General features: G+C 49.6%; 1 protein-coding gene across 2 annotated transcripts; it reads right to left on the reverse strand.

Moving 5' to 3' along the window:
* Nucleotides 1-26,259: 26,259 nt before the first annotated feature.
* PREX1 (phosphatidylinositol-3,4,5-trisphosphate dependent Rac exchange factor 1) lies at nt 26,260-230,685 on the reverse strand. 2 transcript variants are annotated; one of them, XM_016938084.4, is made up of 40 exons: nt 230,317-230,685; nt 149,299-149,370; nt 146,531-146,653; nt 136,100-136,204; nt 127,871-127,972; nt 109,846-110,007; nt 102,351-102,484; nt 94,259-94,377; nt 92,544-92,693; nt 90,271-90,418; nt 82,847-82,947; nt 81,263-81,366; nt 80,972-81,021; nt 77,799-77,874; nt 67,903-67,975; nt 61,977-62,119; nt 60,206-60,298; nt 59,110-59,258; nt 57,358-57,443; nt 55,429-55,565; nt 54,649-54,769; nt 53,462-53,649; nt 52,956-53,117; nt 52,058-52,268; nt 51,362-51,638; nt 47,902-48,108; nt 46,459-46,547; nt 44,474-44,556; nt 44,235-44,325; nt 41,860-41,988; nt 39,830-39,871; nt 38,582-38,802; nt 36,798-36,897; nt 34,519-34,662; nt 34,300-34,414; nt 32,752-32,818; nt 31,476-31,648; nt 29,877-29,979; nt 29,564-29,631; nt 26,260-27,942 (listed from the first exon to the last, which is right to left on the reverse strand). In XM_016938084.4, the coding sequence occupies exons 1-40, from the start codon at nt 230,533-230,535 to the stop codon at nt 27,900-27,902; spliced, it is 4,980 nt and encodes a 1,659-aa protein (XP_016793573.2). In that variant the 5' UTR covers nt 230,536-230,685; the 3' UTR covers nt 26,260-27,899. The 2 variants fall into 2 exon arrangements, with proteins under 2 accessions (XP_016793573.2, XP_016793574.2); XM_016938085.4 differs by lacking the exon at nt 39,830-39,871 and having other exon boundaries at nt 230,317-230,668.
* Between the last annotated feature and the right edge of the window lie 57,673 nt (nt 230,686-288,358).

Here is a 288,358-nt window from a genome sequence, read left to right on the forward strand (position 1 = left end):
CCCCCCACAGCCTGGGGCCCAACAGCTGCTGGGTAATTCCTCAGCCCCTGGCATGTATCTGCCGAGACTCCATAATCCCCAGACCTCCATGGGCTCAAGTGTCTGTTGTGCCTGATCAGAGAAGGAGGGAGGAGGAGGGGCGGAGTGATGCAGAGGAGGAGACAAGGGAAGGGAAATACTTGGTGGCCCTGGGAAATCCACCCCTGCAGCAGCTGTGAGGGCTCATGGTGCACCAAGATTGGCCTCCCCACCAAATCCACAGGTATTTATGGAGGGCCCACCGCAGGGGTCACAACTGGACGTCCCAGACTCAAATGCAGCCCACGGGCGTGTGCAAGGGCCGGGCATGTTCAACACACCCAACACTCAGTAAGTCAGGACAGACACCAGCAATGCCCGGTGGGTGCTCACTGTGTAAATAGGTGCCCTGGGCATGTGCCCTGTGGCTGTGCCCTGTGGTCCTGCCCTCATTTGCCTGCTGCAGATCCTGGCACCCACGTGCTATGATTGATGAGGCTTTTGTCAGAGCCACTTGAGGAGGCCTGTGTGCACCCACCAGCCAGGACATCCAGGAAGCCAGTCACAGCCCTAGTTCTAAAAGCCCAATTCTGGCCTTCCAGGAAGCTTCAGCCGACATAGTATTGATCAGCCCATTGGTTGATAGGAGCCTTGAGCTGCCCAGGTTCCTGCAAGATTCGGTGATCCTCGGTTCCAGGAGCCCGTCCTCCCAGGGCGGGGAAAAGCATCCCGGGGCTTCTGCAGGAGGCAGGAGAGCGGGCTTCAGGGCACACACAGGGCACACACATTTATACCCCAGGACAAGTCAGGACCCAGGGCTGTGCTCTGCCACCATCTTGGCCCTAAAGTAGGCATTCTTACTTTCCACCCTTATTACAGGTAATGAACAGGACCAGCCCTTTAGTCTCCCTGACGTACAAATACCTGGAGGCCGTGTAGGGCTCTGGCCTCAATTTCAGCCCTGCTCTTGCCATGGACCCCCAACAGCCTCCACTGATGGCAACTCTGTACCCACCCTGCACCCAGCTCTCAGCTCACAGTGCCCTCTTCTTCTTCCCAGCGTCTCCCCAGGGCACCGTCCCCACTTTAAGGACCACAGGCCCAGGTGCAGTAACTCACGTGTCCTGGACCTCCTGCTGCTGAGGGTGCCACCACACGGGACGGGGTCACTCCCCACTGCCTGATCCCCCATTTGCAGCCCCCTAAACTCTCCAGGCCACACCCACCCAGGCTTGGCCTTGCTGTTCCCTGTGCTGGAGCCCCCTGTCCCCACCCATTCTACCCCCGATTCTTCCGGGCTCCCCCATCTCCTCCAGGTCTCAGGCTTCCTTCTGCAGCAGTCCCCTGGGACCTCCCTTGTTGACCCAGCACCTGAGACTCTCAGTCCATCCCTCCCTCCCTCCATTGTTTCTTCCTAAGACTTATCCCAATCTGACATTATAGTTTATACTTAACCATTCGCCTCTTCAATGTCTGTCTCCTGTCTTGAAATATCAACTCCAGGAGGGCAGAAATTTGTGGCATTTTTTCCACTGCTATGTTCTCAGGGTGCCTGGACACGGCACCAGGAACTTTCAAGTACTCATGGATGAGTGTTGGGGAAACAGATGGAAAGAAAAGGCCTGGAGAGGGAGGCACGGGCTGACAGGCAGCGCTGGCCTTGGGACACTCAGGGAACCTTATGGCAAAGTCACCGCCCCCAGGGCTCCATGTCTTGTGCCTTCATTCATTCACCACCCATTCATTCATTTATTATTTCATCCAAGCAGGCCTTTGCTGAACACCTGCCCTGTGCCAGCAGCTACTATGGGTTCTGTGAGTAAAGCAATGAGCAAAACAAACCAAAATTCCTTCAAAGACTTTAAAGTTCCATAGTGGAAGGTGTTTACCTTGCCCCTATCACCTCAATTGGGAGGGGTGAGGAGAGAAGGTCCCAGGAGGAAGGGGTTTCCTTCCTAGGCAGCTGTCACAGGTCCCGGCGAGCTGTCATGGCAGACACAGTCCAGGACACCCCCAGAACCAGTGTGACAAGGGCCCTGGTAAGACAGGGAAGAGAAAAGTTTGATGGTGACAGAAGCCAGCAAGAGGACAGAGGGACAGAGGGGATGGAAGTTGCGGGGTCCGGGTCTGGGACTTTAAATGGGGTCACCAAGGATGGCCTCACTGAGAAGCAACATCTGGGTCATGACCAGAAGGAGGACACCAAATCCTCCCTGTGAGGGGCACGATCATCATCCTTATTTTCCACGGGAGGCTCAGAGGAGTTCAGTAACTTCCCTGAGGCCACACAGCTGCTGCATGGCAAAGCCTGGTTTCAACTTGAAATCAGGCTCTTGACAGGCTATAACTCTGCTCCTCCACGTCTTGCCAGGGCTCTTGGTCACTCTGGGTCTGAGTGTCCTGGGCTGTGTCTGCCATGAGAGCTCACCCGGGGGCCTGTGACAGCCGCCTGAGAAGGACGCCCCTCCTCCCAGGGCCTTCTCTCCTCACCCCTCCCGATGTTCTAATGAGCAGGGAGAAAAGATATCATACAGCACAGCTAGAATTCATTTCAATATTAATTCTGAAACCTCATTTTCAGCGGATAATTAAATTACTTTTTAATTACAAACAGAATATCTGTACATTCCCTCTGAGTGAGCACAGGCGGGTGGGGAGGGGGAAAAATGGTGCCGCCTGGCATTTCCTGCTCTGTCCCCAGCACACAGCACCCCTGCAAATGGTCCCCTTCTTGTCACATCTGAAGGCTGGGAGCACGTGTCCAGATGACCCACCTGCCCAGTCACCGGACAAATCCCACCAATGAAGCCGTGTTCTCTGCTGCATGCAGGCAGCGCATGAAGCCCCCGCACTGCCGCCAATAGCCACCTCCTCCCCAGCCCCTAAAAGCGCTCAAAGGGAGGACACCAGGTTTCCACTAAAAAAGGAAAAGGATCCCCTCGAAGTGAGCCTTGGACAGCAGAGACCACATTGCCTCAGATGGGCTGCAGAGAGGGGTCTGCGGTGAAGGCAGATGTGAGCTGTCCTGACCCAGGCACTTCTGCAACCCAGCAGAGAGCCCGGGCCAGGGCACGGTGTCACTGCAGAAAGCGACAGTGGATGGCAGCCTCTTCCCTTCGTGGAGACACATGTCTGCAGCTACAGGGTCACAGCAGTGTCCCCTCCTGCTCTCTCCCCAGAGAGCCCCTCCTGCACCCTCTGGGCTGCCTCTGGCTGGAGTGTCCAGGCTGTCCAGGCCTGGGCAGGTGAATGACAGAGGAGGCTCCTAGAGGTGCAGCCTCTTGACCACTGACCAGGTGCAGCCTGGGGATCATCCCCAGGCCCTGGTCACCAAGTTTTTGGGGCAGGGTGGCCTGGTGGCCACAGACTTTGGGGACAGAGGAGCTGGGTCAGCTCCTGGCTCCACGGCTGAGCAGCTGAGAAGGGGTGAGTGCCTGCTGCCAGCCACAGCTGCGCCCTGGGTGAGGAGGGGGCCCACCTGAGCTGGAGGAGCCCAGAGCTGCCTGGGCAGGGATGAGCATAGATGGTGACGGCCACCCACAGCAGCCCTGTCCATCAGAATCCACCCTCTGCATGACCAGCCCTGAAAGCCACCTTCTGTTGGCTTCTTCCTTCTCCTTGACCTCTGCCTGGCCCATCCTTGCAGCCCCCGTCAGGGGGACACATGGCTGTCAGCACAGTGCAGACCCCGGGAGCAGATGGCAGCGTCCAGTCCCCATGTCCTGCCCCACCTGCCTTTCACATGAAAATGGGAGAGACAGCCAGGCAGATGTCCACAAAGCCAGGTGCACTGGGCAGTGTGGACGCAAGGCCATGTCCACACCAGGTGGCTGGAGTAGCCGCTTGACAAATGGCCTCTGCTGGTGCCTGTCACTCCTGCAGCCTCTGTCCCTGGAGCCCTGTCCATCCTCTGCACAGAAATCACACCTGTTATCTCCCCTCCCCCAGCACTCTGCGACCACAGGATGGGAACAGCCAGCCCAGCCTCTGAATGTCCCACGGCCTGGTGAGCACGAGCGGTCCGTTTATTTTATAGTGACACCCAGATCCCCAGGGTGAGGAGCAGAGCTGAACCTTGCTGCTAGGACGAAAACGAAACAGCCCCAAAAGGGAACAGCTGCCACTGAGCTTCCCGGCCCCTCCTCTGCACCTCACAAGGCCGCCCGGGGTCTCGGAACAGAAGTGAACTGGCATTTCACCCAACTGCTTCTTCATTTATTTCTTCCTTCCTTCATTCAGCAAATGCTGACAGGGTCTCCCCACTCAGAAAGGAGGGGATGACGACAGCCCGCTCAAATGTTGTTGGAGGGCCGTGGCTCATGCCTGTAATCCCAGCACTTTGGGAGGCCAAAGCAGGCGGATCACTTTAGGCCAGGAGTTTGAGACCAGCCTGGCTTTTTGGCCAACATGATGAAATCTTATCTCTACTAAAAATACAAAAATTTGCTGGGTGTTGTGGTGGGCACCTGTAATCCCAGTTACTGGAGGCTGAGGCAGGAGAATCACTAGAGCCCACGAGGCGGGGGTTGCAGTCAGCCGAGATTGCACCACGGCACTCCAGCCTGGGCGACAGGGCAAGACTCTGTCTCAAACAAAAAACAAACAAACAAACAAAAATGTTGCTGAAGGACTAACACAGCTTTTCGTGGGAGTGCCTGGCACGGCCTGCTGGTAGGAGACGCCGTAGGATGCTTCCTGTCTCAGAACCTCCCCAGAGCCTCGTGCTGGCCTCATTAAAAATGAGTTAAATTTACTGCCCTAAATTTCCAGAATCAATGGGGAGAGGCCAAAAAGCAGAAACCAGGATCCCTGGCCCTAAGGAGCCTCCGTTTTCTCATCTGAAAAAGGGGACTGGGGGAAGACAAGAGTTACCTGAGAGGATTCTGCCTGCATCGTGCGCCTGGAGCCCAGTGGGGATTGGATTTCCCAGACACCTTCTCTTCCACGTCTCTCTCTCATGCCTCCTGATCGCTCTCTGAAATTACCTTATTTATTTGATTATTTGCTTATTCTCTGTTTTCCCAGCAGACTGTGACTCGAGTAAGCAGAGAGGACTTCCTAGAAGAGGGGACTTGAGTGGGGACAATGGGATTAAGAGAGGCAGAAAGTTGGTGGGAGTAAATTCCAGGGAGCATAAGGGATTCAAAACCCAGGGCCCAGAGCAGGGATATCACAGGCGCAGTCTTGACTTTTGTTCCCTCCCAGAGGCTCAGACTTCTGCCATTGGAGAACGGGTCTTTGAAAATTAATTCAATGTTTTATTCATCCTTAAATGCTTTAAAGCTACAAATCAAACAGTCACTGGGTGCTTTGCTAACCATGTCCTGGGCTCCTGTGTTGCCAATAACTGTGCTCTTTCACATACCAACCTGACCTTTCTCTGTCCCAGGCAAATGAATTTCTCCCGGTGTTCATTGCTCTAATTGCATCCACAGTGAGGCAGAACAAACATCATCTCCTCCTGGCTTGCATTATGCAAAACCTTAATCTCCCCAGGTTTCCTAAAGCACTGTGTGATTCGCAGCCTCCCAGTCCAGGAAATGCACTGTTTGATCTGCCAGTCCATATACATTAGATTTACTGGGGCAAATAAAGAGCCTTGATACTATAAACTATTGGGAAATAATGAACGCCCCCCCACTACCAGCCCAAGCATGGACATCCCATATATTTGCCTCTTAGGAAAAAAAATACATAAGGTTGCTGATCACAAACATATTGTCAGATTTATATCCTGTGTGCAATCAACAAAATGAAGAGGAGAGCGGATTTCTGTCTCAGGCAAACTCTTGGGCTGTCTGGGGCTGGGGCTGGCCCATCCTGATCTCGGGCTAAATTGGCCTAAAGAAAGACCCCTGGAAGGCAAGGCAGGAAGGCAGCATGCTCAGGGTTGTAGCAAGAACACACTAAGAGAGAGCTGGCTTTGAAGCCTGGCTATGCACCTTCATTGCTTTGTGACATTGAGTGGGAAGGTGGCTCAACCCTTCTGGGCTTCAGTTTCCTCACCTGTCACCAAACCAGACAGCCAAGGGTTAAATGCAGTCCTGGATGGAATCTTTGTTAGGCAGCTTCTGTGCCTGCCAGGCCCTGGCCTGGGGTCTGGGTAAATAGTGGAGACCATGATAGGCAGGACCTTGACCTCAGGGTGCCCAGAGAGAACAGGCCAGGGAAGAAAGCTGTTGACTGGGTAACCTCAGACTATGACAAGGCTTATGAGAGTGACTGGGGAGAGGACAGTAACATTTACCAGATAACAGAGACTCAACACTATGACAATGGCTGTTGATGAGCACAGCCCTCTCATACCCTGACCTGACCGTGTAACAGAAACTACGAACAGAAACTAGGGTAACGGAAACTGTTACCGTAGAATAGTATATCTGGTGAAAATACCCTTCAAACATGAGGGAGAAATACTTTCCCAGACAAACAAAAGCTAGGGGATGTCATCAACACCAGACCTGTCCAAAAGAAATGCAAAAGAGAGTTCTTCAATCTGAAAGAAAATAATGATAATGAGCAATAAGACATCATCTGAAGGTACAAAATTCACTGGCAATAGTAAGTACACTGAAAAACACAGAATATTATAACACTATAACTGTGATGTGTAAACACTCTTAAGTAGAAAGATTAAAAGATGAACCAATCAAAAATAATAACTACAACGTTTCAAGACATACGCAGTAAACATTCCACCATCCTTCTCTTTTTCTCTTTCTCTCCCTCCCTCCCTTCCTTTCTGTCTTTTTCTCTCTCTCTCTTTCTTTCTTTCTTTCGTGGAGCCAGTTAGAGCCATAAATCCATGCCAATTTGATAACCAGCAGCCACCAGCCATGGGCATGCTGGGTTTTGATGCTGGGTGTCAGGACTGAATGCAGCCAAATAAATGCATTCATTAACAGATGTATTATTAGTACCATTACTGTTATTCTTTACGTTACCATTTTATAGATGCAGAAACTCTCTCCTACCATGGAATCAGTCATCAGCAAGACATCTCTCTTTGATATGCATCCTGTCTTCCTTCTCTAAACTCCTTTGCCTGGAGTTAAGTAGGAAAGGTATGTCTTGTTCCTTTGAGTTCTTAAGCTACTGTCTCTCAGCCAAAAACCCACTCTCCTCCAAGCTGCTTGGTGATATTGGGGCAGTGACTGACCCTGCAAATGACATTTTGACTTTGCTAGTGACTTCCTGTTGGGCTTTGCCAGTGGGGGCACTAGAGGAAGACTTAGAGGCTGGAGAAGAAAGAGAGGACTTGCTCTTTCGTGTATACTTTCTGTTCTGATTTTGCTTCTTCTTCTTCTTGTTTGTTTCCCTGTCAGTGTCACTGTAGTACCCTCAAACACACCAGCGTTGTTAATTAGCCAGTGCTAGATAATTTTCAGCCCCATCTTCTCACTCTGCAAGGTCCCAGTTGCTACCTCTGTGATACCTCAGTGCAGGGGTTGGTTTTTTTTTAAAAGGGCCACATAGTAAATATTTTAGTCTTGTAAGCCCTATGATCTTTGTTGCAACTATGCGTCTCTGGTCTCGTAGTCATAAACAATATATAGACAAATGGGCATGGCTGTGTTCCAATAAAACTTTATTTACAAAAACAGCTCACCCCTGCCTTAGTGTTCTCTGTTTGCATTTCAATTCTTCAATACCTAGTTAACGTTTACACACACACACACACACACAATTTTTGTTAAAATAACTAGTATGGTTCAGAAACCATAGTATGAAATTTACAAAGCACCAGACTAACCATCTTATCATTGGAACCTCACTCCCCGTGATGTGTGGATTGTGATGACAACAATAAAATCCCCTGACCGGACCCTCACTCAGAAATCAGAATCACAATTATGGTTCACATCTGTCTTACTGAATAAGTCATTTAATGTACTTGCTACTTTTTGTTCTTCAGGTCCAAAGAGCAAAGTGTCATTAATGTAGTGGACCAGTGCAAGTTTTGTACAATGAAAAGATCATCAAGAATCTCCAAAGACTATACTGTGGCCAAAAGCAGAAGAGGTAGCATAGCCTTGAGGCAAGGCTGTGAATGTGTACTGTTGGCTCTCATAGGTAAAAGCAAACCGCTTCTTATAGTCCTTACAAATTGATCTAGAAAAAATAAAGTATCTGCCAGGTCAATAGCTGCATTTGAGGTGTCAGAGAGTTTGTTGATTTGCTTAAGCAAAGATAGCATGTCAAGAATAGGGGCTGCAATTCACTTCACCACCTGATTAGGTTTATAGTAATCCACAGCCATTCTCCAAGAACCATCTGCCTCTACATGGCCAAACAGGAAAATTAAATGGGAGATCATTGTATTTACCACCTCTGCATCTTTCAAGTCTTTGAGGATGGCACTCATCTCTGCAAGGCACCTAAAAATGCTATCCTGGCTAGGAGGGAAATTATCCGGGGATTCCACTTGGGCCTTACTACTATAATAGATTTTACTCCATGAGTCTTTCCCATTGCCCAGAAACTTGGAAAACAGCTATAGAGTGTGTCTGCAGGTCTATGGGGTCCACTGTGATTTGAAGTTGGGTCAAAATTCCACTTATTATTTGACTTCTGTAAAGAAATCAGGCAAGAGGCTATGACTCCATAGTGATAGTTTGTGGCCATCAGATCTGGAGTTTTTCTATTACGTAGGTAGATCAAATAATGTTTTGATACATTGCCCATCTATTTCATGTCTGAGGACATCATAATGAATAAGCCATTGCTAAAGATTCCCTGAAAGTCAAAACATTGTAATTACCACTTCTTTTCTTCTGGAAAACATGGTAAATATGCCCATCTTGTCTTCAGGGGATAAATGCTGTCATATGTCCTCATCCTCACTGATATCTCCCATCTGGCATCTCCCCCCGCATCTCCACCGCCCTGCCTGGCCCATTCAGAGCAGCCACCACGGAGATTTTTAAGGATGCAGGTGCTCCCTCCTTAGCATATTTCTCGATGCCTAAGTGAACAGAGTGTCTGTCAGCCCCTCTGAGGGCATGTAATGGGCTGGGGGAGTGATGGTGCATGTCATCCATGGTAAAGCCACTCCAACATTCCTATCTCCCAAACCCTTTGGATATTTTCCCTTACATTGTGCAATGAGCATTCTCCTATCCCACTCTTATTAAATGAGGGCTGCCACTGGGACCAAGTGTAGTTATCAACCAAGTAATCGGAGCCACTTCCAGCCTTAACGAACTTACTGTGAAATTCAGAATTCCTAGTAAGTGCACCCATATCAATACCTTTACCATGAGGCAGTGTTATATGCTGACCTCTTTAGTCTAACACTCTTATCATCTATTCATACACATATTCTGCAGGTTTCTGCTAATGTAAATTAGCAAGATCTTTCCAATGTTTTGGTGTATATGCTATTTCCTCTTAGGGGGACTTTGTGCTGGTCCCCCTGCAATAGGCTGACATCTGACCCTAGATTAGTAGCAGCAAAGGTGGAGTCTAGGTAGCTTCTTTCAAGGCAGCCTTCTAATGACCTTGTAAGGAGACATGGGAGGGAGGCTGCTTCTACTTGGTTCCTTTTCCATTAAAAAAAAATGTGGTTTTCAATCCCCACTATGAAGGCAGATACTTAGTAGGTTTATAATAGATACTTTTTAAATGAATGAATAAACAACATTTTTTTTCTTTGAGATGGAGTCTCACTCTGTCGCCCAGGCTGGAGGGCAGTGGTGCAATCTCGACTCACCGCAAGCTCTGCCATTCTCCTGCCTCAGCCTCCCGAGTAGCTGGGACGACAGGCATCCACCACCACGCTCGGCTAATTTTTTTGTATTTTTAGTAGAGTCAGGGTTTCACCATGTTAGCCAGGATGGTCTCGATAAGGATAAGGGCCAAGCATTTGAAATTCTATTTTTTAATTTATAATAAAGTAACTTCCAAAATTCAGTCTTTCCCTCCAGTTAAACCTCATTTAAACAGAACACCTGTCTACCTCCTAAGAAGCTCCTACTCTGGCTCAGTGGGAAGCCCCTACAGACCAGACTGGGGGCTGATCCCCCCAAGTCTCCACATCTGGAAACATGATCCCTTGTACCTATTAGGTGCTCAGTAGATGTCGGCTGAGTGAATGGATGTGGGGATTTTGCCTCCAGAGGGCTTTTCCAGAGCTACCTGTATCAGCTGGGCACTGGTCACACTTCACCTTCCTTCTCTGGGTTGTACTCAAAGAGATAAACTGATCTTACTTTCCTGGTGAAAATCCTCTTCCGCTCATAAACTGATACCATTCTAGTGACCAACAGCTAGCCGACCATGAGTGTGGTGGGTTCCCGCTGTCAGATCTCAGGGCTGAATGCAAACCCAGCCTTGCCTCAATGGCCCTCTTGGTACCCTCATCCTCTCCAGGGAAGCAGCTCCTTCCCAGGCACCCTCTATAACCAGTGACAGCATAGATGATTGGTTGAGGCCTTAGCACGGGTAATACAGTCAACATCACTGGTGCCAACCTGAGAGTCCCTCCTCGCCTTCCAACCTGACTCAACCCCTGTGTGGTCCAAGTACTTGGGAGCCACGAGTTTCAGAACACAGGCTCTGCCCCAGCCCCCGGACATGAATCTTGATGGATCCAAGCCAGAGTTCTCAACTTCGTCAGACCCATGACCTCTTCCAAAGAAGAATTGTGCTTAATGTCTCTTTACTGCCCTGAAATGAAAGTCATAAATAATTAACCTATAACATCATACACCTACTTAAAAACTCATTACAATGCCCTAAGTGGACTATAAAAAGAAATAAAAGGACAATAATTTTTAATGAAATAATAACTTGTAATAAATTAAATCATATTTCAATAGGCAAATGAACAGACACAGACACAGGCACACACAGAGATATAACCAATAGTTAGATCCTAGCCAACATCTACAGAAGAAGTTTGGATGGAAGAGAAGATCAGGAGTTGCGCTACAACAGAAGGGCAGAAAAATAAAGACACTTGAATATAAATATTATATTCAGTGTAGGGTAAAATCTTACAAAAATATCTTGTTTTGATATTAAATTGATGTCGGTTCTAGGCTAAGATGATTAAATGGCTCTTCACACAAGAGCGACCAGAGGGGAACTGAAATTCGTGTGGGAAACAGGACGGTCTGTCTTATGTGGACTGTCCTGCACCTTGGAGGCATCCAGCATTCCCAGCCCCACCCAGCTGAATGCCAGCAATATTACCAGTCATTGAGCCAAGCCACCCCCGCATTTCCATACAACCTCAGAGGCCGTACCTCTCTGGTGAAAAAGCACTGGCCAAACCATGATAATTCCACTTCCTCTGCCAGCACCAGGCCTAACAATGCGCTTGGGATGCAATTTTGGCCAAAGTTATAGGCGATCCAATCTGCTGGGGGCTTCTGGAAAAGGGTTCCAGTCTCTTATAAAGAGGCACTAGGAAGAGACGCGTTCTTTCTTTTGCTTTCACCTCTTGCACGAGGGTGGGACGCCTGGAGCAGTGGCGCAATCCTACGAGCTTCAGAGTGCAAGCCTGAGGGTCAGGCCAATGTGGAGAGCACAGTGGGAAGTTGAAAAGAATCAGGGTCCCTGGTGATCCCCACCTCTGCACCAGCCAAACCAGAAGTGCTTGGAAGTCCACTGGATTTCTTGATTCATGGAGACATAAGATATTGTCCCTATGATGTAAGAACAATAGGATACTTATCGTGGATTTCTCTGCTGCTTGAAGCCAAAAGCATCCCACCTGTGACAGGTAGAGTCTTTTTGCTTATTACCATAATCCCTTCTACTTGATGAGCAAAACCTTTGAAATGTGCAAAGCGCCAGACTAACCATCTTATCATTGGAACCTCACTCCCTGTGAGTTGTGGATTATGATCGCCATGTACAGACAGGAGCACTGAGACCAAGGAGGAGGGGAAGTGATTTGCCCAGCGCCAGGCCCTGTGTTGCCCCAGGGCAGTGCTCCTCCTCTCCCCCACTGCACCCAGGAAGCCTTTGCTATTCTGTGATCTGATGCCTCTTTGGGGCTCCATGCTCTAAATATCTACCCCACCCTCATCACCATTTCACATTCTCATTCTTGGGGTGGCGTCCCTGGATTGAAGAACTGTGACTCTCGGCATTTCCTACTAAAATATGCATATCTCATCTTAAAAGAATACATATTCATTAGCAAAAATAAATTAGTCATTAGTTCTCAGATATGGCAGGCTTTGAAAGAAATAAGACATGAGACGGGTGACTTTTGAGCTGAGTTCATTCATCGTGCCAGGGTGAGCTTTCATTTACTCATTCACTCAATGAATATTTAGGAGGCACATCCTATGTGCTGGACACTGGGCTATGTCCTGGAGCCACAGCCTCCTACTCTCCATGGTTCCTGCCCTCATGGAGCTGGCCTTCTAGTGGGACGGCACAGTCAAAACCATGAGCAAGATAATCGCAGATTCGATAAACCCCAAGGAGGAACTTGTACAGCCTGATGGAATCAAATGTGACTCCACAGGAGACAGGGACTCCCTTAGTCAGGGCAGTCAGTGAGGGTCCCCTGGTGGAGGAGAAATATGAGCTAAGACCCAGAGGATGAGTAAGCCAGCCATGACAAGATCTGGAGGGAGAGCATTTTAGGCCCGGCAAGTGCAAAGTCCCTGAGGTGGGCATGTGCTTGATGCCAAGTGAGCAGGGGAGGGAGGTGTCCAGTGAAGGTAGGGACCAGATCACATAGGATCTTGGATTTTATTTCAAGAGCAATGGGAAGTCATTGAAGATTGTAGATGACAGAGTGGCATCATCTCTCTTGCACTTTATAATGCTCGCTCTGGTGGCTGGAAGAATGGATCATGGAGGCAGGCACAGATCGAGGAGGCCCCATAGGAGGCTGTCTCAGTCCAGCAGCTTGGATTAGGAGGTCATGGACAAGGTGTGAGCCGTGGATGGAACTTGGAGGGCGTGCTGTCCATGGGCTGGGGTCCAGGATACAAGGTACAAGCTGCACTGCACAGGACTGTCTTGTGGATGTAGGCATCGGGACTGGGAAGGCCCACAGTGGGACAGGCCCTGCTCCCACTGTAGCGTGGGCCTGTGAGTATGGCCCATTGTGCCTGGGGAGCCTGGCATGAGGGAAGAGTCACAGCATGCAGAGCGGGCAGCAGGATCAAAAGAGGCCAGAGAGAAACCCTGAATCCTTACTCTGTGGAGGACTGGAAACTCAGGAGGGCACTGTCAGATCAGGCAGAGGACCCGATGACCCAGGGCCAGACCGGACTGTGTGCCCTGGAATGTTCTGTGCCCTGATGCCACTTCCTGGATGTGCAGGATGGACACTCAAGAGTTCACTCAAAAGCAACAGGACTAAGGAACATTCCTCCACCCAGGCTCTGTGAACACCTCTGCTCTCAGGGCAGATCCTGGGTCCTGGATTCTGTGCCCAGTTTGTGGGTTTTGTTTTTTTTTTAGACAGAGTCTTGCCAGGCTGGAGTGCAGCGGCGCGATCTTGGCTCATTGCAACCTCCGCCTCCCAGGTTTAAGCAATTCTCATGCCTCAGCCACCCAAGTAGCTGGGATTACAGGTGTGTGCCACCACTGCCGGCTAATTTTTATATTTTTAGTAGAGATGGGGTTTCACCATGTTGGCCAGGCTAGTCTCGAATGCCTCATCTCAAGTGATCCACCTGCCTCAGCCTCCCAAGGTGCTGGGATTACAGGTGTGAGCCATCACACCCGGCCATACGATGCATAATCTATATGATGACTATGTGTGTGTTTACTCTCCAGTTAAGAGGGGAGGAAATAATAATAACAGTTGGCACTCACTGTGCATTTACAATGCTGGAGGCATTTGCTAAGCACTTGAACCAGCTGATTGCTCCAAGTCCCACGATGACCCTGGGAGGGAGGTGCTTTCATTTACTCCCCTTTGACAGGTGAGAAAACTGAGGCTCAGAGTGGTCACGTCCAAGAACACACAGCCAGCAAGTGGCAGAGCTGGAATCTGAGCCGAGGCCCGTCTGGCGGCTCCTCATTCTGGGATCAGGCTGAAGCCACTGTGGGGCATCAGTGGTGACACTGAGGGCTGGGGCAGGTGTGCATGGAGCAGTGGCCCAGCAGCTGTAGGCTCTGCGCCCTCTGCCACATCCAGCCCTCAGAGCGCCCATTCAGGGTCAGAACCCAGCATAGACTTTAATCCCGCAGTTCTGGCAGCTGGAGGGGAGGGGATGCCCGTGGGCAGAGGTTCTGTGGAATTGGCAGAACCCTTCCCCACCCCACACTCAGCCACAGGCTTCATCCTCTCATCTCCCAGCTTTGTCTGGAATGGTCTCCTCTTTTGAGTAAACCCTACTGATTCTGCCTAATTAGCTCTTCATATGAAATCCCCAGTTACTCTGGGAGCAGCCTCCGTGCCGGGTCTCCCTGGAGCACGGAGGTGGAGATGCAGGCAAACACACCTCTCTGTAAACTGAATGGATGCAATTGGTCCCCAGGGCCTGAGCCTAACATGGGCCCTGGGCCTCACTTTCCCAGAAGGCCTGGATTCCTAAATGTGGGAGTCACCTTCAAATGAGGCTGCGTCTAGAGTCTCAGAGAAACGAGGGCTGTGAGGACCCAGTAGCCCCCTTGGGGCAGTCACCCACAGCCTGGCGCTGATCAAAGGCTTTGCCTGCCCCTACAACCCCGACACCAGGAACACGTGGTTAGGAGCCCATGCTGCAGATGGGGAAACTGAGACACAGACGAGTCAAGTGACTTGCCCAGGAATCCAAACCCAGGAATCCGGACCCAGGGAGTCCGGCCACAAAGCTCAGGCACTGACCCACGAGCCCTAATTCCCATCTTCACAGCCCCCTCCTTCCCGTCCTCACACCCAGATGCACCTGGGATGAACGTAATTTTACAAAGTCAATGTAGTTCTTATTTTCTGAACAGCACCACGATAAAGAGTTCGTTTGTTCCTTCAACATTTCAGCCAGCCCACGGTTTCCATAGCCCTCTCTTGGCATTCCTTCACTTTTAATACACTGGAAGCCCCAAGAGGGAAGCCCCCTGGGTCTTTCCTTGGTGACCTGCTTCTGCCAGCAGCGAGTGGGGCTGCGGGTGGGGACCGAGGACCTGGGACAGGACAAATCCCGGCTCAGAGGCTCCTTGACTGTGTGCCCCTCGGGGAGCGCCTTCCCCCTTCAGCTCCTTCAGCTCCACAGTGGGAGGACAGCGACAACCATGGTGCCCCCCTAGGGCTCTCGTGAGGATTCAGTGAGGTGATGTGCACAGCCTGTGACACACAGTAGGGGTTCAATCAGCACCAAGCATCAGTGTCCCTGCAGTCTCTATGGGGCATGGGGATCTGCCTCACCTGTTAATCAAGAGGAGGAAGGCGAGTCTTTCCTTTTCTTTTTGGAGTCAGGGTCTCACTCCAACACCCAGGCTGGAGTGGAGCAGTGGTTTGATCACGGTTCACTGCAGCCTCGACCTCCCTAGGCTCGGGTGATCCTCCCACCTCAGCCTGGGACCACAGGCTTGCACCACCAGCCCAAGCTAATTTTTTTTGTTTATTTTTAATAGAGACAGGGTCTCACTATGTTACCCAGGCTGGTCTCAAACTCCTGCGCTCAAGAAATCCTCCAGCCTCAGCCTCCCAAAGTGCTGGGATGACAGGCGTGAGTCAGGGCACCTGGCTCTAGACTTTCATCGACGCCCTTTCTGGCTCAGACATTCTGAGCCTCCACCATCGGGTAGGGTCAGACCTTCTGAGCCTCTGCCATCCAGACAGACCCAGATGGATCAGAGGAGGGTGCGAGGGTGAGGGTGAGGCAGAGTGTTCCCAGTCCCTTTTTATGGCCAAGACTCTGCAAACAGGACATGGATCTGGCTTGAACAGGACACAGATGTGACAGCCCTCATGTCTCCCCAGCCTCAGTGCCCCAGGACCCCCTGCCCTCTTCCTGACAGCAGGGGGTGTGAGGGATGGACGGCAGCCCTGCATCCCACACCCAGGCCCCCTCCCCTCCCCTGATACCCAGCAGCCACGGGTCCATCGTCTTCCAATGTCAGCCACGCACCATGAAAACAGGTACCACCCACCGGGGCCATTCCTGTGCTCTTTTTCAAAGAGCTGTTTGGGCCAAAAGCCAGCAATGCAAGTCTGTGTGCCCTGCAGGGCTGGCCCTCCTCCAGCTCTTCATCTCTGAACCTCCTGTCCCTGGAGCAGCTCATCTCAGCCCTGCCAGTGTCTGGAAAGTGCCCGTCATCACCTACAGCTCTAGGAGGGCTCTGGCGAAGCACAAATCAGGACCTGAGAGCATCTCCCGTTACCCATCAGCCCCGTGGCGGTGACATGTGTCCAGCAGGCAGCAGAGCCACTGGGAGGGGCACAGGGTGGGTTGGCTGTGATTGGAGCGGACATGGCAAGAAGGATCTGGAGGTGGAAGCCAGGGCAGCAGGGCCAGCTGCAGGGTGGGGGTGCTTAGGCAGCCCAGCATGGGGAACTGGGGCCTGGAAAGTGCTGGAAGGGAAACATTGCAGGAAGCAGGAGGACAGGGAAGCACCCACCCCACATGCTGGGCAGAGGCTGGCTAGGGACCCGCCCTGGGAGTGGATGGACTTGAATCCTGGGCCCCTCTGCTGAGACCCTCAGGACTTCGGGATGGGAAAACAGAACAGCACAGGGCCGCTGCAGTGACCCAGGGAGAGGAGCTGAGCCAAGCCACCCTCACGCACCCAAGGACCACACCCCAGACAGAGCCCCGGGCTCAGGGTCTGGAGCCACACGGCCTGGGCTCAAATCCAGCCACTGTCCTTGTGAGCAAACTTTGGCTGCAATAATGGGAGATGCAGCTGGTGAAGGCGCTGGCAACAGAGGCAATTCCTTAGCCCCTTAGGAGAACTGTGGAGGTGGAAGGGCCATGGCCGGGCAGGGGCTCCACAGAGTCACCACCCCACTGTCCAGGCTCCTCTGGCTCTTCCCTAGAAGAGCCATGTGGTCACCAAAGCATCCCTCATGGTCACACGTTGTCACCGCCACCGTGTCCATTCATTCACTTGTTCAGTCATTATTTATTTGAGGACAACCAGGTGACCAGCACTGCCCCAGACCCCGAGTGGAGGCCCATGAGGGAGACAAAGCCACCATAGAGCTGCCGTTCTGGTTGGGCAAGAGGAACAGCAAACCAAATAGCTCGGTGCACCAGGCAGTGTATCAGAGAAACTCAACCAGGAAGAGGTGGGGGCCCAGGGCATGGGGAAGGTTGCATTTTAGACATGGGTGTCAGGGAAGGCCTAGTGGAGATGGAGACTTATGAACAGAGACCTGGGGGACAGAGGGATCCATGGGGGTTTCTGGGGTAGATCATTCCCTCCACAGGGAGCAGCTTGTGCAGAGGCCTGAGATGGAGCTGCCCGGGCAGGTTGAGGGCCCACGAGGAGACCAGAGTGGCTGGGACAGTGAGTGGAGGGGAGAGACGCAGGGGAGGGGGCGGGGAGGGGCAGGGGTCAGTGGGGTCCTGTGGGGCATGATGGGGTCTTGGCCTTTGACTCAGTGTGAGATGGAAAGTCCCTGGAGGGCTCCGAGCAGAGGAGGGACATGGCCTGACCTGGATTCAAGCAGGACCCTTGGGCTGCATGTCAGAGTGAGGGTGGGCCTGGGATACCAGGGAGAAGACCAGAATATTCCAGGCAAACGAGCACACGATGCTGTGTTTGGATTGGGGTGGTGGCAGTGGAGGTGGGGAGGAGGGGGTCAGGTGACAATGCCCAGGGCAGGAGGGGATGAGGCTCGGGGAGAAAACATGCTCCTCATGAGCCCCCTCTTTTTACAGAGAAAAGATTTTCCCAGAATCCCCTAAGCACATCCCTTGCACCTCATTGGTCAGAAGTGTGTCAGCATCACCAATCACAGGCAGAAGGGCGGGATCACACGATTGGCTTCCATCACCGCCCAAGAACCTTCATAATTTGTGGACCCCCCTTGTCAAAAATTATTACGAATTTCAAGATGGCAACAGCAGAACCTTAAGCCAAGCCGGGGGCCCTTATGAGTACAGCTGCCTGTACGCACACCCAAGAGGCCAGCCCTCTCTCCCTCACTCATGTCCTGAGTTGGGCAGGTGGCTACCCAGGAAGAATGGGGCATCAGGCAACAGGGGGAAGGCCCAGGCAGCAGGGGGAAGGCCCAGGCAATGGTGAAGGGACCCCTGCCCCGTGTGGCCACAGCCTTGGCAGCATGAGATCCAGGGTACATGAGTGACACACCTGGATTTGCCAATCCCTGCAATGGGGATGATGCCCCAGGGAGTTGTTGGAAAGTTGTGGACCAGGCACATCAAATGCTTAGCTCATTATTACCTCTAGGACCGAGGTCCACCTCCTTCCCAGCCTATTGGTGCCACACAGTTGTTACCCCAGGATTCCAGCAGAATTTCTCTTCCCCTCCCACACACTGACCAGTTCAAGTGCCTAAAACTCCCCCCATCAGTCACTTGCTTTCTCTCCAAAGCACCCTGAAGCCCCCACTTTGGAGTTCATCAGAGGCTGCTGCGGAGAATAGACAGAAATATAATTATATGTCATCATAATGCTACACATTTCATAAAAGACAATAGGAAAAGCACAACATACGATAGAAATAAAACGTTTTCAATTCCACTTTGCCTCCGGAGAGTGCTTCCAGCTTATTTTTGAAAGCAGTTGAATGGCAGGCTGGTGGGCAGGGGCGACGGTGGCTGTGGTTCACAGATGAGAAAGCTGCTTGTCCTTTGCTCCGAACCACCAATGGCTTCTGGACATAAAATCCAGGGTGCACCCATCGCCTCAGTGTCCTGGTCCCCACCCCTCCAATGTACCTTCCCTGCCCCCCTCACTCCTCTGCCAACTCACCAGGTAAGATCCCACCTCAGGGTCTTTGCACCTGCTGTGTGTTCTGACTGGAACCAGGCATCTCCGTGGATCCCTCCTCCTTAGGTCCAGTCAAGGGTCTTTCCCAGAAAGGCCTTCTGTGACCATTGATTAAAATAGCTCGTATGTCTGTCCCCGTCCTCTCACCTGCTGGATTTTCCTGATTGGCTCTTACACTATCTGACATATTACACACTCATATGTTTATTGGCTTCTTTGCCTGCCTCCTTCCAGCAGATCTTAAGCTCCACAAGGACTTCACACATGCTACTCTGGGCCTAGAACAGAGCCTGGCACATAGTAGGCCCTCTGTAAATATGTGTTACATGATGCAAGTGGGCCCACGTGGCCTGCTGGACCAGACCTAGAATCGCGTTTGGGTTTCTGCAAACCTCTTGCCGGCAGGATGCTGGGTGGGGACACATTCTGGACAGGGTGGGTGTCCTCAGCCCCCGGTGGCCTGCCCCATTGGCTGTGCTCTCCTTCCCAATTAGACCCAGCCTCCAGTGACTCAGACCCAGCCCAACGGAAGAACATTCTCTTGGGGAAAATTCGGCTCCGTCCTGACTTCCTGTAAGGGGTCTGAGGCTCCGAGGAGGGTGGTGGCTCAGCTTTCGGTCACCAGTGATGGAAACAAATAGAGCAGAAAGGCTTCCAGGGAGGCTGGGTCAGGGCCAGGTCTGTCCCATCCAGGGAAGGCAGAGAGACAGGATCACAGGCTTTCCAAAACCTGAAGATTCCACCAACGTGAACACCTGACACGAAGGGGAGCTGCTTCGTGATCAGGATCCTTCTGCCTTGGCCACGCATTTGCTGATTCAGTTCACTAAAGTCACCAAGGGTTGACTGAGCACCTCGTCCTGTGTTTCAGCTGCTGTGCTAAGAGCTGGGGACACAGCTGTGAACAGGCAGGCCCTGCCCCTGCTCTCACGGAACCTGCAGCCTGACCGGAGTAGATCAGCCCTACATGAGTTAACAAACACAAAAGAAAACCAGATACAGACTGGGATCTGTGCCTCGGCAGAAGGAAAGAGCATGCAGTGTTACAGAGTCAACAGTGATGCCATCTTCACCCTATCAGGAAGGCCTCTTGGAGGAGGCGGCGTTCCAGCCGAGACATGAATGAAATGACAGGAAGTCGCGGGGCAGGAAGAGGGCTCCAGGCAGAGGAAACAGCAGGCGCAAGTGCAGAGATCCTGAGATGGGAGCAGGGCACCAGCGTAGAGAGCAGAGGAGCAGAACGGCGGACCTGGAGGCTGGCAGGCAGCGAGTGAAGGAGGCAGGTGTGGGGGGAGGATTGAAAAGGCCAGAACCTCCACGTGGCTGTCCCACTCAGCACCCAAGGCTCACCCAGAAGGCCACTGTGGCATTGAAACTACTGGGGCGCTGCAGTCAGACGAGCTGGGTTCAAACCTCAAGGCTACCAGCCCCAAGGCGCCATTATTTCAAGCAGGTCATTCTATTCGTGCGTTTTCACACTGCTATAAACAACTGCCCAACACGGGGTAGTTTGTTAAAAAATTTATAAAGGAAAGAGGTTTAATTGACTCACAGTTCTTCATGGCTCAGGAAACTTAATGGCAGAAGGCAAAGGGGAAACAAGCCGCCTTCCTCATAGGGTGACAGGAAACGGAATGAACGCAGCAGATATTACCACTTATAAAACCATCAGATCTCGTGAGAACTCCCTCACTATCACGAGAACAGCATGGGGGAAACCGCCCCCATGATTCAATTACCTCCACCTGGTCTCCCTTTTGGGTGGGAACACAGCAAAACCATATCAGTCACTTAACTCAGCCTCTGTTTTCTCATCTGTAAAATGGCACAAATAGCTGTGTCTTTCTCTTGAAGCTGCCATGGGGATGAGTAAAGGTGAATCATTGGAATTCTCTCCAGCGGGGCTGAGCCATCCTACTTGCCACAGCCACTCGCTCATTCATTGATTCTTCCCACTGAAGGCAGCAAGTATTGATAGAGCACCTACACAAACATCAGGAATTCCAAGATGTGATTAGGTTCTGATCACTACATTCTACAAAGAGTGAGAACCTCAACAAATGCTGATTGAGCAACACACTAACATGCCCAGTGTGGCACCCGGCACCAGCAGGTGTTCATGGCACACAGCAGGTGCTCCCACCACACAATAGGTGCTCCTGGCATACAGCAGAGTCTCACCACACACAGCAGGTGTCGCGGCACATAGCAGGTGCTCACCGTACACAGCAGGTGTCACCACACACAGCAGGTGCTCCCGTACACAGCAGGTGCTCCCAGCACACAATAGGTGCTCCCGGCACACAGCAGGTGCTCACCATACACAGCAGGTGTCACCACACACAGCAGGTACTCCCATACAAAGCAGGTGCTCCCAGAACATGGCAGGTGCTCACCACACAGGCAAGTGTTCAGGGCACATGGCAGGTGCTCACAGCACATGGCAGGCATTCGTGGCACACGGAAGGTGCTCACAGCACAGCTGCTGCTGTGTTTGCTCCCCCTGCACAGGGGGCACCTTCCTTCCTACACATCTGAGGCCACTAGGCCTCAAGGATTTGCCTCTCCCATCCCTTGGCAACATGGCAACAGGTGTGCTGTTCCAGACATGCAGTGGGTGCAACCCAGAACCAGGGTGGCTCTCAGCATTGAGGTCACCAGTCCCCTTCCAGTGCCTGTAGCCTCCATGTCTACAGGGAAGACTGGGGACCCAGGGACCCAGGAGGCTGCCCTGTCATGAGAGGGCCCTTCTCACTGTATTCCGATAATGGGGATGGTCACTACTAAACGAGATGGGCACAAACCCCTGCCCTGGTGGCGCCTCACTGGTGGTGCAGGGTACAAACAATGGACAAGAAGCAGATGAGGCACCCTGCTGGGCAGTGGGAAATGCTACGAAGAAAAGTAAAATCATTCCTGGAGCTTATGGAAAGGAAAAAGTTTTTTTTTAATTTAAAAATGTTTAAAGAAAAGTAAAATAGGGTAAGGGAGAGAGAGTGTAACAGGAATAGATGAGTGACATGGTGACATTGAGCAGACCCAAGTAAAATGAAGGAGGAAGGCAGGAAGCCGTATGGGAGAAGAGTGTCTCAGGAAAAGCACGTGCAAAGGCCCTGGGGCAGCTCCTGCGGCAAGAAGGCAGCAAAGCACCTTTCTGCTTTCCCGCTGGAGCCTGTGGTCCTTTCTGTGGACCTCTTCCACCCCTCTCCTCTCCTGCTCCCATTTCTTCCAGGTTCTGAGACCGAAGCCAGATTCTCCCATGGGGCCTCAGGGCAGAGGGTCCCCATGATCCTGGGGCTGCTCTATGTCCCACCACATCACGTTGCTACTGCAGACCTGGAACTGCATCCGGGGCTGGTATTTCTGAGCTGCTCGACTGCCAGCTGTGTGACCCTGGGTAAGTCACTTCAACTCTCTGAGCTCATTTCCTCCTCTGTAAGGAGGCGCCTTTAGCACCTACCTTGAGGGGTTTGCGAGAGGATTGCATGAGACGATGCCTGCAAGCCACCCACCTAGCAAAGGGCCTAGGAGACCCTAAGCGTTCTGTGCATGTGATTCTGAACGCCGCTGCTGGTCTTGAAGGACATCAGGGAGAGGGCCAGGCTGGCCAGAGGACGAGAAGTCCCTTTGGAGGAATTCAGTTGCATGTCCTCATCGTAAGTGGGGAAGCTGAGGTGCGTGGAGGGGCAAGGAACCTCCCTGAGGTCACACAGCATGTCAGGAGATGCTAACTTGGGCCCTGCATCCCTCTCCTAACCACCCCTGCCCCACTCCAGCCCTCCAGGGAACGCTACCAGTGCCCGGAGGGAGGCAGCTTCAGGCTTGGCTTTCGGCCTCCCCTGCCTGCAAACCCCGAGCTCCAGGCTTGCAGTGGGAGCCTCCCAGGAGCTCTGGGCAGGAGGCCCGCAAGGCTAGGCGGGGCGCCCTGGTCCACAGCGCCACCTAGTGGCCGTCACTTCCACAAAGGTGCACCAGTGACTGTGGGTTTCTGGTCACAAGCTTCGTAAGCACCCCGCTTTACAGTGCATAAGGGCCTTTCATATCCTTCTCCTCCAATCAGAAGAGAGGACGGGAAAAAAGAGAAAAGAGAGAAGGGAAAGATCCCCGAAAGGAAAGAATTGAAAAATCGAGTCAAGCTCACAGACATATGTTATGGGACAAAGACAAATATAGAAAAGCTTAGAAAGAGAGAAAGAAAATGAGGGGGACGAAAGTAAGAAAGAGACAAATTTTAAAAAGTTTTTAAAAAGAGAGAAAAAAAGAGAAAATATTCACGGCAAGCCCAGCCCAGGAGAGGGATAGGGCCAGTGCCCATTGTCCAGACGATTCCAGGCCCCGCCTCCAGGCTGGCTCTGTCCCAAATACCTGCACCCAGGAGCCAGCCTTCGGTCTGAGTGCCGGAGCCCGGGGAACCGCAGCCTCTGGGCACTACGCGGTCCCCAGCACCACCTGCTGGACAGACAGGGAACTACACTTATCCCGGGAAGTTCCACTTTGGGGCCCTGGAGGAGACTCCTGGTACCCCCGCAAGGCAGCCAGGTGGGCGTAAAGTCTCCATTTCTCAAAGAAGGAAGCTGAGGGTCCCAGAAAGACAGAGAATCTCAGATATGGCCACTCAGCAAGTATCAGGTGTTGACAGATTCAGGAGCAGGCGAGGGTGTCTGACTTCAAAGGTCCTAGTCCAGCCCCCCATGAATGAACCCACGTGGCAGACACAGAGGTTAGAGGGGCCCGCTTGGCCACAGATGGGTGTGGCTTGCGCCCCCCGCTCTGATCACTGTGCTGACCCTGCTTTCTTCTATTAATATTTAGCCGTGATTCACCACTGCTTGGCCCTGGGCTATAGCATGGAAGGGGTGTGGTTCCTGCTCTTACTGCTTGGGGGAAGGTGGACCACCTGGGCCCTGCCCTCATCCTGGAGGAGCAGAGAAGGAGAGGCTCCGAGAGACGCCAATGCGGGGCTGCGCCTGCCCCTTGATTCTCCATTGGACAGCACAGTGACTCCGGGTCACCAGGTCCTCCCCGAGCTGACATCGCCATGGCAAGTCCAGAGCTAAGGATCTGGCCGTCAGCGTGAGCAGGCCGGATAAATGAGTGCTCGGACCACATGGCTCCAGGGAGCTGGAGAGCTGGCACCCTCCTCAAGAAGACAGCCGCTCCTCATCTCCAGCTGACATGTAGCCAGGTGGGAATGTGGACCAGTGTGACCAGAGCTTCTGATTTTTTCTTTAATCTTTTTTTTAAGAGGCAGGACCACACTACGTTGCCCAGGCTGGAGTGCAGTTGGCTATTCACAGGTGTGATCAAAGCGCACGACAGCCTTGAACTCCTGGTCTCAAGCAATCCTCCCACCTCTGCCTCCAAGTAGCTGGGACCACAGGTGCGCACCACCACACCCAGCTCAGAGCTTCTGATTTTTGAGACAAACTAAAAATCAGAATTCAGAGATGAAATCTGCTGGTTCATAAATATAATTCATTTTTTTTAAAACACCGTATCAGGAAGGAAGTAAAAAAAAACCCACATTTAGTTCCAAGTTTCAGCCTGGAGCCATCAGTTTGAGACCTCTTGTCTCCTGCAAAAATGTCCACTTGCTCTGAGAGGCCCTTCGTGCTTAGTTTTATACTTGGAGAAACACATCTCGGAGAGGCAGGTGGGCCCGGCTCTCCCTCCCAACTCTGCAAGCACAGCTCTGAGCCTGTGAAGTATGCAACTTGCTCAAGGCCACAGAGAGCCGGCTGGAAACCCAAGCTGCTCCTGCCTACGGCCCCAGGAGAATGTATGTTCCTTCTGCGGGCCCCCAGGGTGGAGGAGAGGCTGAAATCAATGCTTTCTAGAAACGTGTCTGCCTGAAGGAAGACGTCAAATCCTCCCTGTTGACCTCAAATATAGATTGAGGTAACAGGTCTTCCCTCGAAGTGATTTTCCCTGGATCCAAACACTGGCCTCAGATAATTCTAAATAATCAATCCATGACTGTGCCTGAAACCCCACCAGGATTCCCTCTTGCCTGTTACAGTATTGAGTCCTTTGAAACCTGTAACTGAGAGACGCGAGGCTCTCTCTCTGGGAGGGATCCAATCTGGGCCTTCAGAGAATGTAATCTGCAACAGGTTAGTTTGGAAGGAAAAGAGACTGAAAGAGAAGGGGCTCGAGTGTGAAATGGCAGGGCTGGGTGCAGCACCATGGTACAGGGGAGTCCCAAGGGTGGCCATGACCCAAAGGAAACTGTCATTGATTTCAGCATTTTCCAAAGGATTGGAAATCGGGAAAAGATGGAATAAAGAAGAGGCCATACGCAACATACCGAAACCCGGTCTCTATAAAAATTTTTAAAAATTAGCCAGGCATGGTGGTGTGTGCCTGTAGTCCAGGCTACTTGGTAGGCAGCATACTGAAACCTGGTCTCCACAAAAAAATTAACAAATTAGCCAGGCGTGGTGGCACGTGCCTGTAGTTGCAGTTACTTGGGATGCTGAGGTGGGAGGATAAATTGAGCCCAGGAGGTCGAAGCTTAAGTGAGTCATGATCGCGCCACTGCACTCTACCCTGGGTGATAAGAGCAAAAGACCCTGTCTCAAAAAAAAAAAAAAAAAAAAAAAAAAGGACGAGGGGGCACAGGGCTGGCACAGCAGAACAGGTCTGCAGCCCAGGGAATGAGGTTTCTCTGACTGGGCAAACAAACCCAGGCAGCTTCATAAAGATCACCTGGGCCCAGGCAGGTGGAGAACCTGCTGACAGCCTAGGATGCAGCCACCAGGCCCAGGTGTGCACGCAGACTCTCTGTTCTCATTGGTGCATTTCACGTCTGCCCAATAGGCCTGTTTGTGGCCAGCGTAAGTTCTGGCTGACTGGGGGCCCGGCACGACCATGTTGTGGGTATTTTGAACTCCACTCCCGCCCGGATCCAACAGGCCTTGCAGGTTGGAGCGAGGAGGATTCTATGGCACCCCTTGGATCCACACTGTCCCCTCAGCACAAGTAAGCCACCCAGGAGGAGGTGTGGAATTCCTGGGAAAACAGTCACTTTTTCCTACCTTCACAGTGAAATGGGAGCTCAGAATCCAGGGGGGAAAAAAGCTGAAATATCAAATAAGGCCTGTTATTTTCCTGTATACCTGGGTTGCAGGCAATCCGTGCAACCTCGGGTCGTCCTCAGCAATCACCCCACGAGAGAAGCTGCATCGCCCCATTATCAAGGAGGAAACTGAGGCACAGAGTGAAAACGTCACTGACTTCGGGGTCGCTGGTTCAAGGCCCCAATGCAGAGATCAGCACTGTCCTCCATGAGGCTTTTAAAGCGCGAGCTCATCCCCTAGTGCCCCCGGCCACACCCACCCCCCAAGCCACCCACCGCAGATGAAGCAGATCACAGCCTCGTTCTTTGTATTATAAACTGACTTTTAATAATAATAAAAAATCTATCAAGAATTTAACGAGAAGAATCTGTACATTTTAAAGTAAACCAGTGCACAATGCGCTGGCCCTGGGCCCTCCCCCATTTCCCGCAGCAGGGCTAAAGCGGGTCCTCCTTTGTCTCTGATGCAAGATACAGTGACAAGGCCACTGCCTGCCCTCGTGTATGCTGTGGCAAGAGAGGGAAGCGCACCCTGGAGGGCGGGAGGCTTGGATGCCAGATGCTGGGAGGGCTTCAAGCTCCTAGGCCTGGGGGCAGCAGGGAGCCCCCACCTGAACTCACCACCTGCCAGGGGTGACAGGCGTCCCCCCGCTTCCTCCCCAGCTGTGATCTTTCCCTGAAGGCATACCGAAGCTGGGGGGACAAACTGCTGAGGGGGCTTGTGTGGGTCCCTCCTCCCCGGCAGGCAGGGTGGCTTCCTGTGCTCTGGCTGGTGATGTCCCAATCGCCCTGCTCTGAGAAGTTACCATCAAGAAAATAAATCACAGAAGCCACCGCCCGGTGTTTCCCAGTGACCCTCTAACCCGTGTGACACGGCACCTCAGGTGGGGCTCCATCCCCTCCAACTCCAACCCTGGCCGGCCACCTCTCAGGCCCTTGTAGCCAGTCACTCAAAGAGAGCGAGTTCTAACACCGGCCAACCGCTGGAGAATGGAGGGTGGGGGAAGGAATCACAGTCGATACCTCAAAACGACACCTTACAACCCTAATATTAACAAACAGGAAACAATGACTTTTTTTTAATTTTTCAATAATTTAGTTTTTCTTTTGTGCTCTTTTTTTTTAGTAGAAGCGGGAACAGTTGTCAATACTACCTTCTGTTGGTCCCCTGTTAGACAACATACCATTCTTTGAAATGTAAAATGTCAAATATATAAATCACACAACTTTAGAAAACACAAACTTTGACAACACCAACAACAACAAAAAATCCCAAAATAAACCAGAGATTTCACGCCATATAAATAAAGTCAGAGCAAATCTCGTGCCCAGGGCTGGTGGCCCCAGTTCCAGGGGCGGTGATGTCCAGAGCTGGTGTGGCTCTCGGGGATCCTCTGGTAACAGGCGTGATGGAGGCCCCGTCTCTCCTTTCGCGACAGAGCCAAGTCTTTTCCAAGTCCACCAAGCAGGTTAGTACAGGGTTAGGGTGAACCTGGAAGCTAAGATGAGGAGGAGGAGACACGTGTGGTCACCTGGAATGTGGACGTTGAAGGAAACCGGGGTTTCAAAAGTGCAGGCGGAGCCATCCCGAGGGAGCCGGGTGGCCCCATGTGGCCTCCATGACGTTCCCTTGGGTTCTGGGGATGCAGGAGCCGAAGGCCAGGCACCAGCTGCTCCCATCAGCTCTATGGGTCTCCAGCACCCCTCCAGCTTCTGGCAGGCGTGTGAAGAATGGGCCGGCCCAGGGCCAATCAGCCAGCTCGTCATCACAGAGAGGGTGACCAGGCTTGTCCCGGAAGGAGGTGGGGAGGACGCTGGGCAGGTCCCGGAACAGGCGGCCGCGGAAGCCTTGGGCCATCCCTGGAGAAGGCCGGCGCTGCCTGCTGTGTCCTCCCAAATCCCAGCTCCAAAGGCTGCGGCCCAGCGTGGGGCATTTGGGCGTTCAGAGGTCCCCATCCACCGGCGGCTGGCAGAGGCGGTAGAGGCTGGGGATGGAGGCAAAGAGAATGAGGAGAGGCCGGGGCGGGCCAGGACCTATTTGTATTATTTCCATTTTTACCTGAACATGTAATTCATGCCCAGAAACCCAAACTCACAGGTATATAAAAGATGCAGAGAAAAATATCTATGCTGTCCATGCCTTCTGCTGACTGCCAGGCCCCTCCCCACAGGCAGTCTCTGCCCACTCAGAGACTGGCATTTACAAATGAAGACGTGTCTACAGGTGCACGTGTGCGTTCAGCCACGTGGGGGTGGGGCGCACATTCCACACTAGTGGGGGCCAGATGGCCACAGCACTCTGCCCCTTACGCAGTTTCACTTGCTCTATCCTGGGAAACTCTATATGCAGAGATGGTTTTGGAGCCGGGGGACCAGACAGGAGGCTGCGTGGTGTCCAGGGCAAGCAGACTGCAATGCTGCACGTGTGGTCTGATGTGGTCAGCGCTCGGACTCCACGCCCAGACTGCCTGGGTTCAGAATCCCAGCTTTGCCATTTACTAGCTGTGTGACTTTGGACAAGATACTTAACCTCTCTGTGCCTCAGCGTCCCCACCTGCCAAGTGGGGATGACAGCCGGACTTGGCTCACAGGGTGGCTGTTTGGATTAATGAGTCCACAGAGGGGAAGCAATTGGACAGTGCCTGGCACAGGGCAAAGGCCGTGAAGGTATTGAAAGGAACCACGTGCCACTCGTGAGACACAAACAAGGCATGTGTGGAGCCCCCAGCGCCACAGCACGCACAGTGACTCTCGTCACCACTGGCAGCAGGTGTTGCCGGCGCTCTGTGGTTACGTAAGACTTTGCTGCTGGGGGGAAGCTGTCTGAAGGGTCCATGGAACTGTGGACTATTTTTACAACTTCTTGGGAGTCACATTATTTCAAAACAAGAGTTATTTAAAACTTGTGGGCAGATGACGACAGCAAACTAGGGCTGTGGAGATGGAGAGAGGATCAGACGGAAACAACGTCATGATCCTAAAGGGCCTACATGTGGCACCAAGAGGAAGAATGAAAACCACATGAAGAGAGGACAGGGTGGGAGGACAGGAGGAAACAGCACTCCCCATGCCAAAGACGGCAGGAACAGAGAGCATTCCTGCAAATCAGGCATCGCAGGCCTGGGCCCAGGCTGCTGTTCAGTTCACATTTCTGTAAATGGCTAAAAGGTTAGCTTAGGTTGGATCAGCTAAAATCACAGAATTCTTAATTCCACCCCAGGTTAAAGCGAGCCACTCAGGGGTCAGGGACTCAGGGTAGGGGGCACGGGGTGGGGGGCACACGGCATGGGACACAGGGTGGAGGGCACGGGGCGGGGGCTCAGGGCTGAGAGGGCATGGGGCTGAGGGCACAGTGTAGTGAGGTGGGAGGATCTCATAGAGTCACCGCCTCATGGCACACCTGGGGGCTCATCTTCCCGGTGGGAGCAGGAGCTCCTTTGGGAGGTGACAAAGTTGTGTCTGTTGCTCCTCAAAGAGGTTCCCCATAAATGAGGGGAAGCCCCATCTGAGCATTAAGGGTTAGGCCAGGAGCATGATGCCAAAGCCAGGCCTGGGTCCTGGCCAGCTGGGAGTGGACAGGAAGGGGCAGACGAGGCAGCCACTCACCGCGGAGCACCCTGGGGCATCTGGTCCTTGACTCGCAGGTTTTTGGCCAGTATCTCCACCCTTGGGCCCTGGAAGAAGGAACCATCAGGCAGGGGCCTCTGCAGGTTCAGGGCACATGAGGAAGCACACTGGGGGGTGGGGGTGGGGCCCAGAAACCCAAGGACCCAGAAGCTAAGATCCTTGCTCCCCTCCAGATTCAGAGAAGGCTCAGGTCTGGGGCTGGTGGCTACCAGCCGCTCATCCCACCCTGGCTGCAAGCATGCCACGCCCTCAGCCCAGGGTGCTGGAGGACCCTGTGGCCAAGCGGCCTCACCTGCTTACGCATGATGTCCGTGGCCTGCATGATGCACTTGGGCAGCAACCCGTGGCTCCGTGCCAAGATGGCCGCCTGCTCCAGGGACACGCTCAGGGTGCTCCTGCAGCAGGGGAGGGAGGACAGCGGGTGGGCGGTGGGGGGACAGGGGTGGGGGGGGACAGCGGGAGTCAGAGGACAGTGGGTGAGAGCTGGGGCGACTTCCTATCCCTCTGAGGCCTCCCAGACCCAGTCCTGACCATCACGGCAACGCCTCCTCCTGCTGTCCCTCCCCGCTTGCTCCTCTTCCTCCAGGCAGCCACCACCCTCACTGGCAGGCACTCTGGTGCTTCCCCGTCTGCAGAAGCCCTGTTGAGTTCCCTGTGACATTCCCAGTGCCTCGCTCAGAGGAGGACTCGGTAAATATCTGCTGAGTTAGTGGGGGACTCCCTGGGAGCCTCACGACTTGTCGGCTCCGTGGGGTTTGAGATGGACACATCGATTCACACCTCTCTGGGTTTCTCAACAGTTCTAGAACGTGGATTCTGCAGCGAGACCTCTAGGATTCCAATCCTGTCCCTCCATGTAACTCCTCTGTGACCCTGGGTAGCTGAGTTGACCTCAGACTCCCTATACTATTAACTATGAAACAGGGAGCATGGTGGTGCACAGAGGACCCTGGCCCAGCTGGAGGGGCTGTCCTGGGAACCACAGGAAGCTGAGCAGCATCCTGGCCTCTACCCACTAAAGGCCAGGAGCTCCTCCCTCCCCTAAGTTGTGACAACCAAAAATGTGTCCAGACATTGCCAAATGTTCCCCGGGGATAAAACTGCCCCTAGGTGAGATCCCCTAAAATAGGCCCCACTACTGCACTGGTAGAGAAAGATGGAAAGGAGTTAATCTGCATGGAACATCAATGACCTAGGAGGCAGAGAGCACTGGCCCCATGAAACATTTATTCAGCAAATGTTTCTTGAGCACCTGTCTCAGGCCAGGCACTGCTCTAGCCTCTGGGTAACAGCAGAGAACAAAAGGGGCCCCTGCCCTCTCAGATCCGGCCCTGCCCTGAGGGAGCCAAGGAGGAAATAAATACCCCAATAAAGGCTGTCTGGGGAGTGGGGGTGAGGGCTGCGGAGGAAGAGAGGGTTGGGAGGGCACTGAGTGGGGAGAGTGGGCACGGTTTGTAACGGAAGGTCAGGAAGCACTCTGGAGAAGGTGACCTCTTCCTCCCTGGGATGAGCACTGGGGACAAAGGATGGAGGTAGGAGGCAGGGGAGCCTCCAGTGAGGTCAGGAGGCCCCATAAACCAGCCATTGCTATGGTTAATGTTGAAGGAGGCTTCCGGCGGAACTACAGGGCACAGCTCTCACACACACTCACTACAGCGTTAGAGAAGCAGGTGGCTCCACAGCCCTGCTAGGACCACCTGCTGCTGCCATCCCATTTCACAGACAGACTAACTGAGGTGCAGACAGAGCCAAGGCCTTGTGGGGGCTCTACAGGCAATGGCAGAACCAGGATTGGAACCCAGCCTTCCTGCCTCCTTGCCACAGGCCCCCAAACTGACCAGAAGCTAGGCCAGCCCCTCCCCACACCCCGACTCAGCGGGCAGCAGCTCACCTCTGCATGCCTGTGCCACACATGACCATCTGGCAGGCCCCCAGGCGGTAGCAGAGCTCCGAGGAGATGGGGATGAGGCCGGCGCCCACGCTCCCAGCAGCACCAGGCTTTGGGTGGACAAAGGACTTCATGAGGCGGCAGAGCTCATCCAGGGCATTGATGGGGCGGATCAGCTGTGGGGGGTACCACACATACTCGGGGAGTTGGAGGAGGTCCTCACAGCCCCTCAGCCCCCATCTGGCCCTCCTCCCCCACCATATCCTTCTAATCCAGCTGTTCCTGCAGCTGCCTCCCAGCTCACCCCTCTGGGGATAACAATGCAATTCAATCTTCTATAACCTCTGCTCAAGAACCCTCTGTGGCTCCCCACTGCCCTACAAGCTGGCAGTCAGTGTTGACCATATATTTCAGGTCTAACCTTCCAACCTAATTCTCTTCACCTGCCCAGGTGTGTCCCCAGTGAAGCCTGAAGAAAGTGCCCTCTCCCAGCCCGTCAAGACCAACACAAGCGCCCCCTCTCCAGAAAAAGCCTTCCCTTCTGCCCCCAGCATTCCCTGACCCCCACGTGGAGGTGCAAGGGGTGGTTCACTAACAAGCTGTGCTGTGGGGACATTCTGCCAGCCAGAGTGGAAAGTCCCAAACGGCTGTGCCCACCCTCCTCCCGGAGCCCCCAGCTCACAGCCCCAAGACAGCACCCCAAAATCACCAGCACATTCAAGGCCTGCCTGACCCTAGAAAACCCAGAGGCCAAAAGACACGTGTTGAGGGTCAGAGGCAAGGAGCCCAAGGAGCCGAACTATCGAGGCCCCTCAGAGGGAGCTGCTCCCAGCTCGGGGCAACGGGGACATGTGGCAACATGGTCCCCAACAGCCAGATCTTCCCATTCCTCCAGAAAAGCTGGAAGCCTCTGTTTTTACGGGAAATCTTTTGATTTCTAAAGGTTGACAGCAAATTTGAAACACATAAACAAAAAGAATACCATACAGGTTACATCTGTCATGAGGTCCAGGCTCCAACCTCAGAGAAATGCTGTGGTTAATAAGGCGGATTGGAGTGGCAGAGATGGGCGGCTGCCAGCGAAAATAAATCATCCCAGAAAGTTGGGAATGGGGAGGAAGCTATCATGGGAGACTTCCTGGAGGAGGAGAGACTGCAGGGTCTCAAGGGCTTTGGGGCTAGAATCTGCTGGGGCACAACCCTGGGCCTGTCTGAGTCCTGACTCCTGAGCGCCCCACCCTGCCCAAGCTCCCTGCAGCAGGAGGGCACGTGGACATACCTGGTCTATCTTTACCGCCGTGGTGCTGGCATCCGTGGGCAGGTTAGACCGCTCCAGGTAAAATGCCCTGCGAGAGAAAGATGGGAATGAGGCGGGGGCCACCACACCCACCATCCTCCTGCCCCTACCCCGGTCTCAACTCCTGCAGCCACCGTGACTCCACCCTCTGCCGACTCTCAGAATGAAATCCCTGAGAGCGCCTGCAGGCTGTGCTCACCCGCAGGCACCTGTTCCTACAACAGCCGGGGGGAAAGAGGGGCCTCCTGAGCACTCCTCCAATGCCACCCCTCCCTGCCTGCCCGTCCACAGCAGCCCCCAGCCCTCTGCTCCCCAGGCCCTGGTCCTGCTTTTTCTCTCTTCTGAGCACTTCTCACCACTTAGTGTCTCATGGCTCTAGGCTTACTGGTTTACTGTTCGTCTCCCCCTCCAGAACAGGGGTCAGCGAACTTCTTCTGTGAAGAGCCCAACGGTAAACATTTTATGCTTTGTGCACTGGAGAGTCTCGATCGCGGCCACTCAGCTCTGCCATTGCAGCACAAAAGCAGCCACAGAGGATGTGAAAATGAGTGAATGCAGGTGTGCTAATAAAACTTTATTTACAAAACAGGGAGACAAGGAGGGCCAGATTTTGACAACCCCTGCTCTAGAATATATGCTCCATGAAGAACAGGACTTTGTTTTGCTCACTGTGCATTCCCAAACAAGCACCCAGAACAGTGCCCAGCCCGCAGAAGGCCTCAACATGTGTGAATGAAGGGATGAATGAATCATCAGACAGGCAGGACTCAGAATATTCCACAGATGGCGCAGAACAGACTGATGACAGCCCTGATCAATCCAAACAGATGCCAGTTTTCAGTAACTGGGCTGGATGCTTTCTCTGAGCAAACGAATGAAGCCTCATTCTCTCATTTCCAAATGATGAAGCCCAGACCCGTACTCATCTCCCTGGGCTCTTAATTCTCGGCCTGCCTCTGTCACAGAGGGAGGTGGTGAGACACACGCAAGAAGGGCTGTGGGGGAGGGTGGTAGGAGTGGGAGCTGCAGAACTTAGAAGCTGCCTCCCAGAACCTGTGGTTCCTCCTGGTGATACCTGGCTCCTGCTCTCACCCCTCCTCCCCTGGGGTTCTCTTCTGAGCAGCCAAGGCCCTGGGAGCCGCACCCCTCACTCATAGGCCCAAGAGTCCCAAGGTCCCCTGTCCTAGCTCCCACCCTCTGCAGAATGAAGCCGGCTCCTCTCAGTAGGAAAGACCCACTTTGAAACCAAACAGACCCCAGTTCAAAGCTCAGCCACTGCCTGGCTGTGTGACCTTGGGCAAGTGTGTACACTTTCTGGGCCTCAGTCGCCTCCTCTGTAAAGTGGGATCCATGGCCTACTGCCATTGAGAATCTCACGCAGGCAATAGTCCTGTCACACAGAAGGTGCTCAAGAAAGGGTGTGCGGCCCATTGCCCATGCTGGGGGTCCGCCTGGCACCTTCCATGCTAATGCCCACTCCACGTGGAGGTTTCCTGACTCCTGCCCCCAACGGGGACCCCAGGCGGATACCTGAGTTTGCGGTAATACTGCTGAACTTTCTCCAGGGACTGCGCGTTGATGTCCTGCTGCAAATCCTCCGCGGCCTGGCTGCCTGGAGAAGGCAGCCCCTCCACGTTCTCCAGCACTGGGAGGGGAGATGTCGGGGGCGGGCAGGCGGTTGGGAGCCGGTGTGCTTGGTGGCCTTGGCCCGGCCCCCGTGGTCCTCCCTGCCCCAGGCCTGAAGCTCACCTTTCGTGAACAGCGCTGTGTGCAGCCTCAGGCTGGCCCCACCCTCCAGGCGGGAGGGCAGCTTGGAGAAGTGGTAGCTGTCGAGGTAGAAGACGACCTTCAGCGCCTGCCGGCTGCCCTCAATGTGGTAGAAGACGTTGGTGTCTGCGGAAGGACACGGGGCAGGGTGACTCACCACCGAGGCCAAGGCCAGGGGAAGCCCTGGCACACCTCTCCAGAACAGCTGGCACCTCCCTGCCCCCAGGTCCAGGGGGGCACCCTGGGACCTCCCTGTTCTCCCGACTCTACAGGGGTAGCCTCAGACCTCCCTGCCCTCCTGCCCTCTAGGGACAGCCTCCAGCAGCCCTTCCCTCTCACTCTCCGAAGAACTGCAGCTGACACCTCCCTTTCGCCTGCTTCATCAGCTCCTAGTTCCGCTGCTTAATTCTTGAACCTGATGCGGACTCTGCCTACTTAGGGGGTCCACAGCATTTGGGGTCAGAGCTTCCCCGGCACTCCTTGTACCCTCACCCGGTAGCCCATGGCCCCTGCCTGGGAAAAGCTGCCCTCAAACAGGGCATGCATCTGATTCATAGCCAGAAGGAAGCGCTTAGGGCAGGGGGTGCAAAATATGGCACCCAGACCCCATCCTGCACCCATGGCAGACATCACTCATCGATCAAAGCTCTGCCCGAGCCAATCTCAGCCTGCAGACAGGCAGCTGCTGCTGCCTATCAATTCCAATTGCTACTCAAAGAGAACCTGCCCTTCATCTAGACTCTAGTCCATGCATTTTCAGCAGGAGAGACACTGTCCCCAAGGAGGTGAAAACTGGCTCGTGGGAAGGAGAATGAAAACACTTTCCTCTTTTAATGTATAATAAGCACAGATGCACAGATAAACAGACATAGGGTATACCCGTAGTATTATAATTTCATGGGGGTGCAGCAATTAGGAAAAATTGACTAAAAAGGTTTTTTATGAAATTAAATAAAATCTAATGAAATGAAAAAACTGAGAAACACTAATCCAGTGCCTGGTTCCTAATTAAACCCACATGCCTCAGAAGCCCCTGGAGGGCTTTCAGCATACAGGCCTCTGGGCTCCACCTCCAGAGTTTCTGAGGCCGTAGTTCTGGCTGGGCCGGAGAATATGCCTTTCTATCAAGCCCCCAGGTGCTGCTGGTCCAGGGGCCATGCTCTGAGAACCCCTGCTCTCAGAAGCAAGCCCAGAAGTTCCCAGCCCTGGCTGCACATCCAGACTATCCAGCACCCAGACCCCACCCCACAAACCGATCAGAATCGCTAGGGCCCAGGGCCCTGGGATCATTGCAAAGTTCCCTCAATGATTCCAGAGTGCAAGCAGGGCTGAGACACACTGGTCTAGACTATGAGCTCCAGGAGGGTAGGAATGAGGACCATGTTACATGGCCCAAAACGCAGCCTGACATATACTATGTGCTCAAAATTATGGACATGTAAATAGATGGATGGATGGACAGATGGATGATGGTTGGATGGATGGATGGATGGATGGATGGATGGACAGATGTTTGGATGGATCGATGGATGAATGGATGCATGGATGGATGGATAAGTGGGATGGATGGATGGATGGATGGACGGACGGATGGATGGATGGATGGATGCCTGGATGGATGGATGCATGGACACATGGGTGGGTGGATGGGTGGATGGGTAGATGGGTGGATGGATGGATGGATGGATGGATGGACAGACGGATGATTGGATGCATGGATGGATGGATGGATGGATGCATGGATGCATGGATGGATGGATGGATGCATGGATGGATGGATGGATAAATAAATGGGTGGGCAGGTGGAAGGATGGGTGGAAAATAGAAACAGAGAGAAAGACAGAAAGAAAAAGGGAGAAAGGGGAGAAAGCGTGGAGGAAGGAGAGGTGAGGACAAGAGCAAGGGAGGAAGGGAGGATGGAACTTAATTATGGTACTTATTTAAGCCCTTTAAAAATCTTAACAAGTTTTCACATCTCTAGGGAATAATTTTATGAAGAATTGGGTACCAGTGTCATTCTCTTTTAAGAACTGTTGGAAATAGCTGGGTTCATACAAAAAGAAACCCCTCTTTTTCCATGTGTGCCCCAAAGTTCGGCTCTCACACTCATGTTGGAGGCATGAGGTTTGACAGCACTGAGTACTAAGCCCACCTTGGGCAGCTGGCCCAGAGGCAGGGGAAGGACAGGGTGACCCCAGAGAGCTGTCCCTTCCACCCCAGGACCCCACCTCTCACAGTGGGGGATGGGAGAAATCACTCACTGGCCACATAGTTCTCGTCCAGCTGCTTAAAGGAGAAGGTGACATTGTCCAGCTCTGACAGCGTCACCCAGATGTCCTCCAGCATGGTCCGTTCCTCCTTCTGCAGGAAGAAGACAGCGCGGAGGAGTCTCAGATGCCAACCCTGCCCCAGGGTTTCCTATCAAGATGCTGAATTCAACTCTAGTCGGCACTCCACACTGTGGGCCCCCTGGGTGCCAGGTCCTGAGCGTGACTCTCCAGAGTGGATGTGAAATCATGGTGTGCTCTGTGGCTTGTCCTGCACTTTCAAGGGTCATAGAACCCATCTCTGCCTTAATTCACTGAGTGATCCTAGTAAAGTCACTGCCTCTCTTGCCTGGATCACCAACTAGGCTTCTAACTTAACCTTTTCGAGCCTAACACACTCAAATAAAAGTCCCCAATTCCTTCCTCAACCTCCCCCAGTCGGTCCCATGTCAGCAAATAGCACCAGCATTCATTCGGTCATCCAAGATCCAAACCTTTGACTTCTCAGTTTCTCTCCCGCTCACCCTGGGCCTGGTCCATCACCAAGTCTGATGGGGTGACACTAAAACATCCTCCGGACCCACCCATCTCCCTCCAGCTTCCTGGCCACCACCAAGGTTCAAGGGTCCACCGTCTCTCGTCAAGATGACACCAGGTTTCCCTTCTGCCACTCTCTGCCCCCAAACAATACATCCTACAAGTCAAGTTTTGAAAACTTAACCCAAATTATATCACTCACCCAGCTCCAAGCCTCTGAACCCTCCGCTGCTTCCAGATTAAAGTCTCAGGCCCTACAGATCTGGTCCCCACATCTCCCTAGCCCCTGCCGCTCCCCTCTGGCCACACCAGCCACTCTTCAGGGCCTTTGTACATGCTGGTCCCTCTACCCCGCACACTCTTCCTCACACTGTCTGCCTGGCTGGCTGAGGTCTCAGCTCAAGCGTCACCACCTCACACAGCCTGTCTCTGACAGAGAAGCTGCAGTGCCTGCCAAGCTTCCTGTAGAGACTGCCTTCTCCCCACCTTCCTTCCCTCCTCTGTCCTTTCTTCTTCTCAAGCTGCTTCCCCCAACTAGGAAGTCAGCTTCAGGCCCCCAGCTCCCAGCTCAGGGCCTGGCACATCGTGGTGTTTGGAGAATGAAGGAACTTGGCCCAGCATCCCCATGTGAGAAGAGGAAGGGGACGGCTGAGTGTTCCCTGCTTCCTCCCTGAGCCCCAGGTCGTGCATTCTGAGAATCAAGTGATGGCCAATCTCGTGCCAGGCAGGCGTCTTGTGCAGCAGCAGCCAGCAGAGGGCGCTCCAAGGCCAGGCCTCCCCACCAGCCAGCAGCAGGGGCTCCAGGAGCCAACCTCAGAGGCACTGGTGACTCTCAGGTCCTGGCCGGATGTCCAGCAGCATCCCTGGCTTCCACCACCCCACTCCCACCTCAGGCCCTCAGTTGTCACAACCAAAAACGTCTCCAGACATTACCAAGTGTCCCCTAGTGGGGAAACTGCCCTGGACTGAGAGCCGCTGGTCTGTAGCATGGATTCTATTATCTCTGTGTGTGTGCCTCCCTCCCTCCCACTGGGACAGAAGATCCCTGGGTACAGGGACTCTGTTTTGTTCACTGCTGGACCTTCAGTGCCTATAAAACAGCACACAGGTGCTCAACAAATCGCTGCTGCGGGAATGACGAAGCCCGGGGGAGCCTGAATGGGCAAGGGCTCCCTCGACCCGGCCTGGGCGGGCACCAGTAGGTGGGCCAGCGGGGCCGCCCTCCCGCCCCACTCACTCACCACGGTGGCTGGCGAGAGCAGGGACTGGCAGTGCAGCAGGACGCCCGTGGCCGCCACCTGCTCCAGCCACTTGCGGCTGGCGTCGCGGCTGCTCTCCTCGTACTCGCCATTGTTGTTGTAGCGGTAGCCCAGGGCCGCCAGCAGCTGCTCGGAGAAGGTGCACACGGCGGCCACCAGGGCCTGGCAGAAGATCGCGTCTCTGCGCAGCTGCAGCTCTGTGTCTGGGGGCAGAGGGCAGGAGGCCTTGCTGGAGGGGTGCTCCCGTGCCACCAGGAGGCCCACACCCCAAAACCCTGGGTCCAGGACCCCTCATGGAACCCCCAGCAAAGGGCTAACATCAGGCCAGAAATTACTTTTTGGTGGACATCCCAGCCACCAAAAGCCAATTCCACAAAAATCAATTCTACAAAAAGCAAGCCCATTTGCCAAAACTGTTCTCTCAGTGATTCATCTGCCTGCTTTGAAAACCAAACAAACAAACAAACACCTTGTGATTTTCCTAAGGGTTTCCCAAGACCCTCACCCTCAGCCATTTCTCCTCTCATTATGGGATTCCTTGGCCTTGGCTAGTAGAATGCCAATGGTGCTAAGCTCTTCTGCCAAGCTGCACATGTTCAGAAATGCAGTTTAGCATTTTCTCTATTTTGGAGAACTATGCTTTCTTCCTTCCCCCACCTCTGCCCTTGCCCCTGTCCTTGACCTTGGCATGGTCTGAAGAACTGGACAGTTTCAAGCAATTGGTCTCTCAGGGTCCCAATCTTCTGGAAGGAATTATTTCCAATGGCCGGCTTCTGGCCAATGAGTTTTTTAGTGACCAAATTTGACCCAGATCCTGCAGTAGCACCCCCTTGGCTAATTTCTAGAAAGAAGGCAGGGATAGAGAAGGTCTCCAAGGTTCTCCCGCTACCTCCTCCCCCTTCCTCTTCCCCACTCTCTGCCGGGTGGAAGCCCCCAGGCTGGGGCTGAAGGCTCTACCGGCACAAGGCCCCCTAACATCGTCCTCTATCCCGGGGCCCCGTCAACATCCACCCAGGCCTGGGCAGTGGCACAGGACAGGGCTCCTGGCTCCAGTGCCCTGAGACTTGTCCCTTGGACACAAGAGGAAGAAGCAAGTTTCAAGTAGCTCTTGGAGGGGCTCCAGGCCAAAGCGTTGCCTCCCCCCGTCCAGGCCCTGAGGGCATGGATGGTCGGCCTTGGGTGGTGGAAGAGGCCGGGTATGTGCCCCCCACACACCTTTAAAGGCCTCACCTGTGCACTTCAGCAAGGCCAGGAGCAGCTGGTTCTTCCCATCTGGAAGGAGAAGGGAGACAGAAAGGGGGACGGGCTGGGAGGGGGCAGCAAGAGGTGAGGGCAGAACCGGGCCCCTCCCCATGGCACCTCCCACAGTGCTCTGACCCTTCACAGCAAAGCCCTGGCACCCAAGGCTGTGCTCAAGGAGGTTTTATTGATTGTCAGGTAAACTCCAGGAACCCCTGACCTCAGGCAGTGGAACCCCAACTGTGAGCCCCATCTGTACGTGCAAGCCTGGGACACAGATGGAACCAGCCCCTTTAATCCCTGGGCCACAGCCCCTGCCCCACACCTTGTTCACGTAAGTATGGTCACACACACATACAACCTAGATACACACGTATCCATACACACACACACACACACATCAACAGACACCCAAGTGCATGCCACACACAGAGACACACATATATACTCATACGTAGACTCACATATGTACACACGCAGGTACACATGCACCCACACAAGCACACAGCAGACACACAAGTGCACACCACACACGTGCACTCATCTGCAGACTCACATATGTACACACACAGGTACACACACATCCACACAGACACACAACAGACACACGAGTGCACACATAAGACATAGACACACACTCCTAACAGCCTCACATACATATTCTCATCCTACATGGGCACGGCCCTACACACGCCCTGTCCTGCAAAAAAAGCTCAATTCTTCCAGGCCCAACATCCTGTTCTCTTTCCTTAAAAAAGATGCTCCTCGGCCCACAAAAGGGCTTAGAAAGATGTGGAAGGGCTTTGGATTTGGTTTATTAGGTGCCTTCTTCCCCAGGGAGGACTGCAGGACTCAGGGCTGGGCAGGGTAAGAACGAGAGCAGCTGCAGTGGTGCGCGCTTGTCAGGACTCACCACGCCAGGCAGCCAGGCCAGAACTCACCACACCAGGAAGCCAGGCCAGGAGTCACCACGCCAGGCAGCCAGGGCACTGAGCGCATGACCTATGCTGACTCATTTAATCCTCCCGACCACACGGGAAGGAGGCAGCACTGTGGGCCCATTTGACACAGGAAGAGGCTAAGGCCAGAGGCGTCAAGGAACTCGCCATGATCACACAGCCAGTAAGTGGGTGAGCTGGGATTCAAGCCCTGGTGGTCTGGACCCAGAGTCGATGCTCCTCACTGGTTACACTTTTGGAGAACAGGACAGATCAGAAGCAGCAGAGACTCCGACTCAGAGGCTGCCATTCCCCGAGGGAACAGCCCAGAGTCCTCTAATCTCCCACTGTCCTGGTCAAACATCTCCCTCGTCCGGATCCTTCTAACCCAGGAGTCTCAGACGCAAATGCCGGCAAGGGCCAGGCAGGTGATGTAAGATGCGTGGAGCAGACGCCAAGCCACAGGGAGTGGTGGAGACTGGGGTGAACTGGAAAGCACCTCGGCCCCACGTACACAGAGCGGCCGCCACTCCTCTCCACCAAGGGAGGATGGGAGACTGGGCCTAGAGTCACCAGATCTTCGTGTTGTTCAAGAGCAGCCAGAAATCCAAGTTTCTATGTGAGAACCTTTGTCAAGCTGGAAGCAGAGTCACAGTTTTTGCTGCTGCAGCATCGAAACCTATCTGTGGGCCTGAATCTGGTCAGTGGGCTGCCAGCCGGTGTCCCTCATACCCTGATAATAACAGGAACTCACACATCCAATGCTTTGGAAGCTGAGAAAGAACAGGTTCAGCCTTTTCAACCTCCAAAGTCAGGGCTTTGTTTTGTTTTGTTTTGTTTCTGATTTTTGTTTTGATAGAGACAGGGTCTCACTATGTTGCCCAGGTCTCAAACTCCTGGGCTCAAGTCACGTCCTGCCCAGGGCAGGACACTCAGCTGAGAGAGGGCATCACTTCTCTTGTCCTCTCCCTGGGCATGGAGAAACAGGGGTCACAGAACTGGATCCATTCCTGATTCTCTCAGGTTCCACACCAAAAGCCATGGCCCCCTCCCCACCATGATGCACCCTCCCTGCCCACCGACCTTCCACATATCTCTGAATGTTGTCCACCAGGGTCTTGATGGAGTTGGGGAGGTTCCAGGGGTCCTCCTGGATGCTAATCTGGATCAGGCTCCGGCCACGGATTGTACACTCTTCTTTCTGTTTAAACTCTGGGGCAGGAAAGTGGCATGAGGGCCAGGGAAGGGACGGAGGTAGCGTTGGAGAACGGTGGCACAAAGGCCTATGTCCCATCACAGATCCCAGAGCTCATAATCCTAGATCAAGGGAGCTGGCAGGACTCCTGGGCATTATCGGGTCCACAGAGGGTAAGTGTGCTATTTCATGGTACCACACCCATGGCAGGCATTATTCATCAATCTCAGCACTCCTTCCTGCTGCTCTGAGACCAAGACTCCCCACAGCTGTAGCCAATCCAGTGCAGACCTCACAAATCAATCACGGCTTTCCTTTCGTGTAAGCCTGGATGTTGTAGCCACAGAAGGATTCTCAGGAACTACCTCCTCATAGCCACAACCAACTGAGATGGCACATGAGTTCTATCCCTTTCCCTACACAGAGGAGGAAGCCCACACACAGAGTGGGAAAGTGACATGCCTTAAGTCATGCAACTGGGCAGTGACAGCGCTGGGACTTACCTCTGGCCCCACCATTCAGAGGCCAGGAAGAAAAAGGCCCCTGCAAAAGACAAAGGCTCTTTCCTCCTGCAAGGTCCCAGTTTCTGAGATATTTGTGGGTTTGCTGTTTCTGCTTTCTGAAGTCCATCCCTGAAAGCTGATCCTGAGACAGCAGGATGTGCAGCTGAGCTGGGGAGCCCCAAGTCCTCACCACTTCCCACCCTCTCTTGGTGGCAACTGCCCATCTGCATTTCTATCTCCTACAATCTACAATGAGCTCCCTGAGGTCAGGGCAGTATCAAATTCATCTCAGGGTCTCCAGTGCCCAGTACAAGGCCTGGCACAAGCTGGTTCTGGGAAATTATTTACTGGATGTACAGAAGCATGAATGGACAGGTGGATGGATGAATGAATGGGTAGAAGGGTGAAAGAGTGGGCACACAGATGGAAGGAGGGAAGGATGGATGGATGGACAGACAAGAAGATGGATGGATGGATGGGTAGGTGGGTAGATGGATGGATGGGTGGGTGGGTGGGTGGGTGGATGGATAGATGGTAAGTGGGTAGTTGGGTGGAGGGGTGGATGGACGGATGGATCGACGGGTGCATGGGTGGCTGAGTGGGTGAATGGATGGATAGCTAGATGATAAATGGATGAGTGGATGGATAGATGGGTGGATAGATGGATAGACAGTCGGAGGGTAGATGGGTGGATGCACGGATAGTAGGTTGGGTGGATGAGTAGGGTGGGTAGGTGGATAAATGGGAGGAGAGGTAGGTGGGAGAACATAAGAAATTTCAATTCCTTTTCTCTCAATCATTTCAAGAAGAAAGCCTCAATTTGGTGTTGGTAAGCGCTTAACACTTCTTTAATTCACAAATCCCTCTCTTAAATGAAGAACAAAGAGCCCTTGGTAGGCAACAGTGCCTAACTGCGGTATAATGATATTTCGTTGCCGTTGTTTGCATTTAATTTATCATTATCATTATGGTTTATCATCAAATTTTGGCATATTATGCTGGCTTTTCATATATAGGGAGTTCAATAAGGTCCTTTCAAAATTAAATTTTTTAAAAGTGATACTTTTTAAAAAGTGATGTCAATAATAAGAAAAAAATGAGTATGGTTTAAAAGACATGAAGGAAGGCTGGGCACAGTGGCTCACACCTGGAATCCCAGCACTTTGGGAGGCCAAGGCAGGAGGACCACTTGAGCCCAGGAGTTCAAAACCAGCCGTGGCTACAAGGCAAACCATGTCTCTACCAAAAAAAAAAAAAAAAATCCAAAATTAGCCAGGAGAAGTGGCGTGCACCTGTAGTCCCAGCTACTTAGGAGGCTGAGTTGTGAGGATAACTTGAGCCTGGGAGGTCAAGGCTGCAGTGAGCTGTGATCATACCACTGTACTCCAGCCTGAGTGATAGAGTGAGACCCTTTCTCCAAAAAACAAGAAAGAAAGAAAGAAAGAGAGAGAGAGAGGAAGGAAGGAAGGAAGGAAGGAAGGAAGGAAGGAAGGAAGGAAGGAAAAGAAACAGGAGGGGAGGGAAGGGGAGGGGAGGGGAAGGGGGAAGGTCAAAAGAAAAAGAAAAAGAACCATTCTTGGCTCAGAGCCTACAAAAACAGGCCATGGGCTGCATGTGGCCCATGGGCTAAAATCGCTGTCCTGATGATCCTACAGTCGTTCAGCAGTAGGGGGCAGAGCTGAGCATTAGCCCGGGTATGCCGCCCTGTCTAACACCCTTCCCCATCGCAGGCTGTCACCTTGGACTGGCTATCCCCTCACCTTGTAAGCTGTGGTTCATGGGGAAATGCTTGGTCTCTTCGAAAGCCCGGCTCATGACTGGCCCCTTGAGGAGAGCATTGATGGAGTCCACCTGGGTGGCAAGAAGCCTGGGGTTGGTTTGGGCCCCGTGGCCCTACACACTGCAGACATCTGGGACCCACAGCCCCCGGGTCATGGGCCCTCCCCAGGTGTGACAGGAGGAACCCAAAGTTGCGCCAGGAGTGGGGCAAAGGTCCTACCTGGTTAAAGAGGTGCTCCAGGCAGCCATGAAGCTTGTCCTGCTTGTCAGATGGGATCCGCATGTCACAGGGCAGCTCATCTCCTGGCGGGAGGTAGAAGCAGCAGCCATCAGTCATTCCTGCCCCACCTCACACCATCCCCAGCACTTTCCTAAGAGGGGGATACAGCTACAGAACTCTAAACCCACAAGGGATGTGGAGTCTGAAGACCAGGTCCTGGCTGTGAGCCACAGGGCAAATCACCTGACCTCTCTGAGCCTCAGTTTCTTCATCTGCAAAATGGACAACAGGCACTAACGCATGACAAGATTGTAAAGCACTGCTACTGTTTCCATTCTGCAAATGAGGGACTGAGGAACAGAGAAAAGGACCTGGAGGCCACGTCTCCTGATTCCTCACCCAGCTGTCACACCCAACTCCTTCCTAGAGCCACCTGGGGACAGTTTGTGCAGTTGACTATCTTATGTGATGAAATATGTATCTAAAGTTCAGCAATTTCTTCCATTTTACTTGAGCTTCTTTTTCTTCTGTTAATTGAAGTATAATTAAAATTAAATTTTTATGCACAGACTATCTCTGAAAAGACACACAAGACTGTAGTGACAGTGGGAACAGCAGTGACAGCCTGAGAACCAAGGGTGGGGGGGAGACTTGTCACCATGCACCCTCCGGGGCCTTCTGAATTATGCACCATGTGGATACACAACCCACTTGCAAAATGAACTGCTTTAAAGTCTGAAGTAAACAAGACTAAAATAAAAAACAATTTCAGGCTTTCAGTAACGCCTTTAATCCCAGCAATTTGGGAGGCCAGGGCAGGCGGATCACAAGGTCAAGAGATCAAGACCATCCTGGCCAACATGGTGAAACCCTATGTCTACTAAAAATACAAAAATTATCTGAATGTGGTGGCGGGCGCCTGTAATCCCAGCTACTCAGGAGCCTGAGGCAGGAAAATCGCTTGAACCCGGGAGGTGGAGGTTGCAGTGAGCTGAGATCGTGCCACTGCACTCCAGCCTGACAATAGAGTGAGACTCTGTCTCAAAAAAAAATTAAAAAAAAAAAAGCTGTAAGTAGAGTATGATCTAATTTATAAAATATTGTCTATGTCTGTCTATCCATCCATCCACCCACCTGCCCATCCATGCATTCACAGGCCCCACCAATGAGCTCCAAATGCTGGCGAGGGTCATTTCTGGGGGAGATGATAAGACTCTCACTCATTTTTATGGACTTCTTTTTGTTGTTTGTTTGTTTGCTTGTTTCTTGAGATGGAGTCTCACTCTGTCACCCAGGCTGGAGTGCAGTGGCATGATCTGAGTCCACTGCAACCTCCCCCTCACAAGTTCAAGTGATTCTCCTGCCTCAGCCTCCCAAATAGCTGGGATTACAGGTGCGTGCACCACCACACCCAGCTAATTTTTTGTATTTTTAGTAGAGATGGGGTTTCACCATGTTGGCCAGGCTGGTCTCAAACTCCTGACCTAAAGTGATCCGTCTGCCTTGGCCTCCCAAAGTGCTGGGATTACAGGCGTGAGCCACCACGCCCAGCCATGGGTACTTCTTTGAACTGCTCTGTGTCATTTGGATTTTCGGTTTGCACATGTATCGTTTTTACATAAACCATGAGGTCATCCTGTTTAGTTGTCAGCACATGCATCACAACATTCATCAAACATGAAGCACACAGAATTGCACCGTGCATGCTTCCATTTGCTCCATCTCCATGACATTCACGGAGAACATCAGCTCTAAGAGGGCGGAGATGTTTGTTTCTTTCGCTGCCGCATTCCCAGTGCCCAGCACATAATATGGGCTCAAGAAATACTTCTTGAATGACTGAATGGAAGGAAATCAAGTACAGGACCATGCAATAAAATACAAAACAATATAACGCAGAGGAAAGTATAATAAAATAAACTAAAACTAAATCTCATGGGGAGGAGCCTCTCTCCCCGAGCACAGGCCGCTGCCGCTCCACTCACCAGACCCCATCTCGTCGCTGCCCAAGTAGGAGCTGTTACTTCTCACGCTGGTGTAGGACAGGACCGAGTCCCGATTGCTGTTACACTCGCTGCAAAGGGGCCCAGAGAAGGGGCTGAGTCACCCTGAGCTCAGGCCATCTGGTCCTGGCACCCAAAACCCACTTTCTACAGTGCAGACAAAACCCCTGGGCCCTCAGGTGGGCGTGCAGCCCAGAGAGGGCACCAAGCACCGGTCCTGGGTCCCAAAGGCAGGGAAGGCCGGGCCTGGTGGGTTTTCCACGCCTGAGGGCTGGGAAACGTTTCTAGGCTCTAGCACAGAAACACAGAAATAGGAGGAAGACGGTGAATCATTTTCACGCAGGTGTCACTCTGTCCAGTGTCCCCAGGGGACAGCCTTGCCCTGAGACACCTGCCCATTCCACAGGGCTCTGTCTTCCGTCTCCCCAGGCCCCAGCCTGGCTGGAAACCTCATGAGGACAGGGACTGGATTGGATTCCCTACGGCCCAGGAACTCGGAAGGTGTGGGAGATCAAAACCCAGGATCCTGACATTTTTTCCTTCACCTTTTTGAAAATTAAAGGAAAAACTGGAGGACCCAAAAATGTAAGAATGAAATCCCAGAGAGAGGGCAAAATCTGAGACTATGGACATGAGGCTCTGGGGGCACAAAGTGCCGCAGCAGCCAGATACAGACGCCAGGCGAGCAGGCAATGGGAGATCAGGCAGATCCCTTGACGACTGGAAGAACATTCACGCTGCAAGGACGGGGGGGAAGGTCTGCCTTCTCAAACTGTATCAGTTCTGATTTTTGCCCACAAACAGTTGAAGCACCCTCTAAGATTCCACTGTAACCACCATGGGCAAATGTGATGTCACCTTTCACTGGGACCACAGTGCTGGTTTATCTGCAGTAAGGAATTAAACTTACCCATTATATGGCTTATTACAGGAAACTGAGTTTTAGTCTATTTAACCAACTAGTTAGGACCTCACTGATCTTGTTATAATTAACCAGTAGAAAATTTAGATCTTCTCAGGTTAGGAGGGGAAAAAACTGCACTCTTCCTCCTTGGACCAAATAAACATAAATAGTGCTTGTTTCAGAAACCATATGTCTTACACTGAGTTTGCAAACACACCACAGAATCTTGCCCTTGTGCCTGACAACATCGTGTCAGCATGTGTGGGGTGACACCGAGGCAGAACAGATGGGTCCACGTGGGGATGACCCTAAAATGTCAGCTTTGCAACTGGGGAGCCTAAGTGGGTTTTCCAGGCTCAGGGGGCTCAGATAATCCCCCAGAACCATGCTATCAGCAACAGCACCCTGAGCCCATTGCACCCTGAGAAGTGTCCACTGATTCTGATGTTGCCACGGGTCCGTGGCCTCACCTGTCCAGGGCCATCCTCATCTAACCTCAGCCCCCTGACAGTGACACCCACCTGTAGGAGTCACGATAACTCATGGTGTCGTGGCCTGAGTCTTCCTGGTCCTCCTCGGCCACCTTGAAGCACACCTTCTTGATGCCCCCATGGTCACTCCTGTCCATCTCGCTCTCTTCACTGACCAGGGGCAGGGAGGAGGCCTCCTCAGCCAAGGACGCGTCGCAGGACCCACCCGAGGTGGGCTCTGTGATGGTGGACAGCAGCCTACGGAAGCAAAGACCTTGAAGTCAAAGATACAGGCCTGGCCCTTTATGTCCCTTCCCTGAAAATCCCACCAGCAGCTGCAGGTGTGAGCACTGGCCCTCCTGTTGCGGGTGGGAGACTCGCAAGTTCTTTCACGGCCAAGCTACACAAGGCTCTACCAGAAGGTGAGGCAGGAAGCCTTTCCTGTGAAGACCCTGAGAGCAAATCCTTCCACCTCGATAGGCTGTAGGGTCTCAGTGACAACCATTCAACCTGCTGTTGCAGTGGGAAAGACCTGGACAGTGTGGAAGCAAATGGGCGTGGCTGTGTTCCAATGACACCTTGTTTAAAAATGAAAACAATCAGCTGGGTGCAGCGGCTCACGCCTATAATCCCGGTACTTTGGGAGGCTGAGGTGGGCTGATCACCTGAGGTCAGGAGTTTGAGACCAGCCTGGCCAACACGGCGAAACCCTGTCTCTACTAACAAACAAAAATTAGCTGGGTGTGGTGGCGGGCGCCTGTAATCCCAGCTACCCGGGAGGCTCGTATGAGAATCGCTTGAACCTGGGAGGCGGAGGTTGAAGTGAGCCAAGATCGCACCACTGCACAGAGCAAGAGAACCCATCTCAAAAAAAAAAAAGAAAGAAAGAAAGAAAAGAAAAGAAAAGAAAAAGAAAACAACAGGCTGAAGTCTGGACTGGGCCCCTAGGCCATAGCTCATCAATCCCCACTGTAGGGTGTGACAGTTAAGAGCACAGGTTTTGAAGCTAGCTAAACCCCAGATTCAAATCCCAATCCCAGTATTGCCATTCCTCAAGCTAAGTATTTAAACTCTTGGAGACTCGGTTTCCTCATATGTAAAATGGGATCATATCAGTATCTATATCTTAGGCTTCTGTGACAATTAAGGGAGTTAAAATGTGTAAACAGGCTAGGCCCAGTGGTTCACGCCTGTAATCCCAACACTTTAGGAGGCTGAGGCAGGAGGATCTCTTTAGCTCAAGACTTCAAGACCAGCCGTGAGACCGCATCTCTGTAACAAATACAAAAATTAGCCAGGCATGGTGGCACGTGCCTGTAGTCCTAGTCACTTGGGAGGCTGAGGCAGGAGGATCACTTGAGCCCAGGAGTTCGAGGCTGTGGCAACCTATGATCACACCATCACACTCTAGCCTGGTGACAGTTGGATAAAGTGCTCAGAACAGTGTCTCTGCTGGGCGTGGTGGCTCATATCTGTAATCCCTGCATTTTGGGAGGCCGAGGCGGGCGGGTCACGAGATCAAGAGATCTAGACCATCCTGGCCAACATGGTGAAACCCCATCTCTACTAAAAATACAAAAATTAGCTGGGGGTGATGGCGTGTGCCTATAGTCCCAGCTACTTGGGAGGCTGAGGCAGGAGAATTGGTTGAACCCAGGAGGCGGAGGTTGCAGTGAGCAGAGATCACACCACTGCATTGCAGCCTGGTGACACAGTGAGACAACATCTCAAAAAAAAAGAACAGTGTCTCGTGCCTTCTAAGTGAGCAGTGATGAATACGCCCAGCTAGATGCAATCCCACCACATCTCCACAGTCAGTAGCATGATTAGCCCCATTTGACAAACGAGGAAACCAAGGCTCAGAGTGGTTAAGTGACTTGCCTAAGTTTGCACAGTGGATAAGTAGCAGGGCCAGGATTTGAACCCAGGCCTCCTGGCTCTAGAGTCTACATTCTTTTTTTCCCTTATCATGGAATATTTCCATCATACACAAAAGTAGAGAGAACATCATGAACCCAGGTATCCAACAGGCAGCTTCAACAACAGCCACTCAGGGTCCACCTTGTTTCCCCCATTATCCCCATCGCTTTTTATTTCCCTGGAGCATTTTGTTTTGTTTTGAGACAGGGTCTCGTTCTTTCACCCAGGCTGGAGCGCAGTGGTGCAATCATGGCTCACTGCAGCCTCGATCTTCTGGGCTCAAGTCATCCTGCCTCAGCACACTGAGGAGCTGGGACAACAGGTGTATGCCATCACGCCTGGCTAATTTTAGGATTTTTTTTTTTATAGAGATAGGGTTTCACTACGTTGCCCAGGCTGTTCTCAAAGTCCTGGGCTCAAGGAATCCCTCCAACTCAGCCTCCCAAAGTGCTGAAATTACAGGCATGAGCCACTGTACCCAGCCCACTGGAATATTTAAAACAAGTCCAAGATAGCACGTAATTCCACCACACCTACTTCCACAGGTGTCTCTAATACATACAGACTTTCTTTTAAACATGTGGTTCTCAATTGGGGGCAATTTTGCCCCCTAGGAAATCTTTAGCTATGTCCAAAGACACTGCTACTTGTTTTAACTGAAGAGGGATTTTGCTACCAGCATCTCGTAGGTAGAGACCCCAGATGCTGCTGAACATCCTCCGATGCCCAGGACAGCTCCCCAACAAGGAATAATCCAGCCCCAAATGTCACCAGTGTCAAGGGTGAGAGACACTGCTTTACACAGGACCACACTGCTCGACTGTGCCCAACAGAAGGAAGGAGTCCTCAATACCACCAAGCACCCAGTCTGTGGACAAACACCCCTGATTGTCTCAAAATGCCTCCCCACATGGACGTGCTAGAAACCTGCTAAGCAGGTTCAGAGGCTGCATCTGGCAGGTCCGTCTCTTGAGTCTCTTTAATCTCCAGCAGTTCCTCTTCCCCACACCTGCTTCCCCATCATTCGCTGATGATTTGGCCGGATGCCTCCCCAAGGTGCCATTGAACCACCCTCTGCCCCACATCCTAGAGCTGAGTAAGGAGACCTTGAACCTTCAGGAGATAACAGCTCTGTATCTGCTGGCAAGAGCCTCGTGGGCGGGGCTGCATGTGTGTCCTGTTGTATTACAGCAAAAGGACAGCTTGTACAGCTGCCTCACTTTCTGTGATGTTAAAATTATAAAGTTCTCTCCAGAATCTTTCAGCAGATAGTTTTAGCCTCACTGATGAGCGCTGCTATATCCATAATATTTCATTACACCAGTGGTTCTCAGTCAGGGATGATTTTCCTTGCAGGGGATATTTAGCAATGTCTGAAGACATTTTTGGTTGTCACAATCAGGTGAGGGGGTGCCACTGGCAGCTAGTGGATAGACGAAAAAGATACTGCTAAATAGCCTATAATGTCCAGGACAGCCCCCCCCCCCCCCCCCCCGCCACTACAAAGAATGATGCTACCCACGATGTCAGTAAGGCCAGGATTGAGAACACCTGCCCCTGCTCACGCCGGACACCCCCGGCCAGCGCTCACCTGTTGATCTGGGTGACATATTGCTTCATCTCCTTCAGGGCCACATCCAGCTTGGTGAAGAGCTGCAGGTAGGCATCCTGGATCTCACGGTCCTCCTGTTTGAGTAGGAAGCTGAGGCCCCGGTCTTCCTGACCAAGGGTCCCACTGGCTGGCCCGAAGCTGCCATCATGGAGACCCTGGCCTTGGGGATCACCCTCTGCAGCAGGCAAGCACTTCCAGGAGGGAGCAGCCATGGTGGTGATGCAGTGCTGGGTGTACGACATGGGGTTCAGGTGGCCTGCAGTGGAGGAAGAGAGAGCTCACTGGAAAACAGCCCCCAGCATCCACCGGGCCTTTGGGCGGAACAATACAAACCCATTTCAAGGATCCCAATGAAGGAGGAAAATGTCCCTTCTAAATACTCTTAATTCATTCAGTTACTTCAAGAAGACTGTTCCAGTCTGGTGCTAACATGCTTTTAACTACTGTGATCTTTTCCTGCCTGCAATGCAGACATGATGGCTGGTACCCCAGCAGATATCATCCACAAGGCATAAAGCCACATCTAGAGATGCTGCCCCATAAAGAGAGAAGGTCATCCCTGATGACCATGGAGCCGCCATTCCAGCCCTGGACGGCTGACCTTCAGACAAGTTTTGGTTTAAGTATCTGGAGTGCAACATCTGAACACAGTTTCTAATAGACACACACAGGTACCTTGCTCCGGGTCAAGGCCGATGAGGGAGGGTTTGCGTCCAAAGCGGATGCTGAAGGACCTGCCCACTGAGGGGGTGGTCTTGGGGTAGGACACTTCCATGAGGTTGATGTGGCAATTGGTGGGGCAGAAGTCCAGGCCACACAGCGGGTGGGGCTCCAGGGGGGCTTGTTTGAAGGGTGGGCTGACCCTGCTCTTCAGTTGGGCTGCAAACTGAGAAAGTGGAGGCCGTAAGGTCGTGAATGACAGGGCAGGGTCTGGAAATATTGGCCCATACCCAGTACCCACTTTATCCTGGCCTAGGCCAGATGCCCCACAGTTGGACAAAATGCCAGTAGCTCCAAATGAGAAGGGGAACCCCTGGACTGTGTTTCACGGCTCAGGACTGCAGGGAAGGCCTGGAGGAACCCAAGGCCTCGGGGTGCCCACCCCATGCATGGCTCCATTTTGGCTGCCCCTGAACCATCCTTGAGGTGTTGTCTCTGCCCCACCCTCAGTTCATGAGGTTCAGGGTCAACGTGCCTCTCCATCCCTATGGCGACTGGAACCAGGTGAGGCAAGTGACCTAAGCCAAGCCCACCAGAACTCCCTTGGAGTTAATTTTCTCCTGGGCTTGCTGAGGCTAGAGCTATCAAGGGCCAACGTGTCCCCACCACATGAGAAGGGTTTGCCTGAGAGTGAACCCAGCGCTAAGGAAAACGAAGCCAGGAGATGCGGAGAAGCCACACTGCTATGATGTGATAAGTTCACCTCCATCCTTTTCAGTAATACACACCATACATTCTCCTGTTTGTTTCAGCTGAGTTGGGATGGGCTTTGTCATTTACAACCCAAATATCCCAGGCTGAGATGCAATGTCTGGGACCTGTGGCAGAGACCCCGGAGGGAGCAGGCAGGCACCTCCTGGTAGCAGGCAATCCTCTGGCCAATGCTCTCCAGCTTGGTGTCGCAGATGTTGCGGAACTCAAAGTGGGGCATGGTCACGATGGCGCTGCTCAGGGCCATGAGCCGCCCGCAGTTCTCCACGAAGACGCTGTCATTGGCAGCAAAGGCCTCGAGGATCTGCAGAAATGTCAACAGCTACTGAGCACTCCCTGTGTGCCGGGAAGATTTTAAGCGGTTCACCCACAGTGACTCCTGTACTACTCGTAATACCCCCCGGGAAGTCAGGTGTGTTGCCGGCCCATATTGCACGGGAGTAAACTGAGGCTAAAGGGACAAGCCATTCTCCACAGTCCCACGCTACCTAGTGGTGGGACAAGGACCAGAATTCAGGACTCCAGGCTAAGCCTGAGGAAATGGGATTCGGGTGTCCCACCCAACTCCTTCTCCCAACCTTTGATAAGAGAAACTGGCTTCAATCCCCCAGGGTAGGGCAGGGCCAGGCAGTGCCCAAGGAGACAGACCTTGGCGGTGAGGCCGAAGCAGCCGCGGGGCTCCACGATCTTCTCCAGCACATGGCACCTGACGCCTGCCGTGCTCACATACTCATACACCACGCCGTGTTCCAGGTGCACGTTGTCCACAGTCAGGGTGACCATGGGGCTGTCCTCACACAGGCTCAGCTGGGGACCCAGGGACAGCAGTGGGAAGGCTGGAAGCCAAAAGAGGTGACATCTGAGCAGAGATCGGAGGGAGGGAGGAAGGCGAGGCGAGGAGGATTCTGGAGGAAGCCTTCCAGGCAGTGGGAACAGCAAGTGCAAAGGCCCCAGGGCAGGAGTACATTCCGCCAGAGTAGACAGGCGAGTGCAGAAGTGATGGAAGGTGTTGGAGAGCCAGTCTGGACAAGGTCACACAAGCCATCCAAGGCCTGGCCCTGAGGACAGAGGGAGCCATCGGAAGGTTCTCTTCTCATCTGGGGGAATAGCCCCTGGGAGGAGAGGAAGGCAGAACAGGGAGAGCCATGAGCAGGCTACTGCCACCGTCCTGGTAAGAAATGATAGTGGCTTGGACCAGGGAGCTGAAACGGGCAAGGAAACAGATTCTCCCCGAGAGCCCAAGGAGGACCACAGCCCTGTGGACACCATGATTTCAGCCCAGTGGGACTCGGACTTCTGACCTCCAAAATTTAAGTAGTAACTGTGTGTTGTTTAAGCTGCTGGGTTTGGGGCACTTTGCTATAGCAGCCATCAGAAACTGACATAACATCGCGGGCATCGCGGCCGTGCGCAGTGGTGCACACCTGTAATCGCAGCACTCTGCGAGGCCGAGGCAAGAAGATTGCTTCAGCCCAGGAGTTAAGAGACCAGCCTGGGCAACATAGGGAGACCTCATCTCTAAAAAAAAAACTCTAAAATTTAAAAAATTAGCCAGGTGTGGTGGTGCACGCCTGTGATCCTAGCTACTCCGGAGGCTGAGGTGGATCACTTGAACCAGGGAGGTTGGGGCTGCAGTGAGCTGTGGTCACACTACACTCCAGCCTGGGTGACAGAGCCAGAACCTGTCTCCAAAAAGGAAAAAAAAAACAAACCTGCTGGCACAGAGGTGGACTGGCTGGGAGGAGGGGAGGGGAGGGGACAACAGGAGAGGACCCAGCCCCTCCGGAGTCTCAGTCCCTCTGGAAGCTCCTGTCATGCCATGCCCCGTCTATTACCTGAATCAGCCTGGTCTTCCTCCTGGGCCTGCTCACCACTGGGGTCCTCAGTGGAGGCCTCCTGACTGGCTCGTGCTTCCTGGGCATCCTCATGGGTGTGGTAGATCCACTGGTACAGGCCCTGCCAGAAGCCAGAGTAAGGGGACAGCCATGGTGCCGGCAGGTAGGGAGGAGGGGACAGGGCCGAGGTGTGAACTGCCCCTGGGTTCCAGAGCTCTGGAAACTCACTGACCACCAGTCACACTCAGCCCTCACCGTGCACAGTCTATGCTCCATACAGAAGCCAGGGGATGTGAAAATGTGAGGCAGGGACATGGGTGCAGACACGTTGTCTCTCCTGTGTCCCCAGGGTCTACAAACGTGCCTGGTGCACAGCAGGTGCCCAACACACACACACACTGAGTGAACCAGTGAATCAATCAATGAGGGAATCTTGCCCTCCACCAGAACCCTGGCCCCCAACCAAATGGAGTATCCACTTTCGCAACCCACTTGACTATGTGCCCAACATGCCTATGTGGTGAGGAGAGAGGGTCTGGTCACACCCATTTCACAGCTGTGAAAACCGAGACCCCCGGGTATCATGGCTCAGCAACTCTGGTTTAAGGATGCAGTGGGAGCACAAAGCTCAGGCCCAGCTCCCTCTTGTTGGGTCAGCAGCTCCACCCTACTCACAACCAGTGGCACATGCAGGCTTTTCTCTAAAGAGAGGACAGCCCTCAGCCACCCGCCCCGACTCAGCAGGACTTCTTTGACGGCCCCGGTTTCTGGTAAACTTACCAGGGCCTCTTCGCGCCGACTCCGGAATGCCTGGAAGTGCTCCAGGACCTCAGGGGCACCATCGTTCATCACGTTGCTGCCATTGACCTTCAGAATGCACTGACCAGCACAGAGCCCTGCAGCCATGGCCTCAGAGCCTAAGGGGAACAGGAGCACATGAGGCTGGATGCCAGGCAAGTACAAGCAGCCCGCTGAACACTGTCCCCCACCACCCACCACTGCAACCCCAGACATGCGCAAAGACTCCACCTCCACCCCTCCCACCCCAGAGCCGCCCTCTGACACTCCAGTGCAAAGAATGGATTGATGTTCCCATTTTGCAGAAGAAACTAAGGTTCAGAGAAGTAGTAGCTGGCCCAAGGTCACGCAGCAAGGCAAACGGGATCCGATTCAGGCCCGTTTCACTCTAGAACCTCGTCTCCTTTAAAGTCCTGCAGCCGCCTTGTGCTACTGGGCCGCATTTGGCAGAAAGCGTGATGGGCTCAGAGAGGCAAAGCCATGCTCTCTAGGCCGAATGGCCAGAAGCCAGGATTCAAACCAGGCCTATGAGACTCCAAGGGCAAGGTTTTTCAGCTATTCCACAATCCCCAAACCGTAGGTCTTGAACCCAGGGTTTTTTTTGTAGTTCATGTGAAAGGTCTGGAAATGCAAACAAATGCCAAGCTTTGCCCAGACATGGGGCAATACCAGGCCTGAATGGTGTGGTGGTGCCAAGTACAGCCCCTGGGGACTTGCATGGCTTCAAACCCTGGCTCTGCCATAGACCGACCCTGGAACCTTCGGCAAGTCCCTTCACTCTCTGGAGGTTGGCTTCCTCATCTGTGAAATGAGAACGCTCATAATCCCTACCCTGAGGGTCCCGGCGAGATCTGACGAGCTAATACATGTGCAGCATTTAGCATCATGCCTGGCACTCAGTAAGTGCTCAAGAAATAGCAGCTGTTTTATTCTTTTTACCGTCTTTGCCTATGAACACCTATTACTACCTATTATCAGTATCTCTGCAGATGTTCTGAGGCAGGATTTCTCACCAAGGCACTGCTGACATTTTGGGCCAGATAATTCTGTGTGGTTCTCTGGGGCTGTCCTGTGCACTGTGGCACGTTTAGCAGGATCCCTGGTCTACCCACTAACCGCCAGAAACACCCCCTCCCCAGTTATGACAAACAAAAATGTCTCCGGGCAGGGCCGATGATCTCTGGAGAGGAGACTAAGTTGTCCCAAGGTGAGAATCACTGCTTTAGGACAAAATGAAAACCTACTTTAAAATATTATCAAATTCTCAGTAACCTTCTGTCATGGTATGCGTTTTCTTAATGAACACCTAGTAAACACACAACTATGACCACACAAGTGAAAAATTTATGTTTAAACTTTAAAAGGAGGGGCACTTAGATGCAAAAAAAGTTTGGGGGCCCAGTATCATAGACCTACTTGGTTCCATCTCCAAGACATAGTGACAACTTTAATAGCACACAAGGAATAGGCAATGCAGAAAGCAGAGGTCTTGAACTGGTGGCCTATCGGCTGGATCCAGCCATAGAAGTATTGCGGCAGAGCCCCCAAATTTGCATTGGTGGCTTCTCTTAGAAAATCAAGTCTGGTGAGAGTGGACCCACATTCCTGTCTGGCAATAAGGAGCTCCAGCTGAAGAGCCACTGCTCCTTCCAGAGTGAACATGTATTTTTTCACCTTGCCATAGTCCTCACCACTACCCACTGTCTTCCACTGGGATGGCTACCCACTTGTAGCCTGCCTGACCCCAACAGGCATTTGTGTTTGCAAGTCTTGGCATCAGGCAAAGAAAATAAGTGCTGATGGTACATTGTCTGGCAGAAGCCTAGAGTTTAGAAGGCTCTGAACTCCTGCCACACAGACAGATCCACCATCTTCTGCACCTTTCCCCTCTCTCCCAAGGCTCCCACTCACCTCTCCCCACAGCACAGACGTATGGTGGGGCAGCTCCACGAATCTGGAAGCACAGTGTGTCCGGCTGGTCGGGGATTTTGATGATCCTGCACCAGGTAGAAGAGGCAGGGGAAAAGGCCATGAGGAAAACCAGCATCACTCTCAATAACCCCGGGGCCAACCCAGAGACTTTCTGCCTTGGAAACACTGGGAGAATTCAGCCCAAAATAGTAGTAGCAACACCAGGCTTTCCAGCTCCCAAATACAGACAGAAATGTCAATCAGGCAGAGCCCATGCCACCAGGATCTTTGATTAAGCACAACCCACTGGCCTGCCCTTGGAGCTTCTGTCCTCGCACAGAAATTCCAGACCATCCTCCCACACCTCCATCATTCCCCTGTCCTAAGACCCTTGGAGGTGAGACCAGCACTCCAACCAGTCAATAGTTTAACAATCGCAGGTGGGAGGGTGAGAAGTAATCTGCTGGTACATCTCGGTGCTGACCCTAGAAAAACACCCACACAAGTCCCCTAGGAAGGCAGGTCTGGGCCATTCTGTGGGTCGATCCCCAAAGCAGAGAGGCAGCACCTGCCAGGGAGGGCAATGGGTGTCACTGCTCCTGGAGCATCAGTACCCTGCCCACATCCCCGTCTAAGGCAGGTCTCCAACCCTATGCTGCACAATTGTCCCTCCCATTCCCCCCTGCAGATAAAGCCGAGCTGGAAGCCTGCTCTCAAACCAGGTGTTTCCACAGCTTTCAGCAGACACATTCCACCTTGGTGCTTTCTGCCACTTCCACATACCAACCCATCGATCAACCACATTTTTCCCTAAGTCAGCTCGCCTTTTTACTGAAATAATCATATTTAAAACTTTCCACCCCTCCTGTCAAGAGAAGATCTGTGTTAAATAAAAGGGAAAAGTGAAAAACCAGATGCATAATTTTTCAAAGAGAAAATGCTTTGCTTCCCGGTACCTACCCCTAGCACGGGTCTGCTCCTCCCACCCCTGCTCTCGCACTCTGCTGAGCCACCACCTCCTCAGCTCCCCCGAGAGCCACCTTTGCCCCTGACAATCTGAGCTCCACTTGCAGCCACAGGACTTCGATCAGAAGCTTCCAGTGGCTCCTCATGGGTCCTTGCCAGGGGCCTCCAGGGCCTGGACCCCGTTACCCCACAGACCTCACTACCCAGCCCTCCCTCTCACTCACTGCTCCAGCCCCATCAGCTTCCTTCTGCTCTTCCAATGCGCCAGACACGGTCCCACTTCAGGGCCTCTGCCCTAGCTGCTTCCCCTGCCTGGAGCCCTCTTCCTCCAGAAATCCCCTTGACTCCCCCCTCATCTGCTTTGGGTCTTCACCCCGACTCGCAGTGACGTCTCCCTGACGGCCATCCCTCTGCACACTCTGGCCCCTTTCCCGGGTTTATAGAAACTTATCTGTGCCACGCTCACCAGCACAGGCTCAGTGTCTTACTTCTGTATCTGCACATTGTCTGTCTCCTGCCTCCTCCCCCAACTAGATCTGAGATCTATGAATGGCAGGAACTGCATGCATCCCCACGTGGCTGGATTCCCAGGGCCCAAACTGCCACCAAGCACAGAGTGGCACTCTGTAAACATCTGCCGAATGAATGAAGGTCCAGCTTGTGTTGTGTGCCTCCAACAATGGGTCCCAGCCACGGGGGACCAGGACAGTTCATGCCACCCCAGCCCTCAGCCACCACTCAGCCTGAGAGGCAGGGCTGCTGGACACCCCGCCCTGGGACACTCACTCTTTGGCCTTGGTGGCCACCAGGAGGCGCAGAGGGCGGCGGGAGCAGAAGGACTGGTTGAGGATGGACTCCACCTCGGAAAACGGCCGCAGGAACACCAGGTCCTCATTGATGGAGTAGATCTTCCTCCCCACCTGCAGGCCAGCCATCTGGGCAGGGACGGCGGAGGACAGACGTGCACACCGGTTACTAAGCTCCTTCCCTCCTCACCAAGGAAGCTCAAATGTGTTCAGCAGAAGGGTGCTGGCCCAAGGGATCCAGCAGGACTGGGTGACTGCGTGCTGTCTGTGGTAAGCAGTTGAGGGGCACAAGGGACCTGGTTCTGCCTCATGAGCCACAAAGGGAAGCTCATGGGAGGGCAGCTGGGAAAGGTATTCCTCCTGAGGGGAAACTCTGCTGGGGCCTGACCCTGTTGTGTGGGGACACGAGGGTCACACCGGGGTGGCCATCTTATGTCTGTTAGGGCCTGGCGAAGAAAGATGAAGACCTGCTGACCTGAACCAAGATTCACAACTGCCTCCTTCCAACCGCTCACATCACTGGCAAGGTCAACCTAGCCGCTCTGGCCATGGGTATGTCGCTCCTTGCAGCCCAAAGCATTCCTAATTGCCACAGGGGCAAGCTGGGCTCCAGCCAGCACGGCAGGTGCATCTCCCCCACCCACCTGCACACGCCCCAGGCAAAGCTGGAAGGCCCCAGGGCTGAATCCTCGGCCAGCCACACCCTCACTCTCCTAACCTATCCTCCTGTAGGCTTTGCATCAGACAGCAATGAGCTTATCTTATTCAAGCCACTGTGACTGGTTGCAGAAAACTGAGACACCTGCTTTTTTCTTGTACCTCCCCACAATGTTCAGCAGAGGGCAGTGGTGGAACACACCAGGAGCACAGCGCCGGGACTCTGCACTCACTCCCAGCTACTGCAGCCACTGCAGACAGTGGGTCCTGGACTCAGTTTCTCCACGTGAGCAATGAGAGAAGAGGAGTCAGCGATCATTCCAGAATCTCCTGGGCTGGGCTGCCTCAAGGAGGGTGAAGAGAGACACCCCGCTCTGCCACCTGCACACGGTCCCTGCCAGCTCCCCCGAGGGCCTCACCTCAGCCAGCGAGCCCCTCTGGACAGACTTCACCACCACAGCCTTGTTCTTCTCCTCGATGTCGAAGCCATAGTCCTCCTCCTGGGGCAGGATCTGGGGGCCCAGGGCAGAAGGAACCCGGTCAGGGAGCGAGGTGGGCCTACGGCCAGCCCCACCGCGGCCCCCACAGGACCATGACCTCGTCCCAGGTCTAGTAGGGAAGTGGCCAGATCCAGGTGGGCGAGACAGAGCAAAACGCAAACAGCACCTGGCAGAGCCAGTGCTCACTCTGTGCCTGCCACTGGCTTAACGAATCACACGGATCCAAAGGTGTCCAGCCACCAAGAATGTGGAGTCAGGGAGTTTAGGGAGGAGCGGTCCCACCCCAGGGCAGGATGGCAGGCATGCTAGAAACAGGTCTGGGGGTTACCCAGTGCGGGGGATACAGGGAAAGGCACTCATTCAGTCAACAGACATTGATTGAGATGCTGCCCATCACACGGGCCAGGCAGTTCTCATGGATGCTGGAGACACCATCTAGAACAAGACAAACAAGCTCAGCCCTGCTTAGTGCAGGAGGCCAACTATAAACGAATAAACAAAAGAAATACAGGATGTGATGCAGGGAGTGTACGTAGTTGGAATTAAAGCACTTAATGGGATAGGGCACGGCAAGGGGGCAGAGAAGGTGCTATCGGAGCTGAGGCCTGAACGAAATGAAAAACAAAACTTCATAAAGAGTGGAGGAACATGCTCCAGGCAGCAGGCACAGCACGTACAAAGGTCCTGAGGGAGGCCCCAAGGCACTGGAGGATAAGAAAAGAGATCAGGAGGTCAGGCGCAATGGCTCACGCTTGTAATCCCAGCACTTTGGGAGGCCGAGACGGGTTGATCGCTTGATCCCAGGAGTTCAAGACCAGCCTGGGCAACATAGCAAAACCCTGTCTTTATAAAAAATACAAAAATTAGCTGGGTGTGGTGGCGCAGGTCTGTTGTCCTAGCCACTGGGGAGGCAGAGGAGAGGAGAGAGGAGAGAGGGGAGGGGAGAAAGGGGAAGGGAGGGGAGAGAGGGGAATGGAGGGGAGGGGAGGGAAGAAAGAAAGGGGAGGAGAGAAAGAAAAGGAAGAAAGGAAGGAAGGACGGGCACAAGAGAGAGAAAGAAGAAAAGAAAACAAGAAAAGAGAAAAGAAAGAAGAGAGAGGAAGGAAGGAGGAAGGGAGGGAAAGAGGAAAGAGGGAAGGGGAGGGGAGGGGAGTGAGAGGTTTAATTTTATCCTAAGTGTGACGGGAAGCATTAGGGGACTTTACAGTGAGAGGAATGAAATCAGAGGGAACAGCAGTCCCTGCAGTACTATGGGAGAGAAGTTAATGGAGCCGTCTTCATATGAGTCAGGCTTCAGCTCCAACCCTGGCAGTGACCAGAAACCTAACCTCTGAGCCTCTGTCTTGACTGCCTGCTGCAGGCCACGCGTTAAGATGGGGGCTGCTGTGGGGTATGCAGGATAAGTTGCTTCAGGAGGCCAACCTCTCTATACAGTGTACGGGGAGGGGACAGGAGAGGCAAGGGAACAGAAAGGGAGACCTGCAAGCCCAATCTCTTTTGTTAGGAGGGTAGTCTCAGCCAGTGATGCAGCCTGGCTTCTTGGCAGAGTTGCCCCCTACCACCTAGAATCCACCTATTCTGGTACTCCAAGCTGAGCCCCCTTCTCTGTGCATAGCCAGAAGGTCGCCCAGCTCCCATGCCTGCAGGGGGCTCTGGCAAGGAAGGGACAGCTGCTCAGCTGTGCTCCTACCAGCAGGCGCTTGGCCAGAATGTTCTCCACCAGCTTGAAGTCGTTGCGAAGCTGTTTGTTCTTGCTGCTGGTCCCCTCCATCTCCTCGTCAGCATGAAAGCGGAAGTACTGGGACTCATCCCTGAACTCGCTCTTCTCCAGCACTGCAGATCCACAGATGTGCACTCAGTGGTCAGATTCACATGGGAAAGTTTCAGCCATGTTTGCCAACTGGCAGGCACAGGCTGGAACTAGGCCATGGACACATTTGGTTTGGCAAACACTATTCTATTAAAATGGAATCATATGCCAACACTAACATATTAGGATATTTCAAAAAGCGATCTGGCTTTCTGACTTCTCTTGAAAAGTCTGAACTTGCCTCACCTGCTATAAAAAGACATTAATATTTTACAAAGCCATAGTAACACACAGTGTGGAAATGCAGTAGAAACAGATCAATAACCAGCAGAAGGGAATAGAAGTCACATAAGAGGACTAAGTGTTTGCAGGAACTTAGTCTATGATGATGATATATGATCATAGAGTATTCTGCAGATGGTGCATGGAAAACTGACTTGCCCAGGGGGGAGAAAAATTGAATCCCTACCTCACACCATATGCAACAATAAACTAATGGATTAAAGACCTACGTATGAACAGTAAAACCAAAGCTAACAAAACTAAATATAGGATGACATCTTTGTCCTAGAGAAGAAAAGGAGTCTGTGTATAAGACCCTCATGTACTAGACTAAAATTAAGGACCTCCATTCGATAACAACTCCATAGGTAGATGGCAGATGTGAAGGTAACTATAGTGTCCAAAACCAACAGGAATAAATATCTAGAATATAAAAACCTCTAACAAATCAACTAGAAAAAGCTCAGAAGCTCACAGATAAATGGGCAAAGGATATGAACAGTCAACATAAGCAAACTCCAATGAGCAGTAATTTGTGAAAAGGCGCTCAGACCTCTCAGAGGGAAATGATGCTGAGACACTTTAGACCAAAAGTTGGCAAACTCAGTCCCCGCAGGCCAAATCTGCTCCACTACCTGACCTTATGAATAAAGTTTTATTGGCACACAGCTACAGCCATTTGTATTTGTACTTGTATTATCTGTGGCTGCTTTTGAGCCACAAGGACAAAGTTGGATACTGTGACAAGCTGTACGGCCCACAAAGCCTAAATTGTTACTAAGTGGCCCTTTACATAAAAAAAATACTGACGCCGGCCAGAGGCGGTGGCTCCGCCTGTAATCCCAGCACTTTGAGAGGTCGAGGCAGGCAGATTACCCAAGGTGGGGAGTCCCAGACCAGCCTGAGACACCATGGAGAAACCCTGTCTCCACTAAAAATACAAAATTAGCTGGGCATGGTGGCGCATGCCTGTAATCCCAGCTACTCGCAAGGCTGAGGCAGGAGAACTGCTTGAACCCGGGAGGTGGAGGTTGCAGTGAGCTGAGATCACGCCATTGCACTCCAGCATGGGCAACAAGAGCGAAACTCCATCTCAAAAAAAAAAAATATATATATATATATATATATATAATATAATATATAGTATGTATATAACATATATAATATATATAGTCTGTGTGTGTATGTGTGTATATATATATACACACACACACACACACTGACCCCTTTCTAGGACAAACCAGGAAAATGAATAAAAATAACCAGTATCAACCAATTGGTGATCTGATCCCTGTAACTTACAACTTAACTGGGCACCTCCCAGTGCCAGGCACACTGGGGAGGCATGCTAAGTTCATCTGCTCCTTGGATAAGGATTTGCTGTGCCCCTTTCATAGACAGGGAGACTAAGACTCAGGCCCCTAGGTCACACAGCCAGCAGCCAGCAGGCAGCAGAAGGGCCCTCATCGAGCCTCCTTCCTCTGCTCCTCCTCTCCCCACACTGTCCAGGCAGGCCTGTTAGATGAGGCAGGGCTGAGTATAAACAGTGGACAAAGGTGGAAATCAAGGCTCGGAGAGGTAAAGGCAGCTGTCGGAGGCCAGTGGGTGCCTGAAACAAGGGAAACCAGCTGCCTTAGCCACAAGACATCCCCCTTGTCCCTGAAGACAGAGGCTTTTTCTGGATGTGGTGACTCAGTGGAAAGCAGCCGGGGGCATTTCTTTCTGTCTCCTTAGTTTTCCAGGACATTTCACCTGGAACTCTACCTGTTTGTGAGCCCCTTTCTCAGGCCACCCCTGTTACCTTTTTGAGAAAACAGACACACAAATTGCCACTTTCCCCAGAGCTGGGGAGCCAGGCCCCAGGGGGCCGCTGGCTTCGACTCCACTATAAACATTAAGTTAGAAGATTCCAGGAGTGGGAGGAAGAATTGCAATGTTGCATATTGGCCAAAATATTTGTGGAAAACAGCGTGGAATCCCTCAAGTCCACGAGCTCAGCCAAGCGAGCTACCGACCTCAATACCTTTCCCTCGAGGCTGCTGGTCCGGCTTTATAGGATAATCCAGATCTGGGTTCAAATCCCTGCTCAGCCCCTTCCTGACTTCATGCCCTTTAGCCTCTCTGAGCCTCAGTTTCCTTGTCTACAAGAATAACAACAGGACCAACATGCTGGGGTGGCTGTGGGGATTAAATGGCAAGCCTCAGTTTCCCCATATGTGCCTAAAGCAAGAGGGCCGGACCCCTGGTCAGCCCTAAGGTGGGAATACCTTAGTGTCTGCAGGCTCAGTTCGGCCCCAGTTCGAGGCGCCTCAAAAGGTGCCACAGAGGCCCCTCCCAATCGCCCATCCTGCACCTCACCCTGTATTTTGCTGCAGCCACAACCCTGGAATTGGCCCTTTCCTATTTTAGCCTATTTTTGAGTTCGTGGCAGGGAACAGAGGAGCAGGGTCACGCCCTGCAATTTCTCTCCCTGAAAGCCCTTGAGGACATCAGGATTGCCTGGGAGTCACCACCCAGCAGAATGTCCACAGCCAGCAGCCTTCCCGGAATAGCAGCTGGGGAGGACCCCTAATTACCCTCACCCACAAATGAGAGGTTGTGCCCAGCTGACTGGCGGGAGGCTCGGGGCTGTCAGAGGGCCCCGAGGCAAACAGAGCAGCTTCTGGGAATGAAGGACTTTGGTAAGATGAGGTAGACACGTGAAAATGCCCTCAGCCGTCCAGACTGGTCCTTACCTGCCCACCTCAGCTGGGGAAACTGGAAGCTAAAGAGTGAGTCCTATTCCCACAGAACTCTGGGCATGCTGAGCGCACAGGAGGGGAATGCAAGGCCTCCAGTGGAAAACTGGAGAAACTGAGGCCCAGAGAGGCGTATGGGCCTATTGGGAGTCAGCTGAGTCAGGGACCTGCTGGCCACAAGGCAGGGGATAGATCCAAAGGCCTCTCAGGTCTCCAGCACGTGGCTCACTCTGCCAAGAGAACCGCAAATCCAGCAGGTCGACCAGGGCTCAACAAACTATGGCCCGGCTGGGTGTGGTGGCGCATGCCTGTAATCCTAGCTACTCAGGAGGCTGAGGCAGGAGAATCACTTGAACCTGGGAGGCGGAGGTTGTGGTGAGCCAAGATCACACCATTGCACTCCAGCCTGGGTGACAAGAGTGAGACTTTGTCTCAAAAAAGAAACTATGGCTCACCACCTGCTTTTCTAAATAAAGTTTTATTGGCACACAACCATGCCCATTTGTTTACATACTCTCTGTAGCTGCTTTTGTGCTACAAAGGCAGAGTTAGAGTTAAGCAGCTGTGACGGAGTTTGCAGATCTCTGAGTTAGAACTAAAAAAGCCAATATCAGAAAGGAGAAATAGCCAAAAGGCCTTCCTGTGGCTCAGGGTTTTCTGAATCTGACCACTTCTAACCCCTTGCAACCACCAGGTCCCAGCCATATCCTCCTTCCCCTGGACTATCATGACCACCTCCTTGCTGGCATCCCTGTTTCCTTCCCCTGCACACACCACATGCACATGTGTGCACACACATACAAGTGTGTGTGCACACACACACACACGGGACTGTTATCTGTCCTGGTCATCACTCTGCTCCCAGAACCTGGCACGGTGCCTGGAACACCAAAGACACCACACGTGATGTCAGAATGAACAAAGAAAGGAGTGATGGGATCTGCCTAACAGGGAGAGAACAGGCCCTTAAAAAAAAGAGAATCTGGTCGGGCGCGGTGGCTCACGCCTGTAATCCCAGCACTTTGGGAAGCCAAGGCGGGCAGATCACGAGGTCAGGAGATCAAGACCATCCTGGCTAACACGGTGAAATGCCATCTCTACTAAAAAATACAAAAAATTAGCCGGGTGTGGTGGCGGGTGCCTGCGGTCCCAGCTACTCGGGAGGCTGAGGCAGGAGAATGGCGCGAACCCAGGAGGTGGAGCTTGCAGTGAGCCGAGATCCTGCGACTGCACTCCAGCCTGGGCGACAGAGCAAGACTCCGTCTGAAAAAAAAAAAAAAAAAAGAGAGAATCCGAGCTGGGAGCAGAGTGATGACGGGGAGGAGCTATTTTAGCTGGGGTTGTGGGGAGGCCCTCACTGGGGAGGGGTCAACTGAGCAGAAACACTGTGTTACCTGCAGGGATGAGGCAGGCAGGGCACCCTGGCAAGGGAAACTGCAAGTGCAAAGGCTCTGAGGAATGTTCTAGAAACAGGAAAATGGCACCTTGGCGGGGGTTAAAGGTTTACCTGTCCTGCTGAAAGGACAGGAAACTCAGGGATCCCCCAGGGCCTTCAAGGGGAGAGGCTACATAGCACAGTAGTTGAGTGTGCAGCCTCTAAACCCACACGACCTGAATTCTAATCCCAGCTCCAGACGGCCTGAATTCCAATCCCGACTCCAGACGGCCTGAATTCTAATCCTGCCCCAGACGGCCTGAATTCTAATCCTGCCCCAGACGGCCTGAATTCTAATCCCGGCTCCCGACGGCCTGAATTCTAATCCCGGCTCCCGACGGCCTGAATTCTAATCCCGGCTCCAGACGGCCTGAATTCTAATCCCGCCCCAGATGGCCTGAATTCTAATCCCGGCTCCAGACGGCCTGAATTCTAATCCCGGCTCCCGACGGCCTGAATTCTAATCCCGCCCCAGACGGCCTGAATTGTAATCCTGGCTCCAGATGGCCTGAATTGTAATCCCAGCTCCAGACGGCCTGAATTATAATCCCAACTCCAGACGGCCTGAATTCTAATCCCGGCTCCAGATGGCCTGCGTTCTAATCCCGACTTCTACTTGCCATGTAACCTTGAGAAAGTTTCTTAACTATCTGAGCTTCTATACCCTCATCTATAAAATGGGGCTGATGTTAATACCCACATCAAAGGGCTGCTGTATTAAACTCATAAATATATGTGAAGTGTCCAGAAAGAGCCCAGGCACACAGAACACTAACTTTTGTTGTAATTTAAACCGGTGTCCATGGAGCCACTTCGTCCTCCTTCTTGCCATCTTCCTGCCTCAGGAACATCTCAGAACTCACCCCCCAATACCTGCCTCTCTCCCAGTGGAAAGAAAAGTCACTTATCTGAGGGAGGAGGCCGGGGAAAGAGGCAGACATCCCAGGAAGGACTTCATGCCTCTCACATTCACAACCCACCTGCCCACTGTCCCACAGGGCACAGCTCCTCCTTCCCCACGGAGGCCTTTGGGCCAGGCCTGCCTCATCTGGCCTCGCTGCCTACCCTGGAAGGCCACATCCCCCCCAGGAAGAAGGGCACAGGAAACTCATGGGTTGGACTTCAAATCTAGCCCATGTCCTTCCAGCCATTTTGGTCCCCAGTGGACACCAGAAGCCATTTCTCGATCGGTTCAGAACAGGAAGGGGAGGGAGGTGGGATTCGTGAGCCACCCCAAACCCCCGGGGGTCTAGAGAGCCACAGACCTGGCTTCAGTCCTCCCATACTCCCCCAAACCATCAGCTCCAGGGAGCAAGGTCCCAGGGGCTGGGCTGCAGGTGGGGGTGGTTACCGTGGTGCATGAAGCCATTGTTGCACAGACCCACGCCAAGCGCCACTGCCTCCTCCCGAGTCTGGCAGTCTCCCTGGAATGGAACAAGAAGGGGAGGGTGTTAGGTGGCAGCATCCGAGAGGCCATGCATGGCCAGCGAGAAGCCCACAACCACCCAAGAAGGTAGGCTCCACGAGGGCCAGGGGTTGTCTGTTTTGTTTACTGCAGTAACCCCAAAACGGGTTTGTGATTATTATTTTTTATTATTATTATTTTTTTTTTGAGACAGAGTCTCACTCTATCGCCCAGGCTGGAGTGCAGTGGCACGATCTCAGCTCACTGCAAGCTCCACCTCCTGGGTTCAAGCCATTCTCCTGCCTCAGCCTCCCAAGTAGCTGGGACTACAGGCGCCTGCCACCACACCCGGCTAATTTTTTGTATTTTTAGTAGAGACAGGGTTTCACTGTGTTAGCCAGGATGGTCTCAATCTCCTGACCTCGTGATCCGTCCGTCTTGGCCTCCCAAAGTGCTGGAATTACAGGCGTGAGCCACCACGCCTGGCCCCATTTGTGATTATTATTAATAAACTCCAAACAAGACTATTTTATTGTACTGTGATCAATACCGCAAAGAAAAAATGGAGATTTTAAGCGGCAGACAATGTTGGTTACCTAGCAACACCTTTCCCATTCCTCCCTGGGTCAAGAAGCCCTCATCCATCTCCAGCCTCCCTTGCAGCTACAGGTGGCCAATGAGCTATAAGCAGAAATCACTGGTGGGATGCTCTGGCAAAACCCCTTGTCCCTGGCCCTTTCTTTCTCTTCCTCCTGCCTGGAACAAAGATGTGATGGCTGGAACTCTTGCAGTCACTTTAGACTACAAGGTGCCCTCATGGCTGGAAATGCACTAAGGAAGGCAGAGCAGAAAGACACAGAGAGTGTGGTCCCCAAAGATATCAGGAGACACTCTAGCAGCTCTGAACCACCCACCTCTGGACTTCTCTCATGCTACAGAAACACAAACCCTAATTTGGCTCAGCTTCCATAATTGTGTCTCTAATACTAGAAATCAAGTTCAATTGCTAACTGACCAAGCACCAGCTACTAAGATGACTGGGGAAGCCTACCAGGGGCTTCTGAAAAACACCTTCCCCTCCAGGTAAAAGGGAAAAGCAGCACCACTCCTCCCTGCCTGGGATAAAGTCATGTGAGGAAGTGATGCTCAGGATGGTGGGGTGAAGAATGGAAGATTCTTCTGTCTGCTACTGAGCCCACAAACCAGCCCTGGAACCACCTAGCTCCATGCTTCTTGATAGGTGGCATCTCTGTAAGCCACTGTTCAGTTGGGTTTGTTATCCTGGCAAATGAAAATATTCCAAACTGATACAATTTGAACCAAGGCAATGTGACTCATCTCAGGACTTCCCCAAGGAAGTGACATCCAACCCGAAACGTGAAGAATGAGGCACGGCTCGTGTGCTGGACCCTGCAGGTTTGGCCTTTGGGGCCAACTCTCCCAGGTGGGATGTCATCTTGGTGGGGCAGTTGATCAAGGTTTGCAGCCCTCCTAGGCCAGGCTGAGGCCAAACGGATGCTCCCTGCCCCAAGAACATGACACTTGAGTGGAGGACCCCAAGGACAAGGAAAAGCAGCGCTGATTGTCCCCCACAGCGGTGTGCTGGACAGAGCCTCCAAGTGCTAGCTTCTCAGCATTTCCCGGTGCCAGTTCTTCCTAAGGCCTCCTAGGCCTGCCCTGACTTTCTGAGTGCCCCACCTCCCTTCAATGAGTCATCCTTTTTTATTCCCCCTTCAATTAGCCAGGGCCTGTTTCTGTTGCTTGCAACCCAAATACACTCAATACGTCCAGGCCAAGTGTGTGACACGTGTGTGTGTGTGCACGTGCATGTGCAGGTAGGAGGGACTGTCAAGCAGAGGAAACAGCAGGGGCAGAGGTCTGGAGATGGGCAGCAGCTTGGAGCGCAGAGGAACCAGAAGGCAGCACGGCCGGCCAGAGGAGGACAAGCTGAGTCAGGCCCGCGGGGGCCAGGAGCCGGCACTGCTATGTCCCCGCTCAATCCTAAGTGCTGGGAACGGGGCTGACCTAGAGTCCCTGCTCAATAGCTGTCTGCTGATTTAATAAAGGAGTGGTCAGCAGGGGCCAGATTGTATAGGAGCTTGCAGCCAGGTCAATGAGCTTGAACTCCAAAGAGACAGCCACAGGCACCACCTCGTCTCACTGAAACACCTCCCAGAATGAGGAGCCCTGAGAGGCCCCGCCTTTCCCCTCCCATCCACAGCCAGAGGGGATTTTCCAACCAGAGGAGACAGGGGTGCTATTCAGAGGCAGCAGGACTCAGCCCTGGGCAGAAGGCCTGGGGCAGAGCCTCTGGCCTTGACATTTCACCACACTGCCTGCCCTGGCTGACTCCATAAAGACACATTTCTCCCACAGGACCCCAAGCCAGTAGCTGGAGGGCCTGCGGGTTGGGAACCCTGCCAGGGGAGGTGGCTATGAGAGGCCATATCCAAAGCAGCCACCCCCACGCCGTGAGGGGCCGGCGGTGGGGAGGCCAGCAGGGCCCAATGGCGGCAGGCCCTAGCTCTGCAGATGGGAGGCCCGGCAGGCAGCTGGAGCCACCTGGCCTTCTGAGGCGCTCACAGTCCCAGCCTCCCCACAGGGTCTTGGAGCTCCTAAAGCTAGGCCAGCAGGGACTCTCAGGTCAACAGTGATACAGAAGGCCCCGATGTGCCACCTGAACAGGAAGCCCTGCCACCTCCCTGCAGCCCTCTGGGAAGGATGCAATTTCTCCTCTCCCAGAGGAAGCCGCTGCACACGAGACCCCTGCAACCTCCCCCACCATGCTTCCCTGCCTTGACCCCAACACCCGCCTGCCCACCCCCAGGTGCCCTCTGCACACCTCAAGGCCTTTGCACTCATCCTTTCCTGCACACCTGGAATGCCCTGCCCCGGCTTTGCAGGTCTCAGGGCCGTACCACCTCCTCAGAGAGTCCCATCCTTAACTACCTGAAAGTAGCCCCCCAAACATTCCTCCACCCGTCCTCTCAATAAACGCTCACCAGTCACACACACTCAGTACCCTGCAAGGCATCTGGGAAATTAACTCACCCATGTATACATTTTGCTTAAGGTCTGTTGCCCACCGGGTGTAAGCTCCATGCGGGCAGGGACACTGCCTGCCATGTTCACCTCATCATCCCACATCAAAATTCAAAGTCTCCTACTTGGTGGGGCACAAAAAGTGGAAGGAAGGGAAGAAAAGGGATGTGATGGGAGAGGGGAGGAGGGACAGAAAGAAGGGAGAAGAGAGGACCTAGTTTGGAAACTGATTCTGAACTCACCTCCCTGTCTCGGTCTCTGTCTATAGTGGTGGGGAGAGTGTCTCCATCCCACCAAGTTCTCGTGAGGATTGAATGAGACACTCTGTGCAAGACCCTCGGCCCAAAGCCTGGCACACAGGCAGCATTTGATAAATGTCAGCTGTTCCTGATTAGTTATTTTTTCACTGGAGAGAACCACTGAGGAATGAAGATGGAAGAGGCAAAGTGGGGTGGAGAGACAGAGTAATGGGGGAAAGAGGTGTGAGTTACATAGGACCCCAGACAGCCTCTTTACCCATGAATTCCGAGACCCCATAAAGATGCCCGAGGATGCCTCTCACCGACCCACCATGTACAAGGAGCTGCAGGATTTCACTCAGACTGTATGGTTGACCTGGAGACAATCACTCTTATTAACCCCACTCGACAGAGGAGGAAACACAGGCACAGACAGACTTGGCAGTTGCTCAAGCTTACACAGTAACAATGGAGACTGCTCAGAGCTGGACACCCCCCGCCACCATGCCATGGAGAGGGGAAGTGAGGCTGAGAGGGGAGGTTAGTTGCCTAGGGTTGCAGCCAAGTTTCCTGTTCCCATTTCTCCTGCGTCTCTTCTCCCAGTAGTACCTCAAGCTGCCAGCCTGACCCCCGCCTCTCCTACCCCGACCCCTCTCTGCCCCTGCCCCTGCCCCTGCCCCTGCTGAGAACCCTGCTACCATCAGTACCTGCCATCTGCCTGGCCGTGGGAGCCCACATGGCGGGCATTCCAGGTGCATTTCTGCAGAGCCAGCATGGGAGCATGCAGATCTGTGCCCGCCCCACACCTGGCTCCTTGGCCTGGCCTCTGCTCTCTCCCGCTCAGCCTGCTGACCCCCTGCCCTACATGTGACAGTCGCAGCCTGGGGCATCCTGGAGCCCAAGTGACACAGACCCAGAAATCACCCAGTGGAGAGGTGAAGAGAGCAAACTCCAGAGCTGGCTTCCCCCGATTCAAAGCCCCGCTCTGCCCTGGCCACGTCCTTGGGCAATCCCTTAGCCTCTCTGAGCTTCCTTTCCTCATCCATATTTTTATTTCATTCTCGGATTTGCCCTTGATTCTCCTAGGCCTCTGACACCCCTGAGAGGTGGTCTCTGCTCAGACTCAATCAGCGATCATTAATACCAAGCGTTATGATTGTTATTGACTATGAAGGCATCAGGACAACCCCTGCCACACACAAACACATAGAGGATCCTGGTGGCTGTGTGCCCTGCGGCAAGTTACATAACCCAAGCCTCAGTTTCTTCATCAGTAAAATGGAAACAACTGCATTTGTCTCAAGTTGTTCTGAGGATTAAATAAGATAATGCACCAAGCCGTTCCGGAGCTGATAGAGAGTGCAAGTTGTCTCTCCAAGGGCCAATGCCCACCTCATCCTCAGAGTTTAAAGAACTCTGATTGTCTGAATAGTGCCTAGCAAGCCCCCTCCCGAAGTCACAAGAAATGAATCCCGAGGAATTCTAAGCCACTATCAGCAATCCCGGTTCTCTTCCCCAGGGGCTGGTTTAGGGGTGTATGTCAGACCCATCCAGCCAATGAGACCTAAGGAAAAGACCATGCAGGGGAAGGGAGGACTGTAGGAAGTTTCCTCCCCTAATACACAGAAAGAAAAAATGTTCTCCAACAGGACAGCCTTTGGCCATAGTTCTGTGCAGATGTGATGTCTGGAGCCATGGCTGCCACACTGTGACTATGAGGCAACTCATAAGACGATACGAGGATAGCAGAACAGAAAGGCAGGAGATGCCTGGGTACGGACGGCATTGTTGAGCTCTAGGACCACAAACTCCAGAAAATGAATTATGTGAGAGAAGAATATCTTATTAATAAGTCAGGTTTCCTGTTATGTGCAGCCAAACGCATGTGTAACTGATCCAGCAGGGATTCAATCAACATTTTATTTTAAGGGGTAAAATAACCTAGAGTTAGAAATGAAGACGTGTCCAAAAAATACCCTCCCGCCCTACACAATTATGTGCTCTTCCCACTCTCCTGCTAAGATGCAAGGTGGGGGTGACTCCTGAAATCAAGACGGGCTGTAACCACACTCCGAGGTCACATCCTTGTCACAGATCTCTCCCGCACAGAAAGACCCACGCGGGCACACCCTCCTCCCCTTTCCCTGACCCAAGCCGAAGGCCAGTTGCCTTTCCAACCATCTCCTGGAAGTCATCCTCCTGCATCAGCTCCAGTTACCCACCCTGTGTCCCCACACCAGGCCAAGCCACAGATAGGCTGCTGAAGTGGATGGACACATTGCATGGTCGGCTACAGCCTTTGCTCCACATCCTCCCTGTCTCCACTTGCAACAAGATGCGGGTGCCTGGGGTTGGGGGGCTCAGGACAGAGTGACAGTGACGCAAGCTACTCCAAGGGGCCTCTGGCCAAGCCCACAACTCCTCGGCCAGCACTGGCCACGAGAAAGCCCCCCGCATGCCCAGCACCAGCCACCAACACTGGAAGTGGCTTTTACTGGTTCCTCCTCCTCCAGTCTCTAAATGCTGGAGTGTTCCAGGGTGAAGGCCTGAGCCTCCCGCACACCTGCCTCTTTCATAGCATCCCAGCTCAGTCAATGGCAGCTCAAGCCAAAGGCTTTGGAGTCATTCTCTGCTCCTTTCTGTCTCTCACCTGCAATGCCCTACTCACCCATGAGCAACCTATTAGGTCCACCTTCAAAACATCCAGAATCTGACCATTTCTCCTGCCACCCCCACCACCCTGTGCTCAGCCAGCATCCTCCCCTGCCTGGAATTCTAGTGTTGCCTCCTACTGCCCTCCCTGCTGCCAGCATCATCCCTAAAGTCTCCACACAGAGCCAGGGGGCCTGTCTGAACTGAAGCCACACACACTGCTCCTGTACTCCGAGCCGGGCAGGGGTCTGGGCCCTTCCAGGAGTGGACACAGCCTGGCATGGTGCGCCCACGCGGCTTCCTCGCCACTCCTCTCCCCTCTCACTCCATTCAGCCACCCTGGCCCCCTCTCTGCTCCCCAGACATACCTGGCTCGCTCTGCCTAAGAGCCTCTGAGCTGCTGCTCCCCAGATGTGGCCTGGGCTCGCTCCCCACCTCCCTCAGCCCTCTGCTCAAATGTCCCTCCTCAGTATGGCCGTCTCTGACCCCCTGTGTAAACTGCACCACCCCGCCCATGTGAGGGGGAGATCCCCTGCCCCCGCTCCCACACCGTTCCCTCCACCACATTGCACCTAGCACCAGCGGGCATGTGATGTATTCCTCTTATTCTTATTTATTAAGTGTCTCTCCTATCCTCACCAGAACGTAATATCTGGGAGAACAGGAGCTTTTGTCTGTCTTGTTCCCTGCTGTGTCTCTAGAACCAAAAACAGCCCCTGATACACGGCGGTGCTCAAAAATAATTTAAAAAAAAAAAGTTAGCTAATGAGCTCGCTTGTCTAACTTCCCTACACTCTCTTCTAACCTGTGTCAAATGTTACCCAAAAGCTGACAAGGAGCGGACTCTGCAGTGGGGGCTGCCTGAGGTCTGGGTGTGTGTGTAAAGCCCACCCTCTCCCCCGCCCATCCGCTGGAAAGCCCCATGGCATCTTGCGTGCCCAAGGAGAAAGTCATTTTCCCCACACATTCTTGCCCATCTTCCCATCTCCACAAATGCTATTTCCATCGGCCTAATGCACCCAAATCTCAGGGCTCATCCCTGATTCCCAGCCATTCCCACAGCAGTGCAACCCGTCTCTTCCATCTCCAAATACCTCTCAGACCCGACGTCCTGTTGTCTCTGTGAGCCAACCCACCCTGAGTTAGGCGTGGGATTCACCCTGGGAGCAATGCCTCCCCTATGCTTTGACACCAACAGGCAGCTCTGTGCACCGAAGGAGCTTGGGAAATATGAGACCCCAGAAACATCCACAGCAGTAAGAAGTGGGCAGCTCTGAGCGCCTTGAAACCCAGGCTCCTCTGGGCTCTGACTGAAGCACCTAAACCACAAAAGAAACTCCCACATGGCACCCGTCACCTATTTGTAGCACATTCAGAAGGCGGGACTCTGTGCAGATTGCTAACCCCCCCACCTCTGTTTGTTTCCTGGTCTTACTGGTCTCGTGGTCCCCAAACCCTTGCACAATTTCTTTAGTCTTCTATATTGCATGTAATCTTGGGCCACCTTGAATCTTTTGTGAAAGAGATGACGAATCATAGTAATAGTTACGTTTATTGAGCAATTACTGTATGTCAGGCACCATTCTAAGCACTTTACACAATTATCTCATCGAAACCTCAAAACAATCTAAAGGAGAAGGTATTAGTTTTAGCTTCATTCTACAACTGAGGCCCGGACAGGCTGAGCAACTTGTCCAAGGTCACTAACCTAGGAAGTAGCAAGGCTGGGACTTGAACCCACGTCTGTCTGGCTATAAAAGCATGAGTTCTGGGCTGACTGCATGTGATTCTCAGGAGGGCTGGGGAGTGTGGTACAATGGTTAGCAGCTCTGCCCTTCACAGACATGCAAATTGGAATTCAAATCCAGATATTTCAAGACCTCCCGGGACATAGGGTCCCATATCATAGCAAACATATTAAAATGCACCCACATTTCACATTTGATATCTCTTTGGGCTAGATAACTTATTTTCAAGGATGTTTCTCAACTTTCTTTTGAAGTTATTTGGTGCCGAAAAACATTCACTTTAAAAATTGGCTGTGATTTATCAGCACGTATCAGGAATTTGTGCAACATGAGAAAATCCAGGCAGCAAATTGTTTTCAAATGAAGTTTTTATGAATGTTTAACAATTAATGAGGCCAACATAAAGCTGCACTCTGTAGATGTTTAAACATTTATCCATTTTTATTTCACAGGTTTCTTCTCATCTTTGGGAGCCAATGTGTTCTTTTTACAAACCATGAATAGATATTCTTGAGGACTCGCTGAAAAATTCACAGAACCGAGGCACAGTGGGTGAGTCCCAGCTTTGCTACTATTAAGCTGTGCACCCTTGGACCAGGCACTCAGCCTCTCTGGGCCCACTTCCCCATCTGCAAGTAGGTTAGAGGACCCAATAGGATAACACACAATGCCTGCTGGGGCCTTATCCAGAGTAAGCATCCATAATCCTGAGCAATAAAGGAGAAGAGACAGGCAACAGGCCTGTATGTGGCACCTGAATGGAGCAAACACCTTCGGGATATTGCACCAAAACTGACGCATAGATTTTCTAAGCTTCTGGTCAACCCCTACCCACTGGGAACTTTTTTGAAAGGAATAACTTGGCCAACTCCAAACAGAGGTTGCAGTTTGGTACCAGAATAAAACAATCTTGTCCTAGTTTGCCCAAGACCATCCCAGTTTTAAAACTGAAAGAAAGCCCTAGTGTGGAAGCAACCCCTGGGTCTACTGAGGAATGAATGGATAAACAAAATGTGGTATAGACATACTGCTACGGTTTGAATGCTTTTGTCCCTTCCAAAATTCATGTTGAAATGTGATCCCCAATGCAACAGTATTGAGAGGTATGGCCATCAGGAGGGGACTGAGTCAGGAGGGCATTAGGCATCCCTTAGAAATGGATGTGACGCAGGGAGTCTGCCCCTCCCATCCCTTTCCCCATGGGAGGACACAGCAGCAAGGCAGCATCTTGGAAACAGACGGCAGCCTTCGACAGACGCCGAACCTGCCGGCACCTTGGTCTGGAACTCCCAACCTCCGGAACTGTGAGAAGTTTCTGTTCTTTATAAATTACCCAGTCTCAGGTATTTTGTTATAGCAGCACAAATGGACTAACACACAATCAATGGAATATTATTCAACCTTAAAAAGGAAGGAGATTCCAACATACGCCACAACATGGATGAGGCTTTAGGATGGCTGCTCAGTAAAATGAGCCAGGCACAAAAGGACAAATACTGCACAATTCCACTGCTATGAGGTAACCAGAGTAGTCAAGTTCATAGAGACAGAAAGTAGAATGGTGCTCATCGGGACTGGAGGAGGGGGAGTGGAGAGTTGAATGGGAACAGAACTTCAGTTTGGGAAGATTAAAAGGTCTGTGGATGGGTAGTGGTGATGGTTGCACAACATTATCAATGAATTTAATGCCAATGAACTATCCACTTAAAAATTATCAAGATGGCTGGGCGCGGTGGCTCACACCTGTAATCCCAGCAATTTGGGAGGCCGAGGTGGGCAGATCACAAGGTCAGGAGTTCGAGACCAGCCTGGCCAACACGGTGAAACCCCGCCTCTACTAAAATTACAAAAATCAGCTGGGTGTGGTGGCATGCGCCTGTAATACCAGCTACTTGGGAGGCTGAGGCAGGAGAATTGCTTGAACCTGGGAGGCGGAGGTTGCAGTGAGCTAAGACTGCACTACTGCACTCCAGCCTGGGTGCCAGAGCAAGATTCTGTCTCAAGGAAAAAAAAAAAAAAAAAGAGCAAGATGTTAAATTTTATGTTCTGTGCAGTTTGCCACAATTAAAAGCAATAAGAAAAAATATTTAAACAAAACAAAAAGCCCCACACTGACGGACAAAGCAGAACACTGGTCACACACCCCTGAGGAGGCCCTCACCTGAGCCAGCAGCCAGTCCACCAGCTTGCTCCCGGGAAGCACTGACTTGTAGGTCTTCAGGTGATAATCACGGTCTCTGTGGAGAAGGTGAGCGCACAGTGAGCAGGGCAGGGCGGGGAGGACAGAGGTGGGGGTGGTCCTGACTTCCCTGCAGGATGTGCCCACGAGTCAAGCATCTCCAGGCTCTCTAGGCATTGGGAAGGGGTCCGAGTCTCAGCCCAGACTCCACACATCACTTGCAGTGTGACCGAGGGCAGGGCTGTTCCAAACCAGGCCTCCTTCCACCTACAGAGTGGGAGGCAGGAGGCAGCAGCTCCAGGGCTCTGGAAACTTTCTGTCTCTAGCCCAGGAGATCTCAGCTGGGGGTGATTTTGCCCTCAGGGTATGTCTGGAGACATTTTTGGCTGTCAAGACCTGGAGGGGCTCCGGCAGGGGTGCTGCTGGCATCCCGTGTGTAGAGGCCGGGGATGCTGCTGAAGATCCTACAATGCCAGGCAGCCCCCAACAGAGACTCATCCTGGCTACGATGCCACCGGTGCCGAGGCTGGGGAGCCATGTTGACTCTCACAGAGTGGCAGGGGAGACCCTCCATTCTTTCCTTTCCTTTTTCCTTTTTGTTTTGTGGTTGACATTGATGTATTTAAACCAAACCAATGTGGAAAGCCCCTGCAAGGGGCTGGTGTGGTCTATCAGGGCCGGCAGCGCAGAGGCCTGTGAGTTTCACGGTTCTTTCCTGAGGTAACTGCCCTGGCCTGTGACAGCATCTGAATCCCTGCCGAGCCTGGATCCCATGGGTTCCGCTAACCTTGCAGCCGAACTGCAACAACTTCTCAGCCTCTGAAGCTGTGACAAAAACGCGCTTCTGTGGCCAGTCCATGCCAAGGCTGATAAAGTCTAGTTGGAGGATTTCTCTCAGGCTTTAGGACTGGGGGGGTCTAACAGGCTCCACGTGCAGTTGGTGGGGGTCTGCTACCTTCCCCAGCCGCTTCCTTCTTTGAGGCTGGCCAAGGAGCCCCACCTGCCTTCTGGGGCTTGCACAAGAGCAGCAGCAGAGGAGCCCAGGAGGGCGGAGGCAGGATGGCAGATGAAAGTGGTTCCCAGGGCCTGACATCCCACGGGGCCAGCAAATGCTAGGAAATGGTCCTTCCTCTCCACTCTTCCGAGAGGTGATAAGAGCTATCAGGTCAGAGGGACAGAAAAATCTGCAGCTGGGATAAGAATCAGGTCACCCTCTCTCCCTTCATCCACAACTGTGAGCTTTGTGGTAAAAAGAATAACCAATCTCTGGCGTTCATTATACAATGCCAGGAGCCATTCAAAGCACCTTCCGTGAATTTAATCCTCATGGCAACCCAAGAGGTGAGAGCTATTCTTATATCCACTTAACAGATGCAGAAACAGAAGCAAAAGAAGTTAATCATCTTTCAACATTCACTGACAAGCTTTTACTGAGTTCCTAGGCCTCTGCTCTCCAATAGGTAGCCATTTTAATTTAAATTTCAATCAATTAGGCCAGGCACGGTGGCTCACACCTGTAATCCCAGCACTCTGGGAGGCTGAGGCAGGCAGATCACTTGAGATCAGGAGTTCGAGACCAGCCTGGCCAACATGGTGAAACCCCATCTCTACTAACAATATAGAAATTACCCAGGCATGGTGGTGCATGCCTGTAATCCCAGCTACTCGGGAGGCTGATGCAGGAGAATCGCTTGAATCCAGGAGGCAGAGGTTGCAGTGAGCCGAGATCGTGCCAATGCACTCCAGCCTGGGCAACAGACCGAGACTCCGTCTCAAAAAAAAAAAAAAAAGAAAAAGAAAAAACCAAACATATAAAAAAAGGCCAGGTGCAGTGGTTCACGCCTGTAATTCCAGCACTTTGGGAGGCCAAGGCAGGCGGATCACTTGAAGTCAGGAGTTCGAGCCCAGCCTGGCCAACATGGTGAAACCCCACTTCTACTAAAAATACAAAAATTAGCCGGGCCTGGTGGTAGGCACCTGTAATCCCAGCCACTCAGGCAGCTGAGGCATGAGAATCACTTGAACCCGGGAGGTGGAGGTTGCAGTAAGCCAAGATTGCGCCACCGCACTCCAACTTGGGGGACAGAACGAGGCTCTGTCTCAAAAAAAAAAATTAGCTAGGCATGGTGGTATACGCCTGTAGTCCCAGCTACCTGGGAGGCTCAGGTGGGAGGACTGCCTGAGCCCGGAGGTTGAGACTGCAGTGAGCCGTGATTGCACCACTGCAATCCAGCCTGGGTAACGGAGCAAGACCCTGTCTCAAAAAAAAAAAAAAAAAGAAGAAGAAAATTAAAATGAAGAAAGGGAGCTGATATCGTTGGGCTGTGTCCCCACCCAAATCTCATCTTGAATGGCAGCTCTCATAATTCCCACATACTGTGGGAGGGACCCAGTGGGAAACTACTGAATCGTGGGGCAGTTCCCCCATACTGTTCTTGCGGTAGTGAATAAGTCTCACAAGATCTGTGGTTTCATAAGAGGAAACTCCTTTCACTTGGCTGTCATTTTCCTTTTGCCTGCCAGGTAAGACATGCCTTTCACATACCTCCATGATTGAGAGGCCTCCCCAGCCATGTGGGACTGTGAATCCATTAAACCTCCTTTTCTTTATAAATTACCCAGTCTTGGCTATGTCTTTATCAGGAGCATGAAAACAGACTAATACAGAGGACAGAAAGTACCAGGTTGGTGACACTTTATGAAGGTAGGCAGGGAAGACCCCTGTAATATGGAGGCGTTTGAAGGAAGTGAGGGAACGAATATGAAGGTATGCAGAGGAAAGGCATCCTAAGCAAAGGGAACAGCAGGCACAAAGGCCCTGAGGTGGAGCCCATTATTATCCCCATTTCACAGAGGAAACGGTTGAGGCACAGGGAGGTTAAGTAACTCTGCCCAAGGTCACACAGCTGCTAACTAGGAGGGAGGTTCAAGCTCAGTCTGTCTGGCTCCAGAACTGACACCTGCATCACTACACTGCAGTGCTTCCCACAATTTAATTCAGTTAATCCTAATGACAAATCTAAAGGATAGGTGCCACTGCGAGCCCCATTTAATGGAGAAGGAGACTGGAGCTCAGAGAGGTTAAGTTGCCAGCCCAAGGCCACACAGCTGAGAAGAGGTAGAGGTGAAATTGGAGCTTGGAAAGAGTAACTTACTTGATCACCGGGGTGTAGAGGCTGTGAAGACGGCAGTAAAGCCTCACACCCTGAAAGAAAAAAGGGGAGGAATTCTGGGATCAGGCCACATCCTTCACGAGCCTCCAAATCCAGGCTGATGGGAGAGATGGCTTCCAGGACGGGGCAGGGCAGGGTAATGGGGGCAGGGGTGAGTTGTGGGCAGTGGAGAAGGCAAACAAGCCAAGGGGCACAGGCTTGCTCTGAGGCGAACCCAGGGTGGAGGTGAACGAGGTCAGCTGAGTCAGAGTCACAGGGGTGGAGGGCCCCTACCTTGGACATGATGTCCTCCAGCTCACTTCGGGCCTTGTAGGTACCATCGTCGTAGCGGAAGCGATACATCACCTGCTCATTCTTGAACTGGTGCTTGTCGGAAACTGGAGAGACAGGAGGACCTGTGATGCTGGGCACGCCCCCTCAGCCCCTCCCGGCCACGCCCCCCAGCATTAGCCTTCACTGCCAGCCACGCCCCCTCTGCCCCTCCCAGTCACACCCACCAGCATCAGGCTTCACTGCTGGCCAGGCTTTTTTTTCACTGAAACCCCACGAGGTGGGTGCTATGACTTCCCCATTTTGCACATGAGGATACCCCATCCTCCTGCTACGTGCAGGACCCTGCTGAGACTCGCAGCTTGGGGTGGGGCCTCTACAGGGGTGAGGGACACAGAAATGCCCCTGATCCAGCCTGCACTGGGACCCCTCCGGCTCAGCATGTCCTTGGATCTAGATCACCAATGGATGGGTGGGGACAAGCATGCTGGGGCCTGAGACCACATTGCTGAGATTTACGGAGCCATCTCTATCCCACAAAGTCATGCTTGATGCTTCAGATCCATTAGCAATGCCTATAAGGCCCTAACCTTCAAGATACCAATCACCTCACTCCTACACTGGCCCGAACCACCTTCGCCTCCCACCTGGACTATCACAGCAGCCTCTTTGCTGGGCTCCCTGCTGTCACCCGTGGTCCCAACAGTCTCCACAGGGCAGCCAGAGGGATTCTGCCAGCGTATTCATCCAAGCAGGTCTTTCCTCTATGCAGAGCTCAGCAACAGCTTCATAGCTCACTCAGAGTAAAAGCCAAAGACCCTACAATTCTCTATAGGATCTCATCTCACCTCCTGGACTCTCCCATCAGCCCTGTGCCCTCTGACCTCGTCTCCTACCACGCCCCCTCCTCACTCTGAGGCAGCCACACTCCCTCCCTGCTATTCCCTGCACAACCCACTTAGACTCTGCCTGAGGACTTTGCACTGGCTGTTCCCTCTGCCTGGAACCATCATGCCCACCTGGGTCCCTCCCTCACTGGTGGCTCAGGTCCTGGTTCCAATGTTACCTTCTCGGTGAGGCCTTCCCCATCTCCCCTATTCAAAAGTGAACACCAACACCACACTCTTTACCCTCCTTCCCTAGCACCTATCATGTTTTACTACCTTGCTTTGTAAAGATAAGCAAGTAAAGATCTTATCGTCCCCTCCAACTACAAGGTCGGCTCCATGACGACAGGCACGTCCTCCTCCCGTTCATTGTGGTGTGAACAGTGCCTGCCACATTATAGGCACTCAATAAATATTTGCTGAATAACTAAAACTTAACCAAATGGTTCTTGACATTTCTTGAAGGGACAGATAAAAGATTCTACTCCCCTGCCCCCAGGTTTTTGAGGTATCCCTGATTTGCTGGTGCCTAAGAGGCAGTTTTACAAGGGCATCCATGTTCCTGCGGGCCACACTGTGCCCAGAAAACACGGCGGCTGCATGAAAGGATAGGAGCTGCCTGAGCTAGTGGAAGCATGGCACAGTTGGGGTCTGACCTGTTCCCACCCCTTGGCCCAGCTGGGCCCAGCCCTCCACTCACCATGGTGGATGATGCCATTCTCCAACAGGGCTTGGCCCAAGTTGACTCCTTCTTCCGTCTTGCTGATTTCACCAATTTCTAGGAGCCAGGCAACGAACTCACTGCCAGGAACACAATATGTGGTTGAGAGGATTTCCCCAATGCTGGGACCACAGGGACCAGCACTAAGCTGGCCTGGCCACATCCACCCCTGGGAATAACAGCTAGAACTTCCCACAGGGAAGCCGAGTGTAGTAGTCTATAGCCCTTGGGGTTGTACTGAGGCTTCATGCTTATTACCAATAGCAGAGAGGAGAGTGTGACCAGATTCCAGGTCTGCCTCAGGCTCACTGGATGGATGCATGGATGGATGGAAGGAAGGAAGGAAGGGAGAGAGGGAGAGAGGGAGAGAGGGAGGGAGGGAGGGAGGGAGGGAAGGAGGGAAGGAAGCTGGGCAGGCAGGTTGGTGGATGAGCGACTACATAGATGGATGGATGGATGGATGGATGTCCGGCCAGACAGACAGCCAGCAGCACATGGGCAGGTAGGTAAGTGGGTAAGTGGATGAATGAACAGACAGATGACTTAATATGGGGTGGATGAAGAAGAGAGTGAGTAGATGGGTGGATGGGTCAGGGATGGATCACAGATGGCTAGATGGAGTGGTGGCTGGACAGATGAACAGAAGGAATGGACAAACATGCAGGAAGAAATAATAGGGGGCCAGAAAGATGATGGTGGGGAGTCAGGCGAGCTAACAGTGATGAAACCATGTCATTTCCATATTCAAAACCCTCCCACAGGCTTATTACTCACAAAAAAAATCCCAACTCTTCCCACACGGACATAAACAGGGCCCAGCATGACCCACTCCCACCCTGACTGATCTCACCCCCAATACCTCTCACTAGTTATGCCTTAGCCACACCTACCATCTTTCCCTTGTTAAAAAATACCAGACTCCTCCCTGCCTCGGGGCTGCTGCACTTGCTGTTCCTTCTGCCTGGAATGCCCTTCCTCAGCTCTTCATGCAACTGTTCCTTCTCATCCTTCAGGTCTCAGCACAAACGTCATCTCCTCAGAGAAGCCTTCCCTGACTACCTCATTTAAAATGGTCCCCGACCCCTATCCAATCCATCACATCTCTGTGTTGCTTCCTTTTTTGCTCTTTTCACTGTCTGAAGTGGTCTTGTTTACAGATTTATTTTACGTATTTATTGGCCATCTCCCCCAACCAGAATGTAATGACGTGAACAGGGTGTTTTCTCTATCTTATTCATGGCACTATCCCAGCACCTACCAGAGGGCCTGATGCAGAGCGGGGCTCAATGATCATTTATGGAACAAATGAAGTAATGAACCATCCGACAGAAAGGAATGTTCTGAGGTCGGCAGGAAGGTCTCGGGGAGACAGAAGTGCTCCCAGGCCAGAGGAAGACAGGCAGCTTTTCCAACTCCCACGTGACTGCCCGGTGGTGAGAGGCTCAGCCGGGGCCCCAGGTCCTAGTTCTTGCGGGTGCTTCTCAGGCTCAGCCCAGAGCTCAACCCACTCAAACTCAGCAGGAAAAGGGAGAGCGTGGAATGGGGCTGTTTCCGCCGAGGCAATCTGTGTTCAATGAAAGCAGGTGGCAGCTGGCCAGAGCCTGAGCACCCTGCTTATCGAAACCAGCTGTCCCGCCTCCAATTACAGGGCCAGAGGGGGGCAGGGCTATTTTTAGCTTCCTAGTGTTTGGCAGAGCAAAGACCTGCCTGGTGTGTAGGTAGCAGTGCGTGCTGGAGCATTCAGAATGCCCTGGCTGGAGGCAGAGTGGGGTGCAGAAGAAATGCATCTGCTTTGTGGGACAGGCGCCCCAGGTGGGGAAGGGATTGTTCTGGGTCCTGTCCACCCCCAGTTCCATTCTCAAAGTCTTGGAACTCAGGGACAGGGAGAATGTTGCCAGCAGCTGAAGGAGGGGAACAGATGTTTGAGTGCCCACTCTCGGAAGCCCACCAGCTGTCTAATTGGGGGCCGCCTCTGGCACTGATCAGCAACTCTGTGGCCAGGGTTAGGGGACAGGAAGTATCCCACAGCAGCTGCTGGGGCAGAAGAAGACGGCCCAGAGGACAGCAACTCTGCCCTATATTTCTGCCCAAACTGGGTCTTGCCATCTTCTGGTGGATCAAGGAGGGTTCACAGCTTGCTGGGCAAAGCTGGGCGGGTCCCTGTGCCTCTCTGGGCCTCATCAGGGCCCACCTGGGAAGTGGCTCACTCAGTCACCTTCTGGATTTAGCAGGCAAAATTTCTCGTCATATGAAATCCTGAGCTGGGATGCAGTATGCAAAAACCCAATAAAATTCATCTCTAGTGCAGGGGTCTCAAACTTTTAAATAGGCAAAACAGGCCAGGAGGAGACTGTGCAGAACCAGCCGGGGCCTGCCGTGTCTAAAGCTGGCAGCCACTCTTCAGTGTAGCCCATCATGGCCCATTATGTTAGAAGACGAACGCATCTAACAGCTTCTCAGGAGAGTGAGGAAATCCAGCATTTCCTGTGAAATCTCCCCATCATTAAATGTTCATATGGAGTCCAACATTTTCTGAAAGCACTACGTGGGCCGAGGAAAACATGTCTGCTAACTCTATCAGGTCAGTGGGGCACTGCTAGCCACCTCTGGGGTACAGGGGAGAGTGTTCTGGGCAGGGGGATCAGCGCACACAGAGGCCCTGAGAGGTAAGGTCAGGAAACCAGCAATCTGCCAGTGGGGAGGGGCGCTGGCATGCCAAGGGCAGCTAGGTCCAAGCTCCCAGAAAGACACAGCTCAGGACAGTGTGAGGAAAGCTGGAGATACAAGAAGGCAATCTAGCTTGATGGGCAGTCTGAGAGTCAGGGATGGCATGGTGAGCTGAGAGTTAGGATGTGTCAGCTTTCATCCCTCCTTCCTTCCCACCTCCTAGAATCATTCACCCACTAAACATCTACTTAGCCTACTATGGGCCACGGCCAGGGGCACAAGGAATACACTCTGCAGTCTTCCTAAGAAAGCCGCCTGAGCTCAGGCCCAAGGTACCACTTACGACCCAACACAAGAATCCCTTTTTCTTGCCTGATTCCTCCATGGGCCGTGGGCTCCAAGAGGGTAGGGACTGGGGGGTACCCAGTGGAATACCCATCCCTGCGACTCCATGGCTCAGGGATGCCTCCTGGAGATGACAATGTTGGACAAATCCTTACCGACCCTCTCGTGCACACTAACACCCTGCACCTGTGTGTACAGGTGGCCAAGACACCAAGGCCCCTTCCACCTTGGAGCTTTCCCTCTGGCAGACGTCCATAACTGAACGGCATCTAATCTCTGCCAAGGGTGAAACCCAAGGCCTTCTTCCAGGAAGCTTTTCCTGACGGCCCCTGCCAGACACGCCGCGTCATACCTGGTAACCCTGAGCTCTGACAGCTCCACCAGTGCCCTCGATCTGGATCCTCATCTCACTCCACTACCGAGACTCCTCCAGTGGCTTCCCACAGCACCAAGACGGAAATGTGAGCTGCTTGCCAAGGCCCTGCCTGAGGTGACCCACTTTAACTGCTGAGGCCACATCTCCTGCCCCTCCGACCACTCACCGCTCCAGCCACAATGGCCTCCTGCTGTTCCACCATCACTCAAAGCTCACTGCGGACTCAGGGCTTTCGCGCCTACTGCTTCCTAAGCCAGGAATGCTGTTCCCCACACCCTCTCATGGCTGGCTCTTGCTTGTCTTTCAGATCGTGGTTAAATGTCACTTCCCCTGAGAGGTCCTGACTGCCCACTCTGCTGAACCAGCCCCATTTCCTCTTGTCCTGACTTCACGCTAAGTATTTCCTTAGCGCATTCATCAAGTTGCTGAAATTCCCTTCTTTCTATCTGTCTCCTCTTCTGTTGTCTGATTTCCCCCACTGGATGCTTACCTCTATGAGGGCAGGGACTTCATCTGTCCTATTCCCGACTGGCACATAGCAGGGACTCGGTAACACTGAGTGGGTGAATGAATGAGTGAATCTGTTTTGTCTCCCCTACTAATCTGACGATGCCAGAGGGCACAGGCCATGCTCCTCCCAGGACACCCTCCACATTAATACACAGATTTTATTCCTTGCTTTTTAAATGCGGCATCTAAGAGATTTTTCTCTGAGTAGGGCAGAAAGAGGCCCCTCCTTCATACACTCATCATGCACAGCCAGTATGATTCCCACGAGTCTCACCAGCACTGTGCTGCACACGTCACATGTGTTCTCTCACTGTATCCTCCGACAGTCCTCAGAGGCACATTTTATTATCTCCCTTTAACTGATCATTCACTGAGGTTCAGAGAGGTTAAGAAACTTCCCCAATGTCACACAGCTAGAAAGTGAGGGAACCAAGACTTGAGTCCAAATCTAACTCAAAGCCAACCCTTGAGGGTGATAAAGACAAATCAGGCCGGGTGCAGTGGCTCACGTCTGTAATCCCAGCACATCGGGAAGCCAAGGCGAGAGCATTTGCAAGACCCCCATCTGTACAAAAAAAAATAAAAATTAGCTATAGAAGCCTAGCACAGTGGCACACACCTGTAGTCTCAGCTACTCAGGAGACAGGAAGATCGCTTGAGCCCAGGAGTTTGAGGCTACAGTGAGTTATGATCACACCACTGTACTCCAGCCTGGGCAACAGAGCGAGACCCTGTCTCTAAAAACCAAAAGATAAATCAGACACTTTTTATATTCATGCAGTTCCCTAACAGTGGAGACAGATGTAGAGAGAGAAACTGCTAGGGAAAAATAAAATGTGCTGAGTAGAAATAAAAATGAATAGACAGGCAAAGTACAGTGGGAGACAGCACCAGTGCACTTTGTGATCTTGTACAGAACCCTTCCCCTCTCTGTGCCTCGGTTTCCTCACTTTTAAAATGGGGATAGTGACAGTGACTGTTTCACGGTGTTGTGTGGGGATTAAAAGACATGGCTGAATGCCAGCGCATGCAGCAAAGGGCTTGATCAATATCTCGGAGGCTACCAAGTCTTTCTACCCTGAAGGACCAGGGACGCATCTTGGACAAGAAGATTCAGTAGCGGGACCCTGGCGGGGGTAGCAGGATCACACACCCTACAGCTGTGTGCAGAGCAAAGCCGTGCAGGGAGAAGCGTTTATCAGAATAATCTCCTGCAGAAAGGCTGGCCCTTTCGGACCTGCAGTTACAAAACAAGCTGCTATCTTGGCCCCATTTCAAATGGGCAGTAAAAGAAATCTCTCTAATCCTTCCTGAGGAGGCAGAACTCCTCGAAGTTCTGATCACAGACAGGCTGCCTCATCGGTCCGGACTGAGCAGTTTGGCAGGAGATGGGAAGGTTCTCTGGCCCCAGGGGGCCCGGAAGCAGGCCCCTCCTGAGAGAAAAACCTCCTTTCCTGTGGGATTAGGAGTTGGCTGAAAAGGCCAGCCAGGCTGCCCCGCCCCACCTGCCCCAGCCAGCAGGACTCCAACGCCCAAACTCTCCTCTCCATGGAAGCTCAGAGCTGGAGTTCCCAATCCTTGAGGAAAATAGGGCACCAAGGCCCTTGAGGGCAACAGGGCAATAGAGTCCATGGCGCCCTGCAGGTTTGAACCCTTCTACTTGCTGCCCCTCCACCACAAGCCTCAGGCCATGATTGCCAGCTGTCCCCAAGTCCACACTAAGCCTCCGTGGCCTGCCCAACATCCATACTGCACCCTGAATGTCTATGAGCATTTCAGCCTCCACCGGGCTCCTGCTCCTTCCCAGGGACCTGCTCCTGCCTCCCCGCCTCTTCCTCCCGTTGGCTTCTGGAGGAGTGCCACCTTCTCACCAGCAGCTCCACTCAGAGGTCTCTGCCCCCTCCTCCTTCCAATGCCATCATCGGTCGGGCCCCAGGGCCCAGGCCTGCCTCTTCTGTCCCTTCAGGTTTCCCTGCACAGTTCAGGCCGTCTCATGGCTTTAAAGACCATTTAACACCATCTCCCATGTGTAGGTCCCCAATGCAGACCTTTCTCCCCAAGTCAAGATTTTGCAACCAACCAACAAGCCCACATCTCCATCTGGGTGTCTACCAGCCTGACGTAACCCGTCCACAACTGCACTCGTGGGCTTCCCACGGCCCCCTGCAGCCTGCTCCTCCCGCCATCATCTTCCCCTTCTCAAAGGAGCAACTCCAGCTTTCCAGCGCCTTGCAGTCCTGAACTCCCTTTACTTTCCCACCCCATCAGCAAATGCTGTTGCCTTTCAAGTTATCCAGAACACAGCCACTGCTCCCTGTCTCCACAATGACCATCCTGGCTCAAGCCTGGCCCACGCAACCTCTCACCTGGTCCACAGCACTGTGATAAAGTGGCAGCTTTTACCCTAGGCCTCTGCAAAGGCTTTAGGGAAGTTGGGGGGAGTTTAAGTCCTTACATTCTAAATAAAGTTCCCACATTGCCGGCAAACCTCTCTCCCCAGCTGCACCACAAGCTTCATGAGGTTGCAAGCCCTTGGCACTGTCCTCTCCAGAGTGTCTAGCACATTGTAGGGCCTTAAAACAGCCTGACCATTTTACAAGGACTGGATTTCTTCTGCCTCTCCCGTGCCCCAGCCCTCTCCCTCAGGTGACCTGCGTGTAAGAGCCAGCCTGTCACACCTGTGTTCTGACCCCTTTGAACTCCAGTTATAAAATGGGGCTGTATTTCCCAAACAGAGAAAGTGGAGGCTCTGAGCACTGAGAAGTTTATAGAAGCTTCCCTCGCCCCTCACATGTAACTCAGGAAGAGACGCCTCACCAGATACTCTCCCTGCCAACACCCTGACCTAGGACTGCCAGCCTCCAGAACTGTGAAGCAATACATTTCTGTTGTTTAAGCCACACCAGTTTTGTGCACTTTGTTATGGCAGCCCCAGCCAAAAAAAAAAATGGGGTGGGGGTGGAGGGCCTACCTTTACTCTTCCAGCCCTTAAAACACCTTTGTAATCAATTACCTGTGTTCAATACCTCTCTGCTTGAAATGCCTAGAGTGGCTTCTCTTTTCCCAAGTGCTACAGCAGCATTTTTCAAACCGTTAGTGCTTTGTGAAACAATGTCATGGGTCTTGCCAGCATTAATTTTGAAATGAATGAAGAAGCAACTTGAATAGAATAGAAAGAACAGAAGAGAATAGAAACAGATATTTTCAGAGTGGGATCAAGCACAGTAAGCTCTGTGAAACCTCAGCTTCAATCATATATTACATGAATGGGTGTACCAGGTCACAATGGAAAATTATGTCTGGTAGTAGGTTGAAAGACCTGATTTAGGGACCCCACTAGCCTTCTTGATCTCTGAGGGCTGCTCCATAAGGATTCAGGTCCTTTTGTTGCTCTGCCCAGGATGGCTCCTGGGTAGGGCCAGGCTGCATGGGTGAATGGGGATGATCTGCCCCACCTCCAGCTGAGAGCCCAGGGACCCAGAGAGTTCGGAGTGAGGCTACTCACTTGCCAAGAAAGCACTTGGGGACAGTGCTCAGCTTTCTCCGGCGGTCCTTGATGAGGTTCACCTTCTTGTTCATCATCATGTGGTACAGCTTCTCCCCCTTCTCCGCAATCATGACGTAGGCATCACGCTCCATGCCCAGCTTCAGGCCTACACAGGGGCACGGTCAGCACTGGAGAGAGCACCAGGCCCAGGGCAGGGGGGGTGGGGGGAGACAAGGGGCAGGCCCACAGCTCCTGAAAGCTGGCCTGCCACCTGCCCCACCACCTGCCCTCCACCACCACCATGCCAGCAGCAGCTAGAGGGCACTGACTGTCGCTGCCCTAGGCACCTGCCAATGACACCTCAAAACAACCATTTTACAGATGGCAAAGTTGAGACCCAGAGAGGTTAAGTCCTGGGTCATGCCTTCAACCCAGGAATCAAGCTCTAGTGCTATGTTCTTCATCACTTTCCTATGCTGCCTCCCCAACCTGAGGGTGGGTTTCTAGATTCACAGGTTATCAGAAAACTTGTCAGTATCTCCATTTCAGCCCAGTGATAAAAGTCTGGTCGTTCTTCCAGCCAACACTCATAGGACCTGACCCTAATCTCTGCCCACATTTTTCTGTTTTGACCCCCATCTAATTTTGACAACAGCAAATGCTTTTATAGCACCTACTATATGCCAGTACGCCGCGTGAGAAACCCGCAATAATAAGGTGCCATAATTATCCCCGTTTTATAGATAAAGAAACTGAGGTCCAGAGAAGTTCAGTTCTCTGCCCAAGGTTGCCCAATTGGAAGTAGTGAAACCAGAATTTAGACCCAGGAAGTTGGTTCCAGATTCGTGCTCGTGACCACCCCAGCCCTGAGGTCAGGATGTGGACAACACCCAATTCTAACAACAAAGACCCACTTGGGCCACACCCCCACCCGTGATCCCATGTGCCCAACAAAGACCACAAAGATACTGATCGGCCTCACCTAGGCCACATCCCTGAACCCCATCCCAGTCCTGACCACATACTCAGCCCCGACCAATTTCAGAGGTCACAACACTGCCTAACCAGGCCCCCAGTTCAGTGGTTTATCGGGCCTAATATCATTTTAATAAATGTTGGTGCAACGTTTAGGATCAGAAAATGCCACCTAAAAATCCAGATGTCTAGTTCCTCTAGACAAATAATCCATGGATTTGGCCCCACTGGGCCCATATTCCTGAGAGAGGATGGTGGCTTGTCTTGGGTGGAAGTAGGGAGAAGAGAGGAGAAGCGGATGGGTGTGACATATATGTGAAAGGCAGAGTTAAAGGGACTTGTTGATCTATTGAATTTGGGGAGCAGGTGTTGCAGGGGAGACCAGGGGCGATACGAAGAGTTTGAGCTGTGGGACGAAGGGAGGAGCCACTGACTGGTATGTAGCAGTCGAGGGGAAGAGCAGGTTTGGGGCAGAAGGCCGGGGGAAATGAAGAGCTATGATTTAGACACAGCAAGTGTGAGCATCTACGACACCTCCAAGTGGCAATTTCAAGTAAGCAGGATACACATTTGGAGAAAACTGAGGCCCAGTTTCCTCCTCAGTAAAACTGGGAGGTGGGGAGGGTTTTCAGGGTTATATGTCAGATTTTGAAATGTGCTCAAATCTGAGACCTCCTATAGCATTACAACCCTCTACAGCAGGAACTTGGATCCCCATTTATCAGATGAGATCACTGAGGTCCGGAAAGCTGGAGTAACCTGCCCCAAAACACACCAAAGCCTCCTTTTGCCAGCCTGGTGGTCTCTGCACAAAACAGCCCGGTGCCTCCACACAGTTGTTGCACGCCCACCCCCAAGCCCACCCTCCAATTATATCCAGCCCCCGCACTTCCTCATGTGAACTGCTTCGGGGGTGCCTGTGCCCAGAGGGACTCCTGACTGAGGTTAATGGGCAGCTCCAATGGACCCTCCTCCCAGAATTAGATTCAGTGAATATCAAAGAAAACCTCAGGCGGAGGGCATAGGGCTATGCGCAGGAAAGAGGAGCATCTTGAGTCCTAATGCTTAAGGGTGAAGACCTTCGGGCAAGACCCTTCTTTTGGGCCTCAGTTTCCCCATTTGTCTAGTGGGCAATCTCTGAGGTACCACCAAGTTGGAATAGTCCCAGAGCTCCCTGTCCCTTCAAATACCTGCTTCTTACAGTTCTGATCCTCCTGAAAAGGACCCTATGCCCCTTCCCTAGACACAGCCCCCACTCAGAAGAAGCCACGCATAGCTCAGGGATCCCAGGCGAGCACCCCAAAGCTGCTGCTCACTCTCGCGCTGCTCCCGCTCGCGGATGATGGCATCCAGCCACTTCTGCTTCTCCTCTGCCGTCTTGGCCATGCAGACAAACCACTTATTCTTGGCCGTGTTGTGGATCTTCCAGCCGTTGGTGACGGTATAGCCATTGCTATGGTAATCCGCTGGTGGGGGCAGGAGGCAAAGGTGCAGCAGAGACTCAGCCGCGTGACCTTCAACACTCCCCATTACCAAGCCCTTCCGCCCCAGCATAGGCAGGGCCCTCGCCTGGATCAGGATGGGGAGCTGGACTTCCAGCCCTTCAAACGCTCACTTCTTATCCTTTTCCAGTAGGCAAGGAAGACCTTCTGCAAACAAAGACCCCTCTCAACCACTCAATGACAGGGAGCTTCATTTTAAGACCTTGCATCTAGGCACAAACACAGCAGTGACTCATGGGGAGACACTTGCTTGGAGCCCCAAAATGCTTCCTGGGCTCCTCCCATCTCACTCGGGCACTGGAGTTACTTAAAACCTTAGTGCCAGTCTGACAAGCCAAGTCAAACGTGGGACCCTTACCCAATGCTGGCTGGGATGGGATCTGGAAAACCTCTCAAACAGATTGGCATGATCTAGGGAAGCGAAAGCCTGAATCTGAGGAGGGCTCCACGGGCTTCATGAGACTGCCAAAGGGGACTGTGGCTCAAAACCACGCAAGAACCCCTGCTCTGGACAAGCTCAAAAGCACACATACTAGGAGATGCTCACATGAGCCATCAGTGACTGCATGACTGTGAGTGCTGGCAACAGGCCAAACATTCATCACCCAAAGAATGGATGAAGTGTGAAATGTTCACGTGACGGAACACTCTGCAGCAATGGAAACCAACAGGCTGCAAACAGCTACATGCAGAGACATGGATGAACCCCACTAACGTGGTGTTGAGTGAAAGCAGTTTGTTAAAAAAAAAGTGTAGACCATATTTTCTGGGCGGGGAGACTAGGTGTCGCTCTGTCACCCAGGCTGGAGTGCACTGGTGAAATCATGGCTCACTGCAGCATCGACCTCCTGGGCTAAGATGATCCTCCCACCTCAGCCTCCACAGTAGCTGGGACCACAGTTGCACGCCACCATGTCCAGCTAGTTTTTGTATTTTTTGTAGAGACAGGTTTTCTCCATGTTGCCCAGGCTGGTCTCAAATTCCTGGGCTCAAGCGGTCTGCCCATCTCAACCTCTCAAAGTGCTAGGATTACAGGCATGAGCCACCACACCCAGCCGACCATATTTTATGACCATTTAAGTAAAATGGTCATGACCATTAAATGACCAGGTGGGCTGTATATACATACACATATATAATCACATATATGTAAAGCCACTTAAACATATGTAATCATGTAACCACTTACATAAGGTTCAAAAATAGAAATTTTAATTAAAATGTTTAGTCATAAATGCTTAGGAGGTAAAAATGTCTTTAAAAAGCAAGAAAATGATCATCACAAAATTCAGACAGTGGTTACTTCTAGGGGGGAAGAAGGCATTGCAAGGAGGAGGGATTTGGGGTGCAGTGTTTTATTTCTTAACTTGAATGCTAACCACCCAGATGTTCGTTTCATGCATCTATGCTCTGGGCACTTTTCTGTAGGTAGATTACATCTCATGATAAAAGAAAAAAATATATTTAAATGAAACAGAGAGAGTGCCAGGGAGCAGGCAGGGCTCAGGCAAGGCTGGGGGAGGGGCTACCTGTCCCATCTTCCACGTTCTCCACCTCCATGACTTCAGTGTTGATTCGACCCCTGAAGATGTAGAGGGAGCCGTTGATGGATTTGGTCCTCTTGGTGGACTTCTTGCTCCCGGTGACCCTGATAGACAGTGAGAAGTCAGTGTCCCCTGCACGTCACCTCCCAGATGCAACTGTTTTCAACAGCGCAAAGGGGAACACAACACTGAGGGGCATCCAGGGGACAGAGAGGAGCCCCAGGTAGGGGTCAGGAGCAGGAGTGTTTGGCTGGTGCTGGGGTAACTTGAACAAGTCACTTCTCTTCCAGCCACAGCTTTCTCATCTGGAAAACAGGCTAATAGCCTTGCTGACCCCACAAAGCTACTTTTCAGCTAAAAGGAGACGTGGGAGACCAACAGGAGGTAACAGAAACCCATTCTTCTTGGCTAGAAAATGAGGAAAGACCTGTTAAGTTTCTCAAAGACAGGAACTTCCTGAAATACGAGCAGAATGGAAGGAGGGCTTGGAATTGGCAGTCCGTCCATCCATCCATCCATCCATCCATCCATCATCCATCCATCATCCACCTTCCCAGGGTTCAATCATTCACTCGAGTGAATTCTATCATTCACCCACTCCTATAGCCTAAATGTTGGTGTCCCTCCAAAATTCATGTTATATCCTCACCCCCAAGGTAATGGTATTAGGAGGTAGGGCCTTTGAGAGATGAAGAAGTCAGGGGGAAAAGGACCTCATGAATGAGATTAGGCCCTTATAAAAGAGGCCCCAGAGAGCTGGCTCGCCTCTTCCACCACGGGAGGACACAGCAAGAAGGCACCATCTATGAAGCAGAAAGCAGGCCCTCGCCAGCACCGAGTCTACCAGCACCTTTCATCTTGGAGTCCACAGCCTCCAGAACTGTACAAAATACATTTCTGTTGTTTACTTATTTTATTTTATTAATTTATTTTATTTTTTTGAGATGGAGTCTCGCTCTGTCGCCCAGGCTGGAGTGCAGTGGCATGATCTCAGCTCACTGCAACTTCCGTCTGCTGGGTTACGAGCGATTCTCCTGCCTCAGCCTCCCGAGTAGCTGGGACTACAGGCATGTCTCACCATGCCCAGCTAATTTTTTTATATTTTTAGTAGAGACAGGGTTTCACTGTGTTAGCCGGGATGGTCTCAATCTCCTGACCTCATGATCTGCCTGCCTTGGCCTCCCAAAGTGCTGAGATTACAGGTGTGAGCCACCGTGCCGGCCTTATTTTATTTATTTATTTTTTTGAGATAGAGTCTCATTCTGTCACCCAGGCTGGAGTACAGTGGCACAATCTCATCCCACTGCAACCTCCGCCTCCCAGGTTCAAGCGATTCTCCTGCCTCAGCCTCTCAAGTAGCTGGGACTACACGCATGTGCCACCATGGCCGGGTAATTTTTGTATTTTTAGTAGAGACAGGGTTTCACCATGTTGGCCAGGCTGGTCTCGAACTCCTGACCTCAAGTTATCCACCCCCCCCCTCGGCCTCCCAAAGTCTTGGGATTACAGGTATGAGCCACTATGCCCAGCCCAAATTTCTGTTGTTTAAAACCCCCAGTTTCTGGTATTTTGTTATAGCAGCCTGAAGGGACTAAAACAGTCACTCAACAAACATCTGGCCAGAGCTTCCTATGAGGAGGATACCAAGTCAGGAGCCACGGGAAGTCACTCATCTGTGGATCCAAGAAGCATGTGGAGAACGCCTATTATGTGCCAGGCACTGTTTTAGGTACTGGGGTTGCACTGCTGAACAAAACGTCTCTGGGAACTCAACTTCTAATATGGGGTTGGAGGCAGGGCACAGAGACAGTCCCTAAGCAAGGTAAACCATACATCAGGTCAGAGGTACTAAATGCTCTGGTGAAGATACGGCAGAAAATGAATTCCCAGAGCTCAAAGGCCACTTGGTGGTGTGCACAGGCCTCTGCTCCAGCAGGTGGGCTGTATGCTCACCAAGAGCCAGTGGGTTTGTTCCCACACCGACTTGGCTGATGTGTACTTGTTACTGTAAGTGGGTAAATGAAATAGGAGATAAGCTGAGGATTCGGGAACGTGGAAGAGACTTATCTCTCTGAAAATTAAGTGGTAAGTGGTGAAGATGTGGGCTTCTGCTGTGTGTGAGATGGGAGCCACGGAGGGTTGGAGCACAGGCAGAATGGGATGGACTTCGGTTTCAAGAGACTCCCTGTGTCTGCTGGTGGAGAAGGGACTAGAACCAGAGAGGAGACCACTGCAATCAACAAGATGAGAAAGGATGAGGGTGTGTATGTGTGTGTTTGTGTGTATACACACACATATAAACATATACATAACATATGTGCATATACATATTTTTGTAAACTTTGTGTTAAAGTATAAAATCCACACAGAAAAAAAATGCCCAAAGAAGCATTAATATGGCTCAATTAACTTTTGCAAGTGAACACACCTGTATCAACATGTTTAGCTCCCCACAGGCACCCCCTTATGCCCCTTTCCCATCACTGCCCTCTTCCCCTGACAAGGGTAACCACTGTCCTGAGTCTAACCCCATAGATTTGCTTTGCCTGTTTTTGAACTTTACACAAATGGAATCACAAGTGTGTACTTTTGTGTCCAGCTTCCTTCACCCAACCTCATGGCTGTGAGTTACCCGTGCTGCTGGGTATAGTGACATGGCCAGACATCTGGCTTCTTTCCAGTGTGGTGCTGCTGTGACATTCCTGCACGTGCCTGACAACTTGTGTGTGCATTTCTTTGGGTTAGATACCTGAGGAGCTGAATTACTGAGTGATAAGGAATGTGAATGATTAGCTTTAGGAGACACTGCCAAGCTGTTTTCCAAAATAGTTGTACTGATTTTCCCATGCCCAACAGTGTAGGAACATTCCAGTTGTCCCACATCCTCTATAACTGGTATTTTATGTCTCATTTTGGCCATTATGGTATGTATACAGTAGGAGCTCATTAATATTTAATTTGTAGTTCCCTGATGAGTAAATAACCTCAACCACTGTATGTTTATTGGCGATCTGGTGCCTTCTTTTGTGAAATGACTGTCCCTTGTCATTTTTTGTTGAACTGTCTGTCTTTTTCTTAATTACTTATAGCAGAGGTTGGCAATTTTTTTTCTGAAAAGGGCCAAATAGTACACATTTTCAGTTTTGTAGGCCATACGGTCTCTGTTACAAACTATTCAACTCTGCCCTTATGGCATCAAAGCAGCTAAGACTGTATACAAACAAATGGGCATAGCCGTGTTCCAATAAAACTTTATTGACAAAAATAGGCACAGGGCCAAGTCTGGCTACAGAAGGGCCTCTTCATATATTCTGGATGTGAATACTCTGGCCATTATACAAACTGTAAAGACCTTTTCACAGTCTGTGGCTTGTCTTTTCACTCTCCTTACAGTATTTTTTAATGAAATTCTTAATTATAGTAGAGTCTAATGAATTTAGTTCTCCTTTATAACTATACTCTTTGTCCTGTTTAAGATATTTGCTTACTCCTAGATCATGAAGATATTCTCCCATGCTTTCTTGTAGAAGTGTTATTGTTCTACCGTTTACATTTAAATCTATAATCCAGCTGAAGTTGATTTTTGTGTTTGGTATGAGATAAGGGTCAAGAATCACTTTTTCCCCCACTGGATATCAAACTGACCAAGCACCATTTATTGTACTGCATTGGTGTTTTTGTTGAAATTCAAATGACTGCTTACATGTGGGTCTACTCCTAAACTCACTATTCGATTCCATTACTCTACGTGTCTGTTTTCATACCAATACCACACTGTCTTAATTACTATGACCTTACAGCAGGACTTGGAATCCAGTAATAACGCTCCCCTAGCTTGACCTTCTTCATAATTGTCTTAGCTATTTCTATCTCTGGATTTTCTTGTAAATTTTACAGTCAGCTGATCATTTACACACACACATACATACATACATACATACATACATACATACACACGTACACACGTACACAAACCCCCTCCTAGAGTATTTATTGGAATTGCACTGAGGTTCTGGGCAAAGTTTGATGACAGGATGGAAAGGACTTGCTGATGTAGTTGGTATGGGGATAATGATAGCTCAAAATCAAGAAGATTCTGGCTTCGGCTCCTGGGCAAATTTCTTCTCCTGCCTCCAGACTCAAGCAGATATCAGCTCTTCCTGAGCCTGCCAATCCTAGGATCAGAACGACACTATTGGCTTGTCTTCAGCTTGCAGACGACAGATCTTGGGACTTGTCAGCCTCCATAATCACGAGTAAACTGCTTATTATAAATCTCTTTACACACACACACACACACACACACACACACACACACACACACACACCCTATTGGGTCTATCTGGAGAATCTTGACTTAATACAAATTTTGGTACCATTTACTGGTAATGAGGAAGATCCAAGGGGCAGAAGTTAAGACAAAAAACAAGAGCCCCTTTAGACACAATTTAAGTGTGGGCTACGTGTGAGACACCCGAATAAAGATATATATATTTGTATTTCTTCCACTTGACCACGCACCAGGCCTTATTCTAACCACATTACATGTGTACCTTTACATGTTTTACTCTATAAAAACAACCCCATGAAATGAGGACTACTTTTATCCCCATATAACAGGTAGGAAAAGACAGGCGCAAACAGCTGACATAATTTGCTCAAGGTCGCACAGATAGTAAGCAGAGCCTCTGTGTTCTTTTTTTCTTTTTTTTTTTTTTGAGACAGAGTCTCGCTCTGTCCCCCAGGCTGGAGTGCAGTGGTGCCACCTCAGCTCACTGCAACCTCCGCCTCCTGGGTTCAAGTGATTCTCCTGCCTCAGCCTCCCGAGTAGCTGGAATTACAAGCGTGTGCCACCACACCTGGCTAATTTTTTTATATTTTTAGTAGAGATGGGGGGGTTTCACTGTGTTAGCCAGGATGGCCTCGATCTTCTGACCTCGTGATCCACCCTCCTTGGTCTCCCAAAGTGCTGGGATTACAGGCGTGAGCTACTGCGCCCGGCCCTCTGTGTTCTTAATGGCGACACACTACTGCTGCCTCTAAGATGCTAAGCAGGGAGTTGAGATGCATGAGACTTTGTTCTTCTGGGTCCTGGTTTCCCCTTCTGGAGGATGGGAGGTGGGTTTTTAAAACACTCCCTCCCGTTTTCCACTTCTGACACCCAAGGAGCCTCTGCTTTTGAATTCGCCCAGAAGCACTGTGAGTCAGAGACCTCCCCTGACCCATGTCCTGGATGGGTGGTGCCCTGCATGACCCAGGCAAGGACAAACACAGTCAGCAGTCACCAAGTCACTCCAGGCATTGCCTGCACCCACATCAGACTCAGGCGGGGAGATCCACCCACCATTGCCCAATCTCCTGGGCCTCTCAGAGCTCAGCCCTCTGGCTCTCCATCCAGAGGCAGGAATGCTGGCCGCCTGCCAGCTTCTCTCAAGAGACACATGCGCCCTTTCCCTGCAGCCAGCCCAGCTCACTTGTGGAAGTGAGGTGGGGAATGGCCTTGAAAGAGCTCAGGGTGCCCACAAGGAAGGCCCCAGGGAGCCCACTTGGAATCCGGTATCAGAATCAGCTGCTGTCCCTGCACAGGTGAGACGGCCCCAGAGGAGGCAGAGCCTGCACCCGGAAGCCAAAGGTTGAGTAAACTCATCTAAAAGTTGGGAGCAGGTCACAGAGGCCTAAAGGGACGTTCTGTTTTCCAAACCCCAGTGTTCTGGGAAAAGTGCCTGCTCCAGACTGCTTGGGGCAGAGCGGCGGGGCAGGGCTCAGGGTGGACATTGGCAGCAGCCCTGAAACTACCCAAGAAGGACTCTGAGGACAGCCCCAGAGAGACCAGAAAGGAGGCAGGGAAAGAGAAGAAGGGGGCGTTCATGAGGGGACAGCAGGACATGAGACAGACAGACCTCAAGGAGTGGGCGAGAATGAAGGAGCAAATGAGAAAGAGCCATGCTGAGCCAGCCACTGGGAGATAGCGGAAGCAGGAGGTCCAGGCCCTCACAGGAAGGGTCAAGCCCAGAACAGGGGGGAAAGGGCAATGGGGAAGGGCCTGTGGTTTCAGAGCCTCCTGTGCACCAGGTGCTGTACCTGTGCGACCACACCAGAGCCAAGTTAACAACAATGGTGCTGGCAGCTACTGTGCTGTGCACCCACTATGTCCCAGGCACACTCACATATCTGATCTTCCGTGGTCCTAAGAGGTACATACGATCATTCACTCTGTTTTACGGATGAGGAAACTGAGGCACAGAGAGGCAAAGTCACAGAGCTACAAAGGAGGTTAAACAGGGATCCAATGGCAGGCCTAGCTCTTAATCAAACACTACTACAAGGAGGGGCTGATCGCCTCACTTTACAGAAGAGAAAACGAAGGCTCAGGGAGGCCCTAGAGGAGGAGGACAGTGGGAAGCCCACACATGGGCGTGGAGCATCCATTACTCATCCAGTGGTAAGGTTTCTCACCACACCTTAGGAGGCCAGCACAGACAGACAAGGAAACTGAGGCTCAGAGACGGTCAGTGGCATGGCCTAGGACACAAAGCAAGTTACAGGAAAATGCTGAAAGTAGGGCCTAAGGCCTGGACCTCAGGCCTCAGCTCTAGTCTTTGCTAGACAGAGGAGTTAAGAAGCCTCTGGAACATCACTATTTTGTTCCTAAGACAAAGTAACAGCAAAGAGAATTTGAAAAGGCTGCAGGGGTCAGCTGAGACCATCCTATACCTGCTGAACATGAAAACTTAAGGTCAGGAATCTCTCTGTGCCAATCCACCCATCCACCCATGCATCCAACCATCAGTTCCCACCAGCTACTACAGTCATCCAACCCCCGCATCCATCTCCTAATTTCCCCTCTCTCCAATCATTCACCCATCCATTCACTCAGTAGTCCAACTGTCCCACTTTCCCTCCCAGAGCCCAACCACCTCGGCAACTATCAACCAACCACTTACCCATCCAGCAACATGCCAACCAATTGGCCATCCATCTACTAATCTCCAAACCTCCGTCACCAACCCACCTTCCCAATTATATAACCACCCAGCCTTCCATCCATCTATCCATTCACTCAACACACCATACCTGAAGGCCCCAATCTACCATTCATCTAGACACATATCTGCCAGTCTTCATATCCATTTCTCTAACTGCCTGAACATCCACACATGCCCCCAGCTTTCCATCTATTCCTCCATCCAGCCATCTCCTAAATCTCCAAGCATTCAAACACTCATTCACTCACACACACGTCAATTCCAACATCCATCCACATTCCTTCCTTCCCTCCCTGCCTCCTTCTACCATCCATTCACCTCCCAAACCCCCAGCCATCTGCGCCTCATCCCGTGTGCCCACACAACCCGTCACCACACTTCCCATCACACATGCACCTGCCTCCATCTACCTACTCAGCCAACCATCTACTTACTCCTAGACTCTACAGAGCGCAAGAAGCACCAGTGAAAGACACAAAGAAGGTGAAGAAACTATCCTGACCCTCCGAAAACTGAATAGTGAAAGAGCTTCGCTCCTCTTGAACCCTCAACTTTTAGAGCTTAGAATTACAGGATGTGGGTGTCACAAAGAACCTCTCAGTTTCCACAGTCATCTAGACCTGTGCTATCCAATATGGTAGCCACGAGCCACAGGTAGCTACTGAGCACTCCAAACGTGCCCAGGACAAATTTAGGTGTTTTGTGAGTATAACATACACACCAGATTTTGAGAACTTAGTGTTAAAAAAAAAACCCACAACACAAAATATCTCTTTAATAATTTTTTTAAATAATAATTACATGTATAATTATAATTGAATAAAATATTCTCATATTTGGGGATCTATTAGGTTAACTAAAATATATTATTTAAATTCATTTTACCTGTTTCTTTTTACTTTTTTAAATGTGGCTACTAGAACATTTAACATAACACGTGGCTTGCATTGTATTCCTACTAGACAGCACTGATGTAGAACAAACCCCTCAACTCACAGGAAAGGGAGGCCCAGAGAGGGAAGTGACAAGCCCAAGGCATCACCTGGAGAAGGCAGCAGGCCAGACCCCACCCCAGCCTCCTGGCCACTCACCTGGATTTCCGCTTGCAGTAGACGAGAAGGTTGTCGAAGAGGAAGAAGGCCCTTTCCTGGATGTTACCCGCAGAGATCTTTAACAAAGTCCCTTGCAGGAGGAGCTGAGTGCAGATGTCTGTGAGGTTGGAACCCTGGAAGCGCAATGAGGACACAGTGAATGAGCCAACCCAGGAACATCCCCTTCCTTTCCCAGAGACAGAACCTACTACCACCTCCTGCCACATGCCAAAAACTCCACCAGCAAGTCTGTCAATGGACAGAAAATCAATACAACGTGATTAGTGGCTTCTATCTGCTGAGCATGGCACGAAAATCCTGGGGAGGGCACACTGATGTGACCGCATGTCCCTTTTACAGGAGAGGAACTTGGGGCTCAGGGAGGAGTGACTCACCCAGCTCATACAGGTAATAGTAGGTCCTAGTCAACATCTGGGTATATTTTGGTTCAGTTTTTGGTTTTTGGGTTTATTTTTTTTTAAACGGAATTTCACTCTTGTTGCCCAGGCTGGAGTGCAATGGCGCGATCTCGGCTCCCTGCAACCTCCGCCGCTTGGGTTCAAGGGATTCTTCCTGCCTCAGCCTCCCGAGTAGCTGGGATTACAGGCATGCGCCACCATGCCCAGCTAATTTTGTATTTTTTTAGAAGAGACAGGGTTTCACCACGTTGGTCAGGCTGGTCTTGAACTCCTGACCTCAGGTGATCCAACCGCCTCGGCTTCCCAAAGTGTAGGGATTACAGACATGAGCCACCACGCCTGGCCTCGTTCAGTTTTTATTGTGGGTTTTTTTTTCACCTATTCCTTCCCCACTACTTATTTATGTCTTGACTTGTTACTATATCTCCCCCACCTAAATGCCCCTTTGGTAAGGACAGGGCCCGAATCAACTATGTGCCCTACGTATGCCCAGCACCCACAACACTCTCTGGCACACAGCAGGTGCTCAACAAATGCAATGTGCAAACCACTGGGGGCAGGATCCTGTGGGCATTCCATCTAGCTAAGCTAAAGATGTACATGTCGATCCCAAACCTGGTCACCTATGTTGAGCAGCAGGGGAAGGGGTGACAAAGACGTGCATGAAGTTCACTGAATGTCAGTGAGGTTCCGGGCAGCGTGGCTGGGAAAGGCATCAGGGAGGAGTGAGCAGACCTTGGAAGACAAAAATTAAGATAAAGAGGCTTGCCGGGCGCAGTCGTTCATGCCTGTAATCCTTTGGGAGGCTGAGGCAGGAGGATTACCTGAGGTCAGGAGTTCAAGACCAGCCTGGCCAACATGGTGAAACCCCATCTCTACAAAAATACAAAAATTAGCCAGGCATGATGGCAGGTGCCTGTAATCCCAGCTACTCGGGAGGCTGAGGCAGAGAATCGCTTGAACCCGGGAGGCAAAGGTTGCAGTGAGCTGAGATAACGCCACTGAACTCCAGCCTGGGCAACTGAGCAGGACTCTGTCTAAAAAAAAAAAAAAGATAAAGAGGCTGAGGGCAGGGATGGGAAGGTCCTAGCTGGGAGGGGTCCTTAGAGCCTGGGATCACACAGGTCTCCCTGAAGCCAAGAGGACCCAGGCAAGGGCAGAGAGATCCCAAAGTCCAAAGAGAGAAGAAAAGAGACCTTGGTGGGCACAGAATGCCAAATGAGGCAGCCCCTCCGCTGACCCTCAATCCACGTCCCTCTTCTGTGATTTTGGGGAATGGAGTCTTCCCTGGTACTTGGCTGCCCAGCCACAGACTACATCTCCCAGTCCCCCTTGTGCCAGGTGTGGTCACATGACTAAGTCATCACCAATGTGCCTCCCTGCCAGGGCACATCCTTGAAAGAAAATGGCTTTCCTCCCTTTCCTCTTTCCACAGGCTGGGATGGTGGGATACACTGCAGCGGGTGGTGGGGCAAGGAGCTGGAGGGAACCTGGGTCCTGGCAGAGCAAAGCTGCCCACCCCAGTCCGACTGTCCGCCTCTGCACTGCTAATGAGAACAGCGTTGCAACGCTAATGAGCCACCTCCCTGAGGCCGCTGCATCGCTTCCTTACAGCAGTCAACCGCAGACTTTAATTAATACAATAAGGTACAGACAACAGGGTGCCACGGACATTTAGGCCCAAGGAATATTATGCAAAAGCAGTGTTTTAAGGGAGTTTCACGTGACAGACCAGCAGATTACACTGAACAAAGAAACAAGAAGTGATGTTGTCCCTGCCTGGAAATGAACTTGGGGAGGAGAGAGGGAGAATTATTCACAAAATCTCCTTCCCCAAACAGTCAACACCCAGAACCAACATGGAGCTCCTACCCCACTGGGACCTGCTGACTGAATTCTTTCTGAGACCCAGTAAGGAGAACTGGTTCCGGCAGCTGAGAAGCCAGGCTGTCTGCTAACGGCCTACAAGGGGCTCTCTCGCTGCTGTTAGGGCTGGTCTGCTCTGTGTCCGTGGTCCAGTTGGGTACAACAAACCCATTCACTCAACAGTGCCAGAGACCCCTCTGGAGACTGGGAAAGCAGCTTCCTTGTGGTCGAGAGCTGTGCAGCCGGGACAGGAGCCTGCATTCGTTATCACACATCACAGCCTTCGGCTTGGCTGGGGGCCAGGTGGGCATGGATGCTTGCATGCCCACAGGCAGATCTCAGCTTTCCAGTGAGGTAGCAGCCTGCCGCACCAAGACTCAGGGCTGTCATGAGGAAGAGCCCCTGGGACCCCCAGCATCCTCGCGAACTCCCTGGGGCTTCATCATGGCCCATGCGCAGCACACGGCAGACACCGGTTCAGCAGTCCCTGGAGCCCACATGCCTCCCCTTCCTTCTGCCTTGGCTCCCTTATGCCCACCCACCAGCTCTTCCAGGCTCCAAAGGGGAAGTTGAAGAAGAATCTGGTACCTGGCCCAGCTGCCAAGCCCCAAGGTCACACAGCCCTAGAACCCTGCTGCCAAGTCCATCTCGGGGGACCTAGGAGAGGAGGTCCGCCAGCCTGGGAAGCTGCCTCTCCAGCCTTGGCCAAGCACCACCTGGCAAACTGCAGCTGAAATGCCGAGCACACTACAGGTGGATACCCCCTCCACCCCAGCCCTGCTGAGAAGCCCAGCCGCACTCTTGATCTCCCTGAAATCCTTGAATCTAGGTCAAGGGTGGTGCTAGGGGCTGGATGCAAAGGGAAGAGGCTGAGCACCAAGACATGTGGACCAGTCAGGACCAGAGACCTCCTTCCTTCCAGACATGCACACTCAGCCACGCTGGAGATGACAAAACCTTATACACTCAAAGCCAATACATGCGTAGGGGCGGCCACATGCCACGCACTGTTCTAAATATCTTGTACAAACTCAGCTAATCCTCAGGACAATTCTCATTTTACAGATGAGGAAAACGAGGCACAGTGTGGTGAAGTGACTTGTTCATGGTCACATAGGTGGTAAGGCAGTGAGGTGGAACTTGAACCCAGACAAGCAGCCTCCACTCCCCCTACCTGCTCACCTCTAACTCAGGCCGCTCTTCGAAGACAACCTGAAGATTTTTCTTTGCAATCGATAGTCTAGAGCAGGAGTCTCCAAGGGGAGAGACCACGTCCCACTGGGAGCCCAAAGCACTCCAGGGAGGGTAGGAAAAAAATATGAGAGCTTTTGTACTGATTTTGTTTCCTCACTCCTGTTTCCTTCTCTCCCCTTGTGGGTGAGGGCGAGTGAGCAGTTGATCATCTCTTAAACCAGGGCTGCCAGAGCCAGAGCCAGAGCCAGAGCCAGAAAACGGAGTGCCTTCCTTTCTTCCTTTCCTTCCTTCCTTCCTTTCCTTCCTTCCTTCCTCCCTCCCTCTCTTTTTTTTTTGATGGAGTCTAGCTCTGTCGACCAGGCTGGAGTGCAGTGGTGTGATCTCAGCTCACTGCAACCACCTCCCAGGTTCAAGCGATTCTCCTGCCGCAGTCTCCCGAGTAACTGGGATTACAGGCATGCTCCACCACACCTGGCTAATTTTTGTATGTTTAATAGAGAAGGGGTTTCACCGTGTTGGCCAGGCTGGTCTCAAACTCCTGGCCTCAGGTGATCCACCTGCCTCGGCCTCCCACAGTGCTAGGATTACAGGTGTGAGCCACCGCGCCAGGCCTGTTTCTTTCTTCTTAAGAGTACACATTTCCTTTTTTATCACTGTGAGCTTCACACGGAAGTCCATGCGGCTGCATCTGGAGTGTGCCTCTGAGGAGGCGCAGCCCACACTGGGCACAAGTTCCAGTCAAAGCTCTTGGATACTTTTTCCATCTAAAAAAATAAATAAATACAGAGATCCCACTTTGCTGCCAGGGCTCCTCCTGACATGTATTGGGCGTTTTCTCTGAGCCAGGCACTGCCAAGAACTCTGTAAGCATCAACTCCCCCATCCTCAAGTGACCCATGACGGGGGTACTCCCATGATCCTGACTTCGCAGATGAGGAAACTGAGGCAAAGGAATCTCTCCCCACGGAGGGGGTTGTCTCGTTCGCTCACTTGCAAGGTATTGTGACACACTGCCATTTCCTTGTGCTCAGCAAAATGGATTCGTGGATTCACTTATCTGGTTTTATCTAAACCAGTCTCACGACAAACAGTGGCTCACAAAGGATCAGAGGGTAAAAAACACACATATGGGAGATCAAATTCATGAATGATGCAACCTCAAGCAAACAGCAAGAAAGTGGCCAAAACAAGACTCCCCTTGCTCCAAAAACAAGCCCCTTGTCAGACATCTTTCAAGAGAGAGATGACAGCTATCTGATCAGATCAGCAAGAGGTCACACAGAAAGATAGGAAAGGATCAAAAGAATATGTCAAATAAAGATGTGCAATCGCGTCATTAACATGAACTACCCCCTAAGGCATGCTGTCCTCAGAGACTGTAACTACTAACAGATAGCATGGAAGCAACTCCACTATTAGACGTCATTTTTTCTAGCTAGAACGTATTACTTTCACAAGTCACCTTGAGGAACAAACTGCATTTTAAAAACCTTTCTACTTCATGGAAAACAATTTCACGTTTTTCAAAGGACATTCATATTCCACACCTCACTTTATCTTCCAAATGAAACCAAAAAAATAACTTCAGAGATATTATCACTAAAATTAAACAAATAGGAGAAAATAAGGCACACCAGGCAGGACAAACTTACTCGAGGCAGGGCAAACTTACTCGAGACAGGGCAGTCTATAAGTTACAGGGCTGGGCCTCAAAACCAAGTCCCTGTGCCTCAGCTGCCTCATCTGTAAAATGGGGATAATAGCACCTCCCTTGTAGGGTTGGAAGCTTGTAACAGGTACTAAATAACTGCCAGCAATTCTTATTTTAAGTCACTTTATTTCCTATTGCATCCAGAAACGCTGGCCACTGAGGGCCACTGAGTTCTCAAACTGTACATGTTTAGGGTCATAAAGGGTTTTAGAGACCCTTGGTTTCCATTTGCCTAGGCCCTTACCAGAAAAAAGGCATCTGGAAATCACTTCTGCTGCAGCTGCTGAGGAGCTTGCTCAATACCCTCTCCTCTGGGGCCCATGTGAGAAATTTCTTTTCCAACTGAGTGCCAGGAAACTCTCTGTCTCCCAGAAGAACTGCTCTGCTTCTTCCTTTTCTGACAATATTAGGTAACTTATGTATGTTGCTCTTTTCACCTTGGCTTCCAGGAAACTGAAAACCCAAATAGACAGATGTTTAAATTAGTCACCTCTATTTGCTCTTGAAGTTCAAAGTGGCCATGTGACCCATTTCTGGCCAATGCAATGAAAGGGGACACCTGTATGGGGCTTCTAGAAAAGGTTTTCCTCCAGCAGGGAAGAGATCTCCCTACTAACTACCCTGGCCATGCCCCTGTCTCCACCGGTTTTGAACACACGGTGCCTGGAGCTGCCGCCTTCATGGAAGCATGAGGGAAAGAAGAGGCTCACCAGAGACCAAATCAGAGCTCTGACATCACAAGGCTGAGATGAGAGTCTTCGAGGATGCATCCTAACTGACGCACCTGAGGATCAGGCAACTTTCAGATGCAGGAAACAGAAACCAAGCCATGTACTTTTAAGCAAAAAGGAATGAGGGGCTTTACTTATTCCCTGAAGGGGCTAGAGGAGCCAGGAATCCAGGCCGAGGGCCCCAGGAAACCAGCCACAATGCAGAACTCACCCACCAGGGGAGCCACTGCCCCTGCCCCAGGTGGGAAAGGAGAATCAGAACATCACCTGTCCAAGCTCAGGCTCCAGGAAAAGGCTCCCCAGGTGGCATCAAGGATTCAGTAGTTGTTGCCTCAACTGTTAACTGCAAAGCCATCCCATGGCTGCTACCCCACCAACGATAAAAAAGGAAAGCCTAGGCCATGCATCTGACGCACAGGAAGCTGGCGCCCAGGCCCTCTTCTAATGTTACCACGGAAAGCCAAACACAACCATGGCTGTGCTTTGCTGCAAAAATAGCACAAGGGGTGGCCTCCACCCCACTTCCACCTTCCAAATCCCAAGCAGCTGGATCTGATCTTGGCCAGACCCCAAATCATATCCCAAACTGAAGCCAGGAAATAGAGCTCTTCACTCTCCAGCCTCGGCTGGGCAGGAAGGCCCAGCAGAAGCAGCGCAGGGGACATGGCAAGTGGATTGGCCAATCCACAATATCCACCCCTCCCTGAATGCAGCCCCTCTCCTCTCTGCAGCCAAACCCGTAACCTCACAGCAATACAGCCTCACATTTAGGATTCCCCAGCACAGAGAAAAGAACTAGAAATCTCAAATATGGCAAGTGACTCCAAAGGCCAGAAAATCCAAAGGGCCTACGGCATATGATTCACGTAACAATCTCTGCCCAAGAGACTTTCATCTTCCCTCTTAATCTCCTGTTCCAGCTGTATTTACTCTGATATGGATTTTTTTCATTTATTCATATTTTCCCATTTCCTTCTATGGATTCACAGGAAACCTCTAATAATCTAAGGAAGGCAAGGGGGCTTAAATCCAATGATCTCAAGAACCCTATCCCTTAATAATCATGATAGTAATACTAATAGCTACCATTTATTGAGTACCTACTATGTACCAGGTACAGATGAGGATACTGAAGTTCAGAGAAGTGATGACATTTGCCTAAAGTCACCCAGCAAAGGAGTGTCAAAGCCAGAATTCTGTCCTGGAGTGGACACTAAAACCCTACCCTTGACGTTGGCATCAACAGCTCAAAGGCCTCCACATACCAGGCAATGCATGAAAGAGAAGGGGTGGGGAGATAACAGGGGGTGGTGGGGACTGAAGGAAACTAGAGGCTCCAGTGACTATTTCCATGAGATATAGGGGCCCAGTGTCACCAAGTTTTTAAGAGAAACTTGAAATGCGAATTTGTATTTGGATTTAATTGAAAAATAATTAAGCAATCTTTTGCAAACACTGTAGGCCAAACAAAATACATTGCAGACTGACAGGTGCCCAGGCCTCAGTTCATGACTGCACCTGTGCACCTCCTGGCCCCCTGCAGCCCAGGAAGCCCCCTCCTGTCCTGTACACACCTCCCAGCCTTCGATGTGGGACTGCAGCTGCTCCAGGGCTTCCAGCTTCTCCATCTGCCGCTTGGTCTCATTGATGTTGGAGCAAACGGTCTTCATGGCCTGCAGGGCACTCTGGACAGCGGGGTGGTCTGGGTGCTTGCCGGGAGTCCTCTTGGCCAGCTCCTGGGGTAGAATAGAGGTGGGGAGAAGAAAGCAAGACATCAGTCCAGAGGAGACCCAGGCCAGAGCTGAACCCAAGAAAACAGACAAAAACTCCTTGCCTGGTGGACATTACATTCTAGTAAAGGAGATGAGCCAAAGCAAAGAAAACTCAGGTATGGAATCCAATGTCAAGCAGTGGTAAACACTAGAAAGACTAATCAGAATGAGGGAGAGGGAAGCATTGTTTCACAAGGAGGTCAGGGGAGGCCTCTCTCTGGAGGTGATGTTTGAGCAGAGACCCTGGATAAAGCAAGAGAGAGAGCCCTGCAAAAACCCGAGGAGAGAGCCTGCCGAGCAGGGTGCACCGTGGTGCAAAGGGTCTGAGGCAGGCACATGTCTGGTATGTAATGAGGAACAGAAAGGAGGCAGTGTGTCTGGGGTGGAATAAATGAGAGAGAGAAAAACAGAGAGATCCGCGGTCACAGAGGTGGCCCCAACACTGCTCCTCCCCAGGCCCGGTTTTCTTATCATAAGATGGGCATAAAAAATACCCCGCCTTCACAAGGATATGGGACTGAGCAAATGAAGTGGCTCTTAATCCATGAGAAGCCCCCTGCCCCCACCGTTTCCCACTGCCAGCTCACCCCTCAACTCAGACGCAGGCTGGGACATTGCAAAGGCCAGGCCAGTCTTAATCGAACATTCCAGCCAGTAAATGTGACGGGAGAGGAACTGAGGAGGAAGGGATCAGCTGGGACTTGAGATATCAAGGAAGATTTTTCAGGCCAAATTACCCAAATCACCCAACCGCCCCCGTTAGTCTTCCATCCCGAACTGTGCTGGCAGAGATAATTTTCTTTAATCATCTGACCCAGAAACACGCCCAACAGCTCCAGTCTCTCCCCTATGCCCTAGCTCTCTGCTCCCTCGATGATCCAGATAACATCCCCGCAGATGTGACACTCTTGCATCGTAGTTACGAGCACAAATGTAGGTTCAAGGGCTGACTCTGCCCCTCACTGTCTGGGTGACCTTGGGCCAGTCCCCTCTCTATCCCGGGCCTCGGCTTCATCATCTGCAAACCTGTGATGATGAGGATGATGGTGATGACGATGACAGCAATTAATGTCTACTGAGCCTTTGCTCCACGTTTTTAAGGTAGCTTCTGTTATTAGACCATTTAACAGATGAGCGGACTGAGGCATAGCAAGAAAGCCTAAGGCCTCAAAGAAGTACAAGGAGGAACTGGGATTTGAACCCAGGCTGTCTGGTGCTGCTCATGGTTGTGGTAAGCAATAAATGAGGTACTGTAGGAAAAGCACCAAGTACATATATGGTAAGCACTCAATATATGCGAGCCATTAGCATTCTCCTTGCCGTATGACAACACGCTAGCTGTAACTGTGAGCAGCAATTTGCCACAAAAGGGTATTGTTCTGAGCACTCCCTGGAGTAAACCAACTTCAAACACATCCCTTCTTCATTCACTTATTTTCTGCCCTGCCCGAAAACAAGCATCCTATTTTCTGAAGACCAGGTCCTAAGATTCCCAAGGCCCAGCTGGTCTGCATCATCAGGCCCCTGGGACTTTGCTGAGCTCTTGCCACGCACCCAGGCAATGTGCCCAAAGGATGCAAAAGAAGGGAGATGGAGCCCTGCTCTTCCTCTGGAGGCCCCAGCAATGAGGCTGGAAAGGCACTTCCCTGGGGGTTTGAGAAAGGCCCAGAGAGCAGCACCATATCCTGAAAATGCTGGTGATCAATCAAAAGAGAAGCAAGCCCAGCAGGCTTCAGGAGGAAGCAACACAAAGGCAGGCAGGGCACCCAGGGCCAGCTCTGCTAATGCGGAGTGTATTTCGACTCATTCTTCACTCAGCAAATACTGGCTGAGCAACTGGTATGAGCCTGAGCTGTGGAGGCTGGGCAAAGAACAAGATGGTCCTCTGGGAGCTCATGGTCGAGTGGACCGGTCAACAAGGTAATGACTATTACTACTACCAACAGTAACAACAGCTAATACTCAGCAAGCCCTCAAGCTCCTGTCAAGCTCATTTGATCCTCACGTCAACTCTCTATCAGGTAGGCACCATTATTCTTCTCGATTGACAGATGCAAGACCTGAAGCACAGAGAGGTCAGACCGTTTGTCCAAGGTCACACAGCACATCTGAGCCCACCCAGTCTGACTCCAGAGTTTGTGCTCTAAATCCCCGTGCTATTTACAACTTTTCAGACAGTTAAGCACAAATACTTTCCTCTCAAATAAATATATAATTTATAGAATTAAAGGGACAATGAGTGAGGGAAGTGCCGTGGTCTGAGAAGGTCTCTCTGGAAAGACAGGCTTGTGAGCGAAGCTTGAATGAGGTGAGGCCACGGGCCGCACTGCGTCTGCAGGAACAGCACTCCAGGAAGGAGAAGAGCACATGCAAAGGCCCCAAGGCAGCGAGAAGCAGCAGGGAGGCCAGCGGAGCTGCAGCAGAGCAAGCGAGCGAGAGGGATGGACCACAGATTCAGACAAGCATGCCAAGGCCAGATCACATGAGGCCGCAGTGGGGTGTTTGGGTTTCCTCCCAAGAGCCATGGGGAGGTGATGGGGGTATGAGCAGAGGCCTGACACCATCCTCTCACCCTTTAAAGGACCTCCCTGGCTGCTGACAGGAGGATGCATGGGATGGAATGTACAGTGAATATAAAGTGGGAAGACCAGTTATGGCTACTGCCAAAGTCCAGGCAAGAGCAGAGGGTGGCACAGAAGCTCTGTGCCTCATTCACTCCATGCATGCATGTATCCACTCAGCCAGGCTCCAGTGTACCTGGCCCCATGTTGGGCTCTCTGTTGTACACAGATGACGGCAGACACTCCCCTAAGCCGTCAGCCTGCTTGTAGGCATGTCCACAAAGTTACAATATAAGACCGTGATCTTATGACCATATTCAGTAATTCCGTTTGATTCAGCAAAGCTACCCCAGTCCCAGGTTCCCTGAAGTGGTTTTTGGCACCTGGACCTTTGTGAGGCCAGCCAAGGCCAGGGAGTGAATGTGGCCAGTCAGCTCCCGGTGGGCAGGGACAGAGGCTGCCAGTTAGTGAGACCCCCGCCGCAGGTTCTACCCATCATCCCTTTCATCCAAAGCAGGGGTCAAATGACAGTCCAAGGACTGAGTCCAACCCATCACCCGTTTTTGTAAAAAAAAGTTTTGTCAGAACCAAGTATCCTCATTCACTGATATATTGTCAGTGGTTGCTTTTACACTACAATGACAGATTGTATGGACCCCAAGGCCTAAACTATTTACTATCTGATCCTTTAATGGAAAAGTTTGCTGGCCCGTTGTTAAAAGCAACAGAACTGATTCTTAGCTGAGCATGAGGGCACCTGGAATAAAGGCCACACGCCCAGTCCGCCTGGACACGAGGTTCTCATGGATGGGGCGCGAGCAGAAGTGCCGGGTGCAGTTTCCCTTCTCCTTTCCCTCTTCCTTGGCTGGAATGTGGGCATGGTGCGAGCACCTGAAACCCTGGTGGTGAGGGGCACACCTCAGGGTTGGCAGAACTTGGTGCTGTCAGCATGGAGCCACCATGCTGCCCTGGACTGCCTTGACAGAAATAAGCTTAGACGTTGTTTAAGCCACTCTTGTTTCAGAGCTATGTCACTGCAGCTAAAACATATCCTATTACAAAAGACCCCACCGTGTTGTGGCACTTGGGATAAATTCACCATGAAACTGTGTTCTTCCTTCTGCTGGCTCTGTTAAGCTTGGCCATCAGTGAAATTACTTTGCCTCCCAATGGCCCTAGCAGGCAGGTGCTTTTACTATCCCCACTTGACAGATGAGAAAGTTGAGGCTCACACAGAGGCAAGGTCCCCTGCCCAAGGGCACGGACAGCTAAGCGGCTACACGGTCCAGCTCCAGCGCTCACATTTCTGAATCACTATTCTGTGATTCTCCAGCCTGAGGCCCTGGGCCTCTTCCCACCTCCCCCGACAAATAGGAAGCTCTCACCACTTTTATTCTTGAAGCTAAAACCTGATGGGTCCATGGCACCCCTCTGATGGGCACTGCCACCATATCTGCTCCTCCCAAACCCTGGAAGTTGGAATCTCAGTGACCCTCCTCCAGTGGTTCCCTGTGGGGCTGCCAACACCCAGCAGTTAGTAAAAGTGAAAAAAAGGCTGCTTCCCTTTTCTATCTGTCCGCCTCTATCTCTATTCTTGCTCTAGGTCAGTGGTAGGGGTAGGGAATTGAAACCAAGCAAGACCTGGCCAGGCCCATAGCTGGACCAAAACCACAGGGGAAGTGTTAGCTTTGGTGTCTCGGTTCACAGGGGCATGTTGGCTCCACTCTGTGGAGCTCCAAAAAATGAGGGCCCATTCCTGCCTCCAGGCCTTTGGACTTGCTGTTTCCTCTCCCGGCACACGCCTCAAGATCTCAAGAAGTAACGGCCAAGCACGGTGGCTCACGCCTGTAATCTCAACACTTTGGGAGGCCCAGGCAGGCAGATCACGAGGTCAGGAGTTTGAGACCAGCCTGGCCAGCATGGTGAAACCCCGTCTCTATTAAAAATACAAAAATTAGCCGGGCGTGGCGGCACGTGCCTGTAGTCCCAGCTACTTGGGAGGCTGAGGGAGGAGAATCGGTTGAACCTGGGAGGCGGAGGTTGCAGTGAGCCGAAGGTTGCGGTGAGCCAAGATCGCGCCACTGCACTCCAGCCTGGGTGAGAGAGCAAGACTCCATCTTAAAAAAAAGAAAAAAGAAGAAATAACACAAGCCAGGCGTGGTGGCTCACGCCTGTAATCCCAGCACTTTGTGAAGCCAAGGCGGGCGGATCACCTGAGGTAAGGACTTCAAGACCAGCCTAGCCAACATGGCAAAACCCCATCTCTACTAAAAATACAAAAATTAGCCAGGCATGGTGGTGCACACCTGTAATCTCAGCTACTTGGGAGGCTGAGGCAGGAGAATCGCTTGAACCCGGGAGGCAGAGGTTGCAGTGAGCCAAGATTAAGCCCCTGCACTCCAGCCTGGGCAACAGAGTGAGACTCCATCATAAAAAAAGAGGCAACATAGTACTGTATAAAGATAGGCCTAGAGATCAATGGAAAAGAATTGTAGGCGGTGGCCAGCAGTTCAAGACCAGCCTGGGCAACACAGAAGGACACCATCTTTACCAAAAAATATTAAAAACTTAGCCGGGCACAGTGACGTGCACCTGTAGTTCCAGCTTTTGGAAGGCTGAGGTGGGAGGATCACTTGGGCCCAGGAGTTCCAGGTTACAGTGAGTTATAATCGGGCCACTGCACTCCAGCCTGAGTGACAGAACGAACCTGTCTCTATTATCTCTTTAAAAAAAAAAAAGAGAGAGACAGAGAGATAGGTTGATAGGTGCAGCAAACCACCATGGTACATGTAGACCTATGTAACAAAGCTGCACATTCTGCACATGTATCCCAGAACTTTAAAAAAAAAAAAAAAAGAAAAAGAAAATCAAAAGTAAAAATCAATGCATATCAAAAAAAATTGAGAGTCCAGAAATAAATCCTTACATTTATGGTCAGTTAATTTTCCACAAGGATGCCAAGGCAATTAAATGGACGAAAGAACTGTCTTTTCAACAAATGATGCAACTGAATATCCATGTGCAACAAAATGAGGCTGGCCCCTTCCTCACGCCACACACAAAAATGGACTCAAAATGGATCACAGACCTAAATGTAAGAACTAAAACTATAAAACTGTCAGAGAAAACACAGGAGTAAACCCCTTGTGACCTTAGGTTAGGCGAAGTGCTCTTAGATATGACCAAATGCACAAGCAACTTAAAAAAAATAGATAACGTGAATTTCACCACAATTTAAAACTTTTGTGCTTCAAATGACACTACCCCAACGTGAAAGCCAAAAAATAAATAAAATTTAAAAGGAAGGGAAAAGACAATCTGCATAATGAGGAAAATAGTATCAATTACACATCTGATGAGGAACTTGTACCCAGAATATGTAAAGAACCCTTACAACTTAACAACAAAAAGATAAATAATACAAGTAAAAAACAGGCATAGGACTTGAACAGACATTTCTCCAAAGAAGATACACAAATGTCCAATAAGCAGATGAAAAGATGTTCAACATCATGTGGGAAAATGCAAAACAAAACCAAAATGAGATACCACTTCACATCTACTGGAATAGCTATAATCCAAAACATGAATAACAACTGCTGGTGGAGATATGAAAAAAATAGAGCCCTCCTACATTGCTGGTAAAAATATAAAATGGTGCAGCAGCTTAGGAAAGCAGTTGGGCAATTCCCTTGAGACACCATGATCCAGCCATACCTGAAGCCATTTATCCATGGCTTGTCAGTTATGTGAGCCTATTTATTTTTTACATATATATGTTGTGTAAGTCAGCTTGGGCTAGTTTTTCCATCTCTTATTTGAAAAAGTTCCTACTGCTTCACAGTCTCAGAGGGAGTGCACAGATATGGAAACTCGAAGGTGTCCCAGTTGGTCTCAGACAGGCATAAAATGTGGGTATCTTCAAAGCCAACGAGAGCTTGAGCGATACTAACAAAGGTCTAACATGCAAAAGGAGGGAGGTGAGAAGGCTCCTGCCCAATTCAGAACTGAACAGACTGTCCTAATAAATCAGAATAGAGTCACGTTCAAAGGAGACATACTATGGTACTGAAAACCCTGGAATCCATATCCAAAGTGGAACAGATACATGAACTTCCAGGGTTTGGCCCAGAGAAGAGTATTTCTGGAAGGAACCCAAGAGGTGCTTGCTTGCTTGCTAAGCGTCTTGGGAGAACTACATGACTAAGAGGCCCGGTGAATCTGTAAGACCTCAAGGAGTCCAATGGGACCAGTGCAAAAGACCACTGTTTGAATGAATTAATCCATTCTTACACCTTGCAAGAGAGAGGGCTACCTTGTAAGGTAGTAAGTTCCCCATCAATAGAAGTATCAATGATAGATTCAGGCCCACTAATGCCTTATTCTACCTCAAACCCAGTATCAGATGATGAAACTGGAGAGCTCTGTGGTCAAGAGAATGGGTGCTGGGAAAAGGGAGGCATGGTCTCCACTTCGCCTCCACCACATCTCAGCTGTGGGGCCTTGCACAAGTGGCCTCACCTCTCTAAAGCCAAGTGTGTGCATCTGTGAAAGAGGCTAAGACTCACCCCCTAAGGCTAATGTAAGGATCCAATGGGGTGATGAATGTAAGAGTCTTGGTACCCAGTAAGGACACAATATTTATCATCATCGTCATTATGTCTGTGGTAATAGTGGCTATTTCTTATGATTTCTGCATAGTAGGAATATTAGTGAAAATAGAAGTCGTGGTAATAGTCCTAATAGCTAGCATCTACTAAGTACTTACTGTGCACCAAGCACTGCTCGAAATTTAAGTGTATTAAGTCATTTCATCCTTGAATCATCCCAGTGAGGTGGGTACTATTATCATCCCACTCTATATATAAGGAAACTGAGGCACAGAGAGGTTAAAACCCTCTTGCCCAAGGCCACAGAGACAGAAAGTGGGACTTGGCAGATGCCAACCACATCTACAGGCCCCTCTAGAAATAGTAATAGCTGGAAATGAACACCCCCAAATCAGACTCTTAGAACACAAAGTGTCTAAGTAGGGCAGGTCCTGGGGATCCTTTAGAAAAACTGAGTGCAGGGAAGAGAGGGGTGTGCCAGGGCTACCCTGTGAACCAGCAGCATTAGCCCCTCCAGGAGCCAGGCTGATGGCCTTCCCCAGCATCCGCCCCTCGAGCCCTGTGTGGTTTCGCGAGTGGGGCCCCAAGCGAAGGCTTCCTAGAAGAGAGGATGTTGGCGCAGAGAAGCCTGGGCTTCCGCGAGATGCCTCACCTCCCTCTCGCCCCTGCAATCACATTTACTCAAAGGATGTCCAAAGGTGCCCGCTCTGAGCAGCCCCTTCATGTCCCCAAAACTGTGTCATCAGCTCCCAGCATGGCCGTAAGAGGCAGCCTGAGGCGCAGGGCCTCAAACCCAAGGGCAACAAACAAACGTGGCTAGAGCCAGCTCCTACTGGCTCACTCAGCTTCGCCGAAGGCCCAGCTCACTCAGCCTTATCCCAAGGCCCAGGAGAGGACTGGGGGAAGAACAAAGGGCTCAGAGGAAGAGGAGGTGGTAAGGAGAGAGGAGGATGAGCTGCAGAGGCCTACTGCTTCCACCTGCTCCTCTCTCGGGCCATGGAGTCCAGGAGAGGTCACCCCAGCCAGCTCCCAGTGTGGATCTGTGACTAAAGCCTGACCTTCCATCCTCCCAGCCACACAAGGAGAGTGTGGGACCCATGCTGAGCCGGTGGGCCTCAGGCTGGGACTTCCTACGCAAACGCTGGGAAAGGCATGCTCTCCTCTCCCTGGGTGGGTACACTGGTCACACACAGGCCTGAGGCTGCTGGTGACCAACGACGCCACTGTAAGAAAGCAGCCTCCTGAGCACAAGGCTGGCACTGAGGGAAACACAGCAGGACATGGACAGACGGAGTCAGGATAGTATCGCCTGAGCCCTGGATGCAGCTATGCCTGAAGTCAGACCTACCCTTGGTCTTTTCTGTTTTCTATTCTTTTTTTAAAAGTAAGTTTAATTAACAACGTCATAAAAACAATAAAGTAGATTTTCAGTCACCGGCAAGCGAAATCATAAGAAAATGAATCCACAAACCCAGAGTGTGAAAACAAAGCTGCAATTGTCACTGGAAGATGTGATAATACCCACCATTCTCTGTGACTTGGGGTTGGTGGGGGTTGGAAAGCCATATTGTCCTCTCCACAAAGAGAAAAAGGCAGGAGGGTGGTGTCACCAACAGGGTCTGGGTCAAGCAGAACAACACCAACTTTCTGGGGACACCTCAGCCAACTCCAGGAAGGGGCTGATCCTGCACTCAGTGACTTGCCTCTAGTCACACAGGCCTGCCCAAGGCTCTGCCATCTAAGCTCAGGAAGCCTGGTTTGCTCCTGTACCCAAAGTGCTGAAGTCCCCTGCGGCCATACCTAGGGTGACAGCAGAATGCAAATGAAGAGGTGCTAAGGATACCCACCACCACTTTAAAAAAAAAAAGGAAAAGAAAACAAGAAGCGAAAAACATCTGGAAGTCCAAGAGAACCCAGAAGTGAAGAGCTCCCCAGCATTGCAAAAAAACCCGACAAACACCCTGCATGCATGCAAATCATATGCAGACTTCATGCAAATGTATTTCCAATTTTAACAATTTCAGCCTCTGCTGCATGTCTAGGAAAACTGTAGTCCCACCAATTAGGAATTAGCAGGAGAAAGGAAATAATGCTCGTGGGTTTTAAAAACTCCTTTCTTCTACTCAGAGAGGAAAGGGGGGTAAAGTGGGAAGAGGGCTCCTATCAGGAAGTTCCTGTTCTGGCTTTGATGAGGATGTGCTGTGTGACGTTGGACAAGTTGCCTCCCCTTTCTGTGCCTATGCCTCTTGGCTATGCAAGGTAGTGATGAGACCAAGCTAAATGTTATCGCCAGCCTCTGTCAGCAAAGCAGAAGCTCTGGCCACCCTGGACTTGCGTTTCCACCTTACAGTAACAGTTGGCTGGGCTGAGCAGTGGCTGTTCCTTAGAAGGGATGTGTGTCCTCTAGTCTGCCACAGTTCCCACCCAACTCGCTAAGTTACAACCAACCTACTCACTCGTTTCCTGCACGTGCCCTGCAGGTATCTGTGTTTGTGACCCTAGGTTGGTAGGTCTCTACTGACCCTCCAGGCTCTGACATTCAGGAGCTCTATATCCAGCCTTTCAAAGAGGCCCTAGCATGGCTCACCGTGAAGTTCTACACCTCTTGCTCCCACTTCCAGGCTCTGCACAGGCATTTCTCTAGAGAAAAGGGTAAAATGGTGAGAGATGGTGGTGATTGATGGTGATGGTAATGGTGGTGGTAGTGGTGATGATAGCTATAAATTTCAACTTAGTGGAAGCAAAAATAAATAAAAATAAAATAAATAAAGGAAAAAGAGCAACTAAGCCAAAGAAACTAAAACAATCCAAAATAAAACACGGAAAGACGCAAAAGCATCAAAAAAAGAGGATAAACAGAAATCAAAAAGAAGGATGGCAGAACCAAGTTCAAATATATTAATAAACACAATAAATATAAGTGGACGAAACGCTCCTGTTAGAAGATATTATCAGATCAGATTTTAAATTGAACTCTATGGAGTTAACAAAAAAAGCACCTAAAGTCTAAGGATTCAGATAGGTCAACCACAAAAGGAGAAATAAGATATTTCAGGAAAACACTAGTCAAAAGAAACTTAATGTAGTTATATTAATATTGGAAAAAACAGATGTTGAAACAATAAAAATAACTAATATTAAGCACATCTCAGCATTTTACAGATATTTTTCATTTCATCTTTATAATAACCAATAACTAGGGCACTATTTCACAGGAGAAAACTGAGGCACACAGAGTTTAAGTCAGATTTCAAAGAGGCAATGCTAATAAGGTCAGGAGCTAGGATTAATAAGCATAAAAACCATTACAATATTTGAGTCACCAACATTTAACAAGCATGACCATTTACTCAGTAGTATGCAAAATGCTTTCATGAGTTTTCTCATGCATTGTCTCATCTGATCTTCACAGCAAGCCTGGGAGGTAACTACCATGCCCATTTTACAGATGGGAAAATGGAGACAAAGAGAGGTTCAGCAACTTGCCCTTGGTCACACAGCTAAGAAGTGGAGTTGGATTTCTGAATTCACTCTTAACCACACACAGTACAGGAGAAAGTAGAATCCAGGCTGGACCCCACAAAAGGTGATCTAGGAAGGCTCCTTCGAAGATGGGGCAGCTGAGCATGGCTTTGAAAGGAAGAGGTGATGGCAGGACCCCCCCTCCAACTCCCCAACAAGGGGTGTCCCGAGGTTAGTGCTCACCACACAGGAAAGAGCCTAAGCACAGGCTGACACAGGTTGAGTCTCTGGGGCAGCTGTGGGCGAGGTGTTGGTGCTCGGCCCGAGAGACAGGATGAAGGGGTGGGCACTGTGGTTGGGGGAGGATGGGGTCAGGGTAGAGGGGGCTGCAGTGAAGAGATCTCTGACTTCCTGTGCTTTCTCAGCAAGACGGTGACAATGCCCGATCCCCAGCAGATGAGGAGCTCACTGCATAACATCAGTCAGACAAAAACTCCAAAGAGATAACCCAAAGTATCCAGAATAATAGAAGGACTCTGGGAAATCAAAAGGACAATTGTCCAATAGAAAATGGGCAAAGGATGTGAAAAGGCAACTCTCATGAAATGCACCCACCTCCATTGCCACCACCAGGTCAAGACATCTCCTACCCGAACCACTGAAGCCAAGCACTTTCTGGTCTCCCTGACTCCACCCTGACCACCCCACGGTCCATCCTCCACACACAGCCAGAGGGACCCCACTAGAACTAAGGCAGATCCCGTTCCTCCCTGCTCAGAACCTTCCCATGGTTCCCACCTCACCCAGATGGAAAATAAAGACCCCACGATGGCCCACAAGGCCATACCTGACCTGGCTCCATAACCTCTCTAACCTTACTCCCTCGCTCTCTCCCTATCCTCTTCCTCTCCAGTCACCCTGGCCTCCTCACTGTTCCCCAGACACACCAGCAACAGTCCTGCCCCAGGGCCTTTGCACTGGCTGTTCCCTCTGGAACAATTTTCCCCAAGGTACCTGCTTGACTTCCTCCTTCACCTCTTTCAGGTCTTCGCTCAAATGTTTCCTTCTCAGTCCAGCCTTCCCTGACCACATTATCTAAACCTGCAACCCCCTGAGTGACTCCTGTTCCTTACTGATCTTCTGAACCTGATATTTATTTTTTCCACAGCATCCAAATATTCCATCTAAACAAGCATACACATTTCTTACTCATTTGTCACCATCTCCCCCAAGAAGAATGTCCGTTCCAAGGGGACAGGGGTTCAAGCTGGTTTTGTTCACTTTGTACCTCTAGCACCTCAAGCAGTGCCTGACACATAACAGTTGCTCAATAAATAGGTGGTGAATGAATGAATGGCTTCAAAAACCCTAAACACTGCAGCACCGACCGTGGCTGTCTCTCGGAGGACACTAGGAAGACGGAAAGGGATTTGCTAAGAGAGTAGTATTCTACTGTGTGAGTCACTGTATTTTAATGTTGGCTTCTCCCCTTCCCCCTCCACCCATCCTACATAAAGTTTGCTCTGGTGCCACCTAAAATCTTCTGGAAAGCTATGAGTAGTATACGTCCATGCTCCGGGAAACACGTCACTCCCAGTTGTCCCCCTTCTCCAAGAATTGCGGTCAACACCTCCCTGGCAATGGACCTCACTCAGTCCATCCCAGGAGCGCGGACCTCAGTATCAGCCACTTTCCTCCCAGCCAAGTAGACAGAGGTAACAGCCGAATGACAAGGTCCTTGCGCTGCACTTGGGTGACAGCTGCATCACCCACAGACAGACATGGGAGGTGCAGGAGACACCAGCGGCCGTGCACAGACCCAAGGCTGTACCCCAAGCAGCCACTCTGCAAAAAACATCCCTGGACGCAACCCCACTAGAGCAGCTGTTCCGAATGGACAGGTCCCAGGATGTGTCCTGCTGGGGCCCACAGTGTTTAACAAGTTCTGAATCAAGCTGATACTTGGACATAAGTAACTTTCACATAAAAGTCCCAATTTCTGGATTCAGAAACAGTTGGCAAGAAGACAGGGGTGGCCTTTCCACATTCATTCAATAAGTGACCAGGGGTATCTACCCTGTGCAGGCACCATTCCAGGCACTGGGGAAACAGGCCCAAATCCCTGCCCTTGGGGAGCTGATGTCTCAAAATCAATCAGGACACCAAGCGTCCCAGGACAGAATGTGAGCCAGCGAGCAGTGCTATGAAGAAAAATAAAAGCAAGGTGAAGGGGACAGAGAATGGCAGAGGCAGCTCCTCTATCGCAGAGGTGGCCAGGGAAGGCCTTGGGCAGGAGACACTGGAGCAGCAGAAGCCTGACAAAGATGAAGAGTGAGCCTCAGGAGATATGGGGTAAAATGTCCCAGCAGAAGAAAGAGCAGGTGCAAAGGCCCTGAGGCAGAAACCTGCTTGTTGTGTTCAGAACTTCAGGAAGCAAGCCTGGCTGAGCAGAGAAGATGACAAGGTCAGAGAGGAACATGGGTGAGATCGGTAGGACACTGCAGATGGCAACAGCAAAGAACTTGGACCTTACTCAGAGTGAGCAGAGAGTCCCGGGAGGGTAGTCCGGGGAGGAGTGACATGAACTGACTTCAGTTTAGCTGCTGAGCTGGGAGCAGCCTGCAGAGGACAAGAACAGAGGCAGGGAGGCCCGCTGGGGCCGTGGCAGTGGCCCAGCATGGGGGAAGTGAAGGCATTCGGAAACAGCTGGACTCTGGACAGAGTCTGAGAGCAGAGCCGACAGGACCTCCTCATGGCGAGACATGGGGGTGGGGAAAGAGGGACACCAAATGTAATCCCAAGGTTTGGCCTGAGCAACCAGAAGGACAGAGGGGCTGTCTGCTGAGCTGGGGATGGAGGGGTTGGTGGGGAGGTGGTCTGGGGAAAGGCATGAGTATGCTCGGTAAGAGAGGCCTGCCAGACACTCAAATGCAGAAACTCAACGGGCCGGAAGACAAGCCCAGGGTCTAGGGGAGAGGTCCGGGCTGAAGTCATCCAGGTGGAGACGGAGTTTAAGGCCATGGGAATGTCCACACAAATCCTGTACATGGACCTTCAGAGCAACATGACTCACAATAGCCAGAAAGTGGAAACGACCCAAATGTCCATCAGCTAATGAGTGGATAAACACAACGTGGTCCAGCCACACAACGGAAGATGATTCAGCCACAAAAAGGAAGGAGGCACCGACACGCTCCAACGTGGCTGAACCTTGAGGACATGAGCCTAAGTGAAGCCAGCCAGGCACGAAAGACCAGCACTGTGTGATTCCACTTGGAGGAAATATCCAGAATAGGTGAACTGACAGAGGCAGAAAGTAGACAAGTGGTCGGCAGGGGCTGGAGGAGGGGAGGATGGACAGTAAGTGTTTATAGGTCTGGGGTTTCTTTTGGGGGTGACGGAAATGTTCTAAAATTATTGTGGTAATGGTTGCACAACCCTTGAGTGTGCTTTTTTTAAAAAGGCCACAGAGTGGATAAGGCCACCACAGGAGCAAGTCTAGATGGGTAAACAAACGGCCAGAGGACTAAGCCCAGGGCCCATCTCTCCTCAGAGGCCCCGGAGATGAGGAAGCAGCAGAGGAGACCAAGATCAAGCAGCCAGAGAGCTGGGGGCAAAGGTGGCAACTGCCCCCTGAGACAGGGTATGTCCCCTGCAGTCAGCCCCAGGATGTCCCCTGCCACACACTCCAAGCTCCTGCAGGGCCCAGCCCAAGTCTGGAAGCTCCAAGGGGCAGGGCCCGGGTCTGTCTTCTTCTCAGCTGTGGACAGCGAGCAGCGACACAGATGTGTGCATCACCAGGAAATAACTAAGAGGATCAGTGACAGTCGGGCCCCCCACCGGCACCAGCCAGCTGTGCACCAGGGGCATTACCCCAAACCTGAATCATTCCCCTGGCAACGTGAATGGAAAAGTCAACAAAGCCTGAAATGCCAACTGCCTATCCTGGGCCTCGGCTGAGGAGTCGAGATAGAATGTTCCGGCTATTCTTAGGCAACGTTCAAGTTCAGCTTTTGGGGGCTATTCCCAAAAAGGCTTTCATTCTCGCCTCTTCCCTCTTCCTACCCAGGCTCTTCAACATTGTGTGCCCACCCCGAGTGGGAGTTCAGCTCAAACAAGAGGGCTCAGAGGGCCACGGGGACCCCTGCAAGGGCATCTGAATCTGGAGAAGCCAGAGGGGGTGGGCTGGGGGGTTGAGCTCAGCTGCTTCAAGTTCATGGGATCATCTTTGAAAATCCACTGGAAAATGTGACAGAAAGAAGGAACTCCGGAGGTGGGGGGGACAGAGTTCCCCTCAGCCCCGGGTGTTTGCTGATGCAAATGTTCCCGCTCTGGTGCCAAAGGCCAGACACACTGAGCAGTTCTGCCAGGCGGGGAGCAAGGCATGGCCCCAACGGGAGTCTAAGGCCCTGCTTGTTCTCTCCCAAACAGCACCCCCCACCCCACAATCTCCTACTTGATAAACACAGCTAGAGACCAAGGAAACAAGGCGTGCCCCTACGGAGCGCAAGTGGGCAGAGTAAACAGCCGTCTGGCCAGGAGAGCAAACCGCAGCCACCCCATCGCGTTTCCTGCGGGCCATTTCCTCCACAGATCGCCGGGCGGTTCTGCCCCTGCTCTCTCTGTTCTCCTGGGAATCCAGAGCCCAGGAATCCCACCAGACCAAACTCTGGCCCCTGGGGAGATGGGAACAGGCCTCAGAAATGCCTGGGCCTCACATCGAGCCTAGAGTCCACCGTACACACAGGTCCAGCGACACCATGTGTTAAAATATGTCACGGAAGCTGCAGCTCCAAGTGCCTGCTGGAACCCAGACTTTCGCAAGATCCAGAAACCAAACCTCAGTTCAGCTCTGGGCCATGGCTGCTGGTTCTTCTTATGGGTCAGATGTTCAAGGTTTTGAAACCCAGAGAAGAAGGACACCAGCCTCAAAACACAGAGCCACTGACCTTAGACGCCATTTAGGGAACTGAGAAGGGCAGCATCGCTGATACTCCAGCACTTTGGCAGTTTAACTCCCCAAAATGCTTCTCAACAGGCAGTAGAGCCAAATGGTTAGGGGTGGTCCTCTGGAATCAGAATGCCCGGGTTCTAATCATGATTCTACTGCTTATCTACTACGTGGCCTTGGAAAGGCCACTTCCTTTCTCTGTGCCTCAGTTGCCCCATCTCCAAAAGGGGGCTAATCACAGTGCCTACCTTGCTGAGTTGCCGTTAGAACTAAGTCCATGCTTACTTGTCATAACAACCCCGTAAGTACCATTAACATGAACCCTATGTTTCAATGAGAAACTGAGGCACAGGGACGGATAGTGACTTGCCCAAGGTCACACACTCGTAAATGACAGAGAAATCCAAACCCAGACTGCTTATGGCTGCAATGGCTGACTCTCATCCAGGGGTCAGCACATTTTTGCTGTAAAGGGCCAGATGGTAAATATTTTAGGCTCTGCTGGCTACATCCACTCTCTGCTACATATTCTTCTGGGGTTTTGCTTGTTTGTTTGAACAACACTTTTAAAAAAAAGAGTAAACATCATTCTTAGCTCATAGGCTGTATAAAAACAGGCCATGGGCTATATTTGGCCCAGAGACCACAGTTTTGCCAACCCTGTCTCTAACCACTACAGTACACTGTCTCTTAATGCTGGTAGCTAATCCAAGTTCGAAAGACACATCACACAGATCACACAAAGCACATCTGCAGGCCTGATTTGGTCCACAGGCTACCAGTTTACAAGTTTCACCTGAAGCTTCTTCCACAACCAGGTGAAGACCTGAGCTACAGCATTTCTAAGACCTATCTAGGGATCAAAGCCATGGCAAGAACAAGTGCTGAAGTTCCTTTCGAGATTGCTGGGAGAGATCAACAGCAGGAGCAGACCAGAGGAGGCATGGGAGAGCTGCGTCCCACCCCCATGGCTGCGCACAGCAAAGTCCTGTGTTCGTGGGCAGAGCTGATGGCCCCAGGGTCTGGCCCAGTTCAGAGGCTCCAGCATCACCCACCTTCTCCAGCAGAAAACCAAGATGAAGAATGCCCTGGTACCCTTCCCCTCCCCTTTTGCTTCCAGTTCATGGAGCAAAAATACACAAACCCCTGTGAGCAGGTGCGTGAATGAGGCCCCACCAGCCAAATTAATCCCCCCACAGGGAACCTAAGACACAGCTGCCTTCAGGACAGAGCCAGGACAGGCTCCGGCCAATAGCCATTTTGTTCAGCCATTTCCAAGGGCTGAAACCCTGGGCTGAGAGCAGTGGAAGGTGGAAGAGCCGTCCCCTGGGCTCGGGATCTGTCCAGCAGCCAGGCTGAAGCCTAGAATCAAGACTTCTCCATCCCCACAGAGGCAGCAAACCTTCCCTGCTTTGCCCAGCCAAGACAAAGCCAGGGTTGGCGGAAGGGAAGGAAACAGCAGGTGTATGGAAGGCTGCATTTGCCCAGCCAACACCTATGCCTGCCCTCACCCTACCTTCCACAAACAGCTCAGACTTTGGTCACTTGGGTTCATCTGTCCTCACTCATGGCCTGTGGGACCTAGTGATTGGTTCAAGGTTGGAGCACATTACCCAAGTCTGAGCCAATTAGAATTCCCTTGCTCAAAATGATTGGTTCAGGAGTGCAGCACCTGACCCAGGTCTCAGCCAATCAGAACACAACACTGCCCTGCTCACTGTCATTGGATCAGAGTGGAGTGAGACCATGTCTCAGCTAATCAGAGCACAGCAATAGTGATTGGTTCAGGGGTAAAGCACAGGTGATTGGTTCAGGGGTAAAGCACGGGTCTAAGCTGACTGGAGGATGATAAATGGTTCATGTAATTTGTCCAGGTCAAAGCGCATGACTCAGGCCCAAACCATTTGGCACATGACCTTCCCCTGGCTGCAGACAGCCAAAGACAGAATGAATCTCAGGACTTTCCTCAGCTCTTAGTAGAGAGGTTCACTCTTTCCCACTGACCTTAAACTTGAGAGGATGTGAGGCCAGGAGAACCACAGCCACCTGCTGCCACACTGAAAATAAGCCTGAATGGTGGAAAGCAGGGTGAACAAGAGAGAAAGAGGCAGGGTCCTGGTTTAAATCCAGCCCAGCCCAAAGCTGACACGGCTGCTAGACTTCTCACATACTTGAACTAACAAATTTTATGTTATGCTGAAGCCAAAGGGTTTTCTGTCACTTCAAATACGGGAAAGTCTCACCTTAAGGAGGAGCGGGTACTTGCAGATCCTCTGGATCGGAGACAACAGGTAGCCTTCCAAAGGGATGTCCGTGGTCTTCCGGCCTCCCAGAAGCATGCAGCTCTGCAAAGGGACAGGAGACCTTCATGAAACCCACCAAGGATAGCACAGGGACACAGCCACCCTCAACCATGGGAAACGCTCTCAGAGCACAGCTACAATCACTTGGCAAGCGATTTAGCAACCCCTAGAAGTGAAAATCTGCATCATCTACAACCAACACAAACCCTAGTGGGCCAAATCTTGCCTACTCCCCATTTTGGTAAGTTTATTAGAAACACAGCCACATCCATTACATTGGCTGTGGCCCCCTACAAGCTACAACGGCAGAGCTGAGTTGTTGGGGAAAAAAAGGCCATATAGCGGCAAAACTTAAAATATTGACTATCTGGCCTTTTACAGAAAAATTCACCCATTCCTGGTCTAGAGAAGCTTTCACATATACACACCAGGAGACTCAAAAATGCCTTGTTTACAACAGTAAAAAATGGGACGCAACCTAAATATCCATCACCTGAGAATGGAAACATCTGTATTTTTGTTTCAGTCTGTTTGCAGCAGATTTATACAATGGTAGCTAGCTATGCAGCAGTGAAAATGAGATAACCAGGGCCACGCGTAGCAACACGGGCGAACCCCAAAAATGTACTCTTGTGCAAAAGAAAGAAGGATATGTACAGTATGAAGCCACTTATAGAGATCTTTTAAAGACATGGCACATAAAACTATGCGCTGTTTATGGAGAGCATGTATGAGGTCAAATATAAAGACATGCGTGTTAAAGGAATGCACCCAATTCCAGTGGGGGTTCCCTCTGTGGAGGGAGAGTTTTGGGTTGGAAAGTGAACCAAGAATCTTCAACTGTTACTGAAAATGTCCTAGTTCTTTAGCTGGGAGGAGTGTACGTGATTCTGTCATATGCATACCTCTATTTTGGCTTGCAGAGTTAAAAAGTACAGCTCTCTTAGGAATGGAATACCGTTACCCTAACTCCCATGCTCAGCCCTAAGCTCCTGTCCACATGAATCAACCCAGTGTCCTCCATGTCAATACTTCCGCCCTGCAGCCCCCTTGCCTCTCTCGGCTCATTCCATGCCTCTTCTCTGGAATGTATTCTCTTCCCCAATAAAAATAATAATAATAATAATACTGCCATCATCCATCGTAAACACTGACCAAGAGCTAATCATGTGTCCAGCAGGCCTCTAGGGCTCCCAACCACCAACCACCCTATCAACTGAAAACTATGATTATTCTCATCTCACAGCTTAGATCCCTGGGGTGTGAGAGGTTTAGTCTTTTACTCCAAGACCATCCCAGAAAAGTGAGTCACAGAGCTGGGACCTAGAGCCAGGCGGGTTGACACAGAGTCTGGGATTGAAACCATGATGCCCGTGTGCCCTTACCCCAAGCCCACCCATGCACCAAGGCCAGCCCTGCCACCCAACCTGCTCTCAATTCCCAGGACTTCTTCCTCCTAGAGCCTCCATAGGTGGCCATTTGTTCCACGTGGCTCTCAATCACATTACAGGCACTACCCTCTCCTTCAGAGAGGCTCCAACTTAAGAATCCATTTTTGTTTGGCAGGAACCATGAGTTCTGCTGTGTTTCCCTGCCATGCCCTTCACAGTCCTGGGTCCCTCAGGCTCACTATGTGCCCATTATGTGTAAGTGAATGAACTAACCAACTAACTAATGAAGGAACAACCCACCAGCACATCCAGCCATTCCTCCTCAACACCACCCTGGCAAACTGGAAATGAATCCAGACTCTTGGGAAAAGGGATTCCCATCCTATCATTTATTCATTCATTCAACAAATACACATTGTGTGCTGTGTGCTGTGCACAGTTCCAAGCACTGGGGGGCTGCCCAACAAAACAAATTCCCTGCTTATATTCAAGTGAAAGTAAGACCATAAGAACACATACCATGTGCCCACCATATGCCATGCACTGTGCCTTGTGCTTCACATACACAGAAAGTTCATGCCGAAAGCCTAAGGAAATAAGCATGGACCACTGTCCCCTACCACACATGGGGAAATGGTGGCACAAAGAGCTGGCCCAAGTCTCAGAGCTACCTCCACTGCCTCTTAGGGATCACAATAAGCTCTGCCTGGAAAAGCAGAATTCTGGGGACCCCAGGTCCCAGCTCTAGCTGAGCTGAATGGCCCCCACCAGTGTTTACCCCTGGCACAGATGGGGGATTGAGGCTGCGGCAGCTGGGAGATGCCGGGCCCCACGCTGCTCACACTCAGGCCTTTGTCCTAGGAGCCAGCACTTGCCACAGGCTGCCCTGGTGATGTCAGCTCTGGGCAGAGTGCAGGGCGCCTGGGGGTGGGGAAGTGCTTTCTAGAAGCCCCCAGGGCTTGGCGCGAGAAGGGCCCATCTTTGTCCAGGATCAAGGAGTTTTCACAAGATTTTCACAGCCACCAAGGACACTTCCCCACAAACACTCTAGATTGTGGTTTCACTTTATTTTCTTTTAAAAAAAAACAAAAACAAAAAAAACAGGCAAACACACACAGAGCTAGCATTCACTATTCTCATTACATTTCAGGCACTATGGGAAGAACTTCTGAGAAGTCCTTAAATGCTCAAAATTCACAGAAGTGATTTAGATGAGGCATCAACCTCATGGTCTTCCCAACCTCCTAATGGCAGCACGTTCCTGGACTGTCCTGAGTCCTCCTTTCTGCCCATGCTGCCCCCCTGGCTGATCCCACCCTGACTCGGCTTTTTTTCTTTTTTTTCCTGGACAGAATCTCATTCTGTCGCCCAGGCTGGAGTGCAGTGTGCAATCTCGGCTCACTGCAACCTCTGCCTCCTAGGTTCAAGTGATTCTCCTGCCTCAGTCTCCTGAGTAGCTGGGATTACAGGTGCACACCACCATGCCCAGCTAATTTTTGTATTCTTAGTAGAGACAGGGTTTTGCCATGTCATCTAGGCTGGTCTTGAACTCCTGACCTCAGGTGATCTGCCTGCCTCGGCCTCCTAAAGTGCTAGGATTACAGGTGTGAGCCACCGTGCCTGGCCCTGACTTGGCTTTAAACACCATCTTTCTTTATATTGAAAACACTCAGGTTTATCTCTCTAGCCCCTAAACTCCCGACTAGAGTCTCTGCTGCCCACCCAATGCTCCACCTGGATGTACTGCAGGTATCTTAAGCCTCACACATCCAAAAGGGAATGTTTATTTCCCTCTCCTACCCTAGCCTGCACCCTCTTGGGAAAATGCAACTCCATTCTTCCAGTTGCTTGGGCCCAAAACCCTAAAGTCATATTTGACTCCTCTCGTTCATTTATATCCGAAGTCAATGATCAGGCAAATTGTGTCAGCTCAGGCCTTCATGCTCTATGTGAATTCAACCACCTCTCCCACCACAACCACGCTGTTCGCAGACACCATCGCTTCCTGCCCGGACATTGCAGTAGCCCTGCAGTCGGTTGAATGGTGTTCCCCAAAATGCCAGGCCCCCACAAAACCTCAGAATGCAACCTTATTTGGAAATTGGATCTTTACAGATGTATGGTAATTAGTTAAAATAAGGTGATGCTGGATTAGAGGGGGACCCTAAATCCAATGACTCATGTCCTTATGAGGGGAGAAGACACAAAAGAAGGCCATGTGAAGACAGAGGCAGAGATTGGAGCAATGCTGCCACAAGCCAGGGAGCACCGACGGCCGCTGGAAGATTAAAGAGGAAAGACAGGATCCTTCCCTGGAGCCCCAGGAGGGAGCACCCACCGACACCCTGATTTCAGACTTCTGGCCTCCACAACTGAAAGAGAATCAATTTTGTTGTTTTAAGCAACCCCATCTGTGGCAATTGTCCCAGTCCCCTAGGAAATGCAAACAAGACCCTCCCTGGACCTGCACTTCTACCCAGATACTAACAGGGGGGCCTTTCACCATGCAAATTAGCTTCATTCATGCCTCTGCTCAAAACCCTCCCACAGCTTCCCATCCCACTCAGAATAAAACGGAACATTCTCTAAGGCAAAGCCACGAGCTCCAACGTGAAGGGATCCCACAGAGCGATCCTACAGACATCATGCTGCGTAAAAGCCGCCACACACACACACACACACACACACACACACCCTGAATGATGCCGTTCATAGACGATGCTAGAATAGGAAAAACTAAGCTTTGGTAAGAGAAGTCAGCAGAGGGATTCTGGAGGTCTGGGGGCCATGACTGGGAATGGGCAAGAGGGAACCTTCTGGAGTGATGGGAATGTTCTTCGATCTTGGTGGTTCCATGCTATAGACATATATAAGCATTTGTCATCCTGGGGGTGCACTTACTGCATGGATGCTACACTTTAATTAAAAAGCTTTTTTAAAATCTCATACTTGGACTGGGCAGAGTGACTCACACCTGTACTCCCAGCACTTTGGGAGGCCAAAGAGGGAGGATTGCTTTAGCCCAGGAGTTCAACACCAGCCTGGGTAACATAGCAAGACCCCATCTCCACACACAAAAAAATTAAAAATTAGCTGGGCATGGTGGTGCACACTATAGTCCCAGCTTCTCAGAAGGCTAAATGGGAGGATGGCTTGAGTCTAGGATGTCGAGGCTGCAGTGGGCCATGATCATGCCATTACACTCCAGCCTGGGTGACGCAGCGAGACCCTATCTCAAAAAGCAAAAACAAAACAAAACAAAAAATTTCAGACTCTTTCCATTGACTAAATGCTCCTTCATTATCTGGTTTCTTTCAATCTCTCTGACCTCATCTCCTCCTGCTTTTCCTCTTATGGCCTTCACTCTAGTCACCCTTGGCTTTCTTGCAATTCCTCAAACACACTCCTACCTCAGGGCCTTTGCACACGCAGGTCATCTATCTCTCTGAAATGCTACATAGCCCCTGCCTCTCTCTCCTTCACTTCCTCCACATCCCTGGTTACATGTCACCCAAGATGCAGTTTTCCCAAAGACCAATCTAAAACAGCTTCCACCATCCTAACTTCCTCAAAACACCCTGTCACCCTTATTTTACATCCTCCAGAGAATTTAACATCACGTTATCATTGAAGTTCCCCCGACTAGAATGGCCACTCTATGAGAATAAGGACTTTTCTTGCCTTGTTCATGTCGGATCTTTAGCCCTTAGAATGATCCCTACCGCATTATAGGTGCTTAGTAAGAAGTTGTTGGATGAGTAAATGAATAAATCATCCCCATTTTACAGACAAGAAAACTGAGGCAGAGAAAAATTAAGACACTACTCCATCATTCTCCATCACTCAGCTGGTGCCCAGCACAACATGGATGGAAAGCCAGATTCTGTCTGTTCCCAAAGCCTTAATGTCCCATAACAGACTCATGACAGCTCTTCTGCACGTGGCCAAAAGCTGGGAGACGCCAGCAAGGAGGGAGACAGATGGCACATGTGCTGGCACCCCACGCATCCTCCCCTGCCCAGACCGGCCCACCCAGCTGCTGCTAGGAATAGGGTAGTTTGACCCACCAGGAAGACTGCTTGAGATAGGAAGGAAGGAAAGAAAGAAAAGTCAGTCCTTCCCTTCCCTTCCCACACCCTGCACACACCTTCCTGGCATCTTCCTGCTTCCCAGGACCTAGCTGAACCTGAGGGAATACCGTCAGAGGGTGGGACCCTCAGCAGGGACTGTCACAGGGTGGTGCTGCCTGCAAGCCAACAGGTCAATGCAGACATGGCCATTTCTGTCCATGTGGGGTCTTGCAGTAACGTGACTTCATCTTTGCATTCTGCCCAGACTATTTTATGAATATAAGTGCAAACATGGAAATGTGAAGATGTAGGTACCGGCTATGAAAAGCAACAGTCCTGAAAGCTTAATTCACTTGAGACAAAGATGGAAATCAGTAAATCAGTCTGCCAATTTGCCCTTCCTCAGATGTTCACTGGAGCCGGGCCAAGCAACATGAACTCACTTGTGAAGGAAACACACATTTGGAATCGAAATTCTGGAACTACTTTGTTGGAGACTGAGTGAAGGAGAAGTGCAATTAGGAATATTATTTTATAGTTTAGCACTCTGGGAACGTGGTTCACACTCCGTGTGCTATGTTAGTTAATTGTTCTACTTTTATGTACTGAATTCGGTATGTGCTATTGGGAAAACAAACAGTATGGGGGTGGAGAGACGTCTGTGACCGAATGAGAAGGGATTCAGAGGTGAAAGACTGGGACTGAAACCCAGGATAAGCTCAACCACTTTTCTAGGATGGACCCCTAGAAAGTCACTTAATATTGTGAAGTCATCAAAATCACCTGTGACAAAGGCTATGCAGTGTCCCCTAATGTATTCTTCTTCCACAGTGATCACATTTCTAGCTGGGCACATGGCTGCTCAGAATAAAGCCTGTATTTCCCAGCCTTCCTTGGATCTAGGGGTAACCATGTGGCTGAGTGCTGGCCGATGGGACGTGAGGGGAGGAGATGTGTGCAGCTTCCTGTTACGCCCTGAAAAGGAGAAGGGTATGCTCTCCTTCCCGCCCTCCCTCCACCCCACCACCTGGAAGTAGGATGTAGTCAAAGGTCATCTGAGACCAGGTCAATGAGCATCATACCCTAGGGCCTTAGCCCCTGACACTGGAGCCACTATACCAGCCCCAGACTGTCTGCACCCACACTGTTAACAAGAGGGAGAAATAAGAGCCCACCTTGTTCAAACCACTGTCCTTTGAGATGTCTCTAAAGCAGACAAATGTTTATCTTGACTCATACACAACAGATAGTGGTTTGAAAGGCTCAAAGGAGGTCACAAATGACAATCCGTTTTATACATAAGTGAGGCTCTCTACAAGTGTAGGGAAGACCATCATGGATGTCTACAGTTTTTCCTGACCAAATGCAAATGCAAATATACCCAGAAATGCAAACGCAAATATCCCCAGAAATGCAAACCAACTGCTTTAGGGATCCACTCTACCCTTAGGCTCTATTGTATGGGTAGACCTGACCCCACCTTCCATCTCCAGAAGTGACCAATCAGAACACCACCACCAATTACTCTGTCTACAGCAATTGGTTCAGGGATAAGGTTTTGAGCCAACGAGCATCAGATCTAGGATTTTTGCTGTTACTATGGGGAAAGGGAAGTTCTCTCTATCCTGAAGCTGCTCAGCTATCAGAGGTGTAAGTCTGGAGCTGCTGGAGGCCACCCTGTTACCACTTTGGGAGAGCCTGCCTGGGAATAAAGCCACAGCAGAGAAAAGGAGAGTCAAGAGACATACATTACTGATGACATCATTTGAACACCCAGACTCTGCCATCTCTGTAGCCCTCTCAGGTCTTAAACTCCCCAGAAAAGTAAATCCCTCTGTTGTTGTTGTTGCTGTTGTTGTTGTTGTTGTTGTTGTTGTTGTTGTTTTGCTTCTGCCAGTTTTTGGGTTTTTTGTTTTTTGTTTTTTTTGAGGCTGAGTCTCATTCTGTCTCCCAGGCTGGAGTACAGTGGTACCATCTCAGCTCACTGCAATCTCTGCCTCTCAGGTTCAAGCAATTCTCCTGCTTCAGCCTCCCAAACAGCTGGGACTAGAGGCACATGCCGCCATGCCCAGTTAATTTTTTTGTATTTTTAGTAGAGACAGGGTTTCACCATGTTGGCCAGGCTAGTCTTGAACTCCTGGTCTCAAGTGATCCACCCGCCTCGGCCTCCCAAAGTGCTGGGATTACAGGCGTGAGCCCCCGCACCTGGCCGCTTAAGCCAGTTTTAATTGGATTTTCTTTCATTTATAATTAAATAATCCTAAAAATACTAGTAATCCTAATAACCATCATAATAATGACAGTAGTATTAATAATTACTACTCTTGCTGCCATTTTTATTAGAACCCTTACTTTAGACCAGGAATGGGCAAAGTCAACCCTAATCTGGCCCTCTGCCTGTTTTTGTAAATAAAGTTTTATTGCCACACAGCCACACCCACTCCTCTACACATTCTCTAGGGCTGCTTTCATGCTACAATGGCATGAGCTGAGTCGTGGTGACAGAAACTGTATGGTACGCAGAGCCAAAAATATTCCCCAGCTGGCCCTTTATGGAAAAGGCTTGGCGATCCCTGCTTTAGGCAGGAGATTACCCCAGCCAAGGAAAGGATTTGGCACCATGGGGCAGCATGAAGTCCTCTTGTGCCCAGATTCCCCAAGGATGAGGCCGAGTGCAAGGGAGCACCAGGGCTGACGGGTCAACTTACCAAAAGGAAGGCGCGCACGGTAGGGATCTTGTTCAGCTCCACCAGCAGCCTCAGGGCTTTCTCATGGTTGCTGCAATACTCCTCATACACGCAGAACTTGTCCTTCTGCAAGACAAGGACAGAGCCTGTGGGAAGCAGGTCATGGTAGCAGGCAGGTGCCCTGACACATGCTGACCACTGGGCTAGTAGGGTAGGGGTAAGGACTACCCTGACCCAGGAGAAGCTACAGCAGGAGGTATCTCAGGTAAAGCAGCTCCACTCACTACCAGCTTCCCAGCCTCCACTCTTGCCCCAGGTCTGCACTCAGGGGCCTGAATAACTTTTTGGGAAGGAGTGTGGACTGGGGGTCAAGAGCATAGACTCAAGAAGAGCAGCCTGGGCTTGCACCATGGCTCTGTATTTCCTGTGAACCTGGGCAGGTTACCTGACTTCCCTGTGCCTCGGTCTCCTTATCTGTAAGGTAGAGTTAATAAAAGTCCCTAAGTCAGAGTTGTTATGGCTGGGGGCTAGCTCTGTTGACCTCCAGATGCCCCTGAGCCCAAAGATGGACTCCTTCCAGACTAAAGGTCACCTGTGGGTCACTAGGTCCAGAACCATCAGTCAGGGTTTCCCGTACTGGAAGAGACAGGAGCCTTCTTAGCAGGAAGCTCTCAACGGAGCATTCTTGGTTCCAGATGGTTCACAGAACCCGCCAAACCCTAAACAAGGATGGCGTGGGTGAGGTCACTGGAGGAGGAAGGGTTGCAAGGCCTCAATCCTGAGCTAGGGATGGGGGTGTGCAAGAGACCCGAACAAGCTAAGGAAGGAAGAGGTGGGTCCACAAAGCAAGCAGCTCATCTTGTTTCTAAACAAGCCCCCAGATGGCCTTCCGATGGGAGGCTGCAGGAAATAGGAAACCAAAGAGAAGGGAGGATGGGTTTAGAATTAACAGGCATCCCCAGCCCACCCCAGCTCACTCTGGGGGCTCTGTGTGCATCATCTGAGCAGACACCCTGAGCCACAAAGTGCCCAGGTCAGTGCTGATGGCTAACACAGAGTACATACCCAGCACGTAGTACAGACTGCCCAGCACATAGTACAGGCTGCCCAGCATGTAGTACAGGCTGCACGCTGCTCTCCTGGAATGGGGGTGAACTCACTCATTCCCCACAACAGCCTTACATGGTAACTACTGTAACAGACTCACATACCCATGACAAAACCAAGGAAAAGTTGCTTCCCCAGGGTCTCGCCGCTAGTGCAGTGGCAGAACCAGGACTCAAACTCCCTTAACCCCAGTGACAGTGTCAGCTCAAGGTTATGGCATAGGGTAGGGATGGGAGTGGGAGGCAAATACCCAGGGTACAAATTTCAAGCCACAAATCTAGACTAAGCTGCATCCCAAGGGCACTGCACCAGAATACTGAAGGCACAGAGTGACTCCAGAAACCCAGTTCCACATTCCCTAAGTAGAGGGTGACCTTGGGCAAGTGCTTCTCCTCCCTAGGCCTTGGTTTCCTCACCTGCAAAATGAACATCATAACTGACCTTCAACACTTAGGATGCTGGAGGATGAAATAACTTAATATATGTGAAATGAGTAGAACGGTGTCTGGCACACAATACTTCACAATCCTTCAATACCACACAATACTTCAAAGTACTCTACAAGTATTAACAACAAACATAAACACAATCGACAAACATGGATCAATGGGGGAAAATATCAGACAAACCATGTTACAATTACCCACAGTGCACCCCCATACACACACACATACCACAAGACACACAATCTTGATGCATATTCCAAGAAACCACACAATGATCTCAAGCATTACAGCATGCAAACTACGTGCTCCAAACACCACCACCAATGTCAGCATGCACATGGACACATGCACTGAGTCACAAACCACCACTCACTCATCAAGTATCTGCAGTCCACTGTGATGCCAACACATGGCAAGGAAGGAGAAGAGGGGACCCCAGCACCCCCAACACTGCCCAAGCAGACCTTTTTCTATTCCCACTTGTCTCAAATGGGCCTAAGGGACCATCAAGGCCAAAAGAGCTGGGTGAGTAGGTGTCTGAGCTGCAGGGGATCACCCAGCCATAGGTAAAACCTTGTGAGTGGGGGCTGCTGGACACACCTGGAACCAGGATTTCAGCTGCAGACTGTGGTGATGCAGGCTGCAGGGAAGAGGAAGAGGAAGAGGAAGAAAGAGAACAACTATTTTGTTGTAGGTGACAGGAACTGGCCTGTCTGGAAACCTGCTCCTGCAGAGAAGACTTGCAGTGACATAAAAAGCCCCCATGACCACTCTCACCAACCACTATCAGCATCAACCCTGTAAGTGCCAAGGAGAAGTTCTGCAGCCAGACCATCTAGGTTCATAGCCCAAGTCTCCCGGTCACCAGCTCTTGGTCAAGACAAGTAACATTTCTTGGCCTCTGCATTCTCATCTATAAAGTACAGACAACAATATCATTACCATAATGGTGTTGTGAGGATTGGCAGGTGAATTTATATTAACGGACTTCCAATGGTGCATAGTAAGTGTTCACTAAATATTAACTAGTATTATTATTGCTTAATAATGTTGTTGCTATTATCACCAGCATGATTATTTCAGAAACTTCATTACCTTTTTTATTGAACAGGGTAGGGCAGTAGGTGGGAAGGTTTTGACAGCAAAAAAAAAGACAGGCAGAGTCAGGAGGAAGGCAGCGGATAGACTCGTGGGTTTAGGGAAAGCATCGGGAGGGTCCCAGGCAGATTTTGGGAATTATGATGGTCCCTGACCCCAGGATGTTTTACATCTCATTCGTGCACTGTCCTTCTCCCCTGAATCTCCTGGGACTGTCAGCTCCATGGGGACGGCGTTTGCATCTGTTGAGGTCACTGCTGTGATGTCAATGGGGTCAGCAGCCACTGGCAGAGAGCAGGTATCGTGACTATTTGATGAATGAAAGCAAGAAAACAGAAGGAGGAACGGAGAGGCTAAAGGCCCCTCAGACCAGCTCCGTGCTTCTTCCCAGGCTGGTCCCACCCCACCCCAGGGACCATAAGTGAGCACATGACCCAGACAAAACCAATCAGAGTTCCCTGTCCTAATAACAGTGGCCATGTGACCCAAGCTGGGCCGCGAGAGCCCGCAAGGACTCGAGCTGGAATCACTGGGAAGAGAAACTCTCTTTGAGCTGCTGTTGAACCCCTGCCACCATGTGAGGCATGCACCCCATAAGCCCCTCCCATTCTCCAAGAGTGAAATCAGCACTGCACAGATAAAAGCAGAGCCTGAGATCAGAGAAAGACCTGGTCCTGAAATCATCATACGGAGTCCTGGATCTAGCTATGCCTGAAGCCGACCTACACTCCTGAACAATTTCACTGACATGCATCAGTAAAGTCCTGTATTTGTTTAAGCCTATCTGAACTGGTGTTTCTGTCACGTACAGCAAAGACAGTTTTGATACATGCACACTCTTAAAGGCAGAAAATGAAAGACATGGACCCAAATCTTAGTGAGGTGACAGGGTCTCTCTGTCCATCTCCACAGAGATGAAGGGAAGGGACTGGGCCAGAAAGCAGGGACAAATCGGTTTCTTCCCACATACCAACCCCAGTCACTGGGTAGTGCCAGCTGGAACACTGGTGAGGAGGATTCTGGGGCCCCACAGGAAGCCTAGAGACAGAATGCTGTGATTGATTAGCGATGTCTGCCACAGGTGCAGCAGAGGGGGTAACAAGCTCACCACTGGTTTGTCATTCCTCATCCCCTGAGCCCCCTTCTACGACACGGTCTGCAATGTTTTCCTCTCCTTCAGCCTGTGGGAAGGGCAGGGGCCCAACGCTTGAGGCTTGGAGAAGTTAAATTTAGCAAAGGACAACATCCCCTCTGCAGCACCGTGCCCAGTTCAATCACGCCCATGTCCTTTCATCCAGCCTGACCCCAGCTGCATCTCAGGCCTGAGACCCTGCAAATACGGAAACGCTGCTCTTGACAGCTCAGAGTCCAAGTGTTCCATTTCCTCCTGGAGGCCGGACATGGGGCTCTGATTGCTTTGCCAGGAAGAAACGGACAGTTGTGCATACACAGATGTGGTGGGTACGGAACATGTGGCTGTGGGTTTGGGGGGAGAAGGGGACAGCTACTGGCTGGAAACAGCCAGGGGAGGGGAGCTCACCCCCAGGAAAGGCTCAAGGATTGTGAGAGGTGGCAGCTGCTGTCCACAATACCCAGGTGACAGTGGCTCCACAGAGACCATCAGCTCCAAACCACTCATTTCACAGCCAGCAAGACTAAGACCCAGAAGAGGGAAGGAGCTGGCCCATGCAGACATATTCTCCAGTGGGGAGGAGAGAAGTGAGAATCAGGTCTCAGTTTCTCAACAGTCTCCCCAACTTATTTACCCATCCACACAGCTGTGGGGAGAGGGGGGTTAAAACAAATCAGACCACACTACTCCCGTGCTTAAAACCTGCAATGGCTTTCACTGACTCAGAATAAGATCTACAGTCCTCACCTCGGCACGCAAAGCCCTACAGGATCTGCCCTGCCCCCACTATGACACCCTCAAACTCTCTCCATCACTCACTCTGCTCTGGCCACGCCAGTCTCCCTTCTTCTCTCAAATGAGCTAAGCTTGCTCCCAGCTCAGGGCTTCTGCCCTTTCTCACCTTGGTCCAGACCACCCTCCCCAAGATCATCCCATTCCAACCCACCAAGGCCATCCCACCCTTGGGTTGCCAGATACAAAATAAACCCCAGGATGCCCAGGTGAATGCTCATTTCAGACACATATTTTTTTAGTATAAGTATGTCTCAAATATTCCATAAGACATGGTTCCACTAAAAAATTATTTGATGTTTACCTGAAATTCCAATTTCCCTGGGTGTCCTTTGTTTTCATTTGCTAAATCTAGCAGCCCTGGCCCTGACCTCCCGATTGAAAGCAACCTCAGGCAGAGTCACTCTTTACCACATCTGCATTTTATGTTCTTCACAGTCTGCACTGGCATCTGAAATGACCTCATTTGTTAAATTACCCTCTGTTTCTACCACCTACGAGCTGCGTGGCAGCAGGGAGCAAGTCTGTCTTACTTAGTACAGCATCCCCAGGGTCTAGTGCAGAGCCTGGCACACAGGAGATGCTTACTATGTATTTCAGGAGACCTCATCACATAAGACAGTAAAAAACACAGACTCTACAGCCTGACTGTGTCAGCTCAAATCCTGGCTCTGATGCTTCCTAGCTCTGTAAGCTTGCCCTATAACTTAATCTCTCTAGGCCTTGGTTTCCTCATCTGTAAAATGGGTACAATAATAGTAACCACCTTTAAAGAGTGTTGTGAAGTTTTAATGAATGCATATCTGTAAGGCACAGAGAACAGGACCCAGCACAAAGAAAATGTCCACTCAGTGCTAGTTTATGATAAACTCAGTAGTTAGTGGTTGGGTTTTGGGGAAAGGGGGTGAGGGACTCTTCCCCCATCTGATCAGTTAGGTGACACTAGCAGGCTGGACTGTGGGCCAGGGCCCCTTCCTCTCCTGGAGAGCCTGTCTGCAAGAGCTCTGTTCCCAATTAGCATCTCACCAGCCCAGATGCTGCCATGGCCATGGGAAAATGTTTCCAAGCAGGGAGTAAATGGAGTAAACAAGCCTGGGAAGGAGAGTGGACCCAGCACCTCTTTCTTTTGGGGCTGCAGTGGATGCCATGGTGCACTCCTCAAATGCCTGTCACAGAGACAGAGACACCCCTTACCCCAGGTGCTGGGAGTGCTGGCTGACAATGACCCTCAGCTAAGGCCCTCTCCTAGAGCTGCCTTCAGCCTAAGAGGGCCACCTGTCTGAGGCAGTACACCCACTCCTGAGGACAGCCCACTGGGCAACAAGGGTGCAAAGGCCTTGCCCACTTGCTGCAATTGTGCATAATCTGAAGAGCTATCCTAGTTCCAGAGTTCCTTCCAGATGGGACTATCAGTGGCTGGGGTGGAGCCTCTGCAACCTCTCCTTTAGCTGCTTCCAAGGGCCCACCTGTGTGCAAATCGCCAGCTTCCAGAAACCCAACCTACAGAGGTGTGGCCTTTAAAACTCCTGAGACAGACTGACTCAACCTATCCTCCGTGAGCAGGCAGGAAGAGGCATGATAATTTTAATTTTTAATTAAAAAGATGATTTTAAATTAAAAAACACTGTATCACACACTGAGAACGCTGGCTCCTTTTTCAATAGGTCCAGTTAGCTCAAGGAGGGTCTTAGCTGGTGTGATGTAAGCAGCCTCAGGCTGAAAGGCTCAAGTAGTTAAGAGTTTCTAGATAGAATGCGGTAATACCGTTTGGTTTCTACTGCATTTATTTTGACAATTACCTTCTATTTATAGCACTCATTTTCTATTTTCAATGATGATGCAAATTTCTCTTTTCAAATAAGTTCACTGAAGTTTTGTTAAGTGAATCAATTTTTTTTTTTTTTGAGACGGAGTCTCACACTGTTGCAGGGGCTGGTGTGCAGTGGCACAATCTCGACTCACTGCAACCTCTGCCTCCCGGGTTCAAACGATAAGTGAATCAATTGTTTAAAGCATTAAACAAATAATAATACAAAGAATACTCAGATATAGCAAAAATTACAAACTTAGCGTGTGAGCTGAACTGAAGAACACTGGCTTAGCCCTTAGGATGGCCTAAAGCCCACTTCTGCGGCTGGCACAGTCGTGACCTTGAGCTTAACCTTTCTCTCAGTTTGCTTGCATGTCCAGAGGGCAAGTGAGCTTGGGGATCGATTTTTTTTTATTTTATTTTTTGTTTTGTTTTATTTGTTTTCAGACAATGTCTCACCCTGTCACCCAGGCTGGAGTGCAGCGGCATGATCTCAACTCACTGCAGCCTCAACCTCTTGGGCTCAAGCGATCCTCCCACCTCAGCCTCTCAAGTACCTAGAACTACAGGTGCACATTACCATGCCCGGCTAAGGGGCTGGACTATTTCTGATGCAGAGACAGAGCAGTGAACATGACAGAGTCCCTGTCCTCATGTTGTTTATATTCTAGGGAGAGACAGACAATAAGCAAAAAGGGGCAAAAGATCCGATGTGTCAAAGGGCGATGCGGACTGTTCTGTTGAGAATGACAGAGTAGGGGAGGGGCGCGGAAGGGCAGGAGTGCAGCAACTTAAACAGGAGGGCATGGAGGCCTTTGCGGAGAAGATGGCATTTCCAAAAAGCTTTCAAGGCAAGAAGGGAGAGAGCCGCAGGGATGTCTGAGGGAACTGGTCCAGCAGAGGAAGCGGCCTGGGGTGAGAATGGGCTTGCCATGTTCTGGAACAGCGAGGAGACCTGTGCGGCTAGAGCCAGGGGAGCGAGTTCCGAGGAATGAACAGGGCCTGGCGGGGTGTGGGGATTTTATTCCAATGAGGCAGGAACCTTTGGAGGGTGCTGGGAGAGAGGTTGAAGACACCTGACTGATGTTTCCAGCAGGTCTCTCTGTTGGCTCAGGGGAGAACCAATCTCCAAAATACTTCATCTCTGTCAAAGCCTCCGACATTCATCCTTGTGCCCGGGCATCACAGCAGCTTTGCGAGGCTGGAAGGACGGGAGCCCCCGCAGGGGGGCTCATGATAAATCGCCTGGAATGGGGCTCAGTGATCCCAGGTCTGGGCACCCTGCACAAAGTCACACTCCAGAGAAGACTGGGAGGTGCCAGAAAGCGCTGGATCACGTGAACAGATGCGCACGTTACCCAAGTGAGAAACAATTCCTGAGCACTTATTATGTGCCAGGTTCTACCAACGTCATTCATTCTCTCAACCACCCTAGAACGTGAGTTTTGTGATACCCACTTTACAGATGAGAAAACTGAGGCACAGAGAGGTAAGGTCATTCTCCCAGGATCCCAGAGCAAGGAAGTAGCAGAGCTAGGATGCAAAGTCGAGTAGCTGGGCTCTAAAATGCTTGATCTCCCAGGCCCAGGGTGGATGCCAGGAAGGCCCCAGCACAGAAAAACTTCCCACAAAGGCCTAAACATCCACCCTCCACATGTCATGACTCTGATGGTAAGTGCAGCCTTCACCAGGTGCCTAGTTTGATGAGGCTACATGAGGAGGGTCCCAGGTAGCAGAAGAGAGGACACGGAAAAGAGGTTGCTTCATGCACACTGAACTCCCCGTCCCCAGCCCCCCAGCCCTCCGCTGCATCTCTGAGCAAGTCAGGAATCCTGCAGAAAGAGAGAGGTGAGAATAGCCCCGCTGTGTCCTCAGGGTCCAGGGCTCCTCACTGACAAGCGAGTTAAACCCACTTCCCCACAGCCTCTGGGGCTCAGGCAGAGAAGCCAAAGGAATGAGGGGGGCCAGGGCTTTTGGCAAACTGGACAGTGCACCTTGAGGACCCTTTCTCCCACTTTTGCTAAGTACAGACAATCCTACCCAAGCTCGGATCATGACATCACAGCCAGCCCCAAGCCCACCCCCTCCAGGAAGCAGGCCAGAGTAACACTCACAGCTGACACGCGGCATTAGCTCGGTGCTGAGCCAGGTCATTCATCCTCATGACAGCCCCCTGCAGCAGGAATTGTTGTTACCCCCACTTTATAGAGTTGGAGACTGAGGCCCTGAGAGGTGAAAGGACTTGCCCAAGGTCACTGGGCTAGCGAGCAGTAGAACAGGGATTTGAACGTTGGCTGTTGGCTCCAGAGAAAAAGCACTTCCTGTCTCCTCTGAACCCAAAGGGCAGACTGTCCCTCCCATCCTTTTCATTTTCCTATTCAAACACCTTTACTGCACACTGTGGCCACTTGCCCCTTCTCACCATCTCCACTGCTACCATGCTGGTCCGAGGCACCGTCATCTCACTTGGTGGGGTAACCTCTTAGATGTCTCCCGGCTTCCAGTTCTCCCTCCACAGCTACTCCCCCTCACAGCAGCCAAAGGGCCTGTGGACCACTTCCCTCCTCTGCTCAATGCCCTCCGCTAGCACCCAGCCCACCTGCGCCCCATTGTGCTCTTATTTGTCCAATTCCAAAGATGGAGAAGCATCTGCTATGTGAATAGGAAGATAACGTCAACATTTATTGAGCACTTACTGTGCCAGGAGCTGCACTGAGCAGGCTCCTTGTATTATCTTGCTTAATCCTCACAATGTCCTGGATTTATCCCGTTTATGGGTAAAAGGACAATGAGGCACAGACAAGATCAGTCAACTTGCTGAGAGGACCACAGTTCATGAGTGGCTCAGCAGCCTGGCCAGAAGCTCTCCTTGCCCTCACTTTCATGTAGAGAGTGGCTGGCCCTTGGCTGAATGACTGCATCTTGGGGTAGTCTGCACGTCTGATCGCACATGAGACTTGCCCCCCATTGCCCTCCGAGGGCAAAGTCACACAGCTCCATCATCTTAGGCTCTGGCCACTCAGATGTGATCCCTTGGAGAAGTGAGTTAGTGATGATGATGATGATGATGATGATGATGATGACGACGATAGTTAACAGTGGCCGAGTGCTGATACACCAAAGTTTCTCCACCTTGGCACCACTGACATTTGAGGTCAGATGATTCTCTGTTGTCGGGGCTGTCATGTGCATTATAGGATGTTTGGTGGCATCCCTGGCCTCTACCTACTAGAAACCAGTAGCACTCTAGAGCTGGGACAACCAAAAATGTGTCTGGACATTGCCCATTGTCCCCTGGGGGCCAGAATCACCCCAGCTGAGAAGCTCTGCTCTACGCTCTCTACCCGATTGCTTTACCTCTGAGTCTGGCCATCAACCTTAGGAGGTAGACAGAATTGTCCCTACTTTGCAATTACAGGAGGAAATAGAGGCTCAGAGAGGCAAAGGAGTTTGGCTCACATCTCATGCCCGTGAGGCTAGCTTGGGTTCTTCTGTCTGTGAGGGGGGTCCCAGGTAGTACAGAAAAAGAGGGTATGGAAAAGCAGTTGCCTTCCTTCTTCCAGCCTACCACCCACAATTCCAAATGCGTTAGTAATCTTGCAGGAAGAGAGAGGCTATTGCAACAAGCGTCAGCCTCTCTGACCAACAGCCCATCGGGGCACCCCAGGATCAGACACCCTTACTGTCCAGTGGGTGCCTGAGCCGGGACTCAAACCCAGGTCTGTCTGATGCCAAGTCCATCTCTTCTTGGCCACTAGCTACCTCTGATGGTCACTGTGGCAGAGGGGCCCCGCCAGGCCAGGAGGTCACAGGACTCCAGGACACATGCATTCAGTGAGGGCCCACCCTCTACGTGGAGCTGAGGGAAAGGAGAGTCACTAAAAATGCCCACAGCCTGCTGGGCCTGACCTACTTCCCATAGTTCCAGGGATGCAGACTGGGCCCACCTGCCCACCTTGCTACCCCATCTCCCAGACAGGCCTACAGAGGAAGCTGGGGCAGGGACCCAGGGAGAAGCCCACTTCTCAAAAACTAGAGTCCACCAGGGGCAGTGGCATAGTACTCACGAATTTTAAGAAAACATTCCCAAGTTCATGCTGAGACTGCGGCTCCGGGTGTAAACAATACTCCAAGGCGGCCAAGAAATCCTTATGAACTTCCAGGATGTCTTCGATGTTCGAGAACAGGACCTGTGAGGAAAAGAGAGGCCAGAGGACAGCGTTAAGGCTCGGAGGGAGAGCAAAGCCAAGCACTGAAAAAATACAAAACTCGGTGCGGGTGACATTGTAGTCAAAGAAGAACTCTCAAACACCAGAACTGGTTTACCACTAATAGAAATCTTTGTAATAACAGAAATATTACCAATATTTATTTACTATAATCGGAATTAGTGACTAATCCTGTGTTAAGAACTTTATACGCATTCATAGAATCCAATCCTCACTGTAAATCTGTGAGATAGAAACTATTGTTATGCCCAATTTACAGATGAAGAACCAAGGCTCAGATAAAATAATATTCTCAAGGTCAAAGTCTTGCAAGCAGCTCCACATTTAGTATGCAGACATTCATCACAGTCAGACACAACTGCTGTGTCCAGCTACAGGACGATGTTGAAATTACAAGTATATTTCCATGCACTCATTAAAATGACGTGGTAGAAGAAAACACAATAAGGAAGGAGGTTAGAAATACACTGTCTAAACTCTCACAAACAATATATGAGATACCCTGTTTCCCCCACATCAATCTAAAAGTGTAAAACACTAATACAATTTGACCCAGCAATCCTACATTTTAGAATTTAACCTTCTGATCAGTTGTTCCCAACAAGGGGCAATTTTACCCACCACCCCGCCACACACACACACAGGATATGCGGCAATTGTCAAGGGACATTTTTGGTTATCACAAATTGGGAGGAAAAGGGGTGTTTCGTAGACAGAGGCCAGGGATGCTGTTAACCCTTCCTGCAATGTACAGGACAGACCCCACAATGAGCAATTATTATTATTACTTTGCCTCTCTTGAGTCTTTTATGATTGTATTTTTAAAATTATTATTATTTTCTTTTTTAGAGACGGACTCTCGCTCTGTCGCCCAGGCTGGAGTGTGAAGTACAGTGGCACAAACTTGGCTCAGTGCAACCTCCGTCTCCAGGGTTCAAGCAATTCTCCTGCCTCAGCCTCCTGAGTAGCTGGGAATACAGATGCATGCCGCCATGCCCGGCTAACTTTTTTTGTATTTTAGTAGAGACAGGGTTTCACCGTGTTGCCCAGGCTGGTTTCGAACTCCTGAGCTCAGGCAATCTGCCTGCCTCAGCCTCCCAAAGTGCTAGGATTACAGGCGTGAGCCACCTCGCCTGGCCCTCATGATTGTATGTTTTTTTAAGAATAGTTGTTAACAGCCAAAAACTGGAAATAACTAAAATATCCATCCACAGGAGAATGGGTAAGTAAACTGTGTTGCATTCATACAATGGAACACCACACAGCAATGAAAAAGAGTGAACCACAGCTACACACAACATCACGGGCAAATCCCAGAGGCAGGCAGGGACATGAAAGAGCTCACTTTAATGTAAATTTCAAGAACAGGCAAAACCAATCCATGGTACTAGGAACCAGGGATTACCTTTAGGGAGGGAGGACTGACTGAGGGGGACCCAGAGTGGGCAGTTGGGGCTGGGAAATGCTCTCTGCCTTCATTTGCTTTCATGGTACACTGGTGCATTCGTACGTAGACACGCACTGCATTCAGCACTAAGGTTTGCACCCTTTACCATATGAGACTTCTACCTCACTAAAAAAAAAAGGTAATTTTTTATAAACTGTAATAAGTCACAGCTTAAAATTATAATAAATAATTTGTAAACTATAACAAACAGTGTAATAAATAAGTGGAATAAACAGGAGGTGCTCAGCCATATTTGCTGAATGAATGAGTGAATAAATGAATGCAGGCATAGAGTTTAGATCCCAGTGCGTGAACACACACACACACACACACACACACACACACACACACACACACCCCACCCCACCCCCAGGACGAGCCATGCAGAGACCTTGAGCAAGTCCTTGACATCTCTAAGACTCAGCTTTCTTATGCAAATAATTCGGTGTAGAGTTGTCAACATGCAAGGCCACCGTCCAGATTAATCAGGGCGTTTGGGGGGAATGTCTTCTATGACCGAGTCCTTTGTGTGCTGTAAATACTGGGCACCTTGGACACCAGGACCCTCAGAGCCCCGAGGCCTGAAAGGCAGCTCAGAGAGTGAGGTCACACAGAAAGCCAGGCCTGGAGAGCCAGGCTGGGGCTGAGCCATGCACACAGAAGGCCTATTGATCTCCTCCTCAAACTCCCCAGAGCCATGGCCAAGGCCAAACTGGACCCAATTACTCATCAGCCCTGCCTGGACACTGGATGCCCAGGGCAGGAGCGGGGGTCGGGACTGCCAGGAGAGGGACTGGAGGTGCCAGGCTCCCGGGGGCACTTGGGAGAGGGTTTTCCACTGGCTCCAAGCCAGAGGGCCTGACACGAGGAGCCCGGAAGACTGGGGGGTCACACTGAGCACAGAGGGAAAGTCTTGGGTTGGAAAGTGGGGCCCGGGGCTAAAAATTCCTGCTGACATCCACCAAGCACAGCTTGCTCACAGGACAAGAGGCCTCCAGGGGCTGAAGGGAGCAAGCTGGGGCAGGGCAAAGCTGGTGGCCAGCAGCCAGCGGGTGATGCGTCTCCCCCTGCATGCACACCCTCTGAGCATCGCACGGGAAGAGCAAGGCACAAAGCAACACAGATGCTCTAGAACAGGGACCAGCCCCAGCGTCCACACCTTGACATTCTCCTCCGTGAGGCCCTTCTCCACTGAGTCGGCCACGTTCTGCCGGATGCGATGCAGGAATGCCTGGAGGAGAGAAGCAGAGAGAGGTGAGTGTCCGCGTCTCCAGCTCTCCCATGGACGGCCCTACAGAAGGCTCTCAAGTTCAAATGCCAACTAGGATCTGGGAGGTACCACGAGTCCAGGGACACAGGCAGAGGACGAGGAAAAACGTGCTCTGCTTACACCTTAAACACACTGGAGCAGCCCTCACTCCCACACGGTCACCAGGGGTGTACTGTGCACCTACGACGCCAGGCCCTGCACTGGGCCCTGAAGATACAGCAGAGAAAATCTCAAAGCCCCTGCCCTCGAGGAACCTTTGGCCCAAAAAGATACACACCTGCTTCCTCACCCAGGGGCGCCTCTCAGACTCTAATTCATTTCCCCTTTCAATTTTTTTTTTACTTTGCTTTACAATTTAACCTCTGAGTAATAACACAGTCACATGGCTCAAAAGTCAAAAATATAAAATGGCAAAAACACAGAAAGTCTCTCTCCTTACCCCAGCCCCAAACCATCTAGTCCCTCCCCAACCCCTACAGGAACCCCAGCTACTAGTTTCTTGGGTATTCTTCCAAAAAATCTATGCAAAAACAAACACACACACATACACATCTATTCCTTTTTTTTTTTTAACCTCTTTACACACCAAAAGATAGCAACGTATACTGGATGATCCGCACCTGGATTTTCTACTTAATATAGCTCAGAGATCCTTCCAGATCATCTCACAAGAAGCTTCCTTGCAGATGCCAGGAATGTACTGTTTGAATGGACCATGGTCCTTCTACCACCCTTTCAGGGGCTTGGAACAGACAAATCACGTCTCTCCTCTGTAAGACGCAGCAGATGAGTGTGACGACACCAGGGCAGGAGTGACAGGGGCTGCGGCAGCCGAGGGTGCACCATTCATGTGGGGTCACGTGGGGAGGCCGCAGGCCCAGGACCACCAGAGGTTCGGATTTGGGTGTTGTTGTGGTTTTTAATGAAGCCAGAAATTAGATTTTTTTTTTCAAAAGAAAAGTCTCCCAGTTTTGAAGTGTTGGTGAAAAAGCCCTCTGTTATTGCAAGGAACTGGATTTTAGGGGTTGTGCGTAAAAGTGGGGAGACCAGGGCAGTAGGGTGCAATGGTGCCAACAAGAGATGACGGTGGCCTGGCACCAGGTGGTGTGGGTAGAAAAGTGGCAGAAAGAAGAGCTGCCGAGGGGTCACACGTATGGGCTGAGAGAGTCACAGGGATAAATGTTGGGGAAAGGAGAGACAGCAGAGTCAGCACCTAAGGGAGACCGAGGCCCAGCACCCACAGCCACCTCCGCCTGGTTTGCCTGAACTCCAGGATGTGGGATCTGGCTGTAGGCTAACCTGGAAGCAGCCACATGGAGACCCCTGGGAAAAGGAATTCATGGTGCTGTCATAGCCACAGGGCCACGGGGAGCTGTGGGGCCTATCAGTCACCTGCCCTGCCAAGACGGATGACAGATTGGGGGTCCACACGGGGGCTGCTACAGGTGAGCACATGGTCTCCCTGTCACAGAGCCCAGGTGCAGGCTGATTAAGACATGGGCTGCAGGGGCCTGTCTCATCTCACCACGCTTGTCTAGGGAGATCTCTGAGTGCAAGAGAGATGGCGGGGACAGCCCAAGATAGTGCTGGGGTCAGGGGAAGCAGAGCAGGTAAGCAGAGAGGAGGCTAGCCCTCTGCACAAGGCTGTCAGATCCTTTCCATCACCCAGAGACACGACACGTCCATGCCTGCCCCCGGGAGCCCGGCCACCTGCCCAGACTCAAGCCTCTTGGGAGGGGGCGCAATGACAGTCCACATGGCGAGTCACAGAGGAAGGCAAGACACAGGAAGCAGCTTCGTCTCTGTCCACACAGAGTGCAGAGCCATCTCAGCCAGTCTTGGGGCTTTAACCCATTTATGCCTAGTGTTCCATTACTGCAACACTAAGCTTGTGGGAGTTACTTATATCCTACTCTTCAAAGTCATTGCCAAGGTCTGATTTTTTATTTAAAAAAAAAATTGCAACCTCCAGCATAAATGGGTTAAATCCCCTTTTTTTATGACCCCCATGTTTATATCCCCAGCCTGGACTTCTCCCCTGAAACCCCCAGACTCTTATCTCCAGCTGCAGATTCAGTGTCTCCACCTGGATGTCCAAACTCAGCCTGTCCAACACTTAATTAATGACCTTTCCCAAACTCACACCGAGCTCTTCCCCACTTAATTAATGGTACCTCTGTCTTTCAAGGGCTCTAGCCAAAACCCACTAGCCGTCCTCAGCCCCTCTCCTCTGACACTCCATTTCCAATACATCAGCAAATGTTACCAGCTTTACCTGAATACTACAACCACTGGTCCCCATCTCCACAGCCACCCCCCCCCCACCCAGTCCAAGCCATCATCACCTCCTGCCTGGACTAACACAGCCATTTCCCTCCTGGTCCCCTTCACCCTCCCAAAAGTCTGTTCTCTACACACACAGCCAGGGAGATCCCTTTAAATATGTACAGGAGATCAGTCAATCCATGCCTTTAAAATCTCCATGGCTTCCCACTGCACTTAAAATCCAAATCCTTCCATGGTCCCCATGATCTTGTCCTTGTTAACCTCTCTGATCTCATCTTCCAGTACTTCATCCTCCCACACACCTCAGTATAAATAATCTTCAGCCACACTCTCATTCTAGATTCTATCCACCTGCCAAATACACTCCTGCCTCAGGACCTTTGCATATGCTGTTCCTGCTTGCAAGATGTTCTCCCCGATTCTGCCCTGAGCAGCCTCCTCATCCATCCAGCCTTAGTTCAAATGTCACCTCCGCCAAGAGGCCCTCCTCTTCTTAATGCAAACTCCTATCTTCCCATCTTGCGTTAGGAGCTCATTTGACAGATGAGGAAACTGAGGTTAAGCAATCTATACAAGCTCCTAAGGGAAAGGCCAGGATAAGCAGGGATCATGGCTGGGATGAAACCATAACCCCCAATCCAACAACAGAGGCCAGGTTTGGAAACTGGTGAGTTTGAGTTTCAACCATGGGTCCTTCCTGCTGTGTGACCTCAGGAAAGTGCACTAGCCTCTCTAAGTCTTCATTTACTCTTCCCAGTGGAATCATAGGAATACAGCACCTTTTAGAATGTCATGGGATAAAGTGAATGGAAGCTCCCTGAAGGCAGGGACCCTGCCTGTCTTGTTCACAGCTACGTCTTCAGGGCCAAATGTAGTGCTCAGCAAATAGCAGGTGCTTGAAAATCAAAGGAAGGTTTGGAATGTGCCTGGCACAGTGCCTGACCCATGCCGGAGACCTCGACTCAGGCTCCTTGGAAGTCTGTGGATCCTGTTTTTGAAACGACAATGAGCGGAGGGGACAGGGACTGGGGTTCCTAGAGGATGTTTTAACAGGGCCTGGGATACTGACAGGAAGTCAAGCTCCAGCCTCCCCAGACTAGAGGGAGACAAAGGCAGCCTCACCCAGCACAGCCAGGGAGGGCAGGAAGCTGGGAGTGCCACACTCCGCTGGCCTAGATTGGGGCTTCCTGTCCTGGTTTCTTCACACGAGCTCTGCCACCGCTATTGTGCTGCAACAATGGGAGGCTCGGGCCACCCACTGAGGAACTGCAAACAAGCCGGTGTGAAGGCCACAATGGGCAGCTCGTGACCCGGAAAGAATGGGCAGCAGAGGCTCTGGGCCCAGCCCTCCTGCTGCCCAAGGCACGACTGGCTTTTCCAGGCAGCACGGCGTCCCCTGCACTGGCAGGATGGTGAAAGGGACCCTCCAGGGCGACTCTTCCTTTGTCCAAGGCTTGACAGCTTTGAAACACTCAGGTCAAAAGCAGCTCTCATCTCCGAAGCCTCCCTTAGACACAATACTGTTCTCAGGATTTCCAGGGCTGCCTGAGAAACTCCTCCAGCCTCGGAAGCTTTGCCCATGCCTGGACCACTTGTCCTCACATCTGCCCAAGTCCTCCTCTTCATTTTATGAATATGATGATGAAATACGTCAGGGATACAGAAAAGAATAGAGAGAAACAACAAACACCCACAAACTCATCACTACCCAGCTTTGGCAAATCTTAACACTACACCGAATTTGCTTGAAACCATTTGCAAAAAGGAATTCAACAAGTCTGGGGGAGGCACAGACTGGAAACGGGATGAGGAGGCTCTCGGGGGTGCTGGAAATGTTCTATATCTTGATCTGAGCAGTGGAGACACAGGTCGCTGCATATGCAAAGCCCCAGCAGTATGCACTCGAGATTAGTTCAGTTTACCCACAGTACCATGCAAATATCAAACCTCCATGTATTAAATAGAAAAGGCAGAAAGGAATCATTACAGAGAGAGGTGAGCCACTGGGCACCTTCTCTCCCTGCAAGGTACTTGGAGCTGGTGCTCCTCATTCCCACGCATGCCTCTGCCCACTTACCAAGCTGTGTGCATCTATAAGCAAGAGAGAATATTGTTTTGCATGTTCACAACATTTTTATAAGTAGCATGCTTTCAGCAACTTGATTTTCTCACTCAACATCATGTCTTCCACATTTACCCATGTTGATATGTACACCGGGCAACATCTGCTATCCAGACCCCACCCTTACCCCACACCACATCGAGCTGCCAGCACCTGCATCTCTTGGCCTGAAGACCCCGCTCTCATGTGCAGGGCAGGCCAGAGGTGCTGAAGAAGTAAGACTGCCTGGGAGCAGCCCTCAGTGATGGCCAGCAGGACCTGGCATGAAAAGACAGATGAGGAAACTGAGGCACTCGATGGACACTATCTCCCCGAGTGCCTTGATGGATTCAGCTCCGGTGGCCCCCATGGTAACCCGCTTGATGACACACTTTTCTTGGCTGCCTTCTCCTCCCTGCCTCACTCCCCCACTCTCCTATTGATGCTTCCTGGGGTGACCTCCCAAGTATGCTATTTGCCCTTGAATCAGTCTCGGGTCATGTTCTTTGGGGAATCCACAATAAGACAGACCTCAGGTTGTTCATTTCATTGCTTACTAGTCAAAATTACAGCATGAAGTAACCATTGCCATGCTGCAGACACTTGTTTCAAACATCCTTACTGTAAACAATGGCGCTCAGGTGTAAGTTCTTTCAGCTGTATACTCACGTCGACTGGGGTATGGGTATACAAGTTCCTCTAGGTGATGCACATGTTTCCTCGAGCCCAGGCGTTCAAGTTCCTCTAAATATATATCCAGGTCTTCTGGGGCATAAGAGAAGGACCAGAGAGACTATTTACTCAGCTCCCGGCCTGAGTGTTTCCAGGGTCCCCAGAGCTCTAGACTGAGCAGGAAGCCACATCATAATTGATTAGTGATGTCTGCCATGGATGTGGCAGGGAGAGGGTTAGAAGGATGATGAGTTTGCCATCTCCAACAAGCTCCCACTTAATGGAGATACCAAGAGTATGAGACACCGGTCTGAGGTCAAACAGCAAACTGGTGAGAAAACACAGATTAGAACCAGGTCTCCCGATGCCAGGCCAGGTCTCACCTGTCACCCTAACCTGAGCCCAGTGGTTCTCAACTTGGGGGTGATTTTGCCCCCTAGAAGACATGTGCCAATGTCTAGAGACATTTTGGGTTGTCACAACTGAGGACAGGGGTGCTCCTGGCATCTAGTGTGTAGAGGCCAGGGATGCTGCGAAACACCCTACAGTGCACAGGACAATCCCACAAAGACACAGCTGACCGCAAACAACAGTGACAAGGTCAAGAAATCCTTGCCTTAGAAAAGGCTCTAATTAAAACCTAGAAAAAAATCCAACCTCTTCCACCGCCCAAATACTGTCTAATGCGGGCTCTTCTCACCCCACTGGCTCAGCTGCAGGTACACTGGTCTCCTTTTTGTTTCTTGAACACACCAGGCCCCCAGCATCCAGGCCTTCGCACGTGCTGTTCTTTGCCTACAGAGCTTTTCCCAAGACATTCAATTGGCAGGAGAGGTCCCTCCTCTCACAGGCCACCCCTGGACCCATATAAGAGAGGATCTCACCCACTACATAGCCACCTGAACCCTGTTACCCTTCACAGACGTCTCCGCTATTGGCTGTGCTCTTATCAATTAAGTATGGATAGGTTTGATCATTCAGTATCATCTCCCTCACTAAAGTATCAGCTCCCTCAGGGCAGAAGACAATTTCCTTGGCCATCTACGCAGCGCCTGGGACAGAGGCTGGCACACAGCAGGTGCTCAAGAGAGACTGGTATGTGGAGAAAGGATGGGAGAGACAGGGAGAAACTGAGAACAGGCTCCAGAAAGTAAGCTGATATCGAGCTGGGAGAGGCAACTAGAATAAGAACACCTTTTTAACTCACTAACTACACCTTTAGGCCTCATTATGTGCAGGTGCTGCTCTAGGTGTTTTAATCCTCAAACTCGAGGAGGCAGGCATTGTTATTACTATGTCCATTCTACAGAAGAGCCTAAGGCCCAGCGCAGTAAAGACCTTATTTAAAGCCACACGGCTGGTAAGTGAAGGAGCTGGGCCTTAAACCCAGACAGTCTCCATCATGCGCCATCAGTGAGTGACTGTGGACAATGAACCGCATCAGCCTTTAAAACAGGTAGCAGCTGCCCTTAGGGGTGCCCCTGGGGAGCTGCCATCTGCCTGGAACCCATGGCTGCTGTTGCCTGGGGAGGATAAATCTCTCCCTGGAGATAAAAAGGACAGAAAGAGGCCTTGAAGTCACTCCCTGAGACTGATGCTGGCAACCTGATCTGCTTGGGGAGGGGGCCCGACTGCCCCCAAGGACACCTCTGCCGTGGCTGGGGTGACCTCACCAGACATATGGTGAAACTTGAGAGGGCCAGGGTATGGGCTGGGAGCAAAGGGAAGAGATGAGTGGGGGTGGGTGGGGGGAGCTCCAGAACACAGCCAAGACAAAAGGGGGTGCCCTGAGGACCCCATCCCCAACATGATCTGGGTGGCGGGGAGTCGGAAGCACAGTGTCATGGAACAGCAAGGGCCTTGGAATCTGAGCGATGATAATAAAATCGCTATAACAGCAGAAGGGGGCTTACACAGCCTGCTGCAAGCCGCCCCACATAGCCCAGAGTCTGGGGAGCTCCCCAATTGCCCAATGACCCCTTCAAATGCCCAAATCCTATGCTCCATCCATCCAAGTTCTGGGTATTTATCCTACAGGGGAAAATAAATCTCATATGTGGCATGAAGCTTTACCTTCAATATCTGATTTATAATTCCATCACTGGGGGTTTAGTTAAATAAATTACCATCCAGCTCAACAAGGAATGATCATGCTAAAAATAGTTTGCAGAAGTCTATTTAATAACATGGAAAAGGACTGTTGATGTATCCTTAACTAGGAAAAAAAATCAAGTTACAAACAAGTACGTAAAATATAATCTCACTGTTGGTTAAATTCTCTCTCCCTAGGCATAGAAAAATGAAGTATGGAAGGAAATACCCATACTACAAGAAACTATGTAGGAATGTGGCCAAAATTACTAGCTGTCCCCCAATATCATTCTCTGCTTTTCCTTTAGAAACAGAACTCCAGATTTAAAAATAAGGACTGTATTTCCCAGCATCCCTTGCAGCTAGGTGTGGGCATGCAACTAAGTTCAGGTCAGTACAGCATACATGGCATATTATGTACAAAATCTTCAAAGTATCCTTGTGGGTTGGGGGAGGAATGGGTAGGGATTCTCTTCTGCTATTCCCTTTTCCTACTGATTGGATTGCAAATGCGATGCCTGGAAGTGAAGCAGACATCTTATACCATGAGGTAGAAGCCACGTGTTGGGGAAAACAGAGCAGCATTCAGTAGGCACTTATGTTCCTAGTGATGGTACAGCCAACATATCCGCCCTGGGTCACCTATAATTACAGAATAAGGAAATAAACTTTCATCACATTTAAGACACTGTTATTTGGGTTTTATCACAAGCCACTGAACCTAATCCTAACTGACAGAGGGGCATTCTAAAGAATTTCCATTTTCTTCTTTCTTCATTTATTTCCCTTTCCAGATTTCTACAACGAACATGCTACTTTTTAAGCAAAAGTCATTTTTAACATAAATGCATGTTTTTATTTTTCTGGATGGGAGGGGTACTAAACACACAGGCTCTCTCTCGCCCACCCCATCACCTGCCCCAATCATCAGGACCCCTGGCTTCTGTCTTCTCCTCCTTGGACATGTGTATCCCTGTGCAGGGAAGGCAATGCCCGCCAGTGGGGAACAGAGCAGCGGCAAGGCAAATATGAGATGGAAAGGTTTACCTTCTGCAGAAGAGCCTCTGAGCTGCCGAACAGCCCTCCTTCTCTGAGTCAACTCTGGAAACCTGGGGACTCCCACAAGCTGGCCTGGAGCTTCCACAGCCTGGGCCAGAACACAAGAATGTCCACCACCCAGAGCCCACACCACTGCCCAGGCTGATTAAAACCCTCTCCACTCTGTTCCCACCTAGCATTCCTTCATCACGTCCGTGCCAGGGGCCAGAAACAGAGAGCCATTGGCTCAGAACCAACTGAGGCTTTCCCAAAAGACCCAAATTTTGGATTTGAAACATCCTCTCCAAGGATTCCACCGCTGACTCATTCAGTCACAGACATACTCTGAGAGGACTGGGAAGAGATAGCTTTTTTTTTTTTTTTTTTACAAAGTCAGACTTACTACTCCTTTACTCCCATGGCACATTTACAAAGTCCATATATGTATCTATAACTCATTTCATTATATAGTCCACAGCACAAACATATTGCTTTGAATTGTATCTTTAACAGGCTAATTTCTTCCTGAAAGCATACAAAGAACCTACAACTGAGGCCTCCTGGGAATATACCAAGGCACCATCCACCCTGGGGCCTTTGTACTTGCTGTTCCCTTTGCCTGGAAGACTCTTTCTCCAGATATCTGCAGGGCCCCACCCTCAATTCATTCCTGTATTAGTCTGTTCTCACACTGCTAATAAAGATATACCAGAGACTGGGTAATTTATAAAGAGGTTTAATTGACTCACAGTTCCCCATGGCTGAGGAGGCCTCACAATCAAGGCAGAAGGCAAATGAGAAGTAAAGTTATGTCTTACATGGCGGCAGGCAAGAGAGCTTGTGTAGGGGAACTCCCCTTTATAAAACCATCAGATCTCGTGAGACTTACTCACTATCACGAGAACGGCATGGGAAAGACCCGCCCCCATGATTCAATTACCTCCCACCAGGTCCCTCCCATGACACATGGGAATTATGGGAGCTACAATTCAAGGTGAGATTTGGGTGAGGACACAGCCAAACCATATCAATTCCCCTCTAGAATCAAATGCCAGTTCTTCTGAGGCCTTCCCCGACTGCTCCATTTGAAACAGACACCCATTCCCCTGCACACTGTATCTCATCCTCCTCCATCCCCCACAGCACTGCCCTCCACCTGCACTGAGCTGTTTCTTCACTTACAGTTCCTGTGTCCCCTACAAAGTCAGTCCCAGGAGGGTGGCAGCTTGTTTGGGCAGTGTCCACCCACTGGACCTAGAACCGTGCTGGACTGGACACAGAGCAGATGCTCAGTAACAAGGGGTTCAGCAGGTGACTGATGGTCAGCATGTTCGTCCTGCATAACAATCCCACGAGGTGGGCTACTGCATCCCCTTTTTAGGAAAGAGGAAAACAGGGCATGAATCACACATTAGGCTCTGGAGTCAGCCAAGCCTCGCACCTCAGTTGCCTCATCTATAAAATCTGTGTAATGGAGCCTCACCTTCCAAGTCGCTGACATGAGGATTAAATCTGACACTGCTTGTAAATAACTTGTTGCCTCTGCCCACGGTGGGAGCCCCCGGCCCCCAGGATCCAGCCAGGATCACAGGAGGTGCCCAATAAGTCCTCAGTAAATGTCCAGTGAAGGGGTGGGCACTTTCAATTCCATGTAGCCCCTGGACCAGCTCAGACCAGGCCCCTTCCCTGGGCACATTTCCTTGGCACCATTCCTTGCACCTATAGAAATGTTGGAGGCCTTTAAAAATACGTGCATTGGCTCCAAATACAAAAGGAAAACTGCATTGACAAAAAGAATAAATCTTGATTTAAATGTCTACAAAATTACCAATCAACTCTGCCTGTGGCTATGTGCACAGAGAATGCAGGGAGTGTGTGCTGTGGGTGCATCTTAGCGGGTGTACCATGACAGGAGCCTTGGGGTGGCTCCCCAGATGCAGCAGACCCTGAGGCAAGAAGTGGAGTACAAGTAGTTTCTTTGGGAGGTGGGAGGTGGGAGGTGGTCCCTGGAAACACCAACAGGGAGGTGGAACCAAGAAGGGAAGGCAGCCCACGAAGGGTATGAGACCAAGCAAGTTACCACCATGAGGCCCCAGACAGACCGTGTCGAACGCACACCTCACAGCCACCCTCAGGGAGTGAGGAGGCCAGGGAGTCTGTACACCAGCCCTGTCTGTCACTAGTTTAAGGGCAGTGGGGGTGATCCTGGCACTCCCCATCTTCCCTGAAAGTGACAGAGCAGCTCAGAGCAGACAAAGCCATCAGGCAGACGAGTGCAGGTGCTGGCAGTGGAGCATCCCTCTGGTGTGCCCTGGAGTGGTTGAGGTGTCGCAATGCAGCCTCAAAAAGAAAGAGGGTGTAGGGCCCCCTGAGCATGGGGGGGTGAAAGACAGGGCTTTGCAGCACCGCAGCCACACAGGCCAGGCACTTCAGCAGATGTTCTCCTAATACACACCAGGACGGCCTTGCTGCCTGTTAAAACACCAAAATACTTCTGAGCTGATGGGGAAAATCTCTACATGTGCAGGGCTGAAGGTCAGAGGAGGTGGCTGCGGAACCACAGGCAGTCCCCGGTCAGACGTGGAGGCAGGTTTCACGTGGAGCAGACACAGGGAGCAAACAGCATCGCGTGTATCTGAGGATACAGCATCACGGGCAGGGTCAACAGCTGGGGCAAAGGCCCCAAGGCACATTCAGTCTTTCCAAGACAATCCTATCGAAAACGCCTATCCCTGCTCTGTTTTCCTCACAGCACCTGTCACCATGGACATTATGTGTGTTCATTATCAGTCTATTATCCATCTAGCCCACCTGAATCCAGGCTGCATCTGCGGGGAACCCATACACATTCCCCTGCGGAGGCCAAAGATATGGCCAGCATTCCACCTCCTCCTCCCATGCCCCAACTCTCAGAAGCCCTCCCTACCCTTAGAAACTCTCCCTACTCCTTGCTAGAAGGGCACTGTATCTCCTAAGCAAGCAGTATGTAAGAGTGGATGAGGCTCAAAGGCTAGAACTAGCCACCTGGTTCAAATCCTACCCCTGCCACCTACTGCTCTGTGACCTAGACAACTGACTCCATCTCTCTGGGCCTCATCTATAACATGGATGGGGACCATAAAACTACTGACTTCATGGGCTATTGTGAGGCTGATATGAAATACTGCAGGCAGGCCAGGCGCGGTAGCTCACGCCTATAATACCAGCACTTTGGGAGGCTGAGATGGGTGGATCACCTGAGGTCAGGAGTTCGCGACCAGCCTGACCAACATAGTGAAACCCTGTCTCTACAAAAAATGCAAAAATTAGCCAGCCATGGTGGCTCACATCTGTAATCCCAGCTACTCGCGAGGCTAAGACAGGAGAATCATTTGAACCTGGGAAGCAGAGGTTACAATGAACTGAAATCGCACCACTGCACTCCAGCCTGGGTGACAGAGCAAGATTCCATCTCAAAAAAAAAAAAAAAAAAGAAAAGAAAGAAAAAAAGAAATACTACAGGCAAAGCATTTAAATGGGCTCAAATCCCAGCTCTGCTGCTTACAAGCTCTAAGACCTGAAGTAAATTATTTATTCTCTCTGCCTCCATTTCCTCCTCTATAACAGGGGGATAAAATGAGTACACAGGATTACAATGAGAATTACAGAAGCTAACACACATAACAAGCACTTGAATGGTCCCTGGTGCATAGCAGGTACTCAAAAAACATTAGCTATTATTGGCCAGGCTCACACCTGTGAGCTCACACCTGTAATCCTAACACTGTGGGAGGCCGAGGCAGGCTGACTGCTTGAACACAGGAGTTCGAGCAATCAATCAATACGGCAAAACCTCATCTCTACCAAAAATACAAACAAACAAACAAAATAGCCAGGTGTGGTGGTGCACACCTGTAGTCCCAGCTACTCGAGAGGCTGAGGTGAGAGCATCACTTCAGCCTAGGAGGCGGAGGTTGCAGTGAGCCAAGATCGCACCACTGCACTTCAGTCTGGATGACAAAGCAAGACCCTGCCTCCAAAAAAAAAAAAAAGCACTGGCTATTATGATCTCCCCATCTTGAGTTTCTAGAGTGTCTGCAGGGAGTCCAAGCCCTGGTGCAGGTAGACAGAACCCACTGTGCTTCCTAAGGAAACCTGGATTTGGATCAACCACATCTGTAGGGCTTCTACATGCACCAAGCACACTCACATTTATCCCACACTATTTTTACTTATTTTTATTAGTTTTTTCCATCCTGCAAATAGCTCTATTATTATAGACTGCCTGCTTCCGAGTCTCCTGAGGTGAGATGAGAAGGGGAAGGCTTTATAAACTGCAGAGCCCCCCACATCCTCATCACCACCAGCGCACCCCTCTGCCCTGCCCCATCCTCCTTGCTGACTGCCAACCACGTGACTTCAGCAAGTCACCACACTTCTGAGTCAATTTCCTGGACCAAACAAAAAAGGGGGGAGGAGTAGTTGTTGAGGTTTAAGTGAAATGATGCAGGTGAACACTTCGTAACTACAAACACTTCCTGGAAAAAGTGGCAGAAAGGCTGAGCCAGGAGAGGGAGGCTGGACTAGGAAAGGGGGCAGGAAGTTGCTTGTGATGATATTCTAGGGGGACAAGTCCTCTGCGAGTACCAACCATCCCAGCAAGTGTTAACCAGGGCCTGCCGTGCACCAGGCACCGAGCTGGGTGCTGGAGACACAGATATAAGCCATGACCCTGCCACGGAAGGACTTATGCATTCTTACATTCGCCTGTGTAGTCAGCAAATACTTACTGCACACCTATTATGTGCCAGGCACTGCACTAAGAGCCAATGACACATCAGTGAATGAACAAATCAGACTAACTCCCCACCTTCACAAAGTAGTGGCAGAGACAGACTATACACTGATTTTAAAATAAAATGGCAGGTAGGAATGATTGCTACAAAGAAAACTAAAGCAGGGTAAGAAAACAGAGAAGGATAAGGTGGGAATGCCATTTCAAGGAGCTGTTCAGAGAAAGCCGTTCTGAGAAGATGGCATTTGAGCAGACACAGGGAGCAAACAGCATTGCGTGTATCGGAGGACACAGCATCATGGGCAGGGTCAACAGCCGGGGCAAAGGCCCCGAGGCACATTCAGTCTTTCCAGGACAATCCTATCGAAAACGTCTATCCCTGCTCTGTTTTCCTCACAGCACCTGTCACCATGGACATTATGTGTGTTTATTATCAGTCTATTATCCATCTAGCCCACTTGAGTCTCACCTCCAGGAAGGCAAGGATGTTTGTCTGTCTAGGTCACTGTGGTGTCCCAGAGCCTAGGATTGGACCCAGCACACAGCAGACCCTCGAAAAGGATGTGTTTAATTAATTAGTCAATCAATCATCTAGAGTAGACTACTCCCACCCCCACCCAGATTCTAGGCCCTGGTAAAAGGTGCCCAGTTCTCACCCCACCCCGCCCCATTCCCCACCACATTGGGAGAGGAAGTTGATGCAAAAAACAAGTTGCAACAACCTGTCACGAAGAGGTCTGATGCAACAGTGGGGAAAGGCGGTGGGGGACACTGAGAGGAACCCAATGCTTTTCTTCACGCAGCCCCCATCAAGGGGCTGGGGCCTGGCCTACAATCTTTCCTGAGTTCACCAACAACCCATCCTTGCTTCAACAGATATTTATGCAGAGCCTTCTCTACATGATGGGGCTACCTTATGGGTCTCAAACTGGTAACTCAGAGGCATCATTCCTTTGGCCTGCAGAGGGGTTTGAGAAACTTGGGTCTAAGTTTGAATATCAGATTTCCCATTAAAATCCAAATTCCCAGCTTCTTTTGAAAAAACTGACACATGGGTCTCAAATGCCCACAAGGCTGCAGGTGCTGTAGAGCAGAGTGATAGCCATCACCTTCACCCAGGACAAGTGCTCCTCAATTTCCCACCACCCAACCCGCTGCTGCGCCCTGTGAACACCTGAGTGTGAGACTTCTGTCCTAGACACAGGCAAGGCAAACCTGAACCTGCTACTTCGTCTTTACCCTCACCCAGGGCAGACATCACTAATGGAATGCAGATCTTTTTCCTGCTAAGTCTTCTCCAAGCCGTTCAGAATTTATCTCCCTTCACTGTTGTCAGAAATGGTCTAAAATCCTTCCCATTCACAACCCAGCTTCTCCCTACTCCTTTGGGCTCCTCAGTTGTTGATTTTTTTCCTGAAAAATGGGCTCATCAGAGTGGGATTCTAGCAGAGATTCTCAACCTTGGTACCTTGACAGTTCAGTGGATAGTTCTTTGCTGTGAGGGATGTCCTGAGTATTATAAGACACTCAGCAGCTTCCCTGCCCTCTACCCTCTAGATACAAATAACAACCCTCCTCTCCTCAGTTGTGACAATCAAAAATGTCTCCAGACATTGCCCATGTCCCCTGGAGGCAAAATCATCCTTGGTTAAGAACCATTGCATTATAGCAAAGCTAAGAAAATGGCCTCTAGACAGAGCCAAGTATTTTGGGTTCAAATCCTGGTTCGGTCATTTGCTGGCTGTGTGACCCTAAACAGCCTCTCTGTGTCTCAACTTCCTTCTCTATGAAATGGGGATATAAAAATGGTACCTGACTGCTAATGGTATGAAGTTTCTTTTTTTTTTTTTTTTGAGATGAAGTCTCGCTCTGTCACCCAGGCTGGAGTGCAGTGGCACCATCTCAGCTCACTGCAACCTCCGCCTCCTGGGTTCAAGCGATTCTTCTGCCTCAACCTCCCAAGTAGCTGGGATTACAGGTGCATGCCTCCACACCCGGCTAATTTTTGTATTTTTAGTAGAGACAGGGTTTCACTAAGTTGGCCAGGCTGGTCTCGAACTACGGACCTCAGGTGATGCACCTGCCTTGGCCTCCCAAAGTTCTGGGATTACAGGCGTAAGCCATCGTGCCCAGCCAATATGAAGTTTCTTTCTGAAGTGATGAAATGGTCCTAAAATTAGATGGTGGTACAATTCTATGAATATACCGAAAACCATTCACCTGTACACTTCAAATGTGTAAACTGTATGGTGGTATGTGAATTATATCTCACACTATTACACCAAAAGAAGAAAAAAGAAATAGACACCTGCATCACGGGGGCATGGGGAGAATTTGATGGGTTAGGATAAAATGCACTAGGAAGCACTGTACGAACTGTAGCCCTTATCGTCAGCACCAGCCCTCGCCCATCTGGGGCCTGCATGGGTGTGTGGCTGGAAGGAAAAGCCTCAAGTGACGGAGACAGTGGTGGCTGGGAACAGGCCCTGCTTTGGGTGGCATTTCCCGCCGGAATGTCCTGGACAAAGAGAACCAAGTCACTCGGGGCCCCAGGATGCAGGGCGGGGTGGCTGGACGTCCTGGGGTCCTTGTGCCTGTCTGCAGCAGGACAATGAGTGGAATGCGGTCTCCTCTCTGTGGGGCTGACACTTGACATCTGAAGACAATGACTTTCAAGAGGTTTTGTTTTTTCCTCGGTCCAATAATTTTTTTTCCATCTTCCCAAACAATTGTTCTTGGGGCTGGAGGGCGAGCAGTCCCCCCTTAGCTGGTGAAGGATTGTATTTGTAGAGTCAGGAAACAATGCACAAAAGTGAGAGAATGTAAAAATAGTGGCATTCAGGGCCCAGGCCTCGGGGAGGGAGGTGCAGCCATGGAGGTTTCCTCCCATTGATTTTTCCCAGAGCCTGCTCGGCCCCAGGGAGGGAATTCTGGCAGCAGAAGGGCCAGTCTTAGGAGTACAGACACTCGCTGCTTGGCTGCAGCTTGGGGTCTTCAGTTTAGGGCGTGTCAACTATGTACCCAATGCTTCCCACGATTGCCTCATCCTAGACAATCTCATCTCCATTTTACGAAAAAGGAGACCGAGGTTCTCAGTGGCTGACACGGCAGCCTCAGAGCATGCAGCTAAGCAGACAGAGCTGGCCTCTGACCTCGGGGCCATCAGAGTCCAGGCTCTGACTTTCTGCCACATCCACTCTGACCCTCTCTTGAGATCTCAGCTTCCCTGACCAGCCACTCACTTCCCACTAGTGATGGGGCCACATCATTAAAGTTGTGACCCCCAAGCTCCACAAGGGAAGAAACTTCTGTCCCTGGGGCCCAATACAATGCCAGGCCTTCTGATCCAACGTGAAAGGAGGGAGAACTTGCAGGACAGAAAGGACCCAGAGCTTGCAGACATCAGAGGACTCTCAGAGAGGCCCCAACAGCCCTTGACCATTGTGGTGGGCTGAACAATAATCCCTCAAAGACGTCCACATACTAATCCACGGAACCTGTGAATACATCACCTTCCATGGCAAAAGGGACTCTGCAGATGTGATTAAGGTAAGGATCTTGGAAAGGGGGGGATTATCAATAGCATTGAGGTGGGCCCAACATAATCACAAGGATCCTTAAAAGGAAAAGAGGGGCTAGGCACGATGGCTGAAGCCTATAATCCCAGCACTTTGGGAGGCCGAGGTGGGTGGATCACTTGAGGTCCGGATTTTGAGACCGGCCAACATACCAAAACCCAATCTCTAGTAAAAATTTAAAAATTAGCCGGATGTGGTGGTGCACACCTGTGGTCCCAGCTCTTGGAAGGCTGAGGCGTGAGAATTGCTTGAACACGGGAAGCAGAGGTTGCAGTGAGCCAAGATAGCGCCACTACACTCCAACCTGGGAGACAGAGCAAGACTCTGTCTCAAAAAAAAAAAAAAAAGAAAGAAAAAGAGGGAGGTAGGAGAGTGAGTGGTGAGTGTCAGGGGTCACAGGAAGACCAGAAGACGCTATGCTGCTGGCTGGGAGATGGATGAGGCCACAAGCCAAGGAATGCAGGGGCCTCTGGAAGCTGGAAAAGGCAAAGAAACTGATTCTCCCCAGACCCACCAGAAGGAGCACAGCCCTGCTGGTACCTTGATTTCAGCCCCGTAAGACCCAGTTCAGACTCCTGACCTCCAGAAGTGTAAGATAATAAATCTGTGCTGTTTAAAGCCACAAGAAACTAATACGACTGCTAGCTCGAAACATGTACACGAAAGAAAAGCAAACCTGTTGTATCTCCATGAATCATGGCCAAACACAATCCTAATACTCTGTTATTATGATTACTACAAAATAGATATTATCACACAGTCTAGCTATACATTTCATACATTGTTTGGCATATGTTTAGTAAGCTGCAAAATGCTTTCTTTCCCCACCCACAAAAGTATCTACAAACAAATATTCATTAAGGACAGATGGTCTAATAACAGTAATTACTATAATAATTACAGCAACATCAAGTATCTTTCACTATTCAGATCCATTCAGTTCCTGAGTTTAGAAAGCAAGAAGCCATTTAGAAAGATCAGATAAGGGAAACCTTGGGATACTAAGCTGTCAGAACTAGACAATGCCTGCATTTCCAATGAAACATGGACATGACAACCAGCTGCAACACGTATTAAGTGCTTACTGCATGCCAATGCCAGGGGTACAGGAGGAAGCGACTCCTACACCCCCATTTCACAGACAAGGAACAGAGTTATTTGCTCAAAGTCATGCAGAGGAGGAGGACGGAGCCAGATCTAAGAGCAGGCCCCGGGGTCTTCAAGCCAAGTCTCTTTCCCATGGGGCTATACTGCTTCTTCAGTTCAAAAATTGGGAGAATTTAATTAGGGGAAGGAGAATAGTGTAGCCTCGTGGGAAGACCAGGAGTTGGGAGGCCTAAATCAGCGTCCCCAATCCCTGGGCCGTGGGCTGTTAGGAACCGGGCCACACAGCAGGAGGTGAGCAGCAGGCAAGAAGCAAAGCTTCATCTGTATTTAGAGCCATCCCCATCGCCTGCATGACCACCTGAGCTCCGCCTCCTGTCACATCAGCAGCAGCATCAGATTCTCATAGGAGCACAAACCCTACTGCAAACTGCCCATGCCGGGGATCTACGTTGCACCCTCCTTACGAGAATCTAATGCCTGATGATCTGTCACTGTCTCCCATCACCCCCAGATGGGACTGTCTAGTTGCAGGAAAACAAGCTCAGGGTTCCCACTGATTCTACATTATGGTGAGTTGCATAATTATTTCATTATATGTTACAATGTAATAATAATAGAAACAAAGTACACAACAAATGTAATGTGTTTGAATCATCCTGAAACCATCCCTTCCCCACCCCTAGGTCCGTGGAAAAAAATGTCTTCCAGGAAACCCGTCCCTGGTGCCAAAACGGCTGGGGACCACTGGCCTAGATCACTTAGGCATCCCTGGGTGGAGTGACACAAAGGGATCGTCACAAAAGGCAAATGTGGTCACCCACTGCCCTGCCCAGCCCATCAGCCGCTCCCCGCTTCTCTGAGAACCCCCTCCAGAAGGGCTCTGCAGGACCTGACCTCAGCCTCCAAGCTGTGCTGCAGCCAGCCCGGCCTTCAGGCTCCTCAGCTGTTCTCCAAACACACCCAGCTTGCTCCTGCACCCAGGCCTCAGCACAGGTGCTCCCTCCACCTGCAACACTCATCTCCCTCCTGCCAGCTGCTTCAAGTCTCACATTCCCTGCCCTCCCCAGTGAGATCCAAGGTTGGTCAGGGCCCAGGAAACCCATGCATAGGCTCCCATACTTAGTGCCACCATGACTATAACTTAACCTTGATTTATGTGATGATTCAATTAATAACAGGCTTGCCCACCAGCCTAAGACCTCTCAGAGGTCCCACTTACTCCCAGTTTTCATCTTCTTTCATTTATGCTCATTCTTGGTGAGTGAGTGGATGGACGGGTAGAGGGAAGGAGACCCCTTTCTCTGGGGCAGGTTCCTCACCTGTAAAATAGACACTGTGTGATAACACTGCCGGCTTCATGGATTACCATGAGGACTACGAGAAATGCTGCACACTAGCTGAATGATTTCAGATGACTGATTCCTCCTCTCTGGGCCTCAGTTTCCCCATCTGCACAGCGCCCACCACTCAGGGCCTGCTGACCTGGTTGCCAAATGTAGCCCTGCCACAGACTCGCTGTGGGACCCTGAGAAAGCTGCTCCCACACTCTGTTCCCTCGTCCGCGAAACGGGGAACAGTGGTCAGATGAAAGGATCTCAAAGGGCTCCCAGCTCTGGGGCTACGAGGTCAGGCCCACACATTCTAACCACCTCGACTCCCTGCCTTCCAGCCAGACCAGTGACAACCAGCCACACCACAGACTACGACAGGTCACCAGGGATTCTGCAAGGGAGTCTTTCAATGGCTCCTTCCCTGGGGGACCTGACTATGGGACAGAGCCCCCGAGGAGGGAGGGGAGATGATGGAACCAGAGAAGCATGAAGAAGCCCCCTCAAACAAGGGCCCTGAAGAGGGGATGGCTGAGAGCTGGAAGATGGAGGTTCTGGTGTCAGACAAGCTGGTTCAAGTCCCCACCTGTCAGCGGGGGAGGGTACGTGGGCCTCTGAACCTCAGTTTCCACCTAACTCAGAGAAGGAAACAGATAACGAACCCTAACTTCAGAGTCGCACCAGAGTGAAATGCCAACACTTACGTTACCATCACTGATGGGGTTCTTATCTGTCAGTGCATCGAGGTAAAAGCAGCCCTCTCCAACACACAGACCACGCTGTACTTTCCCGACATTTCCCCAGAGTCGTGTGTCTCATTCCACTGCAGCCCCACTGCCTAGTCTGCCCTTCCTAGGTCACCCCAGGCTTTTTCTTACCTCAGGGACTTTGCACGTGCTGTCCCCCGCCCCCCCATCGTCACTGCACAGGATGCTCAAATATCACCTCCACAGAGAGCCTCCCCTGACCATCCTGGCTGAAGCAGCCTCCCCCAAGCCACAAGTCGCCCCCAAGCCACCCTCTACCTCGATAATCTGTTTTAATTCCCTGTAATGCCGGTAGCACAAAGTGTTGTTCTATGCATTTTGCTAATTTAGAGTCCTCCTCTCTGCGCACTGCCAGCTCCATGAGGGTGAGGGTCTCTGGCTGCTTGTGCTGAATCCACAGCATGGGTTGAGGTAGACAGAAGATGCTGAATCAAATACTGGTTAAGAGGGGAAAGGAGGTGAAGTTCCACAAGCCTCCAAGCTTCCATTTCTACGTATGTAACACAGGGTAAAAGCCTCTATCTCTCAGTGTTCTTTTGAGGATTCAAGGAAATATCACTCAAAACATAAAGTGCTTAGCACAGAGAATGGAACACAATAAAAACCCAAATTTTAAAATTATCAATGTCCATCAACAGGAGAACGGATGAACAAATGGTGGTGTTTTCACACAACAGAACATGATTCAGTAATCAAAAGAAAATTGCTAACACACACAACAAACTGGACGCATCTCAAAAACATGGCCCAAGCGAAAGAAGCCAGACACAAAAGGGTGCAGCCACCTGTGGGATTCCACATCTACGAAGTCCCAAAACTGGCAAGATCCTTCTTTGATGACAGAGGTTAGAAAAGCCATCACTCGGCCGGGCCCAGTGGCTCACGCCTGCAATACCAGCACTTTGGGAGGCAGAGGCGGCCGATCACTTGAGTTCAGGAGTTCAAGACCAGCCTGGACAACACGATGAAACCCCGTCTCTGCTAAAAATATAAAAATTAGCCAGGCATGGTGGCTACTCAGGAGACTGAGGCAGGAGAATCATTTGAACCCAGGAGACAGAGGTTGCAGTGAGCTGAGATCATGCCACTGCACTCCAGCCTGGGCGACAAAGCGAGACTCTGCCTCAAAAAAAAAAAGAAAAGTCATCATTCAAGGCTGGATAAAGACTGGCAAGGGGCTCAAGGGGACTCTGGAGGCAAAGAATGTTCTAGATCTTCACCTGGTGGTGATGCATACGTAATCACCAATGGAGCTGTGCACTTCACTGTCTGTAATTATCCTGCAACAGAAACTATTCCCTTTTTTTTTTTTCAGCAAAGGGTTTAAAAGGAGATTGTCACCGTCCACCCTGGTTTGTCTACTGTCCACGCATGGGTTGTCCTGGCTCAAGCCCTGAGGGCCAATACATCGTTCTGGCTTCAGGCAGAGCCAGACCCCATCCCCATTCCTTCTACAACTGTGCATCCACGAAGCCCTGGCTTCTTTGAGGCCCGTTGCCAAAGAGACGAGCCACCCTCCACACACACCCCCTCGCTGCCTCCCAACCCTGCTTCTAAGAAGATTCGGGAACAGGAAGCCTGTGTCTGCTCTCAGGTTCTGAAGCAAAGAGGCTGGGGGTGGTGGTGCGGGGGAGGGGAGATGAGGGGCTGCCCCATTGAATGAGACGTGCCTCGAATCCTGAGGGGATCCTCTCCGGGTGTGTGAGAGGTGTCCCCCGCCCACCACAGGCACAGAGACAGCCACAAACACCTGCTCTACCATCGTCACTGGGGCATCTCTAGGAGCCCCAGCACCCACCAGGCATGGGGCCGGCTTCGTACATCAAAGGGCCCTTGCATGTTGCCTTTCTGCTTAAAATCCTCCAACAGAGGCTGTGCTATCAGAATGAGCTCACACTCCGTGACCTCACCTCCTACCCAACTCCCTTCTCCCTCATCTCCTCCCACACTGGCACCCTTGAAGGTGCAGAAACACATGAGACAGGCTCTTGCCACAGGACCTTTGCACTGGCTGTCCCCTCTGCCTTGAACGCCTGTCACCACGTAACCACATGACTCATTCACTCTGCTCCTTCAGGTCTCTGCTCAAACGTCACCTCCTCAGTGAAGCCTGCCCTGCCCACACCATTGAAAACTGCCACATCTTCCCAGCAGCCCAGCCCTCTAATTTTGCTTCATGTTTTTCCATAGCACTTATCACCTGAGAACACTACAAATTTTCCTTGGCTGACACCTTCATTGTCTGTCTTCACTGCACACACGGTGAGGGGGAGGGCTTTTGTCTGTATTGTGCACTGCGGCAGCCTGGACACTCAGTACACAGCAGGTGCTCCATAAATCACTTGTAAGCCCAAGGAGGTAAATTTGAGGTTTATCACGGAATGGACTTTCTACAATTTTCTGCAGGATTTCAACTGTCTGCTAAGAATATGTGCTATCTTTACCAATTAAAAAGCACAATTAGAAATCTGGTTTTAAAAGCCAGGTGGGAGCCATCTCTAGGTCAGTGGGTCTGATGCCCAGGAAGCGGGCATAAGAATTACCTGTCAAGCTTTTCAAAACACATGTTTTGCCCAGGAGGTATACCAGGAAATGACAGTCTGACTCAAGAGGTCTGGAAAAGCCAGGAAATCAGCTCTTTTTCCAAAGCTCCCAGATAACCCTGAAGGGCTCCAGGAGGTACACGAACCCGAGAATGGGCAGCAGGGCAGGGAAAGCAGCTCAGAGGAGGTCAGGGAGGACCCTGAGCATGACCTTGACAAACAGGCAAGATCTGGCCAGCCAGGCACAGTGGCTCACATCTGTAATCCCAGCACTTTGGAAGGCTGAGGCAGGTGGATCACCTGAGGTCAGGAGTTCGAGACCAGCCTGGCCAACAAGGCAAAACCCCATCTCTACTAAAAGTACAAAAATTAGCCAGACATGGTGGTGCATGCCTGTAATCCCAGCTACTTGGGAGGCAGAGGCAGGAGAATCACTTAAACCTGGGATGCAGAGGTTGCAGTGAGCCAAGATTGCTCCACTGCATTCCAGCCTGGGTGACAAAGTGAAACTCCATCTCAAAAAAAAAAAAAAAGATCTGGCCATGCAGAAGTGAGGAAGGAAAGGAAACTGGAGACCCAGATTTGCAAACCTTTGGAGTCACAAGGCAACCCCCTGGCAGACCTAATCCATGATCTCTCAGGCTACAGCAGGCGTCGGAATCACCTGGGGCACTCAGTGGAAATGCTGATTCCTGGGCCCTGAAGACTGAGAGGCTCCAACGCAGTGGGAGAGGGAGGAGCCTGGGCATCTGCCTTGTTAACATGCTTCCCCAGGCACCTGCGATGGGGCACCAGGTTTAGAAGGTGCTGGTTGAATCTTCTGGTTTCAGTATGTACAGTTGCCTTTCATCAGGAAAATTAATAAAGTCACAGGAAGAAAACTGGAAATCACACATTCTGACAGTGCCCACTGTCAATATTTCGACATGTCACCTTCCATGGCGTCTCCTGCAGTTTTTAGGCATGGCTGTCATCACAGGTTGCACATAATTTTGCATGTCACCTTTCCAGTGGTCCACAGTGGCTAAGGAAATGGGTGTGGCTCATGTCCCTAACCATTTCCCTATCCGACCTTTAGGTTGTTGCCAATTTTGAGCGCTCACAGTGGTGTTTCAATGAGTAACCTGGTACATAAAAGTATCTGGGGATTTTCCCCCCATGCTTAGGATTTTTTTCAGCAGTGGGATCCCCTGCAATTCCAGGGGAATCACTGTTTGGGAGTCTCTTGTTGTCTCCGCTAAGTGTTTTGCCAAAGGGTTTGCACCAATTTATTGCTCTAAAATGATGCCAAAGGCAACAAGTTCTAGCCGGGCGTGGTGGCTCACGCCTGTAATCCCAACACTCTGGGAGGCCGAGGCAGGTGAATGGCTTGAACTCAGGAGGCAGAAGTTACAGTGAGCCGAGACTGTGCCATTACACTCCAGCCTGGGCGACAAGAGCAAAACTCCATCTCAAAATAAAACAAGGCAACAAAAGTTCAAGCCTTATCAGCCGTGCAGCCCCATCACCATGCGGAGGAGGAACCCGAGGCCCAGCTGATGCTCATTAAGACTTCCTTCATGCCGGACACGGTTCCAAGTGCTTTCTCAACAGAAATCCATAAATCCTCACCACAGCCCTGTGGGCAGGGTGTGATGCCACGCACTAGCATAGAAGAAGCATTCGGCAAGCGTGTTTTACTATTATTATTACTTGCATTTGATTTTCCTCTAAAAATGATGTGTCTAGGCTAGACACGGTGGCTCCCATCTATAATCCCAGCACTTTGAGAGGCTGAGGTGGGCGAATCACCTGAGTTCAGGAGTTCGAGACCAGCCTGGCCAACATGGTGAAATCCCATCTCTACTAAAAACACAAAAATTAGCTAGGCGTGGTGGCGGGCACCTGTAGTCCCAGCTACTCAGGAAGCTGAGGCAAGAGAATCGCTCAAACCTGGGAGGCGGAGGTTGCTGTGAGCTGAGATCGAGCCACTGCACTCTGGCCTGGTTGACAGAGCGAGACTCTGTCTCAAAATAAATAAATAAATAAAATAACTAAAAAATAAAAAAGTAAAAATAATATGTCCAGCCATATCACTGAGCAAAACTGGGGTTCCAGAAAGCTGGGCCAGGTTTCTTGGGTGGCACAGGTATGGCCCTGCAGGGTGCCCATGCCCCCAAGAAGGTGCAGGTGCGCAGCCCGTGGCAGCCCTGTTCCTGGTAGATCAGGCCGGCCCTTGTCCCTGTGACACTGGGTGAGACGTGCCCATGGCCATGCCTGCAGAAGAGATGCCCCAGCCCAAGCAGTGCCATAGGAGGACAGCACTCCAATGCCCCAAATACTGCCCCAGCCACCAACCACGGGACACAGACCCAGCAGTTCCCTTTTTCTCTTTGCGGAACTTCCCACCACATCAAGCTGGAAAGGAAGTCGGCAGCTCAGCGGGAGGAAAGGCGACAGTATACAAATCGCTTCATGTCTGCTGAGGAAATTTACTGCCCTGAAACTGAGGGCTGAGGAAGGAGGAAGGGGCAGAGCAGGCTGGGCTAGGACTCACCCTGTCCACTGCCGTCCAGCCAGGATGGCCGCATGGCTGAGTGCCAAGGCCAATGGTGAAGTTGTCTGGAGAAAACAAAACAAGTGTACTCAGGGACCACATATCCCTGGGCAGGTCACTACGTTCGCCGACCTCAGTTTTACTCATCTGTAAAATGGGCAAAACAGGATCCACAACAAGAGCTACTAAAAAGATTTAAGTAAGAGAGGACCTGTAAAGTGCTTACCAGCACACAGTAGGTGCTCAAGAAATGTCCATAACTGGCCAGGCGCGGTGGCTCATGCCTGTAATCCCAGCACTTTAGGAGGCCGAGGGAAGCAAATCACCTGAGGTCAGGAGTTCAAGACCAGCCTCGCCAACATGGCAAAACCTCGTCTCTACTAAAAATACAAAAATTATCTGGGTGAGGTGGCAGGTGTCGGTAATCTCTGCTACTCGGGAGGCTGAGGCAGGAGAATCACTTGAACCTAGGAGGCAAAGGTTGTAGTGAGCCGAGATCATGCCACTGCACTCCAGCCTGAGTGATAGAGTGAGACTTGGTCTCAAAAAAAAAAAAAAAAAAAGTCCATACCAATTTTTAAGTTCAAGCTTCTCATCCTGGCATCTAGCTACCACATCCTACCAGAGGCACCTCTGGCCTCCAAGTGCCCCACACTAGCCCCTTTCCTGATCACCACTAAGCATGTGACGCACCAGTAATGCACCAACCACAGAGCAGCAAGGAACTGTCTCAGGACAGAACCTCTGGGACCTCATTCATTCATTCAGCAGGTACTTACTGAGAAGCAGATGAGCTGAGACTGACATGAAGAGGGGGGGACATGTGGCTATCTAGGGGAGACTGTTCCAGACAGCGGGAATACCACCTGCAGAGGAACTGAGGCAGGAGTGAGCCCGGTGTGTTCAAAGAACAGCAAGGAAAGCTGAGAGAGGGTGAGGTGAGAGCAGGAAGAAACGAGGCAAGAGACTTAACCAGGAGCCAGAATGTGCAGTGCCTTGTGGGCCACAGTGGGGTCTTCAGCTTTTCTCTGGGTAAGGTGGGAGCCATGGAGGGTTCTGAGCAGAGGAGGGACAGGATCTGACCTGAGTTCTTTTTTTTTTTTTTTTTTTTTTTTTTGAGACGGAGTCTCGCTCTGTCGCCCAGGCTGGAGTGCAGTGGCGCGATCTCGGCTCACTGCAAGCTCCGCCTCCCGGGTTCACGCCATTCTCCTGCCTCAGCCTCCCCAGTAGCTGGGACTACAGGCGCCCGCTACCGCGCCCGGCTAATTTTTTGTATTTTTAGTAGAGACGGGGTTTCACCGTGTTAGCCAGGATGGTCTCGATCTCCTGACCTCGTGATCCGCCCGCCTCGGCCTCCCAAAGTGCTGGGATTACAGGCGTGAGCCACCGCGCCCGGCCTGACCTGAGTTCTTAAGGGGCCATCTGGCTGTGTGTGAACAACAGACTGTAGCAGGGAGCTCAGGAGGAGGCTCCTGCAATCGTCCAGGCGGGAGGTGATGGAGGATTTGACCAGGGTGGTGGTGAGCTGTGGTCAGAATCCAGAGGTATTTCAAGACAGAGCCCACGGGATTTTCTGAGAGATGGGATGTGGGGGACGAGAGAGAGGGAAGTTGAGGCCGTCTCCCTGGTTTCTGGCCTGTACCACTGGCAAGGATGAAGGCCACTTTTATTGAGACAGGAAGACTGTGGTTTGGGGGGCGGGTAGAGAGTTCAATCTGGGACATTTTAAGTCTGACCTCACGCAAGGCAGTCTGGTGAAGGAGACAGACCGTCCGTCAGCAAATCCTTGCACAATGTGGATTCAACTGCAATCGTGCTGAGTGCTGGGCAGGGTGACCCAGGCGGAGGCATTCAGCGAAGGCTGCCTGGAGGAGGACACCAGAGCAGAGGCCTGAAGGCTGAGGAGCTGGGGACACACGAGGGAGGGGTTGAAAGCTGCTACCTCTGTGTGTCTTCAACTTTCCTCATCACTTCACCTCCCACTTCACATCCAGTGAGGACAGAGCCCAAGAATGAAGGAAGTGTGGTTTCTGGGGTTCAGAGCTCTGGGGTCAGACAGAGCTAGCTTCAAATCCCAGACCTACCCTTTTCTTGTTGCATGGCCTGAAGCTGGTGCCTTCACCACTCCCTGCCTCAGTTTCTACATCCATAAGAGAGGGTGATTCTGCCATGTTTTCAGGGTGTGTCAGGCTCTGGAAACCCAGATAAAGATGCCCACCTCTCTCCCCCAACCTGGGCACCTCCTTCCAGCCTCAGTGAGAAGCTGCTTTGCCAGGGAAGCTGGAAGGATGTGACAGGGCAGGGAGTGGCTGGACCCGCACGGCTGAAACCACTGGCTGAGGCCACAGATCCAGGCAAATCTCCGGCCCCTCCGCTGCCCTGGCCAGGCACACGGTGGCCCACAGAGATTTTCCATCAGGTCAAAACAGGAACTCCATGGAAACGCACAGCCTCAGCCTGCCACGGGGCAAGGTGTTTTTCCACAGAGCGAGGCTGAATTCAGTGTTAAATGGCTCTGCGGGGTGGCAGGGGCCACTACCCTCCGAAAAGAGAAGCGGGTACTAGCCAGTGGGAGACAGGAACCTGCTTCCAGCCTCAGCTTTGGGGAAACAGGCACCTATACCACACCCTTGCTCACACGGTTTCCACCACCGCACACGTTGCTCCTGCATCCCTGACCACACCAGGCACTCATTCGTTCTCTCAGCAAATGACGCATGTAGCACGTCCTGAAGGACAGGCACTGCTGTAGGCCCTGGGGATGAGCATGAACAAAAGAGATGAAGCTCCTGCCCTCACGGAGCTGATATTCTACAGGGGTGGAGCTGGAGCCAGGGAGATTCACCAGAATAGACTGCGAAGCCTTACGAAGAAATCAAGCAGGAAAGGGAGAGATAAAGCAAGGAGACAGGTGCTATTTTAAATGTGGTGGCCAGGAAAAGCCTCCCTGATAAGAACATGTCCAGCTGAGACCCAGATGAGGTAAGGAGGTAAGCCATGGGTTACCAAGGGAGAGCACACCACGGGCAGTGGGGCAGCAGGTGCAAAGGCCTGGCAGCAGGGGCCTGCTTGGTGCACAGGGACAACAAGGAGACCACAATGGCTGGAGCAGAGTGAACAGGTGACAGTAAGGACTGGGAAAGGGGACTCAGGCAGGGGGTGATATGGTTGGCTGTGTCCCCACCCAAATCTCATCTTGAGTTCCCACATGTTATGGGAGGGATGCAATGGGAGGTAATTAAATGGGGGCAGGTCTTTCCCGTGCTGTTCTCGTGATAGTGAATAAGTCTCAAGAGATCAGATGGCTTTATAAGGTGCAGTTTCCCTGCACAAGCTCTCTCTTTGCCTGCCGCCATCCATGTAAAATGTGACTTGCTCCTCCTTGCCTTCCACCACGATTGTAAGGCCTCTCCAGGTGTGTGGTACTGTAAGTCCATTAAACCTCTTGCTTTTGTAAATTGCCCAGTGTCGGGTATGTCTTTATCAGCAGTGTGAAAATGGACTAATACAGGCGGTTTTGGAAATCTGAGCAAGAAGGTAGGTGGGGGCCACAGGTGCAGCTAAGGAGACAGGGTTCTGTTGTAAGCTCAGCAGGCAAGGCCCTGAGGAAGGAGGGCTCTCACATCTAACAAGCAGGGGGAAGAGACAAGCATCACATCCTCACCAATGGAGGTGAGCACAGTGCCCTTTCCCCTGGACGGTAGAAGACCCCAAGGCCCAGCTGGAGACTCCCCTCACCCCCTGAGGCTTATTTTCCTCCTCTGTAAAATGGGGACACAAGTCCTGCCCAGCCTCCTGCAGGGGCATCTAATGAGGAACGAGGCTAAAAGAGTGAAGCTAGAGTCTGGGTCATCCTGGACCACAACCTCAGGGCTGCTCTGGCCCCTACACCCCAACAGCCTCCCAGGTTCTAAAGTCCAATGTCCTCCATGGACCCAGCCCCCCTCAGACAGCCAAGACAGGCGCTCTGAGAGCCAAGATGTCCAAGGAGGTGGCACCTGGCAACCAGATGCCTGCTTAGCAGCTGTGGGAGGGGATGGCAGCTGGACTCCTTGGCAACCAGCCGCTGGAGCCTGGAAGCCAGGCATCACTTCAGAGGGGGAGTCCAAGGGGCGGGGCTGGGGACAGAGTTTCTCAGGCTCCTTTCTAAAGCACATGACTCACAGGCCCTCGGAAAACCCAGCAGGCCCCTGAATTCCAGAACACTGCTTGTAGGGCTGGAGGCCTCTACTTTGCTCTCTGCCTGGAAACTACTTAGTGTCCAGTCACTGAGGTATTTGCTCCCATGGCCACTTGGTCTCCTCTCCGGAAGGGAGACCAATGCCTACTATGCAGGCACACGTGAAGATTCAGCATTAACACAAAAAATCAGAACAGCAGGCATTCAGGAAGCAGCTACCTTGTGCCAGGCTCTGTGCTATGTATTTCTCCTACAGTCAGTGGTAGTACTGTTAATCCCATTTTACAGATGAGAAAACTGAGGCACACTCACAGGTAAAGCATCACACACAGCGAGTGGCAGAGCCAGAGACTGACCTCCACTCCAGGCCTGTAACCACTCCAACACCCTGTGATGTGCAAAGGGTCCAAGGGGTTTCTCCCGCCCCTTGGTCCAGTCAACAAGTATTTCCACTCATCGATATGAATAATAATAGTTGCTGTTGTTTATTGGCAACTATTTAGCAACTGGGAAGTGAGCTAACGTTTATGAGCAACGGGGAAGTGAGGTAAGTGGCCCACAAAGGCACACTGGGAAGGGGGAAGTACAGCCTAAATACCGGCTTTCTGATGCCAAAACCCGCCACACCACACCAGGCACAAACACCAGACCAGGTCTGAACAACATGAGCTGGTCATGCCCCAATTCTCTAACTCTCCAGCCTCCAGCATGAGGCCCAGGAGCCCCTGGCCACACACCACCATTCTCTTGAGGGTGTGAAGGCTTTCGCTGGAATCCCAAACCCAGACAGTGAACGGAAGGCTGTTCAACCCCAGCAACCTTCAGAACTGACCAGTACGGTTGATGCTGATCCCATGCCTACCACCCAGAAGTGCCTACAGACAGGGCCTCCAGCGGAATCCAAGGCTCCCTAACATCACATCACAAATATCTGAGAACAAAACTTAACAGCTAGAGTCAGGCAGGGAGGTAAGAACCTGAAATGCTGTTGCCCTCAAGAGGTTAACAGTCTCAAGGTAGCCACAACCACACATAATGGACTCTGATATAAAGACCAAGGCCTGAAGGGTCACGGCAAAGCCAAGCTGTATGGCTTGGGGCCGGCAGCTGTACCTCTCTGAGACTCTGCATCCACATCTGTAAAATGGGCATAACAACAGCAGTACTCTGTAGTGACAAAGACCTGCAGAGAGGCTGTGGATCAAGAACTAAGAACAATGCCAAAAACACAGCTCTGACTGGAAGTGGGGTTGCTATCATCATCATCATCAGCAGCAGCAGCATCATTATCGGGATTATCAGTATTTCAGATCCCACAGCCAGAGGTGCCCAAGACGTCTACACCAGGGGCTACAAACACCAATGCCAACAGAAGCCATGCAAGGAAAGTGACTGAGTGAAGCTGGCCAGGAGTAATACAAAAGGGAAGGGTGGGGACTGTGGCAAACTGGAGAGCAGACATCCATCTAAAGGGTAAGCTGTGACTGTGCTCCAATCAAATGTCACCAGGCAAAAGTACAGCCAGATCTCTGTTTCCCTAGAGAAAATGGAAAGCCATATTTTTGCAAAAAAAAGTCCTACTTTTAAAACCCTGTGCTAGTTAATTCTAATATGTTCATGGTAAGGCAAAGAAACTAGAATAGCCAAAACAATACTGTAAAAGAACAATGTTGGAGGATTCACATTATCCAGTTTTAAGAATTATTATGGCCAGGCACAGTGGCTCATGCCTGTAATCCCAGCACTTTGGGAGGCCAAGGCGGGCAGATCACTTGAGGTGAGGAGTTCAAGATCAGCCTGGCCAAAAGGATGAAATCCCGTCTCTACTAAAAGTCAAAAATCAAAAAAAAAAAAAAAATTAGCCAGGCATGGCACACGCCTGTAATCCTAGCTACTCCAGAGGCTGAGGTGGGACAATCACTTGAACCCAGGAGGTGGAGGTTGCAGTGAGCCAAGACGGTGCCACCGTACTCCAGCCTGGGTGACAGAGCGAGACTCCGTCTCTAAAAAAAAAAGGAACTATTATAAAGTTACAATAATTATGATGATATGGTACTGGTGAAAGGGGAGACACACAGATCAATGGAACAGAAAAGAGAGTACAGGAATTGACCCACATAAATATGGCCTTTTGACTTTTCGTAAGGATGCAAAGGCAATTCCATAGAGAAAGGACAGTCTTTTAAACTGTTGCTTTAAACAAATGATCCTGGAACAACCACACACGATATGCAAATTAATGAACCTCAACCTAAACTACACACTTCATACAAAAATAAACTCAAAATGGATCACAGATCTAAATTCAAAACATAAAACTTTAGAAGAAAACAGGAGAAAATCCTTGTGACCTGAGATTAAGAAAAGAGTTCTTAGATGTGACATTAAAAAAAGCAAGATCCGTAAAAGAAGAAAAGGGATAAATTAGAACAAAAATGAAAACTTTTGCCATGCAAAATACACTGTCAAGAGAACAAAAGACAAGCTACAGATGGGGAGAAAATATTTACAAATGACATATCTGACAAAGGATTTATATTCAGAATACAACCCTAAATTAACAAAGGAAACAAGCCAAAATTTTTAATGGATTAAAAAACTTGAACATTTTCTTCACCCAAGAAGTATATAAATGGTAAATATGCACATGAAAAGATAGGCAGCATCATTAGCGATTAGGAGAATGTAAGTTAAAATTACAATGGGATACCTCTATGCTTCTACTTAAACAGCTTTTGAAAAACCCGACAATACCAAGTGCCGATGAGGATGTGGAACCACAGAATCCCTCCTATACTGCTGTAGGGAAAGTAAATTAGTACAACATCTTTGGAAAACTTCCCACAAAGTTTTTTGGCAGCTTCCCATAAAGTCAAATATCTACTTACCATATGGCCCAACAACCCTGCTCCTGGATGTTTACCCTAGAGAAATGAAAACTTACGTTCATACAAAAAGCTATACATAAATATTTATAGCAGCTCTATTCAAAATCACCAAAAACTGGAAACAAGCAATTCAACATGTGAATGGATAAACAAACTGTGGTATATCCAAACAATGGAGTACTACTCGGTAATGAAAAGGAACAAACTGTTGATACACACAACAATGCAGATGAATCTCAAAGGCTTTATGGTGACTGAAAGAAGCCAGTCTCAAAAGGTGGTGTACAGCATGATTCCATTTATACGGAATGTGTATGTTTTAGAAAAGGCAAAACTACAGGGAGAGAAAATGGGTGAGTGGTTGTCAGGGGTAATGATGGGGGACAGTGTGACTACTAAGAGGTGGCATGAGAGTGTTTTTTGGGTGATGGAAGTCTTCTCTGTCCGGACTGTAGCGGTAAGTATATAACTCTACATATGTGTTAAAATTCATAAAACTCTAAACCCCCAAAAAGTCATTTGTACTCTATGTAAGCTTCAAAAGTCAAATTAAATTTTTGAAAAATTTCACACTGGGTATCAGTATGGACACTGGGTTTTTTAAATATATGTGCAGATAGAAAGATACAGAAGTAAATATAGATGTGTGTAAGATACCATGGCATCCAGTAACAATGAGCATAACTACTGCCCAGATTAGGTTTCTAAATACCATTCTCCAATTAAAAGAGCTAGGGGTCCTTAAAGAACTGGTTGATTTCAGGGCTGAGGCAGGGAAAATACAAGATGAGCCAGAATATCTTGTGGTTAGATTTCAACTAGTAAAGAAATGCTCAAAAGAGACCAGGTGCAGTGGCTCACACCTATAATCCCAGCACTTTGGGAGGTCAAAGCAGGAGGACTGCTTGAGACCAACAGCTCAAGACCAGCCTGGGCAACACAGCGAGACCCATCTCTACCATCTCTACAAAATAATGTTTTTTAATTTCAAAAAAAAGAGAAAGAAGAAAAAAAATAGAGGAGGCATGTCAAAAGGGCACGGGGTCAACCAGAAAGAACTCCTAATGGCCAAAGTTGGGACAACTTGAACAACAAAATAAATAATGACAATACTGGCTTATGATAATATAAATAATGGAATGAATCAGGGAGAATGCTTTTTACACAAGGATTTTAGTTAATAAAAGTAGGAGGAGTGAAGGAAATAGAAAGCCACGACTGAAAGACCACAGTAAGAGCTATCACAGGCCAGATCCACTGGTGGATGCTAAAACTAGTGGGCAAAGGTTCAAACAAAAACAGGGTATTTCCACAGTCTCAAAGAATCTCCCTCAAAATGTCTAGTAATTACAAAGGAAAATTAGTAACCTCACCATGGAGTATCCTGGCTTTCACCATCTTAATTAAGTGTTAACATCTCCCCTTGAACATATCAACATCACATGCCCCCTGATTAAAATGCACAGAGAGGGGCACATCGCTCCTGGGGTATCCCTCCTAATTACGCATAAGCTCAAGTCCAAAGTGGCAGACAGTCTACAAAATACCTGACCAGGACTCTTCAAAAAAGTGTCAAGGTCATGAAAGGCAAAGAAAGACTGGGGAACTCTCACAGATTACAGGAGACTCAGGGGCCATGCTATCTAAATGCAACATGGTGCCCTAGGTTGGATCCTGAAAATAAAAAGAACGTTTGTAGGGAAACTAACAAAATTCTACTGAATTTTATAGTTAATAGTACTGTATCAAGATTAATTTTTTCTACTACAAAGAAGTACTTTGTACTTAGGTAATTATACTACAGTAATATAAAATGTCAACGTAATGGGAAGCTGGGTGAAGGATGTACAAGAACTCTGTACTATATTTGCAAGTTTTCTGTAAGCCTACAATTATCTCAAAATAAAAAGTTTCTTAAAGCCCTGTGCTGACCAAACCAAATCACCTACTGGCCAGACAATGCACAACTACACAAGGAATGTGACTCATGGGCCACAATTGTGCAGCCCCTGGCCTACAGCTGACACCCCACTCCTCCCCAAAAGGAGACCCAAGAAGAACTCTGAACTTGGTGCAGAGAAGAGTCCCCAAGTCAGACACCCCCTGCCTCATCCCCCAATTTGTTTTTCATGGCCACACCAAGAGTCTATAGCTAGAAAAGCACACAGCCTGGTTTGAACCCAGGCCCTGCCACAAACTCACTGTGGAATCCTGGGTAAGGGACTACCCCTTCCTCTTCTGAAAACAGGGAAGGGGTCCACCTCCAGGGGCTATTATGAAGCTCAGATGAGAATGTCTGGCTTTGAATTTGCTATGAATTTGCATGCCCTCATGACCCAGTCACCTCCTATTAGGCCCTATTTCCTGTTGCATTAAGGATTAAGTTTCCAACAATTGAACCTTGGGGGACACATTCAAACCATAGCAACATGTTACAATTGAGGAAATGGAGGCCCACAGATTTTAAATGACTTACCCTGTTACAGATGGTGATGAATTCGTACTATACGAATTTTTGAATTGAAAAATCAGGGGAACCAATGCTCAGGAGATTTGGACTCTGGGACCACCTGTGCCTTGACCTGGCCACAGATGTCTGGCAAGTCCTTCTCCTGCTGAGTCTCAGGGTCCTCATGAGTGACTCAGTCAACAATTAGCAAAGGAAAAAGTCAGGCTGGGTCACTGATATTGTTTGGCTGTGTCCCCACTCAAATCTCATCTTGAATTGTAGCTCTCATAATTCCCATGTGTTGTGGGAGGGACACAGTGTGAGATAATTGAATCATGGGGGAAGTTTCCCCCATACGGTTCTCGTGGTATTGAATAAGTCTTACAAGATCTGATGGTTTCATAAAAGGAAACCCCTTTCACTTGGTTCTCATTGTCTCTTGCCCACCTAAGATATGCCTTTTGCCTTCCCCATGATTGTGAGGCCTCCCCAGCCATGTGAAACTGTGAGTCCATTAAACCTCTTTACCTCTATAAATTACCCAGTCTCGAGTATGTCTTTATCAGCAGCGTGAAAATGGACTAATACACCCATATATCCATTTCTATGAATATATCCTGTTAAAGTGGTGAGAAAGTCTCATTAAATGTAGAGGATAGGTTTGGGATGGTCTGGCTTAAAATAATGGCCGGCCAGGGAAGGTCTTCTGAGAAGGGAAAATTTGAGCACAGAACTGAAAGCATGATGAGGAGACCAAGCCAGGGGCAGATCTGGGGAAAGGACTTCCCAGGTAGAGGAAACAGCACAGGCAAGAGCCTAGAGGCCGGGCTGTGTTTAGAGGGTCCATGGAGCAGCAGGCTCAATAAAGGATTCTCGCTCTCACTGCGGTGCGATGAGGAGTCCCAGGAGGGGCATCACAAGGGAGAAGAAGTGAACAGGCGAGTGTCATAGTCTAAGGTGGGGTTAGCAAGATCGCTCTGGTTGCTGTGGACAAAAAGGACTGTAGGAGGTGACGGGGCTACAGCAACAGGCCAAGCAAAAGAGGAGAAGGCCTTAAACCAGAGTGCTGGTTAACAGCACAGCCTCCGGAACCAGGTGGCCTGGGTTTACACAGCGCTGCCACTCACCAGCTGCGTGACCTTGGGCAAGAGACTTCACCTCTCCGAACTTCAACATCCTCATTTGTGAAATGAAAAAGAAGGATACATCCCTGATATGGTTGAATGAAGACTAAAGAAAATACCATTTGTAAAGTGTGTGAAAGAGGAAATGTCTGTTAGATGGGGTGGTGGCAGAGAGGGTAGTGAGGATGAGAGGCTTGGAAGGCAGAACAATGAGACTGGCCACTGGATGGGATAGTGAGACAGAAACAGAGGATGGAGAGTGACTCCGAAGTTTTTGGCCTGAGCAAGTGGAAGAATGGAGGTGCCATTAGCTGAGATGAGAGAGAGAGGGAGGAACCAGTTACAGGGGCAAGATGAGGAATTTGGTTCAGCACATGTGTAGTTTCAGGTGTTATTTTAGATCCAAGTAGCAATGGCAAAGAGACAGTGGCCATACCCGGGTGCAATCCAGAGGTGGGGATGGTACAAAGGACACAAGTGACATCACCAGGAAGAGAAGAGGCCCACAGGTGGGGGCTGGCACCCCCAAACCATCGGAACCCAGGAGGCAGAGGAGAAATAACAAAGGACCTAAGCAGATGTACGGGAGGAAAACCGAGAGCCCACAGCACCCTGACACCGTGTCTCAATCATACCCTGCCTGTCTCAGGAGTGAGATTGGTCTCGACTACTCAGCAGCATCTCCCAGAACAAAGACACATCTTAAAATGCTTCTTCAGTATCCACTTCACCACTACCTGTTACCCAAGTACCCCAAGGAAGAAAAGTCATTGTCTTCAAAATACCCCAAATGAGCTGGCCACTTCTAAAGTGATTCCTGCTCAAACAGCTCACCTGCTAATGTCCCCTCCATGTCTTTATGGATCTCACGCTCCTGAATATACCACAGTCATAACACAAGGTGAACAGAAAGCAAATCAGTTGCAAAAGGAAACTGCAAATCCTGCAAAAGATGCAGGGTTTTATGACATCAGTGAAAGTGATGCTGGAGAACCACAGCTGGCTGCCAGGCAAAGCTATAAACAAATAAAGACCCAGGAGTCGCTGGCTCACAATGAGAGTGAAGAAAGCCCAGGAAGACCACATAAGAAGTTCCAAAGGAACTTTTCTGACCATCAGAGAGTGCACAAGAAGTCCAAAAACGGGCTCCAGGGGTTTTGCAAAATGACTCTTTATCATCATGCTATAAAGTGAAACCTTACATGAATGATGTGGCATCGTGTAATCATTTAATTTTATCAGAAAAATTACACATACCCCCAACAGTAAAAAATAACACTTGGTTCTCTCCTTGTTGATTCTAAGAATTCATGCAATGTTGTTATTACATTCTAAATACAGTTACTGACGGGATAAAATTCCACCTATTTTTAGGATTGTGGTTTTCTTCTTCAAAGTGAAGGCCTCATCTAGACTCTACCCCCGCCACCCCACATTCTCAATATTGCTATGTTAAGGCCCATTTTCAATGAGTTCTCAGCAGCAGGCCTCATTTTGGTAACAATTATTCTGTGACAGTGAGGCCGTCCTGATCTGCACACTGCTGGACCGAAAGGCCTCCCCCTCTTCCCTAAAGAAGCCCCTTTTCTGGGGGTCAAGAAGCCGACCTGCCCACAGGAACTGGGAGCCCACCAGAAGAGAAAGGCAAGTGGGCGACTGGGCATGAAACCTTGGGAATTAAATGTCCTGGGTCCTCCTGACCCCACCTGAGCCCACAGCAGCTCCTTCCCACTCCACTGGCTGGGCAGAAGCAGCCACAGCTCCCTGTGTGTAGCCAGCAGACCCTCCCTTGTGCACTCTCATTGAAGTATATACTTAAAACAGGTAGGTTCTTCCAGATATCATTTCTATTTCTTTCTCTCTTTTTTTTTTTTTTTTTTGAGACCGAGTTTTGCTCTTGTCACTCAGGCTGGAGTGCAATGGCATGATCTCGGCTCACTGCAGCCTCCATCTCCCAGGTTCAAACGATTCTCCTACCTAAGCCTCCCAAGTAGCTGGGATTACAGGCACCTGCCACCACACCCACCTAATTTCTGTATATTTAGTAGAGATGGGGTTTCACCATGTTGGCCAGGCTGGTCTGGAACTCCTGACTTCAGGTGATTCGCCTGCCTCAGCCTCCCAAAGTGCTGGGATTACAGGCGTGAGCCACTGCACCCAGCCAGATATAATTTCTATTTCGATGAAGCATATTTTTTTAAAGTGCTGATCTGCCTGTCAGCCTACTTCCTGCCTGGGGTCTCCTCTGACAAGCCCACAGGAGGTTTACCAGCAGTGGGTGCCCCGCTCCCACACCTGTGATGGGTGGTGGCCAACACCAGCCCAGAGGACACCTTTAGGGCCCACTCATCGAAGCTGCAAAGACGCTGAGCGCCACTGGTACCTCCACTGCCATCCATTCTGCTCAAGAAACTGGCTTTGGGTGGGACCCCCTGGTGGTGCCAAGGCTTGGCTCCAGCCACTGTGACCACCCAAGGTTCCCCAAACTCATCCACAGAGCCTGGCACCAGATAGCAGAGCGGCCAGCCAGGGCTGAGCTCAGGCCTCATCGCTGATGTTCGGACTCCAGGGACACCCCCTCTCACCCTACAGAAGTACCTGTCCCAGCTGGCCAGTCTCTTTGGGCTTTTACCTCCAACCTTCAAGATGTCACCACCTCCACTGGTGCCAGCAGCCCCTCTGCTTTCCCTCAGTAAGCCTGTGCACTCAGAGGGTTTTGATCCAAGGCATCAGCAGGAAAAAAAAAAGTGCACCAATGTCCCCAAATTCATTCCCTAAATACTGACGAGCCCCCATCATGGGGCAGGCGGTGGAGACGGAGGGCACAGGAAGACAGAGCTTACCTCTAGCAAAGGGAGACAGACAACACACCAGCAGGCAAAGCCACAGGGCAGAAAGAGCCGGGATGGACGGGCCGGTGCCTTCCAGCAGGGGGTTTAGAAAAGGCCATGAGGAGGGTCCATGAAGACAGTGAGGCCTGAGCGGGCTCATGGATCACAGCAGGAAGAGAATGGGGCTGGGCTGGACCTGAGCATCTGAGGAGCAGCCAGGGGGCCAGGATGGCTCTGGGCAGAGAAAGGGGGTGAGTCGGGGAGGCGAGGTCAAACCTGGAATCTAGGCCTGAACAAAACTCCCTGGGAGGGGTCCTGGTGGCATGCTGGGGGCGGGGGGTGGTAAGCAGCTGGACCCCCTTGGAGGACAAATAAGCAACAAATCTATTTGCCTCCTTTCAGGGCATGTAGGTTTTGGACTTTCTAAAGGGCTAGGCAAACCTACCCTTGGGGACCCATCCTACAGAGACCCTAGAACCTGGGCCCAAGACATGACCAACAAGGAGACTCAGGGAGAGGAGGGAGAGCAGGAGAGAAAGAAAGTGGCGGGGAAATGGGATAGGGTAGAAAAGGGAGGGTGGGGGCCGGGCACAGTGGCTCAGGCCTATAATCCCAGCACTTTGGGAGGCCGAGGCAGGTGGGTCACCTGAGGTCAGGAGTTCGAGACCAGCCTGGCCAACATGGCAAAACCAGATCTCTACTAAAAATACAAAAATTAGCTAGGCATGGTGGTGCACACCTGTAATCCCGGCTACTCAGGAGGCTGAGGTGGGAAAAATCACTTGAACCCGGGAGGCAGAGGTTGCAGTGAGCCAAGATCATGCCACTGCACTCCAGCCTGGGTCACAAAGCAAGACTCTGTCAAAAAAAAAAGAAGAGAAAGAAAGAAAAGAAAAAAAAGAAAAGAGTAGAAAAGAAAAGAAAGAGAAGGAAGGAAAGAAAGAGAAAGAGAGAGAGAGAAAGAAAGAAAAAGAAAGAAAGAGAGAGAGAAAGAGAAAGAAAGAGAGAGGAGGGTAGGGAGGAGAGGAAAGGGAGAGGTGGAGGGGAGGGAAAGAGGAGGAGGCGTGGGAAGGACAAGAGGTCACAAGGATGCGACTCCTGACCCTCCCAGCCCCCCCCACCTCCCCACAACACACTCCAAGAACCTCTCAGAAGCCCCCTTGAGCATAAGATGCTGATGACCCTCTGGGGACCCATTCTCTGGGCCTCACTGGTGGCTAGAAACGTCCAGCAAAGGCTGCGAGAAGCGGGCTGGAAGGCCATTCCTGACACCCTCCTTCCTCACCATGGTGACGGGCGACGGTGCCCACCGCCCCTCAACCCTGGCCCTCCCTGAGGAGGCCTGGGGAGGATTCTTCCTTTTAGCCCTGGAAACAGACCCTGACACTCGTGTCTGCTTCCCCCGATCCCAGGACGACATGGCACTTATGATTACATAAATCTCATAATCATGTAAAAGCTGGCTCTGTCTAGTGATTTCTGTTCAAAGACATCATAAAGGTCCTTTATAAACAAAAAAAAAAAAAAAGAAAGAAAGAAAGAAAAAAGGCTGATTCCAAAACATCACACGTTACGAGTGTTTGAAGGAACAGCGAATGCCCGCTGGCAGCAAACAGCCCCCGGCCAGCCGGGGTCCACAAGAGAATGTTTCAGAGGCCTGAGCACTCTCGAGCTCATTTCCTCTCTCTGCTGCTCCCCACATTATGGATTTATGTAAGCGGGACGACGAAAACCCTCGTCTTCCCCCTTACATTAAAAAAAAAAAAAAGCAACCATAAAACAAAAAACAAAACAAAACAAAAAAACATTTTTGCAAGGAATTTTATAAGCTGATCTGGAGAACAGAAGAAGGACTAAGGAAACCCCTAAAGAAGTCTGGTTGCAAAATGTTCTGAAAAGAAAAAACAAACTTTTAACACAGAACACCCAATGATACATTTTTTAAGTCTAATTTTGAAAAATGATCAAAACACTTTTTTTCCCCAACATTACAAATTACAAGTGGCCACCAGATGCTGGAGGAGGGAAATATGGCTGTGGTTTGTTTTATTTTCTCTGTTTTTAAGAAACCTCAAAATTAGGGAAGTCACATATACACAAGCAAAGGCAAGGCAGGAAAACTGCCGATGTAGGGGCTAAACTTCACTTGCAGATGGCGGAGGCTTCGAGATTAACGCACCCAGGAATCAGCCACATCCAGCCCTAGAGCGGGGGACCATGAGAGAACGTGTGCAAACCCAAATTGAACTTGTAAATTCACTTGATGGATTTAAAAGGCCCGTGGGAAGTTTTCTGTAAGCCGGGAACATTTTGCTGCTAAGAAAGCCCCGCCACCCAGGGAACAGGCGGGCAGTGTCCTCGAGCCTTTTGCAGGATAGAGGCAGATGTTTGGAGATATGATGTAACCTGGGTGAAGTGAATTCATTCAAGGATGAGTCATGAAAGCAGCCCTCAAATGTCCTTCAGAAATCTCAGTAGCAGAACACAGAGCTTGGACCCAAATGCCCACCTACCACCCTCAAACAGGAAGCTCCCCTCTTTCAAAGAAGCTCTGGCCCTGAGGATGATGGCAGGCTTCAGCTCTTTGGCCACCAGCTTCTATTCCCTCATTTTACCGTAAAGTACCCTGATGCTGCTTGAAAGGTGTTGCTCATCCCCCACCTGAGGCACACAGAGCACAGGATGAAGCCAATTCTTTGTACGTTGAGCCCCTAGATCAAACTCTACCTGAAGCTGTAGGCCTAGCTTCATGGGCTATTATACTTCTTCTCTTATATGAGTCTGACTGGTTTGGGTTTTCAGTCACTGCTATGGTTTGAAGGCATCCCCCACATTTCATGTGCTGGAAACAAATACCCACTGTGGCAAGATTCAGAGGTGGGGCCTGTAAGAGGTGACTGGCTCATAAGGGGCTCTGCCCTCATGAATGAATTAATGCATTCATGGATTAACGGGCTAATGGATGAATGGGGTATCATGGGAGTGGAACCGGTGGCTTTATAAGAAGAGGAAGAGAAACCTGAGCTGGCGTGTTAGTGTGCTCAGCCCCCCTGCCACGTGATTCCCTAAACTGCCTCGAGTCTCTTTAGAACCCCCAAGAACGTTCTCACCAGATGTGGCCCCTCCACCTGGGACTTCTCAGCTTCCATAACTGTAAGAAGAAAGTTTCTTTTCTTTATAAATTACCCAGTTTCAGGTATTCTGTTATGAGCAACAGAAGATAGACTAAGACACTCACTCACACATTGAGCCCCACCATGCAAGGATTAAATAAAACCCTGACTTTAGTTAGAACCTTCAAAGTTCGGCCATGTCTACCCCTTCCAAATAACCACCAACTCAGAATGGAACAAGTTCCTCCAATGTCATGGAAGGTTCCCAGCTTCACCCAACTTCACAGTGCGATCTACCATCTGCTTCCTCAACATCTCCGTCCACCTTCATCACGGGACAACCTGCAGAGCCTCAGACCCTGACTCTGCTCCTCACCACAGAGGTTTTCTGAGTAATAATGATGGTAATAACAACATCATCAACAGTCAGGGCTTGCTGAGAGCTCAGGATGGGCCAGTGGGCTTGCTCTAAGCACGTTCATATGGTATCTCATTTAATACAACACCCTTAGCAGTGGGTATCATTAGTCTCCCCGTGCTACAGATAAGGGAGCGGAGTCACCTGCCCAGAGTCACACAGCTTGTCTGTGGCAGGGCCAGGCTATCAGCCAGCCCCCACGCAGCCACTTGAAATGAGTATTTTTATGTTGATATGAGTAACTATGGCTATCATATCAAAACCATTATTTCATGAACATTATTAAGCTGAGACTATAAAGTTTTTAAAAAGGGAGGAGGTTCAGATTGAGTAAAAATATTATATAGACAATGTTGTGACTGGTATTTGAATATTATACAAATCATAAGACTGATACTGAAATGAGTATATTGCACGAAACACTGGACGGACAGATGAACAGACGGACGGATGACAAATGGATGGACAGATGGATGGACAGGTGGGTGGGTGGGTAGATGGATGGGTGATGGATAAGGAGGAAAGAAGAAGGGAGAAAAAGAATGAAGTGAAGAAGGGGAGGAAAGAAGGAGAAAAATGGGCCTGGCACGTAGTAGGTGCTCAACAAATATGCTGAATGAACCCATTAGCAAAGAAGTAGTAGAGTGCTGTAGTTAAGAGTGTGGGCTTTGAAGTCAGACTGCTGGTTCATGACTTGGCTCAGCCTTTCCTCGCTGAGGAACCCTGGGCATGTGACAAAACCTCTCTGTGCCCCAGTCTCCTGGACTGTGAAATGGGACAATAGGAACACTTCCATCAAGGCAGCCAGAAGAAATAAGTCAGTTAATGAATTCAGAATGCTCAGGACACAGCCGGATGCATCCTCAGTGCTTGGTAAGTGTCAGCTAACAATATGATGAGTAAGTTGTTAAATCCATTCTAGGGCTGACCCAGTCTAACCACCTCTGTATTTCAGAAGCAACCTCAAGTTCCACGGGCCTCCCCCGAAAGTAGGAACGGAAGAGAGGAAACAGAGGAACAAAAGGCTCCACTCTCCCCAGGCTCCAAGGAAAAAGGAGGGTGGAGGGCTGCAAGGTAATTTAAGAAGTTTAACAGGGAAAAAAAGTCTTCAACATGAGTGGGGAAAAAAAAAAGATAAATTCAATGGTCCAGGCTGCCTCTCGAGATAGCTAAATTCTGTTGTGCTCATTCTGCATGCTTCAGCTTTTCTTAGACTCTGAGCAGTTTTTGCCTAAATTAGAGCCTGCAATATGCTGAAGAGAAGAAAGGGAAGGTGAAGGGAGGCAGAGAAAGGATCAGGGGCCTGTTAGGCACGCCCTAGAGGAAGCCTGGCTGTTCCATCCACTCCAACACTGAATGCCGAGACAGTGAAAGTCAAATCCCAGCACCTTTCCCCACAGCCACAGCCACAAGCTGTGGGTTGCACCCAAGTCCCACAGCCCAGCCCTCAGTGCACTCAACACTTTCCCTGCCATATCCCAACATCCCCGGCAGCAGCCACCCAGATTCTCCAGAACATCTGCTTACCTCTACCCACCCTGTCCCCATCAGCTCCCACCCTCCCCAGTCAACTGAAACATTACTGGCTGCTCAGGTGACTGCTGTCACCACCCGGGAACCCCAACACATATTTATTCCCAGGAATATGTGAGAGGGTGAGAGTGTGCGCATGTGCACGAATAATGCATACACTGTACTTATGCAAGGAGATATGCATGCAGAAAACGGCACCCCAGCTAGCTGACTTGGAACTGTGCAGATTCATGCACACACACACACACTAATATCACTCCCTTCGGTAAACACAGACAAAGCACACAGAAATAAATCGTTACCTTCGCGCTGTTGCTGCCAGATGGCAGAGCCTGGCATTGCCGTGTCTGCACGTCTGTGCATTTGTGTGTAATAATAACGGTGGCTGACATGACTGAGCTCCTACCACGTGCTGGACGCTGTCCTAAGTGCTGCATCAAACCCAGAGGAGGTGTTATTATTACCCGTTTCATAGCTGGGGAAACCAAGGCACAGAGGTCAAGTCATTTGCCCCAAGGTCACCCTGCTGGTGAGGGGTAAAGTCAAGGACTACAGAATAAGCCCCCAATATGAGCAAGTCTCGTTTTATGACCCTGGGGGGTGACAGGGAGGAATCCCAAGATGACCAGCTGCCATGGGGGTCCTCAACAAGCCCACCGTCCCAGTGATGGGTCAGGTTTCAACACAATTGAAACGGACATGAGCCAGAACTCCCCAGGAAAGAGGGGTTCCCAAGGTTCAGAAATGTTTGAAATCAAGTTCAGTGTCCAGCAAAGTCCTCGCCACCAGCAACAAGTCAACCCGGGGGCAGAGTGTGCAAACTGGCAACCCACAGGTTTGGCCCACAGTCATGTTTGGTTTGGCCCATGAAGTGTTTGTTAAAAATGTGATTGAGTTGCCAACTTTTAAAAATCGAGTGATTTCATACCAAAAACTCCACATTTCCTGCCGTTGGAAAATGTCTTTAAGAAGTCAAGAGATCTGGCAATACCAGGCTCGAGTTCCCGCACGGGGACTGCTGCCTGGGGCTGAGAGGTGGCTGCTTGCTTGACATGGGACATGTGCTCCAGAAGGCACAGATTGGGGTTGGGGGCCTGACTGTGGGGGCTCACTTCTGTGCCTCAGTTTCTTCATCTGTAAAACAGCTTCCCCATAGGACTGGTGTCTGGCACCTAGCAAGCACTCAATAAACGTTAAATAGCACTGCTGTCTCCCCAACATCCAAGGCCCAGGGCTTGAGGCATTGTTTTATAAAAATAAGAGCTAAGGCCAGGCGTGGTGGCTCATGCCTGTAATCCCAGCACTTTGGGAGGCCGGGTGGATCACCTGAGGTCAGGAGTTCGAGACCAGCCTGACCAACATGGAGAAACCCGGTCTCTACTAAAAATACAAAATTAGCTGGGCATGGTGGCTCATGTCTGTAATCCTAGCTACTCAGGAGGCTGAGGCAGGAGAATCACTTGAACCCAGAAGGCAGAGGTTGCTGTGAGCCGAGATCGCGCCACTGCACTCCAGCCTGGGCAACAAGAGCAAAACTCCATCTCAAAAAAAAAGGAGCTAACACACATCTAGCACCCGCGCTGTGCCAGGCTCTGTTCTGAGAGCTGTACTTTATGAACTCACTCAATCGTCCCAAGAAACCTATGAGACCATTCCTAGGTAAAAGCCCAAGAGAAATAAAAACTATCTCCATACAAAAACTTGTACACTCATGTGCATAGCAGTATTATTCATAGTAGCCAAACTGTCGAAACCCAAATGTCCATCAGCTAATGAATGGATAAACAAAATGTATATCCATATAATGGAATATGATACAGCCATAAATAAGGAATGAAATTCTGACACATATTACAATGTGGAAGAAGCCAGATACAAAAAAAAATATACACACACACACACACACACACACACACACACACACACATATAATGATTCCATTTATATGAAATGTCCAAATCTGTAGAGATAGAAAGTACATTAGTGGGCCAGGCATGGTGGCTCATGCCTGTAATCCCAGCACTTTGAGAGGCAAGTTGGGTGGATCACTTGAGGTCAGGAGTTCGAGACCAGCCTGGCCAACATTGTGATACCCCATATCTACTAAAAATACAAAAATTAGCCTGACATGGTGGTATGCGCCTGTAGTTCCAGCTACTTGGAAGGCTGAAGGGGGAGAATTGCTTGAACCGGAAGGCAGAGGCTACAGTGAGCTGAGATCGTGCCACTGCACTCCATCCTGGATAACAGAGCAAGAAACTGTCTCAAAATAAATAAATACATATATACATACATAAATAAGTAGACTAATGGTTCCAGGGATTGGGGAAGTGGAATAATGGGGAGTGACTACCAATGGGTTTGGGTTGTTTTTCAGGCGTGATTAAAACGTTCTGACATTAGAAGATAGTGACAGTTACACAAGCTTGTGAATATACCAAAAGCCACTGGAGTGGACACTTTGGGGAATTCTTTATGGCATGTGAATTATACTCAATTAAAAAATTAAAAAGAGAAACACCTATGAGATAGGCATTCTTGTTATCCCCATTTTACAGATGAGAAAACCAAGGTACAGAGAGATTAAGGGTAAAGAGATGTTCCTCTATATCCACATCGATGTTGAAAGTAGAGAGACAAAGTCAGGGGGAGAGGGTTACGTGATTTTTCCTGCACTGGCTGCTTTACCGGTCACAGCCATAGGGATCTGGATTTGCAACCCTTGCTCGGGCAAATCATTTACTCTCTCTGAGCCCGAGGCAAAGGCCAGACAGGAATGGCTTTTTTCTTAATCTTGATCCCTCTCGGGTCCCCAAGGACCCTACAAGTCTGGAGCATTACATGGAAGCATTACTTATTCATATGTAAGGGTCAGTTCTGGCCATTAATAAATGATGATTTTAACGACTCACAGTGGTCCACTCCCGGGGAAATGGGAAGAAACCATTCTGGGTTTTCTAGGTCCAAGCCCTTCACGTGGCTGGCTCAGATGTCAAAGCAAGGGGCTCAGTAGCCCATCTCCTCCCAAGTGTCTGGCCAGGAGAAGAACCCCTTACTCACCAGGCAGAATATGACCTCACCGGGCTAAAGGATCCCCTCACTCACTAGGAGCCCCCATGGGACAAGAGGACCCCTACCCCACAGAGTGGGAGGACCCCCTTATGAACACCCCCATAATTTGGAGCAGCAGGCTCTCACTGAGCTACTGGGAGCTGCAAACGAGCCCCTCTAAACCAAGGCCCTGTCTCTGAGCACGGAAGGGACCTCAAGGTGCCCTGCACCTCATTCTCAGATGCAGGGACCAGCCTGTGAATGAAGTATCAGAAGCCAGACAGTGAGAGGGAGAAACAGAGGGAGAGAGGGGCACAGAGAATGAGACTGAGACAGAAAAACAGAGAGAGGGAAGGCAAGGGGCAGACAGAGAGTCCTGAAGGAAGCTGGAGGCAAAGCTGGGAAGACAGAGCTAACCAGGACAATGAAAACAAGAGCTCTCTCTCCACTCCAGAAGGAAAGAGGCCAGGAGGCAGAGAGGAGGCCCAGCAGGAGCCTCTGCTTGGGGTCCTTCCCACACTGCAGGGCAGCACCAGTACTGCCCAGGAGCCCCCATCAGTGGGTGGTGGGGGTGGCTTCCCAGCCAGACTGGAGCCTGCCAGGGCAGCCTCTGCAGAGGAGGAAGCCGGCTGGTCAGGCTGGGGGCTGGGCCGGGAAGTGCCAAGCACCCAGCCAGGTTGCCATGGCCACGGAGACAAAGAGAGGGGCTGATGAGAGGCCCAGGGACAGGGTCCCTAAGAGGGGCCCCGGCTGCCTACAGTCCTCGGGGACTGGGCCTTGGATGTTGGGGAGACAGCAGTGCTATTTAACATTTATTGAGTGCTTGCTGGGTACCAGACAGCAGTCCTATGGGGAAGCTGTTTTACAGATAAAGAAACTGAGGCACAGAAGCGAGCCACTGCAGTATCTCATAGGAGTTTTTGTGACTAGTCTATGAGTTGATTAAGTGAAACTCTTTAGTACAGTTCCCAATGTATTGAAACCCTCACATGTCAACTATTATTGCAAAATGTCACCAAAAGTCAGGTGACATTGTTAATGTAATTCTCTTGCGTCCTTATCCTCAGTCACTAACATGACACCTGATATGTCATGTATGTATTTGATGACCGGCTTACTGTCTGCCTCTTACCAGAGGGTTAGATCCATAAGGACAGGGGCTCGGGTCTGTTCCATCACCCACTAAACACTCAGCTCAGCCCAGAACTGTACCTGGCAGAGCTGGGATGCTGGTTCTGCCACGTATTTGCTGTGTGACCCAAGACAAATGACTCAACCCCTCTGAGCCTCCATTTCCTTATCTGTGGAATGGGAATACAATGATGATGACCTTGCCCACATACAGAGAGGCTCAAAGAAGGATGCTCCTGCAGCACTGCTTAGTACAGACCAGTGACTTTCAAATGAGGGCAATTTTGCTTGCCCCAACCCCCCACCCCTGAGGACATATGGCACTGTCTGGAGATATTTTTGGTTGTCACAACTGAGGAGGAGGGTGCTTTTGGCTGGTGGGTAGAGCCAAGGACGCTCCTAAACATTCTACAATGCACAGGATAGGATAATCCCCCACAACAAAGCCCCAAATGTCACTAGAGCTGAGGCTGAGAAATCCAGAAGAAAAAGAAAAAGGCAGGAACCACCAAGATGCCCATCAAGAAGGGAATGAATGTATAAACCCCAGCAGAATCGCCCTGCAAAATGGTAGGCAGAAGTCAGAAGGAAGGGCCTGAAACTGTGTAAAACAACATAAAAAGATTATCCAGACATACACATCCCATGAGCAAAGCCAGCTCAGAATGCTAGGTGATCCTACGTTTACCCTCAGGGACCCAGAATTTGAACCCAGGAGCTCAGCCTCAAGCCTACAGATTTAACCACCTGCTCCACTGGCCTCTGCTCTGTATCTTTTACCAAAACAAATGCACGTGCTCGAAAGCATGCTATGTCACTGCTGCAGGTTCACATCGATGTGTGGCAATGACATGAACAAACACACAGGGAAAGATCTGGAAAGCTGCACACCAGCCTAGTAACAAGAGCAACTGGGGCTGGAGGCAACCAGGAACACGAAGGGGTAGGTTACCTCATCCACAATGCATTAATTTTCTACAAGAAGAATGCATTTGTATTTGTCATGTTATGAAACATTAATGAAAAATTACAAATACATACACTCTTTAACCCAGAAATTCCATTCCCAGAAATGAATAAACTTACAGGTATGAAGTGGCCTGTGTCTGTCCCACCATGATTTGTAATGGCAAAAGATGGGCAGAACCTCAGTGTCCATCAACAGGGGATTAATTTAATAATAATTAAAAAAAAAAAAACAGTACCTCCATTCAACAGAATTCTATACAGCTATCATTTTTGAAATGAGGCAATTCCATGTGCTATCATGGAACAACCTCCATCATACAGGCACAAAGCAAAATGCAGAAACATGTACTGTGGGCCCCACTTGTGTAACAAAAGGGGTACACCCAGACTATCTGAAGGGGCCTGTATGACACCGGGGCCAGTGGCTGCCTCTGGGGAGGGAACTTGGAGGCTGACATTTCATTCTATATCACTGTATGCTTTTTAATTTGAACCATGAAAATGATTACACATTTATATATTTATATATTTATATGTGTACATATACATATATACTGTATATATAAATATCCAGTTATATGTGTCGTATGTCATATATGGTATATATAACATAGATGTGATATAAAATGTATATAAAGTAGTTTTATATATGTATATGCATAATTATATATACATATATAGTTATATATACAGTTATATACACATATAATTATATACACATGTATAGCTGTAACATTTTAAATTAATTTAAAAGACACAAAAGATCATATACTATATAATTCCATTTTACATAAAGTTCAAAAACAGGCAAAACTAATCTTCGCAGATACAAATCAGAATAGTGGTTACTTTTGGGGATACTGACTGGGAGAAGACACCCTCTGGGGTGCTGGCAATATCTGATCTGAGTGACAGTTATTCAGATACATCTTATTATAAGCTCACCAAGCCGTTTACTTGGTGTATTGTACATTTTGCATAAAAGATATACCTAAAATAATTAAAATTTTAAAATTTTAATGGAAGAAAAAGGACTGATCACGGTGGAAAGCATTTCTGGAAATTCTCTAAATTCTATCATCCCCCTTTCCCAGAGGGAGCTCTTTGCTTGGGTCCCTGAGAGGTGGCCAAGCTAGGGTCCAGCCCCGCGCCACAACTTCCCCAGAAAAAAGCCAAATGGGAATCAAGCTGGCCTTTGTGGTTGAGTCCAGCAGAGCAGGACAAAGGGCCAAATGACGGCCCCCTGCTCCCCCCAGACCCCCCCCAGGACACTGAAGCCCATTCATGTTGGAGGCTGGCCATTTCCCCAGGGCTCCAGCCCCCTCCTCTCAGGAGCTGGGAACAATATCCCCTTTTACCACCCCTCTTGTCTCTCACTTCCGCATTTAATTGCAAGTTCATGGGTATTAAGTGGCCCATACAGCTGACCCAGCTCTCTCTCCCCTCCCATCCCCCCAAAAAAGAGGCCCACAGCACTGTCTCTGTTCACTGCCCCTCTGTGTGCCCCCTCTTTCTCAATGATCTTCCCCAGAGAGAAAGAGAACGACACCCCCGTCGGTCCCCGCTTGTCACCTTCCTCAAACAACCCTGTTCTCACCCAGAAAGCACAGTCTGGCAAAGCGAGCTGCTCGTGGCCCTGGCACAGGGCGCCAGGCCTGCAATGGCAGCTCTGTCCCGACTTTCCCGGCCAGCGGCACATCCACTTTGCACCCCGCTGTAACCCCACCTGATGCCTGAGAACACTGAGGCCCAGGAGAGTCGATGACAGGCCTGCAGTCCTGACAGAGCCAGTGCTCAGACCCTCAAGATTCCTCAGCCTGGATCTGTGACTTTCCCTAAGCTGCCTTCTTGTCCCCATTCAAGGGGGTGCCCAAAGCCTTTGACTCTTAATCTCTTCTCTAGCTTTGCAATTCCAGGGACGACGCTGAGCTCATCTGTAACCTTTAAGGGTTGGGAAGAAGTCACGTAAGTCAATCTCCTGCCTTTTGCATGAACTCACTTTTGCCCTTGCCCATGGGGTTCCTACCTCTGGAATGTCCTCAAGTCTGCCGCATCTATCCTGAAAGTCTCCACCTCCTCCAGGAAGCCTTCCAGGTTGTATGGGTCAAGGTCTAGTTTCCCCTCCTCCACTGAAAAACTTTATCACCCACATTCCTCCACTACCAATTCAAGTCCAACCCAGCTCTATCTCCATCCACCTCCTGGTCCAAGCCACCACCATCCCTCACTGGACACTGAGGCAGCTACCTAACCAATCTTGCTGCTCCTACGGTCCAGCCTCCATACCCGCACCTAAGGGTCCTTTTTAAATCATCCATCAGACCACTCTTCTGCTCTGCTTAAAGCCCTCCCCGGCAGGCTGCCACACTGGGAGGAAGTCCCTGCTCCTCACCTCTTCCTGCAAGGCCCTGCATGCTCTGTCCCATTACCCTCCTCACCCCACAGCCTTCCCTCCCTCCACACCAGCACCAGCCTCCCCGCTGCACTTAAACTCTGACAAGTCTTTTCCCACCTCCCAGCCCATGCGCTTGCAAACTGAAGTGTACCTGTCAATCAGCTGGGGGCCTTGTCAAAAGCAGATTCTGCTGCGGTGGATGTGGGGTGAGCCCAAGCTCCCACGGTGATACTGCCAAGTCCCTGGAGCACACGTGGAGGAGCTTTGGCATGCACTAGGTGCTCAACAAAATTCATCTCCTGGTGTTATATTCACCTGACTAAATTTATAAGGAACTGTGTATCTGACCCTCCTGCTGGGATTAAATTGGAATCGCTTCAGATCTATGCAAGACCCTGACTTAAATCTCTAAATATGAATTAAATAACTTTTTTTTTTTTGAGACAGAGTCTCGCTCTGTCGCCTAGGCTCGAGTGCAATGGCGAGATCTCGGCTCACTGAAACCTCCACCTCCCGAGTTCAAGCAATTCTCCTGAATAGCTGAGATTACAGGCACGCGCCACCACCCACAGCTAATTTTTGTATTTTTAGTAGAGACAGGGTTTCGCCACGTTGGCCAGACTGGTCTTGAACTCCTGATCAAGTGATCCACCCACCTCAGCCTCCCAGAGTGCTGAAATTACAGGCATGAGCCACCCCCCCTGGCCCTGAATAAATAGCATTTTAATTTAAAATATAACAGCTATCATTTCTTGAGTGCCCACACATTTTCTTTCATTTAATTCTCAAGACTCTCATATACACTTGGTTGAGGGTGGCAGGAGCTTGCTGCATGGAAGCCCCTCACAGTCCCCAAGCGAGATCCCCACTGCCCACCACAAGGACACGCAGACAGGCCTGGAAGAGGAAAACGTTCGAAACATCCCTCTAAGCCTGTGTCCACCCAAGCACACTGTCAGTGGCATCTTAAAATGAAGAGCAACTCCTATAAACCCTGTGGCCCTGCCCCGAGCAGCGCGGTCTATCACCCTGGAGACTGCATGTGCTAAAAGCGTTAGCTGGTTCAAACTTAAATATTTCAAAAGCCACCCTCTGGGGCCCCAGTCTTATCCTACATGCATTTTGTTAATAATACAGCCAAAGACTGGAGGGGCCTTGGCTTCCTGTGTACCCCATGGGTAAGGGTTTTCCAGCCCCATTTTAGATAGGTGGAAAATGGGGTACAGAGAGGTTGTCCTGCAGGCAAGCAGGCCTCTGTCCCCCCACAACAGGGCAGAGGGGCCAGCTGGGTTGAAACCCAAGAAGAAAGTACCAGTGTTCTCCTGGGTGAGGGGGCAGGGGCTGCGGGTACAAGGGCCCTGCTTATCAGTGGCCACCAGTACCTCTCCCTGGCTGGGCACCTCCACCCATCCAGATAGGATCTCACTCTAATCTGCCTCTGCTCCAGGGGCCAGCAGACCCCTGCCATAAAGGGGGCCTTGGGGGACTTTGATGTGGTAGAGGACAGAGCCAGCCTGACTTGTGAGCCAGCTGTGGGGAAGGGGAGAGCCTAAGGGGCTTCAAAACAGTCTCAGCTTCTCTCCTATCCATGTGGGACTCTGGACAATTTGAATAAAGCTATTTCACCAAACTTTACACTCATTTAAAGTTCACAACAACCCTTAAGGTAGCTACTATAATCACCCCACGTTTTACAAGTGGAAAACTGAGGCACAGAGAGCCTAAATAGCCTGCTCAAGGTCACACCGCTGGGAAGTGGCAGGGCTAATTCAAATGCAGGCTGAGCTGACATTAAGGGCCTGGATTTATTGATAAGCCCCTTATCAGTAGAGCGACCAACAGCCCCAGTTTACCGAGGTCTGAGGGGTTTCCTGAGATGTGGGACTTTTAGTTTTAAAACCAGAACAGTCCTGAGCAAACTGGGGCAGTTGGTCACTCTATTTACCACTTGACTTATCAGTGAGAATAAAGATAATAATAGTAACAGCGACAGCAGCCAACAAACCCTGGGCACTTAGGATGTGTGCCCGGCATCATGCAAACTCCAAAGCCTCACCACACAGTGGTCCTGTGAGGTGGGAGCTTTTGTTCCCTCTCTTTCCCTCCCTCATGTCACAGACGAGGAAACCGAGGACCAGGGAAGCTGCAGAACTTACCTACAAGGCGTAAAAGGGAGTACAGCCTCTCAGATGGCAAAAGCAGCCAGTTGTCCATGTACTGAGCCTCTCGGGCAGGGCTAAAACAAGGCCCCAAGCACCATGGTACATACTGAACACGGGCCTTTATAATGAGACCAATACCTTTAACATACATGACACATGACCAAACCACTCTGGATGCAAATATCTAATTTTTTTTTTTTTGTAGTGACAGGATCTCACTATGTTGCCCAGGCTGGTCTTGAACTCTTAACCTCAAGCAATCCTCCCGCCATGGCCTCCCAAAGTGCAGGGATTACAGGTGTGGGCCACCACACTCAGCCTGTGGATGCACATAATTATGGGATTTCTAAAGATATGTTAGCTTAAAATCTGCCACTTACTAGCTGGGTAACCTTTGGAGAGTTCCTGCCTATCACCAGGATAAAATGGGGATAATAAGAATCCTTCCCTCACAGGCTGCAGTGAGTATCCCAGAAGATTGTGCAGCTGAAGAGCTTAAGACATGGTCTAGCTCCTGTGAAGAACCAGCTACTAGTAGCAGTATTCGTACTGGCATTAGTGTCTATGCCATCATAGGCAGCGTGGTCTTTTGTGGAAACCATGCAAGCTGCGTAAGCACCAAGGAACATCTCCTCTTTCAGCAACTCTCCATGCCTCATGCATCGGTGACACTGAAGGTCTAATTCTGAGAAGCTGGCCAGTCGGGCTCTCCCTCTTGCTGAGAAAATGAGACCACACCAGGCCTGACACCCACACACCTGCCTGCCCTAAGTCATCTTGAAGCAAGCCCAGCCCCACCACGCGGAGACACCCAAAGAGCTTCCTAAAACCATCCTGCGACAGAGTCCCTTCTGGTCAGAGCACCATCCTCCAGTAGGTAAGGGCCAAGGCACAGTTTCACCTCCGTGGATATAGGCTTTCTGTTGAGAAACCAGCCTGCATCCTGCATCCAGCCGCTCCTCTCCTCCCACCACCACCCTGGGCCAGGACACCCACGTCTCTCCCCGGGGCTGTTGCAGTCACCTCCTCACTGGTCTCCCCACTTATCTTTGTCCCCTGCTATGGTTTAGCTATGGCTTATTTGTCCCCACCAAAACTCATGTTGAAATCTGGTCCCCAGTGAGGCGATGTTGAGAGGCAGGGTCGCATGAGAGGTGTTTGAGTCATGGAGGCGGACCCCTCATGAGTGGGCTGGTGCCATCCTCACAGTAGTGAGCTCTCACTCTGGGGAGTCTGGATTAGTTCCCCAAGAGTGGGTTGTTATAAAGCCAAGACGCCCCTTGGGTTTTGTCTCTTCACTCATGTCTGCTTTCTCTCTGACCTTCTCTGCCATGCCATGATGCAGCAGGAAGGTCCTCATCAGACACCATGGCCATGCCCTTGAACTTCCAAGCCTGTGCAACTGTGAGCTAAATAAATCTCTTTTCTTTATAAATTACCCAGCTTCAGGCGTTCTGTTATAAGCAGCAGAAAACAAACTAAGACACCCTGCACACATCCCATCCCCACCCCCGCCAACCCATCTACTTTCTTCACGGTAGCCAGGTAGCCAGAGGGGTTCTTTTAAAAGGTAAGTCATTCACTGTCACTGCCTGGCCTAATGCTCCTACAGCTTCTCTACCTCTTACAATAAAAGCCCAACCCTTTGCCATGGCCTCCAAGACCCTGCCCAATGCAGACCCCACATGGTGCTCAGACCTCTTCTCCCACCCATTCTCCCCTCACTCACTCTACCCAGCCACACCAGCCTCCTTGATGATCCTGAAATTGGCCAAGCTCATCCCTGCCTCAGGGCCTTTGCACAGGCTACTCTTCCTGCCTTAATTCCCATGGCTGGCTTCTCAGTGTCCAGGTCCCAGCTCAAAGGCCACCTCATCAGACAAGCAGGCCTTCCCTGATCATCAGATCCAAAACAGCCCCCGACTCTAATTCATATCTCTGTGTTACTGTCTGCATAGCACTTGTCACTTACAAGATTTTTCTCATTTGTTATTTCTTCATTATTCATCTCCCCCAACCCAAACATCAGAGATATGAGAGCAGGGATTGTATCTGTTTTGATCACTGCTGTTTCCCCCATGCCTGGCACACAGTAGGACCTTAGTCAGTATCTGCTGACAGCATGAAGACAGCAGAAAACAAGATTCCTGGAGCTCTAAGTATGCCTGACATGGTGTGGGAATCCCCCATTCCCTTTGCAACAAGGGCTCTGAGAGAAGCCAGGCCGTTCTGCGAGCTTGTAACAGGGGCCCTGGCCCAAGCTGGGGAGTGAGGAGCGGGCAAGCCAAGGGGGGCTTTCCTGAGAAGATGCCTTAGACCCCCACCACCCAGCGTGCTCCCTGGACCAGTGGCATCAGCGTCTCATCTCCTGGGAGCTTGCTTAGAAATGCGGCATCTCAGGCCCCACTCCAGACCTGCTGATCCAAAATCTGCATTGGAACTAGGTTTGCAGGTAGTTCAGAGGTATAGTCAGATTTGCGATATCCTGGTTTAAACCCCCAGATAAGTAGGTAATAGCAGGCATGGCTGGTTCAGGGCATCCCTGGGAACCAAAAGGCTCACGGCAGGCCCACGAGGCCAATCTCATGCAAAACATGGCTTCCCAGCAGCACAGGCCAGACCAGAAAAAGCATTGAGGCCCATCCAGGGACCCCAAGCATCCTTCCTCCCTCAGACCCAAAATAGGATCCAAGAAGCTCAGAGCCAGCATATGCGGGTGGGGGAGGGAGAACGGGGAGATGAACCCAACAGATTTGCATGGCAGACTCCCCGAAAGCCATGCCATCTGGAGCCCCTTTGTGATAAAGGGAAGGGGAACAGAGTGAGAGCCAGGAGTATTTTCAAGGAGTGGGGTAAGGGGGCAAAAGAGGTATGTACAGGGAGAGGGAGGGCCACCTGTCACCAAGACCAGCAGCACCCCAATTCCACTTCCCAACCACCTGCAACACACAGGGCCACACACACCAAAAACAGCTTGTAATCCACATAGCATCACCCCTTCTGCAGCTTCCCGAGGTCTGATATCCTGGAAGTCGTGCCCTGAGTCCTGCTCTTAGTACATGTGGTTGTGGGGCAGCCAACACCTCACCCCATCTACACTGATGAACCTGTGACCCAGGCGTGGGCAATCAGAGCTCTGGGGCCCTCTGGATGGGTGATACTTGGTTCATGGATGGGTCCATGACCTCAAGGTCAGGCCAGGGAACACCTGGATAAAACTGTGCCTGAGGCCATTACTCCTGAGTCAAGTAAGCCCAGAAAGTCTTTTTTTGTTTGTCTGTTTGCTTCAGACTCTTCAAGTTAGGGTTTCTGTCACTTACAACCCAAACAGTCCTGAGTGATACAGCTGTTACAGCACCTATCATCCTGTAATGTCTCACTTAGGTGCCCATTTTCTCCCCTGGACTGGAGCCCTTGAGGACACACACCATTGTTTGAGTCATCTGCGTTTCTGACGCCCAGAAGAAGGCCTGGGATATAATATAATCTTCAGGAAATACGTGACAATGACTGGATAGCTCGTCCTTCTTTCACTCTGCAAATATCTACTAAGCACCCACTATGTGCCAGGCACTGTTCTAGGTGTGGGGACACAACAGGGAATAAAAGAGACAAAACCCCCTGCCCTCTGGGAGCTTAAATTCTAGCGAAGGAAGAGCAGGCAAGAAGCAGAGGAGTCAATCAAATACAAGTGCCACGGAGAAGAGGGAGACAGAGGGGGAGCATGGGAGGAGGGGTGACTTTCGATGGGAGGCCAGGGAAGGCTGGGCTGAGAGGGAGAGGCCCAAGACCTGAAGAGGTCATGAGTGCACAAATACCTGGAGAATGTTCCTGGCCAACCGGACAGCATGTGCAAAGGCCCTGAGGCAGGAGTGTGCTGGGCACTTTTGGCGAAGGAGTCAGAAGACCACAGACTACAGGGCGTTGGGATTTCCTCTGGGTGAGGTGGGAGGCAGCGGGGGCTCAGATAGGAGGAATGTGACCTGATTTACGCAGGGTACATGTGGAGAACCAGGGGCAAGGGTGGAAGCATGGGACAAGGGAGGAGACGACTGCAAGAGTCCCAGCAGGAGACCATGGTGGCTGAGACCCGGGGCTACCCATGGGAGGTGAGAAGTGGCCGGATCCTGGCTGCTTGTCCAAGTTGGAGCTGACAGGATTTCCTGATGGGTTGGATGTGGGATGTAAGAGGAAGAGCGGCGTCAAGATGGCCCAAGGAGGTGCCAGAGTGACTGGAAGGAGGGGGCCGCAAGAGGAGTGGCGGGGAGGAGGCAGCAAGTTTGTGATGCCTGCTGAATGCCCTCATGGAGATGTCGGGTCATCATCTAGAGGTCGGGACAGAGGTCAGGGCAAGGAATATAAATTTGAGAAATGTTGGCAGGGCATTTTAAATGATTGAGCAAGATGAGCTCAACTACAGAATGATAATGAAGTGACAGAGGAAGAGAGGGAAGAAATGGTCCCCATCTCCTTACCACCGGGCTGCCAGTGCCCACCAGCCTCCTGGCTATGTGCCGGGGAGAAGAAACGGTGATAAACAGCAGCAGGACATCAACTCCTTGTTCTAGAACAGCTTGCTGTGGACAATGGAGTTTCACATCCACTGTTTAGCCTGCTCCAAAGAGGCAGGTAGGGCAGGAATTAGCATTCCCCACCCCAACCCATCACCCAGATAAGAAACTGAGGCTCAGTCAGAGAAGGACAGGCGGGTGCAAGGTGATCCAGGCTAACTCAGCTGGCTGAGCCACCCGGCCAAGGCCAGGCTGCAGACACCACATGCTCTCTGCCAAGTGCAGCTCTTCAGGAGCAGAAACAGAGAGACCCCCTCCACCCTACCTTCTGCGGCTGCCAAAGACCTGACACATGGGGAGGGGCTGAGAATATGTCTTGGCCCGAAGTGTTGTGGTGACTGGCAGACAACAAGCGCTGGCAGAGAATTAGGGAGCCAGGAGGGGCAGCCAGCACCACACACAGGGCTGGGTCTCCAGGGTCCCCTCAGCACCGGGGGCTCCCTTCTTCCTGGACTTACAGGCCAGCCCCAAGCCCAGAATCCCACCTCACCCCTCTGTGCCCCCCAACAGCCACCAACTCTTGAGAGAGACACCAGGGATGGGGCATCCTGCTCCCACCTCAGCCACAGGGCTCAGCCTCAGGGATCGAGACCCAGGTTCAAATCCCAGCTCCAGTGCCAACTGACAATGAGACTTAGAACCAGCTGTGACACCTCTCCAAGCTTCGATGTCCCCACCTGTAAGACAGGTGGCAAATACAGAAACACTTCCATCATCACTGTCGCCAAAGCAGCGAACATGTGCTGAGCTCTCAGGATGTGCCAGACACTGCTCTAGACCAGGGCTTCTCCCACTCAGTGCCACTGACAATTGGGGCCAGGTAATACTATGTGATAAGGCTGTGCTAGGCACTGTAGGACGTTCAGCAGCATCCCTGGACTCTACCTGCTTCATGACAGTAGCAGGTAGAGTCCAGACATCCTTCCTCCCCAGTTGTGACAACCAAAAATATCTCCAGACATTGCCGTATGTCCCCTTTGGGGGAGGGGCCAAACTGCCCTTGTTTGAGAACCACTGTTCTAAGCCCACCAGAACGTCAGCTCCAGGAGGACAAAGATCTTTGTCCATTCATCAAATCTAGGGCCTGGATTTGAACTTAAGGGACCTGGTTGCACAACTTGCTCAGACACCTGCTATCCTGATTCTCAAAGGCCTATGGGAGGGTTTATGTAACCCAATATTACATACAGGTCTGCCCCACAGTAGGTGTCTCTAAATGGTCATTTTGTGTTTGTTCTAAACTCTAGACTTGGTTCATTATTATTAATAACAGCTAACATAATTAAGCATTTATTATGTGCCAGGTACCAAATGAAACATCTTTTGCACACCATCACTCATTTCAGAGGTACAATGATCCTAGAAGGAAGGGATTACTATTACTCCCACTTTATTAAGGACAAAACTAAGGTTCAAACATCTTAAATGACTTGCCCCAGGTCACACTCCCAATAAGAGGAGGAGCCGGGACTGAAAGATAACATACCAGGGCCTCTCAGACTTTGGGCTTTCAGATTGGTAAGTTCCCTGACAAGGGAGCAACAAGCATTTAATGAGCACTGACTGTATGCCAGGCACTGGGTTCAGCATCAGGGATACCAAGGTCAAGATGGCCCCCAAACAGCTCCAACAGCAGGCAGAAGGTGAAGAGGGCTCAGTGCCAGTATGGAGGGCTGGGGCTGGGGAAAAGGAAGTCAGAGATGCATAAGAGTAGCAGGAATGGCTTCTCAGAGGAGGTATAGGGACAGCTCAAAGGAATCCGATATCCATTCATCCATGGAACAGTCAGGGAACGCCTCTTCAAGGTGACATCTCAACAGAACGTAGCTGAAGATGGAGGTGAGCCATGCTGACATGAGGGAAAAGACAACTGGCAGGGAACTGTCTTTTTTAAATTATTGTTAGTCTATATTAATTTGAAAAATAGTGTGTTAATTAGAACTAGTGTAGCAATGCCAAAAAAGTATACAAAGATAAAGTGAAAATTCTTTTTCTACACTCCTCTCCATTCTCAGCCTGAGGCTACCAAGGCTAACATCTGGTGCACATCCTGCAGTATCTTTCTCCACACTCATAAATACCCATTGAGAGAGCCTTTTTTGTGTTTTTTTTCCTCTACAAAATTGGGGTCCCGCTCTACATTTCACTCAGCAACTTATCCCTCCTTAAAGGTACAGCACATACAGCCCCTCATGTCCATAGAGACCAACCTCATTCTTTCCAACAGCTGTCCGTTACCCCAACATGTGGATCAACAACCATCCTAACGAGACTTTTCTCTGCTAATGGCCACTCATAGAGTTGCCAATTTCTTTTGCCATTAGAAACAAAACTGGAATAAACATCTTTGTAACTTACATCTTTACCTACTTTTTTTTTCTTGTTTCTATAGGAGAAGATCCTAAAGGAACTGAATCAAAGGGTATCGTGGGTTTTTATTTTTAAAGACACTGCCAATGTATTTTTCCCCCAAGGCAGCAATCATGAACACTCCCACCAGTGTCCTCTGGGACTGCTCGCTTGCCTGCAGCCAGGCCAGCGCTGGGCATTATGCCTCTTGTGTACGTGTGACGACGGTAAGGGATGGAAGGTGACGTTGACTGATAGGGTTTCTCAGCGGAAATGCAGCTCCACACAGTTCCAAAAAACACTGCCAATTCCAGAGCATTCTGGACCCAAATGAGGCTAGAGGGATGTGGGGGAGCAGGCTGTCCACCTAGGGGGCCCTGAGCAAGATGGGGACACCTTCCTCCCAAGCCCCTCCCCATCCTTGAAAGCCGACTCCTGAGCCTGCACCATCCTCATTTCTGAAATGGATTTCACACCCAGGCGTAACAAAGATGGCTTTGTCAGTAGGAAAGGGGAGGGGGGCACTGTTGTCGGAACATTCTGGATCCTATTCATTCAAAGCTCTGTGTGTGGGGATGGAGAGGGCAGAGTTGGGGAACAACGGGGTGCTTCCTGCTCTGGGGCTGACCTCAGGCACAGGCACCGTGGGCAGAGCTGGAGCGGCCCCAAATTCCCTGCCATCCCCTCACTGGCACACTCCACAAACATTTGCTGAGAGCTTAGGCTGTGCCAGGCACTCCGGGAGCACTTTACATTTATCAGCTCATGCAGTTCATCCCCACAGCCCCATCAGCGAGGTCACATCATTAACACCACTGTGTAGATGAGAAAATAGAGCTCCAAGAAAAGCAGCCAGGACTCGAGGTCACACAGCTCGTGAGCAGCACAGGAGGACAAAGCAGGGGCAGTGGACTGCCATCTAGCCACCTGCAGAACAGGCTCTCCTGCCCAGGCTGCTGTGGCAGCCTCCTCCTCAGCCTCCACCCCACCTCCTATCATCTACCCGCACAAGTAGCCAGAGGGATCCTGCGAAAACTGAGTCAGATCTGCCCCTCCTCTGCTGAAACGCTCCAAGGACAACACCACCTCACTCAGCAACACCACCTCACTCAGCGACACCACCTCACTCAGCGTAGAAAGCAAAGCCCTTACAATGGCCCTCAAGGCCTTGTGCAATCTGCCCACCAGCCTCCCTACTCCTACTGCCACCTCTCTGACTTGACCTCCCATTGCTCTGCCCCTGGCCATTCCGGCCTCCGTGTGGACCCTAAAACAGGCTCCTGCCTCAGGGCCTTTGCACTTGCTGTTTCCCATGCTTGGAATGCTCTCCCCATAAAGACAGAGGCAAAGTCCTTTTCCTGATGTGACACCCCTAGAAGGGGCAGAGCCTGGATTCAGGGAAGACAAAATGCACACAGCTGAGTCTTCAATAGAAGAGAAAGATGCTGTGTGACTCTGGGTAGGTCAGGGAACCTTTCTGAGCCTCTGCTTCCTCATCAACACAATAAACAGGCAACGCAGGAACATCTTCCCCACCAGGTTCTTGGGGGGCTATGTTGCTTGGAAAGTGTCCACTGGGCACAGTTCCTCACACATGTGGGCACCAGTGTTATAATGACATCCACGGGGAGAGCTGGAATAGTCAAGGAAGGCCTCCCAAGGAGGCAGGATAGGAGCAAGGATTCTGAGGTCAGACATGGAAAGGCCAAGAGCCACTGCAAGCAGGCCACGGGCCAACGGGGCTCCCCTGGGACCCAAGACTTGGGGGAAGGTAAAGCCTTCCAATCTGGGATCGAGACACCAGCACAGGGGAGAAGAGATGCTCCCACCTGGCATCCCTCCCCATCTTCTGGTCCCAGCACCCTGGGGGCTTCCTTCTGGGAACCACTCCTCCCCTACTACCATGTGGTAGAGCTACATCCCTCACCCAGGAGGCAGCTGCCCCAGGGAAACAGAGAGAAATTCCCATTCTTACTGAAGGTGGTTTGAGATGGGTTTTCTGTCACTTGCAACCAAAGGATCCTGACAACCAGCTGGCTCTTGCCAATCTCAGCAGTGGTAGCAACGCCATTGTCTTTATTATTGTTCTTGTTATTTCAAAATCTTCAAGATGAGGGAGAAACGAGGCCAGGGGAGAGGCCACCAATAGGCTGCCCAAGAGCAGGAAGACACCAAACCTGACCAGGATGGTATCAGGGTCCTGCAACCTAAGAAGAGGCCCAGGCAGCGACCCTCTAACGCCCCTGGAGGAACCCACTACTTCCTCCCAGGTTCTCCCAAAGGGGCATAAGTGCAGGAAGTAGGACGGACCATGTGGGAATCTCCTGTTTAATAGCTGATGTTGCAGAAAAGAGAAGGGAGCCATTGCCCACAGGCCACAGGAAGTGGAAGTCTGGGAAACAGATTCGCACCCTCTAAGAGAGACCCACCTTCTCCCCTTTTCATCTCAAAGAACAAGAAGGACCACTCACAAACTGGAAAACAAGTCTCCAACTTAAAACCCCTATAGGAGCTGGGCAGGTAACAGGGAATGCTGTGCGTGGCTCCTTAGTAAAAGCAATGACTATTGTATCCTTTTAACAGAGAAGAGTGTCTTTGCCTAGTAAACACACAGGAATACTCTTCTCTTCCAAAGAGAAACCTGCTACCTTCCACTTACCTTAAAACACATAACCCTCTTGGTCTTTCAGTTTTCCATCTGATATACGCAAGGGTTAGAAGAAACATTCCTCTGTCCTCTTAATTCTACAATTAAAAAAAAAAAACAGGCCTAGTACAGTGGCTCATGCCTGTAATCCCAACACTTTGGGAGGCTGAGGCAGGAGGATCGCTTAAGCCCAGGAGTTCAAGACCAGCCTGGGCAACATAGTGAGACCCTTATCTCTAAAAAAAATTTTTTTTTTAATTAGCTGGGCATGGTGACACACACCTGTAGTTACAGCTACTCAGGAGGCTGAGGTGGGAAGGTCACCCCAGGAGGGGTTGGAGGCTGCAGTGAGCTATGATCACACCACTGCACTCCAGCCTGGGCAGCAAGGCAAGATCTCACCTCAATTTAAAAAAAAAAAAAAAAAAAGGCAGGGCACGGTGGCTCACTCTTGTAATCCCAGCACTTTGGGAGGCTGAAGCAGGTGGATCATCTCAGATCAAGAGTTTGAGACCAGCCTGGCCAACATAGCAAAACCCCATCTCTATTAAAAATACAAAAATTAGCCAGGCATGGTGGTGCACACCTGTAGTCCCAGCTACTTGGGAGGCTGAGGTAGAAGAATCACTTGAACCCGGGAGGCACGGGCTGCAGTGAGCTGAGATCGCACCACTGCACTCCAGCCTGGGCGACAAGAGCCAGACTCCTCCTCAAAAAAATAATAATAATAATAATAATTAAAAACCAACAGGGCAAGTGCCATAATAAATGGCAACCAATGTTTGGTCTCAGTGTTAGGAACATGTTATGGAGGGGTGGAGACTGTGGCTAAATGAAGACTGAAGCCCTGTGCCCTGCAGAAGGGGCAGCTGCTCTTCAGGTCCAGCCAAACCAAACGTTGCCTGCAGAAGAGCAAGTGACACATCTTCTGATTACTAAGAAGCCAGAAATAATAGGTTTTTGTATGAAATGTCTTCATTTTTCATTGCTGGCAAGTAAATAACAATTTTTTTTTAATTAAACATGGGGTTTCACTATGTTTGCCAGGCTGGTCACGAACTCCCGACCTCAGGTGATCCACCCACCTCAGCCTCCCAAAGTGCTGGGATTACAGGCCTGAGCCACTGTACCCAGCCTAAACAAAAAATTTTAAAACAATCCTGTGCAGGCTGACAAAACCCACATATGAGCCTAACCTGGACTTAGGACCCCTGGGTTTGGAACCAGTGGTTCTGATCATAAGTAAAAGGAGGGGCCCTGCTTTCATCACATCTGTGGCCTCAGTAGCTTGTACAAGGCCTGGCCCACAGCAAGGGTACGATCAATGACTTCTGACCAGAGTTGGATACACACACACACACACGTGTGCATGCACACTACTGACCAGACCTGGATACACACACACACACACACGTGCATGCACACTACTGACCAGACCTGGATACACACACACACACACACGTGCATGCACACTACTGACCAGACCTGGATACACACACACACGTGTGCATGCACTCTACTGACCAGACCTGGATACACACCCCCACACACACAAACACACGTACGTGTGCATGCACACTACTGACCAGACCTGGATACACACACACACGTGTGCATGCACGCTACTGACCAGACCTGGATACACACACACACATGTGTGCATGCACACTACTGACCAGATGTGGATACACACACACACAGGTGTGCATGCACACTACTGACCAGACCTGGATACACACACACACACACACACGTACATGTGCATGCACACTACTGACCAGACCTGGATACACACACGTGTGCATGCACTCTACTGACCAGACCTGGATACACACACACACACAGGTGTGCATGCACACTACTGACCAGACCTGGATACACACACACACACACGTGTGCATGCACACTACTGACCAGACCTGGATACACACACACACACACACGTACATGTGCATGCACACTACTGACCAGACCTGGATACACACACGTGTGCATGCACTCTACTGACCAGACCTGGATACACACACACACGTGTGCATGCACACTACTGACCAGACCTGGATACACACACACACGTGTGCATGCACACTACTGACCAGACCTGGATACACACACACACACACACGTACATGTGCATGCACACTACTGACCAGACCTGGATACACACACACACGTGTGCATGCACACTACTGACCAGACCTGGATACACACACACCCCCCTCACACTACTGATCACTGAAGTCAAAGAATCTGAAAGTGAAGTTTCCCAGAGACAAGGGAATCCCCTAGGACAAAACATTCATCCAACTCATTTGGATACAACTTAAACCTCCCTCTCTGTCCTCCAAGGAGTCTTAGCTGTTGGACAAAAGCAGACTATCACGGGATAGGAGTCAGAAAACCTGGGTTTCGGTTCCATCTCAACCACAGACCCACTTGGGATCCCCAGGCCAAGTGACTGAACAGCTCGGTGCCTCAATTTCCCCTTCCTGAAAAGTGAGATGATTGGATGAGATGATGTCTCAGTGTCTTCCAGCTCCAACAGCCCGTTTCCAGGATTCTAGTGCCAATAATTTCTTTGGGCTAATAAGGACCAAAGGGTCCTAAACCCAGGTTTTTTCACCCCTCAGTTACTAAATTGACACAAGAACCGGTAGCAATCAACAAAGATGCAGATGGACTCTCATTGTGAAAAACTGAAAACTACCTAAATGCCCCAATATAAGAGGAATGGGTAAATAATATAAGAGGAATGGGTAAATAATATAAGAGGAATGGGTAAATAACATAAGAGGAATGGGTAAATAACATAAGAGGAATGGGTAAATAATATAAGAGGAATGGGTAAATAATATAAGAGGAATGGGTAAATAACATAAGAGGAATGGGTAAATAATATAAGAGGAATGGGTAAATAATATAAGAGGAATGGGTAAATAATGTAAGAGGAATGGGTAAATAATGTAAGAGGAATGGGTAAATAATATAAGAGGAATGGGTAAATAATATAAGAGGAATGGGTAAATAATAATAATCTTACTAGAATGCTATTATTAAATATTAGTATAATAATTCTTATAAGTATAGCTAATATATATGGAATGCTTACTATGTACCTCGCATTGTTCTGATAGCTTTGCAGGTCCTAATTCACCTAATTCCCCCCTCAATCTAAGAAGAGGGCACTATTTTAGGAGATAAGGAAACCGAGGCACACACAGATGGAGCAGCTGGGCCACTGACCACACACCAGGTAGGCAGTCAGGATTTGAACTGGACAGTGGCCATGATCCCGCCCCCACATTTCATTACGAAGTCATGAAAGGCTTGCTGATGGAGAGCATTTAGCAGTGACACGAGGAAGTATGCACAAGCAGTATCTGCTGTCGTGTACCAGGCTCAGACCAAATGCAAGGAACAAAGAGGAAATACACCCAAAGGTGAAACAGCTATTTGGAAGGGTGAGATCTTTTTATTCATCTTTATTTCCCAAATTTTCTAAAATGAGCGCAGTAACTGCAAACACAGCCATACCTGGTGGGCGTCCTAGGGAGCCGGCTCCACACCCAGCACTCACCTACTCTACTCCACCCCCAACGACCCAGATGTCGGCCTGCCCTGCATCCTGCTGTATCCCAGCATCTGAGCCAGGCACACAGTAGCTGCTTAACACAATGTGTTGGAACAAGGGAACAAGTCTATGAGGTAGGGACAGCGATTTCCCCATTTTATAGCTGAAGAAACTGAGGTCCAAGAATCAGCTTCCCGAGGTCACAGAGCTGGTCACAGAGCTTGGCTCTGGGACAAGCATGAGCACATCTCAGTGGAGACTTTCTACTGAGGACAATCAAAATCACCAGAGCTGGACTGCCAAATACAATCCGTGACCCAGGACTAGATCCTGGACTGGGGGTGGGGATGGGCGAGGGGGTGGGGATGGGCGAGGAGATGGGTATAGGGAACACTTGGGGAGAAATAGGTGAAATCTGAATATAGACTGTGCATTGTATCATTTAGTATAAATGTTGACTTGCCTGATTTTGTTGTTCAAGGCACTGTGGTTACACAAGAGAATGTCTGTCTTCCTAAGTGATGCATGCCAAGGTTTGCAGGGGCATCCTGTCTGCAATTACTCTCAAATAGATCAAAATAATACTAACGTGTGTGTGCATGATGGAGACAGGGGAGAAGAAAGGAAAGGGAGAGGGGGAGTGATCAAATAAAAAGTTACCAAAAAGTTAACTCTGAAAAGAACATATTAAATTGCCCAGAAATACAACATGTTTGGTTTTGTGCCTAGACTGCCATATGCGTGTAGAAATGAATAATATATGCAGCCAGGTATACACACAAAATATCATTTTACCATACTGGGTTCCATAAGAGCACCTGTAGCTGAACAGACATAAGGGAATGCGCTTTTGATACTCACACCTCCACTGTATTTACTACCTTTGTGTTCAAGGGGAAATAAATCTTTAAAACCACCCAATCAACAGCTTGGTGGGCCACTGGCTGGTGGCTGAGACCACCCAGAGCTCCCTGACATGGCAAATAAAACTTTCCAATCCCTTTGCCCTCCCCAGTGTGGTAAGGGCAGGAGGCCAAGGAACCCAGGCTGCGGCTGCCCCTACACGTGGGTTCACGCTCCCAAGACACAGTCATGGCCAGGAAGGCCTCTGCCACAGAGTGGGCCCCATTCAGCCCCTTTTGCTCATGCATTCATTTCTTCCACAAATGCTAACAGAGTCCCCATTAAGTGCTAATCACCAGGGACTTGGCCATGAACACAGCAGACAAAGGCTGTGACCTCATGCAACTTATATTCTAATGGGAGAGACAGATACTAAACAAATAAATCAACAAGATAATTCCAGGCAGTGACAGGTCAAGAAGAAAATCAGTGCAGTGGTGTAGAGAAAGGGACTAGAAGGCTCTCTGAGGAAGCGGCACTTGAGCTGAGAGCTGAAAGAGAAAGGGGGGTCCTTGGTACAAATTAGGGTTCCAAGAGCTCCAGGTAATAGGAAGAGCAAAGGAAAAGGCTTAGAGGCTGGAGCCAGTTGAATACAGTGCAAGAATAGAAAGAAATGTGGTGGGGCCTGGACAGAATGAACAAGGCGGGGAGATGAGGTCTGCACAGTGAGCTAAAGCTGGATCACATAATACCTTCTAAGCCATCATAAGGAGCTGGGATTCGATTAACCTCCATGTTCCACCTCCAGCAGAGTGAGGATGGGGGAGGAAGAGGACTCCTTGTGCTATTAATGTCCGCAGCAAACAAACCAGAATGAAATGGCAGGGTGTTGGAGCTAAACCCAACCCTGTCAGTAATTACATTAAATATACATAACCTAAACAGTCTAATTAAAAGGTTGCGACTGTCAGAATGGATTTAGAAAAGCAAGACCCAACTATATGATGCCTGTAGGAGATGCACTTGGAATATAAAGACACAGAGGCAGAAACAAAAAAAATGGAAAACAGTAAGCAGAAGAAAGGCGACATGGCTATGGCAATATCAGACAAAATAGGCTTCAAGACAAGGAGCATTATCAGAGATAAAAAGGAGTATTTCATAATGATAAAAGGGTCAATTCACCAGGAAGACATAATCATAAACGTGTATTTCCAGCAAGAGAACTTTAAAATGCAAAAAGTAATAACTGACAGAACTCAAAGGAGAAAAACATAAATCTATAGTCACAGATGGAGACTTCCAGAGCCTTCTCTCAATAACTACCAGAACAAGGAGACCAAGCATCAGTAAGGATATACAGATCTGAACAACACTACCAACCACCTTGATCCAAATGACATTTGTAGAACACTGCACCCAACGACAGCAGAAGACACATTCTTTTCAAATGTACATGAAATGGTCCCTGAGGTAGACTATCTGCTGGGTCATAAACCAAGTCTCAATTTCAAAGGATTGAAAACCCACAGAATATGTTCTCTGAACACAATCAAATTGGAAATCACTAAACAATGAGTTATCTGGAAAAGCCCTAATATGTGGAGACCAATGCAATCAGATGGGCTTCCTCACTCCCCACCCCACACTCAGAGTAAACAGCACAGACAACATCTGGCGTAAATGTCCCCTGGGAGAAAGCAGTCAGGCATCTGTCCCGTGGCCAGGTCTAAGTCTACACTCCTAGGTAACGGGGGTACCAGGCTGGGGTAGATGCTCTGGTTTCAACTTCAACAACCCAGTTGGCAAATCATTTCAAGAGATGCTGGGGCGGCCGGGCACAGTGGCTCATTGCCTGTAATCTCAGCACTTTGGGAGTCAGCCGAGTGGGCAAATCACCTGAGGTCAGGGGTTTCAGACCACCAGCCTGGCCAATGTGGCGAAACCCTGTCTCTACTAAAATTACAAAAATCAGCCAGACGTGTTGGCACACGCCTGTAATCCCCGCTACTCGGGAGGCTGAGGCAGGAGAATCGCTCGAACCTGGGAGGTGGAGGTTGCAGTGAGCCGAGATTGCACCATTGCACTCCAGCCTTGGCAACAGAGTGAGACTCTGTCTCAAAAAAAAAAAGAAAAAAAGGAAAAAAAAAAAAAAACCAGAGAGATGCTGGGGGTCTGTGTACTGTGTTGGAGAAACCAGGTCTTACCAGCGAGGAAACCACACCTCATAATACAGCCCACCCGCCCCGTCTCGCTCAGAATGAGCCAGAATGAGGCCAACAGCCAATCAGTTCACCTTACTCAGGGTTCACTCTGGGCAGGGCCAGAGAGGGAGTAAATAAAGTAAAGCACAGTGGTCACAAATATGGGCTTTGGAGTAGAATAATCCTGAGTTCAAACCCACCACTGACCATTGTTGGTGGGCAGAACCCTGAGATGGCCCCAGGATCACTGCCCCCTGTGTCCACGCCCTGGAGGATCCTTTCCCATTTCATGTAAGTGGGACTGTCACTGTGACTGGTAAATGACAGAGGCGAAGGGATTTTCCAGATATAATCAGGGTCCAAAATCAGCTGACTGAGTGAGCCTGACCTAATCAGGTAAAGCCTTAAAAGACGCCTGAGGGGGATAAAGCAGGGAGAAGAGTACAAGTACACTTCTAGGCCCTTCCTAAAGGAAGAGATTCAAAGCAAGTGATTCACCTGCTGGCCGTGATGTGACTATGTTGTGGCAGGACCACACCCCTAAGACTCAAGGCACCTCTAGGAAGTGAGGGTGATCACCAGCCAATACCCTGCAAAAAATGGGGACCCCAGCTCCACAATGCACGGAACTAAATTCTGCCAACAACCCCATGCAGATCCCTCCCATGCCCCACACCCTCCTCGCTCCAAGCATCAGATGAGATCACAGCCCGGGTCAACACCCTGATGGCAGCCTCATGAGACCTTCAGTAGAAAACCCAGTTACATTGCACCCAGACTTCTGGCCCACAGAAACTTCGAGGTAATTAACAGGCGTTATTTTAAGCCACTAAATGTGTGGTAACTTGTTTGGCAGCAACAGATAACTAATACGCTATCTCTGTGTGATCCTAGGCAAGTGACCTCACCCTCTCTGGGCCTCAGTTTCCTCATCTGCAAAACTGCAAGGCTGTAAATGAAACAGGATGTGTAACAGCCTCACCCAGAAAGTGGGAAGCAGCGTGTTCTGTGCCCTTTCAGGTTCATGGAGGGATTTCACAGCAGGGCAATGGGAGGTGCTGTCATGTATTTTTGAGACACCAATCTGTTTTTTCAATCTTCGGATGGATTGCTTGGAGAAGAGAGTGAACAGCATCTTCTAGCTCCAACTTACAGCCATCCCAGTTACTCCCAACTGCCTTCAGAGTGCACAGACCAATGTCCAGGGCAAGGGAACACTTGGTCAAAATAAATTCAGTCACTTATTTCAAGTCCCAGGAAGGGTCTCAGGCAGTGTGTTCAAGATGATATGCTGTAACTGTTCCTCTGCAAAAAGTAGGGAAATACTAAGATTCTAAAACAGAATGTTTAAAAATAACCTCTACTAATTACTGGGGCCTGCTCAGGTGCCAGGCAGTGAGCCAAGTGTCTCAACATATTTTATAGATGAGGAAACCAAGGTTCAGAGAGGGAAAGCTTCTTGCCCAGGGTCACACAGCTGCTGAGGCGCAGAGATAAGATTCAGACCCAGACAATCTGGCTAGGCCCCTGGCACTTGAGCACAATGCCACACTGTAAAAAATTCTCCTGTGCAAAATCCCCCAGCTCACATACCCACATAGTCAAAAGACACCAGACCATCTTAGTCCCCAGAAGTCTGCACAAAAATGCTTAGCAGTTATATAATTCAAAACAATCACATCATGTAATAAAACATAGGCACATATAGAAGCAATTTTTTTCATTCAAAAAATACTTAATGAGCATCTACTATGTGGCAGGCATTGTTGGTGCTGGAGCTCAAAATCTCTATCCTCTTGGCATGCCTGTGACATTCCAGTGAGGGAGGCAGACAATAAGCAATAAATAAGTAAAATGTCCAGTGTGTTAGCTAGTGGGAAAAAAACAACGCAAGCAAAGGAAGAAACGGTGAGGTGGGGATGTGCGGTGTCAGAAAAGACCCAGTCAAGAACATGATTTTGAGCAAAGGCCTGAAGGAGGTGGAGGGCTGAGCCACGGGGACACTGCAGGGTGGGAGGGAGCGCATTCCAGACAGCACAGGTGCAAGGGCCCTGAGGCAGGTGCGTGCTTGGTGCATTTGAGAAAAGGCAAATGCGCTTGGAGGAAGTGGGCAAGGGGTAAAGAGCCACCCAGAAGATTCCAGAATTGGATAATGGGGATGACTGCACAACTTGGTGAATATACTCAAAACCACCGAATCGTACAGTTTGAAAGGGTGAGGTTTATGATTTGTGAATTCACATCTCAGTTTTTAAAACTTTATGGGGAAAAAGGAGTAATGAAAGAGGAGCTAGGAGAGCCAAGAGGGGCAGGTCTTGTGCGACATTCCAGGCCAGACTAAGGACTGCTTTTATGCTGAGTGAGATGTAACTGTAACTGATTAGGGTCTCACTGGATCCCTCTGACTGCATAAGGAGAACAGAATGTGGGAGGCCAGGGCGAGATCAAAAGAGTCAACTGCAATGGCCCTGGCCATTCCCGGCTGCGTGTCCTCAGGTACGCCACTTCCCCTCTCTGCAGCTATTTTCCTCATGCAGGAAGTGGGCCTGAAAAATCCATCCCCCACAGGGCAGAGGTGAGAGCTAATAGACAGTAAAGTGCTGTTATGATGCCTATGCATGGAGGGTGGAGTACCGATCCCGCCAAACAGTTTTTAATTATGCAAATGAGTTTCCTGAACAGAAAACAAGGGGCACCTTCCTTTGTCTCAGGAAGCAGAGGTTCATCTCGCATCAACAGCCCTCCCAGCCCAGAGGCAGCTGCCTTCACAGCTCATCCACATTCTGGCCACAGATGGGGGCCCAAACTCCTCTTTGGGTGTGGTTGGGTCCACTGGCCTCCTCCAGGAAGCCTGCCCTGGTTACTTGGTAACCCAGTACCCACAGGAAAGCTGAAACCCAAAGAGAGGACAGAACCAGCCATAGGTCACAGAGCAGCCTGGGAGCAGGCAGGGGATCTGCTGTGGGAGGGGACGGTACACCCATTCCTCTCTGAGACCTTAGTAAGACCATTGTACAGTCTTGGTTTCCATGTCACCAACTGACCCATGCCATATCCAACTGAAAGCACTCTGGTGGCTCCTCACACCACCAGGAATAAAACCCAAACTGCTCACCATGCATCTGAGGCCCATGCGACCTGGACCCCGCCAACATGCCAATCTCATCTCCCTTACTCTCCCCTCCAGCCACCCTGGCCTCTTACTGTTCCTCAAACAAGCCTGGCACAGTCCTGCCTCAGGGCCTTTGCATCTGCTGCTCCCGCTGCCTGGAACACACTTTTCTCCACTCTTTCCACCAGGGCTCCTTCTCCTCCTTCAGGACTTGGTCAAATGTCATCTCCCTAGAAAAGCCTTCCTTGCCCATCCCATCTAAATTAGATGCGACCATCCCTGTCACAAACATCACCTCATTTTATCTCCTTCTGTCTGAATCCACTCCCCAGCTGTGTGGACTTCAGCAAGTTACTCAGCCTCTCCCAGCTTTAGTTTCCCCATCTGCAAAATAGGTATAATGATGATATTGACCTCAGGGAGTTGCTGCAAGGGCTCAAGAAGCATGCGGCACAGTACCTGGAACAGAGCAAGGCCTCAGTGGGTGTCCTTATTATGACAACTCTGGTCCTTTTCTCAAGGGATTTCTTTTTGCGGTGTCTGAAGATTCCCTGAGGGCAGAGACCTTGTCTGTCTTGTTCCAGCCACATGCCAGCACCTAGCACAGTGCCTGGCACACAGTGGGTGCTGAATGGCCATTTATTGAATGAATAAGTTGATTAGTGGATGAAAGCATCAACTGCCCACACCCTGACCCTGGCCTCGCTCCTCCTGAGAGATGCACAGAAGCCACCCACCCTCCCAGCAAGGGGGGAAGCACAAGACCCTGGGTCCTGACGGCTGATGGCCACCTGCCTGCACCAGCTTTCAGTGGCCCCAGTCCCGCCAACCTGAAATAGCCTCGCCTCCCCTGGCCCAGAATCAAGGGATCGTCTGTCAGTTCCATCCTGGGGAAGGAATCAGGCGGGTAAACACAGATTGAGTGTCTGACCACAAGACAAAAGAAGAGCAGACAGATTCCCTTCTGGTCCTCAAGGAGCCAAGAAAATAAAAATAAGCTTAAAAATCCACACAGGGCTGGAAGGCTGGAGGGCTCTGCTTCTTCCTTGGGACTTCCTCCGGGAGGAGGGGTGAGCCCGCACACAGTCACTGTACTCCCTAGAGTAACCCTAGGAGTGCTGGGGTCATCCCCATTTTGCAGATGGGGAAACCAGGACTCAGAGAGGCAAAGCAACATCCCCAAGGTCACACAGGGGAAGAGCTGGGATCTGAACCCAGGCAAGGTGGCTCGAGAGTCTGTGCTCTAAACCATGAACCTCAAGAGAGGGAGCCTCCCAGACACTCTGCTGGGTGAAAAGGGCAAACCGTATTATGCTACTTACATAAACACATCAATCTCACATATTTCTACACAGGCATGCTAATGCCCCCACACGATCTGAGAGCACAGGTGGTAGTCAAAGGAGCTTTTAGCCCAGTGGTTCTCAACTGGGGGCTATTTTTCACACCCAACCACCTCTAGTGGATACCTGGAATATCTGGAGACATCTGTGGTTGTCACAACTGGGGAAGAGGGGTCCTACTGGCATCTGGTAGGTAGAGGCCAGCGATGCTGCTAAACATCTTACAATGCACAGGACAGCCCCCCCACAGCAAAGAATGGTCCAGCCCCGTATGTCGACAGTGCTGAAGGCTGAGAGACTAGTGGGATTTGCTCCAGACCAACGCTAGGGCCAGAAATGACCCCGTGAAACCTCTTCAAGAGGGACTTTTGGCCGGGCATGGTGGCTCACGCCTATAATCCCAGCACTGTGGGAGGCCAAGGCAGGCAGAACACTTGAGGTCAGGAGTTCAATACCAGCCTGGTCAACATGGTGAAACCCTGTCTCTACTAAAAAAATACAAAAAGTAGCCGGGCATGGTGGCACGTGCCTGTAGTCCCAGCTATTCGGGAGGATGAGGCAAGAGAATCGCTTGAACCCGGGAGGCAGAGGTTGAAGTGAGCCAAGATCACGCCACTGCACTCCAGACTGGGCGACGGTACGAGACTCCATCTTAAAAAAAAAGGGGGGGATTTTTGATCCTGGCTAAAACACAGATCCCCAGAAAAGGATGTGGGCCACCAAGCTCTCTTCCCAGGTATCTGGGGATGGAACTCTAACAAACTGAGTGGCTACTGCCCTTAACTGGTGCTCACCTCCCCTCTGGGGACGCAACTTATGTCACCTGCAAAACAAGGAGATTCAGACCGAATGACCCACCTGGCTTCTGTTCAAGATCTCCGAAACGCAGGGCAGGAATCAGCTCCGACCTGGCCCCATGTCTGGGGAATGATGCTGTGGAACACAGCACACAGGTTTGAGGGGCAGCCCACCCTATCACCCACCTCCCTCCAGTATTCTAGCCAGCATGCCTGCGTCTGTTGGAAAAAAAGAAAAGCCCCAAAAATCTGGAGAGGTCAGGTTCTCCTGCAGCCAGGCATGACCTGCTTCAAACACTTAACTCTTGCAAAACCTTTAAGGGAGAGTGGCTGTGAAGCAAATAGGATGTGGGTTTCTTTATCAAAGGGAGTGGCCCCAAGCCCAACAGGTCTTCAGCTCTCTGGCCTGATAAAGGAGTATCTTTCTCTCCAAGAAAGGGGTGCCCTGAAGTCTCAAAAGCCAGAGACACCAACCCCATTCGCGTCTTCTTAAAGTGACAGTTAAATTGCTACCAGGGCAAACACCAGAATAAAAGTAGGTAGGCTTCCAGAAGGTTTGTCTGAAGAATGAGTTGTAGAATCCCCACAGGGTTGTCCTTCTTATAAGGACAAGGACCTGTTGATGACTTCATTCTCGTGGCCCAGAACACTGCCCAGGATATACAGCAGATGCTCCATAAACACCTGCACACAGAGAAAAGCAGTCTCATATCTTCATGGTTTTACCTGTACAGAGCTCTCTGTCTGCCATACATTAAAAAAAAATGTAACCCATCTAAATCCTGCTGACACTCAGGTTTTTACCATCAAAAGATTTTCACTGACTTCCTGATGATGATGAGCCCAACACAAGGTGGCCTGTTCCAGGCTCTCCGGCATCTGAAAACTGAAATAAGGTGGACTTTTTGACTTAATTCTTGCCCACCTGGGCAGCCCAGAGGTCTCACAGGGGCAGTAATTTTGCTCATGAACACAGCCTCATTTTGGTGCAATTCAGGATAGTGGTGAAGAATGTGGGCCATGCAGCCGCATTACCTGGGTCCAAGTGCCAGTTCTGTCAGGCTGTGTGACCTTGGGAAACTGACTTGGCCTCTCTGTGTCTTTGTTTCATTTGTAAAACAGGAAGCATAAGAATACCTGCAACTTTTGAGTTAATGCTTAAGGAACTTATAAACAGGGCTTGCAAGTATATAAATATTAGCAAATTGTTACCATTATTACTATTGCATTAATCTAATAACCATGTTGAAAATACAATTCTTCCTGTCGGCTTCTTAAAAAATATATTCGCATACATATGCATAATTTTATATGAAAAGGGTATTATAAACAGGATTTTACTTCCTTATCTTCCTGGTTGCCTTTCTGCAAAAGATACACATCCTTCCATCCTTTTCTCCAACCTACTGTCACCTTATACATATAACACACATGTGTATATTATGGTTATTGTTTATTTTCCAAAAGAACTGTGTTACATATACCTCTCAGCATCCTACTTTTCATATGAGGACCACGTGAAAATCCCCCCAAGTCACTGGGGAGGTCCCTCTGCCTCAATGACTGTGAAATCAAAGACCTGCCCCCACCCCAACCACCCGTGGCATTTCTCCCTAGTGTGAGACTAGGAGTACAGAATCTTTTAAAACAGAAAAAAAAATAGTGACAACAAAAAACCACAGTTTCTTGTTTGGCAAGTGGAGCTCCAATGAGAAGAAAAACTTTTGTCTCCTCCCTCCAAAAAGCAGAACCACAGAAAGCATTCTGGGAGCTTTCTGCCCACAATCCCTGTTCCTCAGAGACTCCCATCCTGGTCGGTTCCGGGCAGACCCTCTGTGTCTCTATAGCTCTCTGTCCTCAGCCACGGGGAGACCTTCGAGGAGTTGCTGACCAACTCCCACCCACAGGCCTCTCTGCCCACCCACCCAGGCCCTCTCTTCTCTTTCGACCACTGCCCAGCTGACACACCCATCATGGGAGTTACTGGCACCTGCCCCTGAGGTGCCTCCCCTTGGCAGGTGGGCCCAAGGTCTACTCAGCCTCCTCTAGGGGAGTGGGGGGCCTTTGAGCTCCAAAGAGCTGCATATCCCCCAAAATACCGGCACAGCACTCCAAACACCCAGCGCGCCTGGCACTGTTCTAACAGCTTTGACCTCAGGCTCATCCAAGCTTCACCACATCCCTGTGACGCAGGTGCTACACTGTGCCCGTTGGACAGATGTGGAAACTGAGGCACAGAGCAAGTCAGTGATCAGCCCAAGGTCACCTACAGTCCAAGTGGAGGAAGCCTGGATTTGAACACCAGCAGCATGACTCCAGAGCCTCACTCAACCCTCGTGCCATGAACAGACCCGGAGCCCAGAGCAAGAACTCAGCAGCCTGCCATTTCTATCCGTCCACAGTTCTGCCCATTCTGTGGAGAAAAGAATGGGAGTCACAGAGGGGAAGTAACAGGAGGAAGCGCAGGCGGAGGTGAAACATCACACAGACCTGGGTTCAAATCCCAGTTCTGCCACCTTAATAAATCATGTGCCAAGCCCTTCTTGGATCAGCCAAAGGCGGTCTATGAAGTGGCTGGGGACATGAGTTCCGGGGTCAGGCAGCCTAGGATCAAATCCTGGCAATGCTGTCCACCTGACCCAGAGCAGCTCACTTAGATTCACTTTGCCTCAGTTTCCTCACCTCTCGATGGGGATAAAAACAGCATCCCCTTCATAGAGAAAATTAAATGAGTTGACACATGCAAAGTGCTTAGAATGGCAAGTGATGAATCAAAGTCAGTTCCTGCACAGCAATGACTGTCATTGTTTTCATCATGACTAACGCTGCCCAAAGCACACAGGGAGCACCCCACATAGCCAGGGCCTCGAAATGATTCGAGCCAAGGTTCTGAGTCAAAACCCCAGGCACTGTTTCCCCCAAGACTGATCCAGCATCTCTATGAAAGGGCTGTCCTTGCCTTTTCATGATTCTTTAATAAACACACGCAAAACACCAAACTCAGAGGACTCCCTGGAGATAAGGGAGGGAGTGCAACCCAGTTCCTGAAGGAGATGGGGAAAGATGGGAAGATTCTCGAGGAACCACAAAGCCCTCGGCCTGGAACCAAACAAAACCACTGGTTCCTGTGGCCGGAGTTTAGGGTGTCAAAGGGAAACTCACTCAGAGCCCCCATCCTCCTCTCAGTGCTGACTTAACTCAGACCTCACTTCCTCCAGGAAGCCCTCTCTGATCACCCCTGCTCTCTGGATGCTGAAGTCCCACAACCCTAATTATCTGTATTATTTAATTTTCCTACAACAACAATAATAACCAATATTTATATACCTTACTGCCAGACACTGTTCTAAGTGCTTTACATCAATTTCTATAACTCACTTATCTTCTTTAAAAACCTATAAAATAGGACCTATTAACATCCCTCTTTTTACAAATAAGGCTCAAACAGGTTAAGGTGTTTGCCCAAGGTCACAAGTCCAAGGATTTAACCTCAAGCAGTCTGGCTCCAGAGCCTTGCACTTGGATTGTTTTTTTTAAACACCCATTTGGCCATCCTCCACTACACCGTCCTCTCCTTGAGGACAGAAGCCACACATGGTCCCTATCACGGGGGTTACTTTCCACGGTTTCCATGGGCCGATGGGACCTTCACACCAGGGACACACGGAGACCAGGGTGGTCCTTTAAGGCCTGCCTCTAACCACATGGAAATAAAAGCAGGGAGGGATTACCGTGCATTCTTCCAAGCCAGGAGACAGCAGGGAAAATCCCTTAGCAAATATAAAGGCTGAGAAGAGAGAGTGGGAAGACAGAAGAGAATCACAACCTGAGGCTGCCAGCCTTGCAACCATGGAAAGCCTTGGTAATTAGCAGTTCCTGAAGCTCTAAGCCCCAGGTTAGTTTTGAAAACGAAAATGCCTTGGGATGTTTAGGGGCCATTCCTGACGGGCCAAGATGAGAGAGGACTCCTGTGGCTCACAAACAACGTATGGCTGGTCAGGTTACACAATCCGTCTGTTTCTGGCACCAGCTTGGGGACACACAAAAGGCCCAGGCAGAAAGGAAGCCCGGATTCCCCGCTCCTTGTTTCACAGGTGGGGAAACTGAGGTCAGGACACATAGCATGATTGGTCCAAGACACATGTCCAAGTCAGAACCAATTCATCTCAGAACTGACACATCATATACAAAAAGAAAAATGTGATGAAGTCAGCAAATGTAAAGTGTCAAGGAGATAATGTGAAAGTAGAGAAATCTTTTTTTTTTCCTGTTTCTTGAATAATAAGAATGGTTGGCTCCAATCAATTTCCATTATTCCAGCTTCCTCCGACTCTACACGTGGACGATTTAAAACCACAGTTAACTCAAACACAATCTAGATCTGTTCTAAAATGAAACACACCATCTAGGGCAGGGGCGTGGGAGGGAGAGGTATATTTTCTTTCCCATTAATATCAAAATTGGTTTGTATTTCCTGTTTCTCTTCCAAGCAGAGGAGCGGGGAGTGGCTCAGAAGGAGAAGTCAGGAGTTCCCTAGAATTTGACATTGCTCAGAGACACCAGGGTTGTCTACATGTTTAATTCAAAAACTGCCAGCTTCTAACAGAACAAATTCTTCCCCCACCCCCCACCCCCGAAACTGTGAGAGAAGAAGGGATGGGAAAGAAAGCCAATCGTGCCTTATTCTTACAGGCCTTTCTAGAAGGGTCCTTTAGCCAAATGGTTTTCAATGCTTCTGCACAACCCCCTCTCCCACACCCCCCTGCCCCCAGTACATCTCCTTTCACAGGCAGAAGGGCTCTAGTCTAAGGCTGTCTCCTCCCTGAGCTGGAACTCTGATCTCACACAGCCTCAGCTGCACCCCTAAGCCATGAGGAGCCCCAGAGGACCCCAGAGTCTCCCTCTTTCTCCCAAAGACTAGGAGCTACAAAGCCTGGCTCTAGGGTCTTTGAAAGAGCCACCCCCACACCAGCCCTTCCTGAACCAGGATTAAAAGACTTCCTAGAGCAGAGAAGGGGAGTAAATGAGGCCCCAGCAGGAGGCATGGAGATTAAAGACTTTAGAGTCTCCTAACTTCCATCCAAGGCTCTGCCCCCTCCCACCCCCTCCACCCGCTGGCCACTTTTCTCACTTCCTAGGAGAGTAGGGAAGTGGCCCCTTCCTCCCTCTCACAGAAAAAAAGCAAAAGAAAAATGCAGCATAGAATAGGGGTTTAGAACACCAGCTGGGATCGTCCCGGTTCAAAGCCCAGTACCCCCACTTAATCAGCTGTGCGATCCCAGACAAGCTACCCGGCCCTTCTGGAGCTAAACTTTCCCAATCTTAAAAACGGAGGAGGCAGGGCCCAGTAGCTCACGCCTGTAATCTCTGCACTTTGGAGGCCGAGGTCGGCGGATCACTTGAGGCCAGGAGTCCAAGACCAGCATGGCCAACATGGTGAAATCTCCTCTCTGATAAAAATACAAAAATTAGTCGGCCGTGGTGGCTGGCGCGTGCCTGTAATCCCAGCTACTGGGGAGGCTGAGGCAAGAGAATTGCTTGAACCCGGGAGGTGGAGGTTGCAGTGAACCGAGATTGCGCCACTGTACTACGGCCTGGGTGACTGAGGGAGACTCCGTCTCAAAAAAAAATTTTTTTTAATTAAAAATGGGGGAAATACTCGTCCCTACTTCATAGACCGCCTGTGAAGGTTAAACCTGCTAATTAATGACACATGTAAGGTGTCTGGCACATAGTAAGTGCTCGGTTGTTATTTTACAAAGTCTGAGGCCGTGGTTTTGCACTTGGAGATGGGGAGTTGGTGGGGGTGGATGCAGTTAGGGAGCCTGGACTGCCGAGTCTTGAGTTCGAAACCCACTCTCCCCGAACTCCAGCAAAAACCTGTGCATGGGGGATTCTACCCTGGGGTTCTGTCAATCCCCGCCCCTCCTCTGAGCTTCAGGTTTTATCCTACTCCATCAACGCGCAGGGACGTTGGGCTCTGGGGCTCCTACGGTCTGTCCTAGATGAGTGGTGCACCGGGCGCGAAGTTATTCCTGGGAAAAAGACGCAGGAGCGCCAGCTCCCGGAGCCGCCGGGGTCCCCAAGCCCCTGCATCGCGGATGTAACTAATTTTAAAACTATCTGAAAGGCGGGGACGGGGAAGAAAAGACAAAAGGGCAGCGCGCGCCGCGGGGAAGTGGAGTGCGGGAGAGCCCCGGTCGGAGCAGGACCGTGCGCCGGCCAGGCAGGGAGGCGACGCGACAGCTCTGGAGGAGCTCGGATCCCCCCCGCTTTCCGCGCGCCCCGCGGGGCGCCCCCGAGGCAATTCTCCACCCACGGGGACCACGGCCACAGGTTGTGGGGACCGCAGCGGGGCGAGCGGCTGGAGGGAAAGCTGTCCCCAAGCTCCCGAGCGACACTCACCGACTGCAAGAAGCGCAAGGTGCCCACGTAGTCCCTCTCGGTACCCAAGATCTCGTTGAGGACGCAGAGGCGGAGGCGCAGCTGGCGCTCGGACTCCCGGGCGGCCGCGCACGGGCCGGGGCCGGAGCTGGGCGCCGCGGCGCCAGGGGTCCGGGGGTCCGGGTGGGCGCAGTCCCCGGCCCCGTCGCCGCCGGGCTCGCTGCCACTGGACGCCTCCATTCTAGCGCGGCCGCGCGGCGCCGGCTCCTTCCCCCGCGCGGAGGTCGCGCCGAGCGGCAACTCAGGCGTCCAGGCGCCCCATCCCGGACGGGGCACGCCGGCGGGCCGGGCTCAGCGGCGGGCCGGGCTCCCGGCGCGGCGGGCGGGACTGGGGGCCGGGCGGCTGGGCCGGGGGCGGAGGCAGCGCGCGGGGGCCGGGCGAGGGGCGGGAGGGGGCGGCCCTCGGGGGCTCCCAGACGGCTGGCCCCCCGCCCCCGCGCCAGGGACCGTCTGCCAAGTGCCACGCCGCGATCGGCCGCAGAGGCGCTCTGCGCGTGCACGGGGCCCCTGGGGACGCGGCGCGGCGCTCGGCGCCTCCGTCGGAAGCTCGGGGGTCGGGCGGGAGCCTCCGGAAGGGCCCCGCGGAGCCGGGAGTCCGAGGCCGCGCGCACGCCGAACCGAGCGTACCAACTCCGCGCCCGGACGCGTGGCGCCCCCCAACCCGCCGTCACCGCGGGCTACGCCACTCCCACCCGGCACACGCTACACCCGCCGCGCGCAGGCTCCTGCTTGCAGGTCCGGCCGCTGCTCGGGCCAAGTAAACACCGGGCTGGGAAAGCTCGCTGCGGAGCCGCTCGGGGGCAAGCCGGCCCCGCCACGCGCGCCCCCGCGGCCCCGGGAAGTCAGGGGCGGCCGCTGCCTGGGCAGTGACGGCCCCTCCCGGGAACGCCGGGCCCTCGCGGTGCCCTCGGTGCTACCACGACCTTAGGAAGGAACATGCGTGGCGCGCGCTCGCTCTCACTTTTCTCTTTCCCGTTTCCTTTCCCATCTCTCTCTTTCCTTCCTTCCTTTTCTTTCTGAACTTCTTTGCCCCCTGACCCTGCCCTTTCCACCTTTCCCAGAAGAAATTATTACCTGCTCTTGAGTTATTGATCAAGTGGCAGGTACCCTGCTGCTCCCCCTTCCATCCACCCAACCCATGGGATAAGGCCTTGGGAAACCCAGCTTCTTGTCAGGTTGCTCTGGGCGATGTTGATCATCACCCCTCTTATCGGAAGGTATGGAGAGGGGAGGAAGCTCTGGGGCCTAGAGTCAGCTGCTCAGGTTCAAATCCTAGCTCCCCACTTGCTGGCCGGGTGGCCTTGGGCTGGTTTCCTTGCTTCAAGATCCTCAGTGTTTTCATCAGTATAACGGGAACGGTCATGGTACCTAGCTCCAAGATCCTGCCCGGGGTTCCACGGGAAGTACTTAGCACCTAGAAAGTTCTCTGTAAATGTTTGTTCTTACTATTATTGCATGTGTGAAGCCCAACACCTAGAAAGTTCTCTGTAAATGTTTGTTCTTACTATTATTGCATGTGTGAACGGCCCTCTAAGCCTGGCCCCACTCTCAAATGGCCCATACAATCCCTAATCACCCGTGTTTCCGGACCAGAGATTGTATCATCTCTGCAGGGGATAAAGTGATCCACATAGTATCCGCCTCTAGACTGTAGTCATTTTATGGACAGAAACATTGCTTATTTATCCCTGTTCCAAAAGCCTAGGATTTTTCTCCCATTGGCCTCTCAATACTGTAAGTGCCTAAGGACACAGGGAGAGAATGGGGTGGCTTCTGCCCTCTCTGACTTCTTTCTTTGGGATCATGGGCAAGGTAGCATTTGATCTGGGCCTTGGGCTGAGTGAAATTCCCCTGGGCAGGGAGTAAAGGACATGAGATAGGTGAGCCTGTCACGCTTGGGTAGTGGAGTCAATTGTGTCCAAAGGTAGCTGGTTTTTTATTTATATTTTTATTCCTAATAAAGGCCTCTGGAGTATCTCTGCTTTGTGACTTTAAACTGCTCACGGTACCTTTCTGAGCCTCCGTTTCCTCATCTTTAAATTAATTCTGTCTACCACGAGGGGAGAACATAGTTGGAACATAATGGACCATGGAATGAAGCGGGCTTGCATTTGTATCCCAGTCCAAATCCAACTGGCAGGGTAACCTTGGCCAAGACACGTTATTTCTCTGGGCCTCAGTCATCTAATCTGTAAAAGGGGAGCCTTTGTGAGAGCGAATTCTATGCAATACAGACTTTCTCAACCTTGGGACTATTGACATTTGGAGTCACATAACTTTGTTGGGGGAGGGGCGTGTCCTGTGCATTTCAGGACATTTAGCCGCATCCCCTACCCACTAGATGCCAGTAGCACTCCCTCCCCAATCTGAGAATCAAAAATGTCTCCAGGCTGGGCACAGTTGCTCCGGCCTCTAATCTCAGAATTTTAGGAGGTCCAAGTGGGAGGATTGTTTGATCCCAGAAGTTCAAGACCAGCCTGGGCAACATAGCAAGACCCTGTCTCTACAAAAAATTTTTAAAAATTAGCTGGGCATGGTGGCACACACCTGTAGTACCAGCTACTGGGCTGAGGTGGGGAGCTTGCTTGAGCCCAGGAGGTCAGGGCTGCAAGTAAGCTGTGATCACACCACTGCACTCCAACCTGGACAACAGAGTAAGCCTTGCCTCAAAGATAAACAGAAAAAGTGTCTCCAGACATTGCCAGATATCCCTGGGGACAGAATTGCCCCCTGTTGAGAACCACTGATGTACCTGACACACATAGCTGGCACAGAGTAGGTGCTCAACAAATGTTAGTTCCCTTCTCAGCCCATGACCAAGGAAGGTTAGCCTCAAGTTTACACACAAATCCCACATTTCACCCAAGAATTGGCCCACACTGCCAAAAAACATTTCCACGTTGTGGATGGGTCCCATCTCTGGCCCACCCAGTAACATCGTTACTTCCTCAGATTCTGCTGGGATCTTTTTCCCCTTCCATCCCCATCCCCAGTGGTAATGATGACACTAAAAGATAATACAGCGTTTAGTAACGTACTTAAGCTCTCTGTGCCTTGCTTTCCTCATCTGTGAACTAAGAATAATATCAGTACCTACATCATAAAGTCGTTGCAAGGTTCCTGAGTGCATACATGGAGAGTGCTTAGAGCACACAGTAAGTGCTCAATTAAGTGAAGTCTTTTACAATGCGTGGATTGAGTGCTGAATCTAATAGGATGCATTTGGCTGCAAGGAGAAGAAAACTGGGCTATTGATAGCTTAAAGCATAAGGACATTATTTAGCAAGAGGTCCAGAGGCAGTTGGTTCCTGAGGCTGGTGTAGGACTTCATGATGTCATCAAGGATCATGGCACCTTTGACCCTCCTATCCTCAGCATGGTGGCTTTTCCTCCCAAGCTTTAGGGCCTCAGAGGCACAAAATGGCTGCTGAAACAGCAACATTGCCTCCTCACACACCTCCAATGAAGGAAAGAAAAGTACGAAGAAGACTCTGTCTCCTCTGTGCTTCTCTCTTTGGGGGAATAAACTTAAGCTCCCAGCAGGTCAGCACTAGAATCCATGGTCACCCTTGAAACATCCCTGACCGAGGGCATAGATTGCCACCATCAACTTAGAAAAGACCTGCTTCGTCCCCTGGCACAAGGCTGCCCAGACAACTTGGAGATCTGTTGTCAAGAGAGAAGAGGAGCTAGCATGGTGGGCATCTATAAGTGTCAGCCACAAGCATCTACTACACACTGGGCATTGGGCGGGGTCCTGAGGCTGCAGCACTGAGCACCCCAACAGCTGAGGCCTTTGTGGTGCCGGCATTATTCCAGCAAGGGGGACAGGCGAGGATGAAGACAAGTTCCCCCTCTCATTCATTCAGCTAGTATATACTGAGGGCCTCCTATGCTCCAGGCAGGGATACAGCAGTGAACAGAACAGATAAGGTCCCTGGCTTCCTGGTGTGTCCAGTCAAGAGCAGGGAGAGAAGGACAATAAATAAACAAGGTCCTTTCGGCTTCTCTAAGGCCTGCAAGGGATGGGCCTGGGGAAGCACCATTGGTTGGTGGCACCTCCAGGACTCTGCCTCAGGTCACTACCCCAGTGTCATGATTCAGCCATCATGATTCAGCCAGGGGCCTCAGCCTTGGCGGGATCAGTGGGGACTCCCTCTCTTCAAAACCTGGCTGCCTCCCAGCTAATCCTGGCATAGGCAACTCCCTAAACCAAACATGACTAAGCAGTCAGGCTGGAGTAGATCTCTTCCTATTCCCCATTTCAACTTTGACCTCTATTCCCTTCTTCCCCATCACCCGTCCGGAATATCTAGTGGGGAGCCTATCTGTCTCATGTGTATGTCAGGGCAGGGCCTGAAACAGCCGGCAGCTGGGTAACGTTCTCAAAAAGAACAGGGAGGAAGAAGAAAAAAAAAAAAATTGCAGTTCAGGGGGAAGAAAAAAAAAAGTGATGATAATGATAGGGAAATTCTCTTTTGCAGGGACAATTTTAGAGTTTCCGTTGCCATGTACTTCGCAAATAGTGGGAAATACCGTTTCGTTTCTGTTACATAAGTTTCACAGTTGAGGGGGAGAAGATTCTGCTGCTTGGAAACATCAGAGTTTCTTATGCCCTGACAAGCCCCTGTCAGCTTCTGCAGGCTGAGGATTTGAAGGCCCCCTTCCCAAGCTCTGTTTAAAAGGAAAACTAATTAAGTTAAAGCAAGGAAAAACAACAAGTGATTTTTTTTCCCATCCCAAGTTGAATGAGCCAATTGAGAAGTGAGTTACTGCACTGCCCGAGGGTGCCATCATTTCCCAAATGCAAATGAGTTCTCAAAAGTCAGACCAGCAGCCCAGAGCCGGGCTGTTCCTCATTCTGAGAACCAAGAGCAGCTGTCTGAGAAGAAGAGGGAGGCCTCTCCACCCTTGGAATTAGAGCAGCTGGACAACCCAAATCAACGCTGGACACACAGCCCAGGGTTCACTTCTTCCCACCAAAATATAATCGTCTTCCTAATAGTTGAGCTACCCCCAGCTGCCCAAGTCAAAACGTCTCCAAGGGAAGCCTTGCTGTTGGAAGCACATTCTCCAGGGGGCTCTGGTTCAAGGTCTGATTCAAGCATAATAGGTATCCGATTAAGTCAGGGCTCCACAGCTTTGCCAAATCATACTTTTGCCAGGAGGCATTGGAGACACTGCTTTGAGGAAGCAGAAAGGAAAACATCTAGGACCCTCAGTTCCAATCCCAATCTGCCACCAACATGCACGACTTCTTCTCCAGCCTTTGGACATTGTTGTAGCACCAGAGACCAGCTTCTCAGCTTCAAATCCCAGTCCCACTGCTTCCTAATTGTGTCACTTTGTGTAAGTGACTTAACCTCTCTGGGCTTCAATATCCATATCTGTAAAATGGGGTCAGTAAGAGCTTCTACTTCACAGCGTTGTTGTGCAGGTTAAAATATTTAATAGATCCAAAGTGCATAGTATGCTGCCTGATCCTTGGATGGGTGTTTGCTATTGTAAGTGGATGAAGCCATGATGTCTGGAGCTATGACAGCCATCTTGAGACCCTGAGAGAGGACACTTCTAACTAACTGAAGGTGCAAAATGACAGATGGAAAGAATCTGGATCTTTGATGTCACTGAGATCCTGAATTAACCAACCATGGAACCACCCTGCCTCTAGACTTCTTGTATTAAAAGATAATAAAATGTATAACATCCCATTTTGGACCTTATGGTCACCCTATCTTTTCTTTCTTTTCTTTTTTTTTTTTTTTTTTTTTTTGAGATGGAGTCTCATTCTGTTGCCCAGACTGGAATGCAATGCCGCGATCTCAGCTCACTGCAACCTCAGCCTCCTGGGTTCAAGTGATTCTCCTGCCTCAGCCTCCCAAGTAGCTGGGATTACAGGTGCCCGCCACCACGCCCAGCTAATTTTTGTGTTTTTAGTAGAGACAAGATTTCACCATGTTGGCCAGGCTGGTCTCAAACTCCTGATCTCAGGTGATCCACCCGCCTCGACCTCCCAAAATGCTGGGATTACAGGCATGAGCACGGCACCTGGCCGACCCTATCCTTTCAAATAAGCATTGGCCTGACTTCTTGCTACTTTTAAAATGCAAATGCCAGCCGGGCGCGGTGGCTCACGCCTGTAATCCCAGCACTTTGGGAGGCCAAGACGGGCAGATAGCGAGGTCAGGAGATCGAGACCATCCTGGCTAACACGGTGAAACCCCGTCTTTACTAAAAATACAAAATATTAGCCGGGCCTGGTGGCGAGTACCTGTAGTCCCAGCTACTCAGGAGGCTGAGGCGGAGAATGGCGTGAACCCGGGAGGCAGAGATCGCAGTGAGCCAGTGAGCCGAGATAGCGCCACTGCATTCCAGCCTGGGCGACAGAGCGAGACTCAGTCTCAAAAAAAAAAGAAATGCAAATGCCTCAGAAGGGTGCTGGTCTTCACCCTATTGCTTTCCTAATGGAGTAGAGACCTAAGGTTTATAACGTGAAGTCTGGATTGGGAGTAAAAGTTGAGAAAAGGGTTCAGAAAGAGATTGATACATAGAAGATAAATTCTGCAATTTCGTCAAGGCCAGAGATCGACCTGGAGGAAATATCTTGAAATTTTGCAGCCAGGAATGCCAGATGGTTTCAACAGACATACTGGACACACATTTATATGTCTGGGTTATTTTTTTTTTCCCAGAACTGAAAGCTCAAAAATAAAGCTGCCCAGTCCAAATCCAGACACCTGGCAACCCCAGTGGTAACTTTTACTGAAAGCTGACAGTTTCCTCTGTAGCGGGCAGAAACACAAACAGCCACAACCTCTCCAAATGCCATTTAAGCCGCAGCCTGCCTTCCAAATTTCCAGGGCAAATTCCATTCCTGGAGCCTTTGTTGAGAAGGGGGAAAAGTTTGGGCTTTTTTTTTTTTTTTTTTTTTTTTTTTGAGACAGGGTCTCACTCTTGTCACCCAGGCTAGAGTGCAGTGGCACAATCACAGCTCACTGCAGCCTCGACCTTCCAGGCTCAAACACTCCTCCCATCTCCACCTCCTAAGTAGCTGGGTGCCCAGGCATATGCCACCAGAACTGGCTAATTTTATTTTTTTGTAGAGATGGGGATCCCACTATGTTGCCCAGGCTGGTCTTGAACTCCTGGCCTCAAGCAGTCCTCCCACCTCAGCCTCCCAAAGTGCTGGGATTACAGGTGTGAGGCACCACACCCATTTTTTGAGTGCTCACTCTGTGCCAGGCACTGTTGGATTACAGGCACCTGCCACCACGCCCAGGTAATTTTTGTCTTTTTAGTAGAGATGGGGTTTCACCATGTTGGCCAGGCTGGTCTCGAACTCCTGACCTCAGGTGATACCAGCCTCAGCCTCCCAAAGTGCTGGGATTACAGGCGTGAGCCACTGTGCCTGGCCCTGAGCTGGAAGTTTTATACATCACTTCTGCTCCCACCCTACTGGCCAGATCTTGCCACCCAGATGGCTCTGTGATTCTTTGCCAAGCCATGCCAAGCCACTGCCCAGGTGTTGCAGGTGGGCTATGGGAATCTTGTTTCCTTGTGCTGAAACAGCACCAGGCACGTGTAAATAATTGTTGAATGAATCAATATCTCCAGTATATGTTTTGGACTCCAGGTTGAGAGAAACCTCACCGTGAATGCCTGGGACTGTTCTAGGTACTGGGACTAGAATAGTGAATAAAGCAAAACTCTGTGTCCTCCTGTTGCTTACGTTCTAGGGACAGAAGAGACAATAAATAAAGACGCCCAATAAGTTGACAGAGTCAGCCAGATCGTGGTAAGAGTTACGGAGAAAAACAAAATGGATTAAACAACAGGGAGCACTGGGGCCAGCACATGCCTGGAGGGGATGAGAGAAGGCCTCCCTAGAAGGTGACATTTAAGCAAAGAACTGAAAGAAGTGAGGGAGTGGGCCCCACCTATGTTCCGGGCAGCAGGAACAGCAGGTGCAAAGGCTTGGAGGTAGGAGTGTGTCCACTTGTTCAAGGAACAGCAAGGGGGAAGGGTAGTTGAGATGCATCTAGAAAGGAGAGGAAAACCAGATGTATGAGCCATATAGTTGACCATAGGACTTTGGCTTTTTCTTTGGATGAACTGGGAGCTAAACAGAGGAGAGCTATGACCTAACTTAGGTTCTAATAGAATCCCTCTGACAGCTCTATGGGAAGTAAACTAAGAGCGGGGTGAGGTCAGAAGCAGTAAGACCTATGAGGAGGATACTGCACTAGTCCAGGCAAGAGACATTGATGACTTGGGCCAGGGTGATACCAGAGGAGATGGAGAGAAACAGTTGATTCTGGATATGCTCTAAAGATGGAGCCAGCAGGATTTGCAGAGGATCTAGGGGTGAAATAGAGTGAAATTGAGTTAAAGACGACTCGACTCTATTAGTGGCTCATGCCTATAATCTATGATTTTTGGAGTTGGCATTAACCACGATGGGAAAGATGGCAGGGGTCGGTGGGGCGCTGCTTTGGTGGAGAAGATGGAGCGTTTGGTTTTGGCCATGTTCAATGTCAAATTAAATACCCAAGTCAGATGTTGAGTGAGCAGTCACATCCACAATCCTGAGGTTCCAGGGAGAGGTCAGGCTGGAGATAGAAATGTAGCCATTGTCAGGATATAAGTGATAGTTAAAGCCTTGGGGCTGGGCGAGATCACCCAGGGAGGGTATGTGGATGGAGAACAGGACAAGGACAGAGGTCTGGGTCACACCAGCATTCAGAATGAGGCAGCCAGTGAATGGAGGCTGGAACAGGGGTGAGGGACAGTTCCAATTGTCCACAGGTGTTCCCTGACTCCTTTAAGACTAGACATAGCAATGGACTCTCCTGTGATCTCATTTTCCCTCGTGAAATAGACAGAGGGCAAAGTCTGGAGTGCAGTGGCACAACCATGGCTCTGTCATCTCCTCCAGAGCCCTGAGCCCCAATTTCTTATTTTGTTAAATGAGGACATTAAGAACCCCACTCTGGCTGGGTGCGGTGGCTCACGCCTGTAATCCTAGCACTTTGGGAGGCCATGGTGGGCAGATCACTTGAGGTCAGGAGTTCGAGACCAACCTGGTCAACCTGGCAAAACTCCATCTCTACTAAAAATACAAAAATTAGTAGGTCGTGGTGGCACACACTTGTAATCCCCACTACTCTGGAGGCTAAGGCAGGAAAATCGCTTGAACCCAGGAGGTGGAGCGAGATCGCACCACTGCACTCCACCTGGGCGACAGAGTGAGACTCTGTCTCCAAAAAAAAAAAAAAAAAAAAGAACCTCGCTCTGCCAGCTCTCTGAGGGACACAGCGACATAAAAAGAACTTACAGACCCCAAACTGCTAGAAAAAGTGAAAAGAGTTCCTTCCCCCACCATCTAACCTTAATCTTTCAGAAATGTGAAACTGAAGCAGAGGAAAATACTTACATAGATTCAGAGAAAACCAAAGAGAAGTAGTGGCCAGTGGGATATCATCTCACACTAATCAGAATGACTATTACTAAAAAGCCAAAAAAATCACAGATGCCCTGAGGTTGCGAAGAAAAGGGAATGCTTATACACTGCTGGTGAGAGTGTAAATTAGTTCAACCACTGTGGGAAGCAGTGTGGCGATTCCTCAAAGACCTAAAAACAGAACTACCATTAGACCCAGCAATGCTGTTACTGGGTACTACCCAAAGGAATATAAATCATTCTACCATAAAGACACATACACACGTATGTTCATTTCAGCACTGTTCACAATAGCAAGGACATGGAATCAACCTGAATGCCCATCAGTGGCAGACTGGATAAAGACAATGTGGCACATATACGCCATGAATACCATGAAGCCATAAAAAATAACAAGATCATGTCCTTGGCAGGAACATGGACGGAGCTGTAGGCCATTATCCTTAGCAATCTAAAGCAGGAACAGAAAACCAAATACCTCACTTTCTCACTTATAAGCAGGAGCTAAATGACGAGAACTCATGGACACAGAGGGGAACAACAGACACTAGGGCCTACTTGAGGGTGAAGATTGGGAGGAGGGAGAGGAGTAGAAGAAATAACTATTGGGTACTAGGCTTAGTATCTGGGTGATAAAATTGTCTGCACAACACACCCCTGTGACACAAGTTTACCTGTATAACAAACCTACACAGGTACCCCTGAACCTAAAATAAAAGTTTAATGAGAGAGAGAGACAGAGAGAAAGAAATTGAAAAATTGAAAGAAAAAAAAAAAGAGTGGTGGCAGAGAAAGAACTACTCCATGCAATAACATGAATGAATTTTAGAAACATGATATTGAGCCAACAAAGCCAGATACAAAAAAGTATTATACATGATGTATGTATGATTCCATTTATACAGAGCTCAAAAGCAGGCAGTATTGAACTACAGTGCTCAGAGGATGCAGTGTGAATATAGCACTGCATGGCAAAGCTGCAAAGAAAAGAAGCCAGGCAGCGGTTTCCTCTCCAGTTGGGAGGGGTCTGGGATTCAGATGAGCCGCACAAAGGCTTAAGCGGGGCTGGAAACGTTCTATTTCTTAACCCACATGGTGACTTCACAGGGATTCACTCTGGAATCATTTGTTAGGTTTTATATTGATGTCTTATGCACTTTTCCCTATGTGTTCTCTGTTTCCTAATTTAAAGATGCATCAAAAACCTTAAAAATAAATATATATACACCTATATTTACAGCCTTTAACCAAGTTATTCCCATTGTGTTCATCTAAACTACAGAAAAGAATCACACACTCAAACTTGGATGCACAAAGATGTGCATTGCAGCATCATTTGTAATAGCCCTATATTTGAAAGAACCTAAATTCTCACAAGTAAGTAAATAGTTAAATATAGTATGTCCCCAATTTGGAAAATTATTTAGCCATTGAAAAGTCTGATGTCAAAGAATATTTAATAGAATAGAAAAAAATGCTCATGATACATAGATGAATGGGGAGGAAAAGAGCAGAAAATAAATTATGTGATAATTAAACATGTACTCCAATAAATAAATAAATGATATGCAGACTGTGATCCCAATATTGTCAACATGTATTACATATTCATAGGAAAATGACAGCAAGGGGCCAGGCACAGTGCCTCACACCTGTAATCCCAGAACTTTGGGAGGTGGAGGCTGGTGGATCACTTGAAGTCGAGTTTGAAACCATCCTGGCCAACATGGCGAAACCCCATCTCTACTAAAAATACAAAAATTAGCCGGGTGTGGTGGCAGGCGCCTGTAATCCCAGCTACTTGGGAGGCTGAGGCATGAGAATTGCTTGAAACCAGGAGGTGGAGGTTGCAGTGAGCCAAGATCGTGACTCTGTCTCAAAAAAAAAAAAAAAAAGCAAGGAAATATATTTTAAAATAACAAGAGTAGTTACATCTGGGGAGTGGAATAATTTTGGGTGTTTGTTTTCTTTATACTTTTTTCACATTTCCCCAATTTTCTGCCATGGATGTATATGGCTTTAATTCTTTACTACACTGCTTTTCCTCCTCTTTTGATTTGGACCCCAGATGCACAGAATCAGTTGATCACACTCCTTGGGCCATTTGACCGTCAACTGCATTAGACTATGGCCTAGGTTTTGTTTTATTTTCACTTCTTATTTTTGCCTCTGTCACCCATCTCCAACTCCTCCCATTTCCCTCTCCCCCACAGACACCCACTTGGATATATTTAAAGCTTGTTCTTTAGATCCATCTGCCACACATTTGTTTGGATCTATGGGTATTCAAACAGGCATAGTAGAAAATATATACAGAGATAAAGACATAGTGTTTTATGTGTGTTTTCAAATGTTTATGTAAATGGTACAGAGTTACGCATTTCATCCTATGTTACCTTTTTCACTCAACATCCTGTTTCTGAGATCCTGCTTTGTTGCTCTTTGTAGATACAACTCCATGCTCAGTGTTCCATTGCATGCTTGCGCTACCTGGTCCATGCTTGTGCTACCTGGTCGAGGCTGCGGACTACATTTCCCAGGCCTCTTGCAGGTGGGTAGAGCCCCATAACTGAGTTTTAACTCGTGGATGCTGTTAGGTGAGATGTGCATCATCACCTCTAGTGCTGGCCCATGAAATTTCTCCCACACCTGCTCCTCCTTGCTCCTTTCCCTTATAGCTGATAGGGATGACGTCCCCCACAGTGACCTTGGAAGCCGCGGTTGAAGGTGGCAGAGTAACTCTCAGTCTGGGTCTGAATGTCTCCCTGGAGGAGAGCCAGACTACTGATCGCTAACAGTCACCTTGGATTATTATGAGCCATAAAACTTCCATTACATTTGACCCTTTATATGCTTTAAGGCCTGTTTATTACAATTGCAATTATTTTTGTTTGTTTGTTTGTGTTTGAGACAGAATCTTGCTCTGTTGCCCAGGCCGGAGTGCAGTGGCACAATCATGGCTCACTGCAGCCTTGACCTCCCGGACTCAAGCCATCTTCCCACCTCAGCCTCCCAAGTAACTGAGACTACAGGCGCTTGCCACCACATCAGGCTAATTTTTGTGTTTTTTGTAAGGATAGGATTTCACTATGTTCCCTATGCTGGTCTCAATTTCCTGGGCTCAGGTGATCCTCCTGCCTTGGCCTCCCAAAGTGCTAGGGTTACAGGTGTGAGCCACCGTGCCTGACCACGACGGCAAGTATTAACCTTAACCAAAAAAAAAAAAAGCATATTCTATTTATCCATTTCCTAGTGCTAGACACTGTTGCTCCAAACTCCTTGAAGCAATGCCATGATGAACCTCCTCATACACATTTCCATATGCATCTGTGAGCAAGCGTTTTCAGGCTATCTAACAGAAATGGAATGCCTGCGCCATGGGGTTTGTACATATTTTGTTTACCTGACCAAAGCAATGGCAGAGACATTCAGGTGTGTGGGGCAGTGACAGCAGAGATGTTCGTATTCAGCTAGCCAAAGTCAGCATGGCTGCTTGGGGTGGGCAAGCTCAATGGGGCTACCAAGGGGTCATTGCTAGATCAACCCCACAGAGTGCTTTGGGCATTGTTTTTGGCACAGCCTTTAAGGCTGGCCTTCTAAGCATCCTTGAGATTCTGTGAGCTCCCATAGCTGTTAATAAAATTAGAGCGAGTTCTGTTGCTTACAATTGCAAATCCCCTTATTTATGTATTTATTTATTTAGAGACAGGGTCTTACACTGTAGCCCAGGCTGGAGTGCAGTGGCATGATCATGGCTCACTGAGACCTCAAAACTCCTGGGCTCAAAGGATCCTCACACCTCAGCCTCCCAAGTAGCTAGTAGCTGATTAAAAAAAAAAAATGTGCAGATGGGGGTCTCACTATGTTGCCCAGACTGGTCTCGAACTCCTAGGCTCAAGCCTTAGCCTCCTGAGTAGCTAGGACTACAGGCACGTGCCACCATGCCCAGCTAATTTCATGTTTTGCAGATACGGGGTTTCACTATGTTGCCCAGGCTGGTCCCAAACTCTTGGCCTCAAGGGATCCTCCACGCCTCAGCCTCCCCAAGGGCTTGGATTACAGATGGGAGCCACTTCACCAGGTCTGCAAATCCCTTTTCATATGCTAGATTCAGGGGAAGGCAAACTTCTTCTGCAGAGAGCCAGATAGTAAATATTTTTGGCTTTGCAAGTCATACAGTATCTTCTCAGCTTCTCGATTCTGCTGTTGTAGCAATAAAGCAGCCAAAGACAATAATAATGAATGGGTGTGGCTGTGTTCCAATAAAACTTTATTTATAAAAACAATGGCCCACAAGACATAACTTGTTAATCCCTGAGCTAGATAAAAAAGAGACATCTCCTTTCTCTAAATCTCTATGTAGACATTTATGCCATGTTTCTTAGTCTTAGCTACTTGGTAAACTCTTGTTCTCATCCACACAGAGGGGTCCTCACACATGGCCTAACACATTACCTTGCCTGAAATAGACTGATTGGATGAATAAATGAATGAGTGAATGAATGAATGGCCTTAATTTAGAGGTGGTCTCAATGAACAACCCAGGCAGAGACCAATCAGAACCGCAGCCGGCTATAGACAACCTGTGCCACAGAACCAGTGGAGTACAGAGTATCATTCTTTGTCCTTCAACTGTTGCATGAAGACTACCTTCTTCACAACTAACCCCCCGCCCACCCTACCTGGCTTTATCCCACATCCCTGGTAGGCATCCATTTAGGGGCTCAGTTTCTGAATTTCAGAAGTTAATGAGGAACAAGGGCAACTGTGGGGGGTTCAGTTCTTAACAGCAAACTGTTCCAGTGACTAATCCATCTTTCATTCCCAGTATTTTTATTTGTCCCAGCAGAAATGTGTATGAGTCACAGCTCCTGGAGAATTTTTTTTTAATGCATCATTGCGTGTATATCTCTGGCCTGCAGACCTGCAAGGTCTGGGTGCTGTTGACAGGGGGCTAATGATTTCAGCAGCAACAACAAAAGCTGTCAAGTCATGCTAACCAGGACTTCTTTCCCCCATGCCTATCAGCATGAAAGAAATAAAAAAAGAAAAAAAAATGGACTTAGTGTCTGATTAAGAATGTGGCACATAGAGTGATTTAGGCGGCCACAGACTTATACTTTCTCCTACCAATACCTTTCCCTTTTTTTAAGACCCTGCCACAAACACCTCTTCTTTCGGAAAGCCTTGATTAATCTAATCTCAAAGACCAGCTCTCAGAGCAGCTCTAAAACCACTGTGATTTGCAAATCAAATCTCACCCTCTTCTGATCTCATTTCTGTCTTGCAGTGTATTCCTGCAGCCTTTGTGTAGAAAATTCCTATTCTACCCCTTTCAAATAATTTGTAGCTTGCTTTCTGGAGTGTGAAGTCTCTTCCACATGGGTATATTCTCTCTCTCCAGCGTGGTGCAGTGAACCGTGATTGTGCCACTGAACTCCAGCCTGGGCAACACAGCAAGACACTGTCTCAAAATAAAAATCTAGTAGCCGTGTCTCCATCCTTATCATATTCAATTATTCAGTAGCACTCAGCACAGTGATTTCTCTCTCCTTCTTAAAATATGCTTTTTGCACCAAATCAGACAGAGTTGATTTGGGAATTATGAAGAGATGAAGCCAAACATCCACTTGGCCCCTCACTGGCTATGTGACTTCACTTCTTGGGGGGCCCCAGTTTTTGCATGTATAAATGGGGATGATAATGATGATAATCATAATAACAGAATAAAGATAGATAATGTTTCCTGAGCCACTAATCATAATATATGCTCAATATAAACAAGGGTTTTTCATCTATTTTGCTCATTGCTGTATGGTCGGGGCTAGCACAGAGCCTGGCACCATTTAGATAATCAACAAACATTTTTTGAATAAATGAATTAATGGATTGTTTCCCATACTTGCCTAATCTTAAGATGCCTCACCATCCTCCCAGGAAGAGACTCCAAGGTCAACCTTGACTCTCGTATTATCTGTGTCTAGAATTCTAATTCCTCAAATTGCTTAGTTTCCATATTACTCAATGATCCTAAAGATACAGGTGACAGAAATCCACCTCAAACCAGTTCAGGGAAAATACGGAATATATTGGGTCATCTAAGCCTATCTAACTTCGGGCATGGCTGGATCCAGGTGCTCAAAGATTGCTTCTTTCCCAACAGTGTAACTCAGAAGGCTGTCTCTGATTGGTCAGGATTGGGTCATATGTTCAATCACTATGACTCTGAATGGCCAGGCCTGAGTCATGTATTTTCTACTAGAAAGGAAGGGAGGAATGGTCCCCACAAGGTTAACTGGAGCCCCAGTACTACAAGAAGAGAAATAAATGCTGGCTAGGCAATAACAAAGAATTGAGAGAGGCTCCTCCAGACTCACCAGTCTACATTCCCTCCTGAACACTCTGCCAGGTTAATGCTATAAAAGGCAAACATGATCAAGTTACTTATCCCTGTGCTCAAGCACCTTCACTGGCTCCCTACTGCTGACTAAAGTAATTATAGTTTGCTCAGCGTGGCATGGAAAGTCCTTTGCAATATACCTGTCTTCTCCAGGCTGAGGGATCAGTGAGAAAGCTGTTCTAAGAATCCGGACAAGCAATGGTGAGGCATGGAGTTTGGACAGCAAGAGTGGGGATGCAGATGTGGATTTCAGAAAAATCCATAATTTCACTGAAACTGCCTTCATCAAGGTCAAAAATTTGGACTGCCAAGTCCAAATCTAGTAGCTGTGACCTGGCATGGTGGCTCATACCTGTAATCCCAGCACTTTGGGAGGCCAAGGCGGGAAGATTGCTTGAGGCCAGGAGTTCAAGACCAGCCTGGGCAACATATTATCTAAAAAATTAATTCAAAAAAAGTTAGCCAGGCATGGTGGCATGCAACACTAGTCCCAGCTACTTGAGAGGCTGAGGTAGAAGCCTCACTTGAGTCTGGGAGGTCGAGGCTGCAGTGAACTGTGATTGCACCACTGCACTCCAGCCTGGGCAACACAGCAAGACCCTGTCTCAAAAAAAAAATCTAGTAGCTGTGTCTCCATCCTTATCATATTCAATTATTCAGTAGCACTCAGCACAGTGATATTTCTCTCCTTCTTAAAACATGCTTTTTGCAGGAAATATTTGGGATACCCTGTACCCCCCATTCCCTTGCACGGCCATGTTCTACTGGCCTTCTCTGGCAGCAGATATGTGCTCAGACTCTATCTTCTACACCCATTGAAGACACCATTGGTTGCAAACCAGCAACATTTTCCCCTTCTCCCTATTGAAACCCCAAGTTTGGCCACCATATGCTTCTGGAGAGAATGAACCCTCCTCACCCCCAGCAGGCAGATCTTAATGAAATTCAGCCAATCATGAAGAGGCATGTGACTCATTTCTAACCAATAAGACTTGATGGAAATCTGCTGGAGGCTTCAGGGAAGGTCTTCTTCCCTCTCAAAACAAGATACAGGAAAGGAAAGTGACTTGTTCTGCTCTTGTGGCTTGTGGATGTTGTTGTGACAGCACGATGTCTAGGGGCTATGGCAGCCAACTTGGACCCACGAACGGAGACCGTGCCATCATGTTAGATGGAAAGATGCAAGGAACCTGGATCCTCAATGCTGCTCTTGAGCCGAATTACCCAACCCTGGGACTGTCCTATCTCAGGACACATTGCATAAAACACATTGGGTTCAGTCTTCATTTACTTATAGCAAAAGTCATCTTGATGGATATACTGCTTGTATGGTAAAACTTCCAGAAACATGACTCTAGCTATAACCTTCTTTCTCACATCACTCCAGACCTACGTGGGATGTTTAATGGACATCTTCCCAAGCAGTCCTACAAGCACTTTAAAAATGTGTCCCAACTTGAATCAATTATCTGCCACATTCCCCAAAAGACTTTTATTCACTAGATAAATGGCATCGCCATCTATGTGATTTCTCTCATGAGTGATCCTCAAGTCTTTTTTCCATTCCTTTATTCATTCATGTAACGAACTCTCATTTACTAAGCTCCTCTATGCACTGGGCATTATGCAAGATGTAGGGGATAACACAGTGACTAAGACAAAGTTCCATCCCTCATGAAGCTTATATTTCCGGTTAGAGGGAGATATTAAACAATTAACCCATAACTGACAGCAGCTAAGAAATAAACAGGATGTTCTCATAGAAAAATACAGGGAGGCACACACCTAGATAAGGTGGTCAGGGGAGGCTTCCATAGGCAGGTAATAAATAAGCTGAGATCTAAATGCACAGCCAAAACCAACTCTGCAAAGCATGAGAAGAGTTTTCTAGGCTGGGCGCAGTGGCTCACGCTGTAATCTCAGCACTTTGGGAGGCCAAGGCAGGAAGATTGCTTGGGGCCAGGAGTTTGTGACCAGCCTGGGCAACATGACGAAAACTGTCTCTACAAAATACAAAAAATTAGCCAGGTGTGATGGTCCATGCCTTTAGTCCCAGCTACTCTGGAGGCTGAGGTGGAAGGATCACTTGAGCCCAGGAGGCTGAGGTTGTAAAGAGCCGTGACTGTGCCACTGCACTCCAGCCTGGGTGACAAAGCAAGACCTTGTTTCCAAAAAAAAAAAGAGCTTTCTAGGCAGAGGAAATAGCAAGTGCAAAGGCCCCAAGGCTGGACCAAACTTGAGCTTTCCAGAAGCCGCGAGGAGGCCAGTGAGGTGGTAATGTGGAGACAGGCAGATCCAGCAGGGCCTCAAAAGTGATGTGTGGATTTTATGCTAAGTGCAGTGGGCAGCCAGGGGAGGAATTTAAACAAGGATGTAACATGATGTGACTCAGGTTTTTAAATGGTCTCACAGGCTATTGCGTGGACGATGGCCCATAATAATAAAAATGATCACAGCTAACACTTTGATAGTAGATACTGTGTGCCAGGCATTGTTCTAAGCACATTCCGTATATATTAACTCATTAAGTCCTCCCACCGACCCCATGAGGTCAGCACCATAATCATTCCCATTTTATTGGTGAAGAAACTGAGGCACAGAGAATTACAGAAACTTGCCTCGGGTCACATAGCCAATAAATCAAAGCCTGGCCTAGAGGAAACAAGGAGACTAGCTACAGGCTGTGGTGCATGTCCAGAAAGGGGGCTGCAGGCAGTGGGGCTTGGATTGGCCCAGGGGAGAAGTGCAAGGGAGGATCCCGCATATAATTTCACGGCGGAGAGGAAAGAACTTGCTGGTGGTCTTATCCTCTGTCCATTCTCACTCCTTTCTCCAGCAGGTTTTTGAACTTGACTTCTGGCTTGGTGGTCTCCCAGCCCACCTTATATTAATAGATGGGGATGTCCTCGCTGTCTCCTCCCCCACCATCCTGCTGTCTGGCACCTCGTTCATCTCACACAACCACCTCCCCTTGAAAACAGCCCGACCCTCCTACAGTACAACAGTCTCCACCTTGGTCTTGCCCTGCCCACTCCACAACAGAGATTAAAAGCCAGGCAGCCGCTCCTGGCGGTCAAAGGAGAGCACTTTGTAGACGCTCCCTGGACCCCAGCAAAACTTCTATTGTGTTGCTGGAGACAGAAACAATGCCAGTGGCCCAGTTGCTCCCCAGCCAAAGGTGGCCCCAGCAAACAGTCTCCCAGCCCCATGGATGGGGTGCCTGGGAGTGTTAACAGAGCTCCCTCGGGGACCAGAGGGCCAGGAGAGAAGCAACATGTGCCTGCTGGACACTCCCGTGTACAGCCGGCTGCAGCCCCCACCCACCCACGTGCCTCACTCTAGGCGAAGAAAACCCAAAAGTAGGAGAGGACAGGCCAGAGATGGCTGCTTGACCTTTCAAGGGGAGGCAGGAGTTTCTACAAAGCCTCTGGGAGTCCCCTAAGTATGTGTTCCTACCCTCCAGGGGCTAGGAGGTCACCCTCTCAGTTCCTCATCAGCCTGGGATAGGTTCAGCGGTGGGTGGAAAATATGACCAGCAAGGGGCCTACCCACACCCGGGACCTGCTTTGGGGCTTTCTTAAAAAGTCAGTGCTAGGATCCCAGACCAACAAGACACCTTGTGCAAAGCTCTGTGCTCTAGGCTCTCAGAGAATAGGAAAGCACCCTGTCCTTCTGGGTCAGAGCGGAGTTAAGATGAGTTATGCAGAGGCAGAGATTTGGGGGAGAGATCAAGGAATACTTCATGGAGGAGGGGGCCTTTGAGAGTGCTCTGAAAAAACTGAGAGGATTCCTTTCTTTGCCCTGCCCTCCCTCTTCCTTCTCTTATAAAAAAAAAAACCCTCCCCAAATGACTAATAAATAAAAGACACACAAAAGAGACACATATGCTTTATCTATAATGTATAGGCCGTGTTGTTTTTGAAACTCTTTTCTGCTCTCTAAAGGAATGTGTGTGCATCACGGAAACCTTGGAAAACCCAGAGCAGCATATAGAAGAAAATGAAAATTGCCTCTATTTCCACCATATAGAGATAAAACACTCTTAACTTGTCAGAGTATTCCTTTCCAGGCTTTGGTGGTGTTTTTTCATATTATTACTAAGGTGAAATTTACTTGCAGTGAAATGCACATGTCTGGAATATATGACTCAATGCATTTTGACAAATGTCTACACCCGTGTGTACACCCTTCCAATCGAGATCTAGAACATTCCCATCACCCCAGAAATTTCCCCCGGGTCCCCTTCCAGTCAGCCCCCATCCTTCTGATTTCTATAAATTAGTTTTGCCTGCCATGTAATTGGAATCATGTGCTATGTGCTTTTTTGTGTCTGGTTTCTTTCACTCAACATAAACAATGTTTTTAGATTTCTCCATGTATCAGTAGCTTGTTCTTTTTCATTGTTGAGTAGTGTCCCATTGTGTGGATAAATCACAATGTGTTCATCCTGCAAGAATCTTTTAGGTTGTCTCCACTTTGGGGCTATTATGAAAGAGCCACTTATAAATATTGGCCAAGTCTGTGCATGGATGTAGGTTTTCATTTTTCCTGAGCAAATACTTAGGAGTGGGATAACTGAGTCATATGATTAACTTTTATGAGAAATTGTCAACAGTTTTCCAAAGTGGTTGTACCATTTTATATTTCCACCAGCACTATATGAGGGTTCCAATTTCTCGATATCATTACTTTTTTTCTTTTTTTTTTTGTTTCTTTTTGAGACAAGCTCTTGTTCTGTCATCCAGTCTGGAGTCCAGTGGCACAATCGTGGCTCACTGCACCCTCAACCTTTCAGGCTCAATTGATCCTCCCACCTCAGCCTCCCGAGTAGCTGAGACCACAGGTACACACTACCACACCCAGCTAATTTTTATATTTTTTTTGTAGACAGAGCATTTTGCCATGTTGCCCAGACTGGTCTTGAACTCCTGGTCTCAAGCAATCTGCCCGCCTCATCCTCCCAAAGTGCTAGGATTACAGATGTGAGCCACCACACCCGGCCTATTATTACTTATTAATTACACAAGTAATACATGAGTATAGTCTCCTGCAAGGCTAAAATACCTTTGGATAACCACCTGGCACCCACCAGTCCCCCCAGAATAACTACCATCAGCAGTTTGGGATGCTGCTTCGCAGACATTTGCAGACCTTTTCTTGTGCATTTATATGTATAGATATATAACTTTTTTGGGGGGCGGGGGTTGGAGTCTCACTCTGTCGCTCAGGCTGGAGTTCAGTGGCGGGATCTCGGCTCACTGCAACCTCCGCCTCTGGCATTCAAGGAATTCTCCTGCCTCACCCTCCTGAGTAGCTGGGACTACAGGCGCACACCACTGTGCTCAGCTAATTTTTGTATTTTTAGTAGAGACGGGGTTTCACCATATTGGTCAGGCTGGTCTCAAACTCCTGACCTCAGGTGATCCACCCACCTCAGCCTCCCAAAGTGCTGGGATTACAGGCGTGAGCCACCATGCCTGGCCTGATATATTGACTGTGCCACTGCACTCCAGCCTGGGAAACAGAGGAAGACCCTGTCTCAAAAAAAAAAACAAAGGAATGTTTGTGCATTGCTGAAACCTTGGAAACCCAGAGAAGCATGTAGAAGAAAATGAAAATCACCTCCATTTCCACCATGTAGCTTAAACATCCTTAACATGTTCAGAGTATTCCTCTGTTTTCTATAGATATATATATACATATCACTATATATGTGTGATTATATATGTGTCTCCATAGAAATAAACAAAACAATACTAGAAACAAATACAATACTAGAAACAGAACAATACTATGTGTCTTCTATGGATATATATATAGTATTGTTTTGTGGTGACTCTTTTTACAAAAATCTTGCATTATATATTTCTTCATTGTACTTACCACCCAGGCCGTATTGTTTGATTCCCTGCCTAGGATGTTAGCTCAGCTGGGGCAGGGAGTTTGTTTTGTTCACTGCTAGATTCCCAGTGTCCAGCATAGAGTGGCTGCTCCATCAATATCTGTGGAATGAAAGGATAGTGGACGTATTGTTCTGCAATTTGCTGGCTTCACTCTATAGATATAACTCATAGATCTTTCCACATCCACACTTACAGATCTATTTCCCTCTGTAAACTGCCGCATAGCATATTCTGTGATATGAATGTGCAAAATGTCTTTTACATCCCTCTGTTTGTAGGTTTTAGTAAAATCAGCCAAAGGGTCAGGATTTCTACCACCACATACTTCAAGGAGCTCAACACATTGTCTACTTGGTGGGGGTGGGGGGAATAATGGTAAATAGGTAGAATCTTTATAATGTGGCAAGTGAGGGTGGTAGTGGGGAGAAAGGTAGCATCAAAGTTGTAGTGGGGTGGTTATGCTCACTCTGGAGCCAGATGTTCTGGGTTCATATCATGACCACCACTGTCATGCTGTGTGATCTTGGGCAAGTTACTCGACTTCTCTGTGCATCAGTTTTCCATCTGAAAGATGGGAATAATAATAGTAACCTCCAAGGGTTGTTATGAGAATTAAAAGTCTATAGAGCTGCAATGGGCACTTGTTAAATACTCTAGTGTTATCTACCGTTATTATTCAACAACCAAAGGGTGTTTGCCTCTAAGGAACACATCCAGCTCCCTTCAGTCATTTTCTCTACCTTTCTGGCCCGGGTGGGCTCTGGCTTTCCCATCCACTGAGCTAGAACCTTTATTGAGAGTAGAGAGTGACCCGGGGCAAGCGGAGGGCCGAGGGGAGGAAACCCAGGGAGGAGCAGCTTTATAGGAACCAGGAGAGAAAGGAGTTTCCAGAAGCCAGGGCTGGTAAACAGTGACAAAAGCTCTAGCAGAGGGGTAACGATGTGGACCCAGATTAGGCGGTTGCAATTTGGCAGCAGGGAAGTCACCGGTGACCTTTGGGAGAAACGCTGGGGCAGAAGCCAGCTTCAGAGGGACAGGGACAGGGACAGGGACAGGGATAGGGCCTGAGCTGGGGCTGGGGAGTCTTCCAGGAGCTGCCAACTGCTCTTCTGAGAAACCTGGCCAAATTGGACCATATCTTGAAGGAGAGAGAAAATATTTTGTTTTTTTTTAAGGATAAGAAGCTCTGAGCAGGTTTAAGAGGGGAAACTTATTTCAAGAGCCATGACTACAGGATCTGAGAGGAGGGGAGCTGGGACTGGAATGGGAGCCAAGAGCCCGGCATTTTGATCCCAACATTTCTGCTGAATCTTTTCTTCCCCGCCATCTCCGTGCCTCTGCACCTGCCAACCTCCCTGCCAGGAGCACCCTTCCTCTGTCTGCCTGGCAACCTCCTCTTCATCTTCTAAATTAGGGGTCGACAAACTCTGGCCACCAGCTAAATCCAGCCCCCCGCCCCCTGCCTGCTTTTGTACAGCTTGTGAGCTAAGAATGGTTTTCACATTTTAAATGGCTGGGGTGGGGGGAATCAAAAGAAGACTATTTTGTGACACATGAACATTATATGAAATTCAAATTTTGGCTTCCATAAATAAAGTTTTATTGGCACACAGCCACACCCCTTTGTTTACCTATTGTCTGTGGCTGCTTTCTTGCTACAGTGGCAAAGTGGAACAGTTGTGACAGACCATGGGTCCTGCAAAGTCTGAAAAATTCCCTATCTGGCCTTTTACAGGAAATGTTTGCTGATCTCTGGTCTAAATCGCTACTTGAGGCCGGGCATGGTGGTTCACGCCTGTAATCCCAGCACTTTGGGAGGCTGAAGCGGGCGGATCTCTTGAGGTTAGGAGTTCAAGACCAGCCTGGCCAACATGGTGAAACCCCATCTCTACTGAAAAGACAAAAATTACCCAGGCGTGGTGGCAGGTGCTTGTAATCCCAGCTATGTGGGAGGCTGAGGCAGGATAATTGCTTGAACCCAGGAGGTGGAGGTTGCAGTGAGCTGAGATCACGCCATTGCACTCCAGCATGGGTGACGGAGCAAGACTCCGTTTAAAAATAAATAAAAATGTATAAATAAATAAATAAATCTCTACTTGAGATGAACAAAAACTACCACTGTCTTTCTCAGCCTTACCTCCTTTATGACCATCCCTTGGTCCTGTGAGCCCCTTTAGCACTGGGAACCAAGTCATAGTATGGCATGGGGTACGCTGGTTGGCTGTCACTTGTTTGTTATGCATTTGTCCCCACCTTCCTGAAGGACCTGAACCTTGCCCTGTAGGCTTCAATCCCCCAGCATGGGGACATTGCCTGATCGTCCGTAAATATTGATTTAAATATTTTAAATATTTAAATATTGAAGTCCACCCATTCACCACTCTGAGTCTAGTTTTCTCATCTGTGAGAGCCTTGAACTTGGTCCCTACGATCTCTAATAGTCTGTGGGGGAAGGACAGCCAAGACCTCACCAGGCAGTATGGGATTATTTGCCAAAAATATTTAAAAGGACCTTTCGAGAATTCCATAAGCCACAAATTCATAGACTGTGGGCCAGGTTTTAGCCCAAACGTGTTTTGCTGGGTCTGCACCTATTTTTTTTTTTAACTTAGATGTCAATGGAAACCTAACCCAGCCCACTTTAGTCACCAGTACTATCTATCTGCCCCTTTCAGGCATTTGAGTTTGCCATTCCTGGATGGAGAGTTAAAGACCATTATAACCATGTCACCCAGGACCCCAAAAATGGTTCTACAGTCAAAGGTTAAGGATATATTTAGGTCAGTTGTTCCTAAACCTGGTGAAATCAAATGACTCAAGCAATGTATAAAACACAGATCCCTAGGCCCACCCAGACCCACCGAAACCTACTCTCCCATAGGTCATGGTGCTGGAGGCGGAATTTTTTTCAAGATCCTCCCAAAATGCTTATCCATTATGGGAATATGTATTGAATCAATATCTGCAGATGTCAATTTGGCTGGACCTGTCAAAATTATAAATGCACCTATCTCTTGACCTAGCAATTCCATTTCTGGGAATCTGTCTTCTAAACCAATGCTTTTTAAACTTTAATGTGCATACACACCCTGGTCATCTTTTTAAAATGCAGATCCCGATGGAGCAGATCTGGGTTGGAGCCTGTAATGCTGCAGTTCTAACAAAGCTCCCATCTGATGCCCAGCTGATGGTCCTGGAACATTCTGAGTAGCAAGGCCCTAGATCTCCCACACACATACCCAGTGACGTATGTACAAGATGATGCATTGTATCATAGTATGTAATTGCAAGTATGGGAAATAACCTAATTGTCCATCAATAGGGGACTAGCCCAATAAATTATGGTGCATCTCAGAAAGGAGGAGCATTATACAGCCTTGAAAAGTATCAAGTATCAAGGCAGTGCTTTAGGTACTGGTATGGAATGAACTCTAGGGCATATTATTTTAAAAGCAAGGAGGAGAATAGTGAGTGGAGTGGGTAACCACTTATATAAAGAGTGTTGGCTGGGTGGGTATGTGGGGGATATTTATATTTATATTCACTTGTAAATGCACAGAATTGCCTGGTAGAAGACACTAGTAACTGGAAAGGGAAACTGAGTGGATGGGTGACAGGGAAGGGAGGGTGACATTTTACTGTACCCATTTGAATTTTGAACTACGTGAATATGATACCTGTTTAAAAATAAACAAAAATTTTAAATTATAATTATACATAAATAGAAAGACTCACCACATACTTCTAATGCTCAGACATGAATTTAGACCATCAGAAAAGCTGAGCTGCAGGTAACATGGTGGATGTATTAGTCTATTCTCATGCTGCTATGAAGAAATACCCAAGACTGGGTAATTTATAAAGAAAAGAGATTTAATTGACTCACAGTTCTGCATGGCTGAGGAAGCCTCAGGAAACTTACAATCATGGCTGAAGGCACCTCTTCACAGGGCATTAGGAGAGAGAATGAGTGCAAGCAGGGGAAATGCCACAGGCTTATACAACCATCAGATCTCAGAAGACTCCCTCATTATCATGAGATAGCATGGGGGGAACCACCCCCATGATTCAATTACCTCCACCTGGTCCTCCCCTTGACATGTGGGGATTATGGAGATTACAATTCAAGGTGGGATTTGGGTGGGGACACAGAGCCAAACCATATCAGTAGGATACCTTCTGCCTTGGTACACCATGCACACACACACATCCAACGCACATGCACACATACGAACACACGCACACTTGCATACACCTTTAAGGACAGTCAATACAGTGTGTTGAAAGCCTGCTGAGCTTAAACTCTGCAAACCTCAGTTGGATCCCAGCTCCACCAGCTGAGTGACATCAAGCAAGACACTTAGCCTCGATGGGGATGATCAAAATAGTCCTGGCTGCCCTGCAGACCTTGGGTGGTGAGAAAACACTTCATAAACTGTCAAGCATACACATGAAAAGACTCATTATAATATGAACCTGGATGGGTGAGCCAGATGGGGCAATCCACAGCCTTCTCTCCATGGGGTCCCGTGCACACCTCTCAGGATGTCACTGCAAGGTGGAAACCCAATCCCTTGACCTTTGCAGTCAGCTGCTCCGAACAACCCCTGGCAGTGCTAATCTCCAACTCTCTCTCACCATCGGGTCCAGCTGCTGGGCTGAGTCACACGCAGGCCGAGGGACAGGCACATGACTTGTGTGTGGAGCTGGTGTGAGTGTAGTGGTTGGGGGAGGGTAGTAAAGACCACAAGAGGTGATTACTCCCCACTTAGTAGGAAATTTCACCTCCAGGGGAGGAGATCTAAGCCTGACTCTAGGTCGGAACTCAAGTGGCTGCCTGGCCTTTCTGGCAGAATTCTTCCTCCGGGAAGCCCACTGGATGTGTGTATGTGTGTGTGTGTCTGACAGAGGGAGGGGCAGAGTGTGTACAAAAGAATGATACTAAAAATAACTAGCCAGGCACCTGTGGCTCATGCCTATAATCCCTGCTACTTGGGAGGCTGAGGTGGGAGGATCACTTGAGCCCAGGAGTTTGAGACTACAGTGAGCTATGATTACACCACTGCACTCCAGCCTGGGCAACAGAGTGAGACACCCTCTCTAAAAAATAAAAACTAAAAAAACCACATGTACTAAGCACTTACCACATGCCAACCTCTATCCTGAGCACCTCGAAGATTAAACTCATTGAATCTCCATTGATACTGGTATCACCATCACCATTACAATCATCCTCACTTTCCAGATGAAGAGGCCGAGGCCCAAAACAGGTAATGAATTTTACCAAGGTCAGTCATATAGCCCAGGTTCAGAGACAGTCTGATTCTAGAGCCTCCGCTCTTAACCTCTCAGCTACAGGGAATTTCATTCCTTGAAGGGGGTTTCCAGAGGTCATTTGGCCCAGTGCAGTGAGTGAGATGATGGAAACAGTCAACCATGTTTGCACCTGGCTGTGTGACCCTGGGCAAATTGATTACCTCCTGTGCTTCACATTTTAGAGCCTCACTTTCCTCCCCTAAAATGAGGATCATCACAACCATATCCACCTCTCAGGGCTGTTTTAGGGGTTAGTAATAACGTACTTAAAGTCCTCCACACAAGACCTTGTTAATATGATTATCATACCAATTATTATCCAGTACTAGTGAGCAAGGTATAAAAAATAGCTAGAAAACCCCTAATCCTGGGCAAGAAGGAATCAAAATCTCTTTCTTAAGCAGTTTGTCCGTATCATTCATCAGCAACATGTAACCAATACATCTTGCCTTTTCTTCCTGTTGCCGTCAACCCTTCTAAGAAAGCAAGATAGGGCTAGAAAAGAAGTGCGTATATCTTGGTCATCATTTTAACCACTTTATTTTTTGGTTTTGGTTTTAATAATCTTGATTTCTGCTGAGAGACGCTCACAGAAGAGAGACCCCCCTGGGTACCAAGTCCATCCTGGCGGCAGGGGGACAGATGAAATTCCTCTTTCAAGGTTGCTTCCACTTCCACATCCCTGGGAGACTCATTCAATCCTACAATTATTTAGTGAGCACAGACTCTGTTCCAGTCATCTGTTAGGCACTGGGGACACAGCACCGAACAAGGCAGACAACATTCTTCATCTCATGGAGCTGGCACTCCGGCAGAGGAGACAGAAAATAAGTAAGTAAAGAGGCCAGGCTCAGTGGCTCACGCCTGTAATCCCAGCACTTTGGGAGGCCAAGGAGGGTGGATCACTTGAGGTCAGGAGTTCAAGACCAGCCTGGCCAACATGGCGAAACCCCATCTCTACTAAAACTACAAAATTAGCCGGTTGTGGTGGCATGTGCCTGTAATCCCAGTTACTCAGGAGGCTGAAGCAGGAGAATCACTTGAACCCAGGAGGCGGAGGTTGTTGCAGTGAGCCAAGATCATACCACTGTACTCCGGCCTGGGCGATAGAGCGAGAGACTCTGTCTCAAATAAATAAATAAATAAGTAAAGAGATCATCTAATGTTTAAGTTTCAAAAAATGCCATGAAGAAAAATAAAACAGAGTAAAGGGATGGAGAGTGACGAGGGAGCGGCTGTTATTTTAAACAAGGTGATCAGAGAAGGCCTCTTGGAAACATGACAGAGGAGAGCTAATGAAGTGTGTGTACCTGGGGAAAGAGTATTCCAGGTGGAGACAGGGAGTGGCAGGTGCAATGGCCCTGAGGCAGAACCCAGGGAGACAGCGGTAGGGCCTAAGTCTGGAGCGGCAGACAAGGCCTTGCTGTCTCCTCCTTTCTTCTCTGCCAAACTAGGGTGAGGACAGCGGCCTGCTGGCCCACATCCATCCCAGAGTTGCTGGGAGGTAATGGATGGGAAATTGCTCTGAGAGGCTGCACAGGGTCCAGTAGGAGTGTTATTAATGGATGCACTGGACGACGCCCATGCCAGGGGCACTTTAGGACAAAGTGGTTTCTTCTCCCTCCTGGTGAGTCCATGTTATCCTAAATACCAGCACTGAGAGAGCCCAAACTTCAAACATTCCCATCCTCTCCTTCAAGGAATGGAAACAGTAGGGCCTAGAGAAGGCAGGAGAACCATCCAAGGCCACGTTGCAAGTTCCTGCCAGAGCCCCAGTGTCAGGATCAGGCTCAAGACTGAAAAAATACTGAACCATCCCATTCCCAGGTGACAGGAGAGTAAGTAAAATCACTTTTCTTTTCTTTTCTTCCTAAAAGGTTGTTACTTCCCCTAGGGCAAGAGGGGGATGAGACTCTTTGCCGGGTGGATGGGCTGGGAAAAACAACAGTTTGCAAAACAAATTAAATGCGTTAAATGGCCAGTTTCTCCCACCAGTGGGTCTCTTTGCCCTCAGCAAGTGACTTCTCAACTTCTCCTTTGTGGTTTTCAAAACATTCCCCTAAATTTCTTTTTTTGTTTTGTTTTGTGACGGTCTTGCTTTATCACCCAGGTTGGAATGCAGTAGCATGATCTCGGTTCACTGCATCCTCTGCCTCCCAGGTTCAAGCAATTCTTCTGCCTCAGCCTCCCGAGTAGCTGGGATTACAGGTGCATGCCACCATGCCCGGCTAATTTTTGTATTTTAGTAGAGACGGGGTTTCACCATGTTGGCCAGGCTGGTCTCGAACTCCCAACCTCAGGTGATCCACCCTCCTTGGCCTCCCCAAGGGCTGAGATTATAGGCATGAGGCACGGTGCCCAGCCTACCCCTAAATTTCTTAGGTCCTTGCCACCCATGGTGTATAAGAGTCAGAGAAGATATTGGGCTCTTTGGCCCCTTTCCACAGATGAGGAAACTGAGGCCCAGAGTAGGGAAACACACCTCATCTGAGACACTGGGGCTCCACAGTGAGGAGCTGACCTTCTCTCTAAAAGAAGTGACTATAAACCGGTATAAGATAACATAATGAGAAAGGTAATTTCAGAGGATGCCAAGAGCTATGGATGAAATAAACCAGAGGGCTTGGCCAGGCACAGTGGCTCATGCCTGTAATCCCAGCCCTTTGAGATGCCATGGCGGGAGAATCACTTGAGCCCAGGAGTTTGAACCTGCAATGAGCTATGATCACACCACTGCACTCCAGCCTGGGAGACAGTTTTTTTAAAAAACCAGCCTTGAGCTCAGGAGTTTGAGACCAGCCTGGGCAAATAGCGAAACCCTCGCCTCATCTTTACAAAAAATTCAAAAATTAACAGAGCATGGTGGTGCATGCCTGTGGTCCCAATTACTTGGGAGGCTGAGGTGGCAGGATCACTTGAACCAAGAAGGTTGAGGTTGCAGTGAGCTGTGATTTCGCCACTGCACTCCAGCCTGGGTGACAGAGTAAGACCCTGTGTCAAAACAAAACAAAAAAAGGTAGGATTGGCAGGACTACTTTAGTGGTGGTCAGTGAAGGGTCCCGGGGGAGTTTGCATATGAGCGGGTCCTGTAGCTTGAGCAACAAGCAGCCATGCCCAGAGCCAGGTAAAAGGGGGGTCTGGCTCAAGGGGTGGCAAATGCAAAGGCCCTGTGGCGGGGGCAAGCTTGGCCTCGGAGCAGCAAAAAGGAAAGTCCAGTGGGGCTGGAGCAGAGCAGAGCAGACCTGGGGAGGGTACGGGCCGATGGCAGCGGCAGGGGCCATGTCTCAGGCCTTCCCGGCCACTGTAAGAAATGTGGATTTAATCCTAAGGGCAGTGGCTGCCAGTCGAGGCCTCCATGGTTGGTGGGAGAGCTGGGCCTTAAAACCCGGATCTCATTCTTCAGAGCCAAGGCTCACAGGCCTGCAACTCCCCTTGGCCTTCTATGTATCCCAAGACTTCCTCTGTCAACCCTGGAACTTCCTGGTTATACTCCAGGCATGTGACTCTGTCTCGTCCGCCTTGGGCTGTCAAGTGACTCCCACAGCCCTGATTTCCCACAAACTCACTCAGCATCAATCTCCTCTCACACACAGGCAGATATTCTCCTCGGCTTCTGCAGGTCACACTCTCTGGGAGCCTTGTCCCAGCAAATGAATTTGCATCTGCCCCCAATCCTCAACAGCAGCAGAAATTGGGGATGGGGAAAAGGAGAGAACAGAGAGACCTTTCAGGAGCGAATCAGTCTGCAAACTGGATAGGAAGGCAGAGAGAACACAGGCCAGACCCAACCTGGGGAGCTTATCAGCTCTGTCCTGGGGTGTAGGCTCCCAGAGGTCTGAGCTGTCTCCTCTGGCCTCACTCCTGTGTTAAGAGGTGACAGACAGGATCCCAGGGTACGTCTGGCTGAAAATAGACAGGCAGCAGGGGCAGCCATTAGTGGTCCCTTGTGAGGTTCTAACTCTCTACCATCAAATCACCATCAGACCACCTTCTTTGGTATTATCTTTCTTTAATGTAGGCAGCTGAAGTCCTGATATTAACAATAATAATTCACTTTTATTGAGCACTTAATGTGTGCTACTCACTGTACTGCGTACTTTATTTTTATTTTATTTTATTTTATTTTATTATTTTATTTAGAGATAGGGTCTAGCTTTGTCACCGAGGCTGGAGTGGGGTGGTGGAATCATAGCTCACTGCAACCTCCAACTCTTTGGCTCAAGTGATCCTCCCATCTCAGCCTCCCGAGTAGCTAGGACTACAGGCATGTGCCACCCTGCCCAGTTCATTATTTTTTTAAATTTTTTGTAGAGGCAAGATCTTGCCATGTTGCCCAGGCTGATTTTGAACTCCTGACCTCAAGCGATCCTCCTGCCTCAAACTCCCAAAGTGCTAGGATTACAGGTGGGAGCCACAGCACTTGGGCCAGTACTTTAGAATTTTAACTCATTTATACATCTATGTAAAACGGAAACAAAAAGATTCTTAGAAAACTTGGTGATTCCTGTGAATTTTAACAGGCTGGCTACCTTGTAACAATACCAGAAACAGAACCAGTGAGTTTGTCTGCCAACACTGCTTTAATACAAACCCAGTCACCCACCCCATAAGTCCCACGAAATGCCCCATGAAGATTCTCCCATGTGACTATTCTGGAGCCACCCTTCAGGAAGAACTTCCAGACACAAATCAGGGAGCCCCTGCCTCACCTCACACCTGTCAGGATGACTACTATCAAAAAGTAAAACAAAACAAAACAAATATACACAGAAAATAACAAGTGTTGGGTGAGGATGTGGGAAAAATTTGAACCTGTATGCATTACTGGTAGGAATGTAAAATGGTACAGCTGCTGTAGACCACAGAATGGCAGTTCCTCAAAAAATTAAAATTAGGATTACCATATGACCCAGCAATTCCACTTCTGGGTATATAACCAAAAGAATGGAAAGCAAGGTCTTGACCGGGCATGGTAGCTCATGCCTGTAATCCCAGCACTTTGGGAGGCCGAGGTGGACAGACCACCTGAGGTCAGGAGTTTGAGACCAGCCTGGCCAACATGGCGAAACCCTGTCTCTACTAAAAATACAAAAATTGGCCAGGCATGGTGGCTCACGCTTGTAATCCCAGCTACTTAAGAGGCTGAGGCAGGAGAATGGCTTGAACATGGGAGGTGGAGGTTGCAGTGAGCTGAGATTGCACCACTGCACTCCAGCCTGGGCAACAGAGTGTGACTCTGTCTCAAAAAACAAAAAAAAAAGAAAAGAAAAGAAACCAAGGTCTTGAACAGATATTTGTGCAACGGTGTTCATAGCAGCATTATTCACAATAGCCAAAAGCTGGAAGCAATGCAAGTGTCCAACCACAGATGAATAGATTAACCAAGTGTGGCATCTACATGCAGTGAAATAGATTCCAACCTTAAAAATGAAGGACATTCTGATACATGCTACAACATGGGTGAACCTTGAGGATATTATGCTAATGAAACAAGCCAGTCACCAAAAGACAAATACTATACAATTACACTGAGATGAGGTCCCTAGAGTAGTCAAAATCATAGAGACAGAAGGTAGAATGGCAGTTGCCAGGGGCAGAAGGGCAGAATGGGGAGTTGTTTAATGGGCATGGAGTTCGGCTTTGCAAGATGAAAAGAATTCTGGAGCTGGACGGTGGCGAAGGTTGCACAACAATGTGGACGTACTTAACGCGTCTGAACTGTACATTTAGAAATAGTTAAGATGTTACATTTTATGTTATGCGTATTTTACCACAACTAAAAATTCCTTAAAAGGCCAGGTGCCACGTCTGTAATTCCAACACTTTGGGACCCCGAGGTGGGTGGATCATGAGGTCAGGAGATCGAGACCATCCTGGCTAACATGGTGAAACCCCGTCTCTAATAAAAATGCAAAAAATTAGCCAGGTGTGGTGGCACGTGCCAGTAGCCTACTCAGGAAGCTGAAGCAGGAGAATCGCTTGAGCCTACTCAGGAAGCTGAAGCAGGAGAATCGCTTGAACCCAGGAGGTGGAGGTTGCAGTGAGCCGAGATCGCACCACTGCACTCTGGCTGGGCGACAAAGTGAGACTCCACCTCAAAAAAAAAAAAAAAAAAAAAAAGGCCAGACGCAGTGGCTCATGTCTGCAATCCTAGCACTTTGGGAGGCCGAGGTGGGAGGATTGCTTGAGGGCAGGAGTTTGAAACCATCCTGGTCAACATAGTCAAACCATGTCTCTACAAAAGAAAATAAAAGAAAAAAAATTGTAGTAAGAAAAAATAAGATGGCCCTGCCTCCTTCCTGGGGCCCAGAAAGAGATCTCGCTTTCTGACGGGAAGGAAAGGGCCCCCAGCAGCATTGCAGTCACACCCAGCTCCTTCTATAGATGTTAATAGCCTGGAGCAGATCTTTGTGACCCCAAAATAAGCCATCTCAGACTTTTAGTGACACTCTTTAGCCCCAGAACAGCATCACAGTGAAAGGAGAGGTCGAGAGAAATGGAGCTGGAGTTCTAACATTGACTTTGGGGAATCTTAAACAATTCACTCCACCTCCCTGGACCTCAGTTTCCCTATCTTTCCAAGTGAGGAGGCTGGACTTCGGAAGTTGTCCAGGAATTATATCTGACCCCAGACATGTCTTGTTCGGCCATCACAAGATTTAAAAGCTGAGAGATATCCCATTAGAAGGTCCGGCCACCCGGGGGCTATGTTTTTCCGAGGTCACCATAGTCTGGAAGTGCACTGTCTGGAAGGGTTCCGCCTTGGATGGGGCCAGTGCTCCTCAGTTCCACCCCTGCCACAGGCACAAAACTTCCCTGCCAGGACCTTGTAGGCAGCTGAGTTTGTAAAGCCTGGACAAAATGACAGTGGAGGGGCCTCACACTTCAGTGACAGCTGGTTCAGGGTTTTGTGGGTGAAGATTTCTTCTAAAACACAATTTAGGGGTTTTCCATCATGGGACACACTATCTCTGAGACTCTCCTTTTTTAACTCCAACCCTGGATTCCTCAGACCAGTTTCCCAAATAGGGGGACCTCACAAGAGGCTCTGCAAGCCCCACTGGTACCCCACAACTTGACTCCCTCTCAATTTGTTGGGATTCCCAGCAGGAAAGGAAGGCTCCAGGCCTGCTTGCGGGGCTTCCAAACAATAACCTCCCTCTTGCCTCCCCTCGAAAAATAGAGAAAATGAAAAAGCAGGCCGGGCGCAGTGGCTCACACCTGTAATCCCAGCACTGCAAGAGGCTAAGGCGGGCAGATCACCTGAGGTCAGGAGTTTGAGACAAGCCTGACCAACATGGCAAAACCCTGTCTCTACTAAAAATACAAAAGTTAGACAAGCGTGGTGGCACACACCTGTAGTCCCAGCTACTCTGGAGGCTGAGGCAGTAGAATTGCTTGAACCCAGGAGGCGAGGTTCCAGTGAGCCGAGACTGCCCCACTGCACTCTGGCCTGGGCGACAGAGCGAGACTCTGTCTCAACAAAAGAAAAAATAAAATAAAATAAAAAAGCAAAAACCAAAAAGGCTCTTACTAAAATGATTCTTCATGACAACCCAGACAGGAAAGACAGGAACTGACATCATCATCCCTTGAACTCCTCCTCACCATAATTTGATACTAATAAAGGATAGCTTTTATTGAGCATTTACTGTGTGCCATGCCTTCTTCTAAGCACCATGCATATTATTTCATTGAATCCTCATAGCAATCCAAGGAGATAGGCACTATTATAACCCATTTTACAGAGAAGAAAACTGAGGCAGAACCTGCACATTGGTGGTGAGAAGGCCTGTAAAAGACTTTAGCTTTCTCATCTCTCATCACGTGACCTTGGACAAGCCACTTCCCCTCTCCAGGCTTCAATCTCTAAGTTGTACAAGGTGATCATTCTGGTCTAAACAGTTTGTTACTCCTTGAACTCTTTTACTAAAAATCAAAGCACACATTAAAAAAAAAGAATGAAAAATTGGAAACAACACTGCCTGTATAGGGGCTGTATGTGTGTGTTTGAAAAGCCAACTAGTGAAACTTTAAAAGCTAAAAAAGCCTAAAATATATATATATATATATATATATATGTATATACTAATAAACTTTTTTTTTTTTTGGAGACAGGGCCTCACTGTGTTGCCCAGGCTGGAGCACAGTGGTGCAATCACAGCTCACTGCAGCCTCAACCTTCTAGGCTCAAACGATCCTCCCACCTCAGCCTCCTGAGTAGCAGCTGGGACTATAGGCATACACCACCACATCCAACTCATTTTTTATTTTTTCTTTGTAGAGATGGGGTCACACCAGGTTGCCTGGGCTGATCTCAAACTCCTGACGTCAAGTGATCCTCCCACCTCAGCCTCCCAAAGTGCTAGGATTATAGGCGTAAGCCACTGTGCTTGGCCTAGACTTTATTTTTTCAGAGAATTTTATGTTTACAGAAAAATTGAAAGGAAAGTACAGAGAGTTCCCTTATACTCCCTCTCTCCCTCCCCTACTTTTCCCCATTATTAACATCTTGTATTAGTGCAGTACATTTGTTACAATTGATGAGCTGATATGGGTACATTATTATTAACTAAGGCCCATAGTTTATATTAGAGTTGACTGTGTTATGCAGTCTGCAGGTCTTGGCAAATGTATGACATGCATCCACCACTACCTTATTAGGTAGAATAGTTTCACTGCCCTAAAATTCTCCTGTGCTTCACCTTTTCATCCCTCCCCGCTCCTTCTCCACAAACCCCTGGGAACCACAGTTTTGTGGGGTTTTTTTGTTTTTTTTTTTTACTTTCTCTATAGTTTTGGTTTACCCAGAATGTCATATAGTTGGAGCCATATGGTGTGTAGACTTTTCATATTGTCTTTTTTTTTTTTTTTTTGACACAGTCTCGCTCTGTCGCCCAGGCTGGGATGCAGTGGCATGATCTTGGCTCACTGCAGCCTCCGCCTCCCAGGTTCAAGTCATTCTCCTACCTCAGCCTCCTGAGTAGCTGGGACTACAGGCACACACCACCACGCCTGGCTAATTTTTGTATTTTTAGTAGAGATGGGGTTTGCTTGGCCAGGCTGGTCTCGAACTCCTGACCTCAGGTGATCTGCCTGCCTTGGCTTCCCAAAGTGCTGAGATTACAGGCATGAGCCACTGTGCCCAGCCCATATTGTCTTATTTCACTTAGCAATACACATTTAAGATTCTTCCATGTCTTTTCATGGCTTGATAGATCTTTTTTTCTAATCAATGAATAATATTCCTTTGTCTGGACATGCCACAGTTTGCTTTTTCATTCAACTATTGAAGGATATCTTGATTGCTTCCACGTTTTGGCAATTATGAACAAAGGCTTATACATTTTTTATAGTTTTTCTTGCCATTGGAAAAAGCAATGACACATGATCACTGCAGATTAGGAAAATACAAGAGGACGCAGAGAATGAAATTTCAATCTTTCATTTCACAAAGAAAGAAACTGAGGCTAAGGGAAAGGAAATGACAAGTTCTCCTTGTTCATTCATTCATGCCTTCACTTATTCCTCCAGTGAATATTTACAGAGGACCTATTATGTTCAGGCACTGTGCTGGGACAGGAGACACCACTGGGAACAAGAGAGATGTCCGTTACTGGGGTTAGTATTCCAGACAGACAATAACCAAGTAAATAAATGAATCATATTTGTAACGAAATCACAGCTAATATTTATTGTGTGCTTTCTTTGTGCCAAATGTTCAAAAAACTTTGTGTACTTTAAGACATTTGGTCTTCACAAGCACACTGGGAAGTAAGCCTGTTATCTCAATTTTGCAGATGAGAAAAGTATAGTTCAGAGAGGTGAAATCATGAACCTGAGGTCACATCGCTCATCGAAGTCAGGGGAGCAAGATTTGAACCCAGGTCATGGCTCTCCCATCTATGCACTTAACCACTGCTCTAAAATATGGGAAGATCATTTCAGATGGAGGGTTAGGGACAGAGCCCAGCTGAACCCTGACCTTCACCTTCTTACGCCTTTGTGTTGGGCACTTTGTTTTTCATGGTTCTGAGAAGCCAAACTTCATTGTTCTTCGTGGGTTCTTCCAGTTGCTTAGCTGTGGTCCCTGTGGACCAGGGGGAAGGGCTTGGAGCTCATGGCTGGCCAGGGCCCTGTGTGCAATCAGATCACCTTTATTTTTAAGCCATGAAATCCCTGGTGACACATGCTGCTCTTCAGAGGAGCAGGCTGACCTGACCAGGAGAACAGAGTCACTGGGCAGGGAGAAGCCACACACCTCAGGCAAAGTTTTTGACAATCAGGCAAGGAGGCAGGGTTGGGGGGGTCTTACCCAACCCTGCTTCCTGTGGGATCATTCAAATCAGTAGCAGAAAAAGCCATAAGCTTATAAAATGGTACTGGGGAGTCTCTGGGGGAAACAGGTACTCCCATACACCCCTGGGGAGTGGAAGGTGCCAGAGCAGTTTTGGAAAACAATTGTCATCAACTACCAAGTTTTACAGGAACACAGCCTTTGGCCAGCAGTTTCAGGTCTAGGGGTTCGTCGTACAGATATCTTCACACATGTGTAAAATGAAGTATGTGCAATGCTACGCTTGACAGAAATTTGTAGAAAGAACTGGAATGACCCCCTTTCTTCTCCTACCCCCCACACAGGTCCCTGGTTAAAGAAACCAGGTCCGTGCTTGCAAAGAAATCTTTGGCAGCTGTTCAAAGGAAGACGGGTCTCCATGTACTGCAATTGAGCCCTCTTCAGCATAAACTGTTAAGGGGGAAAAAGAAAGGTTCAGAACATTATATGCTATCCTGATTGTTACAAAAGAAACAAAAAGAGGTGGGCAGGGGCTCTGTCTATAGAGGTGTTGAACTGGGAGTTCCTCCACAAGAGCTTTTAGCATCCTGAGGCCTGGCATCCCAGTATTGGCCCTCCCTTGCTGTGCAATGAAGATCAAAGTTTCAACCTCTCTGTGCTCCAGTTTCCTTAACTGTAAAATTGGACTTGTTGGAAAAATTAAATAAAGTCATCTACACAAGAGGCATTTCTCAATGCCTAGGACGTAGGAAATGGTCAATAAGGAACAGCTGTATAATAATTATTGTGCACAAACTCTCCCTGGAAGAAGGCACAAAAACATGGATAATGGGCTATTACCTCTGGGCACTGGGAAAACTGGGAGACAGGACAAGGGGTGACCAATTTTTCAGTGTATGCCCTTTTCGAAGTGTTAAACTTTTTTTTTTTTTTTGAGACAGGATCTCACTCTGTTGCCCTGCTGGAGTGCAATGGTGAGATCGTAACTCACTAAAGCCTCAACTTCCTCGGCTCAAGCAATCCTCTCACCTCAGCCTCCTGAGAAGCTGGGACTACAAGTGTGTGCCACCATACCTGGCTAATTATTAAAGTTTTTGTAGAGACAAGATCTTCTCCTTGTGTTGCCCAGGCTGGTCTCAAACTCCTGGCCTCAAGGGATCCTCTGGCTAAACTTTTAATTTTTTACTTTGTGCATGATTTAATGTTTTTTAAAAAATATTATTTAAAATAGGGTAGCAGGGCCAAATCAAAACGAGAAGGAGCAGGTAAGCGATTTTCAGGCCATTTTCCAGATGGATTTTTTGAGCTAACAGCAACCTGGGTCCTGTGGCTCAAGGCCTGGCTGCTCATGGGCATTGTCTGGGAAACTGTTAGAAATGCAGGACTCCAGCCCAGGACCACTGGAGCAGAATGTGTGTTAACAAGCTGTCCAGGTGAGCCACAGGCAGGGGCAAGTTGGAGAGGCAGTGGTCTGAGGACTGCAGTCATAGAGGACACCAAAGTTTTTCAGTTTTTTGACTCAGCTCAGCCAGAGGATAAATGGGATGGGTTGCCCCTCCCATGGGGCGAGGGTCGGGGAGAAGAGAGAACAGCAAGAATTAAGAACTGCTTGGCCAGGCACAGTGGCTCACACCTGTAATCCTAGCACTTTGGAAGGCAGAGGTGGGCGGGTCGCTTGAGTCTGGGCGCTAGAGACCAGCCTGGGCAACATGGCAAAAATCCATCTCTACCCCCAAAAATATAAAATTAGCTGAGTATGGTGGCACTTGCCTATGGTCCTAGCTACTTAGGAGGCTAAGGTGGGAGGATCACTTGAGCCTGGGAGGTGGAGGTTGCAGTTAGCCGAGATCACCCCACTGCACTCCAGCCTGGGAAACAGAGGGAGATCCTATCTCAAAAAAAAAAGAATCGCTTGCTCTTCCTCCATAAGAGGTTGTAGCACATGAGTTCTAAGGTGTGTGACTTTTAGCAGCTCCCCACTTAGGGTTTAAAATAACTTTCTGGTTGAAATTTTAAAAAAGGAAAGTAAGGAAGGAAGAAAAGGGAACCTCCCACTGCAACCCACACAACCCCAACAAGAAAAGGAGGCCTCCTGCTCCCCAGCCCAGCCTCAAGCCCACTTAATCTCTCTTTGGAGACAGGAACAGAGGAATTGCTCAAGGAGAAATCAAGTGGGAAGCTCTTGGAGCTGAAGAGCCTGCAAGACAATCCACTTCAAGTTTCTTATGTAACAGGTGGGAAAATAGAGGCTTGGAGAGGGGACATGGTTTGTCCAAGGCCACCCAGCAAGTTAGGGGCAGAAGCAGTGCCAGAATCATAGAGGCAGGAGAGACCTTGAAAGCACCTACCCCAGAGTTACACCTTCGAGGGCCCCCCAGGGAATGTCTAGAAGAGGCACAGATCAGCTATTCCCTCTCCACTGGCCACAGGCCAGGCACCTGAGCCAAGCTGGGCGGATGAGAATCCATCCTAGAACTTTTGTTGGTCAAAGGAGTCATCCATCTTTGCATCTCTCCACAGGTGTAGAGTCTGCCACTTTTTAAAAATAATTGTATATAAAATTAGCTGGGTGTGGTGGCATGCACCTGTAATCCAGTTACTTGAGAGGCTGAGGCAGGAGAATCGCTTGAGAGGCTGAGGCAGGAGAATCGCTTGAACCAGGGAGGTGGAGGTTGCAGTGAGCCAAGATTGTGCCACTGCACTCCTGCCTGGGTGACAGAGTGAGACTCTGTCTCAAACAAACAAACAAACAAACAAATAAATAAAACAATTGTGTACAATACACATAACTTAAAATTTACCATCTTAACCTTTTTTTTTTTTTTTTGCCTGTACAGACGGAGTCTCACCATATTGCCCAGGCTGGTCTGGAAGTCCTTGCCTCAAGTGATCCTCCCACCTTGGCCTCCCAAAGTACTGGGATTGCAGGTGTGAGCCACTATGCCACTCATTAACCTGTTTGAAGTGTACAGTTTAGTAGTGTTCAGTACATTCTCACTGTCATGCAACAAATTTGCTACTTTTGACAGACATGAATATAAGTTTCCTGAAACACTTCTTATACTCCTGTCTAAGAAATACAACAGTGAACAAAGTGATAAATGGTAACAGACACTGGTGCTTGGAGCCAGGGAGACAAGAGGGAGTGGTGGAAACTATGGCAAACAGGAAAACCCAAACCCCTTCTAGGAGACAGTCACTAATCAGCTCCAATCTGCTTTTGCCTGCAGGAATGCTACATCATCTATATAGGAAAACACTTAATTTTTTTTTTTGAGACGAAGTTTCGCTCTTGTTACCCAAGCTGGAGTGCAATGGCATGATCTCGGCTCACTGCAACCTCCGCCTCCCAGGTTCAAGTGATTCTCCTGCCTCAGCCTCCAAATCCAAAGTAGCTGGGATTACAGGTGTGTGTCACCACATCTGACTAATTTTTTGTGTGCATTTTTAGTAGAGACAGGGTTTCAACATATTGGTCAGGCTGGTCTCAAACTCCTGACCTCAAGTGATCCAACTGCCTCAGCCTCCCAAAGTAGGAAAAACCTGATTTTTTTAACTTTTCTTTTCAAAACCCAAAATTCAAAACAGTTGAAAAGGTACAGAAAATGTCTCCCTCCTACTACAGTTTCCCACTCCACAGGTAACCACAATTACTGATTTATTGTGGATAAAGTGTCTTTATAATTATACAAACAAATAGTAACATAAACATACCTTTTTTCTGTGTTTTATCCCATTTTACATAAAAGAGAGCATAACAAACACATTGTTTTACACCTTGCTTTTTAATTAAATAATCTATCCTAAAGAATCTTTTTTTTTCTTTGAGACAGAGCTTTGCACTGTCACCCAGGCTGGAGTGCAGTGGCACAAACAGAGCTCATTGCAGCCTCGACCTCTTGGGTTCAAGCAATCCTCTCACCTCAGCCTCCCAAGTAGCTGGGACTACAGGCACGTGCCACCTTGCCTGGCTAATTTTTTTATTTGTAGAGATGGGGGTCTCACTATGTCACTCAGGCTGGTCTCAAACTGCTGGGCTCAAGTGATCCTCCTGCCTTGACCTCCTAAAATGCTGGAATTACAGGTGTGAGCCACCATACCCAGCCAAGAATTTTCTTTATTAGTACATAGACTATATGTATCCTCATTATTTTTACAGTTGCACAGCTGTATTCCACCATACGGATGATCTATTTTTTTGCAGTTTTTTTGTTTTGTTTTGTTTTTGTTGTTGTTGTTTTTTTTTTAGACGGGGTCTCACTCTGTTGCCCAGGCTGGAGTGCAGTGGTATGATTATGGCTCATTGCAGTCTCAAACTCCTGGGCTCAAGCTGTCCTCCTGCTTTGGCCTCCCAAAGTGCTGGGATTACACGCATGAGCTACCTTGACTGGTTGGATGACCCATATTTGATTTAACCCACCCCCATTTAGATTGTTTTTCTAGACTGTTGCATTTTAAACAATGCTGCATAGGTATTGATAGTGCTGAGCACTATTTACAATAGCAAAGGCATGGAACTAACCCAAATGCCCATCAATGATAGATAGGATAAAGAAAAGGTGGTACATATACACCATGGAATACTATGCAGCCATAAAAAAGAATAAGATCATGTCCTTTGCAGGGACATGGATGAAGCTGGAAGCTATCATCCTCAGCAAAGTAACACAGGAACAGAAAACCAAACACTGCATGTTCTCACTCATAAGTGGGAGTTGAACAACAAGAACACATGGATACAGGAGGGGAACAACACATACCAGGGCCTTTTGGGAGTTGCAGGGTAAGGGGGGAGACAGCATTAGGACAAACACCTAATGCACGCTGGGCTTAAAATCTAAATGACAGGTTGATAGGTGCAGCAAACCACCATGGCACATGTATACCTATGTAACAAACCTGCAAACTCTGCATATGTATCCCAGAACTTAACGTAAAATTAAAAAGTAAAATAAAATAAACAATGCTGCCTGAATAACCTCCTACATATATATTTTTCACATACGCAAATGTATCTGTAACTAAATTCTCCAAATTAGAATTTCTGTATGTGCATTTCTAATATGTAAGGAATTTGCCTACTTGTCCCCTCATAGTGGTTGTACCAAGATCCATTCCTGCAGCCATGTATGAGGGACTATTTTTTTCACAATTACACACCTTATTGTTTTAATACTGATTAAAAAAACTAAAACAAAACAAAATAAAAAGAATGTGCGATACAAACAAACATGCCAGTGGGCCACATCAAGCCAGCAGGCCCCAACTTTCCCAACTCCAACTCTTCAAAGCCCAGAATGTTGAGTGACTCGCCTCAAGTTGCCCAGGACTTGAATCTGCACTGTCTGATTTCTATGGCTGCACCTGATCCGCTTCCCAGCTGACTACTAACTTCTGGGATCCCTCAACTTTGGCAGTGAGAAACTGTGGCTTCTGCAAAGTCACGTGGAGCCTTTGTCAGTTCAAAAAGTTGAAAAAGTTCCAATCTTACTTGAGGGTGGTGACTGTGGATGGGGCTGCCCCGCATCCACCAAGTGCCCTGCTCTCAGATGTCAGCTTGTGTTGTGTAACAACCAACCGTAAAAATCATATTTAGGCAGGGCACAGTGGCTCACGCCTGTAATCCCAGCACTTTGGGAGATCAAAGCAGGCAGGTCACTTGAGGTCAGGAATTCGAGACCTACCTGGGTAACATGGCAAAACCCTGTCTCTACTATGAAAAATACAAAAATTAGCTGGGTGCAGTGGCAGGTGCCTGTAATCCCAGCTACTCAGGACACTGAAGCATGATAATCACTTGAACCCAGGAGGCAGAGGGTGCAACAAGCCAAGATTGTGGCACTGCACTCCAGCCTGGGCAACAGAGTGAGACTCCATCTCAAAAAAAAAAAAAAAAAACCATATTTACTTCTGTTCTTTTATCCAAGTGCTTGAGGAAGCTTAGGATTCAGACAGACTTGGAGCGTCAGTCCTGGCTCAACCTCCTGCAAGCTGTATGATTTTGGGTAATTTACTTGTCCCTCCTAAGCTTCAGTTTTCTTAACTATAATATGGAGATAATAATAGTCTCTACTGTGAATTGTGCTTGGTAATCACACCAGACACAAAATGTATACCTTTAAACATTAGAGTCAGGTCCAGCTCACCAAAATACTCAGGCTATGAAAGGCTGACAAGATTCAGGGCACCTCGGCCGGGCGTGGTGGCTCACGCCTGTAATCCCAGCACTTTGGGAGGCCGAGGCGGGCGGATCACGAGGTCAGGAGATCGAGACCTCCTGGCTAACATGGTGAAACCCCGTCTCTACTAAAAATACAAAAAATTAGCCGGGCGTGGTGGCGGGCGCCTGTAGTCCCAGCTACTCGGGAGGCTGAGGCAGGAGAATGGCGTGAACCTGGGAGACAGAGCTTGCAGTGAGCCGAGATCACGCCACTGCACTCCAGCCTGGGCAACAGAGCGAGACTCCGTCTCAAAAAAAAAAAAAAAAGATTCAGGGTACCTCTCTCACTTGTTCTCCTCCGTGACATACCTTCATTAAGACAAGAGCAGTGGGCAGAATCATCCACATGCGTCACACCATGGTGTGGTTTTTTTTCACTGAGCACACAGAGTTGGATACGTATAAGTTGAATATACATGTAAAGCAATTCCTTTCTATATTTGTAGTGTTTGTGCAACTAGATTGTACGCTCCTTGAAGGAAGGAATTGTCTTCCAGTTGGCAAGACAGGCTTGAGATCAACTAAGTATTTTACAAGATAGAACAAGATAAGTGGCCGGGATCGGCAGCTCATGCCTGTAATCTCAGCACTTGGGGAGGCCAAGGCAGGCAGATCACTAGAGGTCAGGAGTTCAAGACCAGCCTGGCTAACATGGTGAAACCCCGTCTATACTAAAAAATATAAAAAATTAGCCGGGTATGGTGCCAGGCACCTGTAATTCCAACTATTCAGGAGGCTGAGGCAGGAGAATCACTTGAATCTGGGAGGCAGAGGTTGCAGTGAGCCGAGATCGTGTCATTGCACTCCAGCCTGGGCAACAGAGCGAGACTCTGTCTCAACAAACAAATAAATAAATAAATAACAAAATAAGCAATGGGTACAAAGTGCCATGAGGAAGGACAACCTGTTCAAACGGAGCCCTGGAAGTATTTCCGGAGGCTCCTGAGTCAGCCCTTTCAGGAGGGTAAGAGGATGAAAGAGGAAGTAACATTTACTCAACAGCAATTTGCTGGGCACTCTGTTTCCTGATTTTATTTTTTTCTGTTTAATTTTTTTTCTCTTTTCAAAATAACACCGTGTACCAGTCAGCTTTGGCTACATGACAAACTCTCGTTTATTTCTTGCTCATGGATCTGTGGATTTTCTGAGGAGATGCTGTTGGTCTCATGAGCTCAGCTGGGCCTCTGGCCACTGGACTCAGCTCTGATCCACCCTGCGTGTCACTCATCCTTTGGGACTTGTGGGCTACTCAGGGCATGTTCTCAGTATCATGAAAGCCAGGCACACAAGGGGAAAGTTCACCTCCACTGTACATTTCAAACCTTTGTTTGGTTCATGTCCACTGCCGTCTCAGTGGCCAAAGCAAGTCACATGGCCAAGACTAAAGACGAGATGGAGAAGTCCATTCATTCCAGGGAAATGGAAGAGGAAAAGGGAAATGTTTGCTCTACGGCAGTCTAATCTACAGCAACAAGTAATACAGGAGTGCAGTCTTATTAAAAATTCAAGCAAGAGGCCGGGTGCAGTGGCTCACTCCTGTAATCCCAGCACTTTGGGAGGCCAAGACGGGCAGGTCACCTGAGGTCAGGAGTTCAAGACCGGCCTGGCCAACATGGTGAAACCCAGTCTCTAGCAAAAATACAAAAAAAAAAAAAAAAAAGCCGGTATGGTGGCGGGCGCCTATAATCCCAGCTACTTGGGAGGCTGAGGCAGGAGAATAGCTTGAACCCTGGAGGTGGAGGTTGCAGTGAGCTGAGATTGTGCCACTTTGCTCTAGCCTGGATGACAATAGCGAGACTCTGTCTCAAAAAAAATAAATAAATAAAAATTAAAAAAATAAAAATTCAAGCAAGAAAATATAAAAGCACAACAACAGCGGAAAATACTTCACCATGCTCCTCATCCCACCATCTTCCCCCTACTCCTTAGAGGTAAACACTTTTCCCAGGCGTTTACACACAGAGAAAGCTATTTTTGCCCCCTTGGTGCCGAGACAGTCTTGCTCTGTCACCCAGGCTGGATTACGGTGGGGCAATCACAGCCCACTGCAGCCTCTACCTCCTGGGCTCAAGCAATCCTCCCATCTCAGCCTCCCGAGTAGCTGGGACTACAGGCGTGCTACCACACCCAGCTCAGAAACGTTTACTTAATACAATGAGATCATTCTACATGTATTTGCACCTGACAATTATAAGCATCTAGTCATGTAATTATTATATGGACTCTACAATTAGGCATTTGGGGTCACCATTTTATAAATGAGGAATCTGGGGTTAAAATGCTTATCCAAGATCACCCACCTCTTACATAGCTGAATCAGAATTCGAACCCATGACTTTCCAAAAATTCTTTCGATTTACAGTGAGCTGCCTCTATAAAAGCACAAGAGGTTGCACCACAAAACCTGTTGTTATCAGCCCCCTACATTTATCCTTTGGGACCACAGAGAAGGAGGGGTGTCCGTGTGTGTGTGTGTGTGTGTGTGTGTGTGTGTGTAGGGGGTGGGTGGTGTCGTGTGATTTAGGAGAGTGTTCACTATGACTAGCGTTGTGGCGGGAGTTTGGGAGACATGATGAAGAGGAGGAAGGACCTTCACCCTCAGGTCACTTACAATTAAGCCAAAGAAACCAGGAGCCTCTCTTGAAGCAGTTTAATAAGATGGCAGGATGTGGCCAGGCATGGTGGCTCCCACCTGTAATCCCAGCACTTTGGGAGGCTGAGGCAGGCAGATGACTTGAGGTCAGGAGTTTGAGACCAGCCTGACCAACATGGTAAAACCCGGTCTCTACTAAAAATACAAAAATTAGCTGGGCATGGTGACACACGGCTATAGTCCCAGCTACGGGGGAGGCTGAGGCAGGAGGATCACTTGAACCCAGGAGGTGGAGGTTGTAGTGAGCCGAGATCACACCACTGCACCCCACCCTGGCCAACGGGAGTGAAACTGTGTCTCAAAAAAAAAAAAAGAAAGAAAAGAAAAGATGGTAGGATGTGCTAGTGTAAGCCTTGGGTACCCATGGGGAGTTTTATTATCTGTCTGTCTCAAAGCTGTCCCTTGACAGAGAGCTCAGCCAGAAGCTAGTATCCCTGATCAGAGTTTGGGGAGGACACAGGTCTTAGCCATCCTCCCAGAAAATGGGTAAGACTGAGGGAAAGGAGAAAGAATGTACTCTCACATGAAGTGGGAACAGTGACAAATACTACAGTCTCCAGCAGCATCCGGTGTGACATGAGTGTGCGCTCAGGGGGCTTCATTCAGACTGGGTGTCAGGGAAGGTTTCTTGGGGAATGAACATTCCAGCCAAAACCTGAAGGCTGAGTGGGAAGCAGCTGAAGAACAAGGGAAGAGAGATCCTCGCAGAGGGAACGGCGGGCGCGAAAGCATTGAAGCTGGAGAGGGCTGGGCATTGTAGACACAGAAAGGAGGGCAGCAGGGTAAGGATGACTGTGAGGAGGGAAGGAGAAGGCTGAGCAGCTGGCAGACGCTGGGCTGTGCAGGGACTTGAGCTAAGCTGTTTAGGGAAAGGTGTGACATGACCACAAGCTGGTGCCAGAGTGACCACAGAAGAGTGGCTTCCTGGGCATCTAAGAGGGCACAGTCAGGACGGTAAGTGGCTTAGAAGCAGGGCTGCGATCAGTATTGTGTACATTGTGTGATGACTCTGGAGGGGACTGAATCTGGGTCTGCAGCTAAACATTCAAGTTCTCAAAAGCGTGTTTCAAATAGCAAAACTTGAGAAGCCCTTTAATGGAGTTTGAAAAGGGCACAAGAGAGAAGTCTGACGTGTTTCAGTGCAGGGTAGGGGAAGAAGTGGGGAGGGATTGGGTTTGGAGGGTGTCACAAGGCGACAGGTGAGCTGAATAAATAGGACATTGCTAAGCAAGGCTGGGAAGAAAGGGACAACAGGCAGAAGGCACAGCAAAGGCCAAGGCGGGGTGTTTGGAACATGCCCAGCTGGTGTGGAGAAGAGACTGGGAAGGATTCAAGCTCAGGCTCCTGGAGGAGAAAGGCATAGGGGAATGCTGGACCATTCACCTGGGGGTTGGTTATGCAGAGCCTCCGATGCCTGACATGGGAACGAGGGAGTGGCCTGATCAGATGGTTCGTAATAACTTGGCAGATTCACCTCCTGTGCTCTCTCACCCCAAGGGACTTGAGTGAGTCATTGGGGCCCTTCCTCCTCTCCCTCCACACAAAGACACGCCTTTTGGGGAGGCCAAGGTGGCAGATGGGGGTGACAGATCCTGTAATCCTATCCCCAGTCCAGGGGTCAGGAAGTTCTTTCCCCAGCAGGCTCCCTCCCAAGCCTGCTGTTAGACTGAGGTTGGAGAAGTGTTTTTCTCATCCACCCAGCCTCAGGTGGGCAGGACGGGAGCCAACCAGAGCCCTCTGGAGACAGTTCTGTCTGTGGGATCCGCCCTTTGGAGGACACAAATGAAACCCAATGCAACATAAAAGATGGCAAGAGGTGGCCAAGTGCTTATCTTATCAAACAAACTGCTCCTTGGAACCAAAGAAAGGGAATAGAGCTTTGCTTGTTTTCTCTTTTTATCTTCCTGATTAATTGCCAGCAAGGGGTCTGTGGGATGGGTGGTGGTTGTGGGCGACTCTTGGATGTGTGATCTCGCCTGGGAGGCAGGTAGGTTTCCCAGTCACCCTGGATTTTTAACATTTTCTTGTTGGAAGTCACATCCTCAAGCAAACTCTTTGGCACTATATAGGGAGCACTCCCCAAACAGCTCCATTATGGCCTAAATGTTCTTGGGAAGATGAAAAGGGGAAAAGACTATCATTGCTCAAAACAAGTCTATAATCTAGATGGAAGCAGGTAAAGAAGCACAATATTTACCATCTTTCATTTTTACAGCGTCTTTATCTATTTCCATCACTTAACCATTAGCTCTTTGGGAACCAGAACCATCGTGGTATCTGAATCTGGACCCAAGCATGTAGTGGGGCTCAGTCTACCTGTCACCTCATTCAGGATTCTTTCAGTTGTAAGTATTAGCAACTCAGCTCAAAAAGGCTTCATAGAAAAGTATGATATATAGGCCGGGCGCAATGGCTCACACCTGTGATCCCAACACTTTGGGAGGCCGAGACGTGTGGATCACCTGAGGTCAGGAATTCAAGACCAGCCTGACCAACATGGTGAAACCCCCTCTCTACTAAAAATACAAAATTAGCCAGGCGTGGTGATTCACATGCCTATAATCTCAGCTACTCAGGAGGCTGAGGCAGGAGAATTGCTTGAACCCAGAAGGTGGAGGTTGCAGTGAGCCGAGATCGCGCCATTGCACTCCAGCCTGGTCAACAAGAGCGAAACTCCATCTCAAAAAAAAAAAAAGAAAGAAAAAAAAGTATGATATATTAACTCACAGAATAGAGAAATCCAGGTCTAGAATGACTTCAGGCATGGCTAGATCTAGGAGTCAAAGAACATCACCAAGATCAGACTTTCTTTTCCCTCAGCACTTTTTTCTGCACTCTTTGTGTCAGCCTCAGTTAGATTCTAACTCAGTGGTGGCTCTCAGTGGCAAAATAGCTTAGCAACACCAGTTGGGTTTCTTTTCTCCCAATAGTAATAGAAATGCTTAAACTGGCTCTAGCTGGATCAGTGTGGGTCACATGCTGATCTCTGATACAATCACTGGGCAGGGAAATGGGCTACACTGATTGGCCTGGTGTAGGCCCCATGTCCATTTCATATTTGTTACATTAATAAATACGAAAGATTAGAGACAGCAATAAAACATTTTACATTTGAACAATAGAGCAACTAGAGTGATCCTTTTTAAAACCTACAACAAATCATTTGACTCCTCTGCTCTAAACGCTCCTCACTCAGAACAAAAGCCCAAGTTCTTCAGAACAAAAGCCCAAGTTCTGAGCCAGGCGTGGTGGCTCACACCTATAATCCCAGCACTTTGGGAGGCTGAGGCGGGCGGATCACCTGAGATCAGGAGTTTGAGACCAGCCTGGCCAACATGGCGAAGCTCCATCTCTACTAAAAATACAAAAATTAGCCGGGCATGGTGGTGTATGCCTATAATCCCAGCTACTTGGAAGGCTGAGGCAGGATAATCGCTTGAACCCAGGAAGCGGAGGTTGCAGTGAGCTCAGATCACACCATTGCACTCCAGCCTGGGCAACAGAGTGAGACTCTGTCTCACACACAAAAAAAGCCCAAGTTCTTACAATAGCCCACAAGGCCCTACCCAACATGCACCCTGCCCCAACCCCAGTTATTCACTGACCTCCTAGTCTCCCCTTCGTTCACTCTGCTCCAGCCAGGCTGCTCTCCTTGCATAGCCACAAAAAGTTTACATGCAGTAGCCTCATTTTCTTTGCTAATAAAATGAGACCCCTTCTAGTAGACGCCTGATACTTTGCCCAGAATTCCCCTTTTTCTTTTTTTTTGAGATGGAGTCTCACTCTGTTGCCTAGGCTGGAGTGCAGTGGCACGATCTCGGCTCACTGCAACCTCCACCTCCCTGGTTCAAATGATTCTCCTGCCTCAGCCTCCCAAGTAGCTGGGATTACAGGCACGTGCCACCACACCGAGTTAATTTTTTGTATTTTCAGTAGTGATGGGTTTCACTGTGTTAGCCAGGATGGCCTTGATCTACTGACCTTGTGATCCACCCACCTCAGCCTCCCAAAGTGCTGGGATTATAGGCATGAGCCACCGCGCCCGGCCACATTCCCCTTTTTCTGGCAACTCACTGGCATCTGCCCTACCACACCTTCCTTCCATGTGTTTTAGGAAGTGTTGACCTATCCCAGATCCAGAGATGGACGTGTGACTTAGGCCTGGCCAATCAGAACATCCAACAGCATTCCAGAACCACTCATAGCATGTGGTTCAGGGATGGGCATGTGACCCAACTCAATCTGATGAGATTCAATCCTGAACCTTTATTGGGATGATTAGAAATGAAAAGCTTTCTGTATGTCGATATTATTAGAAGGATAATGGAAGTATTGAGGCTCCCGAGCCACCCGCTGGAGAGAAAACTCACTTGTGAGTAAAATCAGTGCCAGGGAAAGCAGAGCGGTGAAGCAGGAAGAGGAAAACTGAGTTCCGGTGACACCTTTGAGCCCCTGGATTCAGCCATGCCTGAATCCCACTAGACTTTTCAGTTACATATTGTAGTAGGTACCCTTCTTTGCTCAAGCCAATGTGACTTGGGTTGTAGTCACTTGTAACCAAGAGACCATTTTGAAGGGCGCTATTGCGAGGATTAAATGAGATGGTGAATTACATGAAGTGTTTAGTACAATACGTGCTCCAAAAGAAAAAGTCATTATTATTTTGTGGTTTCATCTTCCATACACATATTTAAATCTGTTTTCCCTTTTACATTCTTTACCTAAGAAAAAAATGTTTAAACTTGGGACCAGTGTAGTTATACTGGTTATTTAAATACTGAAATACATCCATAATAGTTGATAAACAGTACTGTTCTGAATCTCCCACGTGCTCTGTGGCTCTCCAGAATGCACCCAACTCGTCTGTTGGAATCCTCTAGCTCATTCTACTATCTAGCACCTAAAAGGTTAACACCAGGTCTAGCAGGGCCTCCTGTATTCTGTTTATGATTAGCGTCTCATTCATGCTACATATTTTTAATATCACCTCTGGGTACATCTGTCAACTCGTCAATATGCCTGCATTAAATGGAAACACTAAATTATCAACAGCTCCATGAAATAAGACCCTTACTCCCCTCCAAATCACCAATTATTGATAACTATGTAACCTCTTCTGATCCTAAAAATGCCAGAGACATAATTATGCACAGTGGTGACAAAGCAGGCATGGGCACCAGGCCAAGTCCTATCTTTCCCCTTCCTGTTACTTTACAGAGCCTCTACCCTTATTTCTACATCATGGTCATATTTGTCATTCCTAGTTGCAATCTGATATTCCTTTGTTTTAATACACTATGGCTGGCCTAACTCTTCCTCCATGGTGGGACATATGGTCCATTTTTGTTCAGCTTTTCAAATGTTAAAAACTCACTCTGCTGGAAATTGAATTTCCATGTGGTGCCCATCTTTCTGGTAATAAGCCATGGATTTCCTTCCTGATTCAAACTTCAGTTTTGTGAATCACAAGACACAGTTTAACTTTTTGTCTGCAAATGTTTTCTGTTGCTGTTCTTTGAAATAAGAACCCATGTGCTCAATTGTGTAATGCTGTAGTTTAATAAATTATTCATTTTGACTCTAAGTCCACAAAGGACTCAAAGTGGTTTATACAAATATATACACCTTGAAATCAATACATGAGGTGGTCAAGGAGAAGGAAAAATAAGGAGTAGTATATCCGATTGGTATTGTGTTCAGCTGCTGGTAAGAGAGACCAGGAATAACAGTGGCATAAACACCACAGATGTTTATTTTTCTCTTACACAAATGAAATCTAGAGAGAGGAAACCCAGAGCTGATGTGGTAGCTCCACAAAATTGAGGATACGATCTCTTTCTATCATCCTGCCTCACTATCCTTAGAATGTGGCCTCCATCCTAAAGGCCACCTTGTGCTGCAGGATGACTGCAGGAGCTCCAGCTATTGCAGCCACATTTCAGGCAGCAAGAAGAATGAAATGAAAAAATCCTGTAATCCCAGTTTTCTTTAAGGATCATTTTGGAAGTTCCAGCCCAAAACTTCAGCTTACATATAATTGGCCAGAATGTTGTCCTAGCTACAAAGGAGGCTGAGAAATGTAATCTCTTAGTTGTGCCTGATGCCACCCCAAATAAAGTTCAGGGCTTATTTACTAGGAAAGAAGGGCAAATGGATAATACATAGGCCACTAGTCATTTCTGCCACAGGTAAGAAAATGAAATAAAGCGAGACGTTTAGCTGGTTCACAAAACTGCCTACTATAAGGACCTTTAAGGTGTCCAGCTGCCAAATTGTCTCTGAGAATCCTAGTAATGATAGCAGAATGGGAATCTATGACTAAATACTAAGTGTAATATCTAAGCAAAGAGAGCAAACCATTGCTAAAAAAAAAAAAAAAGCTTCTTTTCTCAATACAGAGATTAAAAAGCAACTCTACCCACAGGTCTTTGTGAGGAAGACAGGGGACATGTGGACGATATCCTCACAATATTTCTGCAATAATGAAACAACATGATTCTGGGACTTGCTTCAAATATTCAGCGTGGGGGGGTGGGTAGGAGTATAGCGAAAACCAGATGGGCCATGAGTTGATAATTGTTGGACTGGGTGATGGAGACTGCTTTGTTATATGTTTCCCTTTACTGTGGTGTACATTTAACATTTTTCCATAATAAAAAAAGAATTTAAACCCAGCAATAAATCCTTTCTAACAATTGCTTTTTAAAATGCTCCTTTTAATAAATTTGCTTTTAAGTTCAATTGACAGGTGGTTTTTATCATAACTCCTCCCTCATATTTTTGGCCTTTGTATCTACTGTCCTTATTTATTAATTTATTTTTAACAGTTTGATTGAGATAGAATTTACATACAATTCTTTTTTTTTTTTTTTTTGAGACGGGGTCTCACTCTGTCACCCAGGCTGGAGTGCAATGGTACGATCTCAGCTCACTGCAACCTCTGCCTTCCGGGTTCAAGGGATTCTCCTGCCTCAGCCTCCTGAGTAGCTGGGTCTACAGGCACCCACCACCACGCCCAGCTAATTTTTGTACTTTTAGTAGAGACGGAGTTTCACCCTTTTGGCCAGGCTGGTCTCAAACGCCTGACTTTATGATCCGCCCACCTTGCCCTCCCAAAGTGCTGGGATTACAGGCGTAAGCCACAGCACTCGGCCTACAATTCATCTTTAAGTGTGCAATTCAGTGGTTTCTTGTAGTTGTGCAACCATCACTACAATCTAATTTCGGAATGTTTTCATCACTCTCAAAAGAAACCCCATCCCCATCTCTACCCATGCTCCTTTCCCCACCCCCACCCCCAGCCCTACACAACTACTAATCTACTTTCTGTCTCTATGCACTCCCCTATTCTGTATATATCATACAGATCATCATACAATATGTTTTTTGTGATGAGCTTCTTCCACTTAACATGATGTCTTCAAGCTTCATCCATGCTGCAGCATGTATCAGTTCCTTATAACTTTTTACAGTTAAAGAATATTCCATTATTTTGATATAAATTTTGTTTAGACAACCATCAATTGATGGACATTTGCATTGCTTCCAGGTTTGGGGTATTATGAATTATGTTGTTAAGAATCTTCATGTTGCCGGGCGCGGTGGCTCACGCCTGTAATCCCAGCACTTTGGGAGGCGGAGGCGGGCGGATCACGAGGTCAGGAGATCAAGACCATCCTGGCTAACACGGTGAAACCCCGTCTCTACTAAAAATACAAAAAATTAGCCGGGTGTGGTGGTGGGCGCCTGTAGTCCCAGCTACTCGGGAGGTTGAGGCAGGAGAATGGCGTGAACCCAGGAGGCGGAGCTTGCAATGAGCCGAGATCGCGCCACTGCACTCAAGCCTGGGCAACAGAGTGAGACTCCGTCTCAAAAAAAAAAAAAAAAAAAAAAAAGAGAGAGAATCTTCATGTTTCTATGAAGTTTCTACGTGGATGTATATTTTTGTGTCTCTTGGGTATATATACCTAGGAGTAGAATTGCTGGGTTAAATGGCAATTCTATGCTTAATATTTTGAGGAACTGCCAAACTGTTTTCCAAAGTGGCTGCGGTATCTTACATTCTTGCCAGCAATATATAAGGACTGCAACTTCTCCACAGCCTCACTGACACTTGTTATTATCTGTCTTTTATTTTATCCTCACTAGTGGGTGTGGACTGGTATTTCATTGTGGCTTTAATTTGCATTTTCCCAGTGATAATAAATTTAATCATCTTTTCATAAGCTTATTGGTCATTTGTATATCTTCTTTAAAGGAGTGTCTATTCAAATTCTTTGTCCATCCTTCAGTTGGGTTGTCCTTTTTTTTTTTTTTTTTTTAGATGAAGTCTTGCTCTGTCACCCAGGCTGAAGCGCAGTGATGCAATCTTGGCCCACTGCGACCTGTCAGCCTCCCGGGTTCAAGCGACTCTCTTGCCTCAGCCTCCCAGGCAGCTGGAATTACAGGCACATGCCACCACGCCCAGCTACTTTTTGTATTTTTTTAGTAGAGACGGGGTTTCACCATGTTGGCCAGACTGGTCTTGAACTCCTGACCTCAGGTATCTGTCCACCTTGGCCTCCCAAAGTGCTGGGATTACAGGCATGAGCCACCGTGCCTGGCCCATTGTCTTTTCATGATCAAAACCACAAATAGAAAGGGCATTGTAAAAAATCCCACAGCTAACATCATACTTGATGGTGAATGAATGCTTTCCCCCTAAAATTAGCAACAAGACAAGATGTCTGCTCTCATTGCATCTATTAATTATTGTACTGGACATTCTAGCCAGGGCAATTAGATAAGGGGGAAAAGGCATCCAGTTTAGAAAGGAAGACATAAAATTTTATTCTACTTTCAGATGGCTTGATCCTGTATATTATAAATGGTATGGAATCCACTAAAAATTGTTAGAATTAATAAACAAGTTTAGCAAAGCCGTGGGATATAAGATCAACATACAAAAATGTATTTCTATGAAGTGTCAATGAAAAATCAGAAAATAAAATTAAGCAAACAATTCATTTTACAATAGCATCAAAAAGGATAAAATACTTAGGAATAAATTTACAGAAGTACAAAACTTATACTGTGAAGACTTGAAAACACTGTTGAAATATTAAAGAAGACCGAAATAAAAGGAAAGTCATTGCATTTTCATGGACTGATAGACTTAATATTATCAATGTAGCAATACTCCCCAAACTAATCTACAGGTTTAAAGCAATTCCTATAAAACTCCCAGCTGGGGCCAGGCGCAGTGGCTCAGGCCTGTAATCCCAGCACTTTGGGAGGCTGAGGCGGGCAGATCACGAGGTCAGCAGATCCAGACCATCCTGGCTAACACGGTGAAACCCCGTCTCTACTAAAAATACAAAAAACTAGCCAGGCGTGGTGGTGGACGCCTGTAGTCTCAGCTACTCGGGAGGCTGAGACAGGAGAATGGCCATGAACCCAGGAGGCGGAGCTTGCAGTGAGCCGAGATCACCACTGCACTCCAGCCTGGACGACAGAGCAAAACTCCGTCTAAAAAAAAAAAAAAAAAAAATCCCAGCTGGTTTCTTTTTAGTTGGCTGACCCTAAAATTCATGTGGAAATATAAGCAACCCAGAACAGCCAAGACAACTTTGACAAAGAACAAAATTGGAAAACTCACAATTCCTGATTTCAAAACTTACTATAAGGTCACAATAATCAAGACAGTGTGGCGTTGGCATAAGGATAGACAGATAAGTCAATGGAACAGATTAAGAGGACAGAAATAAACCCTTACATTTATAGTCAGTTGACTTATTACAATGGAACCAAAATAGTTTGATGTGACAATATAATCTTTTCAATAAGTGGTCACGTGAAAACAATGAGTTTGGACTCCTTCATCACATCATATGCAAACAATAACTAAAAGTGGATCACAGACCTAAGGATAAGAACTAAAACTATAAACTTCTTAGAAGAAAACATTGGAATAAATATTTGTGACTCTGGGTAAAGCAAGGCCTTGTTACATATGATGTCAAAAAATATAAATGACTAAAGAAAAACAATAGATACATTGGACTTCATCAGAATTAAACACTTGTGTTTCAAAGGACACTATCAAGAAAGTTAAAAGACAAGCAACTGAATGGGAGGAAATATTTGCAAATCATATGTGATAAAGGGCTTATATCCAGAATATCTAAAGAATACAACCCAATAGTAAAAAGACAAATAAACCGGCCAGGCGCGGTGGCTCATGCCTGTAATCCTAGCACTTTGGGAGGCAGAGGTGGATGGATCATTTGAGATCAGGGGTTCAAGACCACTACACCTGGCCTAAATCCTGGGCTTTAAATCTGGATAATGTCCATGCATGAAAGAGCCTGACCACCTGTGTTGGACCCCCAGGTCCGTTATACCTAGCTGTGTGACCTCAGGCAAATTACTCAACCTCTCTCTGCTTTTGTTATCTCATCTATAAAATGGGGATAAATATAGTAGTGCCACTTTTAGGGATGTTTGAGGAGTAAATGAGTTAACGCATATAAAGAAGAGCATAATAAGGAGTCTAATACTAGCCACTATCATCATCATCACTATAGGTCATTTGGATATAACAGATACAGCCCTGGTACAAACATTGTCCTGTTTCACTGTCGTAGGTCCAGCACCTAAAAGAGTGTGTGTGGCATATTGCAGGCGCTTAATAAATATCTCTTGAATAAGTACATGACAGCGAATACATGAATGAATGGATGAAGAAAACATGGGTATAGTAGAGCTTTGGTTTAAAAGTGGAAGATGACAACACCAAATGCTGGCAAGGATGTGGAGCAACAGAAACTCTCATTCATTGCTAGTAGTAATGCAAAATGGCACAGCCACTTCTGAAGACAGGTTGGCAGTTTCTTACAAAACTAAACCTACTCTTACCATATGATCCAGCAATCACACTGTTTGGTATTTACCCAAAGGAATTGAAAACGTATTTCCACACAAAAACCTGTACATCATGTTTATAGCAGCTTTATTCATAGTTGCCAAAATCTTGGAAGCAACCAAGATGTCCTCCAATAGGCAAATGGATGAATAAACTGTGACACCTTCAGACCAGAAACTTTAAAAACAGGGGTCGGGGGTGGGGGCACTATCAAGCCGTGGAAAGACATGGAGGAAACTTAAATGCATATTACTAAGCAAAAGAAGTCTTTCAGTCTGAAAGGCTACATCCTGTCTGATTTCAACGACACGACATTCTGGAAAAGGCAAAACTATGGGGACTGTAAAAAGATTAGTAGTTGCCAGGGGTTAGAGAAAAGGGAGAGATGAATAGTTGGAGCACAGAGGATTTTTAAGGCAGTGAAATTGTTCTGTGTGATACCATAATGGTGGATACATGCCATTATATGTTTGTCAAAACCCATAGAATGTGCAATCCCGAACCCTAATGTAAACTATGGACTCCGGGGGATAATGATGGGTGATAATAATGTGTCAATGTAGGTTCATCAGTTGTAGCAAATATATTATTGTGGTGCAGGATGTCAGTAGTAGGGGAGAGGTTGTGAATATGTAGGGATGGGGGTATGTTGAAAATTTCTACAGAAATTCTATTTTCCACTCAATTCTGCTGTGAACTTAAAACTGCTCTTAAAAGTAAAGTTTATTCATTAGTGTAAGAAATTCTGGAAGCCTCCGTGGTAAGGCCAGTCACACAGAGGTGCTCTGATGTACCCTAGCACTGGTCATCCAGAGATTGGGCTTCTCACTTCCTTCTCCTGGCAGTGGGCC

Source organism: Pan troglodytes, chromosome 21, assembly GCF_028858775.2.
Source record: "Pan troglodytes isolate AG18354 chromosome 21, NHGRI_mPanTro3-v2.0_pri, whole genome shotgun sequence".
In the NCBI taxonomy this organism is placed as follows: domain Eukaryota; kingdom Metazoa; phylum Chordata; class Mammalia; order Primates; family Hominidae; genus Pan; species Pan troglodytes.

Coding starts and splice junctions, on each gene's coding strand:
- PREX1 (XM_016938084.4), bottom strand. CDS start 230,535: ATGGAGGCGTCCAGTGGCAGCGAGCCCGGCGGCGACGGGGCCGGGGAC. Junction 110,008..127,870: donor AGTACCCGCTCCTCCTTAAG/GTGAGACTTTCC, acceptor ATTCTACCCCAG/GAGCTGGCCAAGAGGACTCC. Junction 82,948..90,270: donor CCCAAGTGCTTTCTTGGCAA/GTGAGTAGCCTC, acceptor TGTTCCTGGCAG/TGAGTTCGTTGCCTGGCTCC.